This window comes from Rhineura floridana, chromosome 7 (genome assembly GCF_030035675.1).
Source record: "Rhineura floridana isolate rRhiFlo1 chromosome 7, rRhiFlo1.hap2, whole genome shotgun sequence".
Classification (NCBI taxonomy): Eukaryota; Metazoa; Chordata; class Lepidosauria; order Squamata; family Rhineuridae; genus Rhineura; species Rhineura floridana.
This window is the reverse complement of record NC_084486.1, coordinates 85,906,736-86,195,093: the sequence shown is the minus strand read 5'-3', so window position 1 is coordinate 86,195,093 and position 288,358 is coordinate 85,906,736. Positions and strand designations below refer to the sequence as shown.

The window sequence follows — 288,358 nt, the reverse complement described above, 5'->3', positions numbered from 1 at the left end:
CTGTCTGCTCTGTTTATACTGTGATGTCACCAAGTTTGGAGTATTAACCCAATTGTTGCTGAAATAAGAAGTGGTTTTCCTATATTTTTCTTTTAAAATGGCAATTAAGAAAGTGGCTGAGAAGCTGGAAATAACTATGTTTCAGAAAATAATGGATGAGATTGAGATAACGAAACAAAACCTGCGACAGGGTTGTAAGGAGCTGAAAATTGAATTGAGTAAAATGAAGCAGGAGATTAAAGATATAGGGGTCCCTGTGAGAGAGGTGACCCTGGAAGGGGTCCCTGTGAGAGAGGAGACCCCGGAGATTGGAACAAACGTGGAACAGGAAAAAGATTTGGAGTCTATGGACTTTAGAAACAAAATTTATTGTTTGGAGACACAGGAGACTGGAACAGGGGTCCCTGTGAGAGAGGAGACCCTGGAGACTGGAACAGGGGTCCCTGTGAGAGAGGAGATCCCGGAGATTGGAACAAACGTGGAACAGGAACAAGATTTGGAGTCTATGGACTTTAGAAATAAAATCTATTGTTTGGAACTCAATGTTATCTCTGAAGAAATTAATGAAGATTCTAGAGATAAAGTTATCAATGGCATGGATAATCTTCTGGACTGGAATGATGTGATGGAGCCCAATATAGAGAAAATCTATGGAATTAACTGCAGCCATGTGACAATGGAAAAACTTTCAAGAGATGACCCAGTGTATTTTGAAAAAAAGAACAGAGATATGATTTTACAGCAGTATTTCAGCAACCTATTCAGAATGGATGGCAAGAAAATATTTGGGATAGAGGTAATTCCCATCAGACTCTTACTATATGACTATGGCTTTGACAGCAAGATTATTATGGAATACTGATAATGGAAGATTGGATACTGAAATTACTGGACTTAACAAGACTACTGAAGATGGAAGATGGAAAATGGAACTAATAGGGATAATAGAACAATGGCTACTGAAATTACTGAACCTAACAGATTCTGATGTGATGGATTAATTGAAATGTTTATTTTGACTATGGTTATGACAACAAGATTATCATAATTAGTAATGAGATGGATTAATCGATATGCTTATCTGGAAAAAAAAATTGATAGATATATTTCTTAAAGAATTGAAACCTCTCTTTGACTTTTTGTGGAAAGAATAAAGTAATGTTTATGAGATTTGATGATTAAGTAAGATAACTACTGGAGGAAAGTGATTTTATAATATGACTTAAGAGACAGGATTGTTATATATTATAGACTTATAACTGATTTGATCTTTGACAAATGGGAAGTCAATATTTTACTCTTTATTTTTTATTTTTGTTTTTTTTTTCTTTTTTTCTTTTTGTTTAACTATTTTTGATTTTGTTTTTTGTCTTTGAATGTTTTATGGTTTTGTCTTGTATGTTTTATGAAAATCTGAATAAAAATTATTGAAAAAAAAAAAAGAACAAGTTAAACCAGAACGATCACTAGAAACTAAAATGATGAAACTGAGGTTATCATACTTTGGACACATCGGGAGAAGACATGATTCATTAGAAAAGATAATAATGCTGGGAAAAACAAAAGGGAGTAGAAAAAGAGGAAGGCCAAACAAGAGATGGATTGATTCCATAAAGGAAGCCACAAACCTGAACTTACAAGATCTGAACAGGGTGGTTCATGACAGATGCTATTGGAGGTCACTGATTCATAGGGTCGCCATAAGTCGTGATCGACTTGAAGGCACATAACAACAAACAGTAAAACATCTGAGCTTGTTCTGTGCAAGGCCTCACCCAGCACACACAACACTGACTAACTAACTCCAGTAACTAAATCAGTCTTGCTCCCCCTAGGTTGTGTAATACCCTCTAGAGAAAGTTAACTCTTTCTTTGCTGTGCATCTAACTTAAAGACACATTTCACTACAGTAAGTAATAAAGTTAGGGATTGCAACTTCATGCAGCCCAGTTTTACTGCAAGCATCCAGTTAAGATTACTAACCAACAGGGACATCTAGTGGACACTCATTGTAAAATCTTCCAATCAGTGTGTACAAATTATTACATTTGAACAAAAATATAAATGTGTCCATCTTCCAAATAGCACAAAATGCCATGCATGGTCCACCCTATGCTTTCTCATCACAAGCACCCTGTGAAGCAGATTCATATGAGAGGAAGTGACTTTCCCAAGGTCACCCAACAGAGTTGTGTGGATGAGAAATTGTACCCTGCAGAGCTTTGGGATTTGAACCCAGGTCTCTTGGATCCTCTGCCCCCCCCAATCTCTAACTCTGCCTTTCCCAACCAGTGTGCCTCCAGATGTTGTTGGACCACAATTCCCATCTTTCCTGACCATTGGCAATGCTGGCTGAGGCTGATGGGAATTGTGGTCCAACAACATCTGGAGGCACAGTGGTTGGGAAAGGCTGCTCTAACTATTAGAGGCTCTCTCTTTATGTTAACTTTCAGGGTTGGCATAAAACTGTGGAACAAATTTTCTGGTTGAACTAGGCACTACGTGGAAATACATGCAGCAATTGTGGCTCTATATTTTCACACACACACACATATTCTGGCAACAGGTGATGTAAAGCAGAGAACCAACAAGGGGAGGATAGGCTTAACCTTTTCCCCACCCACTGATGCACCATTCTAATCTAATGGTTTGCATTTTAATGAGAAACTACCAAATTTGCATTCTCAACCAGTATGTGAACCAAAACACAAATATCCTCCAGAATTCACACTTCTCCAAATTTTGCAGTGCAGTCTTCCAACCAGTGTGTGTGTATAAATAATATATGCAATAGTGTACATAAAATGCATATATTAGTGAAACTTACAGAAATGCATTAAATTGGGAAAATTGTAAATTGCTGCTGAAATGTGAACTGAATTTAAGATTGGAAAAGGGAGAAACTGGGAGAAACCAAAATTGGAAGAGTTGCCCATCCCTAGCCCAGACCTGTGTAGCTTCCCACTCATCCCACCTCAGAAATCACCACCTCAGAAATCACGGTGTGGTCATCCTGTCATAAGCCTGAGGAGAAGAAAGACAGCAGGAAATAACCTTGAGTTTTGGGGACCCAGAGGTAGAAAAACACATTGGATCCACCCATTTCTCCATCTCTCTGCAGTCAGAGAAAGACAGGAAGAAGGTATTCCTATCCCCTCCCCAACCTCCTTCTCCTCTAGGACAGCATCTGCCCCACAGTAGGAAGTGGTGAAGCACATGGAAGACAGACTTGCATTAAAGCTCAGAGAAGAGGCAGCCAGACAGGACAAAAACTGCAAGGACAAGGGAGTCAACTGAATGCCTTCTCCTTGCACTGCCTCCCTTTACACCTGAAAGGCAACAGCTGGGATCTCACTTCATTCTATTTTTCTTTTAAATGCCAGTGGCAGAACTGTTGTGATCTACCTCTGGCTGGGTCATTTCCTGTAATGAGCAGGAGGTTGGACTCGATGGCCTTATAGGCCCCTTCCTTGATACTATGACCCATTTGCTCAAGACCAGTTTTAGTCCTACTCAGAACAGACCCATTGAAGCTAATGGACATGACCAACTAACTTAGGCCCATTAATTTCAATGCATCTACTCTCAGTAGGACTTGGTTGAATACAGCCCTCTGTCAGTGGCGTCACTAGGGTTGGTGTCATCCGGTGTGGTAACTCCTTGGCGAGCCCCCTGCCCTGCGATGGGGCGGCTCTAGGTGTCACCCCCCTCATGGTGTCACCCGGGTGCGGTCCGCACTCCCCGCACCCCACTAGTGACGCCACTGCCCTCTGTATGGATGCCTATGCTATTGTATGGATAAAACTGGAGTGCATGAATATGGCTGTAATCTATATTCTGCTTCTGTTGTGTTTCCTTGCAATGATCAAATAGATAGTTGAGTAAGATGAGACTTAGTGTTAACGTGCCCCTCGCTAAATTGTAGATTGCTATGTTCCTGAGTCAGGCCAGTAGTATATCTAGTTCACTATATATACTGGCAGTGGTTCTCTAGGTTTTCAAGCAGGATTCTTTTTTTTCCATCTGTACCTGGAGATGTCTCAGAAATTGAATCTGGGACTCTGCAAAACACATGCTCTACCATTGATCTACAGCCCCTCTAATGTATGCAGCCTTTCCAGGGAAAGACCATGTCTCAGTGGTACAGAACATGCTTTACATGTAAATGGTCTCATGTTCAGCTCCTGGCATCTCCAGACTTATGCTTTGAGAGAGACTTATGCTTTAAATTGAGACTTAAGTTGGCTTATGCTTTAAGTTGGATTCCTGAATTGAACAGGGAGTTGGATGTGATGGTCTAGGCCTCTTCCAATGCTACTATTCTATGATTCCATCACCCCCGTCTGAAACTATGGAATGCCCCTGCCAGTCAGGGTATAGGCCAGGAATGGGAAACCTGAAACCCTCCAGGTGTCCTTTGACTCCAGTCCCCATCAGCCCCAGCCAGCATGGTCAATGGTCAGGTATGACAGGAGTTGTAGTCTAGCAACATCTACAGGACCACAGGTTCTTCAGCCCTTGTGTAGGCAATACTGAGCTAGACTAGTAGTTTTCTTCAGTGTAAGGCATCTTCCCAGGTTCCTAACAAAGGCCGCCATCCTATGTTTCTGCTCCATTGTCACTAGGGATGGCGAAGAATATCTGCTAAACTGGATTTAGTACCTGATTCTGACTGAATTTGACAGTCCACTATCTTTTTGGACCAGCACTGATTTTTTGTGGCAGGCAACGGCTGTAATCTGCACGGATATTTTTTTTAAACCCCCCCCCAATTTTATGCTAATCATCTTTGTAATTTCCTCTAAGTTGATCCAATCATAAGTGTGTAGGTGTGATAACTAGGAAAAAATAAACCATGTGGATCACCGTGATCATTTACACAGGCATTTATATTAAAAACTATGCTTTTTTCGCAACCAAAAAACCCCCAGTGGATCGAATTGGCAAGTGCCAAAGCAAGCAGGAACAAAAAAAAGGGCAGATTGGGATCAAACGACGGACTATTGGAATACAAGCGGATCGGTACTAGGTAGCAAACACCATCTCTAATTGTCAACCAACAGTCTGGATATGCAAAGTTCTACTAAATTCTTGCTCTTCAACTGTAGATATTGGGGTAGTTGTATGGGTAGTTAACGCTATGTGTGTTTGTGAGAGATATTTATCTGAGTCTTGCACTCTCCTTCAGGATGGGCACAGATGTGAATGTTTTGTTGCTGTTGTGTGTATGCTCTTTGTGATCTTTGCTTCTGCTGTGTATGGAACTATGTTGCTGCCTATTTAGTGTAGCCCAAGGATAGGGATCCTGTGATCCTCCAGATGTTGTTAGACTAGAACTCTCATTATCCTAGACATTTGGCCATGCTGGCTGGGGCTGATGGGACCTGTACTCCAACTACATCTGGAGGGTTAGGGATCCCCCCATCCTTGGCTTACACACTGATGGGAATTGAAAGGTCAACAATAGCTGGAAGGCGATAGGTTCCCCATCCCCAGAATACAGTTTTGTTATGGATGCGTGATGTAATCCAGTGGAGTGGCCCAGTGGTGTATTGCTCTTACTCTTTTAGGGAATAATTCCATGACTAAGTGGACATTTTATTTCTGTCTTGCCTTTTAGCCCCTAGTTGCATGTGGAATGCTTATGTGTCACTGATGTTGCTGTTTCATTGCAGGACTGCAGGGGAGACTTGTTATCATTGATCTCTGAATGTGATCTCAGATCATATGCTGGCACAGCTGCAGACAAGGAAAATCTGGAAACAGGTTAGTAGATCTCCACAAAACTCTCTAATGTCTTGAAGGAAAGAGGATGATGAGTCCCATCCATGACATCCTTTAAAAAAATGTGTATTAACCAGTTTCCTGAGAATAGCTATCACTCAGTGCTTCTGATTTCGGGCCCTCAGAGGAAGACAGTGAAGGAGGAAGAATGAATTTGGGACAGAAGAGCCCTCCAAGTGTCTGGGGGACAGAGTCAGCCTCTTTAGGTGTGAATCAGAGGCTTTGTCCCAAAATCTTTCCCCAGGTCCCTTTTGTACTGTTGCTCCAGGCCAAATGAAAGGAGAAGAATATCAATACTATTCTTTCCCTTTGCCAGATCACTGAGATGGCTTCCCAAGAGAAGGAGAAAAAAGTTCCCAAAGTTGTGAATGGGAGAGCATCATGGAGGGTTGGATCCTGACCCAGAGAGTTCCAGGGAGCTGTTCTCCAGGGCACTGTAACCATTGAACTTGATCATCTTGACAGAAACTGGCAAGCTAGAGAGGAAGGAGTGGTGAGATGCAAATATGTGACTGATTTCCATTAATGTCTTGTTCTTGGTCTCCAGGATGATGAAATAGGCATACAATGCAACCAAAAGGCAGATGCCACAGAAGACCAGGTAGCAGAAGGCACCAGCTGACATCTGAGAATGGAAACAGAGAAGGGTCTGGGTAACCAGAGAGACACACACACAGCATTTCCCTAGTCCTCATACATTCAGTCGGTCCGATGCACTAAGAAGCAGCCTCTAGCATTTTGAGTGTTTAGGGTACCATCTCTGTGTTGGAATAGGCAAATGTTGCATGGTCACTTTAAGGGATATTTGGGGAATATCCCATGTACCTGTTTTACCATGATATAACTTCCTAATGGGTGGGGTTACTTACCTGACTTCCTCCTCCTTTGTCCTGGGGGATTTTTGAATATTCTCCTTTGCTGATCTTCCTACCGTTGAGAGAGGCCGCATGGCACAGGTGCTCTCTAAGAGCATCAATACAAACACCAAGATGGACTGAGACTTCTATATTTTTCTTTCTTCTAAGCTAGAGCCTATCTTCTTCTGAACATGTGAAGAGGTTGTGAGTAAACATTCTTTTCTTTTACCTAAAGGATTGTGTCTGTTGTTATTTATATAGAGAAAGGTGGGGCTGGTTACATTCTCACTCTGCTGCTTGTGTTTTTCTATCTCTGCTAAGAAATAGGACCAACCAAATTAGTTCCTATTTCTGTGTGTATTTTTATAATACTGAACACTCTGTAGCACATCCCAATATCTGAGGCCCAAGCACCATGGCTCACTATCACAGGCCCTCTGCTTACCTACCAAGGTCTCTTATAAGCATAGGAAGTTGCCTTACACCAGGTCAGACAACTGGTCTGTCTAGCTCAGTATTGTCTACACCAGGCGTGGAAAACCCTTTTCAGCTCAAGGGCCACATTCCCTTCTGGGCAACCCTCTGGGGGCCACATGTTACTGGTGGGCAGAAAGGCAAACATAAATTTTACCTTTGTACTGTAGGCTACTTTCAACACACCCTTCTCTGTCCTCCATCCATGCAAGCAAAAGGCCTTACCAGTGTTCAAGGACATTTTCCAGCCAAGCAATGGCACCCCAGGAGGGTGTGAAGCAGGGCTGGTGTCAGTTGTGGCCTAGGAAGACAGGGTGTGGCTTGGGTGTGTGTATGTGGTACAAGGACAGTTCTGAGGGCCATATAGAGATGCTTGGAGGCCACATTTGGCCCCGGGGCCAGAGATTCCTCACCCTGGGTCTAAAGTGACTGGCTGCGGCTCTCCAGGGTTTCAGACTTGGATCTCTCCCACCCTACCTGGAGACAGAATCGGAGACCCTGGACTTGATTCTAACCAATAGAGATGATTTGGTGGATGAAGTGGCAGTTACAGGAACTCTGGGGGAAAGTAACCACACCAGACTTGAATTCTTGATTTTAACAGAACCAAAAGCTGAGAGTAGCCATATGCGCACCCTGGACTTCAGGAAAGCTGATTTTAATAAACTCAGAATAATTATAAGTATGGTTCCATGGCAAGCCACCCTAATGAGAAAAGGAGTCGAAGATGGGTGGGAGTTTCTAAAAAAAGAAATTCTAAAAGCGCAATGGCAAGCAATTCCAACAAGGAAAAAAGGGGGGAAACAACAGAAGAAGCCAATGTGGCTTCACAAAAAGCTTAGAGAGGACCTGAAAACAAAAAAGGACACATACAGGAAGTGGAAAGAAGGCCAGGCCACAAAGGAATAGTACAAGCAGGTATCACGGAATTGCAGGGATGGTGTCAGGAAGGCTAAAACTGAGAATGAGCTGAGACTAGCGAGGGATGTTAAAAGCAACAAAAAAGCTTTCTTCAGGTATGTCCATAGTAAAAGACGGAGAAAAGAAATGGTGGCACAGCTATTCAGTGAGGATGGCAAAATGATAACAGATGACAAAGAAAAGGCAGAAGTGCTCAATTCCTACTTTGGCTCAGTCTTCTCCCAAAAAAGGGCCTATGACCCTCCCGGGAAACATGAAGTAGAAGGGTCAGGATTGGACCTTGAGATGGATAGACAAATGGTCAAGGAATACCTAATCACTTTGAGTGAGTTCAAATCTCCAGGACCCGATAAACTGCATCCTAGAGTATTGAAGGAACTGGCTGAAAAACTCTCAGAACCGCTCTCTATTAACTTTGCGAAATCATGGAGGACCGGTGAAGTGCGGGATGACTGGAGGAGAGCTAATGTTGTCCCTATCTTCAAAAAGGGCAAGAAGGAGGAACCGGGAAACTACAGACCAGTCAGCCTAACATCAATCCCTGGAAAAATTCTGGAGCAGATTATAAAGCAGTCAGTCTGTAAGCACCTTGAAAGCAATGCAGTGATTACTAGGAGCCAACTAATCTCATCTCATTTTTTGATCGGGTAACCTCCCTTGTAGACTGTGGGAATGCTGTGGACATAATATATCTCGACTTCAGCAAAGCTTTTGACAAAGTGCCCCATGATACTCTGATTAGCAAACTAGCTAAATGTGGGCTGGATGGAACAACTATTAGATGGATCCGCAGCTGGCTCCAGAATCTTACTCAAAGAGTGCTTATCAATGGTTCCTTCTCAAACTGGGTGGAAGTAACGAGTGGGGTACCACAGGTCTCAGTCCTGGGCCCAGTGCTCTTTAACATTTTTATTAATGACTTGGATGAGGAGGTACAAAGCATGCTTATCAAATTTGCAGATGATACAAAATTGGGGGGCATAGCTAATACCGTGGAAGACAGAAACAAAATTCAAAGGGACCTTGACAGGCTGGAGCATTGGGCTGAAAACAACAGAATGAAATGCAACAGGGATAAATGCAAAGTTCTACACTTAGGAAAAAGAAACCAAATGCACAGTTATAAGATGGGGGATACTTGGCTCAGCAACACAACATGTGAGAAGGATCTTGGAACTGTCGTTGATCACAAGCTGAATATGAGCCAACAGTTTGATGTGGCTGCAAAAAAGGCAAATGCTATATTAGGTTACATTAACAAAAGTACAGTTTCCAAATCGCATGAAGTACTAGTTCCCCTCTATTCAGCACTGGTTAGGCCTCATCTTGAGTACTGTGTCCAGTTCTGGTCTCCGCACTTCAAGAAGGATGCAGACAAACTGGAACGGGTTCACAGGAGGGCAACAAAGATGATCAGGGGACTGGAAACAAAGCCCTATGAGGAGAGACTGAAAGAACTGGACATGTTTAGCCTGGTGAAGAGAAGACTGAGGGGAGATATGATAGCACTCTTCAAGTACATGAAAGGTTGTCACATAGAGGAGGGCCGAGATCTCTTCTCGATCGTCCCAGAGTGCAGGACATGGAACAATGGGCTCAAGTTGAAGGAAGCCATATTTCAACTGGACATCAGGAAAAATGTCCTAACTGTTAGAGCCATATGACAATGGAACCAATTACCTAAAGAGGTAGCGGGCTCTCCGACACTGGAGGCCTTCAAGAGGCAGCTGGACAGCCATCGGGTCGGGAATGCTTTGATTTGGATTCCTGCATTGAGCAGGGGGTTGGACTCAATGGCCTTGTATGCCCCTTCCAACTCTACTATTCTATGATTCTATGACCTTCTGTATGCACAGTAGATGCTCTGCCACAGACACAGACACCGCATATATCAGTGCTACCCTGAGGCGTGCCTGCACACTTTTCTTCTGACCCTGCAACTGGAAACCTGCCATTTTTCCTCCCTCAACCATGGCCTTCCAAGGCTGCTTATCTAAGAGAAGGCCCAGGACTTTTAGAATGCAATTATTTCATTTCTTGAAGCACTGCATGGCAGTTACAAAACATGCTGCTCCCTGGAATTGGTTTGCCATTTGGTACATCCTTATGATCTGATTTGGGAATGATCTGTCAAGACCAGCTGGCTTTTTTTGTTTTGCTAAGTTCCCTCTCCCTGTAATTTGAAGATCACAACTGGTCTTGTGTTCCTTTAGAACAGGGAAGGCCTAAATGGTACCCTTCAGCTGTTGTTGGAGTATAACTCCCATCTCCCCTGAGCACTGGCCATGCTGGCTGGGACTGGTGGGAGTTGTAGTCCAACAACATCTGCAGGGCACCACATTGGCTACCACCGCTTTTGAGGCTCAATGCAAGACACAATACAGGTCCAGAAAGACACACTGCCCAATTTATTGTCACACCTCCCTCATTGTTTGTTATGGTACTGAGATGGCTGTTACTGTGTGGGCATCCCCAGCTTTGTCCACTGTAGCCCTCTCCAATCTGTGCCCTCCAGATGTTTTGGTCTACAATTCCCATGGCCAGCATGGGTTATGCTGGCTGGGACTGATGGGAGTTGTAGTCCAAAACATCTGGAGGGCACAAGGTTGGGGAAAGCTGGTTTACTGTAACATGTAGTTTCTTCCACTCAGAAGCCTCCTCCCATGCCCCCAGTGAAAGTATTAAGCTATATAGTACCTATGGAGCTCTTTTCCCACTTCCAATGGTAATTTCTAAGACTAGGTCCTGCAGAAGTACAGCATCTGATTCTCCTCCAGCAACCCTTGCAAGAAAGAACCTAACAGAAGAACCAAGAGGAGGTCAACCCCTGGCCTGGAAATACTCCAGCTGTGCAAGCCAGGCCCTGTTGAGGGATCTTGGACCCTACCATCCACTCCAAGGACCCAAAATTACCTGCAAGAAGGGAAACACAAAGCCAACAGTGAAGTTCAAGAGCCAGTTGAGGGACCCACCCACAATGTAGGCAGACGAGACGGCTGATGTGATTGCTTGAAGAGTTCAGCTGTCATCAAAAATGGGACCCCAGCTGTAGGAGAAAAAAAGGACTCTGAATCACAAAGGCCAGGCTGGGCTTTTAGTTTGAGTCCCTGTTAGAGGGGCCAGACAGTCAGTATACAGACAAAGCTGGATCCTGCAAGTAACTCTTTAGGATTCAACTTCTGTTGGGAGAAGCAATTTCAAAATATCAGGTTCCCAAGAGATTATTCACTAATAGGCAAAAACCCTTGCTGTTTAAGAACATACCTATAGCCCACAGATATTTCTATCAAATTTTAAAAAGCAGGGAAATCGGGCAGCTATAGTGAATGCACTGGGGGAGCAGGAGACCTGATCTCCTCTCTGATATATTGTACTGCCCTACAAATTTGTCAAAATGCAAACACAATTTGTGTTGGTCTTTCACAGTCCAATCCACTTCCTGTGTAGCTTGGAAGAATTTGGTAACATGCCCTTTGCCCTCCCTCCCCTCCCTCCTCCTCCTCCCCTCCCCATCCCCTGTGGTCAGTTTCACCTATCCTAAGCATGATTGCAGGGGAGTAAATTCCAGTGAACTCAATAAGCATGCAAATGATCAATCCATTCTCAGCAAGCTTGCACAGGATTCCATTTCTTACCTTCCCGGATTAAAAAGCAGAGAAATTCACTAATATTCTGTCAGTGGTCTCCTCTCAGCACCCTTCACAAACTACACTTCCCAGGATTCTCTGAGGGAAGCCATGACTGTCTCAAGTGAAATCAAAGTTTGGTGTAGGTGTGGCCCCGATTAGCCAAGCAAGCAGCTGTGAGTCTGGCTTTTAGAACACTGACAGTTGGTTCTTATTGAGCATGCCCGACATTATCATTCAGTTCAATGCAAAATTTCTTAAATTAATTAAAAATTAGTCAGGCACTTTTTAAACTTTTAAACTGCAGAAGATGAAGGTCAGAGTATGGGCAAGGTCAGTAACAGGATTACAGGTACTCTGTGAACATGGCTGAGTTTTAATGAATTTCAACAGATTATGAGAACTCAGAGAAAAAAGTCCAAAAGGGCTCTGGGTTTTTTTTCTCTCTCTTTAGACTTTGAACTTTTGATTTTTCCTGACTGTTTTGTTTATCATCATGAAAATTGAGACAGTTGTGAAGCAAGTGTTTCTGAGTTCAGGACTATAAGTTTTACTATTTATTTATATTTATTTAAATAAAATATCCCGCCTTTCTTTTTCACGATTGAAACCCAAGGCAGCCTACATAAGGTTCCCAGGTGGTCTCCCATCCAGGCACTGACCAGACCTGACCCTGCTTAGCTTCAGCTAGGAGCTGGCCACATGTGCCTTCAGACCATAGCCTGAGACCAAGTTTTGTGAGGTTTTGTTTTGAAATGTTCTTGTGGAAAGCATTGGAATGGCATGGGGGGTATTTTCAATTTAACATTGTGGAATGTGAAAAATCCACGTGGCTGTATAATTAAATAGTGTTGCATAAGGTGGGGCATTTCATTTGTTCACCACTGCCCTCTGCAGGGATATACTGGAATGGCACCTGTGCAGAGAGCCACTTAAATTAGAATTGTGCCAAACGTTTCAGGGTAAACATATACTTTAAAAAGTGTACAAAAACATTCATCAAACATTCTACCTTCTACTCTTTCACAAATCAAACAAAATGGCGAACGAGTAAGACGCCAAGCCAGGAGCTCCGTTAACAAAACATCGGATAAAGGTGTGATGAAGGACCATACCTCAACATTTGCGGTGACTCGTTGATGGGCCGGTTCGGTGTGGTCCCTCCTGGGTCTACTGTGTCGCTTGTTGTGTCGCCTGGGGTTGGCGCGGGACGGAGGGAGTGTGGACTTTGCCGCCTGGCCTATGGTGTGGTTTTCCACTTGGAGGCCCGCTATTCGACGGCCCGTTTGCCTCGTCTCTGTCGCCGGTGGATGACACAGTCCTGGGGGCCCTGGAGGTGGAGGAGGCCCAGGAGGCAGCGGGGAGGCGGTTTCGGACCGTGCGGACGTCGCCTCTCTCCGGGAGCCTCCGGGAGCCGCTGGAAGGTGGGGGGACTCCCTGTTTCTCTCCCTGCTTCCTGTTTTTCTGTTTGCTCTTGGGTGGTCGTTTTTCCGGCACTGGACTTCCTGGCACTGCTTTGCATGGACCTGTGGATCATGGCGCCCAGACGACCGATGGTGCTGACAAACTGCCTTTGCGTTCGTGACCCGCGGGCAGGAGCTGCGGTTGGATTTGAGGTGCCTGCCCTTATCGTTTGTGATTTCTTTCGCCCTGTTTGGTGGGTGAGGACGACGGCTACACTATTCTTAACGGAGCAGGAGGCAGCTGGTGGCGGCGCTGCTTGTCCTGAGGAAGATGGCTTGATATATTTTCCAACGACGAAGCTGCACTAGAGAAGGAGTGACCCTGTAGTAGTTTTTGCCTTGTGTGGGTGTGTGTGGGGGAGTGCATGGTTTGACTGTGTCTGTGTGTGTGGGCTTGCAACATGTGCCTGGGAGAGAGGAGCCAAAGTCGATTGGGGAGATTTCCGGGGGGCCCAATTAATGTAGTGACGGGTAGAGGGAGATATGACGTTGTGCGGAGGACTTGCCAGGTGAGGGGAACGTGGCCCAGACAGTTAACAGCTGTGCCGTGTTCCGGTCCTCCACGCACCCACAGGTTTGTTGGTTGCCCTATCAGCCAGCTCTCAGATCTCTGGATGCTGCTCTTAAATGCCAGATCGGTTCACAATAAGATCTCTCTCATCCACGATTTAATTGTGGATGAGGCGGCCGATCTGGCATGTATAACCGAGACCTGGGTGGGTGAGCAGGGTGGGGTTAGTCTCTCCCAGCTATGCCCACCTGGGTATTTGGTTCAGCATCAGGGTAGATCTGAGGGCTGGGGAGGGGGGGTTGCTGTGGTCTATAGGAGTTCCATCTCTCTCTCCAAGCTCCCTGTCCATTTAGCTACTGGTCTGGAGTGTTTGCACCTTGTGTTGGGTCAGGGGAACAGATTGGGGATTCTGTTGGTGTACCGCCCACCCCGCTGCCCAACAGACTCCCTAACTGAGCTGACGGAGGTGGTCTTGGATGTATTGTTGAGATCCCCTAGACTTTTAGTGCTGGGGGATGTCAACATCCATGCCGAGGCCGCCTTATCTGCGGTGGCTCAGGACTTCATGGTCTCCATGACAACCATGGGGCTGTCCCAATACGCTATTGGCCCAACGCATGTGGCAGGGCATACTCTAGACCTGATTTTTGCAACTGGACAGGGCGAAGGTGATCTGAAGGTAGGGAGTCTTACATCAGCCCCTTTGTCATGGACAGATCACCGCTTGTTGAAGTTTAGACTTACAGCGGCTTCTCCCCTCTGCAGGGGTGGAGGACCTGTTAAGATGGTCCGCCCCCGGAGACTGATGAATCTGGATGGTTTTCAAAAGGCTCTGGGGAGTTTTCCGGCTGATAAGGCTGGAGCTCCTGTCGAAACCCTGGTTGAATTGTGGAATACTGAAATGACCCGGGCAGCTGACATGATCGCTCCTGAGCGCCCTCTCCTGCGTAGAGCTCATACAGCTGCATGGTACACCCCAGAGCTGAGAGCGATGAAACAGTACAGGAGACGGCTTGAGTGCAGATGGAGACGAACTCCTGATGGATGCAATTTCGCACTGGTAAGTGCCTATACCAAGCTGTATTTAGGGGCTGTGTGCGCAGCAAAAAAACAATACTTTGTTGCCACCATACAATCTTCTATCTGCCGGTCGGCGGAGCTTTTTAAAATTGTCCGAGGGCTGTTACATTCTGGCCCTAAGGACATGATTGATTCATCTGAAGCCCATTGTAATGAATTTGCTAGGCACTTCCAGGATAAAATCTCTTGCATCCGTCAGGACTTGGACTCCAAAGTTATAGCAGTGGAATTAAATGAGGTATCTGGAGCACAGTCTGGTCATGATTTGTTGGATGAGTTTCAATTGGTACAGCTTGAGGACGTTGACAAGGTGCTTGGACAGGTGCACGCAACCACTTCTACATTGGACCCTTGCCCCTCTTGGCTGATAAAACTAGCAGGGTTGGAACTGCTGGCTGGGCCAGGGAAGTGATTAATGCCTCACTGCAAGACGGAGTGGTCCCTGGCTGCCTGAAGGCGGCGGTGGTGAGACCACTTTTGAAGAAATCTTCCCTGGACCCAGAAAATCTTAACAATTATAGGCCGGTAGCGAATGTTCCATTCTTGGGCAAGGTCCTAGAAAGAGTGGTTGCCGACCAGCTCCAGATGCTCTTGGATGAGACAGATTATCTAGATCCATTTCAATCGGGTTTCAGGCCCGGTTTTGGCATGGAGACGGCCTTGGTCGCCCTGTATGATGACCTTTGTCGGGAGAAAGACAGGGGAAGTGTAACTCTGTTGATTCTCCTTGATCTCTCAGCGGCTTTTGATACCATCGACCATGGTATCCTTCTGGGGAGACTCGCTGATCTGGGAGTTGGAGGTACTGCTTGGCAGTGGTTCTGCTCCTACTTGGCGGGTCATCTCCAGAAGGTAGTGCTTGGGGAGTTTTGCTCAGCACCCTGGGCCCTCCAATATGGAGTCCCACAGGGGTCAGTACTATCCCCCATGCTTTTTAACATCTACATGAAGCCGCTGGGTGCCGTCATCAGGAGTTTTGGAGTGCGTTGCCACCAGTATGCTGATGACACGCAGCTCTACTTCTCCTGTTCATCTTTTTCAGGTGAGGCTGTCAAGGTGCTGAACCGATGCCTGGCTGCGGTAATGGACTGGATGAGAGCGAATAAATTGAGGCTTAATCCAGACAAGACTGAGATGCTGTTGACCAGATTGTGGATGTTCAACCTGTCCTGGATGGGGTGCACTCCCCCTGAAGGAGCAGGTCCGTAGTTTGGGAGTTCTTTTAGAACCATCCCTGTCACTAGAGGCACAAGTAGCCTCGGTGGCATGGAGTGCTTTTTATCAACTTCGGTTGGTGGCCCAACTACGCCCCTATCTGGACAGGGAAAACCTTGCTTCAGTTGTCCATGCACTGGTAACCTCAAAATTAGACTACTGCAATGCACTCTACGTGGGGCTGCCTTTGAAGACGGTTCGGAAGCTACAGCTCGTGCAAAATGCAGCAGCCAGACTGTTAACAGGGACTCGGAGGTCCGAACATATAACACCGATTCTGGCCCGCTTGCTCTGGATGCCTATATGCTTCCGGGCTCGATTCAAGGTGCTGGTTTTAATTTATAAAGCCTTACATGGCCTGGGACCACAATACCTGATGGAACACCTCTTCCGATATGAACCTACCCGTACGCTGCGATCAACAACAAAGGCCCTCCTACGGGGGCCTACTCAGAGAGAAGCCCGGAAGGCAACAATGAGAAAACGGGCTTTCTCAGTGGTGGCCCTGAATTATGGAATTCTCTCCCTGATGAGGTATGCCTGGCGCCAACATTGTTATATTTTTGGCGCCAGGTAAAAACCTTCCTCTTCTCTCAGGCATTTTAACATTTTAATATTTTAATATTTAATTTTAACATTTTGATATTTGATATCTTAACTTCTTAACATCTTAATATTTCAATCAATTTAATACTTTTTTAACATTTAATATTTAGTATTGAGTTTTGTAGTTGCTTATGTGTTGATTAGGTTTAGTTTTCAATTTGTTTAATATATGTTTTAATTGTATATTGGATGTTTATCTGTTGTGAACCGCCCAGAGAGCTTCGGCTATGGGGCGGGATATAAATTAAATAAATAAATAAATAATACTCTTTCACATCTGTCTGCAGCGAGTTTTCACTCAGTCCGCTGGTGCTTTGCCACCATCTCTCCCCTTCCCCATTTTTTAAACAGGACTTTGACCATATTCACACCATATATTTATTGCACTATTATTCCACTTTAAACACTGATGGCTTCACCCAAAGAATCCTGGGAAGTGTAGTTTGTGGAGGATGCTGAGAGGTGTTAGGAAACTTACAAGGGTGGGGCTACCCTTGAAAACGACCCAGAAACTACAGCTGGTACAAAATGCGGCGGCCCGTTTGCTTACAAATAGCCGCCGCCGTGATCACATTACGCCGGTGTTAGTTCATCTACACTGTCTTCCAGTTGCTTTCCGGGCCCAATTCAAGGTGTTGGTATTAACCTTTAAAGCCCTATACGGTCTCGGCCCAGTTTACCTGAAGGAGCACCTCCAGTACCACCAACTTAGCCGCCTGACTAGATCAGCCACGCAGGGCCTTCTCTCAGTACCACCAACGAAAACAGCTAGGTTGGTGGGAACTAGGGAGAGGGCATTTTCAGTGGCGGCCCCCACTCTCTGGAACTCCCTCCCGTTCGATCTTCGACATGCCCCTTCCCTGGATGCATTTCGCCGAGCATTAAAAACCTGGCTCTTTGGACAGGCCTTCGGGACCTCCGGGGTGGGCTAAGCTTTTATCACTATTACTGAATGCCCGTTGTTTACATACTGTTTTATGCTGTAATTTAATCCTTTATTGTCGACTGTATTGTATTGCTATGTATTTTAAATTGTATTTTAAATTGTATTTTACTGGAATTTAATTGTGTACGTCGCCTAGAGTGGCTTTGGCCAGATAGGCGACACAAAAATTAAATTATTATTTATTATTTATTATTTCTATTCCCCTTACAGAGCTACAATCACCAGCATTCTCTGGGGAAAGGGGCTGACTGTTAAACCACTCTGGCCACTGGAGTTCTGTGAGGAGAATAGGAGTCTTCTCTCTCAGCACCCTTCACAAACTACACTTCCCAAGATTCTTTGGAGGAATCATCACAGTTTAAAGTGGAATAATAGTGGTTTAAGTGTGGCCTTTCTTCTACCTACATAATCTCAGACAGCCACAGATGATGTAATCTGCCTCTAGGTTGCCAGAATGCACATGGGATGTTTATTTGAGCACCCATCTGATTGAGAGCAATTCATTCATGGAGGAACCGTATAATGAAGAACCAGAAATTTTAGAATGTGAGGTGAAAGCTGCTCTTAAAATACTCCCCACATAAAAGATCTGAACAGGGTGGTTTATAACAGATGCTACTGGAGGTCGCTGATTCATAGGGTCGCCATAAATCGTAATTGACTTGAAGGCAGATAACAACAACAAGATAACAGCCACAGCTGAATGTCCACTTGATTGCGCACCAGGATGCACATCTGAGGGCGAATGTGATCTGTCCACACTATATTGCTATTAATAGGATATGGGCTTGAATGCACATTCTGGTGTAACTAGAACTGGAACAAGGCTTCAGACTGAGGGCAATTCAGCTTTACTGCAGCACAGCAAAACAGTTGTTGTCAGCCTAGTTACCAAGTCAACAGAGATGTGCCCCCCCAAAACACTTTCACACTTTGTTGACAATGAGGGGGCGTTGTTCAAGGGGCATGAAATGTTCACAAAATTGCATGAGCATAGCTCTACAAATAAGTATATAATGTGATGCTGGTAACAGAGACTTATTTAACTGAAGGAACTATTCTGCCTAGGAGCCAAGACCTGTGCTGTTAGAATAGGAAGGTTTCAAATCTACCTGCCCTAGACCATCAAGATCTGCCCCTCTTTGTAGGGTGGCAATGTAAGCAGCATCCCTTTCTTTCAGGAGTACATGAAACTGCTTCTTAAAATGATTTTTTAAAAATAATATTAATAAAAAATCCATCCAGGGAGCTTTAAGAAAAACCCCTGATTGAGCATTGCTCACAGATCACCCAGAGTGGGAAGAGAGATATTTTTATTTTAAAAGTCAGATTCATCATTGTTTGTGAATCTAATTAAAGATGTAATTACAGCGAATAAATTCTGGGCCGACAATGAGTTATGGATCTGTTGGCTGCTGCACTAATACATCAACTGGGTAAACCAGCAGCCTCCTCGTCCATCATATTTAGAGTGCTCTGTATTTGCCCCTTCGTTAGCAGCAGCACAGGAACTGCGTCTGCAATCCAAAGCGAGAAGCAGAAGGACTTCAAAACTCTGCTAGGCAATTCATATCTCACCATTTTGAGGGCATGACAGATGGGTAGATTCAGATTCCCATCACTGGTCTGCCTACCGTGATCTTTTGGGTACTCCACATGCCACAGTCAAGTCAGAGAATGCCTACGAACACCAACTGCTGGAGAGTTCTGTTGCTGTCTTCAGGCCCTGCTTGCTGGCTTTCCCTGGACATCTCTTTGGCCATCCTGAGAACAGGATGCTGGACAAGAGGGGCCTTTGGCCCTGATCCAGCAGGGCTTTTCTTATGGTCTTGGGTCTATAATATTCTCATATTACTGATGAAGGGCACAGTATAGAAATGTTTTTAAATAAATACCTTCAATCAACCCAAGTGGGTTTAACAAAACAAAAACACTTAGGGCAAGTCAAAAGAAGAAAAAACCCCACCACTGACTGCATCTCCTCAACAGCCCAGATAAACCTGTATCCCATCAGCTCACTTCTCACACCTAGTCCCTCTCCATCCTGCTCTTGGGGCCCTCGACTCTAGCCCAGATTTCTGCCTCTCACAGCATTGATGGTGCCCAGTGATCTCCAAGGGGAGCTTTGTCATCCTGCTGTTCCTTGGATATCGCTGCGTGGCACCCATTCATTCATTCATTGACGATCACTTGTGGCTGAGTAAGATTGTCTTCCAAGATAAGGTCTTTGCTTGGAAGATGCCTGTGCATGAATTTGTTTTATGTGGGGAGATCGGCGCACGACAATCAACACACAATCTTGACAGAAAAAGGCTTTGATCCAATGGCATGGGATACCACGACGATTGGAAGTCTTTTATCTGCTGCAGCCTTCATCCGGCTTCAAAGCTGTTGTAACTTACACATTGTTATCCTCCGCCTGTTCTGCCATTGAGGACTTTCTTGGATCGTTCTTTGTCTGGTTCCTCTCCCTTGACCTTACCGCCATGGGTGACCCTGCCCAGTAGTGTAGTGACAAATTCAGAAGTGCAGGTCTCTTCATGATTGTCACGGCCACAGACACCCTTTTTTGCTCCTGGGTTAAGAATGAGATGCTTGCTAATGCCTTCTCCCACAACAACAGACATCTCTATGAGCCAATCAGAATGAAAGGGGGGAGTGTTAGCTACTGAAAAGAGTTTTTGTGGCTGACTCACCTCTTTTCATTCTGATTGGTGCCAATCAGCAAGAAAGGACAAGGAAGCACTTTAAAAGACTCTTCTCATTGACCCCTTTTCATGCTGATTGGTTGGTAGGATGCTGGAGACAGAGGGACCCTGCTCCCAAGAAAGTAGGGGACTAAGACCCCTTAAGACCATGGATGACTACACCCCTGATGGCACAGAAACACACCTGGTCCCATGCAGAATCCTGCGATGATCCCAATGACGCATACCACACTGATGTAACGCATCCAGGACACAGTTGCCTACAGAAAAGACAGTAGGTTGTTGAGAGAGTTAACACAATGCAACTGGGTTTTCCTTTTCTCATCCCCCCTCTGAGATTCCACCACTACCTAGCTCTGCATCCTTCAGCCCCAGTGTGCAGACTGCTAGCTATCCTGATCCTGTTGTCCTTGTTTGGGTATATTGGAAGTCAGCAAAGTTACACCACAGTTGCAACAAATCAGTCTGTTAAGACTACTGGTAAAGGTGAGAAAGCAAGTTAAAGGTTTATTTACTTCGAGCATACAAAGCCATCTCTGAGTGGGAGCTCTGGATGGCACATCCTTACATACGATGGATGGTAAACAAAGGAGAGTGCAGTCTGAGGAGGAAGAGGAAGAGGAAGAGAGGCTCAAAAAACCAAACAAATTAACAAAATAGCTTCCTTAGTTACAAAGGAGGCAGTGAGAGGAACACAAGAATAATTTTCCTTTCTATCACCTGCTGGTTCAGGTAACTAACTACAGGTGTTGTGGTCTCTCATTCCAACAGGGTGGACACCTCCTTTCCAAGTAGCTGATGCACAACACCCTGTGGTTGCAGCTCTGATCTTTGCTATTCCCCATTCTTGCTTCCTAACTCAGCTGCTGTCTTTCAGCTTCACATAGCATGGTCAATATTTCAGAGATCGTAGGATTAACTTTCATCTACTGAACTGAGAATAAACCTGACCTCCCACCTTGCCCTCTTGCATCCACTCCTGTTTCTGGGTGGAGGCATTCTTGCACTTCCACCAATTTCATCTGACCAAGCTATGTTCATGTTTATATTTTAGTCTTTAGATGTGAAGACGGAAACAAGTGGAACTGCTGCCAAAACAGTGGTACAGCTATAACAGAAAGAAGTTGCTGTGGACCCACCACCTCCTCTAATCTTACTGCCCAAATTGAAGCACAAAATTAAATATTTTGTGATGGAAGCACTGCAGAGGTGTTGTTAGCAATCCATGGGTGTTGGCATGTCTATGGGAATATGTTCCTACCTGCAGAATCAGGGACAGGGTGATGCCTGCAGAGCAGATGCCCATGAAACAGAACCCAACAATGATGAGAGGGCGACATCCCAGCTTCTCTATGGTGAAGCACTGCCAAAAAGTAAAGGGAGACAATGCGGAGTTACATTAATTTTTCTTGGCTAGTTACATTAGGGTTCTCTGTATGTATGTATCTATATCAGGCATGGGGAACCTGCAACTGTCCAGACATGGTTGGCTTTGCCATTTGGAAGACTGAAATAGTTGCCTCATGTGGTGGATGTGGGAAGGTGCAGGGTGGGGAGGGGAGAGAGTGATAGCCTTGGCCTCTCCCCCCGAGCCCTCTGGCTGTTTCCCTCTGTTGGAAGACAGAGTTGTGTGTGCCACGTAGCCTCCACCTGCCATCCTTGGAGGCAGTGGAGGACACAGGTGTTGAAGTAAGAGTCAACTTCTACCCCCTCAGCTTTTCTAAGTGGAATGGGAGGGGGCACCATCTTGTCCTTTGTCTTGGGCAGCAAAATGTCTTGAGCCAGCACTGCCTCCATATGATGTTGGACTATGACTGCCATTAACCCCAACTACTGGCCATGCTGGCTGGGGCTGATGAGAGCTGGAGTCCAACAACAATGGGAGGGCCACAGGTTCCCCATCATGGTTAAGGATGTAAGAAGGCATCATTTTCCGTTCCACCCTGTATTCGTCACATGTAGCACTGTTTCCGTTTTGCTGCAGTTCATCTTCTTCCAAAACCTGTTATTCATCTTCCTCTCCGCTGTGGCGAAATTATGTAAATTACACAATTTATGTAATTAATTATATAATTACATAAATTATGCTAGTTAGTCACTACATTATTCCACCCTGTTCATTTCAATGCAAAGGAAACACAATGTAAATAGAGGGGAGAAGTAATCAATTCTGCATCAATTGTATTTGTTGGATTGACTTCCATTCTGGACATGGGATGAATAAGATAATGTCAGCAACTTCTGCTCCCATTTCTGTTTTCATTGGAATTTCCCAACATTCCTATCCCTGTTGTTTGTGCTTATAAATGTGCACACACACACACACCCTACACATGCTTATTATGTAGGCACAACAGTACTGCATGGCGAGATATCATCCTCAGTGAAAAAGAGAATGCACTGAAGCAGGACAATTGCATCCCATTGCCCATGCAGCAGGGCTGGAATGCCAGCCACTGGAAATTCTTGGTTTGCTTCCAGAGCTAAGAAGAGAGTGAGGTCCAGTGTGGGAGTAACAGGAACACTAAAACCCTATACAGTGTTACTCATGTGTAGGACATATGTGTGTAGAGAGAGGATTGGGGCTCTGCTTTTAGCCCCACCCCAGTGTAGCATCTTCTCCCCCTAACCACTTGCCTGCAGTTGTGTGAGAAGAAAAGTTCCACGTGATCAGGGCACCTGATTGTGCATGTGTCTCAATCACATTGAGCTCCTACTCACAAGCAGGAATTTGCATGCAGGATTTTCTTCTCACACAATCACACACAATGCACGATGGTGTATTGTGTGTGTGTGGGAAGAGAGATACAACACAGAAGGCAAGAGATATAACATTGGGAGATCATCTGCTCTGCATGCAGGAGGTCCCAAATTCAACCTCCAGCATCCCCAGGTGGGGCTGGGAATGTCACCTGTCTGAAACCCCGGAAAACCGCTGCCAGTAGAGAGTGACTGAGCTAGATGGACCAATAGTCTGATTCAATATAAAGCAACTTCCTATATTCCTTATGCTCTGCATGTGAGCAAAGAATGAATGGGCCTATTGTCTCCTGGATTCTGACTTCCAAGATCAGATGAGTTTGGTTAGAGGCAGCCAACATGGTGCCCTCCAGATGTTGCTGGACTCCAACTCCAGTCAGACCTAGCCAGCATAGCCAAAGGTCAGGGATTATGGGATTTGTAGTCCAACATCTTCTGGAGGGCAGCAGGTTGGCTACTCTACAGTTAGGCCCTGGGACTGGAAGTTCCAGGTTTTATTCCTAGCTTTGGGAAGGGCGTTTAATCTCAGAGGCAGGGGCCATTAAGAAGTACAATAGTTATGTTCAGCTGCTCCGAGAGAAGAGAGAGGTTTGTTTGATTAAAGTCGATGGAAAAGGGGCTCAGGCACACACGTTTGTGGATCTTCCCCTGGAAGTGGACTGAAGTCTAGCAGATTAGATGTGGCCTAAGAGGCAGAACCCTGGCTCTGTTCCAGCTAGGTTTGGGAGCTGGTTGAGGAAGGGAGGGGAGTGTCCTGGGATCCAGGACCCTGTGGTTGCGAGGAGGGGGCTGGGAAGAGAAGCTGCCAGAAGGAAGCCAAAGCAGGAAGGCTGCTGACAGCAGAACAAATGCCTGTAATTTTATAACCAACCTCAGTGCATCCATTGGGGGCCGTTTTTGTCGGCACTCAGGAGCAATCAGGCTGATGGAGCGATGAGCTTGCCAGAGTTAGGCATTGCTGATGGGCAGCAAAGGCGGCTGGTGGGCGGGAGAGCTATGCGCTCATGTAATAGGGGAAGGCACAGGTCCGACATGGTCAGCCCTGGGTGATATCTGGATGGAAAGTTGTCCCAGCTATGCTGAAATGTGGGATCAAAGGGACTGTGACAGCTGGAGTGAATATCCTTACTACAATAAGGTAGCTTCAAGATGTATTAGGTATGGGATTATTCTGCAATGTATATCTCTGGTCTTATAAGTAAGCAGACAAATAAACCAAAACTTCATATTGGATGTGCCCAGCAAATCTATAGTTTATATATTTATTCTTGATAGTTACTCTTGCATTCTTCAGACACCTTTGCTGTACCCGTCTGCTACATGCAAATGTGTGAGCCATTATCTATAATCAGAAGAGTCCTTTTGAATCATTTCTCAAAGCAAATCATCAGTGTTACGAATCCTTGCCTGCTGTGGGAAGCAAGCAATCTGATTCATTATCTGAATCCATTTCAGTCGGGTTTCAGGCCTGGTTTTGGCATGGAAACAGCCTTGGTCGCCCTGTATGATGACCTCTGTCAGGAGAGAGACAGGGAGAGTGTGACTCTGTTGATTCTACTTGATCTCTCAGTGGCTTTCAATACCATCGACCATGGTATCCTTCTGGAAAGACTGGCTGAGTTGGGAGTGAGAGGGACTGCATGGCAGTGGTTCTGCTCCTACTTGGTGGGTCGGCTCCAGAAGGTGGTGCTTGGGGAACATTGCTCAGCACCCTGGACTCTCCAGTATGGGGTTCCGCAGGGGTCAGTTCTGTCCCCCATGCTGTTCAACATCTACATGAAACTGTTGGGTGCGGTCATCCGGAGCTTTGCATTGCCATCAGTATGCTGATGACACGCAGCTCTATTTCTCCTTTTCATCCTCTTCAGGTGAGGCTGTCAATGTGCTGAACTGGTGCCTGGCTGCGACAATGGACTGGATGAGGGCTAATAAACTGAGGCTCAATCCAGACAAGACTGAGATGCTGCTAGTGGGTGGTTTTCTGACTGGATGGTGGATGTCCAGCCTGTTCTGGATGGGGTTGCACTCCCCCTGAAGGAGCAGGTTCGTAGCTTGGGGGTTGTCCTAGAACCATCTCTATCACTTGAGGCTCAGGTAGCCTCGGTGGCACGGAGTGCCTCTATCAACTTTGGTTGGTGGCCCAGCTATGCCCTTATCTGGACAGGGATAACTTGGCTTCAGTGGTCCATGCTCTGGTAATCTCCAAGTTAGATTACTACAATGTGCTCTATGTGGGGCTGCCTTTGAATACAGTTTGGAAGCTGCAGCTTGTGCAAAATGAAGCAACCAGATTGGTAATAGGGACCAGACGGTTCAAACATATAAAACCAATTCTTGCCCACTTGCATTGGCTGCCTGTATGTTTCTGAGCTCGATTCAAGGTGCTGGTTTTAACCTATAAAGCCTTACACAGCTTAGGACCACAATATCTGATGGAACGCCTCTCCTGACATGAACCCACCCGTACATTAAGCTCAACATCCAAGGCCCTCCTCCGGGTGCCTACTCGGACGGAAGCTTTGAGGCTGGCAACAAAGGAGAGGGCCTTCTCAGTGGTGGCCTCCAAATCATGGAATTATCTTCCTGACGAGGTCCGCCTGGCACCAACAATGTTATCTTTTCAGTGCCAGGTCAAGACTTTCTTCTTCTCCCAGGCATTTTAGCATGTGTTTTTAAATTGTTTTTAAATTTTTTAAATTGCGTTTTTAAATTGTTTTTTGTGTTTTAAAATTTGTATATTTGTTTTTAATGTTTTAATTGCTGTAAACCATCCAGAGACCTTCGGCTATGGGGCGGTATATAAATGTAATAAATAAATAGATTAGATAGATAGATAGATAGATAGATAGATAGATAGATAGATAGATAGATAGATAGATAGATTAGATAGATTAGATAGATAGATAAAGGACTTCTGTCCTTTGATATTACTGCTGCATCACTCTCCACAAACAGGAGATGCCACTACTCTCCTTTTTCTCAGTGATAAGACTCTCAGTACACGACTCCCAGGAGGAAGAGAAGTAACTATGACTAAGTCTGCATTATGAGTCATCCCCCCCTCAAAAAAAATATTCAGGGATCATGCTGAGATTGGCTCTATGAGTCCTCTGGCTTCCAATGCTACAATGCAAAACTCCACTCCTCTGTGTGTTGTCCTTTAAACACAGAATCTAACAGTGCAATATCTACTCAGAAGTAAGTTCTACTATGTTCAGTGGGGCTTACACCAAGGTATAGCAGAGGAAGCTGCCCTTCAGATGTTGCTGGACTACAACTCCAGCAGATTTAGGACAGATAAAAGGAAGTACTTCTTCATATAATGTGTAGTTAAACCAGAGCTTGGAAAAGTTACTTTTTTGAACTACAACTCCCATCAGCTCCAGCCAGCATGGCCACTGGATTGGGCTGATGGGAGTTGTAGTTCAAAAAAGTAACTTTTCCAAGCTCTGAAACTATGGAATTTATTCTCACAAGAGACAGTGATAGCCCCCAGTTTGGATGGCTTTAAGAGAAGATTAGGCAAATACATGGAGGATAATGCCATCAACCCTGATAACTATGTTCTACCTCCACTGCTAGAGGCAGTATGCTTCTGAATACTAATTGCTGGAAACTGCAGGAGGGGAGAGTGCTATTGTGCTCCTGTCCTGCTTTCAAGCTTCCCATTAGCCACTGTGAGAACAGGATGCTGCACTAGATGGGCCACTGGCCTAATCCAGCAGGCTCTTCTTATGTTCTTAACTCCCATCATGCTTGACTATTGACCATGCTGGCTGGGGCTGATGAGAGTTGGAGTCCAACAGCATCTGGAGGGCATTACATTGGCTACCCCTGGTCTAAGATTGCCATGTAACCCAGTCTCACTCTGCCTATAATCATGCTTGCTACCTCTTCCTCACTCCCTATCTCCAGTGGAGAATGAGAGACAGCTGGGGAGCTCTTGGTTTCATTCTCCCTTAAGAGCATTGATATAGTGAGCATAACCGAGACCAGGTGGAATGGAGAAAACCAGTGGGATACGGTTATCCCTGGATATAAACTATATCGGAAGGACAGGGAAGGACGTATTGGTGGCGGAGTCGCTCTATACGTGAAAGAAGGCATTGAATCCAGCAAGCTCGAAACCCCAAAAGAGGCAGACTCCTGCACAGAATCGTTGTGGGTGGTGATACCGTGCCCCAGGAGGGACTTAATACTGGGAACGATCTATCGTCCCCCTGATCAAAATGCTCAGAGAGACCTTGAGATGAGATATGAAATTGAGGAAGCATCCAAACTAGGAAATGTGGTAGTAATGGGTGACTTCAACTACCCGGACATAGACTGGCCGCATATGTGTTCCAGTCATGACAAAGAAGCAAAGTTTCTAGATATTCTAAATGACTATTCCCTAGATCAGTTGGTCATGGAACCGACCAGAGGGACGGCAACCCTGGACTTAATCCTCAGTGGGGACCGGGACCTGGTGCGAGATGTAAGTGTTGTTGAACCGATTGGGAGCAGTGACCACAGTGCTATTAAATTAAACATACATGTAACTGGCCAATTGCCAAGAAAATCCAACACGGTCACATTTGACTTCAAAAGAGGAAACTTCACAAAAATGAGGGGATTGGTAAAAAGAAAGCTGAAAAACAAAGTCCAGAGGGTCACATCACTCGAAAATGCTTGGAAGTTGTTTAAAAACACTATATTAGAAGCTCAACTGGAGTGCATACCGCAGATCAGAAAAGGTACCGCCAGGGCCAAGAAGATGCCAGCATGGTTAACGAGCAAAGTCAAGGAAGCTCTTAGAGGCAAAAAGTCTTCCTTCAGAAAATGGAAGTCTTGTCCGAATGAAGAAAATAAAAAAGAACATAAACTCTGGCAAAAGAAATGCAAGAAGACAATAAAGGATGCTAAAAAAGATTTTGAGGAGCACATTGCTAAGAACATAAAAACCAACAACAAAAAATTCTATAAATACATTCAAAGCAGGAGACCATCTAGGGAGGTGATTGGACCCTTGGATGATAAGGGAGTCAACGGTGTACTAAAGAACGATAAGGAGATTGCAGAGAAGCTAAATGAATTCTTTGCATCTGTCTTCACAGTGGAAGATATAGGGCAGATCCCTGAACCTGAACTAACATTTGCAGGAAGGGATTCTGAGGAACTGAGACAAATAGTGGTAACGAAAGAGGAAGTTCTAATCTTAATGGACAATATAAAAACTGACAAATCACCGGGCCCGGATGGCATCCACCCGAGAGTTCTCAAAGAACTCAAATGTGAAATTGCTGATCTGCTAACTAAAATATGTAACTTGTCCCTTGGGTCCTCCTCCGTGCCTGAGGACTGGAAAGTGGCAAATGTAACGCCAATCTTCAAAAAGGGATCCAGAGGGGATCCCAGAAATTACAGGCCAGTTAGCTTAACTTCTGTCCCTGGAAAACTGGTAGAAAGTATAATTAAAGCTAGATTAACTAAGCACATAGAAGAACAAGCCTTGCTGAAGCAGAGCCAGCATGGCTTCTGCAAGGGAAAGTCCTGTCTCAGTAACCTATTAGAATTCTTTGAGAGTGTCAACAAGCATATAGATAGAGGTGATCCAGTGGACATAGTGTACTTAGACTTTCAAAAAGCGTTTGACAAGGTACCTCACCAGACTTCCGGGAAGGGTGACTTCGCTTGTGCCTGCTTTTGGGACGGGCTCCCGCCTCAAAAGAAGCTTATTCAGATATAAATCAGTCAGAACATTTTTTTTTTGACTGATGAAATTTCTCCCGGGCAGGGAGAAACGTAGAGATCAACCTCAAAAGCCTATTTTTGTTGGGAGGACTGGATTTCATTAATTTATGAGATAAGGTCCAGCCAACAATGCCGGACGGACTTCCTAACAAGCTCTATCTGTTTAAGCGATACGTTTATCTTTTCTTGAAAGAGAGAACGGACTAACAGGCAAGCACCCTTCTTTCTATTATTTTTTTTACTTGGTTTAAATTGTTGCAGCAAAAGGAGATTTGTCAGATTGATCGGCTTTGGACAACTTCTGGGTGAGCTATAACTCTTCTCTGTTATTCACAAAATTAACAGCTTATCTCTGTTTCTGTCGCAAAAAGCTGTCCTGGAAGTGCATTCTAAAGATATAAACAGAAGAGGGATTTCTATTCCTGATTTCTATTCTGAGGAATATTATATTGTCTGGGACTATTCTCTTTTTGGTCTATTTTATTTTGACGAATCTGCTTCTTCACGACGCCACTAACTGTTTTGATGCTGGGAACTAAATTTGTTTTGCATTCTTGAACATAGAGAGATAAGGCAGGCTGCTCTGTTTATACTGTGATGTCATTAAGCCTGAATATTAACCCAATTGTTGCTGAAATAAGAAGTGGTTCTTCTTTATTTTTGTTTTGCTTTGTTTTCGTGGTTTTAAAAATGGCAATCAAGAAAGTGGCTGAGAATCTGGAAGTAACTATGTTTCAGAAAATAATGGATGAGATTGAGATAACGAAACAAACCCTGCGACAGGGTAGTAAGGAGCTGAAAATTGAACTGAGCAAAATGACGCAGGAGCTTAAAGAAATAGGGGATCCTGTGAGAGAGGAGAATGAGATCAGAGATGAGAAAAGAAAAAATAAAGGGAAGATACAAGCCCTGGAGATTGGAACAAATGTGGAATTGGAAAAAGATCTGGAGTTTATGGATTTTAGAAATAAAATCTACTGTTTGGAATTTAACGTTATCTCTGAAGAAATTAATGAAGATATTAGAGATAAAGTTATCAATGGCTTGGATAATCTTTTGGACTGGAATGATGTGATGGAGTTTGATATAGAGAAAATCTATGGAATTAACTGCAGCCATGTGACAATGGAAAAACTCTCAAGAGATGAGCCAGTGCATTTTGTAAAAAAGAAGAACAGAGATATGACTTTACAACAGTATTTCAGCAACTTATTCAGAATGGATGGCAAGAAAATATTTGGGATAGAGGAAATTCCCATCAGACTCTTATTATATGACTATGGCTACGACAGCAAGATTATTATGGAATACTGATAATGGAAGATTGGACACTGAAATTACTGGACTTAACAGGACTATTGGAGATGGAAGATGGAACTAATAGGGATAATGGAATAATGGCTATTGAAATTATTGAACCTAACAGATTTTGATGAGATGGATTAATCGAAATGTTTATTTGGACTATGGTTATGACACATCACATTACGTGACGTCATGATGGTTATGACAATAAGATTATTATAATTATTAACGAGATGGATTAATCGACATGTTTATTTGGAGAAAAATTGATAGATACATTTCTTAAAGAATTGAAACCTCTCTTTGACTTTTTGTGGAAAGAATAAAGTAATGTTTATGAGATTTGATGATTAATTAAGATAACTACTGGAGGAAAGTGATTTTATAATATGATTTAAGAGACAGGATTGTTATATATTGTAGACCCATAACTGATTTGATCTGTGACAAATGGGAAGTCAATATTTTATTTTTTTTGTTTAATTATTTTTGTTTTGTTTTGTTTTTTGTCTTTGAATGTTTTATGATCTTGCTTTGTATGTTTTATGAAAATTTGAATAAAAATTATTGTAAAAAAAAAAAAAAAGACAAGGTACCTCACCAAAGGCTTCTGAGGAAGCTTAGCAGTCATGGAATAAGAGGAGAGGTCCTCTTGTGGATAAGGAATTGGTTAAGAAGCAGAAAGCAGAGAGTAGGAATCAACGGACAGTTCTCCCAATGGAGTCCCTCAAGGATCGGTATTGGGACCTGTACTTTTCAACTTGTTCATTAATGACCTAGAATTAGGAGTGAGCAGTGAAGTGGCCAAGTTTGCTGACGACACTAAATTGTTCAGGGTTGTTAAAACAAAAAGGGATTGCGAAGAGCTCCAAAAAGACCTCTCCAAACTGAGTGAATGGGCGGAAAAATGGCAAATGCAATTCAATATAAACAAGTGTAAAATTATGCATATTGGAGCAAAAAATCTTAATTTCATATATACGCTCATGGGGTCTGAACTGGCGGTGACCGACCAGGAGAGAGACCTCAGGGTTGTAGTGGACAGCACGATGAAAATGTCGACCCAGTGTGTGGCAGCTGTGAAAAAGGCAAATTCCATGCTAGCGATAATTAGGAAAGGTATTGAAAATAAAACAGCCGATATCATAATGCCGTTGTATAAATCTATGGTGCGGCCGCATTTGGAATACTGTGTACAGTTCTGGTCGCCTCATCTCAAAAAGGATATTCTAGAGTTGGAAAAGGTTCAGAAGAGGGCAACCAGAATGATCAAGGGGATGGAGCGACTCCCTTACAAGGAAAGGTTGCAGCATTTGGGGCTTTTTAGTTTAGAGAAAAGGCGGGTCAGAGGAGACATGATAGAAGTGTATAAAATTATGCATGGCATTGAGAAAGTGGATAGAGAAAAGTTCTTCTCCCTCTCTCATAATACTAGAACTCGTGGACATTCAAAGAAGCTGAATGTTGGAAGATTCAGGACAGACAAAAGGAAGTACTTCTTTACTCAGCGCATAGTTAAACTATGGAATTTGCTCCCACAAGATGCAGTAATGGCCACCAGCTTGGATGGCTTTAAAAGAAGATTAGACAAATTCATGGAGGACAGGGCTATCAATGGCTACTAGCCATGATGGCTGTGCTCTGCCACCCTAGTCAGAGGCAGCATGCTTCTGAAAACCAGTTGCCGGAAGCCTCAGGAGGGGAGAGTGTTCTTGCACTCGGGTCCTGCTTGCGGGCTTCCCCCAGGCACCTGGTTGGCCACTGTGAGAACAGGATGCTGGACTAGATGGGCCACTGGCCTGATCCAGCAGGCTCTTCTTATGTTCTTATGTTCTTATGCTATTAAGGAGAGTACTGCTGCTAACTCTCACTCACTCACTTTGCTGGAGCAGCCCAGACGAAACACAGCTAGGGTTAATTTCAGCTCATAAAAGAGTAAGTGTTGAGGACAAGTGCCTGCCATGTTTGGCAAAGCTAGGCAGGGGCATACCTTTGTGGTAGAGCATCTGTTTTGCATGCAGAAGGTCCCAGGTTCAATTCCCTAGCATTTGTAGGTAGGGCTGGGAATGTGTCCTGCCTGAAATTCTGGAGAGCCTCTGCCAGTCAGTATAGACATTACTGAATTAGATAGACCAATGGTCTGACTCAGTATAAGGCAACTTCCTATGTTCTCCTATGTTCCTAGATCAGAGAATGCTTGAAAGGGCAAGCAACCTCATAGGGGCTTCATAATGAGAGATCCATGCTGAGCCATCCATGCAGAGTAGACATCTTTATATAAATGCTTGGGGATTGGACTCTTTCCAGTCCTTCTGTGTACCCAGGCTAAGACAATGTACTGCCTTCAAGTTGATCCTGACTTATGGTGACCCTATGAATAGGGTTTTCATGGTAAGTGGTATTCAGAGGGGGTTTACCATTGCCTCCCTCTGAGGCTGAGAGGCAGTGACTGGCCCAAGGTCACCCAGTGAGCTTCATGGCTGTGTGGGGATTCGAACCCTGGTCTCCCAGGTCGTAGTCGAACACCTTAACCACTACACCACACCGGTTCTCCACACTGGCTAAGACAATACCCACAGTTTAAACACAATACCCACAGTTCCTCCTTAGCCACCCTAGCCTCTAGCCATGACACCAACATTCATAATTACCTGGCTCAGTATATGTACATTTGTCTAGCTCACAATGTACCAAATCAAGTGCCATATTGCAGACAACCTCTTTTCTGGCTCAGAGTTCTAAATGAGATTCTGTGCAGGCACGGTGTCCAAATGCAGCTGCTTTACAGCCACATGCACAGATGTTCTTTGATGTTAACCCTATTTTCAGTGAAACTCCCAGTTGCTGTGAGCCGCATGACCCGGATCCATCAGGCCAAGCAACTTTTTGTTTGGGGAGCATCTGCTCTATTTGGGTCAATCCTCTTGGCTGTTTCTTGAAACATTTTATGTTGTCTCTCATTCAAGCAAAATACCAAAGAGCTCTCTTCTCTCCCCCATAACACATAAAACATACAGGCATCCCTCCTCCCACAGACACACATACAGACCAAGTTGTCATTAAAAATATTCGTAGACTTGGGCTCTCCACATATTGGCTCTCAGAGTTAAGAAGACAGATTTTAAAAGCATGGGTTGATCTTATTAAACACTGATACACCACTGACCCAAGCTTCAGTATTCCTCCCAACCTGCAGAGGAAGAGGGTTGTGAGCATAATGTTAGACTGTATAACGTATTTACTGCTTACATGAAGCAGAACTTAAGACAGGAACTTTAACTTCCAATTTCCCTGGTTTTTTGGTGCATGAATCAATTTGTAAATGCCTTAACCCTTCTCTTAAGATGAAGGGTCATTTCTTTGTTTGTTTTTTGATCCTAGAATACTCTCTGGCTTTCACCTATACCAGCTCACACCTTGTAGATCCCCTACCCCAGCACTATTTTTTTCCAGCCAGTGGAGGTCACTCTAGCCTACAAACTCAGGGAGACAGACAGAACATGAAGTGGGATCCTCAGTTCCCTCTTATCTCAACCTGTTCTCCCGGATGGATCAGCATGTCCAGAAATCTCTCCCTTTCCACTTCCCTAACCCCTTCCAGTGGAAAAATGGTAGAGAATAGCCTGAAGGACCCAAGTATGTGCCTGAGGTAGGACATTATTATTTATTAAATTTATATCCTGCCCTTCCTCCCAAAAGGAACCCAGGGTAGCAAACAACAAGAGATAAAACAATAAAAAAAATCTTCCAAACATTTTAAAAACAGTTCCAATAAAGATGTGAACTGGGATAAAGGTATTTCTTAAAAGGCCTGTTGAAGGTCTTCAGTAGATGCCGAAAAGACAACAAATGGCACTGGTCTAAGGGAATTCCAAAGGGTAGGCACCACAGCATTAAAGACCTGATTCCTATGTTGCGTGAGTGGATTTCCTGAAGAGATGGTATCTGCAGGAGGCTCTTGCCTGCAGAGCACAGTGATTGACTGGGAATATAAGGGGTGAGATGATATTTCAGATAACCTTGTCCTAAACTGTATACAGCTTTATACACCAAAACCAGCACCTTGAACTTAGCCCAGTAGCTAATTGGCAGCCAGTGCAATTCTTTTAGCAGTGGGGTAATATGTTGGCGATATCCTGCCCCAGTGAGCAGTGGAGCTGCCAAATCTTAAACCAGCTGCATCCTCCAGACCAACCTCAAGGGCAGCCCCACATAGAGTGCACTGCAGTAATCCAGCCTGGAAGTTACCAGTATATGGATGACAGTGGTCAGGCTATCCCGGTCCACAAATGGCCACAGCTGTCTAACTAGCTGAAGTTGGTAAAAAGCACTCCTAGCCACTGACGTCACCTAGGCCTCTAGTGACAAAGCAATCCAGGAGCATTCCCATACTACAAATCTGCTCTTTCAGAGGAAGTACAACCCCATCAAAAGCAGGAAACTGACCAATTATCCAAACTCAGGAACCACCTACCCACTGCACCTCCATCTTGCTAGGATTCAGAGTCAACTTATTATAAAAGGTACATACAAATGCATTCCCTTAGTCCAAAAGGGAAGCAGTAGAACGATGTCTTCTTAAGGACAAAACACCCCTAATCCAGAACTTTCCACACTTATGCCTATCAATCCAGCAATAACCTCAATTGCACCAGTGCCCACAGTCGTGTAGGGAATCTCTGGGTCAGGGATGCCAGCATGCTCAAAAATGGTATTTGTGTAAAACCAGATCTGTAAATGAAGAGGAGAAATCATGAGCATAGTAGGTAGGCCTGGTTTGTAAGGGTTGTAAGGATAATCTCATACCTTTTGAGGCTGTAAGGAAATGGGAAGCCCATCCAGGGGACAGCTACATTGGGCTTCAGGATGCTGATGGAATGGATGCAGAGCTGATGTAAGCCCCTTCCGAGTGCAAAACAGTGGGATTTAACAAAGACAGTCTGAGGGCCTAAGTTCAAATCAAAATTAGCTGGGGGCCCATCACTGTTTCTTGGTCTTGTACCACACTTGTAAAATAGTAATAACAATTATCTACCATACATGTTTATTGGGGAAATAAATTATAGTACATCATTTTAACACATGATGTAAAGCATGAGAGGGGAGCATTTTTCTCTGTGGAGGGTTGCATTTCCTTGGGGGTAATCTGTCAGGGCTGCATACTAGTGGAGGGTCGTATTGGAGTGAAAAGTAGGTGAGGGACTTCTTTCTTTTTGCCACTGTGTTGGCTAGGGGTGAGCTACCGGGCCCAACTCAGGGTGTATAAAGTACAGTATTAGCATTGGCTTGGGACCCAATTACCCAAGATCACCTCTCCCAATATCAACCCCCTTGAGTCCTGTTGTTGTTGTTGGTGGTGGGTGCTGCCCAGTTAACATATGACGGGGCCTCCTCTGTGGCAGCTCCCTATTTTTGGAATGCCACCCCCCTCCAATGAGGTGCATCTGTCTCCCTCATGATTAACATGAAATTTTAAAACATTCCTGTTCACCCAGGCATTTGATGGCTGACAGAGACTGTTCCTGGGAACCTTGCCATTATGAGCTGTGAGGGTATGGACTTTTTCAAAAGGGTTTTAAATATTCTTAATGTTTTTAGATGTTTTTATTTATTTTATTATTTTAATTGTCTTTGTTTTGCTGGCTTTGTTGTTTGCTGCCAACCTGGGCTCTTTTGGGAGGAAGGGCAGGGCAGACACTTAATAAAATAAACAAATAGTAATTAGTAATTTTGAGATTAGCAATCCTTCCCCAACTATAACTTTTGCCATTTGGTAGCTAGTTCAGGAGTAGCAACATAGGAAGCTGCGTTATACTGAACGAGACCTAGTTGTCCATCTAGCTCAGTATTGTCTACACTGACTGGCAGTGGCTGTCCAGGGTTTCAGACAGCGTGTCTCTCCCAGCCCTACATGGAGATGCCGGGGATTGTACCTGGGACCATCTGCATGCAAGACTGATGTTCTACCACCAAGCTACAGTCCTTCCTCTAAGGAAGGAAGGTACTTGAGAAAGATGGGGTTATACAGCTGCAGGTTTAAACAGGGTTAAACTGAACAGCAATGTAGGAATGCAGCTGAGCTTGAATGTAGGCGCAGGAGGTGAAAGAAGGGAAGCAGCCCAACAGCATGGTGGTTGGGCTGAAGATTCCTGGGGAATGTGATCCCAGCAGCTCTTACCGCACAAATCCCTGAGAGCTGCATGCCCACGTTGATCACCACGACAGAAAGCACTTTCCATCACACAGAGCGACCGAAGAGTAGGTGCCACACAGAGACGGTCTCTACAGAAGCAAGCGAACACTTCTCCTACTGCATCTCTTTGATTACATCCTGCATGTCGTATTTACCAAGGAACCAGAGCAGTGCTGGAGGGGTAAGACGAATGGAAAGAGAACAGCATCTGGGTGGTGGACAAATGACAACCTGCAGGGTAGGCTACGTGTAGTCCCCAAGGCAAACTTTTCTGGCTGCCCCGGTGGCCATTTCAAAAAATATATCCAAGTGATATAAAATGAAGATTCCACACTTTCAAATGTTACTCCTTATGTAAATAAACGTATTTGTAAGAATGCCTAGTGTCAGCACCTGGCAAGATTGGGCAGATGTTGCGGACCATATACCTCGGTAGCGTCACTGGGGCTGATGCCTTGCCTGCAGTGCCCCCACTGCCACTTTTTCTTCTGGCGATGGCACTGCTGCAGCCACCACCAATGCCTCCCCCCTTTGGTCAGCAAACCGCCTCCAGGCTTAGCAATGTCTTACCTGGCAGTAATGGTAGCACTATAATCTACTAGGAGAAAGTCGAACGGCTGCCATTTTATATGCCCCACAATGCAATACCTTCTGGTGGAGACTGCATTGTGAAGTATAAAAAATGGTCGCCTCTTGGCTCCACCCCAGCAAGTTATAGCACTGGTGGTTAAGCCAGCCTACTAGACTGAAAGAGGAGGCAGCAGCCGTTGCACCCCCGAGAGGTAGGGAAAAAGTTATGATGGAGGATGCTATTGGTGCTGGTTTGTGTATGGGGGATCAGTGACACTATGCAGAGGGCCCAACCAATCCAGGCATGTTTGTAAGCAATTCTATGGTTAAGTATGTGTATTCCATATCTATGCCCCCCTTAGTGCTAGATGGTGCAAATTTTAGTATTGAGCCTTCCTGGCCCACTTTGGAATGGATACTGGAACTACAAGTTGCCCATCACTGCTTAAGGGGAGGGTGAGGAGAAGGCACCAGCATCCCTCCATGACACAAGTACAATGACCTCTTAAGTTTTAACATCACGGATTTCACCTACAGAGTACACCTAGAGTCAAAAAATTTAAAGACCTCCCAGCACTGTTCTGTAGAATGACCAAACTTTTAACTAAGCTATAGCCAGACTCCACTTAACTTAGAGGATGCACTTTGATATGCTTCAGTGCTTTAAAATTAACTCTGGTGCACTTTGAACTGCTGGGTGGTGTTTTAAATAGATGCAAAAGGAACCTCAGTGACTTAAAAGGTGCTATTAAGAATGCAGGAGAGAAACAAAGCCAAATTACTGTTTCCTTTAACTGGTGGAAATCATTCATATACTTGGGTACTGCAAGATCATGATACTCCAGATCATGCCTCCAGAATTATTAGCACCCACAATTATTAGTTCTCCACAAGAATTAATACGGCTTCATTTTGTGATATACTTACAAATCTCTGAAATGGGGTGCCCCACGTTCCTGTCAGTTGCTCTCAGCCTATACCACGAGAGCACTAGAACTGCAACTCTTGGAGAAAGCAGGAATCCACCTCCTCACATACATAGCTGTCAGTGGAACAAGAACTAAACTAGTCCATTCACCACAGCATTGCCTAATGAAGAAGAGAAGGTTTGGCTCATGCCGAGATCTGCCTTTTATCCCAGGCTGTGTCTTCTCATCTTTTTATGCCACCTGTAGTACCTATGTCAAATTGGGATGTTTCAATGAAGCAAGCAAAAGCTGCTGCTGTTTATTTTTGTTTTTTACCATCAGCTGAGCATGAGGGTTGACATACAAACCTGGGTCTTTGTCCTTAACTACTAGCCTTAAAAGGAGGAATGTGCAGGAGAACGTGGGGGTGGCTAGTTCACTCCTGAGATCTGAGCATTGCAAGGACAGATGTCTCTCCCTACAAACCCCACCCATCACTGCTGGGGCCAGGTAGCAGGAAGCATTCCACTCACCATCAGTGGCTCCATGGACATTATTCTTCTCAATAAGCAGATAACGGGGGCTTTCTGGAAACCAGTGCAGTAGCAACAGTTGCAGGAAGGCAGGAACAACCACCAGCGAGAGGAAGAGGGGCCAGTAGGCATCCTGGGAAAGACAGCAGCCCCAAAAGGCAGGAAGGATTTTTGCAGCTTGTTTCTGACAAAGGACAGACTAAGCAGGTTGCAAAGCATAAAAGACTTATAACTCTTTTTCTATAGCCCCTGTTCTCCCTCCTTCCTCTTCTCTTGGGAAGCCTACTCCTGAGGGTGAGGCTACAGAAACAGGAAAGAGAAATCAGAAACACTTCTAGACACAGAAGCAGGAATGAAAAGTGGCTCTTAGGGTATGACCTTAGTATCGGTGTGGTGGGTGCAGGGATAGAAATGAGAGTGTCCTGAACAAGATGCTCCCCTCCTACACCATGTCTATGTCCTTACCATGTCATTTCTCCAGTATGATCCATAATGTTGGTTTCTCTTTTCTCTATGACAGAGACTTTTTATCCTATAAAATGGCTAGTGTAGACTAGATTTCTTGTAACATGATGAGTTTGCTATCTGACTGCTGCAGTGGAGATTAGGGTTTGGACAAGAGAAGACTACAAGGGCCAACAAGACTTCTTAAAGTCTTCTTAAAGAGTATTACTCCCTACGACTCAATTGGAATAAGATAGTTCTATCCCATTTCCCATGCTATAATAACAGTGGTCAATATTTAAATTGGAAAATTTATATTTTTGAGGTTTTACGATCCCTGAATGTAGTCCCAATTAAATTTGAAGATATAGTTAAGGTAGTTATTCTTACCAAGAATTCTTTTGATATGGTGGTATTATTAACTTTTAGATCTTATGGAATGGTTAATACTTTTTTAGCAAATAGACCTTTTTTGTTGAGGTTTGGAATCCAAGTGCGAAGACACTTTGTTAATTTAGGAAGACCACACCCTCTTTGTGTAAATTGGCACCGGCCTGACCTAATAGCCCAAACTCAATTATCAGTTATGGGGAAGTATCCTCAGGATAATTATACATCTACAGCATACCCCCATTTTAACCTCACCAGTAGCGACTTTGTTGTGCCGGATAGTTATAACGATTCTACCAGCTCCTTACTTACAAGTAGTCCAGTTCAATCTCAATTACAGTCACCCATTCAGGGAGACCATGAGGATAAACTGACTGCCTCCTTCTGTGACGGATCAGATGAGCTATTATCCAACTTTACTAGTTTCTCTGACAACGCCCAACAGGATATTATTAATAACTTACATAAACTTCTTCAAAACCTACTGAGTAAGAGATTATCCTCTAGATCCCGTAAGGATCTTGATCTGGATTCGCACTATAAAGCTCAGACCTTAAAAATACCGTCAACTCTTGTTCTGCCAGTCTTACCAGAATCGGATGTTATGTGTGACACTTTACAAAGTATAACCTTAGTCCCGCAAGAGAAATTAAAATTCCCTTGATGCTATACGACCCAGCCAACTAATCTATCCTTCTTACCTGCTACGATACCACTTAATGTCGAGGTGGGTACGCAAAAGCCCTTAAAGGACCTTATTTTCGGAGAATCCATAATAACTCTATGTGGGGGTGGGAGATATGATTTGAGAAAACCCTTCTACCACATCAAGAGAAGTCGACCTCACTGTTGGTTATCAACTCCTATACGACGACCCCGGCCAAATAGACAGGTGTACTTGGATGACAATTCTCCCGGATTACTAGTCTTGCTTTTTAACGCCAGGTCGGTAAATCAGAAAACCACGATCATTCAGGATCTTATCCTGGATGAACATGCCGACTTGACCTGTATTACAGAAACCTGGTTGGATGAATTAGGCGGGGTGAACTTCGCTGGTCTTTGTCCTCCAGGTTTCTGTGTACATCAGCAGGCTAGACCGGGGGGTCGGGGTGGGGGAGTCGCAGTAGTCTATCGCGATTCCATCTCTATGACCAGGTGCCCTCTACCGCAAATTGCTGGATTCGAGTGTCTTTATTTAAAGCTCTGCGGGCGGGACAAAATAGCGATTTTGCTGGTGTATCGCCCTCCCCGCTGCCCAGCAGTCCCCTTATCCGGGGTCTCCAAGTTGATCTCCGGGCTGATGTTGGAGTCTCCCAGGCTGTTAGTTTTGGGCGACTTCAATATCCATTCGGAGTCCCCACTTTATGGAGATGCCCGAGACTTTATGGCGGCCATGACAACTATGGGGCTGTCTCAACTAATAACAGGCCCTACTCATGCAGCTGGTCACACCCTTGATCTTGCTTTCTATGCGGGACAGGATGATAACGATCCAGGAGTGGTAGATTTTTCTATAGCTCCATTGTCATGGACGGATCATTACCTGGTCAGCTTTAGACTAACTGCGACTCATACCCACCGCGGGGAGAAGGGACCCATTAGAATGGTCCGCCCCAGGAGACTGATGGATCCAGTTGGTTTCCTGTCAGCTCTTGGGGAATTCCCTGTCTCCCAAGTAAGTGATTCTGTCGACACCCTGGTCAAATTCTGGAACAGTTCAATGACCAAGGCCGTTGACACAATCGCTCCTGAGCGTCCCCTTATGCATTCCAGAGCAAAATTGGCCCTATGGTTTTCCAATGAGCTGATGGCGATGAAACGCACTCGTCAGGGTCTAGAGCGACGGTGGCGGAATACTCGGAACGAATCTGACCGACTTGTCGTTAAAGAATACTTGAAAACCTATTCGACTACAAGACGATCTACGCAAAAGGCCTTTTTTACGGCTTCTATCTCATCAGCCGTTAATCAGCCGGCTGAACTATTCCAAGTGGTTAAAAATTTGCTTAACCCTGTTCATCCTGAGGACAACGCGGATTTGTCTCCAACCCGTTGTCAAGAATTTGCCTTTTATTTTGCGAATAAGGTCGATCAGATCCGCTCCGACTTAGAAGCCAATTTTAATGCAGTCTCTAAGGATGTACCTTCGGCCTCTGTCTGTCCAATTAAGATGGATTCCTTTCAACTTGCTCAACCTGGAGATATAGTCAGCCTCCTTGGAGGAATGAGACCTACCACCTGTCCGCTTGATCCTTGTCCCTCCTGGATCATTAAACAAGCCAGAGGGGGTCTGGCTGAATGGGTCTGTGGAGTAGTCAATGCCTCTCTTCAACAAGGCTCCCTACCAAGATGTCTGAAAGAGGCGTTTGTGAGACCATTACTGAAAAAACTCTCCCTAGACCCATCATGTTTGGGTAATTATCGACCAGTATCCAACTTACCTTTTTTAAGTAAAATAGTGGAGCGGGTGGTGACTAGTCAACTTCAACGGTTCCTAGTGGAAACGGATTATCTTGATCCATTCCAATCTGGTTTCAGACCTGGCCACGGGACCGAAACGGCTTTGGTCGCCTTGGTGGATGACCTTCGAAGGGAATTAGACAGGGGGAGTGTGTCCCTGTTGGTTCTCCTGGATCTCTCGGCGGCCTTTGGTACCATCGACCATGGTATCCTTCTGGATCGCCTATCCAAGATGGGGCTTCAGGGTACTGTTTTATGTTGACTCCGCTCCTTCCTGGAGGGTCGAACACAGAAGGTAATACTTGGAGACTCCTGCTCAGCCCCCTGGCCTTTGACCTGCGGGGTTCCACAGGGCTCTATTTTGTCTCCTTTGTTATTTAACATCTATATGAAGCCACTGGGTGAGGTCATCTGGAGGTTTGGAGTTCGTTACCATCAATATGCAGATGACACCCAGCTTTATTTCTCCTTTCCCCCTGATGCCAAGGAAGCTGTTCGACCCCTGAACCAGTGCCTGTCCTCAGTGATGGATTGGATGAAGGTGAACAAGTTGAAATTAAATCCAGACAAGACAGAAATGCTCTTCATCAGCCATAGGGCTAAACTAGAAACGTGGAATGTACCTGTGTTAGACAGGGTTACACTCCCCCTGAAGACTCAAGTCTGCAGCTTGGGTGTGCTTCTGGACTCGACTTTGAACCTGGAAGCTCAGGTTTCTGCTGTGTCCAGGAGTGCTTTTGCCCAGTTAAGACTGGTTCGCCAGCTGCGCCCGTTTTTAGAGATGTCTGATCTGACAAAGGTAACTCACGCCTTAGTTACATCCCAGCTTGACTACTGCAACGCACTCTACGTGGGGCTGCCTTTGAAGACAGTTCGGAAGCTTAAATTGGTTCAACGTGCAGCAGTAAGAATGCTGACAGGGGCTGACATTCGTGCACATACAACCCCCCTGTTGCAACAGCTTCACTGGTTGCCGATTTGCTTCCGAACTCAATTCAAGGTGCTGGTGTTGGCCTTTAAAGCCCTTCACGGCCTGGGCCCTGTCTATCTGTCCGATCGGTTGTCTTCTTATGAACTCCCCCGTTCTCTCAGGTCCTCCGCTAATTCGTTCCTTAGGATACCTTCAACCACACAAGTTCATCTTTCAGGAACCAGAGACAGGGTGTTTTCTGTTATCGCCCCTAGACTCCGGAATTCCTTGCCAATAGAGGTCCAGTCAACCTCCTCGCTTCCGGCATTCCGTCGCCAGGTCAAGACGTTCCTTTTCCGTCTCGCATTTAACCTGGATTGAGGAATAGGAAATCTCTTGACCATGAGAGATTATGGAGTAATGATGCTGTTTATTGTATTGTATATAGTTTTACTATTTTAACCTTATCTTATAAGTTTGTATTTATGGCTGTATGTCTTGTTTTTATAAGGTATTTTTGTCTATGTTCTTTTATTATAGAGTTGTTCGCCGCTCTGAGCTTTCCAGGAAGATAGAGCGGCATAGAAATGTTTTAAATAAAATAATAAATAAATAAATAATAAAATTTAACGATCAAGAGGCCAAGCTTACCAGCAGGCACATCTTTTGTTAGGGAAATTAGAGATAAATGGGCTCAGAACATCTAGGAAATAGCTGGAGATACCTCTGGGGGGAAGGCCCATTTTGGAGAAGATTACTCACCATCTCTTGACTGAGAGGTTGTGTGTTAAGAGCTGCAATTTTGGGGACAGTGACACAGAATCCAGAGTTTAGATGCAACCTAAAAGCATCTGGAGATGCAGGGTCTCTCTTTCTGGAAATCTGATGTGGGAGCATATTTGCTGTTTGTAGGAGCAATAAACTGTTTACCTCCATCTAAGCTCAACTTGTGTATTTGTAAATAAGCTGTAATACTGCAGAAACATCTTAGGTCCCCAGTCATCTCTTCTTTCCAAAGGGAAGCAAATTTGGGTAAGCCCTTCCCCTAGAACTTCTCACCACTCAGGGAAGTGGGAGGGGCCACATAAAACACACATGGGTTTAAAAAGGCAAAAGCCCATTTGTCTCTTTGAAATTAGCAGGAGAACAGGCAGCGATGGAACAGCAACATGAGGGAGTGCAGCTTTGTTGCTTTTTTGACTGTAGGAGTGATAACATTATCTGCCACAGTGGTATTTGCAGTGTTGTGAACTTGGGGGTTGGAGGACAGGTCTGTTAGGTAGGCTGGACTCAGATAGTGATTGGCCCAAGGATACTCAGAAAACTTCATGCCTGATCAGCGATGTGAACCCAAATCTCCATATCCAAAGTCCAACATGCTAGTCATTACACAGTCTTTTGGCAGCTTACTATTCTATGACTTTCAGCTGCTCCTAGTGATGCCCTTTTATCCTTTCCTCAGTTTACGTTCTGACAGCAACTAAGCTGGCACTCCCTATTGTGCCCTAGTCCTTTCCATGCAGGGGCATTTACCTCCCCCAGCAATTCTGGAAGGCCCAGGACCTGGGCAGAGAAGACCCCTAAACAGATGAAAATGCTCGGTACAAGGCCTAGGAATCCACATAGGTTCTTAGGGGCAATTTCTCCCAGGTACATGGGCACCACGCTGAGACAGATTCCTGGTAGGAAGAAGGAAAGAAAAAGAGGTTAATAACATGGCAATCAGCCAGCAGCCTGAGATATCTAGGGGCAAATCCATGCTAACTTCCCTCCAAGAAGCCATATTTGTTCTGTTGTCACATCATCCCAACCCTTTGTGGCATCTTAATAATTGGTTTATTGCGGCAAGAAATTTAATGGGAAACAGCCTAATTCATTAGGTGCATGGAATCTACATTCCATAATTTATGAACATTTCCCCCCATAGACAGGAACTCAGATCCAGCTTTCTGAATTAAAAAACACTTTGTCTTGTCCAAGTCAAACTCAATGTGGAACTTCAAGAGAAAGACAGCCAGCAATCTAATAATCTGTATATGCAGATAGACTTTTTGAGATGAATAGGTAGCTTTCAATGACTGTGTATTACCTGGGCACTAAAGGAGAATGAAGGACCATACACAAAGTGAGAAAGTCTGGGCTGAGCGGTGTCTTACCAGAGTGAACACCAGTTATGAAGCGTCCAAAGATGACCATTTCAGGTGATTCCAAGTAGCGACTTAATCCCATTAACATGCCAGCCAGAAAGACAAGGATGTTGCTACATACCAGGGTACCATTCCTGTTAGAGATAACATTGATTTTGGATGTTTTTGATCGCAGAAAGCTCCAGATAAAACATGTTGTTTTCTCCTTTCAGCCCCCCTCCTCAAGCACTCCATTTTCCATTGCAACAAAATGCCCAGGTGGCATCTCCATGACCACCCCTTGATATAAGGTATGATACTTCCAACCTGTTCTCACTTCCCAATATAACTGTTTTACCAGATGCTAATACCTGTAGCCAAATAAGGGTTGACTAGCCAAACAGGATGTAGATCAGGGATGGGAAACATGTGACCCTTTGGATGCTGCTGGACTACAACCCCCATCAACCCTGACCACTGGATCTGCTAGCTGGGGGTGATGGGAGTTGGAGCCTAGCAACATCTGAAGGTCCACAAATTCTCCATTCCTGATGTAGATGATCTCTGAGCAACCTCTCCGTTGGATGAAATGTTGTGAAGTCCAGAGCTTAAACTGAGATAAGGTTGTTTACTAGAGCATATGGAAATTGTTCTTATGATAGAGTTGAGATTTGGCCTCAACTCAGATTAAATTCAAAACATTATTTGAGAGGTTGGCAAAAGGAGTGGATCAATCCTAACTTTATCCTAATTGACCCAACTATATTATTTCTATTTATTTCTATTATTTGTTTACCAACTTTTAACAAAATAAGTTCCCAAGGGGGTTTAGGGATAATTAAAGTGTCAGCTTAACACATATTCAGAACAAGCATAGAGATGTGAAGGCCTGGACAATTCAGGAAAAAAACTGTTTTCTCCCAAAACAATTTGAAGGGGGGGAAGGAAAGAAAAAATCAGGAATAAAACTACATACACAAAAATTCCCCCAAAATTTTCTCTAAGCAAGTAACAGAAGAATATTCTTCCAAGTGATTTGGTTCATTCCTGATGGCCTAGCAGAATAAAGACTTTTGAAAACTTATCTCAACAGAGATGCCGTAGAGGGACATAAATCATCTGTTTTTGTACATATTAACTATATTTGCATGCAGAAGTTCCCAGGTTCAAGCCCCAGCATCTCCAGTTGGGCTGGGAGCAGAGCTTGGAAAACTTACTTTTTTTGAACTACAACTCCCATCAGCCCAATCCAATGGCCATGCTGGCTGGGGCTGATGGGAGTTGTAGTTTTAAAAAAGTAACTTTTCCAAGCTCTGGCTGGGAGTATCCCCTACCTGAAGCCCTGGAGAGCTGCTGCTTTCAGTGTAGACAATACTTAGCTAGATGGACAAATTTTATTTATTTATTAAATTTATATCCTGCTCTTCCTCCCAAAAGGAGCCCAGGGCAACAAACAAAACACTAACACTCTAAAACATCTTAGAAACAAAAGACGTTAAAACATATTAAAACAAAAATCTTTAAAACCATCTTCTTTAAAAAAAAAACAGCTTTAAAAAAATCTTAAAAAGCAATTCCAACACAAACACAGACTGGGATAAGGTCTCTACTTAAAAGGCTTGTTGAAAGAAGAAGGTCTTCAGTAAGCACCGAAAAGATAACAGAGATGGTGCTTGTCTAATATTTAAGGGGAGGGAATTCCAAAGGGTAGGTGCCACTACACTGAAGGTCTGCTTCCTATGTTGTGAGGAACGGACCTCCTGATAAGACAGTATCTGCAGGCGGCCCTCACCTGCAGACTGCAATGATCAACTGGGTATATAAGATTATTTTTCAGGTATCCTGGTCCAAAGCTGAATAGGGCTTCGTACACCAAAACCAGAACCTTGAACTTGGTCCTGTAGCTAATGGGCAGCCACTGTAAATCTTTCAGCAGCAGGGCAACAGGTTGGCGATATCCTGCCCTAGTGAGCAGTTATGCCGTCGCATTTTGCACCAGTTGCAGCTCCAGGACCAGCCTCAAGGGCAGCCCCACATAGAGTGCATTACAGTAATCCAGACTGGAGGTTACCAGTACATGGACAATGGTGGTCAGACTATCCCAGTCCAGAAAAGGCTGCAGCTGCCTTACCAGCCAAAGCTGGTAAAAGGACTCCTAGCCACTGAGGTCACCTGGGCCTCTAGCAACAAAGATGGATCCAGAAGCACCTCCAGACTATGAACCTGCCATTTCTGAGGGAGTACGATCCCATCCAAAGCAGGCAATTGACCAATTATCCAAACTTGGGAACCACCAATCCATAGCATCTCTGTCTTGCTAGGACTCACACTTAGTTTATTGGCCTCATCCAGCCCACAACCGAGTCCAGGCACTGGTCCAGGGCTTGCACAGCCTCTCCAGATCCAAATGTTACAGATAAATAGAGCTGGGTTGTTTGGCTTGTTATAAGGCAGCTTCCTATGTTCCACCAGTGTGGGCTGCCACAGAGGTCACCAAAAAGTCAACCTAGCCAATATCTAGCATTGTTTTATCTTTAAACTCTAATAATTCTATAGTCATTCCTGCCTTAATCATAAGACCATAAGAAGAGCCTGCTGGATCAGGCCAGTGGACCATCTAGTCCAGCATCCTGTTCTCACTGTGGCCAACCAGATGCCCATGGGAAGCCCACAAGCAGGGCCTGAGCATGAGCACTCTCCCGTCCTGCAGCTTCCTACAACTAGTATTCTGCCTCTGCCTGTGGAGGCAGAGCATAACCATTGTGGCTAGTAGCCTTTGATAGCATTATCCTCCATGAATTTGTTTAATCCTCCTTTAAAGTCATCCAAGTTGGTCGTCACCATCGCCTCCTCTGGGAGTTCCATACCTTAACTATGCACTGCATGAAGAAGTACTTTCATAGCATGGGACTGGTGACCCTAAATGTCCAACTTCTAGTTGAAGATAGTTGGGATTCTGTGACTCAGAGGACAAGTAATAGCTCTCCTCCGGATGATCTCAGTGATGGAGCTGGGATATAAGGGCTCAGGTGGGCCTTAAGAGATACTCAATACTCAAAAGGGTGGTGAATCTGTTAACCCATCTTGGCTGCTATGCTAAGACTTGGAAAAGCACTACCTTTTTAATAGCGCTCTTACCTTCCGTATTGCATTACCAGGATTCCCACAAGAAAGGATCCCACCAGGCCTCCCAGGGCAAAGACTGAGACAGTCAGTGAGTACATGAGTGTGAGTGGCCCTTGAGCCAGACCCTGTCCATAGCGCCGGAACCATGTTGCGTTATAGAAGGCTTTGATGTGCTGCAATGAAGGAAGATACAGCATGGAGAGAGGGTGAATGCGAGAAAGTTGTGAGAATTCTAGCTTCATGCTCGCTATCATTAGATTTTAACCACAGATTAGTTGGAGTCTTATGATGTCTTGCAGTGAGAGTATCAACCTAAGTGAGGTAGTGGAGAGGAACAGAAGAGGTTCAGTGGAGTATCAGGCCAGGAAGTAGAGAGACTGATGTCCTACCTCAGGAGAGGATGGGAGGCTCTATGGTTAGTGCATGTACTTTGTATCTGAGTCTTACCGCTGCTGGAGAATTCACCACAGCCAAATTGTAGCCACAGAGCATGGACGATCCAAATGATGACAGGAGTGTGACAGCCAGCAGAAGGAAGGTGAGGCGCTAGGAAGGAGAAGAATGCATGTCAGATAAGGAGGAGATAGAAGCACTGTAGATCATGAGACATACCAAGCATGGGACATCATTTTACCCATAACAGTTGCCATAGATTGGTGAACCTACATATATCAGTGGTTCAAAATGGGGCTGAAAAATTACAGAGATGGCAGAAGACCAGCTGCAAGGATGCTCAGGGGACTAACAATGCAGGCTATCCCTCAACATCTTTGGAGAGAACTAAGTTTGCCCAAGTGTTAACAATTGGAGCTTGGTGAGATGTATGGAAGAATTTGTTTGGCTGGTAAGAGAAGCTGATGAGAAAGCATTACACACACTTCTGGTAAGCAAAACTAGTCCTATACTTAACAAATAAGTATAGGAGTAAACTAACCAGCTTTCACCACAGTTGCAAGGCAGCAGACAGGTTACTACCTCAGTATCATGAAGGAAATCAGAATTACAGGGCACTCAGAACATAAAAGGGAAAAGACTATGCTTTGGCCCATCTGGATACAGAAAAAAGCATCACATACTTGAGTAATTAAGGAGATTCTAGGAGTCTTGCCATTCCAGTGAATGCTATTCCTGTGACTGTAGCTTGTTACAACTGTTTTTAATACTGAATTTTAAATGGTTGTAACCAGCCCTGAGACCTGCTGTCAAAGGACAGATAATAATAATAATAATAATAAAATAATAATAAAATAATAATAAAATAATAAAATAATAATAATAATAATAATAATAATAATAATAATAATAATAATAATAATAATAATAATAATAATAAATAATTATTTCCAGGGCTAGCTACGTCTGGTTTTGGGCAGTTCCAGGCACAAACATCCTTTAGTTAGGTATCAGGAAGAGTCAGCAGGAAGAGAAAGGATGCTTGGGTCCTGACCTTTAATAAAAAAAACATTTACAATTGACAGAGAGTGTTTGACCATACCCACTAGAACTGGAACCAGTTAAGTCAACTAGGGATGTTTTTGCTAATATGAGGATCTAGTAAGTCTTGTATGGCATCCAGAGCATGCAAGCTGTTGGGTGTCTAATAAACATAGCAAAATAAGATAAAAAGTCTCATGTAAATTAATATAATTGTTGCAGGAGAGCTCTGCAAGCTAGTCTCTCTGAAAATAGGGTAGGGATTATTTAGAGCAATTGAGGGCAAGAGTGCAACAATTAGCTAGCAGAAATGTGTGCTAGGAGGTGGGAACATCCCATTTTGTGGCAGAAATGAATCCAGAAAGGGAATGTTAAGATAGTTCCAGCCAGTCTGTATGTGTATATTGCTGCTTTGCCAGTCTCGCTAGCTCTTATAATGGAATTTGAGTTGCAGATAAAATGGAAGGTGGCCAAATATTAGATATCACAGTGAATGTTGGCCCAGTTTGTGACATTGTCACCACATGTTTAAGTCCTGATAGGGTAAACGTGTCTTGAGTAGCATAAGCAATTATTTGGGGACTGATGTGAATGCTGTAAGTGTCCCTTTCTTCTTTTGACACAAGGTTCTATCACCCAGCCTCTTAAAGAATTATTAATTTATTAAAGCATTTGTAATCCTGCTTTTCTATCATGAAGGAAAAGTATGACAGATACAAGAGGCACCAAAACAAGACTGAACCACAAAAATATGTTATACATGATAAAACAATCAAACAAAAGAAAAGAAAACAGCCAGCATTATCAAGGAAAAAGCACAGTAACAAAGAACATAACGCTACAAGACTAGTACGTCAGAAGTGTAATCTAGAGCAACCATAGTCGCAATGGAACTTTCACAACTGCCCTAGAAGAAGGTGGACACCCCAGTATTCACACTGGCAGCCTCATACTGGAATCTCCACAGGCTGGTGAAATACATTTTTATGTGTACTGGTGGAATAACCGGATGGGATTCCCTAGCTTAGCTTTTCCCAAACAGACCAGGCAGATGGTAGCAGCAGTGCTCCTTTTTAAGTATCAGGCAGCCCAGAACAATAAGAAAAAGAAATGGCTGTAAACCTGTAGTGGAACATGGGAAGCTGCCTTATTCCAAGTCAGAACATTGGTCCATCCAGCTCGGTGTTATCAACACTGACCGACAGTGGCTTTCCAGGGTTTCAGGCAGGAGTTTTCTCCCAGCCCTTCGTGGAGATGCCAAGGATTGAGCCTGGGACCTTCTGCAAGCAAAGCAGATGCTCTGCTACAGAGCTATGGCCTTGACATGGCTCCTAGACAGACGGCAAAATGTCACTGGTCAGAGAAGCCCATTGGTGACCAACCAGGGCCCTTTCCAGGCCTAAATGGATGCACAGCATTCGACATATATTCAGGCAGGGCTACCTTTCCCCTCCCCCCCCATATTCCCCTCTGTACATATAAGAAAAGAGGGCAGCATGGTATGGATTGAGCCAAGCCATTAAGGAAGGACGTTAGGCTTGCTTGCAGGGATGTATGTGCCTGTGTCTATAGCGCTACACTCCCTCCCCACACACATACACAGTGAATGAGGGAGGAGACAGTGGGTCACTGGTACTGGGGCTAGATGGGAAAGTGATGTTCCACTCTCAACATACCAACTTTTTGCCTATTTTCTGCCTCTCAGTCCAATATGGCACTACACAAGCATGTCAAGCCCCTATTTCACTGTTACATGGGACATAGGAGACTGCCTTGTACTGAGTCAGACTTGGTTCATCTAGCTCAGTAGTGCCTATACTGACTGGCAATGGCTCTCCAGGATTTCAGACGGGCCATTCTCAGACCTACCTGGAGATGCCAGGGATTGAACCTGCCACAGCCTAGCTGTCTTTGCTATGAACATTAGCAATCCTGCTGTCCATTACAAATCCCGCCTTAACTCAGGGGTATTCAGTATTACTCCTTATGTATAACTGTGGGAGACAGACAGTTTAATGATTCTGGGTCCACACAAACAAACTAAAATAATGAGGAATGGTTTGAAACAACTCCATTCTTCAAAGCCTCTAAGACAACACATGTGCAGCAACGTCTAGGCCTTTTGTAAATGTGACCTTAGGGTAAGTCCTCAAATTGCCATATTTTTAATAAGGGGATATCTCTAAATTACAAACTATATCATTACATCTTCCCCTTAATTATTAAACAGTAACAAAAATGAAATAACTATAAAACACAGAGATTGAAATTACTGATTATGTGTGATCCACAAAAATAGAGTATCTTTTCCAGTTAATTACACTGAACTTATTAACATGTCTCGGTGAGTCATTCTGAGGGTTTTATCTTTCTAGTAGAACACCTCAAAGTTTGTTCATCATGGGACTCTAGTAGGCCCTGCTATTGCTGGTCAGATTCCTCTTAATGGCATAGACTATTTGTCAGCTGATTGAAGCTGGAAGCAATACCTTTGGACACATCTGAGGCACATCCTGGAATAGTTCTTATATCATGACGATTATGGCACAATAAGTTTCTATTGGCTATCTGTATTACATAACAACTTGCATATGGATGTTATATAACTGTCCTGGTCTCCTGGTCTAAGTTCTGGAAGATCTGTCTTGTCAAGGCTGTCTTGTCAAGGTAATATTTTTGTTTCAGCTTCTGAATTCTCTTCATCTTCCTTGTTAGACTGTAGTAAATAATCTATTATGGGCAAGTTAGCTCTAATACACCTTCCTATGAACAGCTGAACAGGGGACTAACCATTCTCCAAAGGCGTGCTCCTGTAAATCATCAGTGATTTGTACAAATCACCACCACTATCAAAGGCTTCCTTCATCAGATTCTTGACAGTCTGAGCAGACATTTGACTGAGGAAAATTAGGGCTGGATGCAGTACGTTGAAAATCCCAGTGTTTGGCAAACTGCCTGAATTCTCCACATGAGAACTGTGGCACATTATTACTGAAGACTTCATCAGGAATGCCATTCCTGGCAAAGATTCCTTTCAGACTGGCAATCAGTGATTTACTGCTGGTACTTTGTGGTATACATATTTCTGGATAGAGAGAATAATAGTCCATGACCATTAAGTAATCTTTGGAATGCCACATGAATAAATTAGTCCCTACCTTCAGGTATGCTCTTTAAGGAACAAGGTGTGGATTCAGTGGCTCTGGTTGTTGGAGTGGTTTGTATTTTAAATAGATGAAACAACATTCTACCAGAGCTGCTATATCCTGATTAATCCTAGGCAAATACATCACCTCTCGAGCTCATTTTTTTACATTTTTCAATATCTAGATGACCCTTGTGGATTTTCTATAGCATTCCTTATGAAGGCTACTAGGTATCACCACTTTGCTTCCCTTGAAGATCACATGAACTATCACTTCAAGTTTGTGTCTACAATCCTTGATTCTCAGATCACAACTGTCAGTCTCAAACTATTCAAATCACAACTTGTTTCAGGAGCTGCTATGATGGGTCTTGATCAGGTTCCACTTTGATTTGTTGTAATTTTTTATTTGACACTGGAAGTGAAGCAATAATCATAGCTATATAAGCTTGCATTTCAGTCTGCACAGTCTTTTTTGCCCACCATCAGCACATCTGCTGTAAACAAAAGTTTCCTGGTGTGTAGATCACAGCCAGATCATATTTCTGCAGCTTGTTCATCATTAGTTGGATCTGTAATGTAGTCATTCAATGGTTTGCTGAATAAAGCTATAAGGAGCTTCTGGTCTGTTTCCAGAGCCCCTCTGTCCATAAATGTACTGATTAAATCTTTGACAAGCAAACAAAAGTAGCTCTTTCTCAATCTGGTGAATAACTTAGATGCATATGCTACTGGCTACCAGCAGCTGTCATATTCTTGCAAGAGCACAGCACCCAACCCTGATTACAAGGCATCTGATGAAATTTTGATAGTTCTGTTTGAGGAGTAGAAGTTTAACACAGGCTGGGTGGTTAGGTGCTGCTTCAAGGCTTTCCAGGATTCCTCCTGTTCTACATCCCAGCACTATTCATTTTCCTGTTCAAGAAGCTGCCGAAGAGGCACTGCTACAGTGGACAAATTAGGGATAAATTTCCCAAGATAGTTCACCATCCCTAAAAACTGCTGATCACCCCTCTTTGACTGTGGATATGGTATCATGTCTATAGCCAGCATTTTCTTTTGGTCTGGTTTCACACCTTCAGCAGAAATTGTCTCCTAGAAATATGAGTTCTGTAACACCAAACACACATTTCTCTCTGTTGTTTTAAAGTCAGAGATCATTCCCTTCTTTAATTGAGCCTCAAATAATGATGGCATACATGGTAATGTCCACCTCACTGATATGCTGGTAGAGCATATGTATGGTTTTATGATAGACCTTGGTGCAGAAGCAATACCAAATGGGAGGTGCAAAAGTCTGTAACAGCCAAATAGAGTATTGGATGTACACAGTTTTGACCTCTTTTGTTAATTTCAACTGCCAGAATTCTGAAGAAGTAGCCAGTTTGCTAAAATAATGTGCATTTGCAAATTGGGCTATGATCTCCTCTCTGACAATTTGAAGTGTTCCCTTTTGATTGCCTTGTTGAGGTCCCTTGGATCTAAGCATATGCGCGCTACTGGCCATTATGCTTTTCCACAACTACTAATGAGCTTACCCAATCTGTTGGGTCTTCGGTTTTTTTTAATTACTTGTAAGTCCACCATCCGTTCTAGCTCAGTTTTAAGTTTATCCTGAAGACCAAATGGCACTTTCCTGCATGGGTGAAAAACTGGAGGTACTGCCTTATTGAGCTTGATTGAGTGTTTACCTGGCAAACAGCCCAGCCCTACAAACAAATCCTGATATTCCCCTGCGAGTAACCCTTGGGAAGTATGGTTCTGTATTGTAAATGCATGCTTTACCAGATTCAATCTTACACAGGTTGCAAGGCCCAGGATGGATGTCACATTCTTAGGTACAATAAGGAACAATAGTTTGTACATGTCATTTTTGTACCTGACACTAGCAATATATCTGCTCAATACTGGGATACATGTTCCAGAATAACAAGCAACTTTGATTTTTGTTGGTCCCAGTTTTGGCCTTATTAACAAACTTTTATAGTTTTTTTTTCCAGATAAGATGTTAACTTGAGCACCAGTGTCTAGAGCCAGTCTCTTTTGCTTCTACTGCATCAACATAAAATTATTGATCTACAGTATCTTCCACAGTGTGCACCTGACTTTTTTGTGCTCCAGTTTGACAACATCTTGCAAAATGATTATGGTTGCCACAGTTTAAGCAGAGTTTTCCAAATGCATTACACTGTTTAGGGCCATGCTACAGTCCACAAATTTTGCACTCTTGTCTTTTTTGCGTATTTCCTCTCTCAACTGCATGCAAAGAAGCCAATTCCATTTTTGAATGGAAGTTTCATTCTTTGTAGGCATGCAGTATTATTCAAACTTTTCTTTTAGTTTCATATTCTCACCTTCAACAAACCCAAAGTTATTATAAACATCCAATGCCTCCTCTCCCACAACATGTAGAAAAATGGATTGTTTGATCTTACCAGTTTTCTCTTCTGCACCTATTGCTGCTAGGCAGAGCTCAAATCTTTGTCTAAACCTTTTCCAGTTATCTGAAATATCCCCTGAGAATTACAGTCTTGGTGGTGGCTGTAATGCATGGTATAAACGTAAAGAGTAATATATGTAGAAATAAGATGTTTGGTTGGTAAAAAATCTTTGAATGGGATTCGAAAATGACTGAGAAAATGAAATGAACAAATTGAACCTACAGATTATCCAACTATCAGTCCATATCCCAGAACATAAATAATAATCAACATCTATCTGCAAGACCATTGGGAAAGACTTTCCAGTCGAAACGCGTCTGGCCATCATATGCACTTTGAATTCTCTGGGTATTGAGTTTTGCTAATAGGCCATTGCTTAGTAGTCAGTTTAGTTTGGTACTGTTCTGATTTTCTCATCCTCTATCTTGTATGGACATGGGTCCTACATAGAATTTGTCCTTTGGCTGCTTCTGTTTTATTATGTGCACTATTGTATGTGCACTTCTATGAGTATTTTTATTTGCCAGCATACACATTTGTATTAAAACATCTTATTTCTACATACATTACTCTTTACGTTTATACCTTAACTCTCTGGAGTAACATAGTGTACATGTAACGGTAGATTTTAACTCTAGAGTTCTCGTGGCTGTAATGCATCCATGTTTATAAGATTCCCTCCAATTTAACAGCACTTACAGAGGCCTCATCACTTTCCCTGGGTGTGGCTCCCACAACTTAATAGTTTCTGTAGCTTAATAGCTGCACTTATTTTATTTATTTATTTATTTAATTAAGCTTATATACCGCCCGACTAGCAACAGCTCTCTGGGCGGTGAACATTAAAAATACAATAAAAATAACACAAAACTGTACACAAAACTGTACAGTCTAAAATCAAAATATAATAATTTAGAATTAACAGGAATTAAAATGCCTCAGAGAAGAGAAAGGTTTTAACCTGGCGCCGAAAAGATGATAGTGTCGGCGCCAGGCGCACCTCGTCGGGGAGACCATTCCATAGTTCGGGGGCCACCACTGAGAAGGCCCTAGATCTTGTCACCACTCTCCGGGCTTCCCTATGAGTCGGAACCCGGAGGAGGGCCTTCGTAGTAGACCGTAGTGTACGGGCCGGTTCATATCGGGAGAGGCGTTCCGACAGATATCGTGGTCCCGCGCCGTATAAGGCTTTATAGGTAAGTACCAACACTTTGAATCTGGCCCGGAAGCATATTGGAAGCCAGTGCAAACAGGCTAGCACAGGTGTTATATGCTCAGACCGCTTAGTTCTTGTTAGCAGTCTGGCCGCCGCATTTGCACTAGCTGTAGCTTCCGAATCGTCTTCAAAGGTAGCCCTACGTAAAGCGCATTGCAGTAGTCCAGACGCGAGGTTACCATAGCATGTACCACTGATGAGAGGTCCTCCTTACTCAGATAGGGACGTAGCTGGGCTACCAACCGAAGTTGGTAGAACGCATTCCGGGCCACCGAGGCTACATGAGCCTCAAGTGTGAGGGAAGAGTCTAAGATGACTCCCAGACTACGCACCTGTTCCTTTAGGGGGAGTGTAACCCCATCCAGGACAGGGTATATATCCACCATCCGATCAGAGAAACCATCCACCAACAGCATCTCGGTCTTGTCAGGATTGAGTCTCAGTTTGTTAGTTCTCATCCAGTCCATTGTCGCAGCCAGGCAACGGTTCAGCACGTCGACTGCCTCACCTGAAAAAGATGTAAAGGAGAAGTAGAGCTGCGTGTCATCAGCATACTGATGACAACGCACTCCAAAACTCCTGATGACCGCCCCCAGCGGCTTCATATAAATGTTAAAAAGCATGGGAGACAGAACCGAACCCTGCGGGACCCCACATTGGAGAACCCACGGTGTCGAGCAATGTTCCCCAAGCACTATCTTCTGGAGACGACCCGCTAAGTAGGAGCGGAACCACTGCCAAGCAGTGCCTCCAACTCCCAATTCCGCAAGCCTCTCCAGAAGGATACCATGGTCGATGGTATCAAAAGCCGCTGAGAGGTCAAGGAGAATCAACAGAGTTACACTCCCTCTGTCTCTCTCCCGACATAGGTCATCATACAGGGCGACCAAGGCAGTCTCAGTGCCAAAACCAGGCCTGAACCCCGATTGAAATGGATCTAGATAATCGGTTTCATCCAATAGCGCCTGGAGCTGGTCAGCAACCACACATTCCAGGATCTTGCCCAGGAACGGAACATTGGCTACTGGTCTGTAGCTGCTGACATCCTCTGGGTCCAAGGAAGGTTTTTTCAGGAGTGGTCTCACTGCCGCCTCTTTCAGACAGCCAGGGACCACTCCCTCTCGTAAAGAGGCATTAATCACTTCCTTGGCCCAGCCAACTGTTCCTTCCTTGCTAGTTTTAATTAGCCAAGAGGGGCAAGGATCCAGTACCGAAGTGGTCGCACGCACCTGTCCAAGCACCTTGTCCACGTCCTCGAACTGAACCAACTGAAACTCATCCAACAAAACATGACAAGACTGTGCTCCGGACACCTCAGTAGGATTAACTGCTATTAAATAGGAGTCTAAGTCCCGGCGAATGCATGAGATCTTATGCTGGAAGTGTTTAGCAAATTTATTACATCGAGCTACCGATGTATCTGCCGTATCTTGTAGGCCTGGATGAAGTAGGCCACGAACCACTTTAAAAAGCTCCCGTGGGCGTGAGAGAGATGACTGAATAGCGGCGGCAAAATGTTGTTTTTTTGCCGCCCTCACCGCTCCTACATAGAGCTTAGTAGAAGCATGAACCAGCTCATAATTGCATTCGTCGGGAGTTCGTCTCCATCTCCGCTCAAGCCGCCTCCTGTCTTGTTTCATCGCTCTCAGCTCCGGAGTATACCAAGGAGCTGTATGAGATCTACATAGGAGAGGGTGCGCAGGAGCGATCGTGTCAACAGCCCGGGTCATCTCTGTATTCCACAGATCGACCAGGGCTTTGACAGGAGCGCCAGTCTTATCAGCCAGAAAAAACCCCAGAGCCTTTTGAAAACCTTCAGAATTCATTAGTCTCTGGGGGCGGACCAATTTAATAGGTCCCCCACCCTTGCAGAGGGAAAAGGCTACTGAAAGTCTAAACTTCAGCAAGCAATGATCTGTCCATGACAACGGGAGAGATGTAAAACTCCCCACATCCAGATAACTATCCCCATGTCCAGTAGCAAAGACCAGGTCAAGAGTATGCCCCGATGTATGTGTTGGGCCACTAACATATTGAGACAGCCCCATTGTTGTCATGGCGGCCATGAAGTCCTGAGCTGCCCCAGACAAAGTAGCCTCAGCATGAATGTTGAGATCTCCCAGTACTAATAGTCTGGGGGATCTCAACAGTATCTCCGAGACCACTTCCGTCAGCTCAGTTAGGGAAGCCATTGGGCAGCAAGGTGGGCGGTACACCAAAAGGATTCCCAGTCTGTCCCTCTGGCCCAGCACAAGGTGCACAACACTCCAGACCAGTGATTGCATGGACATGGTGCTTGGTGAGTGAGATGGAACTCTTATAGACCACAGCAACCCCGCCTCCCCGACCCTCAGAGCTACCATGATGCTGAACCAGATACCCCGATGGGCAGAGCTGGGAGAGACTAACTCCTCCCTGTTCGCCCACCCAGGCCTCGGTTATACATGCCAGATCGGCCACCTCATCCACAATCAAATCATGGACGAGGGAGGTTTTATTATGTACCGATCTGGCATTAAAAAGCAGCAACTGGAGATCTGAGAGTTGGCTGATAGGACAACCAACAACCCTGTGGGTATGAGAAGGACCAGAACGCGGCACAGCCACTACATGTCTGGGCCGCGTTCTCCTTACCTGGCACGTCCCTCTCATATCACCATACCTCCCTCCACCCGTCACTACGGCAATTGGGGCCCCCTCAGGTCTCCCCTCTTGATGATAAAATCTCTTCCCGAGGCACATGATAAACTATAAATACAAAAAACTCATATACATAAAAATACACATTCACTCACAACATACACTCATATAACACCCATTCATCCACTTCAAACCCACACAGAAGACACAGTCCCGTATTCTGTGCGCCCAAACGCCAGCTCTAAGACCGTTCTTCTTCCCACGTATAACGCCACCTGGGGCCTGGTCCTGCAAGGTACCCAGGGGCAGAGCAGGAGCCCAAGAAGGAGAGAGCAGAGATGTTGACCAAGCAGCAGCAGCAAAGCAGGCAGATGGCTCTCCCTCCCTGGGCGGTGATGGTCCTCTTCCCTTGCAGGCACTGGATCTCCAAAAAACTGCTTCTAGTTGGTCCAGTGTGTTGGAAGTGGGGCAACAGCAACTCCTGTTTTGTTCTTTTGTTTATGTTCCAGAAGAGAGACAGGGTCCTCCAGTTGGCTAGGCTTGACTATCTTTACCTGTGATGCTCTGACTGACCTCCTTCCCTTGTTAGACTGATATGCTTAGGGAAGCTTATCTGCCCCTCCTCCTTCCGCTCTTCCTCTCTTCTCTTCTTCAACTGTCAGAGAGAAAGGAGTCACCTTTGTCTCTGCCCTCTCTCTCCTGAGCCATGAGGACAACTCCCAAACCTGGGTGTTGCGCCTCCAACTTAGTTAGTTAGTTAGAACTAGGTATGCCTTTCTATCTATTATGTATTTCTATAAATAAAGTAGCTTTTCTTATTTTACTAAGTATTACGTCTCAGTGATCTCAATGCAGGGTAAAATCCTGCTACTTAACGCACACACATGGGCAAACAGCATCTCAGACTATTGACAATCTCTGCTAACATTTATACAAATTTACACAACACAGTGTACTCCTCTTTCTGCACTTCTGACACCATGCAATGATTTTGGGTCCACCAACAAACTAGAGGAATGAGGAATGGTTTGAAACAACTTTATTTTTCAGAGCCTCTAAGACAAAAACTTGTGCAGCAACCTCTAGGCCTTTTGTAACTGCCCAGATCATGTGATCTTACGGCAATTACCAATTTCTTAATACTAAGGGAATATCTCTAAATTATAAACTCTTTCATTACAGACAGTCTATTTTCTTTCTCCTGAACTGAGACAGGCAGGGCATATCAACATTCCAGGCTCAATGGAATGTGATTTTTAAAAGGGAGCTGGCCCTGATCTACTATCAGCCATTGTTTCCTGTTCTGCCTCTCTGTGCTGTCTTAAAAGGCCTTTACAGTCCTGTATGTTTCCCTGGGGACAATATTATACGTTCATCCACTGGAAGGAAGTAACAAGGGTTGGCCTCCCAATTTCTTTTTTTGGGGGGGGGAGCCTAGCCATCAGTCATTAGCATATGGCAATTCCTTGATCGCATATGCAAATTAAAAACAACTCACCATGATGAGCAAACCCAAAGAAAATGAAACAAAAGCTACATGACTAGGTAGAAAACAGGTAATCTGTGTGACAAACTTAGAGCAGGATTGAGTAGCCATCATTAAGTGTTATTCTCATAATCAGAGGACCGTGCAACAGAGTGAAATACAAACTGAAAAGCAATCAGGTTGAAGCATCTAGCCAGCACACTACCAATGCACATTCTTTCCAACCCAGCAGCATCTGCAGCTGGGAAGATCTGAAGCTACTAGACTTTGAAATGTCCCTCTGGACTGACTTCCCCCATCCCAGTTTTGCTCTAAATTCCTTAGGCCAACAACCAAGCCCCATACCCAGAAGAGCAGGAAACTGTTGCCCCACATCCCAGAGCACAGTAGTTAGAAATGTAGCCTTTGCCAGCATTCTCAAGTCGGGTACAATTAAAATCCCAGCTAATCCCTTGAGGAATGCTAGGCACAGCAGCACGCCACGCTCAAGGGTCACACCTCTGCGGTACAGGGAAGGTCTAAAATAATAATAATTAAAAAATCACTTATCCCAGTAATCTTTCTCTGGAAGATAAAAAGGGGGTTGATGTCCATTTTAAGTCCGGACAATATGATGCAGGTTTGGCAGGGAGAAGTGAAGTAGCCTGGCTACAATCCACTGGCTCATTTCAGTGACCCATGATGGGACTGTCTGAGAGAGAGGAAAAACTTGAGGGGAAAAACCACCAAGTAATATTTGATGCTATAAGCCCCTCTAGAGATCCAAGCTAGGGACAGGTGGGAATGTTCCCCCCTGCCAATTTTTTTTTTGCCAAATGACTGACAGGCAGAAAAAGCCGCTAGCATATGGGCCAAGCCAGTAAAGGGAGGATAGGGGGAGAAAGATGCAAGAGGTGGAAGAAAAGTTCTTGTTAGTTAAGCCCTTAGAGGCAGCACGCAATCACATGATGGTTGATGTGATTCGCTTTGCTTATTTGAGAAATAGATGTATAGTTCAGAAACCAGAGCCGCTAGGACCTTCCAGCATTGACAATTGCCCAGGGCACTATTAACTCTCTCCATATCTGGATCATGTTGGAGAAGTGGGGATTAGCACATTAGAAATGGATGGAAATAAAGACCACTGTGGAGATGAAATGTTTATATAGAGCTGGAGTGTCAGACTCACATTCTGACCAGCAGGGCTTAATTAAAAGGCTACAGGAAGCCCCATGTTGATGGTCTTTCCTTTTTGCCAGCATTTGCCTGTTTGTACGTCGCCTAGAGTGGCCATTGGACAGATAGGTGACACAGAAATTAAATTTATTTATTTAATTTATTTATTATTTTCAAAGACATAGATGGAGGCTGCACATGTGCCTCTTGGTGCGACTGCTTTTGTGCTGTGCTGTGCTGTGCTCTGCGTGTGTGTGTACACACAAACCCACACACCCTACCACCACCACTGCCAAATTTTAGAACAGGAATGGGCAACCTGTGACTCTCCAGAAATTGCTGGACTGTAACTCCCATCACCCCAGAACATTTCCCATGCTGGCTGTGGCTCGCGGGAGTAACAACATCTGGAGGGTCATCATTTCCCATCCAGTTAAGAGACATTCAGATTATTTGGTGGATTTGCAGTTCTGTGTATACTGAATCCATCAGAGAATTGGAGGAGGGGGAAGGATAGGGCTCAGCAAAATCCTTGGTTGATCTTTCTAGATTTGGGATGGTTCCCTAGTTGCAGTAGATCTGCCTAGAGGGTTCTGTATCCTAAATAGTGGTTTATGTCAAGAGACTGAGGATTCTAGGCAGGACTAGCACAGCCTGACACAACACGGACCTGATGGGCTCCAGAAAACACAACATTACAAAATCTTCTGCCCCCTCTCAATGCATTTCACGGAATAATCTCCTTCTTTCCAAATCCTATAGGGCAGATTATTCAAGACACTTTTCTTGGAGGAATTTGCTAATCTCTGAAACTTTTAAAATGTCCTTTATAGTTATCTGGCCACCTTAATGAGTAGGGCAAATCCACCACCAGAAAAAAATGTGAAGGGGCCCTGTGAGTGGAGGGGGAGGGACTGAAACTGGCCCCAGGTCAAGCCCAGCAGCCTTGAGAGAAAGGTTTCCCATGCCAAGCCAAACATTCCAAGAAACTGTTGTCTGTCGAACATTTGACAAATCTCAAACTGGTATCAAGTGGGGAATTTATTGAAGTCCATAAAGCAGTTGAGTCAAAATCTCAACAATTAGGAGAACCAGGAGAACAGATTAAAAGCATTGTTTAAACCAGTAGCGGCTGGTGCCCATTGGGGCTGCCAGAGTTGAAGTGAGGGAGATCAACAGTAGGTGGGGCCAGAGCCAACTAATTCTGGTTTTGCCTCCTCACTGCTGAATTTTACAGGGCCAACACTGAGACTAAAGGGGACGAGGAACCTGACTCTCCCTGGACTGGATGCAAGTAAGGCTGGCTGAGGACAGACTGAGGCTGATGGGGCAGTGCCCTGTTCACCCTAATTGACCAGCCTCTACTGGTTTAGACATTACTCAAGTCATGGAAATCCCTATTTGGCACTTGATTGAGGTTTGCATCTCTTTTCTGGCTTTGCCCTTTTTCTTTTTTGTTATTATGACACAAATTTCTTTGGACAAAGGGGGAGAAGGGAGAAACTCCCCACCTCCAACCCTCCTCCATCTTCACCCGTTCCCTTGCCTTAAAGGACTTTTCTTCTTTCCTCTCCATTTGCCCCTTTGTGGTCTTACTTGGCTCTGCCTCAGGTTTTCTTGGCATACCCTCTTTAAAACACTAGAAGCAAACTTTCTACCACTGCACCAGTCTTTTGGGTTTGGTATTCAGAGCAACCAGGCTGACTTTCATAGGTGACCTTGGAGCACTAACAAACAAGGTTAGGAAATCTACCATGTAATTGTGCCCCCTCAGTCACAGGCATTTAAAAATTATACTTTGTGTTACCCCTCTCCCAATTTCTAGTCTCTGAGAGCAGATCATCAAAATAGCTTCCACTTGCAGAGGTTGGGGGAGCAGTAAGTGGATGTCCTAGCACAGCCTTTCCCAACCAGTGTGCCTCCAGATGTTGTTGGACCACAACTCCCATCAGCCTCAGCCAGCATTGTCAATGGCTGAGGCTGATGGGAGTCGTCCAACAACATCTGGAGGCACACCGGTTGGGAAAGGCTGTCCTAGCAGGTAGTGATTTGTCCATTACAAAGGAATTCCAAAACCATTGCACATCCTGGCTGGTAACAGTATCAGTTATCAATTTGAGACAGATCCATAATTATCACGGTGGTCGTGCAGTTGTAAATCTGTTTTGGAATGCTATTAGCTATCTTTAGTATGCTTTGCTTTTTCTGGTTAAATTGTTTTGTTCATGTTTACTGTCCTGGGCTCCTCCTGGAGGAAGGGCGGGATATAAATTCTAATGATAATAATATTTTTTTATCTTCAGTAGTTGGGGGTGGGGGTCTTGGTCAGAGCATTACAGCCACCAAAGCCCAAAGCCTAGGGGCCTCCAGGGCCACTGCTGACACTAAACCATCTGTCAGCTCAACTCTGGAAGTCATTCAAGCAGGATCAAACAATCCAGGGAGAGAGCCCTGTTCACGTCTTCTCCACAAGTATACTGAATATGTGAAGGGGAGAGCAGGAATGTGGTGGTCTTGCTCTCCTGTTCTCCATGCATTCATTATACACGTGGAGAAGATCTGAAGAGGTCTACAAGAGCATGGGGAGCAGAATGTAGATCTGGATCTTCTGGTCGATCTGAGTGATTTGCAGTAGATAGGCATGGATTTCCAACTGCCCGTATAAGTACAAATGTTGTTGTGACAATAGTAACAACAAAATGATTGTGCCCACGTCATAAATTATACTGCTGAAATGAAGGAAGCTTGCGTTTACCAGAAGTGGATGTTTAATGTGACAGGATTGTGAGCTCCATACAGATCTGCTGCTTAAAACAAATTCATGAGTTCAGATTTTTTTAATAGAACTTAGGAAGCTGCCTTATACTGAGTCAGACTCCCAGTTTAGTATTGTGTGCACTAGCTGGCAGCAGCTTTCCAGGGTTACTAACAGGAAACATTCCCAGCCCTCCCTGGAGATGCCAGGGATTGAACATGGGTCCTTCTGCATGAAAAGCAGGTGCTCTACCAATGAGCTACAGCCCTTCCCTTACTAATTTTAAGGTGGCAATCCTATACACATTTATCTGTGAATATGTCCCATTGTTCTCATTAGGACTTACATCTCAATAGGTCGATCTCAGAGTTCTATTAAAATACCAAGTAGATCCTGCTAGCCTAAAATCTGCCCACTCCTGAACTAGAGTAATACAAGTGGCCTTAATTAGCAACAAAAAAAGAATTGTCAGTGGTGAGCTGCGGAGTGGTTTTTTGATATTGAAGGTGTCTATCAGTTCTCAGCATGATGCCTACATCAACTTTTAAGTTCTGAATTATTTCCTTGTAGGAGCAGTAGGAGATGCAGTAGTTATGCAAATTCTTAAATGAAACTATAGTCCTGCCAACTTATAGGCCTTTAAAACCTTATTTCCTGCAGGGCGTGTCACTCCGTGTCCAGGCAGCAGCATTAGCCTCTGATATCAGGAGAAAACCAGTTGCACCACACTTCCCGTGTTACGTGGGATCATTGCACATGGAATAAAATCTGTCATTTTTTAATTGCTTGGTGATGCTCAAGCAATGTTTGCAAACTGAGGAAACTGTGGCAGAGAAAGGTGATTTCTGCTCCTTAGAACTAGTGATGGCTGGATCTGGCACTTTCAGTTCCCTCCGTTCCTCATATTTCCAGTCTTCAATCCAGTTCTCCCCATTTCTGCAGCTATGTGGGGTTTTTTTAAATAAATACTCAGGAAAATATGCCGGCATTTTAGTGCAAATTTCTCCTAACACATTTTTGAATGCAGTTTTGACTAATGTACACATTTCTGCAAGCAGATTGCCCCAATTTAATGCATTTTGTTTGTTATTTTCATCACACATTAATTTTTATGCACACTTTCCCCTAATATATGCAGTTTTGTAAATTTTGGTTGATTGAAGAACTACATTGCAAAATTCAGATAAGCACAGACTTTGAAGGATCATTGTATTTGGAAGGATTGTGTATTGGTTCTGTAAGTGTGAATTAGTTTCTCATTAAAGTGCAAACAAAATCAAATTCCTCCCCCTTCCTTATTCAGAACCAATATGTCTGCTCTGGAAAATGAGGTAGTAATGCAGGTGAAACAGAGATCTGTATAGAGTTTAGAAATGAGTTTGATTGACAAGTGGAGGGAAGAGGGCTGGAAGATGGACAAAAAGTAGAGCACAGACATTCACTTTGTGATTAACGTCAGAAGCTTCCTTTTGTGGCAGGTCTATGGGGCTGGAACAGCTGCTTGAATTCATGAGGCAGCCAATGAGGTACACAACTGAGAACTCGCAGCAACAAAGGAATCCTGTTTTCTTCAGACTGTGTGGCCACCCCTTCCTGGCCCAGAGGTGTTTCACTCCAGCCGTGAAAGAACAGTTTTGTATTCTCACAAGTTGGTAGAGGGAATTTGTGGAAACTGGGCATTCTGCCAAGTTAAGATATTGATTGCTGTCCCAGAAGAAGAACTTACAGTACCTCTAGTTATCCCAGATACCTGGTATACCAACATTTGGGCAAAGATGCACAAAGTATCCTGCTTCTCTTCAGTCCCACACTAGGAACTGACTGCTATAACAAGTCCTGGGATCATTTTGTCAGAATGTCTTTCAACTCCCATATGGCCTGCATTTTGTATCTTTGGCCAATTTCAGAAGAGGTACTTGGTTTTCCAATTTTAATTTTACCAACATGATGACATTACATTTCACTAACCCCGGTTACAGGTGCTCAAGTCAAAGTTTCACATTCCAGTGTCATAGCCACCAGTGTGAATTTGAACTCAGTTCAGTTCCAGTACTGAAAACAAATTCCCCAATGCAGAATGTCCTGAAAGGCTCCCTTTTCTTTAATTCTAACTGTATGCCTGTTGTAGATTGCTCTGGTTGGTACATCTTCGGGTTCTAGCAAAATAAATAAATAAATAATCTGACAAGCCTAGTTTTTACTGCATTTTATTATTTCTGTTGTGATGGGCTGCCCTGTCCCTGAACAGGGTATCGTGCCCTTGAACAACAGTAGATTTAGACACCTTTTGACTGCTCATCAAAACAGCATCCTGGCCTGGGTGGCTGAGTGAAGCAGAGGCGGCCCTCAGCAAGTAACTGCCCATAATATACTACTTGATGTAGTCCAGATTTAGCCAGGTCCCTTTCTTCAAGGCAGGGGGTCAAAACATGAAATGCAGATATAGCCCAGAAAGACAGTCGGGCAAAGTGGTTTTGCCCACACTGAGCTGGAAATCTAGTGGAAAGTTGTCCATCAGTCTATTAGAAGGTGAAAGTAGCAAAAAAGGAAAGCAACAGGCAATGTGCTGTGAGGGGCCCAGTGGCCTGCAACACTAAACAGAGTCAAATAAACCTTCAAAAACTGAAAGGAAAACGTGCTAGTATCAAGAGATACTGTGAAATTTAGAGTAATGGCATCAGCAGGGGAGACACACATGCCTTAGATAAATTGAATGAAAACAAGGATGTTGCAAATGGTGCCCCTCCTTTTTCCTTGTGTGGCCTCAGCTCTGCCTTTCTGATCTGGTTGAGGGAGGAAAGATCACTCTCTACAGAAGCCTTGCATTTAAGCACTTGCCTGGTAGCCATAGGTGACAAGGAACTGCATGCAGGCACGTGAGTGGACTGGTAGAGATGGGACAGAGGACACCATCTCTTTTGTGCCCAGCATAGAAACTAAGTGGTCAGCCAGAGGCAGAAAGCCAGGACAGAAATGCAGCTGGCTGTTGTTGGAGGATTTCTGATGTCTCTGCCCCTCCTTTATCAGCCCTTAGCAGGGCAGTAAAGGATCTTGCAGGCAAGCAACTTTTATGGGCATTTACACAGCTGCTACACTGTTTTGAAGTGTTTCCTCAACTGATGATCTGCCCAGCTAAATTACCAATGTGTACCACTGTAGACCACATGAAAGACCCTCTGAATTCTGGAAAATGTTTCAGTAGCTAGCACTGTTCTCTTATGTTCCCCCCCCAACTGTGCTACAGTTCCAGTTCTCTGGAACACCCTTCCTCTTGAAATACACCAGGCTTCTACAACTGTGGGCTTTCAGTGTATGCTAACACTCTTTTTCTTTATACAGGATTTTCTAGCTTAGTCTTGTGGTTTATTTGTCCACAAGCAGCATTTTGAAAATGTCTGAAATCTGGTTTATTATGCTTTTATTGCTTATATGATACAACACTTGGATATTTTTTGAAGTTTAGCAGTCTAATTTTTTTGTTAAATCAATTACTGGGGTTTTATTTCTAATTGAAATATAACCATTTCCATGCCTCTACCTTTAGCTCATGGTTTTGCTTTGCTACCATATATTGTATTTCATTTCTGTAAAATGTCATAAAGCCCTGTGCAATTAATGGACTTTTTGTAGAGTTGGACATGGATGCTACAAGACACACAACAGATTTTACATACGCCAGGCCCTGCTACTTTTGGGTGTGGGCCTCAAGATACCTAAAGCATTTCCCATCACTGGTTCCCCCCACATTCCTCAAGGAAAATAATGGAATAGAAGGTAGTAGGTAGGCCTATTGAAACATATGGCACAGACACACTAGTCCTATTGAAAATGTAAGACTGAGAAAAACAAGGGCAGCAGAAGCCAAGGGTGGTCTCTGGCTAAGGACAGTGGTGTTCTGTCCTTATTTCTGTTGAAGTGGGGCAAATTCAAGCCACCTTCCATATTTTGTTTTGTTGGATTCACATAATGCATTAGCTGAATTTCCTCTTTAATAACCAAGATCCTCAAATGCCAATCTCAATGGTCTAAATTTGCTGTTAGAAGAGCAAACACTCAAACTGCAAAGAAAACCCAGGATGGGGAACACTGAACTAAGTAAAAGCACAAACAAAAACATACCTTTTGCGAAAAGTTGGACCAGAGCTGAATATAGCAAAACTGATGCAACACAGTGGGTCCAGTAAGAAGGTATAATCTGAATTATTCTGGATGTCATCTTCTTTGAACCAGCAACATTATTTAAGTAGCTGCATTCTGAATATCTTCTAAATAAAGCTATTTTTCACTCGAATATCCTATAGGATCCATTTAGTAAAGAACATTTTCTATTTTTAAATGCACTCCCTCTGCTGTCACACATAATGATAAATTTGCTGTGCTTTAGCTGGAAGCCATCATTAATGAATGGAACTCTTACAAAGTATGCTGAGATTTTATGAATAAGCTGTCCCAGTGTGAATGAATGACAGCCAACACACTTAACGAGATGTTGCAGTTCTGCACTAGTTCATTCATTGCCACAGTGCTTGGGAAACAAGCTTTAAGATTACAGAAATAAAAACGCTTAGCAGGTTCACAGCTTAATCTTATATTTGTATTTAGGTTATCTTCTGAACAGTTAAAATATTTTTTCTTTAAAAACCACACATTACCATGACCCTAGCTCAAGTGAACATTAGTACGTTAGCTACACATCACCAGAACATAATCACAAAAATTCCAAAGTACTCATTACTTTTAGAATCTAGAGAACAAAGAGAGCAGAGTTAGAAATAAAAATAAGAGATCATATGCTTTCTTTCTAACCTTCTGTGCCCACAACGCTCTGAGGTTCCTGCAGTTGCTGTAGGCATGCACTGGTCTACTGGGTGTTTCCTTTCGAAGGAGCAACAAGCTGTCAGAGAAATTGTCTTAAGAGCAAATTCTAGTTTGACAGAATTTAAACTTGCACTCCCCCCGATACCAATGTGCTGTACAAAAAGATAACAGAGCAAACAAGTTTATTTTTTTTAGAATGATGGTGTAGAAAGGTCCTCTATTATATTCTGGGCAGCATTTCCTGTTGAATGGACCAACAGCTACCTTTTGCTTCCCTTCTCAACCTGTAAGTCATAATTTGGAAGGGACCATTTGTGGCTTTATTTAATGCCAGAGACATGAGAAGAAGCTCTTCATTAGCCAGTAGAGGCAGGTAGTAGGACTAAAAAATAACACGTAGAAATTAAAAATGGTGTATTTGGAAAAGGGTCCTCTGTGCCTTTCTACTAAAGCATCTGTCTAGGGTATCCCTGTAGAGCAGCACATTTTCTTAATGTACAATATTGATTTATGTGTATTAGATCCCTGGGAACGTCAGCTTTCCTTTTTAAAAAGTAAGTTTCTAGAGCTAATTATAGCAAAAATATATTTGAAAACATGTAAGAATCATTGTGAAATGCTCTTGTCAAAGTCTTGAACTTTAGTTTCCTGAAGACTACTCTCATGGCCTCCAGTTTTGCTCCCACTCGTACAGCCCTCTAGCCAGTTCAATATTCCTTGCCAAATATTTGGATACTGGGCAAGAAACGAAGTGCTGAGTTCAGAAGACAGCATGCAGGGTACATTTTACTGATTTGCATCATTTCAGTGAGCACTGAATTTGAGTTTTCTATGCACAAGAGTAGACCTGCAGAACAGACCACATACTTTCTCCAGAAAAGCTGTATAGTACTACAGGGAAAATATATCTGCACCTAAAATGATGACTATAGATCACAAAAATTGCATGAGCTCTAGAGACATGAGCCAGGTAATAATGGCTTCTTAATGCGGTTGGCTTCATGGTTATGATCCATTGTGAGGGCTGTTGTGGATTTGTCAAAGGCCTATTTCCTGCACATACTTTGCATCATTGAAAGGTCACCAATTATAAATCCTGGTATGATTGCTGCCACTTTAGAGGACTTAAATTTAACTGAGCTATAGCCCAATTGCATTTTGCAGACCGAAGACATCCCCCCAATGTATAACTATGGTTATGATACATGATGCTGCAGAGCCTTGAAAAGAGCTCCGATTTTAAAAAGATGGAGGATAATTCAATCACAATTTCACTAGAGAGCTTATAAAAGATGGGCTGTACCCATGCTTTATTCCAGTATGTTATTGATCAGAAAGATGCAAAGTGTCTTATAATACAGTGTTGCTTCCAGAACATGCAGTTCTCAGCATGCAGCATTTAAACCCAAGTGGAAGCTGCTTAAGTTGGCCTAAAGTGAGAATTGTGCTTCCACAACCAGTTGGCTCATTCTGAGCTGGGTATGTGGGACTGATTTCATAAAAAATAAGTGCAACTTGATGGGCAATTTGAAAGGTTTCCTGTTTCAGCAAAAGAACTATTTGACCATTAAGGGAAGGAGAATGGATTAGGGCACAGCTCAGCATTTAAAAAGTGCATCACATACGTTGGCCACTTAGGAACCTTATAAATGCTTTGTGCCAGATGGAGTTTCTCTAATTCTTCCTTCCCAAATCCAAGAGACTATAAAGGGGAACATGCAACCTGTATAAATCCTTGCAACTGAAAACTACGGAACATCCTCCCTTCCTGGTGTGATGCAACAGTAGAAAACAGCACACAAGCAGCCATTTCTTTTGACAATACTGTTAACTCCTAAACATGTCTGAGCATAACATGGAAGGGAAGAGATCCACAGGACCAGAAGGCGTCATTTTGAGAGGTACCAGTTACTCATGAGCTCAGACTGGCAGATGCATTTATGAACCCACAGAAGGGAAACACACATACTTGCAACTCTTTTATTTTATGAAGTCAAAACAGTTTTAGAATTTTTCTTCCTTTGCTGCACCAGCAGGGTTTCTCTCCCAACTTCTGATTTCAGAAGCAAGCATAAAGTCTTAAAATAATAATCAAAGTGTTCAATTTGCCCTGACGCTTAATCAGCAACAGTGAAAGTGGCTCAGTATTACTGCAGGGGGATTCCTATGCTACATATTCAGTTGTGTGTCCAGACTCAGCTTACATTGTTTAATGTAGTACTCAATTGTTCTAGTGTTAGAATTAGCAAGACTCTCTCCTATGGCTAGCAGCCAGTTATATGCTGATTTTCCTTCTGTGGACACCTGCCTGTGGAGCTCTCCACAGAGTGAAAGGCAAGGCCGTTTGCAATTAGCAATTCCAAGTTAGCATTTCATTCTGAAGCATTAGGGCTCAGCCCCTTTTCAGAAACATCATAGTTACAATTCCCTTTTCAGTTTTCACTACAAATCCATTTGGAATTACCTATCAGATCAATCCATTAAGTGTCCATATACAGAGATGACAAGTAGTAGATTTAGAGCCTTCCTCTTGTGATGAATACCAAACCCCTCCCCAAATGGTTGGAGATGCAGTAGGCTGAAGGCTGTAAACTTCAACATTTCCTTCAAATTCATGCAACTTGAGTGGGGAGCTCTTCCTTTTTGCAGCAGTCTTTTTCCATGCCAAGGCATGGTGGATCCTCATTCTATTGAAAAAGCACCATTTCAACTTCTTTCTTGAAATGGTTTACAGGAAAAACTTGCTACTTTTCACTTGAGAACGTGTTTTATTCGTTAGGATTAGTTCTCCAGTACCATGTCTGTTTCAAAACCAAAATGTAGTTAGAAACGTTTGGGAACAGCAGCAGGAAAGAGCAAGATCATAACTATCAAGGCAGGGTTGCACCAGCAATGACACTGTCCCTTTTTTGAACTCTAACTCTCATAACTCCGCAAAACAAAAGAACATGTGCTTGACAGAGCTACAGCCAAAGACACCTACACAAACACACCATTCAGGAGAGAAAATACTGATCTCACAGCTCTGCCAGCAAGCAAGAGGACAAGAATAACCTGTTGATGCTCCAGCTGTAGCAGATCTGCAATCCTCTTCCACACCCAGCCAATACTGCAAATTTTGTATGAATGGAATCCAAGTAATAGTGGTGAAACAGGGATGGAGTCAAAGTGAGCTTGTAAACATAACAAAGAATTAGAATGCAGTAAAATCTCTTATGTTCCATCTTGCTATGCAAGCTTGGTGCAAGGCAATTTTTCCATCCTTTGATGGATAGCCACATGGTAAGGTAAACCTTCTAGCTGCAACTCTGATGTCCTTTGCCTTTATTTAAAGATACACTTAAAAAAGTAGACCAAGATCAGCACAATCCTCCCCGACCCCCTCCAAGAAAACTAATACCTCTGATGATGTCTTTGGTGCTAATATGACCCTGGATAATAGGCAAGTTGAGGATCCATGGACAAGGCAGAGCATCCTCATGAAACTATCCCTTTTGATCCAGGGCAGAGAACTACAGGACAGAACCAGCTGCCCAATTATTCTTAGTTCTCACTGACGTCTGACCTGCTGAACCTGCCAAGGCAAATGCCAAAACTTCATCATGGGGAAACTGCTATTCCCGAGTGAATGTAGAGGAGACAGATCAGAGGGAATCTGCCCGCTTGGCAGCATAAAGTGAGGTTCTCTTTTTACCTAACTTCCAAATTTAAAATAAATCTTGGCCAAAAGAGTTAACCTTTCCTTCTTGGAGGCCAGCGTTCAAATATTCCCACTTGGTGATGGAAGATTATATTGTTTGCTAAGGTGGTGTGGGTTATGTTTGCTGTTGGATCTTTTCTGCCCCTAGCTAAGGGCCCTCTACTGTTCTTCTCTACTATTATCACCTCCATTACAAACTGGCCTTACAGCTTACAGGCCGAGATGTGGAGTCATCATAATGTTCCATACCTTCAGTAGTTCCCTTCCAACAAAGTATGACAACAATGCACAAATGTCAGCCAATGAATAATGATACAATCGGGTCAGCAGAAAAAGTCTGAATAAGCCATTCAATTCTAGGCTGATGGAGTCTCAAGAAGGATGGTTGCCAACTTTAATGTCATACTCTTCTTATGGGGGGATAAGGAGTTGAGATGCAATGCTGCACCACAGAGAGGGAAGGAAGCAGAACATGGAAATCTATTCAGTGAGATTTTTTTGTAGAGCAGCCCATATACTTTGATAGTAGAAATATTGCCCACTACAACCAAGAACTTGATGTCATCACCAATAAGCCTCATTTCTTAAGCAATATTAGATTTTGGCAGAAGAAAGTTTCACCATTCATTTACTGTCATCTGCCAGACCAACATTTCAAACAAGTGAACTGCAGAGGGCTTAGCTGAAATTATTTAGACATCATCATGATCTCCCAACTGGTTTCTGGCCACCAGGGCCTTCATTTGGCATTAATCTTGCCCTTCTTTAAAGTCCAAGGCTCTTCTGCAAGAAACTAGAGGTGTCCTTTACACAAATCACAAAAGGCAGAGGCATCAGCCTGCTATTCCCCTCCTACCAACGCATCACAAGGTGATTCTCCCAGGTGAATGAATGGTGGCAATAATTTTTCTGCTTAAGAGCAAAGCAAGAAATTCTGGCAACATGTTAAATATATTTATAGGACATCTGCACTCAGGACAAGAGAGGACATGGGAAGGAAAAGAGTGTGAGGAGGTGAGGTTTAACACACCAGTCATTCAGGAAAGATAAAATAAATTTTCTCATATAGCAGCACTTCAGCAATCAGCTGTGCTAAGAAGTCCTTGTCTGAGATCAACTGCATGCCGCCTTGGTTCCAGAAGTGTGTCTGAGAGCCTCTCTCTTCAGTAATATCTGTTATGTGGTTAATTCTTTTGCCCTGGCATTGGCAGACAATTTAAATATCGCAGGTTAAATGAGTCCTGGGGAAGAAAAGACAAGAATAATTCATCATCCACATCTTTGAAAATGGAATTTTGTAAACTGGGAAAAGATGATTATGGGTGGTCTAGACAATTACACTCTTTTATCTCAATCCTCTATACACCAGCCTATTATCACCCCTCAAAACTCTTCTGGTATCTTAATTTATGTTGGGACATTGGGTACATCCCTCATCCCTGCCAAATATGAATTCTAGTTAACAACTCTTTTTGATAATAAATTAACCAAAGGACTATTATAAAACACACAGATAGTGCTTTAACTAGTTGACCAATAGACAGCTAAAGAATTACGTTTAAGATAAATCCTAAAATGACGTACAGTAGGGCCCCGCTTTTCAGCACCCCACTTTTCGGCATTCCGCTAATATGGCGGTTTTCAATTAGAGTAAGGCCCCACTCACACGGCACTTGTTCCACTTTTACAGTGTTTTTCAGGCGTCAGGTGCCATTTTATTGATGGAGTTCTGCTTTTCGGTGGGTTTCGCTTTTCGGCAGGGGTCTGGAATGTAACCCGCCGTATGAGTGGGGCCCTACTGTAGTCCATTCTAAGTACCAGCCAGGTGCAGACACACCGGGTTAGCTGATCATTCGGAACACAGAACATGGATGTTAAGGGGTGTCCAGGACCAGTCTCTGCATTTTCCTTGTGGCTTGCTTTGCTGAATGTTTCCTCCAAAATGAAAAGAGTCAACAGACCATATGGGTGAAAAAACAGATGACTGGCTGGTAGAACCTTTTGGAAAATGGTCCTGTAGTCTCATCTGGGGCCAGTTGCTAAAGTCTCAGGGTAGTCTCACTTAGGGAACCAACAAGACTTCCAGCTCCCCATGATCCTTTAAATTACATGGCCAATTACAAATCTTGTTTCTCCACCATGCAGCCTACCTGCTGCCTCTAAGGGTTCTTTTATTTTTACCTGTGCAAGTGTAAGATACAGTGCAGTGCTATTTATCTGGAGATGTAAGTGTATGTTCTGGAAGGGGAGCGGTTAGATTCTGCTTCGGTAGCTGGATCATTCAGGAAGTCCCAGATAAGGATTGTGTCATCATGTGAGGTGCTAACGATTTGAAATTCATCAAACTGGAGACGGAAAACCCTGCCAGAGTGTTCCTGGATGGGAGAAGAGAGAGAAGCCAAATTCATATTACTTTTTAAGACTTTCTGGAGGCTTAAGCAGGTAAACTATCTTTTGTATTTTGCTGCTGTTCACAGCTTAGAAAGTTAAATGATTAACACATTTTTGTAAATAGTTATGCAGTTGTTAATAGATGGATCCATCAGTTGGCCCGTGAACAGGTTATTTCTATCTGCAACACTTTTCTTTCAATGGCTCTACTCCAACTCCCTAAAAACCAGTTGCATGGTTGCAATCATCCTTCTGCTTGCTTTGAATTTTGATGTGCTGAGAAGGGTCAGAGTTTTTATTTATTTTTTATAATGCACATTTCCAACCCACACACAGTTATGGAGAAAGCTGAAAAAACATTGGCAATGTCTTTAGAAGCATAAGAAATCTGATGTTGCCATGGGTAGAAATGGTCGGAAGCTTCAGAAATGCAGGATGACCTTGTGAAATGGTCAGAGAGGAGGACTTTACACTATATTTGTATGCTGCATTCTCTTTGTTCCTTGCCATGCTCCCACAGGTCACTTCCACAGTTTCTTAAATATGTAATACCCAAACCACCCCAACTCATTTTCCAATAACTCAAGTCCTGACTCCTCCTGAAACTTCCAAAATCTTCAAAATGTTGTGAATGAAATACATTAGAAAAAAATTAGAACCACTATGAATAACTATGCTGATTCCACATCTGCTGTGATCTTGCTAATTGCACATTTCTGATTATAGAAACAAGGTTTAAGTATAGATTCGCTTATAAATATACAACCTCACAAACAGTCCTTTTTAAACTAACAAACCATTTCTGTGTGAAATCAAGAAAAGGTTTGCATTCATGTTCAAAGGCAGTACCCCTCTAAATACCATATGATGGAGGAACACATTGAAAAAAGTTAGTTGTTGCTTTTGTCTCCTGTTTGTGGGTTTGTTAGAGCCATCTGGCTGGCTATTGTTGAAAACAGAATACTGGACTAAATGGATCCTTAATCTGGTCCATCAGAACATTCCTTATGTTCTTAGCTGAGAGTGGTATTTATTGTGTGTCCTTTCCTCCTATCTGGAAATTGAAAATATAACACCACAATGTATGCTACATTCATTGCACAGCCAGGTTTAAGTTCAGACACTGAGGACATGCAGAAAAACAGCAAGTATTATGCTTGCCCAGTTGCACAAACACCTAACGTGCTTCTGCCCACCCTTTCAAAGGAAAAAGTATCAGACATAACTGTAATGAGGCAGGGCTTCTGTACATTGGTGGTTTAGCCATGAGCAGCAGGATTCCCAAGCCAGTCTCAGCTGAAGTGTGAACATACCCACTCAGGGGTAATGAACACTGACTCCCCTAGCGCCTCATTAAGGTTGAATGAATTCTACACTGCTTCCCGTATTTGGTTCTCTAGGATCATAAAGATAAAACAAGGTGGCTGCTTTTTCACTTGCCCTGTTGAGTCCTATGTTCTCTATAAGAAGCAGAACTGTATTTAGAGATATCAAGCAGAAGCAGTTAAGCTGGCCTACACTATGCGAGTTAGTCTGGAAAAAGCAGGACTGTGCTACCACAACAATGGACACATAAGGGCACTTTGCCATGGAAGAGGTAAGCCCAATGCCACCATCAGAGTCTTTTTATTCTGCATATTCTTTAAAGCATGACAAGTCCAAGACAAATCCAAGCAGTACAATATATGACTTCTCATTTTGCTTATAAGTCACTCAAAGCTGCATTCTTTAATGGATCTAGATTCAGTGGGGTGACTAAGGAGTGGCATATGGTATTCCAAATGTAATTTGCCAACCTAGGCAAAGTTTATTATCCATTAATATTGAGAAAAATTCTTCCTTTCTGTTCCCAGTCAATCAAAAACTCTTACCACAAGAGTGCGCAGACAGAGAGTTCCAGCAGGGGCACGGGGGTCCAGGGCAGCCACCAGATCCCACACTTTAATTTTCCTGATGGCAAGAACGAAAAACAACAACCAGGGTTCCGTTAAAGAGAAATGACAAACACTAGATGAGTTTCAAAGTGTGAATCATTAACACAGCTTAGACGATAAATCTGATTCATGGAGGGAAAAAATAGAAACCTTTCCTTGGAACTTGGCTTTTTCATTGTCTCTTGTGTTGGGTGGGTGATCTTAATGGAGAGGGAAAGTATATGGTTAATATAAAAATAAATCAAAACTTTATTAAAAATAAAGAGGCAATATCAACTAAAACAGAATCAACGATAAAGGTTGCATTGTATTGTCCCGCTGCTTTAGTAGCAACTGAGACAGGTAAGTAAAATCTGTGGAAGGAAACATGGTTGGGGGTGATCAAACATATCAAACTCCTTGATTGACATGAAACTATTAATGTCTAATCTTACATTCAGTGGTGCCAGTCAGTTCCAGACTGTGCACAAGGGCAGGGAGGAAGATGTGGCACTATCTTGCTTCCAAGTGTTGCTTTGGACAGACTGATGAGCTGCTACCAACCCTTCACTGCTCATCTACTATGCTGCAGGCATTTCAGAAAAGCATACCAGCAACTTCATTCCTCTGCACTCCACTACTACTCATGTAATCTGCTACTGAAAAGGTCTGGAGGCATGGATCAAAGCCAGCAACATTAATGCTTGGATGTGGGAAAATCCAGATTCAGATTCCTACTCAGTCATGATGTTCACTGGGTGGCCTTTGGTAAGTGCCCTGGAAAAGGTCACAGCTTAGTGGTAGAGGATACGCTATGCATACAGAATGTTTCAGGTTCAATCCCTGGAGTATCTCCATGTAGGGATGGGAAAGACCCCTCTCCAAACCCCTGGAGTGACAGACAGAGTAGAGTAGAGAATATTGAATCATAGAGTTGGAAGGGGGCTATAAGGCCATCAAGTCCAACCCCCTGCTCAATGCAGGAGCGAGATGACTTAGTGTAAGACAGCTTCCTATGTTCTATTGTCGCTCCATCCACTTGAGTCATAAAGGTAAGTTTCAAAAGACTAAGTCGGGTACTTCCTCAGTAAGGCCCATTCTATGTCCTCCTCCTTGCTTCAAAACAATGAGGGCAGAGAAGGGGGAGGGTAGTGCCCATTAATTCATATAGTGAGGAGGTAAATGATAGCGTGAAGATTGATTTAAGCTAGTCAGCCTACTCCAGAGCTGAAATACTGGGGCATACTGTATATATATAAATATAAAAGAGTGATTATTGTGTATAGAGATGATGACTTCAAAATCAGCACAGACAATGAGCACCTCTGCACAAAAAATAAAGATGAAAATTAAAGCTAGAAACTACAACTCTCTTCTTGAAATTTTGTAACTACAAATCTTTGGCCCTCAAGCTGTTGCTGAACTACAACTCCCATCAGTCCCAGCAAGCATGGCCAATGGCCAGGTATGGTGTGAGTTGTAGTTCAGCAACAGGGCTACAGGTTCCAAGAATAGTTTGTGATGGTATTTTTGATTTTACACTTACATAGTATGTGTGCAACATATCCAAGAGATGGTCTACTCTGCAATATTTTGCATTAATGTTTTGACTTATTGCAGCTCCTCATTACTGGAAAGGAAGATGCAAACTGGTCTCAAATGGGAAATCCAGAGGTGTGGAATAAGGAGCCACATGCCCTGGGAAAGACTGTATGACTGCAAAGCTGGGAGGCTATGCTGGAGAAGAGGTTCTTGAGCTTCCAAATTACTCACAGCATCCAGTATTCTGCCTACTGCTAAGGACTTGGGCCTTGCAGTCTGGACAGATTCTGTTCTAAGAAGCTTACATTTAAGATGATAGTACAGCCCACTAGAAAGGACACCATATTTCTGGGACGGAAAGGTAAGGCAAAGCAGAATATTATGGATAAAGCTTTAAGGAAAGAATTAGCTCCTTGTGGACCTTTAACATGATCCCATTGTAAATACAGTTTATGTTGGTACTAAGGTAAGGTATTTGTACAAAAAAGAGGAACTTTAGATGTAAAGACACAGACAAGACAAACTGTGAGCACTGTAGGAAACACTTATGGAAAAGCACACTTGTTCATGATTGAACTAGATTCCAACAATGACTTTTATAAGCAAATCCTACCTCTCCCTTATCCACTTCCAACAGTGATTTAAAAAAAAACAAAAACGGATCAATGAAACTGGCCTCAGAAAGATGCTGATCATTCTGGTATATAGGAAGAACCTGTTCCTGTAATAAATGAGGTCACGTGGAGAGCAAATTTGATTATTACTACAAGTGGTTGTTTTTGAAAAACCTGCAATATTTTTTAATATTTCCCTATTTAATGACTACTGACATGTGTTCCCTCAAAATTTTACATTTGAAATGCTAAACAGGAAAGATTGGTTCTCTCTCTGGTTTTGTTTTGTTTTGTAGAAATCCAAGTTGCAGACAGGTTACTTGCTCCATGAAGCGTTGGATCTGTCAGAGTAAGATATTTCTAATTTTCTAGTCTTCAGGATAATGGTCACATTGGGGGTGGGGGGTGAGAGAAGAGACAGACTCAGCATCTGTATCTCATCACTAAATTCTTACCCATCATAGGCTCCGCTGACTATCCTCTTGGTATCAAAACGAATGCACCTCACCAGCTCCTCATGGCCTTCCAGGACCCGCAAGCATGCCCCACATTCAATGTCCCATAACCTAGGAGAAGGCAAGACAAACAATCCTTGCGTAATTGTTTTTTTAAGAATCTGTCTTAGAAATACTAATTTGCAAATCAATTTTGCCTATTTACTCAGGACTGGGAGGACTGATGAATCGCTCACTTTCTCCCTAGATTCATATTTTGTATCCAGAAAAATACAATTTTCAATGTGAAACCCCACTATTTTTCATTTCCAGAAAATCTAAGAGTTGCAGTGTTATCTCTGAATTATCACCTGAATACAGGCTAGATGAGGGGTAACAAATTATAGCAGAATCCAGATAAAATGCAGACAATGTCCATGTGAACTTGAGATAAGATTGCCTGTTCCAGAAAAAATTTAATTCTTCTTGTGACCTGGCTTTACTATACAAGGGAGATTCAACTGGTTATTGGAAGGATATTCCCCCTACCCCATAACACCTGACATGTCAGATTCTTAGAGGAAACCTACCATTTCCCTAACATGTCTTGGTAACCTTTGAAACTAATTTCCAAAATGGACCGTACGTAGGGTTTGAGACTGATCAGAAGCTTCAACTAGTGTAGAATGCAGGTTGGAACAGGAAGCAAGAAAACATACCAATTTTTGCCCAGCTGTAATGACTATTAATTTGTTTCCAGGCCCTAATGAAGATTCATATTGCTCAACTATAAAGCCCTAATTAGTCTAGGTGTACCTTCTCCACACAAGATTGTATCATATCTGAATCTCTGTTTAATATCTGCCAGTAATGTTACAATACAAAGTTGACTTTCTTCCAACGTTATCTTAGTCTCTCTCTATAATATTTATAGCTTATCTATCATTATGCTGTAGTTCATGTAGCTCCAACAGATGCTGCTTGCCCTGCAAACTCAGTGTGATGGCAAGTAGGAGGAAGTGATGGTGGCAGTCATGGCATGCTGCTAAAGAAGAGAGGTTGAAGAGTTGCTGCAGTTCGACTGGGAGGGGAAGGTAGAAGAGTCTTCATGAGGCTGCCCCATGGAGGTAGCATTTTGGGGTGGTGGGGCACACCAAAGATTGCTGGTTTATTAGTATGGAGGCAAACAGGGTGTTGGTAGAGAGGCTGACAGGGTAGCACTCGCTGAGGAAGAAGTGGGTGAGGAGAGGTGCTGGCAAGTGCAGCCCTGTTTAAGGAAGTGGCTGGCAGTGGAGAAAGGGGCTTAGTGGATGCAGAGCTTGGAAAAGTTACTTTTTTGAACTACAACTCCCATCACCCCAATCCAGTGGCCATGCTGGCTGGGGCTGATGGGCGTTGTAGTTCAAACAAGTAACTTTTCCAAGCTCTGAGTGGATGTGATTGGCACAAGACAACCTTGCACAGCAATTGAGAGGGATTCAGGTGTGAAGGGGAAGTGTTGGCACAGCTCTTTCTCTGGTCCCCTCCCCACCCAACTTGGTCATGGCCAGGGAGGGAAAGGTTCCCTTGGGTGTTTAGCATAGGCCCTACTCTGGTTGTGGAAGGAGGCAGAAGTGTTAGGTCAGCCTCTTTGAAGGTTGACAGCACACAGGGGAGGGAGGGAGGCACAAGGGTGGCTGGCATAGCCTGTCAGAGCGGCAAGTGCAGCTGGAGAGACTGGTGAAGGGGAAAAGTTAAAAGCAGGTTAAAAACAGAAGCCAAGCAAATCCAGGTTACTATGAGGTTGTCTGGGGGAATTGCAGAATAGGAGGAAATATGAAAAAGGGGGTGAAAAGGAGGGTTTGCAAAAAGGTTGGGAGGTGGCAGTATGGGAATAGAGATGAAGATGACAATGGGGTGCAAAATGGGCTTCAGAAAAGGAGGGGGTGGTTTCAAAATTGGTTGGAAGGTGAAAAGGGGGCTTAGTAGTTGCAATGTGTGGGAGAAGATACCAAAAGTTACGACTGGGGGGGGTCTGTGTAAAGGGGCTGTAGAAAAGGAAGGGGTGAGGAGCCATGGACATAGGGGTAGAGGTGAAAACAGGGGTGCCAGGTGGGGTTGCAGACAAGGAGAGAGAAGTGGCTTCAGAAAGGGTTTTGGAAAGTGAAAAGGGGAAGGTGTTAACATGGGGCGGGGTTGGCTGCAGGTTGGCGAGTGGAGTGAGTGGAGCTCTGCCCCTAGTTGGACAAAAACTATAGCTACCCAGAGTAAATCAGCATTTTGAAAGGAATCCAATTTAAGAAATTGCAACCGGAGTACTGTAAGAATGTAGCCCCAGGGGAACAGGTGTGGTTACATGTTTTATGATCATGAAGCAAACTGATGTGTAACTGAAAAAAATGATTCAGTGATTCTGCAATATTGTAGGATTTCTCTCTCCCTAAGAAATGGACGATCTTTATTTCATTTCTGCCCTCTTGTCTAAAGTCCTCTGAAAGCTCTCAGTCAACATTTATTAAGAATTGTCAGATTCTCTGTTCTCAATTCCTCCTCTGGCTCAGAGGAAGATATTGCTTGGGAAGGCTTCATCCCCCACTCCAGGACCTTCCAGGGCAGAGGTTGTAGCTTTACCCAAGACACGGAGGGCATCCCCTAATGCAATCTTCACTGCCCAAATTCAGTGGGAGCTAGTAACTACAAAATAAGGCAATGGCTTTTAAGAAACAAACGATTCCTCAGAGGGGGTGGGTTTGACAGCAGGTCTAGATCAGCCAACATAAGGCCTCAGAATGCTGCTGTGACACAATCTCTTCCTGGGTAAGTCTGAACCAGTAACAGCCACAGTGATCTGTCCAGGGTCCTGACAAGTGGTTTTCCTTGCCTGTGGTGATCCTGCATAGCCTATCTTGATGCTGCTCTACTGGATTTGAGGGCTCTATTGGATGGGGCTCTGCTGTTCTGGATGCGACCATACCCTTCCAGCAAGTGCCACATCTTCAACCCAGCCAACCCTGTGGGCCTCAAGTCAAGCTAGGGCAGGACAATAACAAGGTCTCTGTACTTATGTCTCTCTGTTCTCTATTGCTCTTTCCTAAAGTGGAAATCTGATGTTTGTCTGACAGTCCCAATCCCTAGAATGTAATCAAATTATCCTTCTTTCAACACCTGTGCTAGGGTAGAAACAAATTCACTGTTCTGCCAGTTCCAGTGTGTCTCCACCTCTCTTTTCTGAAAACAGGACACAAAATGCCTATCAAACCGCACCCCTTTTTACTGTAAAACCTGGTGGGATAGGCTTGAGTGGTTTTTTTTTAAAATTGCTTCAAAGAGATTTCACAACTAATCAGCAGATCAACCCCCCCCCGGTGTGGCCAATGGAAATGCTTTGCTGTAGGCGACTAGTGTGTTCACAGCCCTATTGACAGGGACTGGAATCCCACATTCACAGGAAATCAGTAGAGAGAGCAGGGCCTATTCTGTTGTGGTACTGCACTTTTGGAACTTGCCCCCCAAAGAGGCCCCTCTAAGCTGCTCTACTGTGCAGTTTTCAGCACCTGCCAAAAAAGCATTTTTTCTTCTTTTAGGCCTTTCATTTATATATTTTTGACATTGGCCGGTATCATTTCATATTGTTGCTTTGCTGTCTGGTTGCTCTGGTATTGCTGTCTGGTTCAACTGATATTGCTTCTATTTATTGCACACCACACCTTGAACAGCCTCAGTGTAAATGAAATGAAATAAATAAATAAATAATGTGCTCAAAATAAACACCGCATCATTAGGCTTATTGTCAGCACTTAAAATATCCTGCTATCCTTATTTTTGTCTGGTGTAGTTATGTATTCTTCATCATGGAGCACTACAACTAAGGGACAAAGTAAATGTTAGCACAGGAGTCCCAGCAAGAGAAAAATAGGTGGGACTACACAATGTGATGGAGGGAAGCGCAAGTGGTGGAAAGGCTCAGCTCCCCACTCCCACCCATTCTTACTCCATTTCAAACAGGCCTGCCCCATGTGTATTTCGTGGTAATGTAACTCTTATGCATGTGCCCGTCTGCTGCTGTAACATTTAGTTTGACCCCAGGCAGCAGTTTAAACAGGCAAATCTTCAGTCAATTAAAACACATTTCACATTATACTGACAACGGAGTTGCTAACAGTGATGAACCATGTCCTTGTGTTTCTGTGTAGAAGGCTCATATGATACAGGTAAATTTAAGCAGTGCCACTACCTCCCACCTCCACAAGAAAACAGGCATAATAAATTGTGAAGCCATTCTAAGTCAGTGTACCTACATTATTATTATTATTATTATTATCATTATTATTATCATCATCATCATCATCATTATCATTATCATTATCATCTTTATTTATACCCCGCCCTTTTTCCAAACTGGAACTCAAGGCGGCTTCCAGATAAAAACAAGTACATATCATTAAGAACCTATAAAAATATAAAACATATAAACATATAAAATCAGCATTAAAACAGGACATCCATTTTAGTGGAGTCATGATGGTTTAAAGTAGCTCTTGCTGGGCCCTATGTTTTGTTCATCCTAGTTAGCACTAAACAGGAACTGCAATATCAAGAAGTGAGCTTCCTACCCATTTGCTACAGTTGCAATCTGAGATAATTCTACTTCATTCCACTTTTGATAAGTCAGTGTAAATTCTAAACCTTTGTGATTAACCATTCAAGTTGTGCTGTACAGAACACCAAAGTTAAACAGTTTGTGCTCAGATGGTTTAAAGGACAAGAGAGAAAGATGGGAGAAATGGTCACCCCAAGCCAAGTTCTGAATAATAATTCGAAGAAGCATGCTGGTCAAAGTGCACCCAAACTGGATTCTGCTGAGATACGCTGCCAACTGCTACAAAATTCTAACACAAAGATTTTATTCAGAGTAAGCATAAAAGTAATTGTATTCCTCTTTAAATTTATTACCATATTGACATTTATTTTTGTTGGTTATTACTATGTGTGGTATTTGTGTTTGCTTTTCCAAGCTCTGCAAAGTTTAACTATTTCTTGCTTGGATTACTATTGATGTTTCTGCTTTCCAAATTCTATGTTTGTAGATTTGTCTTTGATGCTGTTATTTTTTAAAAAGTTGAAGTAGCAGACTGGCTCTTTGCTACTATAGAATACTGGACCCAAATTCATGACATATAAACTCAATTTTCTCTCAAAACGTGGTTTGCCTTATCAGCCTTTTGTTCAGTCATACCATGAAACCAACCTCACCCTCCAAAATGTGATATTCTTCAAGCAAAGCTATGGTGTTGTTTACAAACCTTTTGATCTTTACAAGGCATTAAATAGAATGCAGCTGGTGAGTGAAGGTGATGATTGGTTAATGGCTTCAACTGTCCCCTTACAATTCCCCATGTCTCTCATTTAAAATTGTTTGCGGCAGCACCCTGACTTGTTTTCATTACTCATGTTACCGCAATTACCTTCAGTAACTAGCTATCTCTAAAGCTACACTAGTCAATTACCAGCCTCTTAAGACCCTTAAAAAAGGATGTGTTTCTTTGTTTTTGTAACTTTATTTGGGCACTCAGTGGTTTGGTACATTTGACCTTGGGACCCAGAGAATTACACGCAACAGATGAGGAAAGATGATACGATTAATTTGAGTGACCTCTGTTGGTCCAATTAAGAGGGATCCCTTACCTATTTTTTAATCTTTGCAAATTCACTAAACTTTATAGCTTTAGGCTAGTAGTGTCAATTTTGTCTTCTTTTTAAATTGTCCTCAGCAACAATTCAAGCAAGGCTGCGAACACATTTCTCAAGAGCGTCGATGATCAAACCACTATGGAAGACGCTTTCGGGGGGGGGGGGAAGACAGAATTACAAGGATTGTGCTGACACTCTACTCCTTGCAGGAAAGAAGCACACACGAGTGGAATAAACCCTTTAAGCAAGTGCACCAATATTTACATTGATGGAGGACTGGACAGAGAAGCAGCTCGTGGCTAAAGAGGTAACTCCTTGCTGTACTTCACATTAAAAGAATAGAACTTTTTTAAAATGAGTATGGGTGAGTTATAGGAAGACTGTGCTTCTTACTTGCTCAATTCTGACTAATCAATAGCTTCCAGTGATATTTGTCACATTTGCCCTACTATATTGATCACACTTCCCCTATTAAAAACTGTCAAATCTCATCCAACCATCACAGTAAGAGTGGCATTGCAAGAATCCACAGTTCCTTGTACTATGAAATGGATTAATGCTTGGAATATTTCCAACCAAGGAAGAGCAAACAGACTCCATGAGTCCACACCACCTGTTCCAAATGGTGCCTGAAGCCAAGTCCCATGAGAAAAAGATCCCAGCAGGGTTTGGGGATTGGATTAAAAGCCTCTTTTATAGCAAATCCAATGTTTTTAAGCAGGGACACAACCCATTAAGGGGAGCATCCTATATAAATGCCCATGCCAGCTCTTTCACATATTACATTTTGAGAAATTAGATAATCTTTACTGTTTGCTTTTAGCTCTTACAGAATACAAAAATCTAAATAGCAGTTGCACCAGAGAGAAAGAGAGAGAGGCATTTATGTAAAATAAAACTATATAGTCTACTAAAAGTTGATTAACTTTGCTCACTGATGGTTTGGAAGCTTTGAAGTATGAAAAACTGAGGCAACTACACAAGCATTTTAAAATGTACTTGTTACTTTGATGTCAGGACTGTGGTCATTTTAAGAATATATGGAATGTGGTGCAGATTTTGGATTCTTGAAAATCCCATGATGCTAAGAAAGCTTCTGTCCCTGGCAAATGAAAAGTCTGAACACGACAAAAACCAAAAAAGAAAGTCAGGCCTTGGGACTGTTTCAGAGTAGTAAAATTAGATATTTGAGCATCTGAGTGAGCTTTGTGTATTTGAATCTTTGCTAAAGATTAAACCTTCCCTGCAAATTAGACAGAGACTTTAAGCTTTAAAATAAGAAATAACTACTTTATTCTGGAAGTACATACGTGATAGGAAAGAGTTCTACATCTAGCTAACTAGCTAAGTTGGAGATGCAAACACTAAGCCTAGTGTTTGCCCTCATGCTTGGAGAAGAGGGAGAGACAAAGAGAATATGTCTGCTCTCCCTCTCAAGAGAAAGAAGGAAGGAGACTGGAAGATGCGGTCAACATCCTAAGCATATCAGTCTAGCAGGAAGGGAGAGACAGCAGGAGATCAAAGGTTAGGTATTAGCCTAGCAATCTGGAGGTCTCCTCTCTAGCTACCCTTTTTAACCCCATGCAGCCTCAACCCACCAGTTCGTGTTGAACCACATATTCCAACACCCCTTCTCAACGAGAACTTGGTTCACTCTACAAGGTTCATTTTGCCTCGTAGCTTCTGGTGTTGGACTTTGCCCAACTGCTTGGTCAATGCATCAGCTGTCGTCTCTTCTGTTGGATAGTAGGTCATCTCTAGAAGTCCTTTTTCCCTTATGTCCTTTAGGTAGTGGAACTTCACATCGATGTGCTTCATGCAAGAACTTTGTCCTTCTGATTCCGTGAGTCTTATGCAAGCTTGATTGTTCTCAAGTATTCTGATAGGCTCCGGTTCAGATATGCCTAAGTCTCATAGAAGCTTGCATAGCCACCTCATTTCCTTGCATGCTTCATCAGCTGATACATACTCTGCCTCTGTAGATGAGTGTGCTACAGTCTCTTGCTTTCAACTTGCCCAGCACATAAGTGACTGCCCATAGTAGAACAGGTTTCCACTGGTTGACTTGCGATCTTTGGTGTCTTCAGCCCAGTCAGCATCAGCGTATCCCAGAAGCTTGGGATCTAGAGTAGCTGATAGCTTTAGTTTTAGATTTGCAGTGCCTTTCAGATATTTTGCCATTCTCTTGACTGCTTCCCAGTCTTTCTTGGTTGGCAAGCTGGTTTTTCTGCAAAGGTATCCCACTGCTGGTGCCACGTCTGGTCTGGTTATTGTGCTGATGTACAGGAGTTTTCCTATAGCTTGTCTGTACCTTTTGTTGTCTTCTCAGGGTTGATTGTTCTGGTATGGTTTCAAGTATCCTACTTCCATTGGTGTAGGTGCTAGATGTGCATCCTTCAGTCCTAGACTCTCAAGCAGGTCTTGAATCTTTTGATTTTGGTTCAGTAGAAAGGATCCATCTTCCTCTCTTTTAATTTGTATTCCAAGGTAGTATGTGATGTCACCTAGACATTTCACTTCAACTTCCTTGTTTAGATTATTTACTAACTCTTGCTTGTCTTGTGGACTCACTCTCATAAACCTGTAGTAAATCGTCTACATAAATCAAAATATGTCCATTGGTTGTTCTTGAATCTGCTGTACAGGCATTTGTCAGCTTCGCATCTTCTAAAGCCTTCTTTCAAGAGCATTTGGTTCAGTTTGTCATTCCATGCTCTTGCAGCCTTTATTTCTAGATGCTCTACTTGCATCTTCCTGTTGGCAGCAACACTCAGGAGTATCCTGATTGTTGTATGCTTGACTACAGTTTCAATCTCTTTCCAGGTCTCTGGCTCTGGAAGTTCATCAGCTCTTGCAAGGTAGGACAGTCTTAGCGGAGGTACACCTCTGTTGGTGCGGTTAGAGCGTCTTGGCCCAGGATTCTCTGCTGCCCCTTCTGGCTGTGCAGGTTCCCGTTCTTGCTCAGATTCCTCACTGTCCTCCAGTGTTGGCATGTTGCTGTAATCTGTACTACTGTATGGTATTTCTACTTTATCTTCTTCACTGTCCTGGTCTTGGGATGGTGCCCCTTCTGGTTGAAATGCACCTTGACCTTCATCAAAGTAGACAGCTCTTTGGATTTCAATTCTTTCTGTTTTGGGATTTAGGATTCTGTATCCTTTTTGTTTTGTAGAATATCCAACAAAGATTCCTTCTTTTGTACTGTTGTCCAATTTGGTTCTCTTCTGGTGTGGTATGTGACTGTATACTTTTGATCCAAACACCTTTAGATGAGCCAAACTGGGTATGTGTCCATGCCATAATTCGAATGGAGTCTTGTTGCCATTCGCTTTTGTTGGCAAACGATTCTGTAGATAGGTGGCAGTACACACTGCCTCTCCCCAGTGTTTCTGTGGGAGATTGGCATCTTCTAGCATTGATCTCACCATCACAATAAGAGTTCTAAATTTTCTCTCCGAGATGCCATTTTGTTCTGGGTTGCGAGATACAGTGGTCTGATGCTCAATCCCATGTTCACGCAGAAACTCCTGGGTAGCATGAGACATGTATTCTCCCTCATTGTCAGAACGTAGTATTTGTGGCTTTCTCTGGAATTTAGTGGTCACCATTGCAATACACTCTTTGAGTTTCTGAAGCATCTGCCCCTTCTCTTTCAGTATATAGATTACAGTAAATCTTGAATAGTCATCAATAAAACTAACAATATATCAATTTCCACCATTTGAAAGTATTGGCATTTCACAAATGTCGCTGTGAATCAACTCTAGGGGGCGCTTAGTCTTACTTTCACTTCCCTTAGGAAAACTTGGTCTTGTCCGTTTAGCTTTAACACAGCATGTCCATCTTCCCTTTCCTTGGCAGGGTTCAATTTTCATGCCTTTTACTAATTTATTCTTTTGAAGGGTATTAATCTTTGCAATGTCTCTGTGTGCAAGCCTTCTATGCCATAAATGCAAACATGGTTTGTTACAGCAGTCCTCCACAATATTAGCCTCTGGACTTTGCTGATCAATTTCATACATACCTTTTCTCTTCGTAGCTGTGCAAATAATTACACCATCTTGAGAAATTGTGCAGAAATTTTGTTCAAATAGCACTGAACACCCTTTATTGGTTGCCTCACTAACGGAGATCAAATTATTAGAAATCCCTGGAGTCCAGAGCACATTTCTAAGGTAAATCTCTTTGGCACCACTTGGTATCTGGCAAACCAACATTCCAGTCCCTTCCCCTTTTATTTGCACTTCTCATGAGTCAGCAACTTTAACTGAGCCTCCACGTGGGGTTAGACTTTTAAATAGGGTTTTTGAATTTAAAAAATGAGTGGTTGCTCCACTTCCTACATAGACTTTATTATCACATTTTTCAACACGAGTAACTTGTAAACTGTTGAAATCTTTCTTGTCTGTCTTTTTAAATCCTTTATTTTTTCCTTCAGACTAGCCTTTCTTGTTGCACTGATCTTTACGATGATTCAGTGAAGCACATAGAAAACAGCCCTTGGCTTTAACACCTTTTGATTGCCTCTTTTGTTCCCCAAATCTGCATGCGACTGGAAGGCTAGAAGTTTGTTTGCTAAGGAATGAAACAACACTGTCCTTCCCTGCAGCAATTTTCTTGCTTTGCTGAAAGAATTGTTCTCTAACTTCTGATTCAATTTCATTCAGAGTTCTTTGCTTGCTGTTGCAATACGAGGCAGAAAGTACCCATTGATTCTGGGAGGGAATCTAGAAACAGAGCAATTTTGGTCGGATCATCCAGCTCTGTCCTGCATTTAGTTATTCCCTGAGTCAACTCTATAAACTTAGTGAGGTGCTCTTCAAACGAGCCATTCTTCTTCATTTGCAAGTTAATAACACTTTGTAACATCAAAATTAAATGGCCTTGATTTTTGGCTGGTGGTTTGACTCCAGTGCAATCCACATTTCTCTGGCATTTTTTAAGTTAATGATCAAAGGGATTTGAGAGTTACTCACGCATTTGACTATGAGGTCCTGAGCTTTTTCATCTTTCTCCGTCCAAACTCTTCTTGTTTCCTCTGAGGCTTGTGGTCCCACTTCTGGGTTTTTAATCACTTCCATTAGCTTCTGTTGCTTTAAGTGGCATCTCATCAGAAACGACCACAGCTTCCAGTTTCCAGGTGAATGTTGAGGCTTAGCTGTTCTTCCGAGGTAGTCATCCTTGAGAAAAAGGCTTTGCTCTTTACTGACTAAACTCCGAAGGTCTTTTTTTCTAGCTTCCTTGATTCGCAACACAAAAAGCTCTTTTAATTACTCAGATCTCCTTTGTATGACTGGGCCCATGACCTGTTGCAGAGTAGCAAAATTAGATACTTGAGCGTCTGAGTGAGCTTTGTGTATTTGAATCTTTGCTAAAGATTACACCTTCCCTGCAAATTAGTCAGAGACTTTAAGCTTTAAAATAAGAAATAACTACTTTATTCTAGAAGTACAGAATAAAGGAATCAGAACAGGCATCTATCTGGTGTACTAATTTTAAATCTTTTTACAGGTTTTTATGCAGTGGTGAATTCAGAAGTCTGATCCTCCATCTGCAGTCTGAAGCAGTACAATCTCAATTTAGTGAGAAAGAAAGAGGGTGCATATGCCAAAGTACACATTATACACAAATGCATGTAACAACAGTCCAATACTCTCTCTCCCTCTTTTTAAATGCTAAGGTGCTGAAGCAGAGGATTTGGAGTGCAAATAGGGAGCGAAAAGCTTAACCATCACCTCCTGCTCCCCTCCCCATGGCACTTTGTGAAAAAATGGTTATTCAATATGACTGCAAACATTAATGTGTGATGTATAGTTTGGCCCAGAGAGAGGCAGCATACTGTTCAGTTATCTGTTGTACTTCTTACCTGATTGTATTATCTGATGAACCACTCACTACCAGTCTATCTCTGTACTGTAGACAAGCAATGCCTCGCTTGTGGCCATTCAAGGTACGCACAAACTCACATGAACTTGTGTTCCAGACCTGTGAGAGAGAAAAGTATATATAGAAGGAAACAGATTATTCTGGAAGTCACAACATGGACAGATATGTGTATGAGAAAGCCATAGATTGTTAATGGAAGGCAGTGTGGTGTAATGGTTTGAGTGTTCAATTAGGACTGGGGAGACCCTGGATCAAATCCCACTCAGGCCATGAAACGGCAAAGACAACCCTGGGCCAGTCACTCTCTCTCAGCCTAATCTACTTTACAGTGTGATTGTGAGGTGCGGGGGGGGGGGAGAGAATTATGCATGCTACCTTGAAGTTCTTGAAAGAAAGGAAGAATATAAACATATTAAATAAATTAATAAATAATTATATCCAAGACCATAATGACTTCATGGTTTGCACCTTTATAGTTCTATCACCCGATGCTGACACAATGTACTTGTCATCGAAGTCTACCACATTGACAGCTGCCCTGTGTCCAACCAGGACCCTTCGTAGTGTGATGTCTGTTGGGGAGGCCATGTCCCATACGGCAATGGAACGATCTTTGGAACATGTCACCATCATGCCATTATTAAAACGCAGGTGCAGTACCGCTTCACAATGATGGATCAGGGTATTTAGCATCTCACCCGTATTTACATCCCACACTCTGGAATTTGTGATAGAAGAGAAACGTAGGAGAGGAAAAGAGATATATTAGGTGTTTCCCATGGTAAGAAAAAAATACCTTAGTGCATTACAAGAGCATGTGATTTCTCCAGTACAGAAACTGCTAAACATTCCTATAAAAGATGTGCTAAATAAGTTTGTCTGGAGGTAGTTATAATTTAAATAGCCTTTCAATAATAATCTAATTCTTCCTCCCAGCAACGTTGTGTATTGTTAGAACATTCTTATATCCATTTTACAGATAGGAAACTGAAAATAAGATAGAACTTAATTTGTTCAATGCCATATTGTGAATCTATTGGAATCAAACTGTCCTTATCTGGGTTTACTCAGCACAACTACAGAGCCCAACAAATAAAAGCCTGCAATACAGTTAATGTCAAAACACAGCAAGAAAATCCTCCTCATAATTAAGAAATTTAACAGGGTAGAAGATCCAAGGACTGAAATCTTCTGCTACAGGTGCTGAGTTTCTGTGTTTGTGGGTATAAACTCTGCTATATTAGTTTACTGAGAGCTTCCACCCAACTCCTTTCTAAAAATTGAAATTAGCAAGCTGGATTAGTACAATCGTAAACTCTTCTCTTCAACAAGGCCACTTACCGGAATGCCTAAAAGAAGCAATGGTTACACCTTTACTAAAAAAACCCTCTCTCGACCCTAAAATATTAAATAATTATCGACCGGTATCTAATCTACCTTTTCTGAGTAAAATCATTGAGAGAGTGGTAGCCTCACAGCTTCAAAAGTTTATAGACACCTCCGACTATTATGACCTCTTCCAATCTGGTTTCAGACCGAATCATGGGACTGAAACAGCTCTAGTCGCATTAGTCGACGATCTTCGACTAGAACATGACAAAGGCAATCTATCCCTTCTAGTTTTATTGGATTTATCTGCCGCATTCGACACAATTGATCACAGCATTCTGTTAGATCGTCTCTTTAAAATGGGTCTCAGAGGTACAGTACTAAAATGGCTTCGCTCCTTTTTGGAAAAAAGGCTTCAGAGAGTTGCCCTCGGGGACCATTGCTCTAAACCCTGGCCATTAAAATATGGCGTTCCACAGGGCTCTGTTTTATCCCCGATGTTATTTAATATTTATGTAAGCCCTTTAGGAAAAATCATTCGAAAATTTGGGATTCATTATCACCAATATGCCGATGATACACAACTGTATTGTTCCTTTCCACCGAACACTGTAGAGACTGTCAACTGCCTTAATCAATGTCTCCTAGCAATGCAAAGTTGGATGAATAAAAACAAATTGAAACTAAACCCAGAAAAAACAGAGGTCATTCTCATTGGCAAAAATCTCCCCCAAGGAACTGGACATCTGCCTTCACTTGACGGAGTTTTTCTCCCTTTAAAATCTCAAGTCCGTAGTTTAGGTATAATCTTGGACTCAGCCCTAACCTTTGAACCCCAGGTTGCAGCCGTGTCTAGAGCCACATTTGCAAAACTAAAACTGGTCCGTCAACTCCGCCCATTTCTAGGAACATCAGAATTAATGAAAGTAACCCAGGCCTTAGTAACCTCTCGACTGGACTATTGTAATTCTTTATATGTTGGCCTTTCTGCTAGAGCACTTCGACCGCTCAAGCAGGTACAAAGAGCGGCCACGAGGATGATCACTAAAACTGGTCCTCGGGTTCATACCTCACCTCTTCTTTACCATCTTCACTGGCTCCCTATTAGCTCCAGACATCAGTTTAAGATTCTGGTTCTAACGTTTAAGGCTCTTCACGGACTGGCGCCGGTATATTTGACAAACCGTCTCGTTGAATTCAAAACCTATCGCCCTATGAGATCGATTTCTGAAAGCACTCTTATTATTCCCTCAACTTTCATGATCCGCCAAATGAACATCAGGAGGAAGGCCTTCTCAGTCATAGCCCCTACTCTTTGGAATAATTTACCATCTGAGATACGACATTCCTCGTCTCTCATTGAATTCCGTCGGCGGATTAAAACATACCTGTTTCAACTAGCTTTTAATGTTTGAAGTGAGATTGTTGTCGAACTTTTAGTATTAATTTACTTATTTGTTTTTAGGTATTCTATTATGCTGTTTTTGTATTATCTCTGTTTTTTAATGTTCACCGCTCTGAATTCTGAGTTTCGGAACTAGAGCGGTATATAAATTTTTGAAATAAATAAATAAATAAATAAATAAAAATCATGACTGCAGAGAAGAATATGGGCAAAATTTACCAAAAGGAATGGGATTCTGTGCTCCATCCCTATTCCCAAAGTCAGGCACTTCCTTGGCACATTTCATTCCATTTTGCTTTTGAATAATCCATGCTAATGCACTCCAGATGAAGCAAAGTCTCCAGAATGGATAATTTATTCTAACACATAATTTATTTTGTGAGAGACATGGAATACCATTGAGCCAAATATTATGCTTCCTCTCCTTCTAGGCCACAGGGATAGAAAAATAGTTGGTAGCAAGTTGGTAGCAAGTTATATAGTACCTAAGATTTAAAATATTTCTTTAGTTCTGCTAAAGACTAATATAATATATTCATGACTAGCACCTATAAATTTAAAATATTTTTCTAGCCCTGCTAAATTAGACAGTTTAATTGAATTATTTCATGTAAGCAGAATTTGTACACTCAAGAGTCAGCTATCTTTTTCCAAGGACAGTTTATTTATATTTGTGTTTGCTAAGGCTGGAATCAAGGGTTTAAGTTGCTGACTCTGAAGGCTATTTTTTATGAAAGCTTATAAAAAAACAGCTCTCACATCCCTGTGCGTGCCATCTGTCTTCTGTTTTGAGGACAGAGTTTGACTAGGCCTTGAAGAGCAAATCCATCCTCCTTGTTCTCAACTATCTCTTCTTCAACACTGAGAGTAGCATGATAGCCAACACTGTGAGCCATGTAGTCCCCCAATTTAAATCTCAACTCAGCCATGAACTCTCTAAGTAAACATCTCAGATCCAGATGCACAAATCATTTCCATGCCTTGATGATATCCAGGTTAGATTAGTGCAATGTGCTATACAAGAGGACGATATTGACTGGAAATTCCAACTTAGTACAGAATGCAGCTGCCAAGTTATTAAAAGGGATTTGCAGATAAGATTGTATTGTGCCAGTACTTAAAGAGGTGCACTGGTTATCAGTTTGTTTCTGGGTAAACTAGAAGTGCTGTTATTGCTTTTTAAACCCCTAAATGGCTTGGGTATCTTAAGGACTGCTGATTCCCAAATGAGACGGCCCATGTGTTAAGATCTTCTATGACTGATGCCCAGCTTCAAACCCTTCCACCGCTGGAGATGAGATGGGCAGCTATGGGAGGACAGAGCCTTTTCTGTGGTGATACCACTGAAATGTCCTGTTCCCCCACCCCAACCTTTATTCACCATACCCCTATTTTTGGCCTGGTTCAAATGAAACTTTAAATCATAGTTTAAAATAAACTACAATTTATTGCCCATGAGCTTTGCTCCTCTCCCGCTCCCAACTGTGCTGTGTGGTAAATCCTGGCTTCTGTTCGTTTTTTTCTTTTTTGTTTAAGCAGTACCAAATCATGAATCCAGGTCTTCATGCTGCAACAGGTCAGGCTCCGGCTTGTTTACTCCCCCATGCAGCACTGTCAGGAGCAGGAGAGAAGCAAAGTGCTTGCACACATTAAACCATAATTTCTTTTAAAATGTGGTTTAATACTGGATACAAACTGTTAACTTTTAAGCACAACGTCCAAAAGCTTTTAGAGATATCTGGTTGGTTAACTGTGTTTTTTTTTCCTTATTGACTGCTGGTTCTATTCTCTGCTTTTTTATTTTTTCACTGAAATGGATTGTTTTAATTATGGGGTAAGCTGCCTTGGAGGCCTTTATTTGTTACAAAGGCAGGATTCTAAACATTTTCAATAAATAAATAGCTACCTGACAGTGGAATCCGATGATCCGGTGATGATCACCCTCTCATCATACTGGAGGCAAAGAACTGACCCTGTGTGTCCGGTCAGAATCCTCTTGCATTCTAGTGTATTCTTGTCCCAGATCTAGGAAAGCAAAAGGGATTTCATCACAAGGTAAACAAACTGTATTGCTAGACTGGCTCTTTTGTTTTCTATAACACAGCATTTTATTTACTAAGGCGAGCAAAACTTCTTTAAGTGGCACACAATGCACTTTGAATTCCACAGACACTATGGAGCAATATAAACTATCCTTAATATCTCTGTTTTTAATATGAACATAGTCTTTACCCTTCTCATTAGGGAACAGGAAGACTTTAATTACTGAAGGACCAATAACATGGCTAGCAATGAACACAATGCATGAAAATGAAACAGATAATATAGATTTATCCTCCTTGTTTGGAAGACAGGGAGGAAAACCAATGAAATTCAAAATCAAACTTGATGGGGGGGCACTAAGGGGGAAAAGGAAGACAAGGATTAACCTCATCCTTCTCAGTTTCTCTCTTGCATTGCCCCTCCTAAATGAAGTTACACCTGCATTCTTTGGGGAGTGGATTTTGTGTTCAATTATTGCCCACTGGGGAGCTCTCACCTTGATGGTATTGTCTCGGAGGCCACTTACTATCTTCTGATCATCATATTGTAAACAATAAACCCCTTTGCTCGTTTCACTTCGGCAGTGGATTCGCTGTAAGCTGTGCCTTCCACACCGCCAGTTTGATTCAATTGTCTGGGGAAGAGAGAAACAATTATAAAGTGTGGAACAAACATCATGGAAATTTTGCACCAATAAAACCTGCTAGACTCCTGGGACAACAGAAACAGCTCTTATGCTGAATTCATTTATCATCAAGTAGTCCCAGAGCAAGCTAGATGGAAAATGGACAGCCCATTTTCTTCTCCCACCCCCAATCTCTAGCTTCCCTTACATTAAGCCTTTCCAAGAGAATTCTAGTCATTACCAAGAAAGCAAAAGCACTACAGATCTAGAATATGCTTTCTCAATCATGGGAGGCAGGCTTATCTAGAGAACTGTCAGAAGAAGCTTGACATCTTTTCAAGCCCTTCCTCCTCTACCTTGACTGGGTCAAAAAGCAGAATGCTAATTTACCCTCATCCATTTAAAACAATGGATTATATCCAATGTTAATCCTGCTCGCAGTAGATCTACTGGAATTAATGGACATTATTAATTTCAGCCCATTAATTTAAATGGGTCTGCTCTGGGTAGTTTTTGGCTGAAGGATGGTATACAAATGTTCTAAATAAATAAAATATATGTTTTCCCCTTGTGTTGACTGGCAATCCATTAGGTAGTATTTGCCCTTCCTCTACACCTTTTGCTGCACAAATATTTGTCTCTCCAAGAACTTCCAAGCACGCTTTCAGCCCATCTGGCCCTAGTCCTCCTCCTTTCTTTTGAAAAACATCTCCAGAATTAATGTCAACAACGGGCACTGCCAAATAAGCAGGCTGTCTTGATTTGATCTTAATGACACTAGGAGAAGCTCAAACAGTTGTTTGAGTTGGGAAGAGTCACTGTGATGATCTTTGAAAATCCCTGGTCACAAATGAGACATTAGGAGAGGCTATTTCAATGGAAAAGCTGACATATGTAATTTACTGTAACTATGGAAGTTAAAATATGATTTATATGGGATTTTAACTGGGATAAGGCAGTACCAGATCAAATATTTTCAAATTTCTAGTTGGACAGACAGAAGAGTCAAGCTCAGCCCCTATAATGAAAGAGCCTGAACACCCAATCACCTTCAATGAAAGGAAGGCCAACTATAAATGTATCTGCAATATATGACCCCTGTCTTAAAGATAGATTACTAAATGATGATTTGCACCAAGGATAGAACTCAGAAGAAAAATGTGTACAAATGTGTACACACTGTCACATTCAGTCATATATATTTCTCTTTAATTCTTATGTAGATTCAATTGGCTGGGATTTGTGTAGGAAATTTGTGATGTGTGTAACACTTCAAAGATGTTCAGCTGAAGGATCCCATGCTCCCCATTGGCTATCTCCTGCATGACCTTTTTTTCTGGCTCTTACCTCTATATCCTGTATAATTTTGGGATAAAGTGCTCTGTAGAAGGAGTTGGGTGGGGCTATCCCATCAGGTGGCTTGTTCTTAAAAAGATATTGTCCCCTAAAAGGAAGGAAGGAAGAAAGAAAGAAAAGCAGCATTGCTCATTCAGCCCTAGCTAGTTTGTTCAAAGATTTGAGAGAGAGATTTGTCGAGCTCCTATGCTTGGTAGATGGAAAAGGCTGACTGGACAAGATTTAAAAAGGATGCTGTATTCTCCTTCAAAATACTATGGCTTTTACACATGTGGCAGATTCATGCACTAGCAGGTAGCTAAATACATACCCCTTTTGTCTTTGAAAAGGGACATGAAAGTCCTTTGCAGCTGTAAGTGGAGGTGGATAGGTAGGGAGTCCTAAAGGGAGACTGATAATAGGACAGCACCTCAGCATGTTCCCCACATTCTGACTGGTATCAGCAAGAGCATTTTATTGCTGCTTCTAGCTTCTGAATGAACTGCACTGGTTTCTTCCTCAACTTAGCCTGGTCATGGAATGCACATATCCCAAGCTACATGTTTGCCAGAGAAAGGGTGGGGGAACAAGCGAATGGCAATCACTTCCTGCTGTGTAACTTTTAAAAAAAATCCTCTTCCTAAAGTTAAAGACTCACCGAACACTGTGCAGAAGCTAGTAAACCCCACCATGGGGGTACTAACAACTCTTCTGCCTGGCAACATTCCTCGTGAAGCAGAGATGGGCACAAATACCTCAGTGTATAATTCTGGCATCTGAGGCATGGCGTTTAGCCTAGGCCAGCTCTCTGCTCCCCCTTTCACCATTGTACTACATTGATACTTCTTGACAAGTTTTTTTTATCCATTCCTCCCTTGCCATAAACGTTAAAGCTATGCTGAGACATTTCTTTTTGCATGAGGTGCCCTGGCATGTGCAAGGTGAATCCTGGTTCAGAATCACATGAGTGATTTGAATCTTGTATGGCTACTACTTCTTTTCTTTTTGCGATTAAATTTCCTTTTGGACTAGTGGGAGAATCGTAAGCTCTTTATTGCTGTGAAGAATAGAAATTTCTAAAAAAAAAGAATGTTGAGATCTCTTGGAATTCTAAAAAATAAACAACAATACATTGGTAAATAAAACACTCAGCTAGGTTGTTAGGGGATTTGCTTTCACCATGAATACAAAGAATCACATTTAAATAGAATTCCTTGCATTATGGGTTTTTCTACAGCATATTACTAGGAAGAAATAGGAGGAGACCCTTTGTAACTGTAAACTGTGACATTATTCAGTCATTCCTTTGAAACTGTAACAAATTGGTCTTGTTAGATTCACTGCTGCCAAATCAACCAAATTATTAATAAAAACGGTGAATGATGATACAATGAAAAAAACCACATATGACTTCCAAATGTAGGTTTCTGGAAAAAACTAGCTCCCAAGTATTTTCCAGGAAAAAGAACTCTCAGGAAAGAAATTTCTGCAGGCATCCTGAAGGTGTTGGAAGCACCTATTTGCTTACTATTACTGCCAAGATATTTTGCCAATGTGCTGCTTGATGTGTTAACTATGACCCACTAAGATCTCCATAGCTGGAAGTCAGTTGATTTCTGAAACAGTATCATATATTTTGCTTACTCCAGGTTTTGAAGATGCATGTCTGTGCCTTGCTTATTGCTAAAGCTGCAAACGAAAAGTAATCTGGGTATCTCTAGGAATCAATACTAAATACAGAACTGCATTTTAGGTATTTTGGAAGCCCTACAAACATTTCACAAACATTTTATGCCCTCAAAATCTATTAAACTGTAACATATTCCTAGTGTCAAAGCTCTTAATAGAATTTGTGCTTGCAAGTTTGTGGCCTTTTTTTTAAAATAGCAGCTAAAATGCCTTAGCTGTCACTTTTGTCTTGTTTATGAAATATTCATACCCAGCTTCCTCACGGACAACATACTAGGGAGGCTCCTTGGATAGAAAATTATGTATTAAGGGAATTACCCCAGAGAGAGAAGCATCTAATGAAATGTTAACAGAGCAACTCTAGACTTGGGCAAGTCTTGCATAATAGAAAAAATTATTCCATTTGATTAACTAATCTATCTGAATTTCTGCATGCTTACCCTCAGTGGTTTATACTCTTGACTTTATGACTAAAGATAAAGCAGGTCTCTAACTGTGAAAATCTGCTGAGGAAAACAAAGTGACCTAACACATTCATAATACAGAATACTTCTACTTTAGCTGGAGAGAGAATATGTAAACTTCTAGATGCCTAATGAATTTTTACTCTCTGTTAGCCATATCAAAGACTGCTCTAAGTAACGGGAAGGAGGGATACTGCATGCTACACTGACTAATGGTGCTTGTACAAATACCCAGAAATAAGGCAATGACTAGGGGAATGTGGGGGGGGACAACTAGGGGTGACCAGCCCAGGCCCTGCAGTTTTGTGGGGGTTCACACCTAGCACTGGCAGCCAGCTCTGGCAGCCCTGCCACCTCCTATCCAGCAAGGCTTTCCATCTCTTCCCTTCAGAGAGGAAGGCAAGGACAGAGGAGATGGGGTTGGAATTATTATTATTATTATTTTATTCAATTTCTATACCGCCCACAGCCAATGGCTCTCTGGGCGGTGAACAGCATAAACTGGAAAGCCTTGTCCACACTGCTGCTGCTAAACCAGTGGCAAAAGGCAAAAAAAAAGTTGGCTAGGTGGAGAGAGGCCACTACCAGGAAAGTGGCAGAAAAAACACCAGCAACCAAAAGTAAAGCTGGGGGAGGGGGAGCGGAAGGGCTGCCACCACTACTACTGCCACAAAGAGGAGCAGCAGAGGCAGGAGGGAGATACAGGCAAGGGGGTGCCCAAGATCCTGCACACTCTAAGGGACAGCCCTGCTTAGGAAGCATGAGTAGCTGCTGCATCTTACTGGAAGCATTACATCCAACAATACAGTGTGAGAAATGTAATATGAAATAGGCTACAAAAGGACTGAGGTACATTCCTCCAGCACCCTAGCTGCTGAAATCAGTACAACCTGAGCTAGAGACTATTTTTAGGTCAGCTATTAATTTGTCTATCAATCAGACAGAGATGGGACAAAAGGCTATGCTTCAGAATTCTTTCTGAGCATGCACCTTCAACCCTTTCTCCATAAGCTTCATATTGATAACAGGGTTGAGCTTACATACTGGAACAGCTCCTGCAGCAATATTGACATTTCCTGAGATGTGGACTGTGGACTCTGCTGAGGAATAGGATAGAGCTAAATGGAGTACAAGTATGGGAAGTGCTGGTGCTCTCTAGCAGAGCACCTGCTATGCATGTAGAAGGTCCCAGGGTCAATTCTTGGCATCTCTAGGTCGGACAGGGAGAGAACCCCATCTGAAATCCTGAAGAGATGGTGCAGCATAGACAATACTGAGCATCGGGGACCAGTGGTCTTACTCAGTATAAGGCAGCTACTATGTTCCTATGCAAACTGGGTTTATGAAAGCATGAATTTATGTTTTTGGTAGATAAGGGCCAATTTTTGGAAACGAAAAAGCCCTAAATACTGTAACCTTTCCTCATGGGGGAGCTGCTCCAGCCACTCAATCATTTTGGTCAGCATTTTCTGCACATTTTCCAGCTATGCATTATCTTTTTTGAGGTGAGGCATACAGAACTGTACACAGTATTCTAAGTATGGTTGCACCACAGATTTGTATAACAACATTTTGATATTGGCAGTTTTATTTTTAGTTCCTTTCCTAATGATGCCTGCGATGGAATTAACATTTTTCACAGCTACCACACGCTGGGTCAACGTTTTCATTGAGCTATCCACCATGACCCCCAAGGTCTCTTTCCTGATCAGTCATTGTCAGTTTAGACCCAGTTAGGATGTATGTGAAATTAGGATTTTTTGTCCAATGTAGATCACTTAACATGGCCTTCCTCTCTTTCTACTCCCTTCTGTTTTTCCTAGCATTATTGTCTTTTCTTGTGAATCATGTATTTCCATTATGTGTCCAAAGTATGTCAAAGTGTCATCATTTTAGCTTCTAGTGAGAGTTCTGGTTTAATTTGTTCTAACACCCAATTATTTGTCTTTTTCGCAGTCCATGCAAAGCTCTCCTCCAACACCACGTTTCAAATGAGTTGATTTTTCTCTTATCTGCTTTTTTCACTGTCACTTTCACATCCATACAGAGATCGGGAATACCAGGGTCTGAATGATCCTGACTTTAGTGTTCAGTGATACATCTTTGCATTTGAGGACCTTTTCTAGTTCTCTCATAGCTGCCCTACCCAGTCCTAGCCTTCTTGTGATTTCTTGACTATTGTCTCCATTTTGGTTAATGACTGTGCCAAGGTATTGATAATCCTTGACAAGTTCAATGTCCTCATTGTCAACTTTAAAGTTAAATAAATCTTCTGTTGTCATTACTTTAGTCTTCTTGATGTTCAGCTGTAGTCCTGCTTTTGTGGTTTCCGCTTTAACTTTCAACAGTTAACTTTCACTTGACATTTGCTTACATTTAATCACATCTGTCATTTTAATGCCCATTCACCCAGTTTGGAGAGATCGTTTTGGAGCTCCTTACAACCCTTTTTTCTTTTTACCACCCTACACATGTGGTATCATCAGCAAACGTGCAACCTCATTGCTCACCCCAACGATACACAACTTACGAACAAGTTAAAAAGTACCAGTCCCAATACATATCTTTGTTACATCCCTCCATTGTGAAAATGGCCCATTTATTTCTACTCTCTGTTTCCTGTTCTTTAAGCAGTTAATGATCTGAAAGAGGATCCTGTTACTGAAGAGGATCCTGATGTTTTAGAGGATCCTGTTACTGCTAAACTTAAGTCAGTCGTCTTTGATGATGGACTGTATCAAAAGCTTTTTGAAAGTCCAAGTACACAATGTCTTCTGCATCACCTCATCTACAAGCTTATTTACAGTCTCCAAAACACTTGGTTAATTAGATGGTTCCTACTTTGCAGAAGCCATGCTGATTCTCCTTCAGCAAGACTAGTTCTTCTCTGCCACTGAAATAACAAGTGCCCTTTACCCACTGCAGAAAGGGTGGGCTTGCTTCCCACCAAGGTTTGCTGGGGATAGATCTCACACACATTTTACTCCTTTCCTCCTGCTGCAGAAAGGTGCTAAGATACAATGCTGGTGGGGGGCCTATATTGTGAATTCTGGGAGTCATTATCTCACCCAAAATTGCATCCACATTTGCCACCATATGCTTTGATGCCTGAGATGCTGCCCTCCCAGCATGCGGTCTGATACTGGGTCTCCATCCCTGCATGCCCACATGCCTTGTGTGAAGGGAAAGCTCCTGGAGCTCAGATTGTCATGTAGCAGTGTTGGGCAGGTGGAGGAGAAAAAGAAAAAGTGACACATCTAACTGGGTGACTGAAGCTTTCGTGGTGTGCCTCACTTGCAACTGACTGACCCTCAGGAAAACAGGGAGGTGTAGCTGCTGCCCACTCTCTGAGTGTTTTCAGTGATGAAAAGCCACTGTTTAAGGTGTGTTGGATAGGGAGAGAAGTGGTAATTTAAAAAGAAACGCACACTGAGCTTCTAGGAGGTCTGCTAGAACTGGGCCAGTCAAGGAAAACAGCAGGAAGGTTCCTCCTCTGGAGGGAGAACTAAATTATTGGGCTCTGCTTCCTCATCAAAGGGAGCTGCCTACTCCCCCAAGAGTCAGGGAAGAATACATATTTCCAGAAAAAAGGAACAGGGAAGATGAGGAATATATGGCAGAATTTAAAAGATAACCCTTAATTTTCAGGTGAAATGAATGGTCATACTAGTGACCATACCATTGAAAGACGATAGTAAGTCACTGTGAATTACCAGATGCATATAAGATGCATATAAGATGCTCTCACCATCCTCTCCGCTCTGCCAAGCCCCTCCACAATGAGTCTGTTCGGACCATCCTCTCGATCAGCTTCTTCCACAGCATGCCATCAGATGTCACGCGGTACCACTCCTTGCACACCAGCTCAACAGCACACAAAGACTTGGCATCCAGGTACGACAGGATATTCTCAGCAATGTGATCCAGGCCTCGAGCTGGAAGAAAAAAGTAAAGGCAATAAATCAGCACTGGGGAGTTCACGAGGAGCCCATTTCTGTTAAGAAACATTTTCATCCCCGTTGCTCATTCCCTTTCCTGTAATACAGAGCTGGGATGGACGACTGGACAGAAAATAGTGTCTTGTGAAGTTCAGAAGCCAGCAGCTGCTTTTGGATAAGAAACAGCAAAGCATTAAAGATGATCAAGAATCCTGGAAGTCATTTCCAATCTATTTCTATGGGCTTTAGCACTGGGAGATGTTCCATGGACGCTTGATGATGCATCCCCCAAAATCATATTAGGACCATTTCTCATTTTGCTGCTACAGCTGTTCTTCTATTCCAATAGTTCAAAAAGGCACTTTTTGCTGAAACAGGAGCTTTTTGATGCAAAGAAGAATAGAATACATATATATTCCTAATGTGCACCCTGAAGGGTTACCTGTGTTTATATATGTGTGTGTATGTGTGTGCAGACACAGATGCGTAGAGAGACTCTCTGCACACAAAAAGAGGAAGTAAAAACCAGTTTTTCTGATGTCAATAATTTTTCCAGGTAGAAGAAAACAACTGCAAATTGCAAACATTTTCCAGCACACCTATTAGGATAGCCTGTGAATCTCAACATTGCTGGTGTTTAAAAGGAAACAAACAAAAGCAAATATGTGGTTCACATAAATACCACATAAGCAAATATGGGGTTCACCGTTGGTTGCTTAAACTGGATGGGTTTCTCCATTAACCTAACACCCTCCACTCAACCCTAATGAATGTAAAGGCCTCAGAATCATAAGAGGCCTCTAAAATGAGATAATTTTGCTTATAAAGCTTCACTTGGTGGTGGTTGTTGTAAGGCACAAGAGAGGCAGGATGGCATCTCTTTTTTCCAGCTGACTTTGGTCAGTCATGTAAATGGACAAACAATGTGTTAGTGTGGGCAATAAAAAAATCTATCAGAAGATCAGAGACAGTCCTGGAAACATGACTGTAACACATGAATAAATGCAACTACTATGCTAACAATAGTAATCAGGAACGCACCCTACTTCAAACCCAACTGTAGCAGACAGACGTCGTCTGAAGTGCAGGAGATGTAGACCTATGTTTTACCAGGTAGAGGTGGAAAGCAGTTTCCTGGAGATCTTGGAACAAATAACCAGAGGGTGGGGATGACAGAGATAACAACAGAAGGGAGACTGGATGTACCAGTTTCAGGACATCTGAGGTCCAATTCTCACTTATAAAAATGTGAGGAGATTACAGGTCTACAGAGTTTTAAGAACATAGGAAGCTGCCTTTTCAAGAGTAACACCATTGGTCTACCTAGCTCAGTATTATCTACACTGACTCACAGTGGATCTCTAGAGTTTTAGACAGGAATCTTTTCCAACCCTACCTGGGAGATGACAGGAGCTGCACTTGAGACCTTCCACATTCAACACATGCACTCTACCATTGAGCTACGACCCTTTGACATGCGTTGGACTTTTGAGGGTTATATTGTAACTTCTTACATTAAATGAACCAAGCACTTAAAAATACGCTCATATTATAACATAGTTTTCATACATGATAGTCCGTAACACAGAATTGGCACATAGAAAGCCTACATATAAAACGGGTGTAGGAAGCTTGCTATAAGAGGTGCATGAACAGAGACCTATGTACATTTTGTGGAGGGGGAAAAGCTCTCTCAAACTGGAGAGATGCTAATTTATAGAGCGGGGAGGTTAGAATCATCAATGGGAATAACGGACATTCATAGCTTCTTGTGGCATCTAGTAAATATCAGCTATTGGATTTTTGAGTGGGCAGATTAACACCCAATTGGCAAGGCTACTTTAGTTGTTTGATCAAATCCACCCCCACCCCCAGTTTCACTTAGGAAAGTGTCAAGCATGCCAGATTAGCATAGCAGGCAACTTTTATCTCTTCCAAATAAAAACATCCAGAGAGAGATCAAGTGCTTCATTTCCTACTCTTGTTACAGCTGCCCCAAAGACAGAGCCTCATTTGTCAGCAGCAGAGGCTGAGCGTAGGAAGCAGTAGATGCATTTTGGGCTGGTTGAGGTCACATGTCTACATTTAAGCAGACAGATGCAGAATGAGACGCCTATCAGATGATTCTTATCAGGATTTATATAGGACGCTATGTACCAAATCTTTGTTGCCGATGACAAGCAAGCAAAAGACCTCATAATGAGCTTCTCATGAATCAAAATAGCTTTCTTTTCTTCTATGATCTCTGGACAAATTTATTAACAGTAATTTTTCTAATTTTGGTTTGGAAGAGTTATGTCTAGATGCCAAGGAGGTCTTCTGTTTTAGTTTTCAGGAGCTTCTATTAAGATTGAATCTAATACATTGTATAAGAAATGATTTATTGCATTTAAGACATGTAATTGATGATCCCCTCTAAACCCTCCTAAATTCAATGATCCAAAAGCCCAAATTCTGTTAACTGGATTGTGCCCCAATGTTAACTAAAAGGCAACTGACTGAACGTTACCAGCTCACCTAGGAAAAAACTACTGTACAAGTGAGCATAAATTTTATAAGTCAAAATATCCTCAGATGGATATCCCTTTCTGGCACTCCAGCCACAGAACATCCTACCATAGAAGAAGGCTGTTTGAGAGGTAAGAGAAGTTAAAGCAACAACCTGCTGCTCAGAGATGGATTTTTGATGCCTACCAAGACTATGTGTTTGCCAAAAGCTTTTCAGACTGGGGCACCTCTTTCTATTAACCCTAGTATACCTGGCAGTGCCGTGATGAAATCTCTCTGTAACATAGGTTTGAGGTATGAGTTGATATGCCCATGCTGATAGTGACACATCTGGGAGATGAGATGTTCCACAAATTCCACTTGGTCAGACTCTGACCACTGCTCAAAATACTTGATACAGAGCTCCTTCTCCTTTTCATAGCTTGCAGATAGCTTCCTTTGCTTTGGCACAATCATGCTTGAAGTGCCATTGGCAAGTTTTGTCTATGGAAGAAAAAAAAATGTGCAAAACTGAATTTTGCAGGTCAGATAAAATGACATCCTTAGAAGAAATACATTACACATGTACCTACCTGTGTGATGGGAAAAGCACATTCATCCAGCTCTTAATTACATATTACACAGTCTAAACTGCTGCCAGGTTCCAACAACTTGAATGCAAAAATACATGCCTGTCTTTCTGACTCTTTACTTCTAAAATATTTGCTTTAGTGCCACAATGGAGTACTACTAAAACTGAGAGAAAATATGTAAGATATAAAAAGAGGAACTTCCCAATGCTGCTGTTCAGCATCATGCAGAACATGAAACAAATATGTCTAAACACTTTGAATGCACAGTCCATCTATATTCTAAAGATTTAAAACGTCATTTCATAGAACTATGTGTTTTTGACTTTTATAGTGTTACGATACTCACCATGAAGGTGGCTCATCAAAGAGGAATTTCAGGGACTGACAAAAACTATGAACCGCCTCTGCAATACTTTCAAGAAGGAAGACCTATTCAAATGTTTTGTTAACAAATTTAAGTAGATTTAAGTATGTGCATCTTGCTACTATGGAGGACATCCTGTGAATAACCAATGTCGTTCCCATTCTAGCAATTAAAGATCATTTGGCATTTATGGTTTCAGACTTTTCATTCAGGAAAAAAAAAGACCAAAATATATCTAGGGTGGACAAGCATGCATGTCCTAGAGACTTCCAAGACATTAGAGTAACCAGAGGTGCAGATATTGCACATTTATCATTAGATGTAATAGTCCATAAAAGAATAGTCCAGTGACTTGCTAGACTATAATGCATGGTGATAAAAAGAAAGAATCCAGTGGTCTGATCTTGATCCTGTAAAGCCACTGCACTGGGGCAGCAACTCACTGGATCATACAGTCCCCTCTGCAACTGCTCGGATCCAACCCCAATTGCAGTATTTGATCCGACCAACCAAACAATAGGTCTTATATGACTGAGAGTGGAAATAACAGATTGACACAAAGCCCAGTGTCCCTTATGCATAAAGACACGCAGCCTGATAACTAGAAGTCTCATCCTTATGCCCAAGTGTCAGTCTTCTGGAAACACTTTTTGTCAAATATACATAAATGTAAAGAGTAGAAATTATATGGGGTTTTTTTGGGGGGGGAATAGAATTAAAACAGATCTTACATACAAGATCCACATGCTACACAGGTAAACACCATGCAGAACAATCAAACCTATTATTGATTGCTAATGTTGCTTCAGCAATTGACTGAGAAGCAAAATATTTGGTTGGTAAACCCAAGAAACATCATAAACAAAATTGGATTCTTATTCACTATTGAGGCCTTAACAGTCTTTATGGAAATCATAAAAAATAGTTCCTTGGTGCAGAAGTGCTGGGTTTCTCCATGCACGAATGTTGCTGGCGATAGCCTAGCATTAAAGCATGAAGGTTGGACTCTATTGAACACTGGCCTGGAGGGATTCTGTGGTTGTTTTCACAGCAGTTCAGTTGTTTGCAGAACAGAAAAACCAATGAAACGCTGGATTAAGATTTAGATAGTTGATAAATAGTGTATTTTATAAGCCTGACCTCATTTCATTTCCCATTTCATTTGCTGCACAGCCAATCTTACAGCAGGCTGTCTTCATCCAGCATGTTTTAAAACTTATTACCCTCTACCTTTTTATCCACTCCTTTCTCAAAAACATGTATCTTTAAATTGTGGACATAAGTGAGTAAACTCAATAATCTGCATAAGAAGCAGCATTACTATCCAATATGCAAGGATGACCCTCCTCTGAGGACCAGTCTCAGTATAAAAACCTTTGAACCTTGTTAACAAAAACAAAAATCTTGTCCTTCACCCACAGACCCCTTTCTTCTATCCCAGTGATTATGTTGCTCCTCTTCCTTGTCTATGTTCAGTTTCCTTCTATGACCTCAAATCAAACTCAACAATTGAACTGTAGCACACTCTATTGCACAGCACTAAGAAAGAGATGATGGGAGGGAAATAATAATTATATGAAAGAGAGAGACAGACAGTGCACACATATGTGAATGTATGCAGTGGGGGCAGTAGTTCAAAGAGAGATCCAGAACTGGAAATACCCCATTTGGTTACCGGCTGTTCAGTTTGTGGCTTCCAGCAAGTCATTTCAACCCTCTCTGACTTAGTTTATGCAAGGTGCTATGTAATTTCTAAGCAGTATAACTCTTTATGACTACAAAAAAAAAACTAGAAATTTCACTGCAAGTCCTTTAATCTCTACTGAAGCTGTAAAGCACAGCTTTCTCCCCTCTAAAGCATTCAATTAAAATATTTTTAAGCATCTGTTGAAGCCTAGTGAAACAACAAAAGCCTAGAATCTAGTAGTGATTTCTTACTGAAGTGGGGAGGAGGAAACCTAGCAGCAATAGAATTTATTAGATTTCTGAGAAACCCACTGGTCTCAAAATCTTGACAAAACCCTTCTGTATACTGGTAGGAGAAATAACTACTGCAGTACCAGTTGGACTGAATATCCTCATCCTCACCAAAATGGAAAAAAGGAAGCAGGGGAGGCAGGAGGGAGGGAGAGGGATTGCATTAAATGTCAGGCCCAAACTACATGTGATAGAGGTAAACCCATGCTTGTGTAAAAGCAGGCCTGCTCATTGACATGGAAAAGGACAAGGTGGGAAAATTAATCTAGATAGTCAAAGGAGTATAGGGACAGGAATGCTGACCCCTTCTCTCCCCTGCCGCATTTCCTCCCACAGCTTTCTCAAAGCAAAGACAACTGGTGATAGGGTGTAAAGAAGATAGCAGGGACAGTTGCTCCTGAGTTATGAAAGACAGGGAGGAGACCCCATGTCCTTACTAATGGATGTCACATGACAGCCATGGAGGCCTTTTACTACCCTCTGCCTCACACTACTGGCTACCCATGCTTTTCTCCCATCTGGACTCACTCCCAGGATGCAAACACAGCTAGCAGAAAAGTATCTAGAGGAATGATCTACAGGGGTGGGGATGGGAAGGGGTCTTCAGGATCCTCTGTCTGTGCAACCCATATGGAGCTCCCTTCACTTTGCAGTAGACACACATCTCTGGAAGCTCCAAAAATTGGTTTCTCCAAACCTAGTCCAAGTGCTTGTCCCTTTTCAGCTTCAATTTCTGTAACATGAGAAAACTATGACTATGAGCAGTTTCCTGCCATGGTCTTATTCTGCCCTACTTCTTAGAAGCTGACTTCACAAAATGCAGATTTGGGATTTTTTTTAGTCCCTCAATGGTGCCTTCTGAAAATAAATCAAACAGCCCTGAACACAAGGGCATTCTATTGATCTCAAAGAGGACACACACTGTTTCTGCTGAGCTGTTTATTACAAGATCTTTTAGGTACAGCAGTTAATGTGGTTAATTTGATCAGCCAAAGCTTTGTAGAAAGGAATATGTTTTAATATAATAAAAATACCCAATATGTATGACATCACCAAAATATAAGTGATCTTTCTAGTGTGAATTTCCCTATATCTTAAGCTATAATTAAAACAGAATTAAAGGTACAATCATTTGCTTATGGCACATTTGTCAAAGTCCAGAGAAGTTTGCGGCTTTTCCTTCTAACACAATATGTCTTACACTACAAAAACAGTCCCCCACATTATAGGCTGCTTTTTGAACTCAATAAAGTTTCAAACGGCTTGTCAATGCAGCATGGGCATATATTAAAGCTTTGCTGGATGTGTGGCAAACATTTCTATGAGCTTAACAGGATTGCCCAATTGTTGCCAACAGCTGTATCGGCTGCCTATTAGCCAGCACTTGGTGGGAAGGGCTAAGGTCAAATATTTCCCTATTAGGGTTACAGGATGTGTGGTTGGTGTAATGGGAATGGCTGTAATGCAAGTTATCTGTAGGCAGCTTCCTTAAATAAACCCACACTACATGCCAGGATATAAAATTATGCAAGAGATAAACCATCCTCATTGGGTAAGCAAAAAACAAACAGGGAAAAAACTGTGGACAACCACTGTAGGCAGGGTAGCCAAGATGGTGCCCTCTAGACGAGTACAACTCCCATCAGCCCCAGCCAGCATGGCTAATGGTCAGAGATGATGAGAGTTATAGTCCAACATCTTCTGGAAGGGACCACATTGGTGACAACTGCACTATAACAAGGGAACAAGCAAAACATGTTGGGCCATGAATGCTAACCCCTGAGTAAATAGTGCAGTATATAAGAATCCAACATGATAGGCTCACAGTTTCATTATTTAAGGAAATTGGGTAGGGGAGAGAAAGCTTTTTCACAGTAGGGAAATTCTGTGTAACCACTATTCTGCTGGGCTTTCAAGTGGATACCAATAGTAAAAATAAGAAGTGTTTTAACATTTCATAGAAACTTGCATACTCTGTTCAGGGTAAAATGGACTGCCTTCAAGTCGATCCCGACTTATGGCAACCCTATGAATATGGTTTTCATGGTTTTCAGAGGGGGTTTACCATTGCCTTCCTCTGAGGCTGAGAGGCAGTGACTGGCCCAAGGTCACCCAGAGACTTCATGGCTGTGTGGGGATTCAAACCCTGATCTCCCAGGTCGTAGTCCAACACTCTAACCACTACACCACACACAGAAGAACATGCACACATCTGGCAACAGCTCAGAGCTTCAAAGTAGGAATAGAAATAATCTATTCCTGTATTAGACAACTGGCAACTGGCTTCCCCTGTACGTTTTCTTATAACTGAAAAATGATTTACTTCTGGTGAGAGGTAAGATCAATTTACTTTTTAATATATATATACTATGTAGCCTGTTTAACCAGTCACACCTGAATACTCTGAGAGACTCCAGTCTATGCTTCCTTTGTATTTGGTCTGGTCTCATGGAGCACTACAATATGAGATTCAGCAGGGTAAGCAAACACTGCTGTCTAGCTCTAGCACAGCATATATTCTCTCTCCGCAAGAGAACCAAGCAGTAACATGTATCAGCATGTATCCTACAAATACACATTCAGCTTTGCATGCATGAGAGAGTATGGATTTGTTACTGAATATATGATACTGCCTTACAGAAAGTTGGACTATTAATCCAAGTACCTCAGTACTCTACTTTGACTGATAATGGCTCTCCCACATCTCAGGCACAGAAGTCTTTTCCATAATCTTTCTCCTGATCCTTTTCATTGGAGATACCATGAATTGAACTTGGGATCTTCCACGTGCAGAGGATCTGCTGTAGAACTGAACAATGGCCCCATCACCCACCTTCCCATTCCATACTATTTGCTACCATTCATCTTTTGCCTCCCATTTTCTACTTGGCTCTGCAGCCATAGCTGCAGTTAGGCAAGGTCAAGCCTGTATTCGTGGAAGCAGTTCACTTTTGCCTTTTATGCATTGCCAGCACATATGGAAGATTAGAAGGAGGACTGGGACTCAGGTGTTGTAAGGCTCTTGTACAATGCCAGTGCTGGATAGCAATCTATGCAAATGCTAAGCATTATTAGCATCATCATCATCACCACCACAGGGAAGCAGGCAGCACCCAGTGCTAGCTTTGAGACCCAATTAAGATTTGGCAGTCTTCTTCAATGTCAATATCATGGTCGAACAGAATCATCCAACCCTCCCCTGCATTCCTCATCTATAGCTGCCTCTTTTCCTTGCTGGTAAACATGCTGATCTTTACAGAGCTACCTTAACAGAATTTTTGGTTGGGCCCAAGTGAAGAGAATGGGGGTGGAGGGAGAGAGAGGACATAATGTTTAATTATAAGAAATGATTGAAATAGGCACAGACATACCCCGGGTGCCTCTGCACTGCAGCAAGCTCTAAACTTGTTATCGTTAATGGTTTAAATTTCACTGTGCTAATCATTTCAGGACACAAGCCTTTCTTGATAATCTAATGAATTATTCCAACATCCTTCAGCAAAAAAAAAATCCTCCATGACAGCACTAATTACAAGACGTTTTCCCAGAGCTTATGTAAAATATGACAGAGCAGCAGCTTAGGGAATTGCAAAAAAACTGCTTCTAATTTCCACTGAGAAACTGACAAACACCTCTCTTGCATCTCTCCCAGCTCTCAAGTAAGATTTAACTTTCTCATTTAGTTAATTACCGAGTGAGGATCATCATTTTCCCGGATCGGAGCGGCACAGAGGCTTTATCGTGTTAACTTGTGAACTTGATCGATGGCTGCTGCTAAAACTTAATAACTTCACCCCCTGGCAAATTGTAAGATAAATATAATAGGAGAAACTCTGACAGTAAAAACCTGCCAGAAATGAGTGCTGTGTTTATGTTTCTTTGCAGGCAGCAAAAACCCCCAAACAAAACACACCAACAAAACAGAAACAAAACAAAAAAAAACACCCTGACCAACAGCTTATTATTTGGTGTGTGTTACTTATATTTAAAAGACTCAAGGCGGTTAACTTCCTGAGTACTGTCCAAACTTTGCTGGGAAGTGAAGAAGCACTGGGGATGTTACCAAACTGAAGGCAGAAGAAGAAGAAAAGGCAAGGGCAGAAAGACTTGGGAGTGGGGGAAGAGTTAGTACTGAAATGCAGTCAAATCTGCTACCTTAACACAGCTTTGTAGTTTGGTAACCAAATGATCAACAGCACCAAGTAGGAACATACGAATCATTTTAAGGGGGTAACTTCAACATTGCAGGAAGAGAATGGAAAGCATTAGTACAACTGCAGCAACAGGTTTCAGTGCGGGCAATACATGCTAGCTGAAAATACCGGAGGCCAGGGCCTTTCATTTGCAATATGACCAGTATTGTATGGTACTAGCAGACTGAATTGTTCACATTATTTTGGTGGGCAGGGGGAATCATGCATCTCTCTCACTGGAAGACCCTGGAAGCGTATTTCACAGGGTTGTTGAGAGGAACATTAGATAATCTAACAATGGTCACCTGAAAGAGCAGCAGAATTAAATGTCACCGACTCTTAATTAGCAAATTGTGGTTTGTAATGTTCACCAACTATGACTGTTCCTAGACTGGAATACCTTATAACAACTATCCATTCTCTTATAAGTCTCAGTTACACTACTGCAATGCACTCTATGTGGGGCTACCCTTGAAGACAGGTTCAGAAACTGCACCTAGTTCAAAATGCTGCTGATAGACTATTATGGGGGGCAGTGAGAAGGGATCATATAACACTAATCATTAGAACTTTGCACTGGCTGCCTATTAGTTACCAGGCCCAATTCAAGGTAGTGGTACTGATGTACAAGCCCTAGACAACTTGGAACCAAGTATTTAAAGGAATGATTTCCCTAACACCTGCCAGGTGGTGTTTGAAGAAAGAGGGCAGGGCCTTGCTCATGTTACTGTTGATGGGCAGTGACACAGAGCAGGACCTTTTGGCGCTCCAGCTGTGAAACTCCTGAGTGCAATATGATTGTCTCTCATGCTCATAACAGCATACATTTAAAATGTATTTATTTGGAACATAACTGAATTGGATGGAAACTAAAATTTGAAGCTTTATTGCTCACTAGTTAAGATTTGGCTGATATTATAATCATTGTTTTATTATGTTTCACATCTTATTATTGTTAGCTGCCCTGGGCTCCTGTGGGAGTAATAATAATAAATTGGCAGTGGAGAAGGGGCTGGAACAAGGGTTTATAGACAGCAAGGTTTCTAGGAAGGGGTGGAGGGCAACACTGTGTTCCCTGTAGGAACGGATGGCAGCCATTCACTTATAAGGGAGAAAGTAAAGACATTTAAATTAAGAATCACCACTGCAGTAGTAACTAAACCTGCTGTTCCCTGTTTCTGCAGTTGGAAATCAGCCTTTGCCCCTCAGTGGTCTCTCATATTGCTGCCTGTTTCTTTCGCCCCATATAATTCAATGGGGGCGGGTGCTACTGAAAATTGAGCCAATCCCTATCTGTGTAGTCACTACATTTCTAAATCTGTCTTCATCTGCAGAGTGGATTGATTTAAAAATCATCAACAGCAAAAGCACACATTTAAATTAAGTTCCCAGTTTTTAATTCATACATTTCCTGAACAAGGGATGCATACTAATTGGTTGTTACAACAAATAAAAATAAATATGTCTGCAACTAAAGAGAAGCCTTATATTAATGATGTCATGAAGTTTGTACTGATCCAGTCTGGAATATGAATTTGGCATGCTTGTAAAGGACACTAGCATTCCCAACTCCCAATAGTTCCTGCTGGCTTGAACTAATCAGAGCCAGAAAAGAACTCATCCTCCCTTCCCACTATTAAAGAACTACACCTTTCCCCCACTATTTTACTTACCTCATTTCAGGATAGAAGGAAGGAAAGTTTCTCTCACTCCACCCCCTCTCTTCTCCCAGCACTTAAAATGCTTCTATGGCAGCATCATAGGGTTTCAAGTGATAGAGGTGATGAAGAGGGAAACACCTTCCTCCCAAATAGCAGCAGCAGCTTCACTCACATAAAAGGATCTGCTACACTCTTGATGACATCAGGAGTATCATGGGGTGCAGATTTGGTTCGGATTTGGAATCAACCACGCTATTTTCCTTAAATAAACATTTTAAAAGCTTAGTTTTGCAAACTTGGTTGTAAGGGAACTATGAAATGGTGACTCTGCTCATCACTGCTTTAAGCCACCCAGAATCTTAACCCAAAGCCTTTGGTCATGTAGCTCATCTGCTTTTTGCACTACAGAATTTATATTGGCTTAAAGGGACAGCTGTAAAATTCAGGATTTCTATCTGGTTCTCTATATCTGTAAGTGTCCTGCCCAAACAGTCAAAGTCAGATGCGGACATGAAGGTGTGCTTTCCTTTAATAGGTTGAATGGAAAATTTCAGTTCAGAGCAGTGCATGAATCAGCTTACAGGTTGCACAGGATTCTGCATCTTTCCCAGATATAACTAGGCACGACTACACTGCACAAAGACGTTGTTGCACCAATTAGAAATTCCCCCTTACCAGCCTTAAGTAAGGATGGGAGAGCTCTCTACTTGCATGAGAAAAGTGGGGAGCATGCATGTACACGAGTGCTCCTCCTCAGTGGGAACCCTTTGAGCCTGCAGGCGCCACAGCCTATGGGTCCAAGGTGAGGGCAGCTAGACCACTTCAGCAAGGTCCTCCTCCTCAGGAGGAGGGCTGCGCAGCAGTGATGGCGGAATAAGCAAGGAAGGGGGGGTAAAGAGACAACTTCCTTACTGGGCAGCACCTCATCAGTTGTAACTGGATCTACAGAAGCAGAGCTGTCACTGTCAGCAGCACAGGAGCCTTCAAGTTCAACCGCATCTGAATGTACATCACTAGGGTCTTCCTCCAAGTCTGTCTCTTCCTCCTCCTCCTCATTGCTCCAAGACCTTTCCAAGGGGCTCATGACAGTAAGGGGACCCTAAGCAAGATCACTTACTTGAAGACTGTATGCTTCCAGAACTTTCAAAAAGCAAGAGCTGGGTGTTTCTGGGCATAGCAGCATTTTTCTATCATAGGGATAGTGAAGTGTTTAGGCTGCTTGATTTACACAGAGTCTAAATATTTATTATTTTAACAATACTAAAACAGTATGTGTTCTATATAATGCTTTATAAAATGTAACCTCAGAAGGCACATTTTTGGTGCTGCTTCATTTTTTTACGCAGAAAGGAAAACTTTAATGGGTATGATCCAGCCAAAATTAATTCCCTTTGGTTTCAATGGGAGGGAAAAGAATGTGCTTAAAATATTTCTCAGTGACACCAATGGGACTTAGAAGTCCTTAACTTTGCTGTATTTGCCCAATGAGTAAGCCATGGATTTAGTTTTAAGAGATTATGTAAACGTAGACTTTCAGGAACACTTAAGTACTAACTGATTGTTTAACATACATATTTTTGTTTCCCCCTGTCATCATGAGATTTGCAAGTTGTGGTGAAAAATGGAAGTTTTTCTTACCATAAACTTCTGTTTGATGCTGGCAGTGGAGAACATTATCTTGTAGGGATGACACCTCCTACTAGACTGACAGGCAGGGTCCAGAATCTTTTGCCTCCTCTTCTAGGGGGAGGAGTCGTCCCACCCTCCAGTTCAACTGACAGAGCAAGAACTACTCCTCTGCCCATTATCAACAAAGAACTGACTGGCAGGCTCTACAAATCAGCAGAGGATCGGAAAATGTATCGGCAGAGGAAGGCGAGGTGGGGAGAATGTCCTCCACTGCCAACATCAAACAGAAGTTTACGGTAAGAAAAACTTCAATTTTTACCTGTTGGCAGTCGAGGACATTCTCTTGTAAGGATGTATCTTGAAGTTTTAGCAAGTGCCTATGCGCTGCTTAAAATGTTTCAAGGGCTGCATGTACTTGATTGCTGGCTTTACAGGTGCAGGGCAAAACACTTTCTTCAGGGTTTTTGAGTCACTACATTTAGAGACCAACTTTGGTTGCACCTTGCAGTGGGCTACGCATAGTCCAAGGATGATAGAGAGCTTCTCCAGTGACTAAGGTAAATGCACTCCTGAAACAAAAGATCTCTGCCTCTATGTTTCAGACAGACTAATAACGTTTAGTTGACTGGAATCTGGTGACTCTTACTGTATAACTTCCTTTTGATATAGATCTCCCATTTGGATTTTAAATGCTGGTGAAATCACTGAAATAAAATTTCTGTGATCTTGGGAAAGGACAAGAATGGTAGAGATTTTACCAACTTTTAAACTTCATTTACAAAAGTTGATCTGAAATGGGATCATCTTCTAGTGATAAGAACCATGAGAACTAGAGGTGGTGGCATAAGCAGCATAGTTAAATAGCTGGATAAAAATCTGGAGAGTATGATAATGTTCTCAGTGAATGCCTGTTAAAAAGACCCTGGTGATAGGCCATTGAGACAACAAAAAACTGGAGGCTTACAGCTCCAAGTCCAAAGAAGCTTCTAGGTTACAAAGTTGGTTCTTATGGTCAAATTTCTTGCATGCAACCCCTTCCCTCCACCATAGGACTGATTTATGTTAAGAATGCCATATAACCTGGATTCTCCATGGACACAATGTCTGCCTCTCAGAACAATGTTCTGCCTCCCCTTGTTCTGAAAACAGAAACCCATCTCTCTGAGAAGTAGCAGCTATAGGACATCCTTCATATAAATACATCAAGGAGAACTGCAGGGAGACAAAACTGACCATGTGAACCAGACTTCAAACTTTGCACTTCTCTCAGTTGTGAAGCACACATCCTGTTTTTATCAACTGCAAACTAGGAAATCAAGTCCAAACAAAACTAAGACATCCTGGAGCAATGTTGCCTACCCTTGAGGTTGTCAACATAGTTTGTGAGATGGAGAAGGGAACTGGCATTAGAGAAACTGAATCAATCCTCACTCTCACCTCCTCCTAGTTCAAAGATAGTGCTACCTGTCCAACATTCTGGGCCATCTACAGGTACACAAGTCCCCAGATATAGAAGGTGCTCTAAGTTAAAGCCCCAGTCATAACAATGGAATATTCAAAGTTTGCTGTCCATTCTTGATCAAAGACATATGACAACGTTCTATAAGGACACAACCAGCTGGTTGCCCGCTAATATTAACAAGAGGAGACACCAAGCCTTCTAAAAATAAAAATAAAAACTATTATTTTGATACACCATAATTTTTCTCCTTGATCAAACTGCTCTCTAAGCATCCTTCTCAGCTTTACTCTATCAGTTATAGGGGCATTTAGCAGAAGAAATGTTTGCACATTTGATTACAATCAGGGCCAACCTTTTGAAAGTTAAGCAACAGCTACAACTTTAATGTAAACAGAAATTAAATATTAAAAAGGAATACAAGTTCATGGATTAAATTATTTGTTCTGAAAAAAGGTTAGTGTTTCCTCCACTACATACATCAAGAAATGACAATTTACAGCTGCTCATGAAACACTACAATTCTATTTTTATTTTGCTTTTATTTTTGCTGTCACATGAAGAGATTATCCCTCATTAGTTCCTCCAAAGTTCAGGCAAATAAGTCTAGGGGTGATGGCAGTGGGTCAACAAAATCCAGATGCCTAATTAATGATCAAAGTGTCATTTCAGAATCAGGGTATTCCTGCAAGGTCAAGTTTGGAAAAGCCATGAACACCACACAAAGGCAACTAAAACAGACTGCTAATTAACTTAGAATGAAAAGAGCTATTCAAGGACTTCCAGAAAAGTTGCACTTTCATAGAGAAAAAGGTAAAAAAAGAATAGGTGATATCACAAAAGCTATCAATCTCTGCTATATATAAGCTTTTAAACAACATCACTTCCATGTCATGGGGCATTACTAATAAAATGTTTACAACTGAGAATGAGCTATTTTTCCAGTGTAAGACAAGGCAACAAAATACTTTCAGTCATTTAAAAGACACAGCTAATTAGGCAGGTGTCTACCTGAAGTGTCTACATGTATACATGTTTAGAAATAACCTGCTTAGAAATGTATTCTACAGCCACAATGGTTGTATACTATAATCAGCATGGATTTTTCACATTTCACAATGTTAAATTGAAAATACCCCCCATGCCATTCTGAGGCTTCCCATAAGCTCATTTCAAAACAAAACCTTACAAAACCTATAGTCCTGAACTCAGAAAGGCTTGCTTAACAACTCTCTAAATTTTCCTAGCGATACACAAAACAGTCAGAGACTGTTCAAAGTGTAAAAAGAGAGAGAGAAAAACCAAACCACTTTTGGACTTTTTTGTCAGAGTTCTCATAATCTGCTGAAATTCATTAAAAACCAGCCGTGTTTGCAGAGTACTTGTAATCCTACTACTGACCTTGCCCCATACTCTGACCTTCATCTTCTGCAGTTTAAAAGTTAAAAAAAAAAGCCTGGGTCAGTTTTAATTAATTTAAGAATTTTTGGATTGAACTCAATGATTATGTTGGGCATGCTCAGTAAGAACCAACTGTCAGTGTTCTAAAAGCCAGACTCACAGCTTGCCTAATCAGGGGGCCACACCCACACTAGACTTTAATTTCACATGAGACAGTCATGGCTTCCCCCAGAGAATTCTGGGAAGTGTAGCTTGTGAAGGGTGCTGAGAGGAAACTCCTATTCCCCTGACAGAGCTTCAGTGGCCAGAGTGGTTTAACAGCCGCTCTGATTGAAGCTCTGTGAGTGGAACAGGACCTCTCTTAGCAACCCTTCACTAACTACACTTCCCAGGATTCTTTGGGAAAAGCCATGACTGCCTAAAGTGAAATAACAGTCTGGTGTGGATGTGGCCAGGGACAGCTTTGGTTTAAATTTGAGTGGGAGGCTACATGTGCCTGCTGTAGAATAAAAAGGTGGGGGAAATGCTGAAAAGCAATTATACTGTTCACAATGTTTTCCTTTTGAAAAGGAAAGGGGCTTCCCCTCTGCTCAGTGCCCAACCACCCAATCTCCTCTCCTCCCCTCCCCTCCCCTCCCCTCCCTACACTCCTTCTCCTCCCCACTCCTCCCTCAGGTCAGTTTCACCTATCCTAAGCATGATTGTACAGGAGTAAATCCCACTGAACTCAAAAAGCATGCAAATGATCAAACCTGCCCTCCCTCCCTCTTGCCCCTTCCCTCACCCCTCCCTTCCCCTCCCCTTCCAATGACCTCCACCCTCCCCCTCCACCCTGCCCCTCCCCCAGGTCAGTTTCACCTATCCTCAGCATGATTGCATAGGAGTAAATCCCAGTACAATATCTCAGAGAGGAGGTCAGGTCTCCTGCTCCCCTGGTGCATTCACTATAGCTGCCCAATTTCTCTGCTTTTTAAAGTTTGATAGAAATATCTGTTGGCTATAGGTACATTTTAAACCGCAAGGTTTTTTGCCTATTAGTAAATATATGCTTATATGTATATATGTTTCAAAATAATAGTAAAGAATTAGCTATTTTTCTACTTTGCCTGACAAAGATTTTTGCGAAATTTGAATGCTTGCACATTTGTGAAGCTGAAAAAAGTTCGTATCCTAAAAAGATCTATCAACAATATTAACATTCTCATTCTAACATATCCATTCAATGGGGCCTTTTAAACATGTATTGCAAAGCCTTTCTTAAATAGTTCTCTTCCTGTCCCAACTCCTTACTGTTACTGCGTATGTACAACTTTGCTCACAATCTTGATACGTGACCGTCTCTTCTTTCCCTATCCTTGCTTTCCTCACATTTCCCTCATGTGTAATCCTTGATTGTAAAATCATCAGAACAGGGACCTCTCCAGTGTGCTTTAACTCTGTAGTGTTTTATGTTCACTAATGGCATAGTAAAATAAAATATTTCCCCACTTTTTAGTCAGTTGGAGCAATGGCATTTGTCATGTAGAGAACCAATACTAATAGCTCCAAGCTCCTTAACTCAAAATGGCAACCTGTATAAGGATCTACCAAGATGCATTATTTAAACTAAGCCAACCAATCTTCTAGACTGTTGAGCAACTAAAAACTAAACTCTAAAAGCAAATGGAACTGTAGGTTTTTCATTGGTGAAGTTCCATGATTCTTTCTGAAAGACATGCTACATTCTGACAGCTGCCTTAAAATCAATACCAATATGAAACCAGCTAACAAATTCCTGGAGTTCAGAGAAGTGCCCTAGAGAGGCAGCACTTTAGTAAAGTTACCTTACTTATCACAGCAAGTTCGATATTGAACCACCAGGGGATTTCCAAACTTTGCTGAGTTTTTGAAGTTAATGATTAATATTTCTGCCATCTGGAGACAGAGAGAAAGTGATAAGTACAATAGGTTGTGTTAGGATAACCACAATTACATTTTTCTTTTTTTATCCCTCTCAGGACTTGATAGGAGAGAAGACAAGTGACTAAAAACAGCAGCTAAACCAAGCCTTCCAGGAGACAGGCACTACACTGGATGGAGACAATGAAAGCTTCCTTCCACAGTACTAGAAGTACCACCTTATCCCTCCAGATGATTGCACAATATCTTGCCCTGCAGATCTAACCCTCTATTAATTAGTTTGAAAGGAGAGGTTTGGAGGGAAGTACTTGAGGCATAAGCAAGATGAAGCAGAGAGAACTGCAGGATTGTAAACACTTGTCCATACAGCATATAGATGAAGACACTGCAGAAGCCAACAGAAACCACTCTGCTCTTCCCACCCAGGTAATTTCAGTCAATAGACAAACCACTCTCTGCAAGGATAAAATGCATATGTGGAGGCTGGAGCATCCAATGATTTCTTTTTTAACTAACAAGATCTGAAACAGAATTTTTTCATAGACCCACCATGAATGTTTGGCATTTACTGCCAGAGTAGCAACCAACCAACCATATGTTGTTGTTGTTTTAAAATAAAAAGGTCAAGACAAATAAATGTAAGATGCTTTACTGCTCATTCATCTAGAGACAACTCTTACTTACCACAGGCAACCTTATACCTTGCTGAAATGGAAATGGACTGCCTTCAAGTCGATTCGACTTATGGTGTCCCTATGAATGGGGTTTTCACAGTAAGCGGTATTCAGAGGGGGTTTACCATTGCCTTCCTCTGAAGGTGAGAGGCACTGACTGGCCCAAGGTCACCCAGTGAGCTTCATGGCTGTGTGGGGATCCAAACCCTGGTCTCCCAGGTCGTAGCCCAACACCTTAACCACTACCTTACACTGTGGAAGCCCTAAGTGATCAACAGGAACTAGATTACTATATTAGTATACTTTCTTGGTAAAGCATACTGAAGAATACCAGCCCAAATGGGTCAACAGGTTGACCTAATAAGGCATCTCTTCTCCTCCACCTATTTATAAACAGACACATTTTCTTCGATTAATACAACTCATTTGTATTAAACAGATGAGACCATTTTTACATTATGGTTTAATACAAATGTTCCTTGTGAAGTATTCCCTACACTCTGCTTGAGATACAAGACAATTTAGAGAACTAGATCACAGGCTAGGATGCATTAACTTACTGTGAGGTTTAATTGCATTTCTTCTGAACTCGTCATTCAGATGCATCCCAAGTAATCAATATTGAAGAATATAAATCATGACTTCGAATGGAAGTGGCAGTCTTAAATTAACAGCACAGAGAAGCATTCTGGTTCATTTCTTTGATATACTCATTTTACTCAGTTTTGTAAAATCTAAAGCTTCAAAAAGAACTCACACTGGCATTAATTACACAACATTTTTATTACCTACTATCAAAGCATTACAAGGAGAGTTTACCAGTCAGCTCCACAAAGGAATTACAAGCTTCACTCAATTAACAATCTAACTTTTTGTGGTGTCACTGCTAATTGAGATATTTTTCATTTTTATATCTTCTAAATTAATGTTATACAGGAGAGCTCAGTTCAAGCATACAGGCAATCAGAGGAATCAACAGGAATTCTGAGGTCAGGAGAATTAACAGTGAAATATTTTAGTCATTAACTAAGTTTCAGAGCTGCTGGCAATGATAAAAGGGGGCTTTATTTTACCTTGTGATGGGCAGATACCAGGTTAACAAGAAGCATTTATATACAAGAATGTTTAAAATTCCAGATGCAAATTTATTCCTTGTTGAATGAATAAAGGCAGACATGAGAAGCTACTTGGCCTTGGGTAAACATGGAACTGTTGGAGAAATTGGAGATATCTGCACTAGCTGTTTACTTACTAAAGTTAGGCTGTATGTACTATGTGAGAATGAGAAAACAATTAGAAGTTATATAGCAATGACTAAAGTAATGACAACATAAGAGTTATGTAACTTTAAAGTTGACAAAGAGGACATTGAACTTGTCAAGGATTATCAATACCTTGGCACAGGCATTAATCAAAATGGAGACAATAGTCAAGAAATCAGAAGAAGGCTAGGACTGGGTAGGTCAGCTGTGAGAGAACTAGAAAAGGTCCTCAAATGCAATGATGTATCAGTGAACACCAAAGTCAGGATCATTCAGACCATGGTATTCCCGATCTCTATGCATGGATGTGAAAGTTGGACAGTGAAAAAGGCGGATAAGAGAAAAATCAATTCATTTGAAATGAGGTGTTGGAGGAGAGCTTTGTGCACATCATGGATTGTGAAAAAGACAAATAATTGGGTATTAGAACAAATTAAACCAGAACTATCACTAGAAAATGATGAAACTGAGGTTATCACACTTTGGACACATCATGAGAAGACATTTCACTAGAAAAGACAATAATGCTGAGAAAAGCAGAAGGGAGTAGAAAAAGAGGAAGGCCAAACAAGAGATGGATTGATTCCATAAAGGTAGCCACAGACCTGAACTTACAAGACCTGAACAGGGTGGTTCATGACAGATGCAACTGGAGGTCACTGATTCATAGGGTCGCCATAAGTCATAATCAACTTGAAGGCACATAACAACAACAACAACATAGCAATGAATTCTTTCAGTATTCATATTATTGTACACTAAAAGAGTCATATCATTTCTATGTAGTATTGCTCTGGTACAATGGTGGTAACAAAAAAACCAAAACAAACCCAAACCCAAATCTCTACAATGTCTGAAAAAACACATAAATCAGGAACAGGGAATCTGTGGACCTCCAGATGTTCTTGGACTCCAACCCACATCACTGCTAATCATTGGCCATGCTGGGTGGGGGCCACAGCTTTCCCAGCTCTGGCATAAACTCATATAGCTCCTGTTATTTATTTATTTATTTAGAAAGATTTAAAGGCCATTTAATCACAAAAAATTGTATGTCGTATACATAATATAATATTCCTATATTTTAAACTTTCACTGCAATTGTCATGTTATTCCATAAGTAAAGTCAAGGAAAAAAAGAGTCAAGCTTACAGTTCTTTGAGGGGGAAGTATCTCAGATGAAGATTACTCATAGGTTCAAATGGCAGGGTCATGCCTTTTAGGCAAATTAGACAAAACATCATTCATGCAATTAGCAACTGGGAGAGTGGCTTTTTAAAAATAAATAGCTGGCACAGGAACCGCAATCTGGAATGGGACCCTGGCAGGGATAGGTGTGTAAAGGCAGCTTTAATCATTCACCCTCTGCTGTGATCTGGATCTGGAAGAGCAATAGCTCAGTGGTAGAACATCTGCTTTGCATGCAGAAGGGCCCAGGTTAAATCCTCGGCAACTCCAGGTAGGACTGGGAGAGACTTCTTCCTGAAACCCTGGAGAGATGTTGCCAGTCAGTGTAGATGGTACTGAGCTACATGGACCAATGATCTGACTCAGTATAAGGCAGCTTCTGGATTGCCCCTTCCCATCTGCTTTGGGAAGGGGGAAGCTCCCATTCACACCCCTCTCTTGAAATGCAAACAGGTGTAGGGAGGTCTGATCCAGATTCAGACTGCATCAGGGAGCAAACCCTTGCGAGGGTACCAATCTGGATTGCCCTTTCCCTGCACCTGCTATTTACTTTTTAAAAGCCATTCATGTAATTGCTAATGGTCTGAATGGTGTCTAATCTAGTTTGGTCCTTAGAGTTGTGACAGTCACACAAAAATCCATGAGGAGAGGGGTCTGCAACAACTAATGTATTAACTAAAGGCTTTTAATAATAATGGCAGCAATTGCCTAGACGTTATACTGTAATATAATGCAGTCTGCTAGATTGTCTGCTTGAGACAATAGGAAAGCCTAGCACAGATCCTTTTAAGTGCCAATCACAATAATAAAAAGTATTCAAAAAGGTTGTGCTAAAAATGTTACTGTCTATTTAGAAAGAATAATTTGTCCAAGATATCTAAAGGTAGCTATATCCTTCTCCTTGCTCTTGGCCATTTTTGTTCACGGTTCAGCATGGCCAATTTCTTTCATCTTTTGATTGCCATGTTTTTAAAGCAAACATTTTTACTTTTTGATGCTTTCCTTTGCATTATTTATTTATAATATTTCAAATTGTACTGATGAACTCTTTTAGAGAGATTAATAAAATAAGTAGGGTCAAATATTAAATCAGTGACACTTGCTTTCCAATGTTATTTTGATAATAGGAGATAAAAATGAAAATTTTAGATGGCCTCTTCTCCAACAATAAGAACCAATTTTTTTATAAAAATTAAACTGATGTCTCAAAATTCCTTCGCCTTCTTCAAAAAGGCACCTATCCTGAGAAAGTTAGTTGAATAGCCAATAATCAACATACACATTTTTAAAATTAAGTACAAGATTTGTGGTGCAGTAGATACTATGTGGGCACCTGTGACATCTGGGCTCAAGTTCCACTTCAGGATGGGCTCACTGAGTGGCCTTGGTAAGTCGCCCATTTGTAAAAAAAACCTCCTTGTAATTGGAACCCTCTGGGTTGCCATGAAAATAAATGAGATATGAAATGAAAAATACACAGAAAGTACTGTATATACGGTCAAGAACAATGTTTCTTCAACTAAGGAGTAGCCACTTCTGGGGCGAAACACATAATCACTTTGTTAGAAAGGATTTTTAAAAGCAAAAGTCACTCTCTCCAGGAGAAACTACGAAAGTCAATTTCTCTAGTGAAAACTACAAAAGTAATTTAGGTCGCAGAATGTAATCATCAGAGTTGAATTTGGCCAGAAGAACATCAGGGTTAATAACCTCACTCTTGCGATAAGCACCAAGGGATCCTTAATGACCAGTATAAATTGAACTCCTTTCTTCCTCTTTATTAACATACTATGGGGCTGATTCAAACCTACAAAAGCAAGAAATTAAGAAATGAAACTGCTAAACTCACCCTGTTGTGCTTATATGTTGTAGCTATAAAGATTGCCTGTTGTGAAGCAGCCCTGACTCACAGTCTCTACAATACTAGTTCATGATGATGTGGATTGGGAGGAGAAATGAAATGGGAGGGGAAAACAACTTTAGATGATTTTTAAGTTGAACTTTTAAAGAAAGCTACTTTCTCTTATTTTTGCTTTTCTGTTTTATTCATGAACCATGTGTTCTTAAATTTTTAGTATAGACATACATTTATGATTAACTGTCTTGTAGTCCCATATTTGATGGAAAAGCACAACTAGTGGCTGATTCAAAATCATGGCAGCCCCATAAAAAATTCAAAATCCAGGATATACTGGAATTATTATTATTATTATTATCATCATCATCATCATCGTTGCCGCCGCCGCCATCAACAACAACAACAACAACAATAATAATAAAGTAAGCATGTTTCTCAAAGTTGTAAAGCAGCTTCAGAGCAGCTTTCTGAAGGCTGCACCTCTATGTGGTGAGATAGTTGACCTAATGTATGCGAGCACAAATACATCATTTAGGTAATTTTTAGTTGAACAATATGCTAGCGGAGTTACTCCAGATAAATAGCTCATTTCATGGTGGCAGCTACTATGCTACGCAGTTTAAATTACTGGCTGTTATGTGTGCAGCTACTCAAAGGCACAGAAAAGCATTAAGCCAGAGTTTCTGGCTGATTATGGTGTACTGTGAATGAGCAGCAAGCTTCTGCATGTTGCCCAATAGCTCCTGCTTTGGTATTCCCCTGGTGCAAACAGGATAAACAAACCAGGAAGCCTTGGCTTTCCATTATGCTGGAAACAGGAATTGTGGTTTGTTCTTTCCTAACAAGCAATAATTGCTAGCATAGCTTAAGCCCCAGTTTGTTATTGTTGTTAGAGAGCAACAACCTATAATGCCTGGTTTAGACATAATGAAAACACAAGGCTTCCTGTTGGTTTGTCCTCCTTGCACTAGTGCAGTTTTCCAACAGTAGTCACAGAGTAAATAATATTACCCTCCAATCATATTTTATTATGAAATTTCAACATTAACACCAAGATGTCAACAGCCAATGCTTTCCAACACACATTTATTCTTCTTGCCTATAAGTTCTTCAAAATAAAGTTATATGTGAACAAAAACATACTCATTCAGTCACAGCTGACGGGTAAGTCTCTTTGTAAAGAATAATAATGATAAATAGTTTGTTCTTTGGGTTTTAGATTTTTTTACAAAAATGCTATATAAAAAAACTTCCTTTATGGAGACTTTTCATAAAGGAGCAGTTGGAAGACTCTTGTCTTTATTTGACGTAGATCTCTATCAGGCCTAAACTTTATAAAATGCCTTTTGTATTCTTTTACCTTTGATCTTTTGAAGGCAGCCAGTTTCACAAACATATATTTTTGGATCCTCTCTAGTTGTGAATGTAATTGTTATAAACTGCTTTTAATATTGTATTTTATATTGTTGTAATTTTATACTGTTGTGAGTTATTTATACTGCCCTGGAACCTTCTGGTGAAGAGCCAGTAATAAATCTAACAACAACAACAACGTCTCCTGCATTAAGGAGAAATGCTTCAGTTGCACAGTTAAAGATTAGGCCAACTGAAAACACAACTGGCATTTTAAGGACTTTATGAAGGACGGGTCCAATTTAACTTTTATTCCAGTACTTTCAGGTACCTCGCTATGTTCAACAAATCAAATGGGAGTTGTGTGAAACCAGAGGAGACACAAAAGACATTTACAGTGTTGCATAATGTTTCAGGTCATTGTTCACAAATAGCACAGATGCTGAAAGAACCAAGAACTGCTTTTATGCATTTGAAGTCCCAATACAAAAAGAGACTGGGCAAAATTAGCAGATAGAGAAAAGTAAACCTATGTGTGAAAAAATATGCTCTGTGTGCGTGTGTGTGAGAGAGTGCGCATTCCCTTAATGCCTAATGATAGATGTTTATTCTAACACTGCTGATTTGATTTCTTAAAGAGTATCTGTGCTTTTCTCCTCTTCAGCAACCCCATTCTCTCATTAGTGTCCTTCGCACTTTCTACCTCCTTCAAACATCACTCCAAAAGGAGGCCCTGGGACAGGAAGTTATTAACTTCAATCTACAGTGTATTTTCTGCATAGTTCACAAGACTGAACTTTTCACCCAGAGCCTACTTTAACACGGTTGTAGTGAGAAAAGGCACAACTTAGCAGGATAGTGCTACAATTCACCACCATTCCCATTTGACACAAACGGTGTGTCCTCTGCCCTTTGAATGGAAAAGACTTCTTATAAAATAGCCGCTCGAAAGGAAAATGGGTTGCATGGGCCAGACTACTACTGCACAGTGACCCTTTCCAGTTCAGATGTGAAATATACTAAAACCTGTAAAATTAAAGCACACTTTTCCTATGTGGTTGATGACATGAATGCCAGGGAGTTAGTTGTTTGCAGTATTCGAATGCATGTATGCATTTTTTGCAGAGCTTCGAAAAGGGTTCAAACCGAAGCTACACTGCTGGTGGGCAAGCAGTACAGAGCAGGATAATTTAAAATGTATGCTTTTCCCTTCCCTTTTGCAGTAGGCATGCCTGTCACTGCGCAGCTGTGCTGCTGGTGTCATCACTCCCTCTGCCTCCCGTCTTGCTAATTAAAAGGTTGATCACAGAACAATGCTCTTCTCATTAATTTCCGTGTTCTGATTGGGCAGGATCTCCATTTGCTCCGCCTGATCTTTTCCATGTGGTTGAAGTTAATGTGACAGGAGCCCGAAGATGGATTACCTGCTGCCATATTGCCCATCACCTCCAATCAGGAGCTATCTGTGTAAACTGATTGTTCTAATTTGCTCTCATTATTTTTACAATATCAGGAGAAAATAACGCACACAGCTCACTGTCAAAGCCATGAAAATCAGTCATTAGTTAAACCTAGACACTGAGTGGCTTTATTGGGACAATGCAGCTTATTGATGTGCAGCTCCAGCAAAGTAAGATAGCCTTTTCAAGCAGACAGAACAGCTTCAGCGGAAAGGCAATATTTATTAGACTAATTCCAGGAACAGTAGAAAGCTTGCTGTCCTGACACAGCTAATTGGTATCTTGATGTGTATAGCAGATTAGGAACAATGAAAATGTTGCAGTTCAGGCATTAAGAAAGACCATATAGCAAATCTGAATTTGCACAAACCTGAGGGCAAACTACTATGCAACCTTTCATCTAGATTTCAGATGACTACTCTTTAAAACTGAAATATGACAATCAATACACCACCACACGCAAAACCCCTACACTTTTGTAACTCAAAATATTGTATTAAGCAGTGTCCTAGCACAACAAGGGACACAGAAAACATCAATAATGTTCTCTGTTCTCACAAGTTGCTCCCAAGGTCAGACATCTTGTTCTGAGTACCCAGCAGATATTGTGAAGGTCAAAAGACTGTACAGCTTCACTTGATCAATAAGGGAGCAGGTTCAGCCAGGACCTTCTGCAGAGATGACACAGTGTTACCTGATGCATCAACAAGAGAAAAGGGAAACAGACATTCTCAGAGGTTAAAGGAAACAATAGTTTCCCAGTAAAGTACGTTGCTGCTATAAGTGGCAGAAACCAGAATTCTATATCATGATTCAAACTTCTGTGGTCAGACGATTAAGTTAAATATTGGTACAGAAACAAAACAGGAATTCTTATATGCCAGGAACATCAGTTGCAGTAACAGTCTTGCTCTCGCTGTGACAGACAGGGCATGGCAGATGAATTCTGCACAAATATCTAATCAGCTCTTTGCAAAGGCCTGGGCAGAACAGTGGGGATGCACAATATTTAACTAAAAAAGTTAAATCCAACAAGGGAAATTCAAAGTTAATGGTTCTAGATCTATGCACTGCAACAAGCAACGAAGAAACAAACTGATGGATATCATAGAGAAAAATGTTTATTGGTCAGTTTGGACTCGTTCAGGGTGCAGTCTCTGTCATTCTTTTGGTAGAACACAGCACACTGTTGTGACCATCATTCTTTAATTATAAGAAAGAAGAAACAAGAAATTCCCAGGTTTTTCTTTGTTGTCTTTAACTATTTTTTTAAGAAGTCATTTTGAGTACTTTCACCATTCTGGATAAGTCAGAACCGTATGGTTCTCTGTACTGCTTGGCCCCTCCTCTCCTACTAGACTCCTCTTTAGAGAGGCTTTGCCAAGCTTTACTCCACAGAATTCCTGCATGGAAAATGGTGCACCATGCCACAGTCGGAGAAACGTGCTGATGGCACAAATTACAAACCCCCAGCCGAATGCTCCAGCCCCCACCATTCGGGCAGATTTATGTGGGCTCTTGCCGACGTTATTACAAGTCAGAGTTTATTGGGAAATTGTTACATTATGCGGAGTGTCTAACAAATTGCTTATGCTGCTATAATTGGATTACAACAGCCGCTTGCTCCCACCGGTAAGATTAGGCAAGTAGGACTCCTGCCGATCTCTGAGCGTTAGCAGTAATTTTATTTGCCTTGCCTCTCTCTTTCCTAACAACATGCCTCTCTCCCTGCCAGCTGTCTGCTGAAAAGGCACAGGCTTGTTCCTTGGCCCTAACAATGCAATTACAGCCCTGCAGATCGCACTGTTTGTGCATTAACTACAGAGCCAAAACGAGGCGAATTGATCGTTTGACTTTTGGAGTGGTCACGTGATCCCTGTGTTCGGGTGATCCGGCATGCATCAGCGGGCAATGCTGCAGTACATGCCTGATGAGGAACTTGCTTCTCATTATTGCCTCTTCTAAGGACAAAGACACAAGAGCCCTTCTATGCTGACCCCGACCAATGCAAACTCACTCTTAAATTAGCCGTAAGGGCTAATAAGGCTAGAAAGGGTTTCTACTTCCAAAATGCTTCACTCTGCTTTCTAGGTCTGGTGATGTTCCTGCAGTACACTAGGTTGCTATCCAAAAAGGTGACTCCAGTGTTTCAGCTTGCTAGCTTCACATCCAGGAACTGGATTTTTGCCATCATTTTGTGAAATATGTCACTTTTTTCTCCCCACTTTACAAATGGGAAAACAAAGAAAATTATCAACTTGTCAGCTATTCTTCAGTAAATTCTACTGCTGAGCTACGATTTAAATCCACATCTGCAAGGTCAATGGTCAGTGTTCTATTCACAAGACCACAATGGTACATTACCATTGAAACGTGTAAAAATGCACATGATAATGTGTACACTTTGTCCATATTCTCACAGAGGAATTTTTTTGTGTGTTAAGTGACTCACAGATGGAGCACATGTTCCTGAGGGGACAAAAAGGAGGGGTGGGAGAATGGAGACTGAATCCCTACAATATTTTATTTCTATCTCCACTTCTATAACATTTAAAGGTTTAGTGCACCTACTCTTTTGCTTCCCCATTGCTTAATTCAGTAGAAACATTAATGTCAAAAGTGGCTGTGTATTTCTAGCACCCTTGGTTGAAAACTGACTAATGGATGGTACGATGGTTTCTGAAGTTTCCAGAGATTTTTTGCTTGGGTTGATGGGAAATATTTCTATCGTTACTTAATTCCTGATGAATCTAACATGTAAAGTAGATTCCAAGCAGGAGGCAGCTAAAATAATGTTAAATGATATACAACATGTGCATTATCGGAGACGAAAAATGCCTGTTTACGTGTAGTTTAGCACTCAAAAGAAACTCTGAACAGCTGAAATACCTTATAAATAGCTCAGACCCAGAGGAAGTGCAAACGTCTGCATTGTGAATTGTAGATCTTAATTACAGACAATGGCTGGTACAGCAAGTACTACAGGAAAAAAACCCTCAGTGAAACAGTTGCACTGTTCATGGCTGGCAATAACTCTTCAGGAAAATATTTACTATCAATCAGTTATGAGAAAAGGGACTCCGTGCTCATAAAACAGCACGTTGCTTCTCATACCAGCACCATTTTGATTCAGCATAATCTGAATTTAAACGGCTTGTTTCCTGCGGATATAATTTTGGAAATAAATAAAACAAATCTTCTATCAAAATCTGGAGAATGTGGAAAGGGGAAAGGAAAGGGGGAACTTCCACATTCTTGCTTCAATCCCTTTAAAAATAACTCTGACTTGGGGGGGAGGAGAGGAGAGACTGTAAAAGTGTAAAATACTTCAAATTAAGGCAACATAACCTCACACTTAGATTTTGGCCATTGTAAAGAAACTAACAAGCCTAACCCTTCTGAAGGGTTTAATTATGCTTCATGTAGGCAGAATCCTTGGGGTACTAAGTAAACCAAATGCTACGTTTTGGGGGGTTACAACACTTTTTATTTCCATTTAACAAATGTGTAGTCACTCAAAGATACTTTATTTTGTGAGAGAGAAAGAGATAGATTGGATTCTAACTCCACAATGCGAAAACCAATTCTGAGCCAAGTACAGCATCATCATGACAGAAATGCAACAATTCCTGGAAGGTAGTATTAGCAGACTTGTTCAATGATAATTACAAAGGATACATGGACCTGGGCAAAATGTAGACCACAGCAGAGTCCAACAAAAAGAAAAGCCAGAAACAGTACTGAACTTTGAAAGATCACAATAGATAAATGGTGCTTCACTACAGAAAATATTTGGCAGGATGTCTCCAGGAAGATCTCAATAGCAGTGGTCTAGAAGACCTCACGTGCATACCCAAGGGCCTTTATCCCAGGGCCTGAAGATTCTCAGAGTCTGAAGATTCCAGTATCACTAAACACAGTGTTGCTCAAATCAGTGCTTTTGATATTGGGTCCTCCTCCTAATATAGGCTACCTTCTGCTCGGTCCCTAGCCTGCTTAACATCTAGCCAACTATCTGTTGTTTAACATCTATATGAAGTCCTTGGTAGCGGTCCTCAGGAGATTTGGGGCAAAGGTGTCAGCAGTACACTGATGATACCCTCTATTTCTCCATAACATCTGAACTGCAAGTCCTGGAACTGGTGCCTGGACTCTGTAGTGGGCTGGATGAGGGCCAGTAAACTAAGTCTGAATCCTAGCAAGACGGAGATGCTCTGGGTTGGTGGTTCCCGAGTTCAGATAATTGGTCAGTTACCTGCTTCGAATGGGATTGTACTCCCTCTGAAAGAGCAGGTTTGTAGTCTGGGGAGTGTTCCTGGATCCATCTTTGTCACTAGAGACCCAGGTAACCCCAGTGGCTAGGAGTACCTTTTATCAGCTTGGCTGGTAAGACAGCTGTGGCCATTTCTGGACCGGGACAGCCTGACCACTGTTGTCCATGCACTGGTAACTTCCAGGCTGGATTACTTTAATGTGCTCTATGTGGGACTGCCCTTGAGGTTGGTCCAGAAGCTGCAGCTAGTGCAAAATGCGGCAGCATGACTGCTCACTGGGGCAGGGTATCGCCAACATGTCACCCCACTGCTGAAAGAATTGCACTGGCAGCCCATTAGCTACTGGGCCAAGTTCAAGGTTCTGGTTTTGATGTACAAAGCCCTATACAGCTTGGGACCAGTATACCTGAAAGATCGTCTTACCCGTTGTCGATCATTGCGCTCTGCAGACGAGGGCCTCCTGCAGGTACAATTTATCAGGAGGTCCGTTCTGCACAACATAGAAAGCAGACCTTTAGTATAGTGGCACATACCCTTTGGAATTCCTTCCCCTTAAATATTAGGCATCATCTCTGTTATCTTTTTGGCACCTATTGGAGACCTTCCTATTTCAACAAGCCTTTTAAGTAGAGACGTTATCCCAGTCTGCACCTGAGCTGGAATTGGTTTTTAAGATGTTTTTAAAGCTTTTTTTTTAAAAAATATGTTTTTAAAGATGTTTTGTTTTAATATATTTTCAAGTCTGTTTTTAAGATGTTTTAGAGTGTTTTTAGTGGTTTTGTTTGCTGCCTCGAGCTCCTACTGAGAGGAAGGGCCGGATATAAATTTTATTATCATCATCATCATCAACAACAACACCCATCACCCATGGAGAGACCCTTATGTGCAATCATGTACATGAAACCTGCTGCACATGCTCAAAAGATCTGCAAAGTGCAATACAGGCAGTAGAATGAATGACAGAACAAGGTATCTCCAACTCCTCTTAAAAAAAACCCATATAGACAAACACTATTGGCGCAAAGCAACTCTTTCCAGATCACACTGGGATGATGAAGCAAGTGGGAGAGCACTGACCCTCTTACATTCAATGCTAAAGAGCATTCAACCCACCCATGTCTTGACTAATGAGGGGAAGAAAAGGTCTACATGTCTCATAATGTTATCCTTTTCTGGAACTTTTCATCTCCTTCCAGGTGTTCTGGATCTCCACAGGGAGACACTTCACAGGTATTTTTTAGCTATGCACCATTCTACTGGACAGTTAAGTGCTCACAATCAACAATATGTAGCTTGGGAAGCCAAGCTTATAAAATAATAGAACAGCTGCTTGCTTGGCTAGCTTTCAATGGTTCGTTAAAGCAACACTTTGGTTGTGCTTGAGCTCTAGTAAAACTTGGGGGGATGCCTTAAGTAAGAAAGTTTCCTGTCCCTGAAGAACCCACCTGCCCCCAATGGCGGTACTGGAACTAAAAAGAACATATCAACAGCCAGTCCATGCCCCTCTCAAGTGCTGAATTAAGACACTGATGTTAAATGAAAGAGTCCTCTGAAAGAGACAAATGAGTTCACAACTTGATATATCTCCATAGCCCTAGAATACAAGGAAACATCAGACTAACTCAAATGCCTGGTCTATCTTGCGTCCGAAGGTGGCCAAAATGTCAATACTTCCAATATGCTGAAAGGCTTCTCACTTGATAGATGCATGCTGATGGTTAGAGACAAGCCTAAACTCCATCTGAAATTTTATATCCCTTTCAAAAGAAAATACTTGGCAAACTAGGTTTGCAGATTGTTACCAGCCATTTAGCTACTTCATTCTTTTTAAAATCTCCTTAGAATCTCCTTGTGTTAACAAGTGTCACATGTTAACTATACTCTTTATGAAAATGCCTTTCTTTGGATCAGTTTTGAATTTACATTTTGGGGAAAAGTCACAGTGATGTTGAGGGCTATGAAAGAGAACAGGTTTCTCTGTAGAAACGGAGGGCCCTCAAGAACCTCAAGCCTCAATTTACACCCACTAAATTTCATATAGGCAAATGCATTTCACTTATAAAGCAAACTGTAAGATATTCACAGCTGCTACACCACTGGAATCTCTGCAAAATGGTTTCTTTGGTCTTCAATATATTTGGCAGAGCATCTCCCAAGTAAACTCCACTTTCAAAGGTTTTGAACCAGTTATGCCGTTCTGCTCTATACACCATCATGAGAAATATCTACTTCCTACAAAAGCCCAATATTCCCTGCCCACTTTAAAAAGAAAACCATCCAACAACATATAAATATGCAAAATATGTGCCCAAGAATAAATTCTCAGGAGGAGCAGTGCTTGGAAGGCAGGTGTCTTTTATCAGAGACCAGGATTCATTACCTTTTTTTTTTTTTGTCTCTGGCTTTCTTCGTATTGATGTTTGTCAAGTTCCCAAGGGAAATTAACAGAGTTCTAATTTTGTGGGCAACCATTTTGAGGGCACACCTTTAATTAAAGGCGCTACAAACTACTTTTAGTAAGTGCAGCTCCCTCATGCTTTCCTGCCAGTCACATGCAACTTCTGGTCAAATCAATGAGCTCTGAACAGAACAAAAGCTTATTGCTGGAGGAGCTGCATGCTGAGAAAACTCTGCCAAGCTACTTTGTAATCTCATGGTGAGAAATCTGAACCAAGAACTTGAAGGGGGTTTCCAAGAAGGCAGCTATACACTAGTAATTAAAGGTAGGGGGGAATCCCTATTTGTATAAGAATAAGGCAGAAGTAAGTAACAAGGCATCAGTTCTATAATACTCTGACACAATACCACACAATATGCTACTCAAGTAAGAAGTTGCATTTCACATATGACAGCAGATGCCCCCCACATGCCATAAAACATGGACCTATTTTTTCAGAGCATTAGGAAAGGGCCAATCACAGGGCCACCATCCCCTCTAAAGATATGATCCTGAACTCTGACCATGTGTCACCACATCCTAATAGGTCCTACAGGACATGGAACTGGGGCTGTAGAGATATGACCTTAATGGACACTACACTACTGTGGACTTACTGCAGTAGATCCACCATTTCTGCTTTACATGCCACTAAATCACCTGGCTGCACCCTGGGCTGCAACATATCCTCTGCACTCAGTCGCTCCATATGCACATAAACCATGGTTTAGTGTTATATGGACAAGCTGCCACAAGCCTTGGGGCTCGTGCATTCTCCCACACCTCCCTTTATTCTCCTCTGCCATAGACATGAGGAGCAGATTGGAAACTTCTGCTATTGTTTTATATTAACCACAGTTTATGTATCACCTGTGTCCTAAACTGTGGTTATTCTTAAGGTTAGCTGAAACAAACCAACTTCATAAACTATTGGCTGTGCTTTCAGTATTGTGGGTCCAATTCTGTGGAATCCCCTCCTAGCAGAGGTCAGACAGACCCCCTCCCTGCTGAACCTCTGGCAGCTGGTAAAAACTTTATTTTAGCAGGCACTTTAAGTATTTTTTTCTGATTTTAGGGTTAATATTAACTGATTTTATCCCTCCTGGTATCCCTATCGTACACATACAACTGTGGTACTGAACTGTATATAAATGATTAAAATAAAATAAAAATGAATACACCATAGTAAAACCAACCACAGTTTCTCAGCATCCAGATGACACATTTATTTATTTATTTATTAAATTTATTAGTCACCCATCTGGCTGGCTGTCCAGCCACTCCAGGCGACGTACAAAATAAAAACATACAAATACATTAAAACAGTAAAAATCTCAACAATAATAATAAAACCTAACCCACCCCAAAAGCCTGCCTGAAGAGCCAGGTCTTCAAGGCCTGGCGGAAGCTCATCATAGATGAGCTGGATATAAATCCAAAACAGTAGCAAAAGCTTCCAAACTCTTCCTTGCAGTTACACCAGAGGAAGCGAGGGCACATGGAAGCATAAGGACCACTGCGGTTCATTATCATAACGCTAAACTAGTTTAGTGCTTTGTCCAAACCAGCCTACTGAAGCTCCTGTCATACTCAACTGCAAACTACAAAAACATACAGGCATGGACACAGTAGTGTAGAGGGTGTGGCTCCATACAGTTTGGCCCTGTAGCATCACATTACACACACTATTGAATGCCAAAATTCAAACTGAGGTATCTATCCAGCCTTAGGGAAAAAACTATTCTGTATGGGGTTCAGCAGGCTTCCCATAGAGTTTTCCACAATGAGCAGTTGCCCAGACTGGGTACATCTTGGCACTAGAGATAAATGGACATGCGATCCTGTAGAATGGTACGTTTTATGGAGACGTGTTCTACGTAATGGGCAGTTTCACAGAAATAAATTTGCACAGCATTACTGTCTACCAGAAGAATAATTTATTTAATTCAAGTTAAGCCTAAGAAAGATTTCTTGGATATGACATCTATTTGGATTAAGAATACCTATTATAGGGAACAGGAATTGCAGGAAAGAATTCCAAGGAATGAGGAAAGGGTGATCATTTCTCTACTAGCCATTTTGTTGGGGGTGAAAGAGGAGGGGAGAGATGCTGCAAAAGCACCAGCTGGTTTTGCTAACAGATGGCTGCATGCACTGATCAGTCCTGCAAGGCTATCCTGAACTTCCTTCCAATGGAAACATGAAGCTTAAGCAAGGCTAAACATGCCCTTTTTATACACACTGTATCGTAGCTGGAATGTTTTCCAGTCGTTCACAATCCCTCAGACACGGTTCTTATTTTATAGGAGTTATATTTAGTTGCAGGGAAAGCCAAGGACAGGACGCACATTTCCCTGAGAATGTGTCTTTTGATGTGGCAATGTAAAATGGAACATACCCAATCTGCTATTTGCCCAATCTGGCAAACGTTTTATTTTAAAATCAGAGGCTTCTTCAACATTGACGTCTCCATACTGTAATGAGTTTGTGACCTGAATCCTCCACCTGGGCTCCTATTGTGTGTCTCCTGATAGTGGCCAGCAGAGGGGGTATGAGAATATCACATGCTCACTGTTGAGTACACCCTAATGTCTAAAAACCCAAGGGATAAAATTCAAACTTTGCCTTAGGGAAGGAAGCAGTCTAAATGCCCACCCTAATGCCTCTCTGTTGGAAGCAAATGTGCACAACTTGGTTCAGAAGAAGAAAGCATAAAAATAAATAAACCTCCAGTTGGGGGTGCAACAGTTGAGTAACATTTCTCATATTAACATAGCCATTGCTAAACAACCCCTAGTGGATATTTGGCACATATTCTGTTTAAAGGGCCAAGCAAATCATAACATTTAAAAATCAAACACTTGGATTTTTAACTTTCTCATTTCTAAGCTTTTTACCACATTACCACCATAATTTCAAAAATTAATGAGGGAGGGAACTAATGAGGCATGGATTCTTATGATGAAAAAAATGTGCATCATAGATAAAGGACTTTATTAAGTTCCCATAAGACCCTATGGGCTCAGTTAGGTTTACTGTGATATGTTCAGAAAGCACAATATTAAATTTAAGAATGTCTCTCCAACCAAGATAGAACTTGCAGCTTATCAACCTGATGCAAGGATGACAGCTGCAGCTTTACTTACTTTGGCCACACAGTTTTCAGTCTTCATAGCAGTACTCCCTAAGCATACTGCTTCCTGGTTTATACAGAGTCTGGCACAGCTATTATAGGTCTGTGAAGAGGAAGAGAAAATGGTTTGGATAAAGGAACTGAAGATTTGAAACGGTAAGATGCTCCATTGGTTTCGTGCAGCTAACTGCATTCCTGTGCTTCTACTTAAAAAGCAGAAAAAGGCCTGCGTTATAGTCATATAGATATACCATACATGATGGGCATGTCCACCTTAAAGGGATTCATATTGCTTAAATCAAAAGCCCTACATTTCAAGGGCAATGAAAAAAATGCGCTTCTGAGTTCCTTTTTTGTATATATGGGTTTATTTATGTTTTTCCAGAAAAGAGAAAAAAGGCATAGACAACACAAAACAAGGTAAGTCTTCCCTTCTCCCCAACCTGAATTCTTAAATTACAAAATCTAAGGAAAATAATAGAAAAAACCCTACCCCCCTCATGTCATCACTACTGACTTCATTGCTCTCCATGCACTGGGACTCAGTTTCTGCAGCAGGGAGCCTGCTCTACTTATGTAGGCTTCCCCATCGAATTTAGACCCTGGATCCTTCAGGATTTTAAAATGCACAGGGATCCTACAAGAGGAGAAAAGGCACTCTGCTGAAGTTCAGCCCACAATGCATGGAGGGTAACTAAACAGATTCGGCAGCATGACAGGCGGCAGTGCAGTTATCCCCCCCCCCCACATTAGAACAGTATTTAGGGAGATGGCTGAATAAAGGCAATTTGGGCAAGACTTTGTCTCAAAATGTCTGGTTCAAAGACAATCTCCTTCATTTACTAACTCTTCCCAAAGCCTTCATATAACAGTATATACAATGGGGACATGGCATTCCATCTACCAGAGGAATTGTGCTTTGGTGAATGAAGTGCTCTAGGTTAGAGGGATATAAAAATGTGTTTGTATGGCATTTGTGTTCAGGATATCGAATCGTAGAATAGTAGAACTGGAAGGGGCTTATAAGGCAATCGAGTCCAACCTCCTGCTCAATGCAGGAAACCAACTTAAAGCATATCCAACAGGTGGCTGTCCAGCTGCCTCCCAAATGCCTTCAGTGTTGGGAGCGCCCACAGCCTCCCTAGGTAAGCAACTACCTTAGTCGTCCAGTAATGCAGGACAAGGGGTTCAGTGTCGAACACAAGATTTCTTGATAAGCCCCCAAGCTGCTTTCAAATAAAAACTGAGTGTCTATTTTAGGAATTTAAGGAAGTCATGTCATTTAGGAACTATGTTTGTCAGGGTTTTTAGGCAACTGTTTAATCAACAGATGAAAAAAACTAGTTAAAAACAGTGGTTTAAAGCAGAGAGACCCAAAGAGTTTTTTCCTTTCTTTTGCAGAAGCACCTTTAGTTAACCATCCCAATGTGATGGGTAGGTAGCAAAACTCTATTCTCTATAAGGTTTTTATTTCCCAGGGGAATCTAAACTACTATTTAATTAATTTCTATAAAGGTATTCATTCCAAATGTATTTCAAGGTGGTTCACAGAAAACTAAACCAAATATTATTCACTAATAGGCAAAAAATCTTGCGGTTTAAGAACATACCAATAGCCCACAGATATTTCTATCAAACTTTAAAAAGCAGGGAAATTGGGCAGCTACAGTGAATGCACCGGGGAAGCAGGAGACCTGACCTCCTCTCTGAGATATTGTACAGCCCTACACATTTGCCAAAATGCAAACACAATTTGGGTTGGTCTTTCACAGTCCAATCCACTTGCTGTGTAGCTTGAAAGAATTTGGTAACATGTGCCTCTGAGCATATGGTGAGTGGTGGCAACACCTGCCATTTCCAAAGATAGAGAATTACATTTTTGTATGTTTGTTGCTGTTTCTTCTTACAATTTACTCCCATGCAATCATGCTTAGGATAGGTAAACCTGACCGGGGGGGGAGGGAGGGAGGGCTGGAGCAGGCAGGGGAGGGGGAAGGAAGAGGGGAGGGGATGAAGAAGGGAGAGGGGAAGGAGGGAAAAAGCAGGTTTGATCATTTGCATGCTGATTGAGTTCAATAGGATTTACTCCTATGCAATCATGGTTAGGATACGGAAAAACTGACCGGGGGGGGGAGGAGGGGAAGGAGCGTATTGGAGGGAGGCAAAGGAAGGGGGAGGGCAGGTTTGATCATTTGCATGCTTATAGAGTTCAATGGTATTTACTTCCATGCAATCATGCTTAAGATAGGTAAAAGTGACCATGGGGAGAAGGAAGGGGAGGGGGAAGGAGGGGGTTGGAAGGGGATGGGGAGGGAGGGGATAGGAGGGGGGAGAAGGGAGGGGGGTTTGATTGTTTGCTTACTTTTTGAGTTCAGTAGGATTTATTTCTGTGCAATCATGTTTGAAAATGGAAATGGACTGCCTTCAAGTCGATCCCGACTTATGTTGACCCTATGAATAGCGTTTTCATGGTAAACGGTATTCAGAGGTGGTTTTACCATTGCCTTCCTCTGAGGCTGAGAGGCAGTGACCGGCCCAAGGTCACCCAGTCAGCTTCATGGCTGTGTGGGGATTTGAACCCTGGTCTCCCAGGTTGTAGTCCAACACTGACCTGGGGGAGGGGAGGAGATTGGGTGGGTGAGCACTGGGCAGAAGGGAAGCCTCTTTCCTTTCTAAAAGGAAAACATTGTAAGCAGTATCATTGATTTTCAGCGTTTCCCCCACCTTTTTATTCTACAGTAGACACATGTAGCCTCCCACACAAATTTAAACCAAAGCTGTCCCTGGCCACATCCACACCAGGCCTTTATTTCACTTTGGATGGTCATGGCTCTCCCAAAGAATCCTGGTAAGTGTAGTTAGTGAAGGTGCTGAGAGTTGCTAGGAGATGCCCTGTTCCCCTCAGAGACCTTCAATCAGAGTGGCTGACTGTTAAACCACTCTGGCCGCTGGAGCTTTCTCAGTGGAATAGGAGTCTCCTCTCAGCACCCTTCACAAACTACACTTCCCAGGATTCTCTGAGGGAAGCCATGACTGTCTCAAGTGAAACCAAAGTCTGGTGTGGGTGTCACCCTCTGATTAGGCAAGCCAAGCAGCTGTGAGTCTGGCTTTTAGAACTCTGACAGCTGGTTCTTACTGAGCATGCCCCACATCATCATAGGGTGACAGCTAAAATTTCTTAAATTAATTAAAAATCAGCCAGGCATTTTTTTTAACTTTTAAACTGCAGAGCATGGGGCAAGGTCAGTATTAGGATTACAGGTACTCTGTGAACATGGCTGATATTTAATTATTTTCAACAGATTATGAAAACTCAGAGAAAAAAGTCCAAAAGGGCTCTGGGTTTTTTCCCTCTCTTTTTAGACTTTGAACTCTCGATTCTCTCTGACTGTTTTGTGTATCGCCATGAAAATTGAGAGGGTTGTTAAGCAAATGTTTCTGAGTTCAGGACTATAAGTTTTGTAAGGTTTTGTTTTGAAATGAGCTTATAGGAAGCATCAGAATGGCATGGGGGTATTTTCAATTTAACATTGCGGAATGTGAAAAATCTACGCTGGCTATAGTATACAGCCACTCTTGTGGCGTATAATTATTTGCATTATTATTTATTGCATCTGTATCTCATCTTTTCTCCAAGGAGCTCAAGGTATTGTACATGGTTCCTCCCCTCTTAATTTCATCCCCACAACAACCCTGTCAGACAGGTTAGGCAGTGACTAGATCAAGGTCACCCAGTGAGCTTCATGGCTGAAGGAGAATTTGAACCCTTGTCTCCCAGGACATAGTCAAAAACTTTAACCATTACAGCACACTGACTCTCAGTCATTAAAAATGTAAATGTACTGCCTTCAAGTCGATTCCGACTTATGGTGACCCTATGAATAGGGTTTTCATGAGGCTGAGAGGCAAGTGACTGGCCCAAGGTCACCCAGTGAGTTCATGGCTATGTGGGGATTCGAACCCTGGTCTCCCAGGTTGTGGTCCAACACCTTAACCACTACACCACACACTAATCTAAAATACAAAAAAGTACCCCCCACATCCACAAGGAGCAAACAAACAGATGTAAATAAAAAAGCAAAACAACAATAAGCAGTGCCCTCCCCTCAAAATAAAACCCAGCAACAACAGGGAGCAAAAGTGCTTTCAGTCTTCAAAGACCAGGAGGAAAGGAGCAAAAATGCACAACATATGGAAGGACATTCCACAGCAGATCTGTCTTCTTCCTATTTGAATCTGGACAAAACATACCCTTCTGTTGTTGTTGGGCTCAATTATCCTTGAGGAGGCTTAAACAACGGCTTGCTTGCTTATTTATTTGTTGCATTTGTATGACTGCCCCATAACATATGTTTTCTGGGTGGCTCACAAAAATTAAGGATAATAAAATACAATATAAAAAATACAATGCAAAATAATAAAAGTAGCATACAAATTGTTCTTTCTGGCAGATATACAATAAAACATGAATCATAAGCTAGAGAAGCCCAGATGATAAAAATACAGGTTGTTTAAATGACCAGGATGAGTAAGAGGGCCTTCAGCTGGGTCTAAAAAGGCTGTAAGGATGGCACCAAGCAAGTGATTTTAGGGAGGCTGTTAACATAACTTAGGTGTCACTACTGAGAAGGCCCTCTACCTAGTAGCCCTCTCTCTCACTTCATTTGGCAGGGGCACTTGGAGTAGGGCCTCTGGCAAGGATCTCATAGATAAGGTTTATTCATAGGATAAGAATCTTTCAGGTAACCTGACCTCAAGCAGTTAATGGCTTTTTGATATAGGGTGGCACCTCTACGAAGAAGTATGAAAAAGTATGTTCAGTTTTTAGTCATAGTCTAGGATTTGATCATAGTGTAGACACATACTTTGTTCTTAAATTATCCCTACATGTGTCTAAGCAAGCAACATCTAAAAAGAGGCATTCCCATCTGTGAAAAATTAGGAGGAATGCCTCTCCTAAGGTACAAGCCACAGTGCTTAAAAATGAATGAAAATATTTTCATGTTTGGCAAAAGCTGTTCAATTAATCAGGGGCATATTTTAATTGGTTAGAAAGTTTTATTTTTTTATCACCTAAACACTGCAGTCCTTATCATTCCCTCGTTTTGAATTCCTTTGGGAGATTCAGAAAAGGATTGTCACGCTCCTGATCATACTACAGAAGTCCAAACTCCATATTTTGGCTATGAGAGGATTTTTGATTCAATTCTAGCTGAGAAACTTGAACTGTCCAAGCATCTCCCCCCCACCCCACCCCATCACCAAGATAGCCCATTTCTAGGCCACAGGAAGCACTGTTTGAAACAGCAGCCTGATTCTGTGCCAGAGGCTGATAGCTTTGCGTTGAGGTGCTTTAATATGGTTTTATACTGCATATAACGAATGCAAGCATAAACCAGTTTGTTGAAAACTACCTTTTTGGTGAAAGCTGGCTATAATTCTGAACAAGTGTTCAATTTTCACACTGCTGCTAGGGTAAAACATTTTAAAGAGTTTAATTTTTACAGAGGCTTCAATGACACAGGATTATCTAACAAAGTAATGGCTAATCAATAGAGGGTTTAGTTGTCAGGTGAAACATATAACACACTAAAAGGGATTGATTGCTAGGCTCCTCCTTATTTACTGGAAGGTATATATTTAAAATGACACAAACTTGTTACCAAGCCGCATTCCTTTTAACCTTGCAAAAGCTGTTTGAGATAAGTGTTAAGCAGCCTATAGCAAAACACACACTAATGGAAAAAAATATCTACCAGCATACGACTCCTTCAAATCATGTCAGGAGCAGGAATGCAATGAAAGGAACAGGGGCAAGTCTGCATCTACCCCCAGACAAAGGTTAAAACTACCAGCTGCATATACAGTTATGACAAAAATGACAAGGTCTGGACTACCACTTGAAAATTACACAAATTGTAAAAATTTGAATGAATTTTCATAATCTATGATCATGCTATGGGGGTGCAAAAAATCAGAATATTTTGAGATAGACTGAGATGCGAGCAAAAAGAGGGTCTAAAATACAGAAATGCTTGGCCAGCCTTCTCTCTTGCAGCCAGAAAGACTAGAAACTTGTTTTACTTCTTTAAAATTAGCAGAAACTGATCATCCAGGTTGTTGTTGTTACTACAACTAATAATATTTATTGAATTTATATCCCACCCTTCCTCCCAAAGGGAGTAGTTCCACAGCAGTACATGGTATACTAATGACCCTGTTGCTTTTTGACCCACAAGCATTTTGGGCCCTCACACATTACATTTTTAGGTGTATGCCCAAAAATATAAAGCATGAATGTGTCACATACACACATTATACTGGGATACAGAGAGTTTGAGGATTAGCTGCAGCTCTCTGCTCAAAGTATTTGCATTGGCGATTGGGTTGGTTGCTATGTAATGAATAAAACAGAACGATCTAACATCCTAAGGGCTAACACCAGTACAAAATGGGCCTACTCTTAACCCTTCGAATCCCTGAGGGTTTCCAAGTTTTCCATCTATACCAATGGATGCTTTTTGCAATTGTCTGGGCTAAATAAAAAAATATTTCTTTGACAATTCATCCAAAAGATCCCCATCTTTGAGCACAGCAGCACTTTTTTAATAGGTGCATCTCAGTCTTCAAGAAGATTTCTTTCCTACCCCACTAGTCAATAATTACATGATTTATCAGAGAAAGATAATATTGTAATAAAAACACAACAACAAAATGCAAGCGCTCAATTTCCCCCCCAAGTCATTTCCAGAGACAAGATTATTAAACTCTTTTTTTTCACTGTTCAAACAAGGGCTTTTGCAGCAAAGCACCAACAGCCAAATGGTAAGAAAATAGTTATTAGACTCTGAAGAATTCAGTGGAAGTTGGGAAGTTATACAAACAAATCACTCTTGCAGATTCAGAAAGATCGCTTTCATCTCACTTACGGGGCCTTATGAGACCTCCATTAATTACCCTTAAGGTCTTTCACACAGACGATTTTTAAAAAAAGGCAATTTATTTATTTATTTCCAATGAGGTGCTCCTTCCGAAAGTATTAAATAATGCCTGCAAATTTAAAAGCGTTTTTATAAATAGGTAATTAAAAAAGGAAGAGGAGAATTAAGTCAAGCGGCAAAGCATTACCCAGAATCCACTGTGATTATTATTTCAATATTTAAAGCTAAATTTCTAGTCTTCAATGCTCAGAGTGCTTGTGGGAAGGGAAAAGATCTCTGCAGGAAGTCAGTAAGACAAACTATAGACTAGCCAAGCCAAAACCAAGAACATTTACAGAAATGTCCCCAAAGCTCAGTTTGTTATATTGCAATTACACCTTGCCTACTGTGGAGCCAGAGTCCCTAATTTTGCCACTAGAGGGAAGAATTGAACACATGGTGATGGTAGATGGGCAATGGACGTTCCTGAGCAATTTCCCTAACAATGCTCCCTTGACTATGTGTACCTTCTAATTACTCAGTACAATTGAAATGACTAACCAAAAAACAAAAACAAATGGGGGGAATAGCCCATTTCTGATACTTTGGTACCTTAAGATTTTGTTTGTCCTTTACCTATTAAAACAAGAAAAAAGGACAATACCACTTTCTGTCTCATTCTCCACCTCTGCCACTAAAACTTATTCAGTGAAGCAATATTGACGAAAGCAAGGAGAAGTGAATTGCTTGTAAAACAAAAACAGAAACAACAACAGCAAAAAACAAAGAAACAAAAAACAAAAGAGAAATGTCATGGTATTTAGCCATCTGGTAGCAGCTCGAAAACAAATTGTCCTCCAAAGAGCTGAAATACAGTATGTTTTCTCTCAGTTCACTGGCTTATGAATCTGGCTCCCCCTACCCCCCCCTTTCCCCTAAAGTAGTTAAGCTCATATTGTCTGCAAGTGGCTTCAGCAAACTTTTTACACTTATACCTCATTAGTCAAAGGTCATCCAAGCCAACTGGGCTAACTGTATCTTTTCCTCAAAGGGATTTATCTATAACACCTACTTAAAATCCGCTGGATTTTCTTCCTCCCAATGACAGCTTGCCTTGTGCTTGCTGATCTTCAGAGGCTTAAATCCTTCATTTTATAAGTCTAGTCATTAAAAAGGGAAGATGGCAGACAAGTCAGTCATTTTTCTCCCCCAGTGACAATTGGTGACATTTCTCCAGCAGCGCACAAGGTGCTGAAAACCTGGCAGCTGTTACCTCCTGGGATGGAGCTCCTTTTTTATCCTTCTCTTGACAGTTTAACTCAATGGGTCAGCACCTTTCAGGACTGCAAAGTATCACTGAAGTGGATGGTCAGAGTTGAATTACTACACCCTCCCTAATCAATGTAAACCCTCACTGCAGGTGAAACTCTTCATCTATAGAGGTGCATGGGGGAGGAAAATGTAATGCCCTAAGCCAGATGGGTTTCATCTTGTGGGTTTTTTGTAGTTTTTTAAAGAAAGGAACAAGCTAACAAGGGGACAGCTACTTTGTTAGCTTCTTGGCCTCTCTCATGGCTCTGAGGCCCCAGGGTTCCAGCCACACAAGAGAAAAGAATTCAGCATACACGTAAACACTTAAAGAAATATAACTAGGGAGATGGCAACATGCTGTTTTCAAAGAGTTGGAGAGTTCTGTTCAGAGCTTTATTTATCACTGCCCACGTTCATTGGCCTGTAAGTGGACATGGAAACAAAAGGTCAGGAGAATTGACAATGCAAGCAATTTTACAGGAGAATGAAGAAATGCAACACATCTGACAGAGCCGATTAGTACTGAAGCAGGGAGGGGGGAAAACAGCAAGTTTGTATGCTGTTAGACAACAATTCTAGTGAGCAGTCTTGGATTTCTGCACAACTGATATTTAGGATAATAACTAATCAAGTACAAATGAAATAACAATTAAAATTCTCCAGCATTTAATAGGAAAATACACACACAAATTATAAACACATTTGAAATAACTTATTTCCTTTAAACTGGGTCAGTTTTTCCTAACAAGTATTAAATATTGATACAAATTACAGTTAATACGCTCTTTCCCTCACTCAAATATACACCCCCCCCTACAGTAACTATGAGGTGATGTTCCTTTTATTTTGCCTCTCCCTTGCTGTAGTGTGCCCATTCTTTTAAGCATCCTATGGTTGGGACTTGGCAGTTTCTATACAAGTCCTACAAAATGTCAGAAGCCTTCTATGTCCTCCAAAACTTCTAAACACTGAAGCCATAGAACTCTGTGTTACTGCTGAAGGAGGAGTTCATGAAAATGCTTGGAGAGGGTGAGGTTGGGGAGAGCGCAGTCTTGGTAGCAGTGCAGACAGTGATGGCTACCTCACTTTCATTCCATCTGGAAGCTCTTCAAAGAGATTACCAGAATGAAAAGTGTAATGCACATCATCACAATCCCACTATCGTCAGCACCCTACATGGCAACTACACGATTTCCTATCCAAAGAGACTCCCATTCCGGCCCCCACAGAGCAAGTCTTGACAGCAAAAAGGCACTTCATTATTACCCCATTTGAGCACAGGAGAGAGAAGCTTTCTTTAAACAACCTGCATTGTGCCAATATTTTTTAAAAGACAGTAGGGTAATCAAGTTCAGGACAGCCCTGGACAGCTGCCCTGTGACCTATGCCTGCTGACCCTTGCTATTCATCACTTTCCTTTGGAGTATGAGGGCAAGCTCCTGGGGAGCGACCACCACAATAGACAGATACAAGCCAACAATAATATGGTTCCTGCAAAAAGAAGGGGGGAATCCAGATGGCACTGTAATAAATTTACAAATCTTCATTCATGGCTCTGTTTAACACAACTAAAAGCCAAAAGGCTCAAAGGTCCCTGGGGAGCTTCCCCCTCATTGGTTTCTAAAGGCCATCTCTCTCTCTCTCTCTCTCTCTCTCTCTCTCTCTCTCTCTCTCTCTCTCTGTGAAGGCTACTAAGCCCCAATTCTTCAGAAACAGAGAAGCAGCTCTTAAAATAACAAATGCCCAGCCTAATCAATCTACCATTCGGATCCAATACTAAATGATGGGCACTGAAAACTAATTAAAGTTTTTGGCAAGAAATTTGAATTTAAAATGGAAACACACAGGTTAAAAAGGCACTGAAGCATTTGGGGGTCTCTTTTAAAAAGACTGCACACATGCACAAGGACTCAAACCAGAAGACCGACTCAATAATTCACACATTTATTTTTAAAATGAATCCGATTAGTCCCATGTGTGACCTGCCAGTCCATCTGTATTCACTGGACTTAATGGACACTCTTTACACACTAGATTCAGTTTGAAGTATGAGAGTGATAAATTTAGTTTAATTTTCCACAGACCAAGTTATCCATTTTCCAAATGGACCATCTGGATCAGCCTATTAAAATTAATTTATAACTTAACAGTGAGAAAATTTGTTTGCTAGCTTAAACATTGTTGCCAAAAGCTTTCTTCCCTCGTCATGGTTGTCCAAGGTTTCACACAACCTCCCTCCACCCAGCATTCAGTTTTTATCCCAAGTCTTTATCCACAAAATAGATATTAATAAAGCCTACTTATATTTACTACTCTAAACCTCATGTGGCTTTAAACTAGGTTAGGTTTCTCTCTATTGGCTTCTTCCATGCAAAAGTAAAAGAAAGCGGTCAAAATAAAGGCCACCATAGGTTACATCTCCATGTGGGAATGTGAGTTTATTCTGAAATGTGTAATGAGCAATGCTGTAGTGCCATGCGTACACAGATCAGGCAGGTGGAACTTATAACAGTTCCCTGGCCCAAGTAGTTCCAGTAGGGCAAACACTGATGCTGGTCCTTCATAAATGAGAAGGACTGCTGGAAATGTTAAGGTCAGCTTACTAAATAGAAGGACAATGGAAAGAGCTTCAAAAGAAGACTTTTTTTAATGCTAGTTTTAAACTTTTGAAATAAAAAACATGCTCCCTCTTTCTTGATTTTGCCCTCTCCTGAGTAAAGGAGAACACAATATACATAACATTATATACATTAGTCTATGTTCAAAGAAGAAAGTATAATGGTTTTCTTCAAAAAGAGAAACACACTGCTTTCTCTGCATATTCCTCCTACATCACTACAGGGGCATCCAGATGAGGGCTTAATTTGCAAACGGGATACTCAGGTATCACAAATAAGTCAATGGCAACAGGATTGTTGTTACTGGATTTCCCACGGAATGGGTAAATCTGAATTAAATGCGGGTGGGGTAATATGGGCTAAAATGTTGATGCCAACAATGTCATATGGACACTGCAAAAAGGAATACATGAGGAGCCCTGGAAGAAGTTCTGGAAGAACAACTGCTCTCTTGGAGGCCAACCTGGGTCCATCCTTGTCTTTTCAAACTGCTCAGCCAAATCACCCCTCTTCTTTTCTTACTGTTCCAGAAATTCTCAACTGCACCCCACTGGTGTTAGCTACCTGGCTTCTCTAATCAGAATGGTACGTTCACAACTGGTAACAGCAGCTGATATGGCATAAATCATCAATAACCCTAGTATTTAAGGGAGTGTATCCAAATTCCAAGAAACAATACAGAAGCCAGTTCTGTATTAACTGAAAAGCCTATTAGCTCACCTTACATTCCTTTTGTTCTGGTTCAAGCTGAAATCAGGAATATAACTGAATATTTGTTCTGTCTGTCTTAGTTATGGTCATACACTTAAGAATTAAGGCCTAAGTATTGGTTTGAAACCTTGTCTGGTAGCAGTACTTACCAAATCTTACCATTTCCTGACGTGTCGAGGGCTACAGAATACATGGGTGTCTTGTTGAGCATGTAACTGGGAATTCTGTACCCAGATCATACCAGCACAGTAAGAAAAACTTCACCTGTCTGACCCACAAGGTTACTCTGTAAAAGACATGACTGGAGCCATATAGGATCCACAAAAAAGCAGCTTGCATGCTGCTCTCAAAAGATATGAATTAGCTCCAAGATACCTTCCAAAAAGTGCTCTATAATTTGAAAGCTTGTGTGCTCTTGGTAAAACAAGTTGGAATAAGTTGGATAGATGTTTTGTATCTTTCCAAGTTCCAAGGGAAGCCAGAGAACTCTAGCTCTTTCAAGTAAAGGGGCTGTGTGGATTTTACCCACCTGAATCAAATGCATACCTGCCTGAGTGCATTCTTCTCAGGAATGATCTTCCTGGGGGGCTCATCATTGTTACAGTCTTCTCTCTCAGATGAATTCTAAACAGAGGAGAGGGGGAAAGACAGAAATCATTAATTCAGGCATTTTTCTTCCAACACTGACATGAGAAAGCAAAAACTCCCCAAAAACCTGATGTTTCCAGCAATATTACCTAGGAGAAGCATTTCACTCCCTTCTCTTTGTAGACTACTTTTTTTTTTTGTTAAGAGGGGTGAATTATTTTTGTTTTGCTTGACACACGTTTGGGTAGGGAACTTGGAATGAGTGTCTGACATATGTATATCCATATCCAGTACTGTGGAAATCAGCAAGCCACTACAAATAGATCCTAGTGATAATTGTTTATGACAGATACCCATTTAATTAAAGAAGCTTTCAAAATATTGCAAAGTCAGAAATTTTGTATGCACAGAATGTAATCAAGCACTTCCATAATGCTAGACCTCAATTCTTTACATAACTAAGGTGTCATGCCTTGGCTGTCAACAATTCCATGCTTTAATACAATGAAATTACTTTGGTTCTATAATTGGGATAATGTATTTTAGACTGATGTTATAAACAAAGAGGCTATAGTATGCAGGAAGGCCCTATAACCAATCCAAGCATTCAACCTGAAATATTTGAAATAAACTATTCTTGTACTTTAGCAAGGAATACTATAGTAACCCGTTTTGACAGTGGCAATGATTAGGACTGTTTTGGCTATGGGACATGGGTATGTGAACATAAGAAGAGCCTGCTGGATCAGGCCAGTGGCCCATCTAGTCCAGCATCCTGTTCTCACAGTGGCCAACCAGGTGAACAGGGCTGTGGTGTCGGTACGCCAAACCTTCGACTCCGACTCCTCTATTTTTCTACTGTCCGACTCCGACTCTGACTCCACCCAAAATTGCTTCTGACTCCACAGCCCTGGGAAGCGCTGTAAATGTCTTTTTACATTGGAAGCTCTCATAGGAACATTTTTATCGCTGCCTGAATATGCGCTGATCTTGGCATCACAGCATTTGTCTTCATCTGGGTCCTGTGTCATACACTGACACACAAAATGTTTTCCATCTTGAGTTATGGTGAAATGCTCAACTACAGCTGACTTCATGGGAAGCTTCTTTGACATTTTGAATTTATATTTTTAAAAATTTGTCAATCAAAATTTATTTTGAAGCTGGAGAAGGAGTCAGTACATTTCTACTGACTCCAACTCCATCCAAAATTGCTTCCGACTCCGATTCCATGACTCCAACTCCATAGCCCTGTATGTGAAGAACAAGTTTCTCTCAGGATCCAAAAATCCATGATACTAGTTCTTTGGGGGTTTGGACTTGCATTTAATCAAACAGCCTCCCTGGTTCACAATAGCTTCTGAAACATTTCCCTGTGCATCACAGTAGTTGTACTATTGCTAATAATTACTGTAATATCCTGATACTTTTAACAGGACTAGTGGCACACAGTTGATGTTACAATGGTGATATTTCTAAAAAATCAAAACGCAGAAGTTTCCTGTATCTGCTCCTCTGTTGTTGTTATGTGCCTTCAAGTCATTTACGACTTAAGGCGACCCTATGAATCAGTGACCTCCACGAGCATCTGTCATGAACCACCCTGTTCAGATTTTGTAAGTGGCTTCCTTTATGGAATCAATCCATCTCTTGTTTGACCTTCCTCTTTTTCTGCTCCCTTGTTTTTTCTAGCATTATTGTCTTTCTAGTGAATCATGTCTTCTCATGATGTGTCCAAAGTAGGATAACCTCAGTTTCATCATTTTAGCTTCTAGTGATAATTCTGGTTTAATTTCTTCTAACACCCAATTATTTGTCTTTTTCGCAGTCCATGGTATGCGCAAAGCTCTCCTCGAACACCACATTTCAAATGAGTTGATTTTTCTCTTATCCTCTTTTTTCGCTGTCCAACTCTCACATCCACACATAGAGATCGAGAATACCATGGTCTGAATGATCCTGACTTTATTGTTCAGTGATACATCTTTGCATTTGAGGACCTTCTCTAGTTCTCTCATAGCTGCCCTCCCCAGTCCTAGCCTCCTTCTGATTTCTTGACTACCGTCTGCATTTTGGTTAATGACTGTGCCGAGGTATTGATAATTCTTGACAAATTGAATGTCCTCATTGTCAACTTAAAAGTTACATAAATCTGTTGTCATTCTGTTGCTCCTCTAGTCAGCTTTAAATAAATGTGAACTTTCATTTAGGTGACGTCTTCATGTGTTTAATATAACTTCTGAATGTCAGCTACATGCTGTGATGGGTGTGGTAACTTGAATTATACTGGGTCAGACCATGTATACCTAGCCAAGCACTGTCTACTCTGACAATACCAGCTTTGCAAGGTCTTAGGCTGAGGTCCTTTCCCAGGCCTGCTACTCAAGATCCTTTAAGTGGAGACACCAGGGATTGTACCAAGGTAAAGAATTTGCTTTACAGTTTGCTCTGTTACTGCTCGGTTTCGAAGTTATGTACTCCTCTGAACAGGCCACGATGAAGGTGAAGACAGTATAATCATCCCACATCCACTCCTCTCCTCCCAAACCTCTCATTCTAGCAAGTGTATCCAATATACATTTTGGGAGGTAGTACACAATTCATCTGTATTAGTTACTGTACCATCCTGCTTTTCTATGAAACTATCAGCTTAGATGTGCTTCCTGGTATACTCTGACATCAAAGCAGTCCTCAGAGTCAGACTCACTGAGTTTCACCAGTGGGACTGTACCACATGCCTTCAGACTATTCCCTGTGGGCCTCCAGATCTAGCTGGACTACAACTCCCATCATCCCTGACCACTGGCCCTGGTGGCTGGGCTGATGGGAGCTGGAGTTCAAAAGCAGCTGGGCGGCCACAGCCACCCCATCCGTGCTCTATCCTTTGTAGAACGCTATATGTTTTTGGAGATCAGATGCCACAGGAATTATTATACCTACAGAAAGAATCCAGAATCAAAAAGTGGGGTCCTATCACTGACACTAGGAATCTTCCCATTAATAAATTTCTTTTATTCATTCATTTTATATTTTATAAACCTTCCTCCTAATCCAGAACACAGGGCAGCTAACAACATTAGCTGGATAAAACAAAACACTTCCTAATAAAAGTCACAATTAAAACCACAGAATCACAATCAAATCAACAGCAGTATATATAGTGCTATCCGAATAAAAGTCAGTTTCCATTAAGATCCAAAAGCCTGGACAAATAAAAATGTCTTCAGCCTTCAATTAAAAGTATCAACTGTGGGGGTCAACCAGATGTTACTAAGAAGGAACCACTGAGAATGCCATTACGTGTCATTGTCCTACTAACCACTCCCAAAGATGGGACAGCAAGTAGGGCATCCTCTGCTGATCATAATACATGATTTGGATGGTAATGGGGGAGGCACTCCTTTAAACACTTGGGTCCAAAGTCATTTAAGGCCTTATATGCTAAGAGCAAAACACTACATCAGGCCTAACAGCTCACTGGCAGAGGCAGACTATGCATTATAAAACCAAGAAGTATTACAATGTCAAGACATTTTTATAGGATTTAGAAACGTAGCATGGAAACAGCTATTGGAAGTAGTTTGTGGGAAGACACAAATCAGTCCTTTGAATTGCAAACTAAATAACAAGGTTATTTAGGGAACTCCAAAGTACCATGGCATTGTGAAAATATAGTTGAACAAATTGAGAACAGATATTTGTTAAGCACTGATACTCAGGAAGCTCTTTTAGAGATCAGGAGTGGAGTAGAAATGTTTATTTACAAAGCTTTGGAGAGTAAAAAAACAGGCAGGATTTCTACCCAACAGGCTTTTGGACTAATCCAAATGGAAAAGATCCAGTTGCCATAAATGGAGTCTGGACAGGAAGGGGCACATAAAGCACCACCCACTGTTTCGGTTATTCTACTTACAGAGTATGTTATCTGGAACTGGAAATAGAGCGACTGGTGACAAAGGAATATTATTTTATGAAAAACTTAAAATGGAAGGGTATGGAGTTGCTAATGCAAATGGGGCAGAAAAAAATGTCAAAAAAATAGATACATGCAGCAGCACAGAAAAAAATAATTTATATTTGAAGCCCAACCTCTTTTTTTGCTCCTTAGCCTTCCTTCTAGGTTAAACACATTACCAAAAGCCATGGAATTCAACAGCCTTTATGTTGCCTGTCCCAACATGCTTCAAGTTTACCAATTTCTTCCTTGAAACTAAACAGCTAATTTGAAACCTTTCTTTTATTCATTATCTTTATAGGTGGCAAGACTAAGAGGTTGGCTGAACAAAGACCAGACAATGACTGCCAAGTGCATATGGTGGCTCACAGCTTGCCATCACCCCATTCTACTGCACCAACACAGCAGACTATTAAAGAGGAGCGCTGCTCATGCACTTTTGTCAGCAAGTTAAGTTACGCTTGGCAAAGAATGAAAACTGCCAAAGATTATGCTCCTTAAGAAGCAGCAAAGATGGAACCGATTGCTTAGAAACAGAAATCTTGTTTCAAGGTGGACAACAAGCTTCAGAACACAGAAAATTCTTTGCAATCTTTTGCTGTGCATCTTAGAAGTACAATAGATAAGTATATCTCAAAGCATCACTGAACTGCTCATTGAGTTCTCATAGAACTCTTTGAAACCAAGGGGACGTATCTGCTTCAGCAAGAAGATGCGCTTAGGAGCAAAAGTTGGAATTGTTGGTGCCCTCTACTGAATTAATGCAGTATCCAGCAGCATGGTGCACCAAGGAAATTAAGACTGCAGAACAATCATGTGTGAGAGAGAAACCAGTACCCTCCCAGCAAAAAAAATTGTGGATGAAAACCCAACTAGCTCTTTATCGTACTAGACCAAACTTCTTACTTTTATCACTGAATGAGGCTACTCCCCTTTAACAAACATGCTTACAAAAGCAAGTTAAGGCAAGGAGACTCATACTGCGATATGAGAAATCTCTCTTGCAAGCAGGTACACTTTCATTAATGAAGTTCAGGGCACTAGTATGTGCTCCAGTAGTCTTCCCCCACATCGTTTCCAGAATGACAGCAGAAACCCATTGCCTTGTACTCCACCCACACTGTATTGGTGGCAGGCAATGTTTGGAATTATCCCATGATCACCAAAGGCTTGTTAGGAAGACAATGGGATGATGTGGGACAGCACAGTATGGAAGATAATGTTTTAAAAATTCCTGCTATAAGCAAGTATTGCACATACAACATAATCAATAAAGCCTGAGAATAAAACTTTCCCTAGTTTCTCTCACAGCACAAAATTTCCACAGATCTTAATCCTGATTCCAGCACACAGTGTAGGACTAAATACAAGAAACTATAAGGAAGCCACAGACCTGAACTTATAAGATCTGAACAGGGTGGTTCATGACAGATGCTCTTGGGGGTCACTGATTCATAGGGTTGTCATAAGTCGTAATCGACTTGAAGGCACATAACAACCAGAAAATTCTGAGAAAGCTGAGGATGCAAATGGCGTTTGGGATCTTTGTTCTTATCTCAACAGTTAGGCAATACTCTAACTACCAGCAGCGATGCAAGGATCACTTTTGTTTTCTAAAGCTAACAGAGAAACATGTTTTTGAGACAACTCCAGGAAATGGAGTTTTAGACCCTTTGGAGGCCCACTGTGAATTGTTTGCAAGGCACTTTGAGGGTAAAGTTGCTCGCCTCCGTAGCAGTCTTGATGCCTTATCCACATCTACTGTAGTCCCCAATGAGGTGTCCAGTGTATCTGCTGCAACTTCTCGGGAATGGTTTCAGTTGATGCGGCCTGATGACGTACACAAGGTGCTTGCGATGATGTAGCCAGCAACGTGTCCTCTCAATCCTTTCCCTTCTTGACTTATTAAAGCTTGCCAAGGGGGTTTGACCGAGTGGATCCAGAGAGTGTTCAATGCAACATTGCGGGAGGGAGTGGTTCCAGCCACCCTGAAAGAGGCGGTGATCTGACCGCTCCTGAAAAAGCCCACCCTGGACCCACTGGTCTGCGACAATTACCAACCGGTCGCAAATATACACCACTTAGGGAAGGTGATTGAGACAGCTGTGGTGCAGCAATTGCAAGTACTCTTGGATGAAACAGATTATCCTGACCCATTCCAATCTAGATTCAGGCCTGGTTATGGGACTGAATCGGCCTTGGTCGCCTTGATGGATAACCTTTATCAGGAGAAGAATAGGGGAAGGGTGACCCTGTTACTCTTATTTGATCTCTCAGCGGCTTTTAATGCCATTGACCATGGTATCCTTCTGGGCCAACTTGGTGAGATGGGTATCGGAGGCATCGGAGTGGTTCTGATCCTATCTCCAGTATCATTTTTGGAGAATAGCATTGGGTGATTGTCTTTTTGCTCCCTGGCAGTTGTGCTGTGGGGTGCCGCAGGCTACCATCTTGTCCCCCATGCTGTTTAACATGAAGCCCTTGGGAGCAGTCATCAGGAGATTTGGGGTAAGGTGTTGGCAGTAAGCTGATGATACCCAGCTCTATTTCTCTGTAACATCTGAATCGGGAGAGGACGTGCAAACCCTGGACCATTGCCTAGACTCAGTGGTGGGTGGGATGAGGGCCAATAAACTGAGTCTGTATCCTAGAAAGATGGAGGCGCTGTGGGTTGGTGGTTCCCAAGTTCAGATAATTGGTCTGTTGCCTGCTTTAGATGGGATTGTACTCCCTCTGAAAGAGCAGGTCCACAGTCTGGGGGTACTCCTGGAGCCCAGGTGACCTCAGTGGCTAGTAGTGCCTTTTACCACCTTCGGCTGGTAAGACAGCTGAGGCCATTTCTGGACCAGGATAGCCTGACCACTGTTGTCCATGCACTGGTAACCTCCAGGCAGGATTATTGTAATGTGCTCTATGTGGGACTGCCCTTGAGGTTGGTCCAGAAGCTGCAGCTGGTGCAAAATGTGGCAGCGAGATTGCTCACTGGGGCAGGGTATCACCAACATGTCACCCTGCTGAGAAAGAACTGCACTGGCTGCCTGTTTGCTGCCAGGCCAAGTTCAAGGTTCTAGTTTTGGTGTAGAAAGCCCTATACAGTTTGGGACTAGGATACCTGAAAGACTGTCTTATCCCTTATATACCCAGTCGATCACTGTGCTCTGCAGGTGAGGGCCTCCTGCAGATACCATCTTATCAGGAGGTTCATTCTGCACAATATAGGAAACGGACCTTTAATGTGGCAGCACCTACCCTGTGGAATTCCCTACCCTTAAATATTAGACCAGGCAGCATCACTGCTATTTTTTCGGCGCCTACTGAAGACCTTTCTCTTTCAACGAGCCTTTTAAATTGAGACCTTATCCCAGTCTGCATCTGTGTTGGAATTGCTTTTTAATACGTTTTTTAATTTTTTTTAAAATGCTTTTAACCTTTTTTTCTTTTTTAAGATGTCTTCAAAGCTTTTTTTAAAAAGTTTTTAAAGATGTTTTGTTTTAATGTATTTTAAAGTCTGTTTTTATGATATTTTAAAGTGTTTTTAGTGCTTTTGTTTGCCGCCCTGGGCTCCTGCTGGGAGGAAGAGTGGGTTATAAATCAAATAATAAATAAATAAATAAATAAATAAATCTGTATTCTTAGACAGGAACTGTCCATAAGAGAACCTTGACAAATCTCATTTGTGTGAGAAAACTTCACCCTGTAATTAAAAGAATTCACTTGCATGGAACTATAGTTACCCCCACACCACCCCCACTACACAATTTCTTAATATTGATGACATATGAAACTAAACTACCCTACCTATAACATCCATATGGTTATGCTGAAGCATCTAACCTGATTCCGAGACTTTCTTGCAAATAAACCATCCAAACAAATGCTGGAATCAGATGTAATGGATGGATGAAAGCATTCCAAAGGACTATCAACTGTGGAGAGCCACATTTAAGACAGTCCCTCATTTCACAGCAGAAATCACAAAAACCATGCCAACTGAGGTGCTTTTTTCTTCTTCTGAGGGTGGGAGGAAGGAGAGACTCTACTTGCCAACACTAATTATAAAGCCACAGAGATGCACTTTTTCAAATGTCTATCTGTGTGTGAGAGAGGAACCATGTCTATGAAGAGTGCACTTTTTATGCTTTCAAATCCTTAATCCTGTTTGGAGCTGTCAGTGGGGGTTAATGGAAGCTTTGGATAGGAGAATTCCAATCTGGTTGGCAGATGGATAGGTTGGTTATAGCTGCATAACTATGTCTTGCCTGCAGGCACAATTCAGAACACTGTTAAAGCAATATAAAGTCGCTGTCAAGCTGAACCATTTGGATCAGTAGCAAGGAGAAATAATAATAAAAGGAGTTCATTTCTGGGCCCTGTGTGTTCATGCTAGTATGCAGAAACTGATTAATTGTCATCGTGTGCTGGTCGGCTGTACCTCCAGTTCCTAGTTCTGGAGTAGATTTTGCATGCTAATATAATCATTCTCTCTCTTGAGACATTAGCAAATAATCAAATGAAAAACAGGATCATAATTTACTGAGATTCGGGCAATTCACTATGCAAATTTGACTTGTTATTGCTGCTGCCTCGTTAATCTGAATGCCTTTGACAAACTCCTTTGATTTATGAACTCATGACAACTCCAATGTGTATATATTTTGCTAGATTGACATTATCATTAAGAGTGGGTGGACTGAGCTCACATGAATGGCTGATTTTATTCGCTGGTGTCGGCTGCTCAACAGCTGAGCATCTCCTTCGCACAAAGCCCCCAAGCGCAAGGCTCTTCCCATCTACCCATCCATTCATCATCTCGATGTTAATTGGCCCAGGCTTTAAGCAAATTTTCAACACGATTTAAAGGCATGATGACACTGATTACTGACCCTCTGCCATACGGTGCCTATTGATTAACCTGACAGAGATGATGAGCTTGAGGGAAACTAGGTGTGTGGGGACCTCAAAGCAAAAATATATATTGTTTATGCAGGCAAAACACTTGTCATTATCCCAGAGGCCAGAATTGGTCTTTAAAACATGCTATTGCCTTTAAAACCTGCATCCAATAAGGAAAATGCATGCTTGCTTTTGGGGGAGAAAATCAGTTACAAATGACTTGTCATGTGCAGTCCCCATTTTAGCAGAGCTCCTGGTGACAAACAAATCTCTTCTAAACAAGTAGGACTTATGCAAGTCAACATATATGAATACACATTAGTTCAAACACAAGAATATTGTGGGAGGATGAGTGAAGAGAGAAGAGAAATAAAATGCACTGGTAGGGATTAAGCATGTATAGCCTGACATGAGTATTTCTGGTCTATAAACTGAGACACAGCGGCAGCACAGTCAGTTTGCAACTAATTTCATAAGTACCCAAGGACAATTTATAAGTTCAAACACAACATTCCAGGCACTTTGGTAGGCTCATGTTTGGTTGCCAGTATTCCAGGCAAGATTTTTTTGTGCCCAAATTGGATTTCCTCATCTTGTGAGACACAGCAAAGGGTGAGCAAGAGAGGGTTGGAAAAATTCATTTGAATTACTTTGTGACTCTGCCAAAATATGGATTAAAGAGAAGGAGGGAAATAAATGCCAATCTAATAGTTGTAGGGGAGTAAAACTCTTATAGTCCCTTTCCAATAACCTTTGTAAGTGATAGATGAGTCCTAGAGCCTTGCTACTGTAAAGGGACCATCAGCATCCCGATTTCATAAATGCAGTTTGGCAGTTTATAAATCTCAGCTCTTTCAAAACGCACTAGTATGAAAACTGACACAGCTCATGTAAAAGTAAATGTAAAGTTCTTTACAAAAATTATGGGCTCAACACCCAATTAAACCATTTAACAGACTTCATTCTTATCACAAGAGGAAAAGTGTATTTATGACTAAAACACAGCCTTTGCAAAGTTAGGGATTTGAAGAGAAGAATCAGGAAGCAATGTCAAACAGAAACAAACCACAGACAAGTTCACCAAACTATAGAGATTAGCTTGAACCTTAGGGATTATTCTTAACAAGAGGGATGTGGTTCAGCTGTGTCAACAATCTGCTCTCGGAACATTCAACACATTGCAATAAATCAGAAATGCTGGCTACACTTTCTAGCTCTTAGGAGCTTCATTTAAATAGTAAGACACTATACTCATAAGACACTTAATATTTAGGCAAATAAGGCTCCAATTTACATTAAGGGGAAAGTATGTGAATGAAACAAACATTACAGGTAGCCTCCCTAGTAATCTGATCCACTTCTATAAGAAATGGGTTTGTTTCCTATAAATGTAGAATACAGGAGCTCATGAGTAACTCCTGAGCTTTTACAGAAGTTTTAAAGAAACAAATAGGCAATTAGTATTGAGGTGTGTATGGAGGGGGGGGCAGAACAAAATTGTAATCTTCTTACCACATTGAATCATGTTATCTTATGAAGTGAATACTATATTTATATCATTATTAGTCATATCTAATTCACTGCATTCACTGCAACTAGCATTCACTGCAACGGAGCTGGATATAAAAATTTCACCAAATCATAGGGCAAATCAGAGTCACTCTTGTTCATTTCAAATTATTAACATCAAAAAATACAGTTAAAATAGCTGGAATACTTCAGTATAATACACTTGGATGTCTAAAAGGCTCCATGTATGTGAAAATGATAAAATATTCTCACAATGATTTAAGATTAACATAATCAGATTTTTTTTAATAAAAAGAAGCAGCCTAGATTATTTTAACAGTAATAAGTTTCATCTAACAAACATAGTCTCTTTAAAAAGAAAATCCTGCTTCACATTTCTTTTCCAGGAATTTAAAAGGAAACAGAAGCGGTACATTTTAAAATATTCAAGGTTTCAAACCTTGCATGCTAGTTAGCCAGTTCATTTTGGTAGCATCTTAGTTATACAAATATACATCTAGAGAACCTCTGAATATAATTTTCCACATATTGAATGAAGAACATTTGCTTCTGCTAATCAGGACATCTGGTTATTTTTGTAACTCAGACATCTGCATTAAGCAGAGCTGTTTGTTAATTTTCCTAACAAGAGGTTAGATCAGAACTACAGAAACATAAAAGAATCATTTACAGGTTTTCCACATAAACAGTCAATTTTAGAATTCTTTTCAAACATTTATTTTTGTTCATTTTTACATCATACATTTTTATAGCTGAAAGCTGTAGAACCATATTTACCAGTGTGTTTTTAGAATCATATGATAATAGGTAAACTACAATACCAATGGTAAGTTATCTTTAAGCTGTCTATCTAAACCTCTATTTTTATTCCCCGCATCTCTTACATTTTCTCTCCTAGTTTTTTTCCTTAAAATTCCTCCTTAAAATTTTAAGTAAATCCACTTTTGGCTTTCCATAATAGCAAAATGTTGAAAGGTACAATTTGCGGGCTCAGCTTTAACTTCGAACAGAAGTATAGAAAAGTGGGAGGGAAAGGGAAGGCCTAGATCACAAACAATTGGAATTATTCTTTGCTTGTTTGTTCCACTTTGATTCCTTTGTTTGAACACACAATACTTTCAAAAATGCTGGATTCCAGTACACAGAAGACCGCATCTATGAATTGGTCACTTTCATTCTCCTCTCTGCAGGGCAATTCAAAAATTTTATGAGCTCTGGTGAAGACTAAAAAGAGTTGTTTTCCTGAATATTCTGAGCACTTTCTGAGCAGAGAAAGAACAGCACAGAACCAGGCTGTGAACCAATAGTGACAGATCACAGGGGTATCAAAAACATATTTCTATCACCAATAAGAGGCAGAAGGAGCCAATAGGTCCGAGGAGGTTTTTTATATTAAAATGCTCTACATACAGATTCTCCTCTTCTCAGTATAATGGCTTCATCTGCATGGGAACTGCAGGCATTTGAAAAAAATGAGGTAGGCTCTGCACATTCTGTATCAATCTTTCCAAATACAACTTTCTAACTTTTACTCCAATATTTCCAACTGAAACATGAGGCCAGATCTAATGCCCCTTAAATTACCTGGAACCTCATATCTCCCCACACCTCTGCCCCATAAAACCTATCCAGAATTTGTTTTTCTAGTGCTTACATCATATACCATCTTTAGATTCCCATGACCTTGTAACATACTACACATTTGCTGTGCAAACCTGCTTCCCTGCCTGGTGTCCTAATGCCTCTCCCACAAGATCACCTTCAGATCCAAGGCAACCCTTTGATTAAAGCAACCAGGTCATTCTGCTAAGAGAAAACTGCCGTGAGAATGGGGATTCAGACGCAGAACTTGGTAGAACTGAGTGCTGAAAATGCATGAATGTTATGACTCAAGTATATACATGCTCCAGTTGACGCCTGTTTCTAGTTTAATGTCCCTCCTTGCCCAGCTCTTTGTATGTTGTACCTAACTATTTGCAGCATAGCAATCTGAAGAACTGAGCTAGCAAAGAACAGTTATTTCTAGAGAGAAATGCAAGACGGAGCTGATAAGCATTGTCTTGTGGTCCCCTGCTGGAAATAACTGCTCTTGGTTGGCTCAACTCCTCAGATCGCTATGTTGTAAGTTCATCTTGAGGAGTTTCCAGTAAAAATGCTTAAGGAATTCAATTTCTGTAAATTCCAGTGCAACCTGATCCACACATCCTGGACTAATGTGCAGACTGGAACATGATTATGTTTCAGATTTTGAACTTCTGTGAATTTTGCAGTGAAGTTCTAAATTTTAAAAAGTATGCATTAAAGGCATCAAAATGTATTTTAATATAAAATGCATTTAGAAATGTGAATAAGATATTATTTAAATACTTATTTTTGTGATAAATATTTAAATTCAAATTTTGAATCATATTAAAATGTGCATATTAATACAGAAACAGAACAGATTTATGAATGAACATCTGCAAAACTGACACAAACCAGAAATAGACTGATTAATCCTTCTCTACTTTCTGGCTGATCCGCAACCACATTTCCTTACTACCTGCACCGCACCAGAAACTATGTTCTATGCCAAAATATAAAGCATTCGTTCCAAGGCTTAAAGCTGCTGTTCCCATTCCCCCCTTCTCAACTTGTGATGGTCCCTCCCCTCATCCATCTCCCTTTCTGATGTATCTGCTTTCTGGTTACCTGCCTTCATGAAGCAGTGTACAATTATGTACACCCCTTGGAAGCCTACAGTCTAGAAATCAGTTTTGCTGTTTAAAATAAAGGGTAGGACTGTACACTACTGTTTTACTGCAAAATGCATCCCTATCCTGTTCAGAAGATTGTCTACTATGCTACATTTTATGCCCATCCCTTTAGACCCACATACATTTTAGAAGAGTGTGAAAGATTCCACAGTAATTTAAGGTTCACTGGGGGACCTGCTACTAAAGATGAGGGAGCACGGTGGGAAGGGGGAGAAGAACTGTGGAGAAAGCTACTACATATCATTAGAGGATATAACTACTGCTTCACCTTGCTCATTGTGTAGTGATTGAGAGAGGCTGCTTGGCCAGGTTAAAGCAGCAGCTGACCCCCACACCCAGCACAAAGACAGCAGATTACTAATGCATTGTGCTTGAGGGATGTGGCAGATCACCACAGTAAAAGATACAGGGTTTTGCACACATACACACAGACACAGAAGCTTTTCTTCCTGTTCTAACTTACTCTGTTTTCAGGATGCAGCACATGGAGGGCTCCAAGCACGCACACAAAAAGCTATGGAGGAATCCAATATGTTTCACCCAGCATGGAACAAAATTCCATGTGAATCATATAATGGTGCCAACTTATAATGCATCATTCATGTATTGTACTGAAATTTATCCACTGCTCATTTTACCGTACTGTACTGTAAATCCTTATAAACAGGGGTTTCAATTAACAAAATTCTGACTTTGGAAAGAAATCTATCCATCAAGTGTTTCAAAAAGAATAAACATTTCCCCAATGACTGGGACAGGGGATGTTAGTTTCCCTATGGTTCCATCAAACAACTTTAACATGAAAGGCACATATGTGACTGTTATATGTGCACCTAAGAGGTCTTGTTCCTTAAAGCCAGTCAGAATTTTGGTTTTTAAAGAAAATTGTACAGCATTAAGCCAGAGTGTATTAAAAGCCACTATTCACGCTCTCTTGCCTGGACATGAATGGCCTATTAAACCTACAACATATCTGTTTTAGTTAACTTCTGGATGGGGAGGGGACCAGGAAAGAAACAAAATGTACTTAAATGCTGGGCTTCCCTCCCGCCCCACCCCCCCGGGTTGAATGCCTTTCATCCAATAATGCATTCAAAGCAGTGACCCAGCAAATGGAATGAAAAAGCAATCTTCCGTCTGAGTGCCACATTATCCTTCCTATTCAGTATTCTCTGAGAGAAATCTCAATCAGCTGGGTGTGTGTGTGTGTGTGTGTGTGTGTAAGAGACAGAGCAGCCCATTGCTGGGTTAATTAAACATTTGACTTCAACACCCTCCCATCATTAAGCAAATAAAAACAGATAATTCAAACCACACTTCATACACAAGGTACACAACAGACGTCAAAAATTTAGAGAGACCCAGGCCCCTTGGGGAGCTCCACTGGGGAGATAATCAGTTTAAATCTTAGCTGGTTTATCAATTATTCTATTGATTAAAGTGGGGTGATTATGCAAGTCTCTGTGTTGCCACATGGGATAGATGTCAGAGCAAGACAAACTCAGAAGGCTCAAAACACTCTTAGAAGGCCAAGAGACCAATATGAGTTCATTATAACTCACTTGAGGCACACAGATGAGACAATTGATTTAGTTTTGTTTATTTCAGGGTGATAGAAGTGTTTCTGATCAGTATGCAGCAGTATGGTTATCTCAGTTGAATCTTAAAAAAATGCATGCCTTGGAATTTAGGCATATTTTCCTACATATTCAAATAGAAAACTTATCCTTGGAATATGTTTTATAGATGCTAGTTCAACACTGCAACAAGAATGCAGAATTTCTGATGCTTAAACACAATCATTTATGCGTCTTACAGCATTCTGTATGAGCAACTAACTTAACTGAGTGAGGAGGACAGCCATGGCACTAGACTTCTTCATCAGCATTCCAAGTCAAAAGCTCACATACCTAATAATCTGGGGGAGAAACCTCCGCTTTAAAACAGATCGGATTTTAGCAAAAATATACAACTAACATTATAAAATAGTTTGGGCAAGGCCAGGCTAAAAAAGGAGCAGAGCTATATAGTCACTGCAGTGCAATCAAGAAAAGAGCTTCTGTTCATACCACCCAATTTTTCGGAAGTCCAGTAAGAGGGAAAAATAGAGTTTGTAAAATTTGGGGGAAATAACAAAAAATAAACATTCTATGAGTTTATAATCAGAAACAGTGTGTATTACATATGGATTCCTAAGAGGAGAAAACAGTATATTATTTTCTGTTTAAACGACAGTGGTTCAGGGTGGCTAATTTTGTCTGCAATTACTATGACTCTTACTGTGTAATGCTATCTTCCTTTTAAAAACTTGGTGTTACTACTGTTATAACAATATTCATTTTCTGAACTTCTCCATGAACATGAGTTTCTTTCACTTCTGCTAGACCATGACATTTTACACTCTATTTATAAAGATAAACACATATAAATAATGTAGATTTCATTTTCATCTTTCATTTTTTCCTGTTTGCTAAATGCTTAAAAATGCACTTAAGTACCTTAAGTATTCAGGAGCTGACAGCTCTCTCATACACTCTAGGTATATTTGTAATTGTTGTTTCAGTTTCCTTGTAAAAACCCTTAAAATGTATAATTAAAAATGAAATGAAATATATCCTGAACTACCTAAGTTATGCATAACTCGCGTCATGTTCTTATTTGCAACACACTTTATTACTGTGCTAGATATACTTTAATCCCAAATCCATCCCCAAAATGTTAATTGTTTTAACATTCAACAGAAATATTACATCTTGATTTTGAAAGTTTTATTTAAGCTGAAGAATTCCATGATGACTCATACCTCTTGCAAGAGGACATCTACCAGATTCGCCCCCACCCCACTACAATCCAAAACAAAAAAACAACCTCCAAGGCTGCTAAAGATTTCAGGTACCAAACACCTGGGTGAATAAAAATATTTTCAGATTCCATTTAAAAGATGCTACCCCACACAGCCATAAAGCTCACTGGGTGACCTTGGGCCAGTCACTGCCTCTCAGCCTCAGAGAAAGGCAATGGTAAACCCCCTCTGAATACTGCTTATCATGAAAACCCTATTCATAGGGTTGCCATAAGTCGGAATCGACTTGAAGGCATTCCATTTCCATTTTGCTATACAGAAAGCCCTGCTGCAGTTCATCCCCCTCCCCCCAGGACTGGTCATTGGTGGGAGCACCAATAGGTCCTCCCCCACAGATCTTAAAGCCCACATTGGTTGGTATGCATAATAAAATTAGCTTGTACCAGGAGCAGTGGGTGGTTTGTTTTTTCACTCCTAAAGCTAGAAGTCTAAGCTGTTATTCAAGTGGTATTCAGCACCTGCAACTGGAACTCAATCTGTACAGAAATAAGAAATATCATTGGATGCAAATAACCAAAAGACCCTTTAGGCAGCAGCAGATGGCACGGTGGGGCTGTGCTACTCACCTGACCTCCGTCCAGCTGAGTGTTTGCAGCATACTGGGATGGAGAGGAGAGGGGAGGGGCATAGCAGCAGCAAAGTTGGTGCAGTGCAAATAGTTACTGTAAACCGCCCAGAGAGCTTCGGCTATGGGGCGGTATACAAGTATAATAAATAAATAAACAAACAAACAAACAAGCCAGCGGGAGTGTTGGATTGGGCTCCACTAGTACATGTGCACCACTGCGCCATCACCACTGCCCCCCCCCATCCTGATAGGTTGCAGCAACTCAGTTGGACAGAGGTCAGGTGAGAAGCGTAGCCTTATCTCACTGTTTGCTGCTGCCTTTACGTATACAGCTTAGATGTCTTAAAGGAGCTGTACCTCAGGAAGGTCTTGAGATGACAACTTATGTATTAGCAGCAGCCTGGATGAATATATGTCAGCAATGGAAAAAACAGATCCATCTTCAATAAAGGCCTGGATAACAAGAATCTGGGTTATTGCTTATGTGACTAACTAACATAATAAAGATCAGAGAAAGTTAACAGGATAACTTTACTGAGAAATGGAGTTTATTGTTTCAGTTCAAAATAAACTGCAAGGTGCATTTAACCCATATACATTTTTAGGTGAAAGATTGAAAGCATTAATCTAGTAGTTGCACATGACAAAATGTCAAATATATTTATATGCTCATCTCTTTTGGTCTGATACTCTTGATTAGTGTTTTGAATTTTGAGTCACTTGTTTATAAATGCTTAATTATGATAAAATGTAAGAATGAAGTATTTAGAACAATTGTGAATGTGAATCAAAGTAATATATTTAACAAGGAATGAGAGAGATTGGAAATAACCCTGTACAGGGGGAAGTATCAGGTCTACTGAAGTGGATGTAATTTATAATTTATAAAGCCAGGGAGATGCTCCTCGATCCATCATTGTCACCAGAGGCCCAGGTGACCTCAGTGGCTAGGAATGCCTTTTACCAGGTTTGGCCAGTAAGACAGCTGCAGCTGTTTCTGGACCAGGATAGTCTGACCACTGTTGTCGATGCACTGGTAACCTCCAGGATGTATTATTGTAATGCACTCTATGTGGGGCTGCCCTTGAGGTTGGTTTGGAAGCTTCAGCCTGGTGCAAAATGTGGCAGTGCAACTGCTCACTGGGGCAGGGTATCACCAACATGTTACCCCGCTGCTGAAAGAATTGCACTGGCTGCCCATTAGCTACCGGGCCAAGTTCAGGGTTCTAGTTTTGGTTTACAAAGCCCTACACAGTTTGGGACCAGGATAGCTGAAATATCATCTTACCTCTTATATACCCAGTCAATCACTGCACTCTGAATCTTATCAGGAGGTCTGTTCTGCACAACAGAGGAAGCGGCCCTTCATTGTTGTGGCACCAACACTTTGGAATTCCCTCACCTTAAATATTAGACAGGCACCATCTCTGTTATCTTTTCAATGCTTACTGAAGACCTTCTTCTTTCAACAAGCCTTTTAAGTAGAGACTTTATCCCAGTCTACATCTGTGTTGGAATTGCATTTTAAGATGTTTTTAAAGTTGTTTTTTAAAAGATGTTTTTAAGATGCTTTGTTTTAATATGTTTTAAAGTCTTTTCTTTTAAGATGTTTTAAATTGCTTTTAGTGTTTTTGTTTGCCACCCTGGGCTCCTTCTGGGAGGAAGGGCAGGATATAAATTAAATACATTAATAATAGAGTTATGATGTATGGCCTATTTAGAATTATTGTGTCAAGCATTTTTGGAATTTTATTAATCTTTTTGTACATTATTTTATCAGTAAGATAAAGTCACAATGTCTGATGCTAGCAATGGTTTCCATCTTGACTAGCACCTTGCCTTTACAACTGTAACTCCTACTGCTAAGGAACCCCCAGGTAGATTGACTCAGCACTTCACTATGCAACGTGATCTTAACGCAAGGTTAAAAGGCACCCTGATCTTCCATCCCCCAAATGATGCTGGCAACAGCAATGTATACTATACACCACTGTACAAATCAACAACTAGCTTTATTTTTACCATTAGACACTATCTGACACCAAGAGCACATAAATACAGGGATTGAACCAAGATACTGAATCAGTGGCTAAGTTTTATCTTGGAGTTACAGTAGGGCCCCGCTTACCGGCGCTTCGCTTTCTGGCATTCCGCTAATGCGGCGGCTTTCAATTCCCCACTTTAAAGCCAGTTTTGCGCTTTTGCGGCACTTTGCTGCATTTTCACACGACGCGCCCATTATTCTCAATGGGTTCCGCTTTACGGCGATTTCCGCTTTACGGTGGCAGTCCGGAACGGAACCTGCCGTATAAGTGGGGCCTGCCTGTACTGACTAGTTAGAAACCTAGAGGAAAAGGTATGACTCAGGAAACACAAGCTTGCTCTTCCTCACTATTAGGAATAGGTTAAACATGCAAGCAACACTGGAATTACATGCAAATCCAATTATCGATTTAAGGGTTCCCCCCTTTAGTTCTCCCATCTCTTGCAAAGCCAGCTTAAAAAAAACCAACTTACATTATTATGCTGTATTTTACCCTCACCACGAGAAATACTAAGGGTGCTATTTGTAATTGTATTCTTTTAAGAGGTTTGTTCTCTGCAGCTGTTTTCTGCTTGCAGTGTATTTTGTGTAATCAGCACATCATCATAAATACATTGGCTGTTCCCCTGAGGGGAGCTGTCAGTGTTTAATTTACAGAACAACCTGGCCAATGTGAATTCTAACGCTACTGCACTAAGGCAAGGAGTTACCACACTCAGGGAAAAAAAAACAGGTTTCTATGAATTTTTATATCAAGAGCTGGTCCCAGGACAATTTCGCTTCAGAAATAGATTATTTTAAAAAGCTTTTTGCACTGTGTATGGAATAGATTCTTTACCACTTACAACTTAACTCTCCCCTACAGGCATTAAGGAGACTTAGACTTTCTACAGAAAACACTTACTTTGGTAAACTTCAACCAGCAGGAGGCAGTGAGGCTTCCTTAATAAAACCATGTTTTGCTGAAATTAATGAATGATACCCATGCCAAATGCCATTCTGTTCAATGAAGTAATAAGGGCTCCAGTTTTTACAACTCATGTTTACTTGTAACTTCTGCAAAATTAAGATTTCATCCTTGAAGGGAAACACTATAAATATATATCTCCACCCCTTAAGAACTGCTTCATGCTATTATTGGCTTGGTAAATTGACATTTCAGCTGAGTGACACACAGGTGTTTAGGAGAGTTCTCTTTGACAAAGCCCTGTGCACGCAGCAACCTGGAGACTGTGTTTGCTGATGCAATATTTACCGAAAAAGAAAAAGAAGTAGGCATCTAAAGCAACATCTGGATGTTGAAAATTAGGGCAGCAGCAACTTATTTAAGGCAAAATCGGGGAAGAAATTTAAAACTGCTGCTTGTGCCTAAGAACCTTTCATTTTTTTCCAGCCCTAAACATGTGAGATCTTTCATATTCTGATATATTAAAGGCCTGAAAACTCATGGAATACTTGAAAATGGAAGTCTGGCAGCATACTAACAGCACAGTGTTACACAAGTTTATTTGGAATTAAACCATGCTACATTTTAATGATGTTTACACCCAAGTAAGCATGCATAGTTACTCATTGTGTTGATAAATGTGTGACCAGACTGTATGTTAGGCTGCAGGTGTGGGCTCACATAATCTACTAGACTTCCTTACTGAAATTCTCTCCACATAGCCCCTGGGCTCCTACTGGGAGAAAGGGTGGGATATAAATTTAATAAATAAATAAATAAAAACAAACAATTAGATGTGGGGAAGAAGGATTTTATCCTAACCATGTCCCTGACATACTTGTTTCCTATAAGAATAGGGGTGTGTGTGTGGAAGAATATAAAGTAGCATTCACTCATGTGAGGCTCTCACTTGCAGTCTGAAGTGTAAGGCCAAGACAAAGGTTTACCACCCCTCAAAGAACTACACCTAGTAATTACAGCCCTAGGCTTAACTTTTCAGATAGAAAGTGCCACTGAACTCAGTGGAAATTATTTGCAATGTTAGGGTTGGCCTGAAAAGGAAACTATTGAAAGACTGAGATATTTTGATCCTAATCACCCCACAGAATGAATTATCCATTAAACTTCTACCAGTGAAGACAAACTCCATTTCAATCGTCTAAATCACAAAAGTGTGGAAGTGCAATTTCAGATTTTCAGTTACCAACCTAGTGGTAAACACAAAAAGAGATGTAGATTTACGCTGCTATATACTGATGTTATTCAAAGTTATAGGAAATTATACTAACATATTTTGAAATGGAAAACTTACAAAAAGGAAGTTTTACCACTGGAAAGTCTCTATTAGATCCACTGAAATATTATTTTGCAACAACCATTAATCCAAGAAATAGCATTGTGGTAATTTACAGTAGAGTCTCCCATTTTGCACTGCAATCATCTTAAGTAAACCTGTAAATATATTTAGCTATTTTTGCAACAAAACCAACAGCTCTGAAGGCACAATCCATTAATAGGACGTGTGACTATATGAAGGCAGAATGGCTCATGACAGTATACTATGAAGGGGTTCACTGACACCTAATCACTTCTGCAAAAAGAAAGCTATAGTTTTATCCAAATCTTGTCTGCATTGTTTGGAATGAGGCAAGATATCAGTTCTACATGAAACTCTAAAACTGTAATCAACAATGACTTAAAAGGGAAGACACTTAAGCTTTTATCAAAACTTCCCAAGCTTGTGGTACATTGAAATATTTTAATTAGCTGTCATTTCATAAGAGATATGCAGAAGATACTCTGCTAAAGACATTGCTTGTAACGCAAAACATTTAACAGAATGTCCTGACATTGCTTAACTGGCTACAGAGAAGGGCTATTTCTGTGATCAATAGGAGTTTTCCATGCGGTGCATGCCCAATCCATTTTTCTCTATGACACATAAAGAAAGTGGGACCATTTAAGGGGATAAATATTTGCAAGAATAGGATAGTCAATTAGAAAAGGTCCTCAAATGCAAAAATGTATCACTGAACACTAAAGTCAGGATCATTCAGACCATGGTATTCCCAATTTCTATTTGTGGATGTGAAAGTTGGACAGTGAAAAAAGCAGATAAGAGAAAAATCAGCTCATCTGAAATGTTGGAGGAGAGCTTTGTGCATACCTTGGAATGCGAAAAAGACAAATAATTTGGTGTTAGAACAAATTAAACCAGAACTGTCACTAGAAGTTAAAATGATGAAACTGAGGTTATCATACTTTGGACACATCATGAGAAGACAGGATTCACTAGAAAAGACAACAATGCTGAGAAAAACAGAAGGGAGTAGAAAAAGAGGAAGGCCAAACAACAGATGGATTGATTCCATAAAGGAAGCCACAGACCTGAACTTACAAGATCTGAACAGGGTGGTTCATGACATATGCTCTTGGAGGTCACTGATTCATAGGGTCGCCATAAGTCGTAATTGACTTGAAGGCACATAACAACAACAACAAACCATCTCAGAAAGTACATTTTGTGTGGCTACCTTTTAAAGGCAAGGGTTTTGAAAAATAACTGGTGTAATCAGTGAAGCCTGCTCTCATTACTGAAGCCTGTGATTTAAAAAACTTGTGCTAGAATCCTTACAGCCTCAATTCAGCTACTCCTTTCTTATGTTAAAAGGACAAGATGCTTTCTCTTTCTGACAGTCACACAGTACCATAAACAACCATTAGATAGCAGCACAGTACACATGATGTCTCCTCATGCCTCTCCTTCCCCACAAAGCTTTGGTTTTGCTCATTTAAAACACACACACACACAATAGCTGGTTCTAATTCAATTAGCGCAGTTTGCAACTCCAGAAAAAGAGTAATTCAATTAGTGCATTGTGGAGCTCTGCAATACCTCTAAGCAGATGTTCACAATCCTCAGGAACTCGGTGCTAGCTTTAAGAGTACCTATACCCCATCCGGTTGGCACTACATATGCCATTTGTCAGAATAGCTTTCTGACTTCTAACAAGGAAAGAAGGAAAATCCACTCTTGTGTACACAGGAGGCTTCCTTTTAAATATGATTAAAGTCCACTACTAGCAAGACTTTTGAATACAGCTTCTCAGGTAGAACCATGCATATTATATAATGCTGGCATTCATGCAGGGTTGGAGTTGGGATTATTCTATTGAAGAAGCCATTGATTATGACCATTTGTAAGTTAGTGGCTGTTTATAATAATTTGTGCCAATATTTAAGTGATGTGGAGGATTTTACTAAGAGCATGCCCATTTTTGTCAGGAGGATTAATGCCAAGTGTGTAACAGTGTTTAGGTGATGAAATGTCAGATGCAAGATGCTAGATGGAAGGTGGGGTAAAAGTTAAAAACTGTGTGCAAAATCCTATTAAATCGAACTGATTTTATATTTAAAAAGACATATCTTACAACTTTAATAATACAGCACAGGGTAGATAATGTGGTGCCCTCCAGATGTTTAGGACTACATTTCCCATCAGCCCCAGCCAACATAACCAATGGTCTGAGATTGTGCTTTGGAATGTCAGACAAGCCAGAAACAATTACACTTCCCTCCTGTTCCCAAATAGCAGCTTTCTTGGAACACGTTAGCTTGGCAAGAATGAAGTATACAAAAGATTTCTTCACAACGGAATGACAAATAATGTGGTACATTTAGTTGTGAGTCAGTATACAGAAAGTAATCAAGGTCAGGGAAGTAATAAGAAATCAGTAGCTTCTGATTCTTGGCATCTTCAGAGTTCTTGATACAAACATAGATGCTATAGTAGGTGTACATTACTCAGCTTTTCTTGAGACACATCACAAGTTATGGCAACAGATACCACAGGGTTTCCTGCACTTGTTCAATTGCCACATAAAAGGGAGTGAGAACTGAACAGGAAGGCAGGCAGGAGGTAACAGTTCCTTTTTTTTGCCATGGAAGTGCTTGGAACATACCTTTCACATGTGTCATGTCTGCCTGATGCATTTCAGAGAGTAAGAATACAGGTATACCCCCCTTTAACTATACTTTAAATAACACAACACACACATCTCAACTATACATTCCCTCGAGCAATATATTCATTCATTTTGCTCTATAAACTCTTGTACAGCTAATCTTTAGCCACAATGGATGTGTTTAGGTACGAATATCAAACTGCTGATTTCTTTTCATTTCTCTCCTTCACAGTTACTATTTTCAGTTTTGTCAGGGAGGGTGAGGGGTTGGTGGGGGAGGAAGAAAAGAAAGAATCTCACAGTCTGAATAGAGTTCCCTTTCAAATGAGGACCATTGCTTAAAACTGAGTGTCAGAGACTGTGGCAGTTCAATATTTCATAGCCAATACAAGGAATGAACAACATCACTGCAACTTTAAATCTTGGTAAATCCCCTATGTCAGCCTCTCCCTCTCATTGAAATGCCAGAGGGAGCAGCAATCAGAGAGGAGATGTTCAACGTGATAGAGGTCAGGACACCAGTGGATCAACGTACCAGAAACACGACCTTGTTTATTTTTTTCTCCAGTATTATTGTTTACAGGGTGCTTTGTTCATGTACCTTGTGGTTCTTAGCTAAAAGATGAAATTACAGCCCAGGATGGCGCGCTCAGGCACACATCCAATTTGTGTTTCCATCTCAGAAAACAAAAAGCTTTGGAGGCCCTCAGGCTGCCATTCAAACTTGGAGAGGCTGACATTTTTAACAGCATGAACCAGAGACTGGCAGAGGGAATGATCGAATGCATTTCTAACTTGTCAATCAAAGATCTCACCTCTGCTGTCTTGTAAACAGTTGGGAGCCACCTAAGTACATTCATAAATGGGGGACAAGTGAGCGACCAGCTAGGGGGCTGATGCTATGGGCTTTTGCTGTTAACCCCCCACCCCCAAAAAATTAAGATTTGGTTTTATAATCTCACTGTAAATAACCTGAAGGTACTTTACCAGAACCACTGGAGCAGAATCAGAGTGAGCAACACTATATGGATTTCAGTCCCTAGTATTTTTACTGTGCTGATAGATCTTCTGACTATGGAGACGACTTACTTCCAATTATGTCCAGAAAACTGTATTATTAGAACAGCTCTCTCATATATAATTTCTTCAAAAGATGTTTCACCATTATTGGAACCCCGGAAATATACACAGGAGAACATATAATAATAATAATAAAATTATTTGTGAGTCGCCTATCTGGCCGAATTAACGGCCACTCTAGGCAACGTACATGTACATGATAAAATACAATAAAAACCAATGAAAACCACCAACAATAATTAATATACCAATATTAAAAGCAACCCACTCCAGAGATCCCATAGGCCTGCCTGAACAGCCAGGTCTTCAGGGCCCGGCAGAAACCTATCAGGGAAGGGGCATGGTGAAGGTCAAAAGGAAGGGAATTCCAGAGGGTGGGGGCCACAATCGAAAATGTTCGCTCTCTGGTCCTCACCATCCTCGCTATCTTAACTGGTGGGACCGAGAGAAGGTCTTGCGTGGCTGATCTTGTCAGGCGGCATAATTGGTGATGCTGGAGGCGTTCCTTCAGATAAACTGGGCCGAAACCGTATAGGGCTTTGAAGGTCAATACCAACACCTTGAATTGGGCCCGGTAAACAACTGGTAGCCAGTGTAGATCTACTAACACCGGAGTGATATGATCACGGCGACGGCTGTTCTTAATTAAGCGTGCTGCCGCATTCTGTATCAGTTGTAATTTCTGGACCCTTTTCAAGGGTAACCCCACGTAGAGCGCATTATAGTAGTCTAAGCGAGAGGAGACCAGGGCGTGTATCACCCGTGGGAGCAGATGGGCAGGAAGGTAGAGTTGCAGTCTCCTTATCAGATGTAATTGATACCAAGCTGCCCGGCTTACTGCCGAGATCTGAGCCTCCATGGACAGCTGGGAGTCAAGAATGACCCCAAGGCTGTGGACCTGGTCTTTTAGGGGCAATTTTACCCCACTGAACACCAGGTCTATGTCCCCCAGCCTGCCCGTCTCCCACGAGCAACACCTCGGTCTTGTCGCGATTTAGTTTCAGCCTATTCCTTCCCATCCATCCACTTACGGATTCCAGGCACTTGGAAATGGTGTCCACAGCCAACTCTGGTGAGGACTTAAACGAGAGATAGAGCTGAGTGTCATCCGCATATTGGTGACATCGCAGCCCGAATCTCCTGATGATGGCCCCCAGCGGCTTTACATAGATGTTGAATAGCATGGGGGAGAGGATAGAACCCTGTGGCACTCCACAATTGAGAGGCCAAGGGTCTGAAACCTCATCCCCTAATGCCACCCATTGGTGCCTGTCTGAGAGATAGGAACGGAACCACCGTAAAACAGTGCCCCCTATTCCTAATCCCCTCCAGGCGATCTAAAAGGATACCGTGGTCAACGGTATCGAAAACCGCTGAGAGATCCAGGAGGACGAGGAAGGTGGATTCTCCCCTATCCAGCACCCTCCTCATATCATCCACCAGGGCGACCAAGGCTGTTTCAGTTCCATGTCCAGTCCTGAAGCCCGATTGGAATGGATCTAGATAATCTGCTTCATCCATGCCTGATAAGTTTGAGATATACCTTGTCAACAGCTTTTTTAAAATTTTAAATATGCACAAAAGAAAGCACAATAGCCACAGAGAAAGGCATGTTATACACATTTACTAGAAAACAGCTATGTTTGAAATATAACTTACTACTGAACCCTGAAATGTACTTTGACATATTTATATTATTCCCCATCAGCTGGCAGGATGAAGAGAAAAAAAGAAATGTCTCTCAGCTAGATACCTGTTAAGAACATAAGAAGAGGAAAATAAGAAGAGTCCTAGTGGATCAGACCAAAGACCCATCTAGTCTGACACCCAGTTCTTGCAATGGCCAACCAGATGCCTATTGGAAGCCTACAAGCTGGAATTGAGTGCAAGATAACTCTCCTGCTCATGATCCCCAGCAACTGATATACTGAGGCATACTACGGCTGAAAGTGGAAATATAACACAGCCAGCATAGATAGTAGCCAGTGACATCCCTCTCCACCATGAATTTGTTTAATCCTCTTTTAGAGCCATCCATGTTGGTGGCCATCACTACAACTTATGGGAGTTAATTTTATAGGTTAACACTGTGAATAAGGACTTTCTCTTGTCTGTCCTGAATCTTCCGATATTCAGCTTCATTAGATGCCCCCTGGTTCACGTACTATGAGATAGGGATAAAAACTTCTCTTCATTTCTGAAGATACCATTCATAGTCATGCAGTATTTTTATTGGTTTTTAATTGCAACTTCATTAAGATAAAAGGAAAAAGAAAGAAGAAAAAACCCATCAGTTCACATTAACGAAACATTTAAACATCTATACATTAATTTAGTTTACATATATAGATCAATATATGCTATCCAAACATGTATCCAGACAAAGTTGGTGTTTATAGAAGGTACACTCAAATGTAGCAAGGCTATTTAAGTCATCAAACCATTGCATAATAGTTAGTGAGTATCTGCCCTTCCAGGCTTGCAGTATGAGTTTCTTAGCAACAATTAGGGTATATAAAGTCCACTCTTGTTGGCCTGCCCTTAATCCCCATGTAACAAGAATGTAATTTAAAAGTGCATGGATATCTGCAAAATTCAAGGATTTTGCAATGGAAAGATAATACGGACAACAACTTCAGACTAAAAAGAAAGTATCAGTGGACATGCCTACATTAAAAGCCTTAGTGAGGCATTTCCAGCACTGTACCTCCAGCATCTATCTGAATTAGACAATGCAGAATAAATGCAGGTTTACTCAGAAGTCCCACTGACTTAAGTCTGTATGGCTAACAGAACCCATGTCATTTTTGTCTGTCATGAATCTACTGCCCACCAATCTCATTTTGTGATCCCAACTTCTAGTGTTTGAAGGAAAAAAACAATTATTTAAGTAAATAATAAATAAATTACAGTTGTATAAAATTATAAATGGTGTAGAGGAAACAAAAAGAATTTTAGGCCACTTAATATAAAAAAAATCTAAGCAGCTTACAAAAAATCACTCTCCCAGTCACCTCTTTCTCTAAACTAGAAAATCCCAAATCCTTTAGGCCTTTCTCCAACAGGAAGGTGCTCTGATTTCTTAATTAGTTTGGTTGCTTTTGCTTTTTGTTGTTGTTGCTGCACTTTTTATATATTTTGAGTTAGGATATTCAGAACTCTACATGGCATTCTAAATGAACCTTCTCCAAAATTGATATAAGGGCATTACAGTATGTTCATGTTGGTTGGGACTTATGGGAGTTGTAGCCCAAACATCTGGAGGGCATTAGGTTGGTGAGCGCTGGTATGAATACTTACTGGGCAACCGAAAAATTGTATTTTCCAAATTTGCCCAAATTACCAGATTTCTCCAGGTAAGTGAAAATTACTTCTTGAACGCTCAATATTAGAACAAGTTCATTGGGAAGGAAAGGATGTTCCTTTGCTTATCAGGAGAATAAATAGTGAGCACTGTTCTAAAAATAGAACTTTTAATAGTGGGCAACAATATATATAAACTGATATTAAGCAGGGATCAAACAGTCCAGGATTTATTATTTTTTATACTTCTAGTCTGCCCTTCATTGAATAGTCACAAGGCGGGGTTATATAACATTATTTTAATCAATATACCATTCATTAATGGTGATCACCCAATTACATATTCTGGATGGGGTTGTACTCTCTCTGAAAGAGAAGGTGTGCAACTTTGGGTACTTCTGCATCCATCACTGTCATTCGAGGCTCAAGTTGCCTTGCTGTCTAGCAGTGCCTTTTACCAGCTGTGGCTCATACACCAGCCGCAGCAGTTCCTGGATCAAGATGGCTTGGCTCTAGTGGCTTCAGCATTGATAATCTCAAAGCAAGTGGGGCTATCCTTGAGGCTGATTCAGAAGCTGCAGCTGCTGCAGAATGAAGCAGCTTGACTGCTGATGGGCACTGGCCATTATCGGCATAATACATTGTACTGAGGCATCAGCATTGGCTGCCAATCTGCTACTAAGCCACGATCAAGGTTTTACTGTTCGTATACAATCTCTGAACAACCCGGGACCAGTGTACCTAAATGACTACCTTACTCCTTATACCAATGCCCTTATACGGTTGGCTGAAGGTGCTCCTTCAGATATTTGGGTCCAGTCATTTAGGGCTTTGTATATCAATCTCGTCACCTTAAATTTGGTTTAGTTGCAAACTGGGAACCTATGCAGATCCTTCAAGCCTGATGTAATATGAATCTAGCCAGAAACATCTACCAGCAGACTAGCTGCTGTGTTCGCTTCCATTTTACCTTTCAAACTGTCTTCAAGGGAAGTCCCACACAGAACACATTGCAGTAGGCCAATCTGAAGGTTATCAGAGTATGGATCACTGCAGCCAAGTTATCTCTCTTCAGGACGGCTCACAGCTGGCAAATCAGACATAGCTGGAAATAGGCATTCAGCCACTGAGGCTACTTTGGCCTCAAGCAACAGTGATAGATCAAGGAGTACTCCCAAACCATACACCTGCTCAGAAGTAGCTGTCTCCCTACTTCTTAGACTTCAAAGCCTACATCTTCTTCAGTGTCATGAACAAAGCCTATTTATATTCTACTCCATGTATTTCAAACTTCCTGGGCTCCTACTGGGAGGAAGGGTGGGATATAAATTTAATAAATAAAAAAATAATAAAATGCTTGGCCTAATGAGAGCATATATGCTAAGCTATTTAAAACCCATATTATTAAGGGAATATAAACTTGCTTATTATGGAGGAGGGAGGAAATATAGAATAGGGAAGTCTCTTAATCTTCCTCTCAAAGATATTCAAGTCAGAACAAGACAAACAAGACTTCACATCAGGCATTTCTAGCAGATAAAATCCATCCCACTCCCCACCAAGTAAAAGGACACATTTTACTCAAGTATTGATGAAAATAAGTTAGGCTGCCAACTCAAAACTTATAAGCCATACGACAATGGAACCCATTCCCTAGAGGTAGTGAGCTCTTCAACACTGGAGGCATTCAAGATGCAGCTGGACAGCCATCTGTTGGGAATGCTTTGATTTGGATTCCTGCATTGAGCAGGGGGTTGGACTTGATGGCCTTATAGGCCCCTTCCAACTCTACTATTCTATGATTCTATGAAGTTGGCACAACATAAGAGTTCCAATTTGAGGGGCCAGATTATTCCCAGTGCAGCGGTGAGTTTCTATTACTCAGTGCAGACAGTAATTCTGAAAGCATAGACTAGGATCAACCCTTGAGATAAGGAAAGTCTTCAGTCTAGGTTCTCAATAGATTGCTAGAGTGTGTTGGAGACAGCAAAGCAGAAGAAGCTCTCTGGAGCTCACTTTCCCTTCAGGGATCTGAAGCAAGAGGTGGGGCTTGAGGAAAGTCAAAAGACAGCTATGTTGTAAGATTTGTTTCTACTTCTGTTGTTTTCGCTATACCTTAGAACCTCTCTGACATTCCGAAGTGGAGTAGCTTCTTCTTCTGCATAAAAGCAGACTGCCCCTTTAACCAGAATATACTACTATTGTAATGCATATACATCTAGTTTGTCATGGCCATCTTTGGAAATTAAAAACAAACACACACAATTTGTCAGGAAAAACAAGCAATTAAACAGAAATACGTGTTTTTAGTTTTAGTAGACAAGCATTATTCTCATATGCCACCAAATCCCTAACATTTGAATTCTAGTCTGGGGAAAGTATATCTTGAATTCTTTCAAACTGTTCAAATCAAGGCAGAAACATATTGAGGAATTTAAAATTTGCCATGCATTTCTGAATATGAAAAAGGATACATCCTCTTCCTTCTTCTCCCTAAAGCTTTGCCAGATGCCCAGATTACTGCAAGGCCACATCCAGAGTCCATTGGTGCCAACTATTAGCTCAACTAGAAGAGCTGCTGCAGAATTATCTGAGATGCATCAGCACTATTTTCACATCACTCAAGGCAAGAAGCCAGATTTAAAATTAAGTCAAATCACAAGTTATTGGCCACAAACCTATGGGCTCACCCAGCTGCCTGTCACAATGATTCATGAATCTTTAGGAGTATGCTGGAGCAGCTATTGCATGAGGTTTCCCCAGGTGCTGGTACCCTGCATTGCTGTTTCTAGAGAATATTTATTGTTCTGAAGCAACACACCCTACCTATTTTTTTAGTGAGCCTATACATAGTCGTGAAGACCTGGAGGAGTTCAGTTTCTATTACATCCTCCTTATACCTATCCTTAAATAGTCACCATGGTACTACACATCTCTAATTCAGTTGTTTCAAAAGGGTGAACTGGGATGATGAAGTGTAGACTAGGATTAATATCACTGAGGCATATTAATTACATGCCAAGTGTGGTGCAGCTGAAAAGGCTTGAGATAAATGAAAGATATAGGCTTAAACAAAACTGGTCCAATGTTGAGAAAAAATTGTCTGCTTCACAGACTTAATGCTGTGTCATTCAATGAACATGCAAAATGCTTCAGTTACTGGTGAGGTGCAAATACAACTTTATTTAGCATGACCCTCTTGGGTGGACAATTCCCTGTGACAAATGCTGTTCTCCTAGGATGAAGCTTATTTATCAGGTTAAGCAGAAAGAGAGCCCATACCTGCTTCTGATACATGCGGTATAGAGCATTACAGAAATCCTAGGAGCATCAAAGCCCACTAGCAGGACATAAATATGGGCAGTCTAGAAATTCTCCATTCTAGTTTCTCCATGAGAATGTCATTTAATAAACCCTTTTTCTTCTGAGCAACAAGCCTTCTATATTCATGAAGTATAAACCTCCAAAAGACTTGGTTGGGAGTATTTAACCCTAACACAAAGGACAACTGCCTCCATTCCTATAAATTCTAAAAGTGTATCACAAGAGCTTTATACATGGGTACCCAGAAGTCAGAATGAGATAGACAGGAACATTTCAACTGTGGTGCAGAGGATGAAGAAATATCCTCCTGATATTTCTGCTTAACTCCCATCATTGTTCCATTGCCCCTTTGGTACTTGTACCAGCTGATCTGAAATTGTGTTTTAATGTATGCTTCTGAAACCAATGCATGGCATTATCGTGTTGTCATTTGTCTGGCTAATGGTCATCTAAATTTTAGTGTTCATCCTTATGTGTGTGTGTGTTGGGGGTTGATTATTTTATGCTATTGGGTGATTTTTGTAGATGACCACTTTCAGTATATTTAATTGGATTGTATGTTATCCCTGTACATCACTTTGGGACTCCTTTTGTGTGAAGTGATACATGAGTAAATCAAAATATTATACAAATTAGATTAGATTTTAATTATTCTAATGTCAGTAAACCTTAACCTTAGGGGTTAAGTACTGTTTTTGATAAGATGGTGTATTTTACACTATTATCCATTTAAAGTATTGCTAGACAGGAAAGCTGGATATAAATTCAATGAAAATATGAGCCAGCAAGAAACCTGCTAAAAAGGGTTTTATTGACATTAGGGACTGGAATTGATGGATTGGAATAAAAGACAATTCTTTCAAGTGGATTCTTTTTGTTTTAAATGGAATTATTGCTCTCATTCTCCAGTTCATCTGATCATGACCAAAAGAACAAGTCACATACATTTCCTGAACAGCAGGACAAGCTGGCCACCATTTGTAGAACAAATTTATCTAGGCAAATCAAACCCTACATAAAATGCAACATGGTATTATGGACTTGGGAGGGCCCTAGTGAGGAAGCCCTTGAGCCTCTGACCCAAGAAAGAGAAAAACTGGTCCCAGAAGTACTGACCAGGTGGGTGGGAAAAGGAAAAAATTAAAAGACCGGAGTATGCTGCTTCACTTTGTTTTTCCCCCTGGTCTCTACTTTCTTCTATAGCATCACTGCTTTTTCACGCAGCAAGATGGGGGGGAAATACATACATGCAGACGCAGCAGCAACAAGCCAGCTTAAATGCAAGGCACCATCTCTCAGTGTACCACTGTCCTAATGTAATAATCATATACATACCACCACCACCACCACATCTAGAATAGTAAAATAAGAGCAGGTACTATGGTTCACCCAGATCAAAACGGCAATAATAAACAGCCTTGCATTTTCAGTCAAGCATTCTCACTAAGCTTGAGCAAAAAGTGTCCAATTCTACCTGAATCTGTCATTTCTGCATTAGTGGTTGCTTATGCAAGATGAGGATGGTATTAATAGTTTGAATAACATGAAGGAAGCACAACTATGAAGCAAATAATGCTAATATGAATACGAATATTGAAGAATTAATGAAAGCAAGCAAAAGCATAAGCAAGGGACACACCCAGAGAGAGAAAGAGAGAGTGAGAGTAAGAGAGTACCTGGAAAGCTGTGAGTGCGCCAGTCCCTGGGTTATAGAGGCATCGCAGCGAGGGCATGCTGTCCGCCAGGCTGGAGCAACCCAGCCACAGAGACCGGGGCATAGAGCACTGCAGAGAAAGGACAACTATGAGATGGGACTGTATGAAACAAGATGTCACAGATTACAGGAACGTCTGGGGCTGACTTTTTCAGCAAATTTATAGCAGACTGTAAGAGACTGGAGTAGCTTCCACATACCCACACATTACCAACCTGAATATTTCCCTTAGGGAAAAGCAGGAAGGGGACAAGAAAGGATAGGAAACACAACACACACGTCATGTCAATTAAATCATGTAATGTCAAATATCTCAACATGTTATACCACTGATCTCATGAACATTCTCATACAAGGTAGTAACTCAGTGCTTTTAGTGCACTTTTTAAGCAGCTAATAAATTGATTAAAGCAAATATTACATTGGCTAATGTAGGCATTATCATGCCAGCTATGATGTACTCCCTGCTATCAATTGTACAAATTTCCATTTTCTTTCCCCAACAGGCCTTAATCACAGCTAGTCACCATCACATCTACAACTACATTAACCATGGCTAACACTAAGGTTGGCCCCTAGCCAGGATTTGAAACTGACTTCAAACCATGAATAGCAGTAAATGTAGGTAATGTTTGTGCAGACATTACTGGTGACAGTCAGCGAAGGAAGGATGGGATGACTAGCTAGCCTACAAAGACCTCTCCAACTCTATGATTCTGCAAATATAAACAAGTAAGAAATGTAAGCATATATGTTCCATAGCCTGATCCCGATTCTTTAATCACAGCTCAGGGATGGGCAGCATTATATCTACACTAGTCCAGTATCTCAACTGAGTTAATATTTTAAATGGTATTTAATGAAGGTAAATGTTTCGGCTAACTGAACACCACAGATCATTTACTTTTTGGAAAACTGCCTCAAAGACATTGCCTGAATAAAAAGATTCACATAGATGTCAGCTGCACTCAACCCAATGCATCCTTTCCTAACAATTACAGATGCATCCATTCACTGCACCAATTAATCGATTAATATTTTCAGTCCTGCTCTAAGCAAAAGTGCTCCAGTTCACCTGCTGTCTTTTCCCATGCAGAGTCACTATTCAGCATGGGTTGAATAATTCTGCAGTGTAAGCAGAAAGGAGGGTAGAAACGTCACACCGCGTACTATGGGAAAGAAAAAACAGAATGAATTAGTGGAGAAATTGGAAAAAACCTGCAGCAGCCATATGGTTTAGCTAGTTTTGCTTGGGTAATCTTTACAAAGAAGATTTCTACTCTTACTATTCAAACTAAAAGATGTACAGAAGGAAAGGAAAGAATTCTATTTTTAAAGTTACATGTACTTTTTCAATCAATTGCATCGGTTAACTGAAGAGTAAGACTTTGGAAAAGACACACAATTTTATCACATAAGGGATTTTAATACTAGAGTCCTGCAGTATTTATGGGCCGAGCTAGTCAAATGCTGACCCATAGGTGGATAGAGAAAACTGTGAGAGATTAATGACTTGAGATTTTGCTTAATCAATCTCCATCTTGGTGGCATTTTTATCTTTTTTTTTAAGATAGTAAAAGGAGTGGAAAACAAACATGTCAACAACTGGCTTGGGTCCATGCCCAGCTGCAAAGTGCCCTCTGCTCCAGAAGCTAGGATTCAGACCTTCCTTCCACTACACAACCCTTGCCAGCCTGTTTATAGGTACTGTAGTTTAAAAAGTGTCAAATGCTATCTAAATCTAATTTAGATCTAAATATAAAGCAGGACTGGAAAACGCATGGACCTCCAGATAATGTTGGACTTCAACACCCATGAGCCCCAGTCAGCATGTCCATTGGTCACGTGGGATGGCAGTTGGGAGTCCAACAGAATCTGGAGGGCCGCAGGTTCCCCAATCATGTCTTAAAGGAAGCATATCCTAAGTTAACACAGAGTTAAGCCAAGCTTCAAACCAGCAAAGTTATTTAGAAATGGTTGTACCTACATCAGAAATCAACTTTAGAGTTCAAAAAGTAAACAAGTTCAATGCCCATAATCCACAGTTTTGTGAAAAACCCTGAGTTAACAGATTAATCAACATTTTTCAGCCAAGTACTTTCAATTTTAACTGCCTGTGGTTCTTGCTTGGAAAGACAACTAGAGTAGTTTTAACCCTCTAAGCTTTTGAGAAATGAAGGAAGAGCCATCTCTAAGTTTCCTTTTCATCAAATATAGTAAAGGGAGCCTAATCTGTGTGGCCTGAACTATACCAGGCTTTTCAAAAGCCCCAAATGTTTTTTGTCTCAACCAATCAAGTGGGCAAAAATTTTAATTAATTAATCTACTTGGGCTGCAATCCTATGTACACTTACCTGAGAGGAAGCCCTACTGACCACAGTTGGACGTTTCAGAGATACATGCACAGGCTTGTGCTGTAAAGCTGCCAACCTTACTTTGAACTAAAAGTTCAAGATCAAGTCAGCCCAGCCCCTGGATAGGATAGTTTCTAACATGCAGTTATCTCAGGTAAAAGATGAAAGAAGTCTGAATTCCCCATCAGTTATGAATGTCACAATTCATTCCAGGTCACAAGGCTTGTAAGCCAACAATATGTTCATCTTCAATTTGAGGATCAGCATCTATTCAGCAGCAATATCAATCCTGTACAGGCTGCAAGAAATGTAAGCAAAAATACTGGAGAAGCTGACGATCCCTAACAGATTCTGCAATTGCAATACTACCACATAAATCTTTGAGAACCAACCACTGAAGAACATACAACTGCCAGAGGACCCCAAAGACACTGCATTTGTCCAGGTGGCAGAGAATCATCTGGATTGTGACATTTCGGCTCTAAACAGCCCTGCAGCATACATGCACACCCACACACCGGTAAAGCCATAAACTGTTAAGAGGCTCTTGTTTCCAGCACTGACACCCATCCACCTGCTTTCTCTACCCCCCTCTTTGTTGCCCCTCTCCCTTCTTCCTCCTGTGTCTTCTGGAACTGCCACTCCCTCACCCAGAAATCAGTTATGATCTTTTCCTGTCTTGGTCCCTCCATACTTGCCCTAATTGAAACTTGGCTTTCCCCCACTGACACCATGCTGCCCTCTCCTTCAGAGAGGTCTCTCATCCTCTCACACAATTTGCCCTGAAGATTGTGGTGTTGGTCTGTTTCTGTCCAAATTCTGCCAGTATCCCTGCTTCTTCTCTATTACTCTCTTTTGCATTGCCATATTGGTGCTCTACGTCTCTGCCCTGATTTCCTGTCTATCTTTATTCCAGCACCATGATGCCTGGCTTACCTTCTTCCTCTAAAAACACCCCCACTTTACTCTTCGACAATTTCAATATTCATACTGATAATCTTTAACCCAGCAGACTCCTAGCTCCTTTCCCTAACATTCACCTTCTATCTCCAGTTTTGGATAGCTTTGACCAGGGTCAATCAGGTAGCAGATTATGTGAAAAGTCGGTTTGAAATCTTAGACAGCTAAAGCCAATCAGAATAGTCAACACTGGGCTAGATGGGCCAATGACAAGGCAGCTTCTTATGTTCCTATGGACAGACTCCTCCACGCAATATCATCAAACACTTTCTTGTTGTTGCTTTCACCAAACACTGAGCTGTCTCTGACTGCTGTAATATTCCTCCTGTCTTGTCATCATCTTATCTTCTTCAACGCCATTTCCAGTGTATCAACCCAGTGGCTTTCTTCAAAGCACTGTCCCCTCCTTTCTCTTCCATTGTTACTACCTGCTTCTTAGACTGCAGTTTCTGCCTTCCATTCATCCAAACTCTTGACATGTTTGCTTCACTCTCCTGAACTTCACCCTTGTTATCCTTAACCCTGGGTCACTCTTCTTCATTCATATTCTCAAACAACTGAATACATGTAGAGGAGAACAAAAGAGCTGGCTGGTTTCATCCACTACAAATTAATCCTCTCTTCTTGTCTGCTATCTTCCTGGTCAAACAAAACAATTACATCTCTCAAATGCACTCCAACTGAACGAATCCAGAGTCTCGTCTCCATTTTTAATACCATCCTTAGGTATACCTCATCTTTCCTACCTTCTTACTCTCTGCTCAAGACTTTGTGCCCTACTCCTAAAACTGAAATAATCAACTCTTCCTCACTGGCATCTTCCTCTCAAGCCTTTCTGCTCTTCCACCCTATTATCCTCGCCTAAACCCTATGGATGGCCCCTTGATCCTATACCCTATTGGTTGCCATCTTACCTGTCGGTCTTTTTCACTACTCCTCTCCTCACCAGCTCGTTCCCTTCTGCATTTTAACATGCCACTGTTCCCCTATTCTCAAAGACACACCTTGATCCATCCTACCTCTCCAACTACCACTCAATTTCCCTTGCACACTTTTATCTGCAAACAACTGGAGCGTACTGCTTATTCCTCCTGTTGTCTTGACTATCTCTCTTCCAGTGGCCTCTGCCCCGGCACTCCACAAAACTGCCCTAAAAAAAGTTATAAGGATCTAGAAGTGAAGATAATCTCCGCTCACTCATTCTCCTTGACTATTCTGCCATCTTAGATACAGATGATTATGCTCTCCTGCTCAATTCCCTTTATGCTTTTTAACTCACTGCAATTTTGTTTTCATCTGTCTCTTGACCTACAGTATCTGCCTTATTTTTCAGTGTTTCCATAGAATGATCCTCTTCCTCAACTATCCCTAACTCTCTTGGGTCCTTCAGGACTTTGCTCTTGGCCCACTATTATTCTCCCTTTATACGCTGTTCATGGGTAAGCTCATCATATGCATAGTTTTTAGTGCCACCTATATGCTGATGACACCCAGCTCTCTCTGTATCCCCAAACGTCCTCCCTCCCTCCAATCCAGCATTTCCAAGTGCCTCTCTGACATTTCTCTTTGGATGCTTCATTGTCATCAAAAACCCAACCTCTGAACACATATTTCCTACCAAGCTCTTCTCTCATTTATTCTCCTTATCTATAGACTTCTCCATTATCAAACCTACTAAACAGACACAAAGCCTTGGTTTTCATTTGATTCCTCTCTCCCCCCCCCCATTCAGTCAGAATCATGTTTCTCCCTTTACAAAATTACAAAAATATGATCTTTCTTCTCAGTCGGCACAGCAGAAATGCTGGTCCACACACTGATCATTTCTTGCCTTGATTATTGCAATCTTCTTCCTCTCTGATCTTCCATTGGGTCAGCAGATCAAGCATCTACCCAGCATTCTGGTGCCAAATTGTTCTTCTATCTCACCACTCCGGGTTCATGACACCTCTCCTTAAATCCCCCAAAACATCCTGCCTGCTTTTTGTACAAGCTTCTTGCCCTTGACATCAAAACACTCCATGGCCTTGCCCCTCCATATCTCTCTGCTCTTGTTTCCTGCTATATTTATCTAACTCCTTCATTCACTGAGTTAAAACAACCTCAGCCATCTGAAGGTCTCTTGCTTCCTCAAATGACTTTTTTCTCCCTTACTACCCCTAATGCTGGGGACTGCCTCCCAGAGCACTTCTATGTGCCCCCCCTTCCTTCTCTAAACCCATCTCTTCTGTGAAGATTTTGGGACAGCCCCTTAGTCCTAATAGACAAGTAAGTTGTCACAGTGCATTTTTCTGAAATTCATTGCCATTTGACCCCACAGCTTACAATTTTCGTCTGTACACCCACAGGCAAACCAAGGATAATACATTATACATTTGATCAAATCAAGTGGCCTCTGGTCTACGAAAGCTTAAGCCATAATAAATCTGTTAGCCTTTAAGGCACTACAAGACTCTTTGTTGCTCCTGCTGTAACAAATCCAAAGCATATATGTAATAATTGCATGTCTTTACCCTGTTTATTTCTGCCTCCATTTCCCTTCCCTCCGTCTGTTGCTTCTCTTGTGTCATTTTTGAGACTGTAAGCCCCTTGGGGTAGGGACCTGCCCTCTCATTCTCTGTTAATCAAATGCACATAGATGGTGCACAATAATAATATGCCATAGGGAATCCCAATACTATAATCCATATCATCAGCACATTTATTCACCCTCTAATCTTTTTCATTCTACAAACACTTTTTTCAAGAGCAGAGGTAATTTTTTCTCTCTTGCATCTTAAGACTCAACCTAAAGTAATACAGCTTTCTTGAGTCACCTGGAGTTACCTGCTCTGTGGGCATCTCACTTTGGTATACATATTATCTACTTGGGGCACACTGTGGTCTGGAATATGAAAGTAGATCTGTTGATGAGTGGGTGCAGGGCCGGTTCTAAAGGGCGGCCAGGTGGGGCACTGGCCCGAGGGCCCCTGGAGTTACAGGGGCCCCTGAAGAGCCCCTCCACTAACCTTCCATGATCCATGACAGCAGCTGCGGATCGCAGGGCAGGAGCTTCTGCCTGTCCGCCATTCCCTCGTGTCACCTACCTGTCTCCTGCCTTTTAGCATTGCCCTTAATGTAGATGGCAGCCAAGGTTTCCCTGAGGTGCTGAAGCCCCTGCTGCCATCTTGGTTGATGGCAGAGATGCACGTGTGTAGCAATCATGTGTGCCATCACCCGAGATGGCAGCAGAGGCTTCATCCCCTTAGAGAAACCATGGCCGCCATCTTGGTTAATGGCAATGCTAAAAGACAGGCGACAGGTAGGTGGGGGGGCTCACGCGTTTGCACACACACACACCAGGGCCCAGGGAAAGCTGATGCCCAAGTGCCCCGGCATACCTGGGGCCGGCCCTGAATGGGTGGGCTCTGTCTTACGGCTTAAATGGGTTGGGGGTGGGGAGAGAGTGAGAGCGCTGTTGCCCTTCTGGTTCTTTTCCATTCTAAAGTACAATGACCTACCACTGTGCCTAAATACAATTTCAAAATGCATACTTGCTCAAATATTCTTCATGACTCTGTCCTTAGGTTTGTGTCACGTACGACATGTGTTTGCCACTACTTGCACACCTACTTATATAATACATATGCATACATACATTTTCATGTGTACTCATACAAAATTATGTGTGCAGTGCACGACTTAAAGAAAACTGAATCCTGCCCATGCTGTAAGATACTGATCTATATAATACAGACTGAGGGTATATTGGAAATAATTACACAAAAATCCTGGAAGTCAATGGTAAATACATACACAAGTAGAGTAAATTGGGTAACAATGTTCCATCCTTCAACTAATACATACTCAGGTTTGATGCGCTCATTCAGAATTTTTATTTTATATGTAACAAGATTTATATTTTCCTCCAGAGTTGTTGCTTTTTCTTTTCTTTTTTCTAAAGGAAGCAACATTTATTATCTTTCTTAAAAACTAACCTACAGATGGAAAATGTCATTCCTGTTCTTGCTTTCCACCAAAAGAAAGCAGAGGCTTTAAATTGCTACCAGTGTCTGAAAGCAGCTTATTCACAAACTCAAACAAAAGGCCTCAGGTGTTTCAATAGAAACACAATGTGTGTAAATTAGAGGAGTGACCCAACAGGACACCTTCATTTACTGCCTCAATGCAAAGAAAGCTCAATAGGCTCTACTCAAAACTCCTGGTCAAGCTGTGTGCTTCAAATACTACTGCACTGACAGCACCACAAACAAGCAGCACATTGTTTATCACCTAGAAAGTGGCTAACGATATCTCCTGCTTGCACTCAGGTCAGCTAGATATTGTTTTAGAACAAATGAAAAGAAATAATGCAAACCATAGTGACCGTAGAGCTACCTGTCAAGGAAGACAGTTAATGGAACAATGGAGTACCCGCCCCTCCTGTCCCACAACCCTACTCCAAGAGTTCTCTTTTCTTCCCATTTGCTCTCATTGATGTTTGGTTCTTCTTCAGCACCATTTAGACCCAAAGAGGAATCAGCCTCTAGAAATACAGACTGGGGAGGCAGTGGAAAAGATACATACAAATAAAGTTGCAGAGCACATCTCCAACCACGTCTCTTCTCTACTACAAGCAAAAGAGCAAGTACAATCACCAAAGGACATCCTGTTGAATCATAAGACACAAGAAACCCCTATTCAGGTTTTGTTCCTCCATATGATTAACATCATGTGAAGGAGAATGCAGGGACAAACACATTTGTCCTAATCCCTCTGTGTTCCCAGCCATCTTGGACAAATTGAAGAATTACTGCCTGTAGCTGGGAGCTTGCTCTGATACTGTAGATTCCCTGCACATTTTAGAATCCTCTCTGCTACAGAAGATTGCCATCCACTCATGGAGGACAATTAGGAACGCAACTGATGAGATGTAATGGGGCAAACATGCTTGTCCCCACCTCCTCTGCCACATTATTAACATCATGTGGAAGAATGAACACTTGACTAGGCCTCTTGTTATGTTTCAAAATAAGTGAGGGAATGAATACATTACTTTTACAAAGCTACCATTTCTAGATTGAGGGTATGCTGCTTCCACAAAGCAAAAAACTGGCCCGTTTGAAGCAAATTTACTGCTTGGGCAGGGTCTAGCTGTCACAAAATACTCCAGAAATGTCTACTTTCTAAACAGCAGATGAGATGGCAACTCTGTTTCTAGGCTACACCACAACACAGATAGGGAATTCCAAGTTGAACAGCCAAATATAGATATCATTAAATCCTGGCACACAGAAGACTGGAAAAAGGAGACGACTATAGCCTAGAACTCTCTTCCTCCACATCTAGTTTTCAATGTGGAGGACAAAAAGAAAGAAAGAAAAGAAAAAGAGGTTTCAGTCTTATGAATCTGTTACTTACAGTTTGAAATAGAGTCTAGAGCCAGGGTGGCTACTTTGTCTATTTTTTTTTAAAAAAAAAGACTTAGGCCTCACATTGAGCATGTGCAACACTAACCAACTACTCAGCAATACCTCGCTTTTCCTTTCACTCCAAGAGTTCAGTCTTTTGACTGGAGAACACAGTACCGAATGCACCAGCATCAGAATGAAAAAGGGGTTGAGTTTTGATTTAAAACCATTCTAAGTAGCCTGGAAGCTAAATGTTTCAAAGTGGGTGGGTATGAAAAACAAGCAATTCAGAATGCAACAAAACTTTAAAATAACTGCTTTATATTACAGAAAATTCTAAATTAAAAAGGGGCCTCCTTAGTTTATTTGTAAGTATTTGGTCACCCTTCCTTTGTTTGGCAGTTTCGTTTTGTGTAGTATGCTCCATTTTTCTTCAGACTCTCTGCTTTAAGGAACACAATCCAATATTTCCCAGCCTTTCTCATACTGAAGTCTAAATCTTTCATCCATGTGCACTTTCCACTCTGCTTTACTTTCTAAGTAAAGGATCCTGAATGGAACAGGTTCCAATTTCACAATTTTCAGAGGGGGATTCAAGAAAGACTGTTACAGCAAAAAGCAAGAGTCATATGGCACCTTAAATAATAACAACAAAAAATTAATATTATAAGGTGCCACATGACTTTCCCACCCCCAAATGTGCAATGTATTTTAATTATAACACACTAGCACAGGGGTTCTTAACCTTCAATGAGTCCATGAACTGGGTGCAAAAAAAAATACAATAAAATTAATTGTATGCAAAATTTTGTGTGTACATGTTTATGTGCATTTTTCTGGGGAGGGGGTCCACAACTTTCATCAGATTCCCAAAGGGATCCATGACCTCAGAAAGGTTAAGAACCACTGTACTACCATATATATATGGTAGTAGCATTCTCCATTTACACATCATTTCTGTTTCAACCATGACTGAATCCAAAGGAAGATGTCTCTAAGCATCTTAGGCATCTGGTTAGCCACTGCGAGGACAGGAAGGTGGACTAGATGGGCCACTGGCCTGATCCAGCAGACTCTTCTTATGTTCTTAAGTCACCTCAGTGACATGAAAGATATCTCTCCCCCCCCCATCCGCAATTAAATACAATAAACCCAACTATGTGCAAAATGAAGTTAAGAAGTACATTTCTCTCTTTGGCACATACCAGCAAAAAATGTCCCCCAAGTTTTGCAAAGTGCCTGAACTAAACAGCAGCATTATATTACCTGAAATTAATTTGGAGTTCAAGCTATCCACCCAAACTACAATACTGCTATAGCTTGACCTTGTATTCTTTTGTATTCTCTCTGTCAGGGGTAAAGCCATGGTACAGCTTTGTCTGGACAAACAAAATGACCCTGCCAGTCTTTGTTCATCAAATTAGTAATTATTTTGGCTCCTTTCATCATGTCTTTTATGTGTCAAGATGTTTCAGAGTAAACATGCACATACCAGAGCGAAACTTTGAAGTGCTCCTTGTTTTATAACAATGGGCTATAATCTGGGCCTCAGCTGTATAGGGACCACAACTGTACACATTTAAGAATGTGGCTGTATACAGATTTACCTGGAAGTAAAGCTCCAAATATAACCACACTTATTAGGGAGTAAAGTCACAGGAAACTTAGAATCACAGAGTTGGAATAGAACTCAAAAGTCATCTAGGTCAACCACTTGCTGATTTAGGAACTCCATAACTACAGGATCCTAAATAGATGGCAATCCATCTTCCGTTTTAAAGCCTTCAACAAGAGGAGAGACTGCCTCCATCCACTGTTGAACAGCTCATATCATCAGGATGTTTATCCCAATGTCCAGTCAAAATCCCCTTTCTTCTAATGTGAAGCTCTTGGTTTCGACAGCATCCACTGGAGCAACAGAAAAGAACTGTACCGTCATCTATGTAAGACAGCCCTTCAAATATTTGAAGATATTCTCATATCAGCTCTGAATCAACTCTTCTCCAAACAAACCCAGCTCCTTCCATTTCTCCCTCATAGGCCTTGGTCTATAGGTACTTTGTCACATTTTCACCCTCCTCTGGACATGTTCTGGTTTGTCAATATGCTTCATGAACTGCAGCTCTCAGAAATGGATAGGTTACTGCAGGTAAGGTCTGAGTGAAGCAGGATAGAATATTACCATTACTTCTCATGGTCTGGACACTATACTTCTGTTGATGCAGCCTAGAATTGCATTAGCCTTTTCACAGCTGACTCACATTTACCTTATGGTTTCCTAAATCCTTGTACTGCTGTCAAGCCAGATGTCACCCATGCTGTACTTGTGCATTCACTTTTGCCCACCTAAATGCAGAACTTTACATTTCTCTCTGTTGAAATTCATGTTTGTTTTGGCCCAATTCTCCATCCTGTCAAGTCTTGATTTTTGTTTCTGTCTTCTAAGTGAGATACCCTGGCCTTTGACACCTGAGATATGTATTTTAAGGACTCACCCTATTTTGTGATTCTGGTTGTTTTTAATTGTTTTTAGCACTATATTTTAAGGTTGTTGTAACCCATCCTGGGACCTCTGGGTGAAGGGCAGGCAATAGATGATGATGATGATAGACTGGGGAGGGCAGTTGTGAGAGAACTAGAAAAGGTCCTCAAATGCGAAGATGTATCACTGAACACTGAAGTCAGGATCATTCAGACCATGGTATTCCCAATCTCTATTTATGGATGTGAAAGTTGGACAGTGAAAAAAGCGGATAAGAGAAAAATCCACTATTTGAAATGTGGTGTTGGAGAGCTTTGTGCATACCATGGACTGCAAAAAAGACAAATAATTGGGTGTTAAACAAATTAAACCAGAACTATCATTAGAAGTTAAAATGATGAAACTCAGGTTATCATACTTTGGACACATAATGAGAAGACATGATTCACTAGAAAAGACAATAATGCTGGGAAAAACAGAAGGGAGTAGAAAAAGAGGAAGCCAAACAACAGATGGATTGATTCCATAAAGGAAGCCACGGACCTGAACTTACAAGATCTGAACAGGGTGGTTCACGACAGATGCTCTTGGAGGTCGCTGATTCACAGGGTCGCCATAAGTCGTGGTTGATTTGAAGGCACATAACAACAACACCTTTCAACTTTGGTGTCATCTGAAAATCTGATGAGCAACCCCTCTGTATTCCTTCATCCAAGTCATCTATGAAGTTGTTGAACAACACTGGGTCTAGCACAGGGCTGAGCTGCACTCCACATGTTACTTCTCTCCAAGTTGATGAGGAATCATTGATGAGCATTCTTTGAGAATGGTCCATCAGTCAACTACAAATCCATCTAACAGTAGCACTGTTTATCCCACATTTTACTAGCCTGCCAATAAGAATATTGTGGGGGACGTTGTCAAAAGCCTTGCTGTAATCAAGATACAATGTCCACAGCATTCCCCTCATCTACCCAGCTAGTAACTCTATTTTAAAAAAATGAGATAAGGTTAGTCTGGCATGACTTGAGGAACCCATGTGGGCTCTTTGTAATCACCACATTCTTTTCCAAATGCTCACAGACTGACTGCTTAATAATCTGCTCCAGCCTATTCTGAGTAAATGTGTTTAGGACTGTGCTGTTATTGAACTCAGTGGGATTTTATTTTCAGTAAACCTGCATAGGATTAAGTTCATTGACAAATGTGCAAAACCACAGGCTGAATTGCAGGCACAGCCTGAGAGTGTGGAAAAGTACAACTTTTAAATATGTACTACTTGGAACCACTGATGTACTACTTGGAACCATTGTAACAAGGAAAACAAAGCAATAGCTTGATCAAATCAGCTTTACATGAAAAAAATTAAGCAACATGAGGAAGATATATTCCATTTTTTAAAAAAATCATAAACTGTGAATCAATAATGCTAAAGCTCCAGCTCCAGAACAGAAGGCTAAAAGTGCAGTGGCCAGATTTTGGTGAAAGGCAGAGCAAAATGCTAATCTTTAAAAACAAAAAGAAGAATAATTTATTCACTGGTATAAAATATCTGCTAACCTTGAATGCAGAGGTGGAAAAATGCTTCCAATTCTTCAACTTCACCATCAGAGACCTGGGTGACAAGGTACTTCTGATTTTTCTGTTTTAATAGATGTTAATTATTTCTGGAGCAAGCACAAAATGAAACTAAATCATCAGTGTTCAGGAAAGTAATCTTATAAAACATAACTAGGCAGAAAAAACCTCCTGGTCACTGTAGTGCCTAAAAGTTGAAAATAATTCTTCAGTCCTCTAAAATGTTGCATTTAGATAAATAATAAAGAGATTAGGATTTTCAGAAGGAAACATCCAGAATTATATACATTAAAAAAGAGACACTTAAGGACCTTGGGTACAAAGACTGGCAACCAAATGCAATTCAAGCATATGGGGACAGATGGGACAGACAAGGGCAATAGGATCTGGTTCAGAATTTAAAGACAGGGCTTTCTGAATGGAACTAATTGACCAATAGCTACAATAGTGTTCTCAAACTACTTATCAAAGAACCCACCAGAATTGTGGTACTCCACTTTTTCCTTTGTCCTTACAGAGAAATCACATCCTCATTTTGTCCCTTTATGCTATAATCATTGCCCAAACAGGCTGAACATACTCTGCAAGGCTTCTGTGATGCAAGAGGGCTCCTTTTCATCATAATCTTTTAACTCTTTACTGGCTTAAAAATACAGGAAACATTATAGTACAACACAATCCCCAAAATGCAAGTTGCATGTTTAATGGGGATTACAGAAGAAACAAACAATAACAAATTAAAAGGCTCAACCAGATGATGCCAAACAGATAAAAAGTTTAAAAACACACACAAAGAATTCCTTTTTATTCTATACTGGTCTCTGTGGTAACAACAGGGTGCCTATATTATTGTTATAACTGCCTTTTCCTTTACAGAAGGACAAAGGTTAATTGCTTTTCTGGAGGTCACTGGCAAGTCAACATCAGAGTCAAAAACAAGACCCAAACTTCCTTATTCCGACACATTATTTAACAATTTCATTGCCATTCCCTCTTGCTCCAGTGCAGAATGCTATGGGTTCCATTTCGAAACTTGAATCTAGTAAGATTTACTAGGTGATTTCACCCCCATATGGAATAAGAAGCAACTCAAATGTTTAAGGTAGCAGGGTGACTTTCACTCTATCCCTTGGGATTGTTCAGGGTAGCTTACTTAACTAAAGCACAATAAGAACCAACAACAAACTCATCAAGCAATAGCAGCTACAGTTCAGCAACCATTTCATTCCATAAAGACTTCAATGGGTATCTTCAACCTCTGGAAAAAGGTAAGGAATTTCAAAGGGAACACCACTTAGAAAGGATCTGTTTTTTTTAATCACCTGCCTGCCCTCTGCTAAAAGGGTAATTTTGGAGCAGGCCTCCCTTTCCATGAGTTTTGGTACCCTGCATCTAGTCCATTTAGGACTTTAAAACGGTCAACACTAGTTCAGTCCTTTGAGTTCTCATATATCCTGGTCTGTACCAGGTGAAGTTTCTGTACAAGTTTAAAAGATAGCCCCACATGGACTGCATTACACTAGTTCAATCTGGAAATTATTGGCATCCACTGCAGTGGCTAAATCTCTGACCCCCACCCCCCATGAACTGTCAAACCAAGTAGAGCTGACAAAAGACATTCCTGGCAACAGATGCCATAGGAATGCTTTGTCCAGGAGATTCCTGAACTATTGATCCACTTTTCATAGGGATGTTACCCTGTCCACAACAGGACAATCACCTACCCCCGCATCAACAGAATCATCCACCATCAACATCTCCATTGTATCTGCATTGAGCTTCAATTTATTTATCATCATCCAATCCACGGGATTCAAGGAGAAGAAGAAAAATGGACATCAGCATTATAACATTGCAACCAACCTCTCCCAGTGGTTTCACATCAATGTTATACTCTGTATAATATAAAGCATAAGATGGGTATCCCATCTTTTTACCCCACCTTCTGGAACAAGTCAAATCACTGTAATACAGTGCTACTATCCCCCAGTCCTGGCAAGTGTCCAGCAGTATCAAACTTTGCTGTGAGATCCAGAAGAATCAATAGGGTCAAAATCCATTAGCTGGCAAAAGTTGTTAACCAAGGTGACCTTGGCAATCTGAGTCCCTACATTAGTCCAGAATCTATACTGAAATGGGGGCAGACAAATTCCAGCAAGTCTGATGACAGTCTGTGAACATTCTGCTTACCTCTGACAGATTTCAAGCCATCACCCAGGAATAAGTTTGTTAAATATTAATCTGTGGGGAAGAAGTCACCAAACCCAGTACTAAACCATGCAATGAACACATTCTTCCTTGAATTTTAAGCTAGGCCCATCAAATGTATAATTACATCTGTGTGCCAAACAGTAGTGCCACAAGAGGTATTCCAATGAATTGCATAAATAATTTCCCTTTCTAAAAGGCATATGTATTACAGACTTATCAGCTTTAGCACAGTTCTATACCTAAGAGACAAGAATATTTTCTAAAACTTGGGTTTAATGTGGGCAAAGCACTTTGAATGAAATGCACGGCCTATTCCAAATATTTTTTAGCCTCCATTTATTAATGTAGTCACTCAGGAGATAATGCAACATCAAATAATGCACTACTATAAATTCATTTTTGAAGTTGTACATCCCACCTTTTTCTGGGGGGGGGGGAGAGGGTCCCTAGTTTTCAGTAATGCTTCTACAGCTGCAGCTTCTTGACCTTCAGGAGCAGCTTTCCAGGGAGGCACAAAGGATTGCAGCAGGAAAGAGGTGGGAAACCCTCATTGTCCAAGCAAAATGTTTAAGCTTCCAAGGGTACAACAGAAAACTGTGGTGTAAAGCTGCTAGTCTGATTTTATTCACCATCCTCTCAGCATTGTTTGAGCAGTTCACTTCTGTCTCCACTTTGTAGTATCCTCTGGAGAGGAGCTATGGCTGCAACTGGGGCTTGTCAATTCCGATATACTCAATTCTATTTTGCAACCTTCTGCAAACCATCATTTCTAATGCTGTTTTCCTATACTCCAGTTCAGACATCATAGAAAACTACAGTCAAGGTTCCTTATCCACGGTTTGTTCTGATGCCTGAATAAAGCCTGAATATAAGTCAAGAACTCAAGCAAACAGGCATTTTAAATGAGCAGGCAAAAAATAAAGCAAACACCTGTAACATTATCTACTAATATGTATAAGCAATACTTTCCTCTCCGGAAGCCACTTGTAAAGTAAATAAATAAATAAATAAATGACATCAGCATCCTGGGGATGGAATGTTACTGAGTGATGGAAGCAATTCATCTGTTTGAAAGAAGAGGATTAAATCAAGATTAAAACCGTAAAAAGAAGTACAGGTATCTATCTCTCTCCAAAGAATATGCTCATAAGAAATGGAGATAAAATGAAGGTTTAAAAATTACTTTAAAGCTTGGCCTCAAAGCTAACACATCTCTCTAGTCATGAGCAATCTCTTCATTAGCAGAGCAACACTGACTATAAAAGCCTGCTATTAAGGGCAGAGAGTTATAATATTAAATGTAGATAACTCTGTATAGGTTTTGTTTAATCGTTATGCCCAATTTAAGCAGCTAAAATTATGCAAATCTAATCTGCTTGGTTTTTAAATGAAATTGTCAGTTTTTAATTGATATTTATAGCCTGTCTCCAGCCTTGTAGAAATTCATCTTCCTCCATCTCATTTGCTTTAAGATCACATGAATACAATTTTACAAGGACACTTTATACATTCTGTATAAGCCAGACACCAGATCAATAGTGCGCAATACAAAGGGTAAACGCCACTGCCATGAAAAGAGACTGGAGTTTGCACACAAGCTAAGTTTTTCCAACTGCAAAAGAATTAGTCAAGGCTGAGAAAGAAATGCTAACCCACTTCATAATGTAAGGTGAACCAAGATAAACAATCATATGCATCCAGTTCAGATTCCAGAACATAGGTTCCCAAACCTTTTTCCTCACAGACCACTTGAAAACTGCTGTGGGTCTTGGTGGACCACTTCATTATTTTTCTGCCTATATTAGCAATTGTAATGTGCTGTAGTAGATTCTATGATTTTTAATTGTAGTTTTACTGCGGCAACCAGTGGTCCACAGACCACAGTTTGGGAACCCCTGCTCTAGAACTGAAACATCATCCAAGAGACCTAACGTGGGATGATTTATCACTATTTCAAATTAAGGGATTTGTAGGCAGTGAGAGATGTACTGTAATTCAGGTGCATAGTTAAGCAATTCACTTACATGAACGTTTGACATTAGTGCTACAACCATTTAACCTGGCAAATGCTGCCACTGTGTTAGAAAATGAGCCACCACAGTTAATGCTGCAAGCAATGTGATAAATCTTTTCTACCTAGAACTGTGTTGAATATTCCACTCTTTCAATTTTTGAGCTCAAAACAGCAGGGGGAGGAGCCAGGAATTAAAAATTTCCTGACAAACCCTTTAATGTTGTTTTGAATTGTTTTTAATGCTAAATTTTAAAATTGTTGTAACCCGCCAAGGGACATTTGGTTGAAGACCAGGTAATAAACATTAATAATATTTAATAATAATGCTATGTGGCCAACCATATTTGTCTACATGACAAGCAAAGGCAATTGAGAGAAAGTATGCACCCATGTAGAAGAAGGCAACATAAAATGAAGAGATGGACATGTTTCCAAAATACAGTAAGTAGTTTCAGCCCAGTCATATTTATTCCCTTAATTTTGAATCAATATAAAAACTCTGTACAAGTCCTAAAGGTGTAACTATCTCTGTACCTAAAATAATTCCCAGTAGTAATACATATAATACATGGTAAGAGTACCTGGGTAGACTACCTCTGCTGGCTGAATGCCATATCCATTTTAAACCTGGGGAAAGTACATGTTCAGTTCTAAATAGTGCATTAGACACGGAACTAAGCATTTTTAAGGTATTTAACAAACATTTGTTATCACAAATCCACAGTATGCATGTAGTACATTTTGAAGGGGAAATGGCTACATTTAAGTTTTTGACAAGCAACTGGCTCATCCACACTAACAAGCATTAAATGCAGGAAAGACCTGAACAGGTCCTCAACAGACTTCAACAGAGAAGAGAGTCAACATCACCTATTCATATCTATCAATATAATAATGTCTGGGCAAGTACTATAATGAAATAATGAAGTACAAGCGTGCTTTAGTTAACATGAAAATTAATGAGCAGATTGAGGTACAGTCGTACTGATTTAATGTGACAGTAGCAAAAGCAGCCTTAGTGAAAAGGGGAGCGTTGAACCACTCAAGAGTCCTACTAGCCCAGATCCTGCATAGAAAAGAATAACATATTCCATTGATCAATAATTTGCTTTCTATTGCACTAAGAATAGATTCTAGCACTCTCATCTGAGCTCTTGTTGCAAACAGCCTTGTACATTACTAGTACATTATTTATTTATTTAAAATATTTCTATTCCACCATTCTACCCTACAATAGGATACCCAGGGCATTAGAGATGGTATGTAGAAGGAACACAAGTCCTATTGTAATAAGGTTTCCTTGGGTACTTTCTTAGCAGAAGGAACCTCACATTTCTTTGTTGATCTCTCCAGAACACTCCATCACATTTTTGTGCATAAAATAAATCGGTTCTGAGGCTGCTTGCACAGCAGGGCACACACATTACTCAACAAATCAGAAAATGCATGGAACACCCCAAGACTCTACCCTCCCACTTAATACTACAAAGTTTTAAATCTCACCATTTTATTTCCCCCTACTCAGTTGGAGGAGTTCTTTATCCACTTATTTCATTAGGCTCAGAGCACCAAAGAGACTTTCATTCTAACAATCATCTTCAAAACTGCAGTTGCTACAACAGGTTGCAGCTTATCTGCTTGTTTTCATTTTTAGTACCATGACACAATTGTTCCATTTTCCTTCAGTGGAGAAACTTTTCGTCTCTACTTTTCAAGGAAGTTGTATTTTCCCACAAAAACACAGATGTGTTGTGAGCGTGCATGTGTCATACATGCAAAGTTGAAAACAAGATTCTTTTGGGAGAATTGTTATACTAGATTTGTTTTGAGATGCTGACAGCAATTGCTAGACCAGGCTGCCGAAACTTCTAAAGCTTGGCCTTTAATAATCACCAAAGTAATATAGCACCAGACCACATCTGAGCAGGGACTCCCAACAGTGTCAGATTGTGTCAAACTGCAGGATTGTTATGGGATGCGAGCAAATGTCCACACTTGTTTTACCCAATCAAATCTGAATTAGGCTCTAGATGCAAGCCTCCTGTGTATTAACCCACTGGCCTCCCTGTTATTACCACCACCACAGACCTTCACACTTGAAGGCTAATTTCAATTCAGCAATTTGAGTTGTTGCTGGAGATGGTTCTATACATTGCCCCACTTTCCCTTCTGATGATCCTTGTTTGAACTTTTACTCATGAGAAGTGCAAAAGGAAAATGCACACAACATGGAAAAATATAACATACACAAATACAAAGATGTAGTGGATTTCTGATTACACAGCACCATGAGGGTGTTGAACTGTGTGTGTACTTCACTAATGAAACAAACACAAGTTTCTGGTGCAAGCTCTCACAAGAGATGAGAAACAGTAACACAGTCCAACCTGCTTTAGCCATGCTTGGTATCCAGAAGATGTAAGCTGGAATCCATCTTTAGGCATGTGTATTCTGGGCTAGGAGAGAAGAGACATAAGAGACTTCCTTTTACATTGGGACCTGGCTAGCCTAACCTTATTTCCAGGTGAAAGTAAACACCAAACACACTCTCAGCCACACATGTAGATTCATTCTTCAGGGAAACTGCAGGTAGGCTGCTACTGTATGTATCATAAATAACAGAATTTTAGGCAAAGAAAAATGATAAAGAACATCTAGTCCAACTCACACAGACGTAACCATCTCTAGAAGGATTAACCAATATGGCAGAACTATAGTTCTCAAAGCTTTAGAAAGATACAGCTGAATGTTAAGAGAAACATGAGCATATTCGACTGTACTTCTCTTGGCCTTATTTGGGGCTATGAATCCATGCCAACACATTATCATCATCATCATCATCATCATCATCATCATCATCATCATCATCATCATCTTTATTTTTACCCCGCCCTTTTCCCAAAACTGGAACTCAAGGCGGCTTACAGATAAAAGTGGATACATATAATAAAAACATACAAAAATCTGCATTAAGCTAAAATTAAACTATTTGCAACATTAAAACATTAACATACACTCAAAATACTTAAAACAATTTAAAAATAGTGCAGTTAAAACCGTGAGCAATACAGCATACCTCTTCAGGCCCTGTCCTAAGCACCTTCTGTACCAAAAGCCTGTTGGAATAAAAAAGTCTTCACCTGCTGATGAAAAGACAGCAAGGAGGGAGCCATTCTTACCTACCTAGAAAGGGAGTTCCAAAGCCTAGGGGCGGCCACCGAAAAGGCCCTATCTTTTTATCCCCACCCGTTGTGCTTGTGAGGGTGTTGGGACTGTGAGGAGGGCTTCTGCTGAAGATCTCAAGGCCCAGGCTGGTTCATATCGGGAGATACGTTCTGACAGATAGCCTGGACCTAGGCCGTATAGGGCTTTGTAGGTCAAAACCAGCACTTTGAATTGTGCCCGGAAACTAACTGGCAACCAATGGAGCTGTTGTAACAGGGGAGATGTATGATCCCTGTAGCTAGCCCCCGTCAGCACTCTGGCTGCAGCTCGCTGTACGAGTTGAAGTTTCTGCACAGTCTTCAAAGGCAGCCCCACATAGAGCACATTACAGTAATCTAAATAGGATGTAACTAAGGCATGTATCGCCATAGCCAGATCAGGCATCTCAAGGAACGGGCACAGTTGACGCACTAGCCTCAACTGGGCAAAAGCACTCCTTTTGAACAAACTGAGCAGCTGACTGCTTCTCTGTTTATGTTCATAACACAGAGAACACACTAAAGCAGCCTTTTATTTTTCACAGATCTAAGGACCCATTAGGACCATTTGAGATCCCCTTAGCAACTTTTGAAAAATCTTGAAGGTCAGATTGCTCAGGAACCATAAAAATGTGGTATTAGAACCTAGGAATTTGGAACATTGGGCTGCTATAGCATAACACCTGCTATAGGCCTTAGTGAGCCTGAGCAAAGCATTGGGTTCATAAGCTTCTGCTCCACTGGTCCTAAGAGGCCAGGATGAAGATTTCCACTTAGATTACTTTCACTTTCAAAGCGTTTACGAGCAAAACAAATCCTGGCTTAAATTAAATAATGGTTAGTTGCTAAATAAACCAACGACGCACCATAGGTTATGTAGCTGCTTTGTTTGAACTAACCATTGTTTTAGACCAAGATTCCCAATTCACATCTAAGGCTACACTCAGATTCTTTAAAAATAAATTCAGCAGAAATCCTTCTCCCAACTGCATGGGAGGAAGAGGGGGAGCATGCTAATCTGAAGATTTGCTCAGGCTCACTGAAGCTCTACTTAGCACTAAATCATGGCTTAGTGTTATGTGGGAACCAGTCCTCTGTGCCAGGATTGGTGGTACTGCCTAAGTGTCAGACATGTTTTTCAAGTGATAGAAGAACAAATGATCATCCAGCTTTATTATAAAGCTGAGAAAGCAGCTCCAGTATATCAAAAGCACACATGGGGTGAAGGTACACCTTTTGGACAAAAAACACAAATTTGGTGAAGTAAAAGACATATGGCAAACCCAGAAACTTTCCAAAATACTACCAGGAATAGCAAGAGCCAATCGGAAGCATGACCTGGAGAAGCCTCTCTCCTCCTAGTTACATGGCACCATTTTGTCAGATTTACTCTATTTTTTTGTTAAACTTGTATCTCATCCACCAACCTGGACAGCATTAAAAAGAGGATTAGCCAAATCCATGAACTAGTAATAACACCTATGAACTCCCTCTAGTATTACAAGTAGCATGCCTCTGAATACCAGCTACTGGGGAACTCAAGCACTACTGTGCTCATATCGTGCTTCTGGACTTCCCACAGAGGTCTGGATGCTGTGGATGCCGGTCCTTTGGTCTCATCTAGCAAAGGCTCTTAAGAGGTTATGTAGCAGACTCGCCTAGTAAAAGGATTCACTGATGACAGACATCTGAAAACTATTTGTTAAAAGAATGAGCTCTGAGCACCTTTGAAACGCAGCTCAGTTATAAACTCATTTGGATTTAGGTAAATTACTTTTTCAGCTTCAGCCTCATATTTGAAATATGGGGTCACTGCAGTGCCAACTTTACAGGATTGTTGTACAAGTTTTCTGAAAGGACATATGTAAGTGCTTTAACTACTAAGAGAAGTGCACTGTCTCTCAGTAAACGCATATGGGCACACACACACAGAGTATGTTTTATTAACAAAGCAGCAGCTGAGAACTTTTATTTTAAAAGGCTTTGTCCTCCCCATTCCACAGCATCACAGTGTCTCAGAATGTGAGAATCATCAGTTATGGCCAATCCACAACAGATACCACCACTCAGCGGCAATCCTTTTCTTTAAAAAAAAGAATCCATCCGGCTACCTTCCTACACAATGATATAGGAGTCAAGATCCGGTACACTTTCTGATATTAACTTCTGAACTAAACGTTTCTGTCCGTAATTTACCAAACTGAAAATTTTTGGTCCCTAAAAATTTGCAAGCACCAGAAATAATATTAAATAAGAGAGAGTGTAGCATTATTACACTAACAGAAGCAGAAGATAATGAAGTGATAGCATTAATTTCATTTAAAGGAGGAGTGCAAATGAACAGGGTTTTTACTTGCAGAGCTTGCAGAGTTTCTGGCCTATGTTAAAACACAAGTAACCGCTATAAAAGAGATGCTGACTCAAGGCACCTTTTGCTCAGGGAGGGTACATTAAAATCTCAAGACACCCTAACTGTTATCCTAACCAACAATTCCTCTCTAACATATTTAAATAAATACATGCAGCTGTTGCATCAGCTTACAGAGAAATTAGCAGTAGCCAACACAATGCTTTTGTAGTATATAAAAACCTAGATGCAACCATTCCATACAAATTTTACAAGAGTGATCCCATGGGAACTCTCCTGCCCCCATCATTCAGTGTCTTACCCAGCCTAACACCTGCCAAATTTATATTCTGCAATGCACTGCTGGAACCCAAACATTGCATTTAATATGTATCCTACTTCTAGGGCTGCCATCACAACAGTTTCCCTCCCACAATGTACTAAAGCTCTTTCCAATTTCAAACTGACCACTTTTCCCTGCAATCTTTAACTGACTTTTTGTTTTATTATTTTCCTTTACCCCTTCTTCCATTTTTAACTGAATGGCTCTAAAGAATGAGTCAATATTTTAAATTCTACGGAATGCATTTGTTTTCTTCCCTAAAAAAATAAAAATGCAGCCTTTTAAAAACAGACATTAAATTACAGACCTCGGTTCCTAATTTCTAAGCCTCATACAACCCCTGAAGGCTTACAATATTTGAATCACAGCTGGAGCCATGGTTACCATACAGTTTAAATATCAGCTTCTTTACTGTGCAATTTGTTTTAAAAATCAAATCAGAGGCTGTGTCATAAACAAGTGCTAATTAAGTAGCAAGCAAGAAGAGAACTTTCTGTGGAAGAAAGGTTCTTAAATATCTGCCTTTCCAACCTCATAATAAAGGATAAATAAAGCCAGCTGGGAAAATTATGGGCCAAAACTGGCATGAGACATAAAACACATGCACACACAACTGTGGTTGGCATTAACGCTCCAGTGTTAATCCTTTCACATGGGAGTCAGGGGCCTAGAGATTATCAAAGACATCCGGCTTTAGATGAACAATACCAAGTTATCACAGCAATGTGAGCCTGGTCACATAATTCTGCAAGGGTATATAAGTATATATCCAGCCTCTCTGTTTCAAGCTATTCAATTCTGAAACAATAGAAATCAAAACTGCAGCTCCCTTTTGGCACCACAGAACTACTGCTGGGATTGCAGAATATTTATTATTTTTATGTAGTCCTTTGGACAGATGTATTTGTTAACAACAAGAACCCTGTAATTTATTACAATCCCCTATTTGGTAAAATTCATTTATTCTTAGCTAAATGCTTAGCTAAGAATAAATGAATTTTTAATACAGTTTTTAGAAACACTTGTCACTGCTTCAGCATTTCCATTTAGTGAATAGGACTGATGTTTCTCTCAGCAGGGGGTGATATTTTAATGATGCAATGCTGCACTTCCTAGAAGACAGACAAGCCTCATGAGGCAGATTATAGGACTAAAGAAACTCAGATCCCATTAAAAGCAGACAGCTCCAGACCATTTTTAAAATTAATTTTGTTTAATGATAAAATGTGCTATAACAGGTGGGTAGCCAATTGTAAAATTAACCAAAACATAGTTAAAGGAACAGAAGAATGCTAGAAAAGCAAACACAATAATGCTCCCATTACCAATTTACTGGATGAATCTGTGGAAATGTTGGCACCTATCAATTCCTGATTTTCCCTGCCTACAAAGCAGGTGTAGCTCTGCATTCCGTTCAGCTGTCACAGTGGCCACATTGTACTCGATAACACTGCTAGAACTGTACACTACTCACTGTTGTTTGACAATTGTGGATATATTCTGGCAAAATGTCTGAATACACCTAAGGGTAATGATCACCTTGGTCATCTCCCAACTAAGACTACTGCTGCACACTTTAAATGGGACTTGAAGAGCATTCAAAACTGCCGTTGCTTCAAAATGCAGCAGTCTGATTGCTTTACAGTGTACATTTTCCAGACCATATCACACCAAATCTGTCCACAGACTGAGATTCTCACTGCCAAAACTCAGTTGGTGGCAACAAAAGACAAGGCCTTTTCTGTGTGTAGCAGCAACTCAGCTATGGAATTCCCTCCCAGAAAAGTTAGACTGACCTCATTCCTGATAACCTTCAGGCAGGCAGGCAACACTTGGCCTTTAATGGTTTTTAATTTACTCTTCTTAGCCTTTAACGTTTTGTTTCATTTTGTCGGATTTTAATTTTGTGTATGTGTGCATGTATGTGCATATATATCTCCTTCTTGTTAACTGCCTTGGGGAGGGGGGCTTGTAAGGGTCAAAGGACCAAATAAAAATGAGGGGCTGCCATTCAAGCTGCAGGTAGTACAAAATGCTCAAATGCTTACTGGGGCAGAGTATCACCACCATATTACACTGTTGTTGCTGCTGAAAGAATCACACTGGCTGCCGGCTCCAGAGGGCAGCCAGGTGGGGCCCTGGCTGAGGGCACTGGAGCTACAAGGGCCCTTGAGGGGCCCCTCTGCTCCCCTTCCGTGATTTGCGGCAGGATTCCTGCCGCGGATCGCAGGGCGGGAGCTTTGGAGCCCCCGCCATTCCCTCGCTCAACCTACCTTTGTCGGCTGTGTTGTGCAGCTGTGCGCACAATGCACACAGCGCTGCCCTTAACCAAGATGGCAGCCGAGGTTTCCCTAAGGGACTGAAGCCTCTGACGCTATCTTGGCTGATGGCATGCATGCATGCTACACGCGCACACCCTTGCTATCAGCCAAGATGGTGACAGAGGCTTCAGCCCCTTAGGGAAACCTCAGCTGCCATCTTGGTTAAGGGTAGTGCTGCATGCACAGCTGCACAACACAGCCAAGAAAGGTAGGTTGAGTGAGGGAATGGCGGGGGCTCCGAAGCTCCCGCCCTGCGATCCGCTGCAGTGATTCTGCTGCGAATTGTGGGAGTGCCAGGGCCCAGGGCAGGCTTGTGCCCAAGGCCCCTGGCATGTGTGGGGACAGCCCTGCTGCCGATTAACTACCAGTCGAAGTTTAAGGTGCTTTGGTACTGGTGCGCAAAGCCCTATACAGCCAGGATTCCTAAAAGATAATCTCCTCCGTTATATATCCAACAGGTCATTGCATTCTGCAGGAAAGGGGATCCACACCTCACAATGTCTGAATCGGGCCTTTATTATCACCTTCCCTTTGGAACTCCCTCCTGGTATATGTCAGACAAGCACCACTGCACTTATCTTTTAGATGTTTGTTGAATAATTTCCTCTTTCAACAAGCTTTCTAAGTGAAGATTGTTGTCCCAGTTGGCATCTGTATTGGATTTAAAACTGAGTCTATTTGTGTAATTATTGTTTTTAATGGTACTGTATGTAATTGTTTTTGTTTTCAAAACATTTTATGTACAATTGCTTTTATATATGTAATTGTTTTATATATGTTTCATAGTATTATAAATTGCTTCGAGATGCTTCATAGGAAGAGATTCATAAATGAAATTAATTATAATGATAGTAAATGCTTTTTATTAATAAATAATGCAGTGTAACAATAATTATTCTGCTTTTAATATAGCCATTAACTAGTAACATCTATCAACTGATTTGCACAGCTGAAATGAAATATTGCACTGTACCTCTTACCCTCAAAGTGTCTTTGGAGGAAAATCTGTACTGATGTCTTGCATTACATTTGCCTGTATCTTTATTTATAGGAGTATGACTGACAGAATGTTTCCATATCTTTTAAAAGATAAGAACTGACCCACAAGGTAGCTGCCTCAAGTCAACCCTATCTATTGGGTTAGAGGTGTCCCATCCCTTGTTAACTAAAAGGTATCTTCAGTGCACCAAGGGTCAGAAACTGTTTAGGACAGACAGCGTCTCGTACACCCCACAGATCAAAGGGTAGAGCTAGATGAAAAAAGAATCTCTGGTTCTGCAAGTCATGCATGAGCCAGATAACCTCACCTTATCAAAACCTGAAGCGTACAGAAACATCCATAGCAAGAAAAACTTGGAATGGATTGCAACAAATGCTTGAATCAAGAACCACAAAGTAACTTTTGCTTTCAGTTAACCATGGCTTCCCATTTCATCCAAATGGGGAATCATGATTTGATACTATATATGGTTAGCTTCCTAGGAAGTCAACTTCAAACTATGGTTTATTAAAGTTGGCTTGTTTAAACTTACCACAGTTAGTATTGACCACAATTCCCAGTTCAGCCTGAAAAGCAGATTGTGGTTAACTAGAAATGGAAGTATAAGCTTCTGAACACCTCCTCTTGGACATGCATGAAGAAGAGAGAGGAGCTGGTGAATGTGTGAGCTCAGGAAGTAGCTAGGCGTGCTCACTGTAGTCCTAAACCATTGTTTAGCATGACATCTGAATGCAACCACTATGTTCAGTTTTTTCATTCAACATTACTTCATAAATACACAGAACTCTTACATTCCTAGCACCCCAATTCAATCTTGCACTGCGTCTTTCGTACCTGTTTTCCCATTACTCCTACCTAGTCAAAAAGCTTAGCAGATCTAGTATTATTTGATTTACTCCGCTAACAAGAACCATAATTTAGTACTAACTACTCATGAGGAATTATAGTGCTGCTGGCTGGTGAGTAATTTGCCAAGGAAGACCCGTTTAGCCACAGAAATAAATATCCACCTGCATATACTAGCACTAATCAGGGCGTGAAATTAAACTTTTTATTCAGTAGAAAATAACTGCTGCAAGGCGGCGATTTAGTGGAAAGCAAATATTAAAGGTCAACCTATTCTTCCCAATGCCTAGAGTATAACATGCCAAGAGAGAGGGCATGGAGCACCAAATTCCACTTTTCTAAGTCCATGAAGCTAAATACTTCAATGATGCGTTAGCAAATTTACCATTTGCTTTTACTAATTGCATATATTTAATGAAGCAAACAAAACAAAAAGCTAAAACAAAACGCTGTTAAGTTGAACCTGCATTTTCCTTGTATTGCCCCACAGCAACTGAAGAATTGAGTCAGTTAGTAAACCCTAATATAAGGATTCAAATCATTCATTTGTGTATAAGTTCACAACAGATATCTCTCTCTCCTTTTTTTAAAAGGCTAACACACTATGGAATCCATTGGTATAATGTGCATATATCTTTTTATGCTAAGGGCACAGGAACACTGATTTATTATGTGTGAAGCTCTTTTACCCTGGAGAACTTCCCTTCCATTGCAGTGGAGAAGCTAATCCTTGAATACATACTAAACAGTTCCCTCCTTTTAATAAAGAGGACCCCCAACGTGTGCAAGAGATCCGTATATGCAAGAGCACATACAGGGAGATGGATTGGGGTGACAGTTTACACAGACTTTCAAAACAACAAATGTTCCATTAGAGTATAGAGCAACATATGCTCATTAGATATTTACAAAACATGTAGCAATAGCGGAGTGTGATATTTATGCAATTCCCAACTGTTAAAATTTATATTTACAGCCCACTCCTTCTCAAAGGGTTGGGGTGAATAACAAATTTAAAAACAAATCTGGAATTCCCATTAAAGTAAAAAAACACAAGAAAAAAACTTTACTCCAAGATGTAAAATAAAACTCCTCAAAGTACTTTAAAAAAAAAAAAAAGACCAGAGATAAGTCAGATGTCTATGGATAGGTGAATCGACTTGTCTCACTGCAAAGTATTTTGACTGTTAAGGCAGCCCATTTGATCAGCTCCTGAGCTTTTATGTAGTTTAGGCAATCTTGTATTTAACCAATCGCCAGGTCACCGCAGGCAGCAACGAATAACATGCAGCTGAGCAGGTTGCCAGAAGGGCTAGGCAGAACACTCCCTCCCTCCCTCTGACACCCCCTGAATTTCTACAGAGGACATGCAGAAGGGAAAACCTTCTCCTTCATGCCCACCTGAGAAACCAAGCCTGCAACACTTTTTGCTAGCCAGCTTTTTACTTCATAAGAGGCAATGGCAGACGAGAGATTGAAGATTCCATTGTCACCCCTCTCATGAGTAAAAAGCAGGCTATTTTTTTTTCAGACTAGTCATTTTTGTGGTTTTATTTACAAGGCTGCCTCAAGCTCTAAAAGTTATTTATGAGCCAATCTTGTCTGTTGCTGCATTAATAAGTAAGCAGGTGGAATCAGGCTCATCACCTCTTTGTAAACCAGTGCCTACTCTATGAACTGACTCAAGATATCAAGTTAACATTGTGGATCAACCTAATTGTTAGTCAGTGAAGAGTGGAGCATACAGGAACAGAACGGGTTAACTCCTGGAGACATAGTCATCTTATTTTTTTTTAAGGAAAAAAAACCTTTTTTTAAAAAGTAGCCAGCTGGAAGGGGAAGTAACTTACCTCTAACAGTCAGCACATATCAAAGCTAAAGCAAGAAGCAGGAAACTTAAGGAGAACATACGAATGACCCAACAGTGGACAGGAAAAGGAATAAAGAACAATACAGAACAGGCAGGAGGTTGTCATGGGAGCCCTCTCTACTCTGTCCAGGTTACTGTGTGAATGTGAACCACCTAAGGGCCCTGGAGAGGAACACCCTATTCACCACCGGCCTAGGTGTCCCTGCAGGGTGAGGCTGAATGCTCTGCTCTCCACTGACTAGAAGCACATGTCATGGTAAAGCCGACTTTCCACTCTTGGTCAGCGGAGGAGTGGAGCATACAGGAACGGAATGTACCAAAGCAATGATGTATACCATCCCTTGGAAGGACACCAACCTAGGCCACAGCTTTCTGCAGGGCCCTACTGACATTGGAGAAAGTGAATTTATCCACCTCATAGTGCCTGATAAAGGTGGATGGTTGATCCCAGGTGGCGGCCTTGCTTATATCCTCCAAAGGTACATCTTTATGCAGGGCTACCACTTGTTTGACCAAGTGGACAGTGATATCCCTCAGTGGGGTTTTGCCTTTTGCCTGGTAAGCCCTGACCACACACTTCTGGACCCATCTGCTGATGGTAGATCTGGACACTTTCTGTCCCTGGACTCCTGGCTTACATGAGATGAACAAGGATTCAGTTTTACTGAAGGCTTTGGTACAGTCTAGGCAGATCCTCAGTATGCACTTAACATACATTTTGTGCCATTTCTTCTCCCTATGGTGCACTGGGTTTGGGCAGAAGCTGGGGAGACTGATGTCTTGCCCCCTGTGGAACAGAGAATTGACTTTGAGTAGGAAACTGGGGTTGAGGCATAGAACCACCTCGTTGGGGTGAAACAACTGGAGCTATTCCTAATGCAGAATGTCCCCAGCTCTCCCACTTGTCACTGATGTCGCTGATGTCACTGCAGCCAGGAAGGCTATCTTGAAGGTCAGCTCCCTGAGGGGAATGGAGCAGGCCAGTTTGAAGGAGCAGCCAAGAGTGCCCTTAGAATTAGGATGACATCCCAGGAGGGGAATGTGTTGGACCAGAGAAGATAAGAGGCCATCCTGTAGGAAGTCTAGGACAACGGACACATGACACTCCGTCTAGCAGTTGTTTGCCTCTGCCCTACTGGTTGAGGGCCATCCACATGAAATCATAGATCCTCGGGGTGGAGTCCCTGCATGATGCCAGTATGGTGTCAACGTCCTTATCTGAGAGGCCCTCACCCTTCAGCAGCTGCCGCTCAGTCTCTAAGCACTCATTCCCTGCTCCGCCAGTCAGTCTGGATGTTCAAAGTCCCTTTCACATGGTGGGCTGAGATGGATATCAGGTGATGCTCTGCCCACTGGAATAGAATGCTGGTCTCCTCCTGCAGGGGCCTTATATGCCCCCCCCAGGGCAATTGAAATGTCTTGGCTGTGAAGTTGTCAGTCTGAACTATAATGTAGGTTTGAGAGGCAAAAATTACTTTAGTGCAAGTCTGATTGCCCTGAGTTCTAGCACTTAATAGATTGCTTGTGTTCCATGCCACCTCCCTTAGGTAAAGTGAGACTGGCAGTTCACCCCCCAACCTGAGAGGCTGGCATTTGTGGTGGCTGAGGGAGACCTGAGTAGGAGTCCTTTGTCCAGGATGGGTTGTTGGTGCCATCATAACATGGAGTCGCCACCTCCTGGGGTATTGTGATGGTTCAGTTCAACTGCTTGGCTATCTGGTCCAGGTAAGAGAGAAGCCACTGAAAGACCCAGGTACAGAAGGCTCAATGGCTGCAATCATGGAGCCCTGTAATTTGCCCAGGTCCATAAGGGGAGAATGTATGCTGACAGGCAAAGTTATAGTTGAGCTTGCATCTTGGTTATTCGTTCTGTTGAGAGGAATAGTTTGGACTGGGCTGTGTCAATCATCACTCACAGATGCTACAGATACTGAGCTGAAACTACCTGGCTCTTGGCTCCACTGATGATAAAGCCATGGCTCTTCAGGCAGCTGATGGTGGCTTCCACGTCTTGCTGCACCCCCCTTGCAGATGAGGAGCAGACCAGTAGGTCATCCAGATAGGGGTAGATGTGCACTCCGACTTCGCAGATGTCCCACTACTGCCACCATGAGCTTGGTGAACACTTGGGGAGCTGACAATAGGCTAAGGGGCATGCTCTGCATCAGGCCATGGACAATACAGAGGAAGTGGCAGTGTTGCAGCAGAATGGGGATGTGGAGGTACACCTCAGTGAGATCTATGGATGCCAGGAAGTCCCCTGGTTGAATAGTTTCCACAATGAACCTGAGGGTCTCCATTTTGAACTTCTTGGACTTTTTGAACCAGTTCATGAACTTCAGATCCAAGATGGTGTAGAAGTCACCACTGCACTTGGGAACTATAAAGAACCCTGAGAACCCTGAGGACCATTGATATGGTGCCAATCTCAAGTAGATGTTCTATGGCGTCAAATGTTCTCTGCAATTTTGCTGGATTACATGATGGTGCCTACCACTTGTCCCTCAAGATGGTGGTGAATTCAAGGGAGCAGCCATTTGGATGGTGTTCAAAATCCATCTGTCTGAATTGGAGGCTACCCACATGCTGACAAATAGTTGTGGACTGCCCCCCTACCTATGATGTCATGCCTGGTGTTGCTTTGGATTGGACTTAGATTGGCATTGCTTGACAAGGCTGTTGCATGTGGAGGAGGATCAGTTATGCCAGCATGATGAGTTCCAGGAGCTGCAAAACTGGCGAGTTTGTCCATTTGGACAAAAGGACTAAGATTTCTTGCAAGCCTTGTCATCATCTTTCTTGAGAGCAGAGGGCAGAGCCTTCTTTTTGTCTTTGGTCACCACCAGGTTGCAATCTAGAGACTTACCAGAAAGGTAGCCCACCATGTAGGGAAGCCCAAAGAGGCTGGCTTTGGAGAGCTGGTCCACCTCCCATTCCTTTATGCATATGTTGCACCTCACCACTACGGAGTAGCCTAGGATGGTGGCTGAGTATTGAAGGCTGTCCAGTGAGGAACCCGCCATGAACTCTGCCTTTTTGGCCAACTTACTGAGCCTTTCCCTGACATGTCTCGCAGTCGGGGGTGGGGGGAATGACTTCATCAATGAGGACCCTGGCCCATTTGACTGCAACCTGGGATAGGAAGTTTACTGCTGATGCCCTCATGGAAAGGGCTGAAGCCTCATGCAAATACCTGAGGGCTGTGTCACTGCGCCTGTCGGTTTGTCCTTGGGAATTACACTTGTGGCTCCCAGGGCAGAGACTGGTTCAACAATGGACAGGACCTTGAAGCTTTAGTCCATGACTAAAGCTGGTAAACCAAAGAATTTATTGAGAGAGAATGGGGTGGTTTAGATTTGGCTGGTGTTCCCATTTCTCCTTGACAATGTCCTTGAAATTTTTTGGGAATGGGACCATGGCGCATTTCTCCCCCAATCGGGGGAAAGTGTCTAAGGACTCCTGCTCCCCCCCTCCTCCAGCTGAGTGGCTCTAAGTGCATCCAGGCCATGGTTTGGAGATCAGGATGGAGTAGCTGTCTAGTGAATACAGCCTTTTGGAAGTGGGGGCAGAGTTGGGCATCATCCCCCAATAACTCACCATGTTCCCTACCTGAGGCCAAGGAATGCGAGGAGGAAAATGTGCTTGCCCTCACGGAGTCTGGGCTGAGACAGAGACTAAAAGCCTTGGAGCTGGGGGAGTACCTCTTGCCTTTGCTCTGGAGCTTGGACTTAGGCAATACCTTGCATTTACTCTTCCCCCTTCCCCTGGCCAGGCTGGAAGAAAAAATGGAAGAGGAGGCAGAGCAAGGAGACGGCAATGGTGAGTGTGCCCTGCTGTGTTTGAAGTGCTTAATTCTGTGGGCTCAAGCCAATCATTTCACTAGGGAAGCCCCTGCCTCCCTCATCATGGCCTTGTTGAACCATGCCATCATTGTGGGTGAGGAATTCCCAGCTAAGTGCTTATAATTTCTATCCCTGCTGGAAGGAGCCCAGGAGGTATGCTCACACACCCCATCTTAGTATAGGGCACTTGCAAAAACAAAACAACCTCAGCCTGTGAATCAAACATGGCACCCGCTATCGAGGCTAGAGTGGAAAGAACATTGTCCCTTTGGGAGTGGAGTTCCATAGCATGATCTTCCCCACTTAATGAGATGCTGCCCTCCTCATCTGAAAAGCATTGAGAGGATCCACACACACACAGGCCATTAGGAAAGGCAGAAATGACTTGTGTGCCAAGTAGCACCCCACATACTCCAAACGGTACCATGGTAGGAAATGCAGCTTCCACTTTGAGCAGATAGGTCAGGCTGGTCTTCAGTGTGCAAGGGGCTAGATATGGCACTCTGCTAGCCCTGAAGCATTGGTGGCCAGCGAGTAAACTGCAGGAAGCTCACACCATGGCAGAAAGCAGGAGGGACTGGGACTGTTCCTTGCTTCCTCTGAGTGCTTTGGCTGCTGCCTCTATAGACAATGTTAGCCATGGAGAAGCATGGGAAGAGCCTGGTACTGTTTCAGGTTATGTCTGCGGTAAAGTGTCTCCAGGTGCTTAAAAAGAAATCTCCCTTATCCTCGCCCCATCTCATCTAATCACTGACAGGAGGGTGCAGTCAGAGAAAGAACCCCAAAATAAGAAAAATTGTCAGCAAAACTAGAAGAAAAAAATCCCCCCATCCATATCCCTTATGGAGATACAGGAGCATAAAGAGATCTTGCTGGAGACTCTGAGATCTTGCTGGAGGCAGAGTCAAAACTGGCTGTTAGTGGCAGGTAACTTCGCCTTCCGTCTGCCCACTGGTGGTGGTTGTTGTTTTTTAAACCCCAAATGTTGACTTTGCTTTTAGGAGGAATTAACCATTTCCATTCCTGTGTGCTCCACTCCTCAGCTAACTGAGAACAGGCACCACTATCAGATGTGGTTCAGTTGCAAAGCACAGGACCATTTTTAAGAACATAAGAAAAGCCTGGCCCATTTAGTCCAGCATCCTGTTCTCACAGTGGCCAACCGGATGCCCATGGGAAACCTGCAAGCAGTAGCTGAGTACAAGCAGTAGCTGAGTGCAAGAGTACTCTCCCCGCCCTGCGGTTTCCAGCAACTGGCATTCTGAAGCATAATGCTTCTGACTATGGAGGTGGAGGAACCAGCTGAAGAACTCTCGGAACCACTGTTGGAACCACCTTTGCAAAATCATGGAGGATGGGTGAAGTGCTGGATGACTGGAGAAGGGCTAATGTTGTCCCTATCTTCAAAAAGAGCAAGGAGGAGGAGGAACCTGGGAGCTACAGACCAGTCAGCCTGACATCGAACCCTGGGAAAATTCTAGAGCAGATTATAAAGCAGTCAATCTGTAAGCACCTTGAAACCAATGCAGTGATTACTAGAAGCCAACATGGATTTATCAAGAACAAATCCTGCCACACTAATCTTACTACATTTTTGATCAGGAAACCTCCCTGGTAGACTGTGGGAATGCTGTGGACATAATATATCTTGACTTCAACAAAGCTTCTGACAAAGTGCCTCATGATATTCTGATTAGCAAGCTAGCTAAATGTGGACTGGATAGAACAACTATCAGGTGGATCCACAGCTGGCTACAGAATCGTACTCTAGGAGTGCTTATCAATGATTCCTTCTCAAACTGGGGGAGGTAACAAGCGGGGTAACACAGGGCTCAGTCCTGAGCCCAGTGCGCTTCCACATTTTTATTAATAACTTGGATGACTTGAAGCAGGGAATGCTTATCAAATCTGCAGATGATACAAAATTGGGAGGGGTAACTAATATCCAGGAAGACAGAAAGAAAATGCAAAGTGATTTTGATAGGCTGGGGCATTGGGCTGAAAAACAACAGAATGCAATTTAAGAGGATAAGTGCAAAGTTCTACATCTAGGAAAAAGAAACCAAATGGGTTTATAAGTTATAAGATGGGGGATATTTGGCTCAGCAATACTACATGCGAGAAGGATCTTGGAATTGTTGATCACAAGCTGAATATGAGCAAACATTGCAGTGTGGCTGCAAAAAAGTTAAATGCTATTTTAAGCTGCATTAACAGAAGTATTGTTTCCAAATCGTGTGTCCTAGTTCCCCTCTATTTGGCACTGGTTAGGCCTCATCTTGACTACTGCATCCTGTTCTGGACACTGCAGTTTAAAAGGATGCAGACAAACTGGAATGAGTTCAGAGAAGGGCAACAAGGATGATCAGGGACTGGAAACAAAGCCCTAACAGGAGAAAATGAAAGAACATGTTTAGCCTTGAGAAGACTGAAGAGAGATATAATAGCACTCTTCAAGTACTTGAAGGGTTGTCACACGGAGGGCCAGGATCTCTTCTGTCTTCCCACAGCGCAGGACACAGAATAATGGACTCAAGTTATAGGAAGCCAGATTTTGGCTGAACATCAGGAAAAACTTCCTGTTAGAGTGGTATGACAATGCAACCAATTAGCTAGGGAGGTAGTGGGCTCTCCAACACTACAGGTATTCAAGAGGCAGCTGGACAGCTACCTGCTGGGTAGGCTTTAATTTGAATTCCTGAGCAAGGGGTTGGACTTGATGGCCTTATAGGACTCTTCCAACTCTACTATTCTATGATTCTAGAGCATAGCCATCATGGCTAGTAGCCTTTGATACCATTACCCTCCATGAATTTGTCTAATTCTCTTTTAAAGCAGTCCAAATTGGTGGCTATCACTGCTTCCTCTGGAGTAAGTTCCATAGCTTAACTATGTGTTATGTGAAGGAGTTTCTTTTATTTGTCCTGCATCTGCCACAATCAGCTTCACTGGATGTTCATGAGTTCTAGTGCTATGAGAGAGACGAACTTCTCCCTATCCACTCGCTCCATGCCAACATTTTTTTATACACTTCTATTTCTCCTCTTACCTTTTCTCTAAACTAAAAATCCCCAAATGCTGCAACCTTTCCGCATAAAGGAATCGCTCCATCCCCTTGATAATTTTGGTAGCCCATTTTTGAACCTTTTCCAACCCTACAATACCTTTTTTGAGGTGAGGCGACCAGAACTGTTTGTATTGCAAAGCGGTTGCTCCACAGATTTGTACAATAGCATTATGATATTAGCAGTTTTATTTCCAGTACATTTCCTAATGATCACTAGTATGGAATTTGCCTTTTTCACAGCTGCTGCACACTGGGTCAACATCATCATTAAGCTATCCACCACAGTCCCAAGGTCTCATTCCTGATCAGTCACAGTCAGTTCAGTCCCCATGAGCGTATATGTGAAATTAAATTATTGAGTACAGAAAAGTGTTATGATGGGTCAGAATTGGGAAAGAGTGAAGACAGGTTACATGCTATTCTAAAAACTATAACAAAAGCAGCTACACTGGTGTAATCCTACCCATCCAACATGGGTAGTAAACTGACAGGCAGCACAGCAGGATGGCCTTACTTCCATCACTAAGTGCAAGTTACATTTTTAAAAAACCAGGATCATCATATCAGTCTATTGGGCTGACTTACTAAAAATTAGTTCATCAACTCTGATTGTACTGCAAGGTTAACTATGCAGTGACAAATCTTTCCCCATTTTGAAGAAAGTGGGGGCAAGAGAACATGGCACATCTCATGATTTGCACTAACAGAGTCCCCTCTACTGAAACTCCATGGGAGAAAAAAGAAGAAACACTCAGCAACAGAGAATATAAAGATGCAATCCATGAATTTGAAAAGAAAAGAGATCATCTAGCAAACACTGCTTAGACAACCAGGGTTTTCATCTCCTCTGAGATTTGTCCTTGAAGAGGTTTGTTATTTTATTTTATTTAGAATGATACCCTATAAAATTCAACTATTTTGGGTGAGGAAATAAGTGATGGTATGAAGGTAACGTCTTTTCACTCACTACCCAGAGCATAAATCTTCTGCAAAAATGCAGAATATTCAAAAATGCCAAATTAAAAGTACCATAAGGAAAAAAGAGAGCTAGAAATGAGTTGCAAAGGTATTTAATTAGAACTCTGTACTAATAAAGTTTAACTCCATGTACTGGTAATTAGATGAAACTGAAGTGGTTGCTAGTCCATTCATGAAAACAGATGTTGTTTCATACAACCTTGATATCTTTCTTAAATACCTTTAAAAACAAGGATCAGAAAATATGAACTCTTATAAAAGGGGCTTTATTGTATTTTTATAGCATATTACATACCTTGTAAGAATCAGTTTGTTAAGTGTGAATGTCAGCTTTATTCTCTGTCCCCTTTTTTCCTGGCTATTTACAAGCTTTGTAAGAAATTGTTCTTTAATTAAGTCTAAACATAGTTTTATATAAATGGATTCCTGGAATTAAAAACATTCAGACTTAAGAAATGATTGTTACAGAGACTGTAAGAGGCCGTAAAAAAAAGAATGCCACTTTAAACAAAGATTTCTCATTTTAATTAAAAAGATAATCATCAGAACATTCCTACATTTAACAGAATCATTTGAAGCTACTTTGGAAAAAAAACCCTTTTTGATGCAGGCATATGTAGTGTAGTTTATATTTAATCAAAGTCCCAGCCAAGGCTATTCTATTGTGTTTTTAAGGACTGTATCTGCAATTTTAGTAGTTTAGTCAAATACATACATTGCTTATTAAACTCATCCATTGTGTGCTTGCAAATGGTTGCAACATAATCCAAAACTAATTTAAAGAATCATCTTGGGTTTTGGAGATTCCCTAAATTAAAGACTTGAAACAGAACATTTGATTCCTATATATCAGTAGTATATACCATGCAATCCACAGATCAGCTTTACAACCCACACATTGAATGCTACTGTTTTATGCTGATAAGCATCCATCACTTGAAGAAACAAAAAGGAAACATAACTTTAGGGAAGTGATGCACCTAGTTTCCCCTAAATACAATAACACCATGACCTGGTCTGCATGCCATGCTAAGCCAAACCTTGGCATAGTGTGATCGTGTGAGCTCTAACAGAGGAGCTCGCAGCCACTTTGCTTCTTGCCAATCCTTTTTGCTGCTGTACTGAGCTAAATCAAGGTGACTTAGCATGTTGTTCAAACCCAGGCTCATGATTTTGCTCTAACCATGTAAACATTGGTCACAGCTCAGGGTTAGCCTGGAGAGAGCTAAAGAGTTCAGGGGACATCAAGAGACAACTTGCTTGCAGTTGTTCGGGGAGCAGTATGGCTTGTGTGTATGGCCCATCCTGGGGAAGGGAGGTATGGAATGAGGGGAAGGCAATATTATCATAAAAGAGTGGGGAGCAGACATTTAACACCTGTTGCCCAGCCTCCCCTCATCAGAGGCACCTGGTTGGCCACTGTGAGAACAGGATGCTGGACTAGATGGGCCACTGGCCTGATCCAGCAGGCTCTTCTTATGTTCTTATGTTCTTAGAGACTTTGGTTGCTATGTTGACCTGCCCTCCCACCTAGTGGTGCTGTTAATTAATGCTAGATCAGCCCACAATAAAACTCTCATCCATGGTTTGACTGTGGATGAGGTGATTGATCTCGTGTGTATGTATGACAGAGACCTGGGTGGGTGAGCTGCAGGGCCCGGACCTCACCCAGCTTTGCCCACCCAGGTATTCAGTGCAGCATCAGTCAAGGTGAGGGGGACAGGGAGGGGGTATGGCAGTGATCCATTAACATTCCATTATTCTTACCAGGAGGCCAGTCCATCTTGGAGCTAGATGCAAGGGTTTGTACTTGGTGGTGGGAGGCAGAGAAAGAACAGGGATGTTGTTGGTGTACCATCCACCCTGCTGCCCATCAACCTCCTTCTCCACACTGGCAGAAGCAATCTCTGGTGTGGTGTTGGAGAACCCCAGGACTTCAATATCCATGCTGATGCTGCCTTGCCTGGGACGGCTCAGGACTTCATTGCTGCCATGACAATCATGATGTTGCAGTACATCATGCACCCAACACATCCTGCAGTCATAACACTAGATCTGGTTTCTGCTGCAGTGGGCATTGGAAAGGATCCAGCAATCAGGGGAATGATTATTATCCCATTCTCAAACCACACTCTGGTGAGGTTTGGATTGGCTGTGACTGATCCCCCCTCAGGGGTGAGGGACCAGTTAGATTGGTGCATCCCCAGAGACTGACAAAATCTTGAGGGATTTCTGAATGCTTTGGGAGATTTTCTAGGCAGCATGGCTGGTGCTCCTGTCAAGGCCCTATTTTCACTGTGGAATGGTAAGATGGAAAGGACCATCAACACAATCGCTCCTAAGCACCTTCTCCTGTCATAGGGACTTTGAAAGGCTCCTTGTTTTATGAGGAGCTTTATGCAACAAAGCAGGCCAGACGTCAGCAAGTCCCAGCACAAATCTGACCAAAAAAAGGTACGAGCACCTAGCCATTCCTACCACATGGCAGTGGTGGTGGCAAAAACAGCATATCTCTCAGCTTCTATTGCATCCTCAGTTAATCGCCCAGCAGAGCTTTAGAGTGGAAAACTGGCTAGTCCAGGCCAGTGTGATATCATCAGCAACAGATCACTCAATAGCCTGTAGTGAGAGATTTGCAAATCACTTTAAGGGGAACATTACTCGGATTCATGCTGAACTTGATGCCAGAATTGGTTCAGGCTTGTTGGAGGTCTTTAGGGTTTCATACAATAATACAATCTACTGTAAGCCACCTTGAGGATCACTCAATTAAGAGGCAATCTTTTAGAAATCATTTAAATAAAAAATGTGGACTTAGGATGCTGAAGGGCAATGTGATATCAGGATGAACACTATGTTAGGCCAAAAATATTTTTTCCTAACCCAAAATGGTTTAATCTGTGTAATAATGAGTACAAATACTAGACCATCAGCAAATCAAGATGCTCTTTCTCCAACCAGTCTTAGTAATTTTATACTATGGGTTTGCACAATTTGAGACTGATAACAACCTTGGTTATTGCTACTTCCTGTAGTGCGCTGATCTTCAACTAGTGGGATAGGACCCATTACCAGGCTGCAGCCTGGTCCAAGGTGGGTTGCAACAGCAGTACTAACACCATGCAAATATATGGTAACAAATTAAGAAATGGGTCTCCAAATGCATCTTTGGGTGAGAGGTGAGTCTCGGGTCTGAAAAGGTGAAGACTACTACTGTAACGTAACTTCAACTAAGGTGCTTTAAAATCTAAAAGTCTAAGTTCACCCTACTGATTACTAGTTTCATTATTATTACAATAGATTTGTGGCTAGGAGGTTCTGAAGAATAGTGGCAATCTTTTGAAAGGCTGGAATTGAACTGATTCCAAGGGAGTTAGCACTCAGAAGGATCTACACACAGAATGCATAGAAGCATAATTTGTGTATCATCAGAAATCAAGATCATAGCAGCTTCTGTTCTCTATCCTATGGGATAGAGTCTCCAAACTGATAAGGGGAGGGTTTGGGGGCAATGGCCTATGGCATCTGTTCTCCCTTTTCGATCTGAAGCGCAAAATACTCCCAAGCATTTAGAAAAGCCAGTAGTCTGAAGCAAAAGTATAAAACTTATTAATTATACAACCTAAAAATTACACTCAACCCCCCTATTTTGTTCACCCAGCAACAATGGTGGATTCCTTGCACCAATATCTAGACAGTCATGGGCTGGTGGAAGGGCAAATAAACTGGAGATGAAACATCACAAGACAAAGATCTTGATCGTATAGACTAGGAAAGAGAAACCTGTGGCCCTCCAGCTGTTGTTTGTCTATTAATTCCCATCAGCCCCAGCCAGCAAGCTTAAAGGTCAGGGATTATGGGAGTTATAGCCTAGCAACATTGAGAGGGCCAGAGGGTCCCCACACTCGTTACAGACAATTCATAAAGGCTAAAGCTATCAATGACTACTAGTCATGGTTGTTGCACACTACCTCCAAGATCAGAGTTATCATGCCTCCAAATAGCAGTTGCTGGGGGGCAACAGCAAGAAAGAGCTATAGCTCTCATGTCCATGTCCTGCTTGAGAGCTTCCCATAAGCATCTGGTTGGCCACTTTGGGAAACAGCATGCTGGACTAAATAGGCCTTCAGTCTGATCTGCAGAACTCTTCTTACATTATTAATGCTGGCAGACTGGAAAACCTGGGGTGTTCCTGAACCCTTTGTTGTTGCTTCTGGGTGGCAGTAGTGGCTAGGACTGCCTTCGTTCTCTTTGGCTGGTAAGAGACTCTTCCACTCATTCCTGAATCTTGTAGGTATTAATCACACATTGATAATTTCCCAGCTGGATTATGCAAACACATTTTGCTTGGAACTGCCTTTAGAAAATGCCTGGAAATTTCAACTGGCGCAGGATTCTATGGCCTGCCTCTTAATGGAAGAAAAACCAAAGAAAGCATATAACAACAATTTTAGCTCACCTGCATTGGCTCCCAGTGCCGATTAATACTTTTTAAGCTGCAGTCCTACACAGACATACCTGGAAATAAGCCCCACTGATCACAATGAGACTTACTTCTGAGCAAATAACCAAAGGATTGTGCACTGCCTGGCCAATGCATGTCTTCAATTGCCTAACACTCCTAAAAACACCTTCTACCACATACTTTTCCACCCCTTCAAATTAGAGGATAATCATATCAATTTTTACTCTGCCTATAAGTCACTTTATGTGCTCCTTACTGGAGCAGAAACATATCTAATAAATGAATAAATAATGTTTACTATCTTTTGCAATGTAACACATCTTTTTGCCCAGGCTTTCTCTGACCCATAAGATTAGACCCTGTTATTACTGAAATTCTGTTTTATCTATTTTCATAATACTGGTTTTACTGTTATATGTATCTCCATTTTTATGATGTTTTACTGTTTTTATGTTGTATTTTTGCATGCCACTTAAGAGATTTTTAAATATTAAGTTTAGAAATGCTTTTAAATAAATAAAAATAAAGGGTTGTATTCAACTCCTACTCAAAGTAGACCCACTGAAATTAATGAACCTCACTTATATCTATTAAATTCAATGGGTCTACTCTGAGTAGGACTACCACTGAATATCACCCAAGGACTGAACACTTCAGGATTTATCCCTATTGACACAGACGTTTCACTACATTCCAATTTAATGAAATAAATGCTAAATAAACTCACTAATAGGCAAAAAACCTTGCGGTTTAAGAATGTACCTATAACCCACAGATATTTCTATCAAACTTTAAAAAGCAGGGAAATTGGGCACCTATAGTGAATGCACCAGGGGAGCAGGAGACCTGACCTCCTCTCTGAGATATTGTACTTCCCTACCAATTTGTCACAATGCAAACACAATTTGGGCTGGTCTTTCACAGTCCAATCCACTTGCTGTGTAGCTTGGAAGAATTTGGTAACATGTGCCTCTGAGCATATGGTGAGTGGTGGCAACACCTGCAATCAGCCCAAATAATAGAAAGAAGATGTGCTGTGCTGATCTTGTTTTAGCAGACCAAGGGCGGGGGAGGGAATTGGAAGGGGAGGGGGGGAGGGGAAAAGGAAAGGGGAGGGGGGAGGGGAAAAGGAAAGGGGAGGGAATAGAAGGGAGAAGGGAGGGTGGGTTTGATCTAGGGTTGCCAGGCTCAGGGCCTAAGAATGTCTTGAGAATATATTTAAGAGAAGAGAAAATTCAGCCAAGTACAGGTTTTCTTGCAACATTGTAATGGAAAAAACCACAAGGTGAAATTCCCCCTTCCCCCTACACAACTTTTAAAGATACAGAAGACCTCTTGGAGGCTCTGCCTGGCAACCCTAGTTTGATCATTTGCATACTTTTTGAGTTCAATATAGGTCAGAGCGGTCAGTCTACAGCCACGTAATATCCATTGCTTACAAATTATTACTGTTCAACCTCCATGTATACAAGTGTAGTTATGCTGCGTCTACATGAAGGGTTGGCTCCCAAGAGAAAAAGATCTGTATGGTTGGTGGGAAGCACAAGTCAAGGATCTCAGGATCCATCAGGTGCTGGAACTATGTCTCTCGGGTCAGAAAGAAGCCAGTATTATTATTTTTGCCTACAGGGTTCTCACTTTACATAACATTTGCTAGAAGGGAAAAGCATAGAGGAACTCATGTGGCCATTTGACCAATAATGCACCTGTTGCTTTGGTGTCCTGGTCCTGGAATCTGGAGAAAAACTAGTTGTTTTGGCATTGTAAACAAGTCAGCAATCAGCATACTCCACTGGAAGATAACTAACTGGAAAAACTTTAGAATGAGGGGCCCACTTGCCCTGCCAATCCATCAGAGTGGGTTGGTTTTGTTTGTTTTTTGCAAGCTCCGGACAAATTCTACTGCAATGCATAAGAGGTTTTCTTCTGCTCAAGACAGAACATACCATACCTCCACTTGCATGCTGTGGGATTCCTGGATGGCAAGTCTGGCTGCCCTCAGTTAACCACTTCCATAGTGGACCACTGCCTTTGGGCCATAATCTCCAGATCTCTTGCCCTGAGATTTGTAGACTGCTAAGATTTCACAAGTCGACAGAACGCTGCTTTGCTACTCCAAGGGCAGGCATCCTCTTTGGGGCTCTGTCCAAGGTTATTCCCAGGTACTGGAATCAATATGGGAGCAAAATAACTTTGTCTCTTGAAAATGAAATCACTTCATGAGTGTAGTCACCCCATTCCTATGGGGACAAAAGGAATGATATTTCTCTCTCTCTCTTTTTTTTTTTGCTGCTTCCTTTTGGGAAGGGGCAGTAGGGAAGGATCATAGAATCATAGAGTTGGAAAGAGACTATAAGGCCATCAAGCCCCATCACAGAATGTGCCAAGAATCTCTGATCAAAGTCTCAGTGCTTTAACCACAAGTCCCTACAGACTACAAGCACAGAGGCCACAGTCCTTGCAAAAAAAAACCCTTGGAGGTGTCTGCTCATGAATTCTGCCTCCCTGGCCAACCTGTTGAGACCCTACCCAAGATGTTTGACAGATGAAGAAGCTTCAGAGCGTAAACATCCAGCCATAGCACAGAAACTCTTGCCAGGATGGAATTGGTTGTGGTCCCAACAGGAGCATCCCCCATTCCAGCTAGATGCCACCACTTGGAGTTTCAATTGGGAGGTGACAGATGACAATGTTCATGGGTAGGTAGCAACTGCTCTTTCCACTTTCCCTGGATCATGAACTAGAATGTGAGCCCAAAAGCAGAGATCAGCTCCAGCTCCTAACTAGAGGAATCTGCCTTCCTTCTCCACTTGCTTACTCTGAGTGGTTGGCAAAGATAGCGACAGTGATTTGTTGTTTCCACCAAAGGAAAATTGGTTGGCCAGAGGTAGATAGGGGAATAGGAAGAATCAGGGTCCCCACTCACCACCTCTTGTGTTCACAAGCATCCAGTAGGGGGAAGCCTGTACTGTATGATTGGGGGGGCAGTTTCTGCTTAGATAAGAGCATTAGGATGAAGGAGAGAAGAAAAATACTGCTGTTTTAAAGAGGAGGGGTGGACGCATTGGCTGTGCTCCCAACTAGAACTTGGGAATAGCAAAGAGACCCTTCTCTTTTTTTTTCAAAAGCAGAAATGGAGACCTGAAACTGAGAAGGTTCTCTCCTCCAGAGAAGTCAAGTTTTACTACACCTGCTTTCTGTTGGAGGAGTTAACCCTTTGCTACCTGCTCTCCTGTATGCTGAATAAAAAGTACTAAAAAGTATTGACAGCAAATATTAACAGACTGTAGTTGGAGTCAGATGACAAACAGCCACATCACTGCCTCTTTAAATCCAATTACATAAATACTGTTCCAGAGGTAAAGCCAGTAATGTGTGGTAGGTCACAACACAGAACTGCAATGGTAGCAGGTTGTGAATCAGAGATCTTGTACAGTGAGACACCCAATATTTCCATGTCAAGGACCAAATGGTGAAAGAGTATCTGTGGATAATATACTTATAATAAAATAAGTTAATATTAAGTAGGTTAACTATTGGTGATCACTACATCAATAAAATAATAGTCAAGTATTAAAGCCTGAATTTTAAAACAATTATAGAGAATTGTGCTAATTGCAGCAACTATTGACTTCCAAAACACTCTAGTTCCTCCCAGAGATTTTACAGCACACAATGCCAGATCATATGGAGGTTCCTCTTTCCTACAGCAAAAGCAATACTCAGTGTGCACTTGTGAACCATGCCATCTTTTGTATACAGACATTCTTGTCCCTAGGGCTAAGTACCTCTGAGCATGTGTGGACCTCCTTCCCCCTAAGAGGAAAGAAGTAATTTAAAGAAAAATGGATACACATGGAATGTTCTCTAGAAAGGCCTATCTCCCTTAACCTTCCTACCCAAGAGGCTATGAAGAACGATCCTTCAGGTGCTGCCTGCAAGGGCCAAGCGGTCATTCAACTGAGGGGGACAAATTTCTATCATATGGGGTTGCTGGTTTGCACAGATCTGTGAGGTCACTCACAAAGCCTTGCCAAATGCATTATACAAGATGGTGTTAGCAATCTCTATGGTTCTCTCTGAAAGGGCAAAGCTGTTTGAAGCAGCACAATGTGCACGATACATATGCTTACATTCACAGCACAAAGCTTTCACAATATATACATGTGTGCTAGACTACCACCTGCATATGATGCACATTAATAGCAAAAACAGCTCAGTTGGAACTTTTTTAAACTTGGCATTCCCAAATTGTAGTAACTGGGCAAGATCGTAACATAGAACTCTGACTAGCTACCAGCCCTAGACCTGGTTTGATGACTTGGTGCTTCCTTCCTGATCCCGTGTTGCTGTTCCTATTTAGCGATGCCTGAATGGCCAGGAGAAGCTGGGCCATGCAGCTTAATTAGGACTGACGAGGTTAGATGACCCCTGGAAAGGCATCCTGACCCCTGAAGAGCTGGGGAAATTCCTGCCTTTGCTATCAGATACCATCATACAACAAGGAAGGCTATCACTTATACAAGGGACTTTTAATATAGAATATGTGGTGATATTCAGCCACAGTCAAATAATAAACAGTTACCTGAATATAAACATACCAGGCCTAAGATTGTAATGCTTAGTCATGGATGATGCAAATAAAGAATTAGTTTGAAATCCCTCCCACAAACATGTTGGAAGTGGGGCAAGAGCAACTCCTGTTTTGTTCTTTTGTCTATGTTCCAGAAGGTAGATAGAATTAGGGTCCTCCAGATTGATAGGATTGTTTACCTTTACCTGTGATGCTCTGACTGACTTTCTTCCGACCATTAGACTGTTGCGTCTTTAGGGAGGCTTACCTGCCCCTCCTCCTTCTGCCCTTTCTGCTTCCTTTCTTCTCCGACTGTCCAGGAGAGAGGAGACACCTTTTGTCTCTGCTCTCTCTCCTAGCCATGCGGTCAACTCCCACACCTGGGCATTGCACCTCCAACTTAGTTAGATCTAGGTATGCCTTTCTATCTACTATGTATTTCTATAAATAAAGTAGCCTTTCTTATTTCACTAAGTCTCAAGTCTCAGTGATCCTGATGCAGGGTAAAAGCCTGCTTCCTTAGGTAAATGCACACATGCTGGCACACTCGCATGTCAACATCTGCTGTTACTCTGCTACTGTGCTGCTTTAAACTACATTTAGCAACACACACAGCAACAAAACAGACCCCATCTCTAGTGTAATGTAACCTTTCAAACACTCCAGCACTCAATAGGTCTCCCAGCATTTAGTACCAAAAACCTCCACACAATTGTTCACTTCAGAAAGTGGGATCTCTCCATAATCCCTCCCACTATGTCCTAGGTTACTGTATACTTCTGTTAGAAGACCTGCATCCTTCCAGAATGACCCAATACAATTGTTAACCTTGCTAGCAAGCTTCCCCTTTAAAACCAAAAACCTGCTCCAGGCCTCTTTAAAAGCTTCTAGGTGTCCACTTACCACTAGCTCTTTCGAAAATGCCAATCTTGTCCTTTCCTAAATCCCACCTCTTCCATCAGTCTCTCTATTAGGCCTTGCTTGGCCTTCCTTAATGTGTCCCCAAGCATCACAATCTTTTTCCTCCTCAAAAACTCAGGCTTCAGGCCACCACAGTAAATAAGCCCCTTACCTCCGGACCAGTTACCAAATCCCTCGTTTTATCAGAAGCTCACACCTTCGACAATCCTCCCAGTTACCTAAACTCATTCCGCAGATATTCTGGGGTTGCAGCAGGTTATCCCACAGTCTTCGCTCTCCCTTTCGCCATAAAGCTTCCCTCTCTGATTATTCCTCTCCCATCCTCCCCATCCTCTTCCTACCACAGCAACCAGCAACAGTCATCGCCAACTCCCCTCTATCCCTCCCCGTTCCCCTCCTCACCATAAACTTGAGGGCCTTCTCCTGCACCACCGCCTCGGCGGGGTCCATAGCCCCCTGGTCCGCTCTGTTGTGGCTGCCGCTCCCCTGCCAGCTCCGGGCCTCAGCCGGGGCCTGGCAACCCTCCCCACACTTTCTTTTCCCTCCCTCAGTGCAAGGCCAGAGCCAGTGCAGAGTCTGACAGGAAACCTCCGTTTTCCTCCGGCTCAGGTAAATGGGAAATGTAGTCCCCAACTGTTCTCCCGAGACGCGTCCAAGAAGACAAAGCGGACTACAATTCCCAATAAACCCTGCGAACAGGGAGACGCTGTCGCCTCTTGTGAAGCGTTAAGAGTAGGACTGATAGAAGCGGCAGTATCGTCGGAAGCGTTGAATTAGTTAGGGGAAGGCGGGCGGGATTTAACTCCTGCTTTTCCTATCTTGCGAGAGAAGGGGCTGATGGAAGTTGTAGTTTCTAAAGGGGCTGGGCTGGGCGCCTTAGTTTAACTCCGATGGAGGCAAAGCAGGCACTTGCCTCACTGCTGCTTTTCCTCTTGCGCGACACTGTGAGAAACGTAAAGCTTCGTCCTGAAGTCCGATATCCAAAAGAATACTACCGCTCGTTTAGACATTGATATAATTTTAAACGTGGCTGTTTGCAGGTTTCCCGATCGCATGAGCAGTATGCTTGTAACCATCCTGCAGCAAGGTATGCAGCTTATTCAGGAGTGAAAACTTTGACTGAACATAAGAAGAGCCTGCTGGATCAGGCCAGTGGCCCATCTAGTCCAGCATCCTGTTCTCACAGTGGTCAACCAGGTGCCTGGGGGAAGCCCGCAAGCAGGACCCGAGTGCAAGAACACTCTCCCCTCCTGAGGCTTCCGGCAATTGGTTTTCAGAAGCATGCTGCCTCTGACTAGGGTGGCACAGCACAGCCATCACGGCTAGTAGCCATTGATAGCCCTGTCCTCCATGAATTTGTCTAATCTTCTTTTAAAGCCATCCAAGCTGGTGGCCATTACTGCGTCTTGTGGGAGCAAATTCCATAGTTTAACTATGCGCTGAGTAAAGAAGTACTTCCTTTTGTCTGTCCTGAATCTTCCAACATTCAGCTTCGTTGAATGTCCACGAGTTCTAGTATTATGAGAGAGGGAGAAGAACTTTTCTCTATCCACTTTCTCAATGCCATGCATAATTTTATACACTTCTATGATGTCTCCTCTGACCTGCCTTTTCTCTAAACTAAAAAGCCCCAAATGCTGCAACCTTTCCTCGTAAGCGAGTCGCTCCATCCCCTTGATCATTCTGGTTGCCCTCTTCTGAACCTTTTCCAACTCTATAATATCCTTTTTGAGATGAGGCGACCAGAACTGTACACAGTATTCCAAATGTGGCCGCACCAGGAGGATCCCTACGCCTGTGCAGCCTCCGAGACGGGCTCCTGTCTTGGATGAAACTTATTCAGCTTTAAATCTAGTCAGAAGGGTCTTTTTTTTTTTTTTGACTGCAAAGAAACATTACTAAGTACTCTTACCTTTCCAAAGTCGTCTTAAGAATTTTAGGCCCCAGGTAGGAACACCTGCTGCTTCCCCAGAGGAATAGAATATTTGCCATGCTATCTAGAAGCAGCTGTAACTGTCTGGCCAGGATCGATTAAGGTAGTGGTGAAATTATCACATGGGACATCTGTGACAACACAGAGGCATCCTTGGATTAATCTGGGGATATGTCTACAATGACTTGCAAACTGAAAAAGCTGTGTTTTATAAGATATGCAAGTTCTGTTATGAATTTGGGGGAGGGGATAGTTTAATTCAGAAAGCTATCCACACTCTGGGATTTTATAATCATAGAGATCCCCTCTGCTTGTCTTTATCTTTGGGAATCCAAATGCAAGAGCATTTTCTGATATAGGTCTGCATCTTTGGAACTTCATGCTTTCACTGTCAGAACATTCTGAAGGGAAGTTACAAGGTATATTGTTAAATTATCTTACTAGTGCAGATATTTGAAAATATCATCAGAGAATTCTTCCATTCTCATCTGTCAAGAAACCCCTGTGCATTGCAGGATGTTCACGTGGAAAACTGGCTAGGCTTGTTGGGTCTCACTGTCAACCAAGATGAACTATGAGTGTATCATAGAACACACTCAACACTCTCCAGCAGTTGGGCATTGCAGGGGAAAATCCATAGGGATAGATATCTTTCAGGTGAACTTGTTCACTGCTACTGATCTTATAAATGAGGGTCTGCTGACAAGTTTCTAAGGAATCCCAGGGTTCAAGGAATACTGTTTAAAACCACTGGACTAGTTTGTTGGAAGTACATTATTTTTAACTATCTGAGATATACTGTATATGGATTGTATTTTATATGTGAATGCATAGAGGGCTTTGAGCACTAGGAGCCTTTCCAGATGTCTTCCATTTTTCAGTCATCTGCAACTCAAGAGCGCTTTAGTGCTGAAAGAAAAAATGACCCTTGTCCTTCTGCGATTGTTCCAGGAGAAATCAGTGTAATGTCATTGTCTTGACGATTTTTGCAATAGAAGTATCGCTCAGTGCCTCTGAGACTTTGTCAGCCACTGTCATCCCTGGGGTGAATTCAATGTTAATGGGTTGTGGCAATAATTAATTCAGCAAGGAATAGTTGCCACTTTATTTTCAGTGAAGACTCCTGTGTATTTCTTACCTTGTTCCTGCCTTCTGTTTTTACATTGTGACTCTTTTAGGAAGCTATAGGATTAACCCTTAAAACATTGGGGGGGCTTCCATAATTTCAATTCCTTTGGGCATTGTTGCCTGAATTATAACATTTTAAATAACAAGAAGGATGCTTTTAAATTAAATTTGCAGGCCCGCCAGCTGCATGCATTCAAACTTATTACCATCCTTACAGGCAGCTCCTTAGGTTAATTCTTTCCAGACTGAAAGGAGAAATAAAGGGAGTAGTTTGCGTAGGAAGATGAAGTTAATCAGATAATATCTTGAAATGCTTATTGTGAGGGAGGTTGTGTTAATTGTTGTGTATATGCAGTCAGTGCTAAACATAAGATATAGGGCTTACTTGATTATATAGAAGAAAAAATATTTAATACTGATGGTTATTTGAATTGACTAGAGGGGATACATGCCACTTCTACTTTTCAAGACACAGAACAAAGAAAGAAGAAAAATGTTAAGTACAAGCATAAATATAATGGGAGAAAAGAAAATGGAATAGCATCTAATGGGAGGGAGGTTATGAAAATATTGGGGCCTTAAAGGTTAGATATAGATGTCATGAACTGGAGTGAAAGGAGGTGGGTATACACTAACAGACCCAATGTTATCAATCTCATTGTGAACTTTGTTTTTCAGTTATATTGCCAGTATTGTAATGAAGAGGCTAAGAGACTGAGCTGTGAAACCAAGCAAGTCTGCATCTTCCATGAACTTACTTAGGTGGCTTTAAACACACCACTACACTACACCAGAGCTTGGAAATGTTACTTTTTTGAACTACAACTCCCATCAGCCCAATCCAGTGGCCATGCTGCTTGGGGCTGATGGGAGTTGTAGTTCAAAATAGTAACTTTTCCAAGCTCTGCTGACTACACTGGACTGCCTTCAAGTCGATCCCAACTTATGGCGACCCTATGAATAGGGCTTTCATGGTAAGCGGTATTCAGAGGTGGTTTACCATTGCCTCCCTCTGAAGCTGAGAGGCAGTGACTGGCCCAAGGTCACCCAGTGAGCTTCATGGCTGTGCGGGGATTCGAACTGTGGTCTCCCAGGTCGTAGTCTAGCACTCTAGCCACTATGCAACAGTGGCTCTCTTAAACACACCACTCAGTGTCAAACTCACACATACATACAGTAGTAATACTTAAATGACAGCAAAGATTACTGAGATAATGTACGCAAAGCACATTGAACTCTTAGAAATACTATTTCCTATATTCACAGTTCTCCTTTGTAAGGTGTAGGTGTGCATGATATGAAGCCAGAGAGATTATAGCCCCTTACAGTGTGTCCTATCATCTGAGTAATGGCGTTCCTATGTAGTGTTATAAACTGGTGGTAGTATGCTGTGGTTGGCTATACCGTATCTTATGTTCTGTTGTGGCAGTGTGGTTATTGATGTGGGCATGGCTATATTACATTTCTTTTTCTCTCCCGTTAAAGTCAATGGGAGGGAATTTTTTTGCAACAGGTCTGGAGCTGATGTAAAGTGACACCATCACTGGTAGTGTGGTTGTGAATTGAAGGGGTGTAGAATATGGAGTAGGTGTGCTCCTCCACTGTTCCTTTCCCATTGTGCCCACAACCACCTGGTTTCAACTGTTCTTGTGGTATATCTCAATTGTTCCACTAGCATATCTGTCATGGTGGTAAATTCTGCTTGGGATTCTGCCAGCATAGTGGGGTTTCTGCTAAATCCCATAGCCCCTTCTCCAGCGGATCTTCATTACAGGATTGTATCTTTAAGCAGCCTGTGTGCAGAATTGCAGGTCTAATGCTTAACTGTCTCCCATTGAAATAAAGGGGACTTCACCTTAGCATGTAGCCCTCTACAAGATGGGTCTGTGTAAATTGTTTATCCAAATGTATGATTTCCCAAACATATCTTGTGCACACACACATCCAATCACAACTATTTGTATTGCTGAGGTTGTGTTTTCTGGGTGTGTTTATGAATGATGTTTTTTAAATTGAAAGAAGTATTTTTTTTAAAGATGTGTATAGTTTTGGCTTTGGCTGTTTTTAGGGTTGGTACCAAATGCCAACAAAAGCATACATTTATCCCTTCTTACCCCTCATCATAAATATAATTCCAACAAAAAGCATATATAACAAATAAATATTTTGATCCTAATTATAATTGCTCGGAGCAGTGAAGGAACTTTGGCTTTGGCACATGGAAGGCAAAAGTTGTTGGATTAAATGTATATAGAGCATTGCCTGCAAAAGCAGCAGCAACAAACCATTGTTAATTTGCAAGCTGACCCTTGCAGACTAATCCTCTACATGTTTATTTGGAAGTCTTTCTCACTGTGTTCATTTGGGCTTTCTCCCAAATAACTGTGAATGGGATTGCAGCATAGGCTCGAGTGCTGCACCCCACATACACAGAGACAGAGTAGCTTTTCTGGGGTTCTAGTGCAATCTTCCTTTCCTCAACAAACCTTTTCCATTCTTGGCCTGCCACTGCTGTGTTGGACATGATGCACCAAGGCAGCAAGTCACTTGAAACTGTGGCCCTTTCACACTTCTTCACATTTTTTCCTCCTCACATTGTTTTCATAGGTTAGTATACCGTTACCCGTGATATCCATATTGCCTTATGATACATTGAGCCATGTAACTTAACATGCCATTGCTTACATTTTCCCAATTTATATTTATTTGTAAAACTTATTAACTGCTTCCCAGGCAAAATGCCTCTTGCAGTGGTACACAAAAAGATAATGCAATAAAATAATGAACAAAATGTATACATACGTGTTGAAATCCCTGTAACCATTCAATAACCTATATATAAAACCACCTTCAATCAATAGGATAAGAACAAAGTGCAACAGCAAAATATAAAAAGTAGCAGAAACAAGTCAAACAAAACCCTAGGAGGAAAAAAAAAGTTTTAAATTGGCTTCAAAATGACAAAGTGTTGATGTGGATTTATCGGAGGGGGCACGGGGTGCCAGAGTTCGAGGGCCTGTATTGAGAACACCATTTCTCAGGTGACTGCATACCAATTTTCTGGTAATTGTGACACCATCAGAAGGGCATCATCACTTGATCGTAATATCCAGGCAGGTATATATGAGATAAGGTATTCTACTAGATAACTAAGGTAGGAGGTACCAAACCTTTTGAGCCTGTGCATGCATTTGCAAACTGGAGAAACTGTTATGGGCACCACACATGTGTTGCAACCAGGCACACATTGCAATCTTCCTAATGGCTATCATAGAATGTTTAATTCAAGCCTATTTGGGGGGGGTGAGTGAGAAGGAGACTCTGTGGGTGCCAGGAAGGCCTCTATGGGTGCATGTGTATCCACAGGTGCCACTTTGGCAGCCTCTGTCCAAAGTCATATAGGGCTCTGTAAGTCAGAACGAGCATCTTGAACTTAATGTATGAGCATATTTCTCTAGGGATTAGAACATTGGTACCCAGCAGGAACAGCAGGTGTGCAGAGCTGGTTGTGGTCCCAACTGTCAAGCAGTAGGAGAGTCTGGCCCACCCCTCATAGAGCAAAGTTTCAATAGGATGTAAAAAGAGTGCAGTGTATTTAATATTTAGACAAACAGGAACAGATGAAACAACATGGAAATTGCAGGAAAGGGCAAAATATTTTATTTTAAAATGGAGTACAGGAAGGGGGAAAAAGCCAGCTCAGTCCAACAGCTCAAAAACAACCCCAACAAGTCCCTTTGAGTCAGAAGAGGCTTTTTAAAGCCTCATGAATATTTAGCTTGTCCTCATGTAAAATATATGACTTTGTGTAAGGATCAGGCGAAGGAGGTGCATGATTTTTTTCTGATTTATGGGGCCAGTGACGGATTATTCATAGCAGAGCAGCTGTGTGGAAAGATTCATCCACTGCAAAATGTGATTGTACATCAGGCAGTCTGAGGGAATGGAGCTATGACTAATGGCTACTTTACATATAAATGAGAAGGTTTGTGCTAGGAACTGTTAAAAAAATATATAGTCACTCTCACTGACAGGGCCTGGCCTCTCTGATCATAGTTAAGCACGGGCCAGGAGGAAGAAAGGAATCACTTGATGAAGGGCAGTTAAAAAATATATGTTTACTAAATAAATAAATAAAACTTGGCTGGCCTCATCAAAAGCTGGCACATTGTTAACAAATGCTTGAAAACTGGGGATGAAGTCGGTCACTCTGTTCGGATAATGTGCTTCTGAAGATGCTCAGCTGTGGCCTTCCTACACATGCAACCACATCAGCCAAGAGATGATACAGAGATAGCTAGTCCCTTTTCTACCTCTGCATAGCAGCAGCCACTGGTGAGAGAGGGGGAGGAGCCACAACCAGGGGAGGAGCCACAACCAAATGGAGCAATATTTGCACATTTAGTGGTACAGACAGTTCACAGACCACAGGGAACAACTGCCCACAGGTAAGCAGGCCTAATTGTTCAGAAAACAGGTGGCAAAGTAGGGCAGAAGAGATGGCAATAGCAGGGAAGGGTGTTGTGATTCCAGCATTTGACCTTGGCTGAGAAACCCTGGGTTAAAATCCCCAGTCATTTGTGACCTTGGGCCAGTCACTGTCTCATAGCCTGATCTACCTCACAGGATTGTGATGAGGATAAAACAGAGTAACATGCATGCCATCCCTGATGACAACAGTGATTATAATGACGACAATGTGAAGAGACAGAGGCAGCTTGTGTTCAGGAGAATCTTTTAAAACTGGGCCCTCTGGGAGCATTGTACAAACAATATGGCTGTGCTTAAGAATTGAATGATCAATTGCTTTTATAATTTTTCATGCTTTGAAACCCCTCATAAATGGCCTATGGACATGAATTGCATCTCACCAGGCAAGAACAGGGACAGATCTTAATTTCAAAGGGAAAGTGAATATTAAATTCATGTGGTGTCGTGCTGTATTTTTGTGTATGTGGTCCTTCTACCCTTTTAGCCCTTCTCCCCAATCCACTCACAACCACTTCCTTACTCTTGTATTTGATACTAGCTGTCTGTGGGCAGATTTTGGGCCTGTAATTTATAACAATGGCCTCCAGAAGGCAGTTCCAATTTGTTTCACTAATGCTTCAAGTTACAAATGCTGAGATCTCCTGTAAATACTCTTGGCTTGCATATTAATTACCATTCTGGGTTTGCTCAGCAAATACTAGCTAACTACATCTCTCTTTTGGTCTCTGGCAGATGTTGGGATGTCAAAATATAGGGATTGGGAGATGTGGGCTGCAACCCACAGCGCTATGCATGCTAATATTCACAGAGAGGAGACCTACGGACAGAGAGCCCCATGCCTTATGCACAGAGAGTAGTACTGGAGAACCTTTGCTCAGCCGCATGGCATTTGTGCTGTGGGGCTCCACAAGGTTCCATTCTGGCCTGCATACTTTTTAACATCAATATGAAGCTGCTGAGAGTGCTCTTCTGGGGATTTGGGGTAAAGTGTCATCCATATGCCAATGACACCAGCTCTATCTCTCCATTCCTTCTGCATTGAGTGTCACTGCACAGGTGATGGACTAGTGTCTGGAGGTGGTAACGGGCTGGATGAAGGCTAATAAAGTCCCAAGAAGACTGAGGCACTGTTCTGGATGGGGGTTGCACTACCTTTGAAGGAGCAGGTATGTAGCTTGAGGGTACTCCTGCATCCAGCAGTGTATCCAGAGGCCCAAGCGGCCAAATTAGCTAGGAGTACCTATTCCCATCTAAGGGTGTTTTGTCATCTGCTGCCTTTTCTGGACCAGGAGAGCCTTACAGCTGTGATTCACTTGCCACCATGAGCATACCCTAGTAATCTCATATCTAGATTGCTTAATGTGCTCTACATGGGCAACCCTTGAAGATGGTCTGGAAGTTGCAACTGGTACAAAATGCTGCCATTCAGTTATTGAGTGGCACACTAGGTCAAAATCATATTACATCTATACTTTGCTATCTGCACTGGTTGCCTTTTCACTTCTGAGCCTAAGTTAAGGTTCTTGATGCCATCGTATAAGCCCCTAAACAGCTTCAGGCCCAAGTACTTGTAGGAATGCCTCTCCCAATATGTGCCCGCCAGGCTGTTGAGATCTGCACAGGGGACCCTTCTTGTGGTCCTGCTGTTAAGCAATGCCTGATGAACAGTGACCTGGGATAAGGCCTTTTCTGTTGTGGTCCCCTGTTTATGGAGCTCCCTGCCTTTGAAGGTGTGTTAGGTGTCAACAACCGGTCAATTTCCTCACCAACTTCAAATGCACCTGTTTATCCTGGTTAGTGGACTCTATAATACCTCTTTGCTGAGTAGTCTGTATCATACCTGCTGTTCTATGGTGGTTAGGAATTGTTTTATTGTCACTAAAATGAAGAAGGGAATGATACCGTTATTTCAAAGTGCTCTCCTACCTTCACCTGCATCAATGTCTACAATCTGAGAGAGGGCTTTGCAAAAAAAAGCTAATTACGAGTGTGAAACCCCAAAACCATATAGAAAAAATAAAAAATAAAAAGTTTTTAAAAACCACTAAAATTATTGGATGAAAAAGGGCTTTATACTGAAATTCTGTGTAGCTTTTTATAAAACCTTTCTTCACACATGTACCAATATAATACATAAGGTGTTGCATACCTCTGGGATTGTTTGTGCATGTGTTTTTTGCATTGCTTTGCAACAATTAACTGTAAGGGAATGAACATCATCATAATAAAAGGTACATTGGAGCATGTGTGGAGTTCTTCATTCTTTTCATTTGAGTTACACAATGAAGCATTAGGGGTAAGTCCAAGGGACTGTTTCCAAGTAAGCTTGAACATGGTTGTTTTTACAAATAAGCGTACAATAAGCTTGCCAGTAGTGTGCAGCGTGTCGGGGAAAATAACTTGAGAAGTTTTACCACTGCTGCCAGAAATGAATCAGTCTTCTCCCCATTAGAGCCCTGCTAGGAAATAATAATATTAATGCTTAGAAGGGTGCACAAATAGGAGACACAGGCTTTGAAGGAATGAATGCATTAATTATTTGTTTTTGCCGACCCTTCTGCTTCTGAAACTACCATTTTATTTCTTCTTAATGCACCCTTGCTGCTTTATCCAACATGTAAGTCTCTTGGTCTACAAGCTATGCTTTAAGGTTTCTGCTTAGAGTTTATACTTTTTTTCAATAAGGTCTGCTGAGAAGCCATCCTGCAAAATAAAGATACTATTTTCATTGAATACAGAAGCTGGGGAAGGGATGAAATGGGTAGTTCTGTGGGCTGGTGAAAGCACACGGTCCTCCCCTCCTTATTTAGGTCATGTCCCTCCCAGAAGCAGCTCAGAACACAGCCTCAGACTCTTGTTGGACATCAGACATGGGTGCTCCAGAGTGGGGGAAGGGAATCAAAAATAAAAATGATATCAAAAATAAAAATGATATCAAAAGGGTTGGGGCCTATCATCTGATATTAAATTAATATCAAATTGATATCAAAAGGGTAGGACCTATTTTTATATAAAAATGATATTAAAAGGGGCAGGGCTAGGAGGCTGGACATAAGGGCTGTTCTACTTCCTATTGGAAGGTGTGTTCTCACTTCCCATGGGCTGGCTAGATCTGCCAAAGTGAGGTTAATAAAGGCTGTGTGCTATTTCCTCTGAACTCAGTGGAACTTTTGAGTAAAAACAGAATCGGAGTACAAAGCATATTAATGACAGTACAAATAATTCTGATATTTCTTGCATCTGTGTATGTTTAACTACATGCACAAATGAAATGAGAGATTCTATACAGATACAGTATATTGTCAAGAGAAAATCCAGGAGTGTTAAATGGAGTTATCCTTTACCAGAATTAGCAGTATTTTCTCATATCTTCATAGCATGACTCATCTGAAGGTATCCAGGACTTTACAAAGCCACATGGGAAGTGCTACCCACAGCATGATCCTAAAGGCACTTTTTTGAAAATAAGGCTGTGTTCACACTAACCCACTTGTAGCAGATAAGTGTTTTTTTCCCCCCAATCTGGAATTGTTCATTTTGTCCTTAACATGCTGCTTTCAGTTTAGATTGATTCTACATTCTCCTGTCCACAAGAATGGGTGTGGTTACTTAATTTGCAGAGAGCCCTCCCCTTGATTAGGTTGTCTGTGCTTTTTCCTCCCTGCATGTGCCCCAAGTGAATGAAGAAGTGGTGACTGCAGTCTTGGTATACGCCCACTCACAACTTCATTGGGCAGCTGTGGGTACACCCCCCCCATTGCCATGACCATCTGTATCTGTTTTCATATGGACATACTGAAGGGTAATGCAGAATCAATCTAACTGACTTATTTTTAGAATGAAACCAGGCAAAAAATATGCAATATATCAACATTGAGTGTGAACTATGGGGGGGGAAGTAGTCAGTCTCCACTGATTCTAGAGTATGCAGCCTAAGTCCCCATTGATTTTTATGGAAGCCCTTCCAAATAAAGCAATGGTCATAAGCCTCCTTGCTAGAAAGTAAGCCCCATTAAACTCAGTAAGCATTGGGGAAGAGGCTACAAATGTGTTTACGATTACTGCCATGATTAGTATATGGGCCTTTGCAGTTGGCAATTCAGGATAAAGGGATTACATGAAAATGTAATCAAATATATGTCCCTCACACCATAGGATGGTATAGCAGGTTGTTCATCTTACCAGTTTCCACTAGAAATAAATCCCTCCGTGTGCTGAAATAAAAAGTTAACAGATAATTTTGCTTCATACCGGAAATCTTCATAATCTTCGCCGCTCTGAATTCTATGAACTAGGGCGGGGTATAAATTATTAAAATAAATAAAATAAATAATGAATTTGGAACCCAGATTTTGTTACCTGTGTCAGTGGCGTGAAAGGTAAAAAGTGAAGTGTACCAGAAATGCATTTTTAGAACCTGAAATGGCCCATTCTTCTATTAACATGAAAATAAAAGAAAGCTAGGGTTTAAAATGTCGTTCACTGTTAGTGGAAGGCATCATTAGTTAATGTGAAATATTATATCTCAGCTTATAGCATCTCAGTAATTTCTCAGTCGCAAAGCTGCCATTGCGTAGAAATGAAATCAGGGAGAAAAAATGCCTCCTCAATTCATTAGGGGTTGTACAAGATGTGTCATCAAAAAGCAATGAAGAGAAGATGTGCCATACTGAGGAAACAGGAGATAGATGATAATTTACCAGGTCAGAAATGTGCTGTGATGAACAATAGAGGCGGAGAATGAAACCTTAAAATATAAAGGGAATCATGGTGATCCAGTGAAAATAGCTTGCTTTGAGTCTGGGAAGCCTAACTTCAAAGCCTTACTCAGTTTCAGACTCATTGGGAGGTGTGGATTTATTTTTCAAACAAAAATATAAAAAAGGGAGTCTATCCTGTTCCAAGGGCCAAGAGCTGGTAACACAACATTACAGGGAACTGGTAACATGACATTACAGGAAGGATACACTTTCCTGTTGCTAGAGACTTGTAATCCAAGTCAGACGCTGATGAGAGAATAAATAAATGTTGTGGAAAGTTTGGGATATGGTTTTATTTATGTACTTATTCCAGTTGTATAACACCTTTCTTCCAATGCACTCAAGGCAGTTGGCAATGTTTTAAAAAATGGCATATAGCCTAATAGATATGTTTCACAAGGATAAATTGAAAGCAAGGGAAGAGAAAAACAAGCATATTCAGGTACCCACTCTTACATTAATAGCTATAGCAGGTATTGTCCTATACAGCTGAGAGAACGATTGATCTGGGAGCAACTGTTCTATTCTATTTTATTAGAAGATTATATATCCTGCCCTATCCTGAAGGCCTAGGGCAGATTGCATTGTTTATTTAAAAAATGAACAGAAAAGGAGTGCAAACATAAGTGCTGCCCCACATGACTTTTTGCAGTTAGAATGTCTCTTCTGGTTCCAGCCTGCCTCAGTTTCTAATCTGAAAAATGGGGATATTGTTGATTTGAAGACTTTCTGGACAATGTTGTAAACAAAAAATACTCACTTGATTTTCATTTGACATGTGCCATTCAAATACCTTCCCTCATTCTAGGGGTGAGGGATTTCAACACCTAATTCCACATGCCAACTAACATTTTCTGGATTAAAAAACATTTTGTTAGATGGGAGTACACTCCCCCACTGTAAAATTCACATGTAGGAACATTGGCCCCATCTGTACTATACATTAAAAGCAGTATCATACCACTTTAAACAGTCATGGCTCCCCCCTCCCCAAGAATCCTGGGAGTTGTAGTTTGTTAACGGTGCTGAGAGTTGTTAGGAGACTACAGGGTTACAATTCTCAGAGTAGTTTAACAAACAATCCCTCTTCCCGGGGAACTGTAACTTGTGTACACAGAGAAGTGATTGTGAAATCAATGTGACACAACAGACCCCTAAAGACTAGTAAAGCAATTGCCAAGTGCTCATCAAATATAGCAGTGACGTTTTTGTTCACTGGTCAAAAAAACAGAAGCTGGGAGCAAATTTGCTCCTTATTGAGTTGTTGGTTGGAACTGTGTGGCTAGAAACTTACGTTTGTTTATATTTTTTTAAATAAACTTAAAGAAGTAGCATAGAAAAAATGTCCTTGAGGGGCCTGACTCCTTCAGGCTCCCTTTGGCTACAGCATTGCGTTTAGTCAGGTTTTATAACATCTGTTAAAAATAGGAGGAATACTATGCTTTGATCACTGAAAGGACTTTGCGGCATATTTAGATGTGTGAGAGATCTAATATAATAGTTTTTCAGAAGAGGGAATTTTGGCAGCTGCCCCGTGTTGTGCAGAGGCGAGAACAGTAGAACCTGCTATCTCTGCCATGCAAATTTAAATGTATAAGAGTCCTGCCCTCCATTGCATCTAGTATCACCCTACTTGCAGTAGCTAAAATGTGCTTGTAGCATGCTGTCCATGATTTATATGGAAATGCCCTTAGAGCTGACAGTAATGTTCTGAGGATGAATGGAGTAATAATTGTAAAGGACTTTGCACGATTCAACTTATAGAGCCACAGTTGTTGCTCTATGTTAAGGACAAGTTGGCTGAATCACATCCTGCCATTGTAACAAGAATTGGGAGGACAGTAGATTCTAGCGCTGATAAAATGATTTTTATATAAAATGATAAAAACAGATTGATTTGAAACTTGGTAGTGTAAGAGAGGTAAGTTTGAGTTTGGTCCATACCAAATTTGGGGTAGAAAGAATATGAAATGACTTATTTTGAATGTATGATGAATGGCTCCGGAAAAGTTGGCAGATTGTGTGAATTTTTCTTTCATATACCGCATCTTTTTGGAAATTGTTTACGATGTTAGGTCAAGGGGAATGTCTAGTATGTGTCATTACCTATCAGTTGTGCAGTGTGTTTGTAGTTTTATTTTTTAATTGAAAAGCATTTTTGTGGTCAAAGTTATTCAGTGGGAGTTCATAAGGGTGTCCACCATACATGCTCAGTACAAACCAGGACTCTGGTTTTTGCCCAGAGACTCCAGATTTTTGGGGTCCTCTCCAGGTTTCTGGGTGAGTTACCCAATCGCTGGACTTTAAGCTTTCATTTAAAAAGAAAAAATAAGTTCCTAGGTAGTCTGGTTCAAGAGATATATCCCAAAACGTCAGCCCCCTCCCACAATTTCTGTTAAACGAGCTCTTAGCTGGCTGCTCTAATCCCGTCCTTTCAGGTTTGTAGCCAATAAGTGAAGCCAGGGTTGTGATTGACAAGGGATTTGTTGACCGCCAGGCAATAGCTAGAACAAATTGCAAGTTCAGAAAACTGTTGCCTTTTCTTGCTTGTCTGTAAATCTCATAAATTGAGTAAATTTATAGCTTTCAACAGTAGCAGAAGTCCCTTTACTCTCTGTGTACAGGAGATCTACAACAAAAGTTCACAGCAGGATCTTGGCAGGCATGCACAGTAAACAATTTTAATTATGATTATAATAAAAATGTGCACGCAAGATTTCCTTAAATTGCTTGCAAAAATAGCATATTATACATTTTATCTTTCAAATAATTTTTGAACGGAAATTTTCTAAATGTACATGCAGCTTATGATGCCATTACAATGTTATGCTTTTCTAATTATGAGGAGTCAAACAAGTTTAAATTTTCTTCGGCTATTCAAGAGGGCAGTTTATTATTCTAATTCATAGTCTGTTTTGAAAACCTTCCCAATATGAAGCTTTAATCCTATACTCACTTTTCTGGGAGTAAAGCTGCAATGCTAATCTCACATACTGGGAGTAAACCCCACTGAATTCAATAGAATTTACTTTTGAGTAAACATAGTTAGGATTGTGCTGTAAATCACTGGGACTTTTGAGTGAGCATAGCAAAGGATTGTGTTGTAAATCTTTCTCTCCCCTTCCAATCCTTTTTTAAAGCAATTAAGTAGGGCTTACTTAGGTGTTACTGCTTATATTTATAGGAAACGAATACTGATTTTATTTTTTTAAATGTTCTGCAATGACCTACTGGTTTGACAATAAATTATTATATGGGGTGTATGTATTTTTACTTTTCCAGTGTGTGTGTTAGGGTTGCCAGGTTCAGGGCCCGAAACTGATCCTGTATCTTTAGGAGAAGAGAAAGTCAGCCAAGTGCAGATGTTCTTGCAACACTGTAATGGAGAAAACCACAAGGTTGAATTCTCCCTTCCCCCTGCACAACTTTTAAAGATACAGAAGACCTCTTGGAGGCCGGGCCTGGCAACCAAGAGGTCTTCTGTATCTTTCAAAGTTGTGCAGAGGGAAGGGAGAATTCCATCTTGTGGTTTTTCCCATTACAGTGTGGCAAGAACACCTGCACTTGGCCGACTTTCTCTTTTCCTAAAGATACAGGATCGGTCTCAGGGCCTGAGCCTGGCAACCCTATTCCCTACCCAGGCTCCCTAAGCAGATGAGAACGAATGATTCTGTCACTTCAGCTGGACTTGGAAACAACCTCATTTAGCTAAGATTTCTATCTTAATTTCCAATCAGAGAAATGTTTTTGTTTGAATGGTATGCTCCAAGCAACTGTGGTTGATGCTTAATGTATCATACTGAATGACATCACTAGGGCCCACCTCTGAAATCTCAGGGTTTGGGATGCTTCTGACCTGGCAACCTAGTTATGGGAGAAGGGATTGAATGGAATGTGGAATGAAAATGAGTTAAAGACAGAGAGGGTCTGTTGGAATTAGAATATAGACAGAAAAGGATGGCAGAAGGAGATGAATAAGGTATGAAAATACTCACAGACCAGGCTCGGCCTTGAAGTATTTACAGTTCAGGTAGGTATAGAGACTAAGGGTTGGGTGTGAAAGGAGGCAGGGAAAAGAAATCACAGGAGATAAATAAAAATAGTATGAGAGGCACGAGGGGCAAGGGGAAATATATCTGAGTTACAGTGGCTGGATTTCTGGTGTGCAGCTTTTGAAGGTACAGGACAGCCTTCAGAAAAAAAGTGGGGAACAGATTTAGGGGGCTTGTGTGTGCTTTATCATTTCCTCTTTTTCTGTTGCAACCTTTAAGGCTGGGCTTGCCAATTGACCTGAAAAACCCCAGCCTGGCCTGCTGCTGTGCCTTTAACAATCATGCAATGTACAGAAATCAGCTGGAGTGATTGTAGAACACAGGAGCCAACATAATTCTATGCGAATATCACCCATTGAACCAGTAGCAACCTCCTGTAATTGGCATTGCTGCAACTTACTGGAAGGGACAGTGGGAGGGGCAAGGCATTGGTGAGGTCAGCACAGTGTTAATGCACCAGTGGAGCCAACAGGAGGTCAGGTTGCCCTGCTGACTGCTACTGCACTGAACCAGTTGTTACAGGAACAGAAAAAGCAGCTGCCAGTTGGCAATCCCATTAAAGACACAGGAGCCTGGTTAGGGGGAAAAACTGGCAACCCTTATTTCTAAACTTATTTAATGTAATATATTAGCAACTTAGTAAGAGTAAGATAGCTGCATGTGAATTCCTGCCTTTCTAAATAATTTAATTCTAAACTATCCCTGCCTTTCTAAATAGTAAATGTGTAATTTCTTATTAATGAAGATATTTCTTCCTTTTTTATTTATGTAGAGCATTCGTACCCCACTCTTCAACCCAGAGTGGCTTAAATACAACCAAGTAAAACAAGATAATCCCTGCCTGCAGGCTTACAATCTAAAAGGCACAACACACAAGGAAAAAGGGACAGAGAGGAAGAAGGGGAAAAAAAGCAAACTCAGGCACCAATTCTAAAAATTATATAGTAAGTTCTCATAATGACCATCTGGAAAGAGTTCAGGGGCAGGAGATGTCTGATGGTGCTGGTCTTTCAGCAGAACGGATGGAATAAGCCCTGCTTCTCATCCCTCCCACAGAGGCAGCCTGCTAGAATGGCTGCTACTAGGTGACAGTTAAGGGAGAGGAAGACAGATAGATTTGGCCTTTCAACAGAGCTGATGGAATGAGCCCTGCTTGTCATCTCTCCCACTGAGTTTTCCATTGAGATTCTCATTTTCAGTTTCAAGTTTGCCTGATGAAAGAGTTGTCGGCATAGCGGTTTCAAACCATAATCAACAAAAAACTTTTCAGTTGAATATGTTGTGTTAAGGGCTTCCCATGTTCACTCAAGCTCCAAAATGCTGGGAAATTAGAGCTGTTAAGGGCCATGTCATTAACAGATGTGTTATATAGACAATATGGATATGGTATGGTATCCTATCCTCTGGTTAGTTCAAGCATCACCACTACCTTGGAGATGGATAGCTATCTGTGCCAGGAAGTGGACCTAAGCCCCAGATTTGTCTGTTCACTGGAATAGACACACAGCGTGTGAACTGAAACTACCATTCCACATTACGAGTACCCAACTGGCAACCAATACTATCCACACAGAATGATAGAGCTAGAAGGGACTTTGAAGGCAACCTAATCCAACTCCCTGCTTAGTGCAGGATAGCCACAGGTGAAATTCCTCCTTACTTCCGTTATACATATCCTATACATAGTTTTCGTTTGTTTTGTAATCCTGGAACAAATGTCTTGTACAATAGGTTAATATTTGCCCATAGTGCAAAATCAGCAAAAGAGCTGAGAAAGCCTTACTTTTTAGGACATTTTTGAATTTGCAGTCTAAAAGGATTCAAGCTTTGGACTCCATAGGTTAGTGAATTGCATTGTCATTATATTCTCCATAACATTGCAATGTTAGTTCATGTCACTGGTCACTTAGCTGAGCCTTGCCTTTTAAGCTATTAGATAACACAATGTATATAAAAGGCTGAGCAATTGCACTTGTGCAGTAGTGTGCACTCAAGCATAACACTGCAGTGCTTCCATGTGTGGCATCATGCTGGCATTAGAGCAACATTAGCCTCCACCCTCTCTATTCTCTCACTTAACTGACTAAAAGTAAAACATGCTTTACAATGCTTTACTCATGCAGGGGTTGAACTAGATGGCCTTCAAGGTACTTTTCAATTCTATCATTCTGTGTGGATGGTATCTGTTGCCACTTCCGTCCTTGCAATGATAGTTTCAGATGCAAAGACTCTTATGTGTTTATTCCATTGAACAGACAAATCTGGGACTTAGAGCCACCATTCTGCCAGTGACAGCCATCCAGCTCCAAGGTACTGGTGAATCTTGAACGAACCACAGGATAGGATACCATGCCAAATCCATATTGCCAACATAATGCATCTGTTAAGAGTGTGGCACTCAACCGCTGTAATTTTGGAGCTTGTGAAAATGGAAAGCCCTTAACATAACATGTTAAACTGGAAGGTTTTTTTTGTTAATTAAATGTTTACAACACTTTAAATATGCAGCCATAGGTTCTGAAGCCAGTGGGATTGCAGCACAGCTGCCCCTAGGAGACATTTCTTCCTTTCGTGCACATTTTCCTGTCGACAGACTGCATTGGATTTAATAATTCAGGCGATAAGGCCCAAACCTACTCAACATATAGAATGTCTCAATCTCTTCCTTGTGAGCCTGCTCTTTGCAACTTGACCTCCCATGGAGGAGATGGGGAGGTGGGTAAGGGTTTTTAGAGGAACTTAGCAGGACCCTCTTCCACCCCCTCTCAACTCACTCATGCTATTTCAATTAAGCACTGCAGAATTTAATCTCCTGCTCTTAATAAAGTTTATTGTTGTCTTGCCAACTCGCCTCCGGACACCAAAATGCTATTACTCCTAACGCAACGGGAAGGGCTATTTTACTGCTGCAAACTTTCTGACTGAAGAGTCAGGGAAGAGAAGCTCCCATCCCACAGCAGGCTGCAAGCCATTTGGATCCAGGGAAATTAACGGCAAGGAAATGTGCAGAAGGCTGCAGGAGTGAGCCAGAGGGTAGAAGGGTACTGCAAAGGCAGATACATACACATGCCATGATGCAAACATGCAGCTAGAGAAAGAGATATACCACAAAATGCATGCAAATGTTACCTCCTGCAATCACATCATGTCCCAATATGCAGCCATGAAAATGCTACAAGAATATTTCATTGGAATGAGAAATAATTCAAAGGAAGCCCCCTCCACAAATCTTTGTCAATGAAGTGCTAGAGCTTGTTTGAGATTTGATAACTTCCATGCACCACTCCATCAGTGCCTACTTTCTAAATTAGCCCATTCCTATCCTGCTGGAATAGATGCATGCCACGCCATTCAGTTATCCTGTCTCTCATTCTCATTGGGCAGGGCACAGGATCTCCCCACACTGATTTGGATGAGCAATTCATCTCTATTCATTTGAGGAAATTCCTCCCAATGCTTCGTCAGAAGATGAAGGCAGAAAACTACCTTGGGAGGGGGGGCTCCACACAACGGTTTATTGTGGACTCAACATTGCTCATGCATACAAGTTTTCAACAGCATACCACATCATTCTCTTGAAAATGCCGTCCTATATTTCCCTGTTTAATCTGGATTTACCATACCTACGGAAAATCTGGTAAGTTAAAAAAACCATGGAAATGGTAAATCTGGATTAAAGGGGGGGAGATGGGATGGCATTTTCAAGAGGACTAAGCCGTGTGGGCACTGCACAAAACTTGTGCAAAAACTGCACAAAACACTGCACAAAACTTGCCACAATAAAGGGCCACGCGGAAGCATCTTTGGTCACTTTCCACACATGTAGGGTGGTTCTTGTCATTTCATAGGTTATACAGTATATAATGATCAGGGTTTAGCTTTTTTATGGGCAAAAATTTACTGGGTCCCCACAAATGCAGGAAAGCAAGGTGTGGGTAGTAATGCCCGTTTTGTCACATGAACAAAATCTGCAGAGGGCCAGCTTCTTGCTTAGTTTGAGTGGAGCTTTTAAAGTTTTTATCTTTGTTTTTGGGATGTTGGGGAAAGTACATTTCCCTGGCTACCTTTCCCTGGTTCTTTTCTTTGTTTAGAAATGAAAAAGGCCATGGAAATGTACTTTACCCAGCATCCCATATACAAAGATGGAAACAGGTAATTGCTTGTTGCCTTTTAAATTTTATTTGTTTCTCTCTGGGTTTGCTCTAAGGTGTTGCGCACACACACAAAGACCGAGTAAATATTTATACTTTTTCACACACCACATGAGCTTCTGTGACATGTCTCAGTCATGCAAACACACCATCAAATTACCAGACTACTCTATTGAGAGCCAGTATGGTGTAGTGGTTAAGGTGATGGGCTACAACCTGGGAGACCAGGGTTTGAATCCCCACATAGCCATGAAGCTCACTGTGTGACCTTGGGCCAGTCACTGCCTCTCAGCCTCATGAAAACCCTATTCATAGGGTCGCCATAAGTCAGAATTGACTTGAAGGCAGTACATACTACTCTATTCCTGGCTATTGGGTGTTTTGTGTTTCTACTTTTTTTTACCACTCTCATGGCAAAGAGGTTATCTGGATCATTTGACACAAATGCAAAGTACATTTGTTTCGTGCCACCACAACCAGATGCTTGAAAGTTGTCAAATGTCACACAGAGGAATGCAAACTCATGATTCATATGACCAGTGGTTTTTTCCTTGTTTTTACCAACCAGTTTTCATTTATATGTTTCATGATATGTTTTTGCTGTTATTACTGCATTGTGTTTGTACTTCTATACTGCCTTGTAAATACCTAAATAAAACAAATAAATAAAATGTGGTCAGAAAGTGTGTAGTGGTAGAGAAAGGATCTGGTCAGGCTCTTAGTGTTTGTCAAAACTGTCCTGTCCTCATATCATAGGTGTTAGCAAAGCAAAGATACCCAGTTTGCATGCCTCTGCATGTCCATGGACACCTTCCATTTGCCTGCCCATCTGTACACCCCTCTTCATCCCCTGTGATGAACTTTCACATCCACTTACCCCCCTAGTAGTGTCTATAAAATCCAAATATTCCTTCCCATTCCCCTCCCCTCTACAGGCCCCTGCTCAGCAAAGCAGGCCCTGCTTCCACGGCTCTCCTCTGCCTGACAGATGCCTCAGAGCCCGGGGCCGCAGTTAAGGTGACAAGATGCAGCCATTCTTTATGAACATTTCATTCCCGCTCGCTACACGACGTAAATTAGATTGGTGTGTTACATTCGGGTGAGAAGCAAGCGATGTCACTGCCGCGCCGGCCCATTGGATGGAGAGGCTAATCCTGCCGTGAATTTCATTACTGCTTTTATACCCTCGGAATTAGCCGGGCGGCGGTGAGCCTGATTGCCTTTCACTAGGGGTTTGCCAGGGAGCTGAATGGATTCCACTTCTGAAGGGGAGTGCTGCGGAGTGACCCCAACTCCCCAGCCACTCTGATGATTGTGCCTTGTCTTTCTTTTTTTTAAAGAGGGCCTGGTTTTTTTTAATCTACCCCTCCCTGGCTGCACTGTAATGGAAGGGGAAATGGAGCCCCTCCATGAGAAATGGCCGGGGCCTAGACAGCAGTAATTGCTCCCTGTGGGGGTGCAATATGTCAGTGGCTCCTCTACCTTGCACACTTGCGGTCTTTAACTCTGGAAACTCTTTCTGTTCCTTGATTGTTTCTCATTTACACCTTGGGCCCAGCATGGTAATTTTGCTCAAAATGCTATGCTTGAGAGGGGAAGTTTTGTCTCTAGAGGTGTTATCCACACCAAGCATAAAGCTCCTATCGTAGAGGTGGTCACCAAAAGAGGTATCAGCAGACATGGTGGGTGCACAGAGAGGGTAAAGTGAGAAAGTGTGTGTTTGTCGCAAGCACTTTGGTCTCAGGCCAATAAAGGACGTGATTGTCCCTCTCTTCCATCTCCTCTACTTCTGGCTCCCTTTCTGATTTGCTGAGTCTCATGGCTGCATACACACCATACATTTAAAGGACATGGCTTCCCCCAAAGAATCCTAGGAACTGTAGTTTACCCCTCATAGAGCCACAATTCCCAAGCACTGTTAGCAAACTACAGTTCTCAGGATTGGGGACAGCCATGTGCTTTAAATGTGTGATATGTATGCAGCCACATTCTCCTTCCTCCTCAGTCTCTGCCTTTTACACTGTTTTTCCAGCCATGCAACTTTCCAGGCTCCCTTGCCTACTCATGCAGGTAGGCCCTTTCTTGCAAGAAGGTCATAACTAATGAAGAGTCCAAACAAGAGATTCCAGCTGCCACAGTAGGAATGTCTTGCTCCTTCCTTCCTAGGCTAACTAATGGAACAAAGCTGCCCCCTCCAGAGCAGTTGGCTACTTCCCCTGTCAGTTCCTTCTGGAGCGGTCTCAAGACATGTAGGTGCCTGCCTGAAGAGATGGGCAAGCTGGCGCTTTCCCTCCTTCCCCTTTTCATGTACAGGAGCTGATTGGACCTGTGGTTGAATCTTATTTCAACACTGGTGACAGATAGGGATGGGGGAGAAATTTGATTCAGTTCACATTTCAACCTGAATTGTATCAACTTTGCACTTTCTGAAACAATATGAGAACTAAAACACAGCCATCCTTCAAAATTTGCACCTCTCCAAATTTTGCAACGTACAGTACATCTTCAACCAAACAATGTTTACAGAAATGCATAAATTAGGGGAAAGTGCATAAAAATGAATATATTTGTGAAAATAACATACAAAAATGTATTATATTAGGAGAAAATGTTTGCAAAAATGTATACCTTAGTCAAAATTGCCTACAAAAATGTGGGTTTTTAAAAGAGAAATTCACACTAAAATGCTGAAGAATTTTGATGAAGATTTTTTGAAAAAATGCAGACTGCTGCAGAGGTGGAGGACTGAATCTAAGACTGGAGACATTAGAAAGTGAGAGGACCAAAACTGACAGATCTGTTCATTCCTAGTGATGGGACAGTCTCCACCACACTGGAGGGCAGCAAGCTGGCTTAGGGAGTGAAGGGCAGGCCATGAAGCTCACACAGCTCTGTCCTCTAGCACCCCACTGCCACTCCTAAGACCCTGCAGCATCTGCTGCTTGAGGCAGCTTCCTCACTCTATTACTGTTCCCAACCAGCTGCCTCTTCTATCTTATATCATGAAGAATTGATCAGCCACATATTGAAGAGAAAGTGTAGACTGAATGTCTTCTTACACCAGAGATGGGGAACCTGCAACCTCCCAGATGTTGTTGGATCCCCATCAGCCCCAGATATCTTTGACTATGATTGGTGTATTTCCTACTTCTGATCTACTTTGTCAACTTTCCCAAACTGTTACCCATGGAAGCCTTCCTGAGCCTGTCTTCATAATTCAGCCTGACTTACTGCCCCCTCCATTCATCCTGCTTTCTATTTCTGCATTACTCCCTTTTCCTCCAGTATTATAGAACCATTACTGGGTTACTTGCATTTTCAAAGCCCTTCTTTTAAAAGAAAAAGATGTGTTTGCCGTGCCTGTTCATTTTCTCAGGTGTTGTATCAAAAGGAAGGGTATTCGAACCATGATCCAAAAGACTCTTTGTTTGCCATTGCAATACTACCTAGAAGAGTGCCTCTCGTAAACATTGGTTTCCCCACCTGCACTTTGCTTTGTGTATCTTTTGTACACACCAAAACAATGGCACTCAAGTAGTCTATATGCACACTGCATGCGAAAGTGTTCCTGCTCCTAGATGGTCAACTGTCTGCTGCCAAGTCCATCCAGCAATGGTTGGACAAACCCAGGCTGTCCTGGTTCTCATGGTTGTTTCACACATACAGACTGGGTGGATACTCACAATGCATTCAATAACATGTGGAGCAGATACCTGACCTCCCGTGTCCTGGGTCTTCATGTGTCATATCCAATATTCTGTAACAAGTGATGCGGCCCTAACACTGGTTAGAGCTTTTTACAATTAAGTGGTATATAAATTCTATTCAATAAATAAACCAGAGGGGCATTTTTAATATTGGAAACAACATAACAGACAAGAAGTTCCCGGTTGTTCTACTACTTTTGCCTGCCACATAATTGTTTGTTGTCTTTTGGATAACATCTCCATTTTTCCTACTACCATTCTAGAGCTACTGTTGCTCTCATTTTCCTGCAGCAGTCCCTCAAAGAATTCAGAGCCTGGTTTCAACTGCCTTGTCTAGCCTTCTCTTACCTGGTGCCTTCCAGATGTTTTGGACTACACCCTTCTATAATCCTTAACCATTGGCCATGGTAATGGAAGTTGTAGTCCAAAAAGCCTAGAGGGCACCAGATTGGGGAAGGCTGACCCAACCATTTGGTAAGTCATCTTGTCCTTTCCTTATTTCCCTGCTCTTGTCTCTTTCTCAGGAGCGGAACTAATCCGTGCAACCAAATGCTACTCATGGAGTAGCTTACAACAGCTATTCACACTGCTGAAGAACAATTCCAAGAGGTTTGCCTATTATGTGATGCTTGTCCACATCACTCTTCCCCTTGATGTCACTTGGACTGACAACTCCTGCTCCTGCTTTTAGTATATGTTGTGTTTTCCATGCTGCTACAGCACCAGGCCAGAAATGGGCAGTGTAGTGAGGACTCCCCTTGCTGGAGACATTTCTCCTGGTGAGACAGGAGATCCTTCCACTAAACCCCAAAACAAACCAGCAGTTTCATTCTGCAAACATACGCCTCCTTTGCTCTAGCTAGGGCCTAAGAGCCCTGCATGGTGCTTTGAAGTCCTGACGATCAGCTGATCAGTAGCACTTCAGAAGCCCCCTTTGGCCCACCCCAGCTATCTTTTTCAGACTTCACCTTCATGCACATTGCATTCTTTCTTAGAGAGAATAGCTCACATTCCAGTTTTGATTATGCTAGAAAAATGTGCTTGAGTCCCGGGGCCTAACCCAGAGGCGGGGAACATCTGGCCCATGGGCCTAATTGGACCCACCAGCCCTCTGCATTTTGCTTGCCAGGCCATTTTAGCCACATCATGCCCACCTGCCCTACACCTGACATCATATATGATGTCAGGTGTGGGTAGGTAAAAAGATAGCTGGGGTGGGCCAAAGGGGGCTTCTGAAGTGCTACTGATCAGCTGATCGTCAGGACTTCAAAGCACCATGCAGGGCTCTTAGGCCCTAGCCAGAGCAAAGGAGGCCTATGTTTGCAGAATGAAACTGCTGGTTTGTTTTGGGGTTTAGTGGAAGGATCTCTTGTCTCACCAGGAGAAATGTCTCCAGCAAGGGGAGTCCTCACTACACTGCCCATTTCTGGCCTGGTGCTGTAGCAGCATGGAAAACACAACATATACTAAAAGCAGGAGCAGGAGTTGTCAGTCCAAGTGACATCAAGGGGAAGAGTGATGTGGACAAGCACACATGAATGCGTGCACAGATTCTCTCTCACTCACTCACTCTCTCTCTCTCCCTCTCACACACACACACACATTTTTACAATTCAAAATAGCTAGCCTGTCAGAAATAGGACTGATAAACAAGACCCGGTTCAAGGCCTTTTGCTGCCTGAGGCAAAGGAGAAGATGACTTGCCCGAATTCCAAGCGCTAAAGCTAACTGGATTGGTAGCTGAATCTTTCCTTCAGCACTGGTGATTAAATCCTCTACCACTCTTGAGGACAGCAAGAAAGCTTAAGGGGGTACAGGGCAGGCCATGTAACGTACAAAGTCCTGTTCTCCAACCCTTCACCACTGTTGTCTATCCCCAGGATTTGCCGCTAGAGGCAGCTGCCTTGCTCAGCCTGATGAAGCTATCTGTGAAAGCATAATCAGTCATTCAGCATTAGGGCAAGTATGCCCATGGAGGATGCAAAATTGACCTAGCATTTTCAGAAAAAATATGCAGCAGAATGAAAACTTATTTCCCATTCCTGCTCATAGATATTTCTTGCCAAATCCCCATAGATTTTTTTTCATTCTGGCACATTCCTTTTCAAGTGCACAGGTATTCTTCCATGGATGACAAACAAATATGGAATTTCATCCCAGTTCAGGCACTTATTGAGGGTAATAGCTGTCTAGCAGAATCAAGGGCTGCACTTGACTGTTCATTGTGACCCCAGAGAAAACAATTTACCAGTCACAGCAGACCGACCACCAGGAATGAGCTCTGGGTGTAATGCTGTGGCAAATACAGCTAATATGGCACAGTATTAAAAGGAAATTGTGTTCAAGGATGGGAAATGCTTGCACAGATATGCAGAAACCTAACTAAGGAGTTACTAGAGTTGTGTATGTTATGGAAATATGCAGAGTAATTCATTGGTCTGAGCTGTGTGTGTACCAGTGTGTGTATTTACCTTAGAAGCAGGCTTGTACCCTGCATTTACATCACTGAGACTTAAGACAAAGTAAAATAAGAAAAGCTACTTTTTAAATAGAAATACATAGAAAGGCATACCTAGTTCTAATGACTAACTAAGTTGGAAGCGAAATGCCCAGACGTGGGTGTTGCCCTCATGGCTCAGGAGAGAGAGCAAAGACAAAGATGTTTCCTCTCTCCTCGGACAGTTGAAGAAGGAAGGGAGGAAGGAGAAGGGGCAGATAAGCTTCCCTGAGCATATCAGTTTACAACAGAAGGAAGTCAGTCAGAGAACAGCACAGATAAAGGTAGGTAAGGCTAGCCAGCTGGAGGACCCTAACTAAATCTTCCTTCTGGAATACAAACAAAAGAACCCAAGCAGGAGTTGCTCTTGCCCCACTTCTAACACCCCTTCTCAATGAATGCTTGGTTGAACCCAAGAGGTTCATCTTGTATTGCAGCATCTGACTTTGCCCAACGCCTTCGTCAGAGCATCTGCAGTCATGTCTTCTGCTGGACAAAACTCCATCTTGAGTAGTCCTCTGCAGTAGGTATCTCTAATGAAATGGTGCTTTCTGTCTATGTGCTTGGTTTGTGAACTCACCCTTTCTGACTCTATGAGTCTAATGCATCATTGGTTGTCTTCATGCATCATGACAGGCCCAGGAATAGGGATGCCTAAATCTTTGAACAGTTGAAGTAGCCATGTCAACTGTCTGCTAGCTTCAGAAATTGACACATACTCTTGTTTCTTACTTGCCCAGCTGATCACTGAATCTCCATAGTAGAAGATGTTTCCACTGGTGGATTTTTAATCTGTAGTGTCTTCAATCAGCATCAGCATGCCAATCAGCATCTGCATATCCCACTAATTTGGGATCTCAGGTAGCTGCTAACTTCAGTTTCATGGTTGCAGTGCCCTTTAGATATCTCACTACTCTCTTGATTGCTTCCCAGTCCTTCTTGGTTGGCAAGCTGGTTTTTCTGCACAGGTATCCCACTTCTTCTGTCACATCTGGCCTGGTAACAGTGCTGATATGCAGAAGTTTCCCAGTGGCCTGTCTGTAGCTGTCATGGTCTTGCCATAGTTGTTTGTTGTGGTTTGGTTTCAGGTATCGTACTTCCATTGGAGTAGGTGCTGGATATGCATCCTTCAGTCCCAGACTCTCGATAAGGTCTTGGATCTTTTGTCTTTGACTCATCAAGAAGGATCCATCATCTTCTCTTTCAATTTGTATTCCAAGGTAGTGCGTGACATCACGTAGGCACTTCGCTTCAACCTCCTTGTTGAGATGATTCACTAGTTGTTGCTTGTCCAGTGGGTCTTGATAAGCCAACAGCAGATCATCAACATAAATCAGTAAGTCAGTCCATCTGTTGTTCTTGAATCTGCTGTACAGGCATGGCTCAGCTTGGCCTTATACGAAGCCTTATTTCAAGAGCAGTTTCTCATTCCATGTTCTGGCAGCCTGTTTAAGTCCATAGATGGATTTTTGAAGTTTACACACTAGGGTTTTTTTCCCTGGAACTTCAAACCCTGGTGGTTTTTGCATGTAGATTTCCTCTTCTATTTTTCCATGCAAGAATGCTGTTTTTATATCCATGTGCTCCACCTGCATTTTCTTGTTAGCAGCAACACTCAGAAGAGTTCTGATGGTCATGTGTTTGACTACAGGAGCAAATGTTTGATAGTAGTCTTGTCCATACTTTTGAGAGTATCCTTTGGCTATTAGTCTTGCCTTGTATGTCTCAACGTTTCCTTAAGCATCCAGCTCTTCCTTGGCTGCCTGCCTCCACCCCTCAGCTTCAGCTTTGGGTAAGGCTTCAGACTCTTTCCAGGTCTCTGGTTCTGGAAATTCATCTCTCATGAGGTAAGCAAGTCTGTCTGGTGGTACATTCAGAGCGTCTGGGTGCTGGCGCTTTGGCTACCCTTTCTGGGTCTGATGCCTCTTCTGGCTCAGACTCCTCACCTTCCTCTGCTGGTATATTACTGTGAACCCTCCTGTTGTGGAACAATAGCTCAGTTTCTTCTTCCATTTCACTGTCATCTGTTTGGTGTGGTGCCCCTTCTGGTTGGTGTGCACACTTTCCTTCATCAAAGTGGACAACTCTGTATACTCCAACTTCGCCATTTTGGGGATCTATGACTCGGTATCACTTCTGCATTGAAGAATATCCAATGAATATTCCTTTCTTGGCAGTGTTGTCAAATTTTGACTTCTTTTGTTTTGGGATGTGTACAAAGGCCTTACAGCTGAATACATGAATGTGAGACACGCTTGGTGTGTGGTCATGCCACCCTGTGGAACTCCCTCCCAAATGATCTCCGCCATGCCCCTTCCATGATGAGTTTCTGCTGGGCCTTGGAAACCTGGCTCTTCAGGCAGGCTTTTGGGGTGGGCTAGATTTTATCTTCATTGTTTTTAGATTTTTAATGTCTAGGTATTGTATGCCTATTTTGTACATTGCCCAGAGTGGCTGGACAGCCAGCTAGATGGGCGACTAATAAATTCAATAAATTAAAAAAAAATAGCTCAAAAGGTGTCTTGTTGGTTGCAGCTGCTGGAAGTCGGTTCTGCAGATAGGTGGCAATAACTGCTGCTTCCCCCTGTACTTCTGTGGTAACTGTGCATCTTCCAACAAGGAATGAATCATCTGTCCAAGAATCTGGTTTATGCATTCCGCAACTCCATTTTGTTCTGTAGTATAAACAACAGTAATCTGGTGCTCTATGCCTTCCTTGCATACAAAGTCTTGCATAGGCCTGGACACAAATTCTCCTCCATTGTCAGATCTTATAATTTGTGGCTTTCTGACAAACTTGTTGGACACAATTCTGGTATAGTACTTCAATTTTTGAAGTACTTGACTTTTCTCTCTCAGTAGGTAAAATGTAAATGTACTGCCTTCAAGTCGATTCCAACTTGTGGCAACCCTATGAATAGGGTTTTCATGAAGCTGAGAGGCAGTGACTGGCCCAAGGTCACCCAGTGAGCTTCATGGCTGTGTGGGGATTTGAACCTTAGTCTCCCAGGTCGCAGTCCAACACCTTAACCACTACACCACACTGACTCTACCTCTCAGTAGGTACATTGTAGTATACCTTGAGTAATCATCAATGAAAGTAAGCATGTATAAATTTCTGCCCTGTGATGATGTTCTAATGGGTCCACAAAGGTCTGTGTGAATTAATTCTAGAGGTTTTGTAGTTTTCCTTTCCCTTTTATTAGGAAATTTTGGTTTCACACTTTTTGTCTTTATACAACATTCACATTTTTCTGTAGATTTACATTGTTGAATTTTAATGCCTCCAGCCAAATTTTCCTTCTCTAGAGCATTGATTCTGGCTAAGCTGGCATGTCCCATTCTTCAGTGCCAAACATGTAAACATCCAGAATCACAGATTTCTTTGGCTGTATTTGCTTGATAGTTTCAAAATATTCCAAACAGTCCATTTTTCAGTTTTGCAGTACAACATACTTCTTCATCTAAAACTGAATTTTCATATAAATGCAGTTCACCTCCAAGCTCCATTATTTTAATGGCACATTAAATTGTCTTTAAATGCTGGAACAAACGGAGTTTTTCAGTTCAAGCTCTCTGGTGTCCTCTGGCATTTTGCAGAGTAGCTCCACAGTGCCTATTCCTTGAGAACAGAAAACGTCTCCTGATGCTGTAATTACATTCTGTGTATGCGGTCCAAAGTTCTAAAACAATTTTTTATTATTTATCAAATGTGCTGTAGCCCCAGTATTGATTAAAAATCTTTCCATCAGATACATGGTAACTGGAATGCTTCACTTTAGTTTGGCTATTTGTTTTCCTTTCAGCTTGTTTCTGTTTAAAATCAACTCTTTCTCCTCTCTCCCCTCTAGGACAATCTCTTTGAAGGTGATTAGGAGATTTGCATTTGAGGTAATTCTTCCTTTGTTTATCTATGCCCTGCTGTGACTTTGGGGCATGACTCTCTATCCTGCCTTTGGTTTCTGCCCACAGTAAAATTGTTTTTCAGACAGAGCTTGTTCCTGGCTTTCTTTATAGTCCTGATCTTTCAGATATGCCATAATCTGATCCAAGTTCTGATCTGTCTGTTCTAGTATGCAAACCATGATATTGATGTTCATTTAGAGAGGCCAGGAGTATGACTTTCTGCAAATCTTCATCTAAAGATTTCCCACAGCTTTCTAATTCTTGGAGCAGACTTGTAGATCTCTCCAGATGTTGATTCAAATTTTCTCTGTTAGATTGTTTCAGCATGTACAGCGACTTATAGAGAAATATCACATGATTTTTAGATTTTCTTTGATACATTTTTTCAAGATTCAGCCTGCATGGTTGTTGCCAATATGGCAAAGTGGTGAGAGTATTGGTCTAGGACTGGGACACCAGAGTCCAAATCTCCATTCAGCCATGAAGGGTGATCTTGGGTGATCTTGGGCCAGCCACTGCCTCTCGGCCTAACCTACCTCACAGGGTTGTTGTGAGGATAAAATGGAGAGGGGTAGAACTATGTGCATCACTCTGGACTTCTTGGATAAAAGGCAAGATATAAGTAATAAATAATAATGCTTGTTTGTGGTAGATGCTTTCTATATGGCTATTGTAATACATGTAAGGAATTCACCATATGGATCAGTGCTATCTCACCCACATCAGCAGTCCTCAGAAAGCTGGAAGGGTGCTGGCATGGAAACAGACTTTTCTTACAATAGAACTAAATCACACTATGAGGTCTTTCCCCATGTTATGAAAGGCCTTGCTGTATGATGTGATGATGCTAGTTGATGGCAACAATGACACTGTGATAGTGTAAGATTGTAGCCTTAGTACAAATCTTTGTATAGTAAGAGAGAATTTTATTGTACATTGGCCATAGACCTTTACAATATTATTAAACTCATTTAAAATACTAAAAGAAAGAAATATAAGATTTAAAACAGGTCAGGAAATCAGCATTAAATATCCCACTTAATAACATCATTATAACTGTTAAAACAATCATATTAAAAGTTCTAAATTTTCCAAGTAAGGAGAATGCAACCTTTTTGCTGCTAGAGCAAACTGAGCCACTTCATATGTGATATACACATTTTTGTCCTCTAGCATTCTGTGGAGATTGATCTGAAAATAGCTGCATAATGGGAGACAGGAACATCCCTCTGGGATCCTCAAAAAGTAGGCAGAACAACATGTAATGTATGATGTCCTCAATCTGGTGGCATCCGTATACACATCTCTGCTCCTCTTGTGGGATCCCATGATATCTCCCATCAAGATAAGCTGAGGGCATAAACTGAAACCTAAATTCAGTAAAAGGCTTGTAGAGATTAGAGTGCATCAGGATCTCAAGATAGTGTGTCCTTAAATTATTTAACTTAAGCTTAGGAAACCACATGGAAAATTGAGCACCAACAATTTCTGCCCTGTCCTGATTTGCATCATGATCAAAAATCCAATTTTTAAGGTCACATGAGTTGGGATAAAAACCTGTCCATAGTAAGGTTATACTGTTCAAGCTTTGCCTGGCACTGCTGTGCCCAACCTCCAAGTCTCACCTGCTCAAACCAACAAAGCTTAGTCAGAGATTGGTCTTTCATCCCATTTAAACTACACCAATATGTATAGACTCTGTAAAATGGCGGCTGAGACGGACGCTCAGTTGGGAGCTCCGCAATTCTTCTAAGAAAGAAAGCAGAAAAGACCTAAACAACTTTATGCCACCGCCTCTTATTATCATCTAATTGCTGTCGCCCCTGTTATTGCTGTTACCTGGTGCCGTCGCGACCCTGTTGCCGTGTTGCTGCTGGGGGTGTTGTTGCGGCCCTGCATTGCTGGCGCTGCTTCTTGCCGCCTGCCGCCTGCGTGCGGACGCTGCCCGTTGCCGCGGCCGCCGTTGCGGGCTGTGCCGCTGCCCGGAGGACCATCGTCGCTGCGGCCTCGTGCTGCCGCTGCGGCTGCCGCCTGCCGCTTACGTGTGGGTGTTGCCCGTGGGCATCGCTGCTTGCGTGCGGGTGCTGCTCGTTGCCGCGGTCGCCATTGTGGGCTGTGTCGTTGTCGCTGCCGCGGGTGTTGCTTTGCTTGCGGCCGCTTGCGGAGGACTGTTGGGCGGCCTTGGGTTGCCGCTGTTGCCGTCTGCCTGCTGGTGTGCTTCGTCGCTGCCTGGGACTCCACCCCTTCGCCCCTTCGCCGGGTGTGCTGTCGTCGTCACCGCCCACTTGTCTATGTGAGAGCTGCAGATGCTGCAGCTGTTATTACGGACTGTGTCGCTGCTGGGTGCCATCGCTGTGACTTTGTACTATCTATGGGCTGGCTTTGCCGCTGTTCGAGACGTCGGGGCCTTATCGTCATCCCGTCACTGTCGTCGCCACTGCCCCATTTTGTGGGTCATGTCGCCGCCCGGATCATCTTCATCACGACCTTACGTCACCGACACAGCCATTGTTGCTGTTGTTGCCCCCTGCTGGCCGTTGCTGTCTGTTTTGCTGGCTGGCTTTGGATGCATATACCATCTTGCACTGGCATTATTGGGGTTTTATCATCACGACGGCTATCTGCATGGCACTGATACCATCTGTTATTAGTATAGCCATAAAATTAAATAGTGTGCTGGGTGATTGATGTATGATTGTGTAGTAATACATTAGGTTGATTGTATGAGTGTGAATAATTTTGATTCACATTTAAATACTGGAATGTATGGATGTGGAGAATTTTGGGATTTGAATTTTTAGTGTTGCATTCTTAATAGAGCAGCGAGCAGTCTCCGGGGGTTTGGGGTGGGTTTTGTTTTTTGTTTTTGTTATTAGTAGGGTAGGCCTGTCCTCTAGGCAACAGGGATAGGGGCATGTGTAAACCAAGGGGGGACGTGTCAGAGAAGGATGGGGACCAAGTCATACCAAGGTTGGGCGGCAGGCACTGGATTGATGCTAGGGGCAGACCACGTCAGGTTAGAGGAACAAGGGATAGGTGCGTAATATCCATCCCCTGTTCCGGGTCTGCCCAAACCCAGAAGTCAACTGGGGGATGCAGGATTCCTACCGACCTTCGACTGCTGCTGTGTAATGCCAGGTCTGTAACGCAAAAAAATCTATCATCCATGATATGATTCTGGATGAGTGTGCAGACCTGGTGTGTATCACGGAAACCTGGTTGGACGAGGCCTCAGCACCCATTCTTGGGGCCATGTGTCCACCAGGTTTCCATTATGCGCAGCAACCGAGGGTCGGAAGGCGGGGAGGGGGTGTGGCAGTCATCTACCGGGAGTCTCTTGTCTTCACCAGGCCTCCGCTCCCAAGGACCAAGTTTGTTGATTGCATGTACTGGAGGTTGGGCCCGAAGGGCAGTTTAGGGATCCTGCTTGTGTACCGCCCGCCCTGCTGCACGGCAGACTCCCTGACTGAGGTGCTTGAGGTGGTCTCGGATGTATGAACGCTGTCCCCAGAATTGTTAGTATTGGGAGACTTCAACGTGCATGCCGAGACCACTCTCATTGGAGCCCCTCGGGATTTCCTAGAAACCATGGCTTCTTGGGAACTGTGCCTTAGTAATACTGAGCCCACACATGTAGCCGGTCATGCTCTCGACCTTGTATTTGTCCTGGGAGTGGAGGGGAGTGGTCTGAAGTTGGGGGCTATTTCTTCGACCCCCATGTCATGGTCAGACCACTATCTGGTGAACTTTGTTCTCTCAATGCCACACACCCTCCGCAGGGGTAAAGGACCTATTAAAATGGTCCGCCCCAGGCGCCTGATGGATCCTGATGGATTCCTGACTACCCTTGGGGAATTGGAACCTGCTGAAGGTCGCCTGGTCGAAACACTGGTGATGGAATGGAATGAGGGAATCACCAGTGCATTAGACCGGGTGGCTCCGAAACGTCCTCTCCCCCTGAATAGAACTCAGACAGCACCGTGGTACACACCCCGGTTGCGTAGTCTGAGACAGGAGGTCAGACGACTAGAACGCCAGTGGTGGAAATCCCATTCTGAAGATGTCCGAACACAGGTTAGAGCAGCAATAGCTGCCTACCAGGTGGCAATAAAGGCAACAAAGAAAGATTTCTTTGCTGCCTCTATTGCATCCGCAGAGTGCTGTCCCAGGAAGCTGTTCCAGGTGGTCCGAAGCCTGGTCGGTCCAGTTGCTCAGGAACCCCTGGAACATTCTAAGGCTTCCTGTGACAAATTGGCAAAGCACTTTGCAGATAAAGTCGAACATCTAAAGAACTCGATTCCGTACGCCATGGATGCGGTAGATGATCCTGAGTTGGCCAGTTGCAATCCGGTTTCATGGGATCTGTTTCGGCCTCTTCCTTCTGAGGATGTGGACAAGGTACTTTCAACTGTAAAGCCTACCACCTGTCTGATTGATCCTGGCCCATCATGGTTCCTTCAATATAAACAAGTGTAAAATTATGCATATTGGAGCAAAAAATATTAATTTCACATATACGCTCATGGGGTCTGAACTGGCGGTGACCGACCAGGAGAGAGACCTCGGGGTTGTAGTGGACAGCACGATGAAAATGTCGACCCAGTGTGCGGCAGCTGTGAAAAAGGCAAATTCCATGCTAGCAATAATTAGGAAAGGTATTGAAAATAAAACAGCCGATATCATAATGCCGTTGTATAAATCTATGGTGCGGCCGCATTTGGAATACTGTGTACAGTTTTGGTCGCCTCATCTCAAAAAGGATATTCTAGAGTTGGAAAAGGTTCAGAAGAGGGCAACCAGAATGATCAAGGGGATGGAGCGACTCCCTTACGAGGAAAGGTTACAGCATTTGGGGCTTTTTAGTTTAGAGAAAAGGCGGGTCAGAGGAGACATCATAGAAGTGTATAAAATTATGCATGGCATTGAGAAAATGGATAGAGAAAAGTTCTTCTCCCTCTCTCATAATACTAGAACTCGTGGACATTCAAAGAAGCTGAATGTTGGAAGATTCAGGACAGACAAAAGGAAGTACTTCTTTACTCAGCGCATAGTTAAACTATGGAATTTGCTCCCACAAGATGCAGTAATGTCCACCAGCTTGGATGGCTTTAAAAGAAGATTAGACAAATTCATGGAGGACAGGGCTATCAATGGCTACTAGCCATGATGGCTGTGCTGTGCCACCCTAGTCAGAGGCAGCATGCTTCTGAAAACCAGTTGCCGGAAGCCTCAGGAGGGGAGAGTGTTCTTGCACTCGGGTCCTGCTTGCGGGCTTTCCCCAGGCACCTGGTTGGCCACTGTGAGAACAGGATGCTGGACTAGATGGGCCACTGGCCTGATCCAGCAGGCTCTTCTTATGTTCTTATGTTCTTATTGGGCAACGGGATTAGGGCGGTGGTAAATGCATCCTTGAAGGAGGGTGTAATGCCACCGGCCCTCAAGGAGGCAATTGTAAGACCTATCTTGAAAAAGTCCTCCTTGGATCCCCAAGTTTTGAACAACTTTCACCCTATTTTGAATTTACCATTCTTGGGCAAGATCATTGAGTGAGTGGTGGCAAATCAGCTGTCAGCACACTTGGAGGAAATGGATTATTTGGATCCATACCAATCGGGTTTCAGGACTGGACATGGTACTGAAACAGCCTTGGTCGCTTTGGTTGATGATATGAGGAGGGCTATGGATAGGGGAGGATTCACCTTCCTTGTCCTCCTGGATCTCTCAGCGGCTTTTGATACCGTTGACCACGGTATCCTGTTAGATCGCCTGGAAGGGTTGGGAATAGGAGGCACTCTTTTACAGTGGTTCCGTTCCTTTCTCTCTGACAGGCATCAACAGGTAGCATTGGGGGATGAGATTTCAGACCCTTGGCCTCTCACTTGTGGAGTGCCACAGGGTTCTATTCTCTCTCCCATGCTATTTAACATCTATTTAAAACCGCTGGGTGGCATCATCAGGAGATTTGGGCTGCGGTGTCACCAATATGCTGATGACACGCAGCTCTATCTCTCATTTAAATCTTCACCGGAGTTGGCTGTGGAGACCTTGTCCAAGTGCCTGGAATCCGTGAGTGGATGGATGGGAAGAAACAGGCTGAAGCTCAATCCTGATAAAACCGAGGTACTGCTTGTGGGTGACAGGGGAAAGTTGGGTATTGTTGACCTGGAACTCAATGGGGTAAGATTGCCCCTGAAGGATCAGGTCCGCAGCCTCGGGGTTATTCTTGATTCCAAGCTGTCCATGGAGGCTCAGATTTCGGCAGTGAGCCGGGCAGCTTGGTATCAGTTACACCTGATACGGAGGCTGCAACCCTACCTCCCTGCTCATCAGCTCCCACTGGTAGTGCATGCACTGGTCACCTCTCGACTGGACTACTGCAATGCGCTCTACGTGGGGCTACCCTTGAAAACGACCCGGAAACTACAGCTGGTACAAAATGCGGCGGCCCGTTTGCTTACAAATAGCCGCCGCCGTGATCACATTACGCCGGTGTTAGTTCATCTACACTGGCTTCCAGTTGCTTTCCGGGCCCAATTCAAGGTGTTGGTATTAACCTTTAAAGCCCTATACGGTCTCGGCCCAGTTTACCTGAAGGAGCACCTCCAGTACCACCAACTTAGCCACCTGACTAGATCAGCCACGCAGGGCCTTCTCTCAGTACCACCAACGAAAACAGCTAGGTTGGTGGGAACTAGGGAGAGGGCATTTTCAGTGGCGGCCCCCACTCTCTGGAACTCCCTCCCGTTCGATCTTCGACATGCCCCTTCCCTGGATGCATTTCGCCGAGCATTAAAAACCTGGCTCTTTGGACAGGCCTTCGGGAGCTCTGGGGTGGGCTAAGCTTTTATCACTATTACTGAATGCCCGTTGTTTACATACTGTTTTATGCTGTAATTTAATCCTTTATTGTCGACTGTATTGTATTGCTATGTATTTTAAATTGTATTTTAAATTGTATTTTACTGGAATTTAATTGTGTACGTCGCCTAGAGTGGCTTTGGCCAGATAGGCGACACAAAAATTAAATTATTTTATTATTAAAAGGATAGGTCAATTCTGGTTGCAGTCGAAGGAAGGCATAGCTCACCCCTCAGACGGGCTGATGGTGTTCTGGAGGGAGGTCCCAAAATCTGTTTCATAAATTTATTTTGGAGAACCTCCAACATGGATTTGAAGTCTTCCCCCCAGATTTTAGCCCCATATTGAATGTGGCTTGTTCATGTATGACTTTACATAGTTATACATGAACAAGCCACATTCAATTCAGAAGAACTCAGTAGGGTTGCCAAGTCTCCATTTTTCCCCTGGAGACTCCAGACTTTTGGGATGCTCCCCGGGTCTTCAGGTGAGTCACCCCAATCTCCAGACTCTCCGCTTTCATTAAAAAAAGGTTTCTAGGTGGTCTGGTTCAAGAGATATACACCAAAACATCAGCAACCCCCCCCCACAACTTCTGTTAAAAGAGCTCATAGCTGGCTGCTCTAACCCCGTCCTTTCAGGTTTGTAGCCAATAAGTGAAGTCAGGGTTGTGATTGACAAGAGATTTTTTGACCTCCAAGCAATAGCTAGAACCCATTGCAAGTTCAGAAAACTGTTGTCTTTTCCTGCTTGTCTGAAAATCTCATAATTGAGTAAGTTTATAACTTTTAGCAATAACAAAAGTCCCTTTCTCTCTGCGGGCAGGTCAGGAGATGTAGAACAAAAAAATCACAGCAGGATCTTGGTAGGCAATTGTTTACTGTAAACAATTTCAGTCATGATTATAATAAAAGTGTACATGCAGGATTTTTATAATTACTTACAAAAATAGCATATTATACGTTTTATCTTTCAAACAGAAATTTAAACGAAATTTAAATTTTCCTGGGCTATTGAAGAGAGCAGTTTATTTGTCTAATTCATAGCCAGTTTTGAAAACCTTCCCAATATGAAGCTTTAATCCTGTTAAGGTTGCCAGGCTCAGGGCCTGAGACTGATCCTGTATCTTTAGGAGAAGAGAAAGTCAACCAAGTGCAGGTGTTCTTGCCACACTGTAAATCATGTACTCACTTTTCTGGGAGTAAAGCTGCAATGCTTATCCCACATACTGGGAGCAAACCCCATTGAATTCAATAGAATTTACTTTTGAGAAGACATGGTTAGGATTGTGCTGTAAATCAATTGGACATTTGAGTGAGCATAGCAAAGGATTGTGTTTGTGTTGTAAATAGGGTTGCCAGGTTCAGGGCCCGAGACTGATCCTGTATCTTTAGGAGAAGAGAAAGTCAGCCATGTACAGGTGTTCTTGCAACACTGTAATGGAAAAAACCACAAGGTGGAATTCTCCCTTCCCCCTGCATAACTTTTAAAGATACAGAAGACCTCTTGGAGGCCAGGCCTAGCAACCAAGAAGTCTTCTGTATCTTTAAAAGATGTGCAGGGGAAAAGGAGAATTCCACCTTGTGGTTTTTCCCATTACAGTGTTGCAAGAACATCTGCACTTGGCTGATTTTCTCTTCTCCTAAAGATACAGGATTAGTCTCAGGCCCTGAGCCTGGAAACCCTAGTTGTAAATCTTTCTCTCTCTCTCCACTCCTATTTTTAAAGCAATTAGGCAGGGCTTACCTAAGTATTCCTGCTTTTATTTTGTAGGAAACTACAAAATTAAAAATGTTCTGAAATGACCAACTGGTTTTGACAAAAAAGTATTATAAGGGGTGTATTTACGTGTCCAGTGTGTGTATATATGGAGTCTTTCCAACAACCCTGTGAGGCAGGGTTGGAAATCAAAGCAACTCACCACAAGAAATAAATCCATTTAAAATTGAATAACCATAAAACAAGTATAAAACAGTTGCAAAACAGCTTAAAGTGGCATGATTCTGAATTTTGGGTTGTGTGAGTGAAGTTCCTTATCACTTGAGTTTGCAGTCCTATGCACACTTCCCTGTTTGAATAAGCTTCATTGAATACATACTTTCTTTGGAGTAAACATGCATAAGATTGCACTGTAAATACCTTTACAGGTTGTGTAAATATTTGAGTCATGCTTATATAAATATTTCTTCATACTATGTCCCGATAAGTATCTGATTTCACACTATGGTTGTACATTATTATTTCCTCTATGTTTTTAGTGTGCCCTTCTTCCTTGGGGTGGTCATGGTCCCCCTCTGTTGTGCAGATTAGGCTGAGAGATGGTGAGTAGCCCATGGTCAGCCAGTAAACTTTATAGCTGATTTCCATTTTAAAAAATGCAGGCAAAGTTTATTAAGTAGATCCGCACAATATATTTAAAGCAGATCCAATTTGCATGTAAAGCACATGACTCCCCCCAAAGAATCATGGGAAATGTAGTTTCATAATCACAGTTACAGTTCCCACCACCCTTAACAACCTACAGTTCCCATGATTCTGTGGTGGGATTCATGTGCTTCAAAAGTATGTTGAATGTGGAAGAGTTAGAGACAGGGTACCTGACAGGAGATAGATTCCCTGCAGACAGTTGTGACCCTACCTCCCCGTCCCCTGGATCTAGGCTGCTGGAGTGCCACAAAATCTGGTGGGCAGAGCTGGAAGAGACCTACTCTGCTTTGGTCATTTAGCCAGGTTTTGGTAATACAAGCAAGGTCAGCACATTAATCCAGGATTAAATCCTGAATTAAAGTGGTTTTATTAGTCACTGACATTGCATTCATCAGCAGGCCAGTAAGATCCAGGGAGCTCCCAGCATAGCTACCAGTGTCCCAAGGCTTGGAAGGGGGACCAGAAGGGATACGAGCATGATGATGTCTTGTTTCCCTTCCCCTGTAATGCCCAGTCTGCCTCTCACCACTATTACATCCCCTGCCCAATATTACCTCAATGGCAGGCCCCCGACTACTCCTACCCCAACACATGTTAAAAGGAGCCTGATACTGAAAAATTAAAAAAAAGTTAAAACAAATGAATAGAGGTGGCTCTTATGAAGGGGAGCTCTCTTCCCTACCCTCTGGCAGTTGTTCTCTCCCCTTTTAGACCCAACTGGTGTCAGCTGACACCCAAGGCCTTTCAGGGAGTAGCAGTTGACACCTGAGGAAGCCTGCATATAGGGTTTTGCAGGAGGCCACAGCAGCAAGGTATAGGTTCTGCTGGGTTTCTCTCACCTTCCTCCTAATACATTTAAAGCACATCCAACTCGCTTTTAAAGCGCATGACTTCCTCCAAAGAATCCTAGGAAGTGTAGTTTTCCCCTCACAGTTATAGTTCCCACCACCCTTAACAAACTACAGTTCCCATGATTCTATGGTGGGATTCATGTGCTTCAAATGTATGTTGAATGTTCTTTAAATGCATGGTGTAGATCTGCCATAGTATGCTGTGCATTCATTAGTGAATTGAAAAGAACAATTTTAAAAGATAATTTTTTAAATGGGAAGGGCTATAGCTAGTAGGACACATGCTTCGCATGCAAAGGTCCAAAATTCAATCTCTGGAAAAGATTATTGCCTGGAATTCTGGAGAGCCAATGCTAGCTCATGTCATCAGTACTGACTTAAATGGTGCCAAACAACCTGTGTCGCTATAAGGCAGATTCCTTTGTTCCTAAAAGACGAAGGAGACCCAAGTGCCATAGTGACTCTGAAATTTATTTATGTATTTTTTTACTATTGTAAAAAAAGTCAAACCAGTTTACAGAAGGAATTAAAACAATACAATTATTGGCAAAAACAGATAAAGACATGTATTTAAAACAGGTATTTATTATTCAAAATAATAAAACCAACAATGAGTTAAACACAGATAAAAAGCATAATAGCTTCTATGTACCTGGGTAAGCTTGCTTAAACAAAAATGATTTTAGCAGGTCCCCAAAAGAGTACAATAAAAGTTCCTGCCTAATGTCAATAGGCAGGGAGTTCCAAAGCACAAGTGCTGCTACACTAAAGGATCTATTTCTTACAAGAGCAGAAGAAGTACTGTGTGGCGCCTGTAACATGGAAAGCACACCGTGTCCCATCCAGAGTCGGACCCAAGAGGCTGAGATGTTGGTGCAAGTAAATCTTGTTTTATTAGAGTAATGGATACATCAAAAGCAGTGCGCTTCATAGAGTTCCTACAATAACTCACTATAATTCCCTAACAACACTTTAGACATGCTCTGCAATGTAAAAGAGAGTTGACGCAACACCATCCTCCAAACTCAGCAGACTTATATAGGGGAAATTTTGGAGCGCAATCTCTCACTCCTTCGTACCCCCGCCCTCTGACCAGTATGCTTTCCCCGCCGTTGAGAGCGAGGTGAAGGGGGGCGAACTTCCAAGGGCTCATCTGACAAAACAGAGTCCTTATCAACAGACAGGGAAGTAGAAGGCTGGGAAGCATCAGACATCTCTAAGTTACGGGTGGACAAAGGGGGAGTTACTGCTTTCACAGCTTGGCAAGGAGGAGTTACTGCTCTTTCGGAATCCTCCCCTAACGGCTCCGAGAGGGCGTTTGGAGGCTGAGCACTATCCTGAAAGGGGAGGGTTCACCAGTGGGAATTGGCGGAGCATCTAACACACTCCCTTCCTCCAAGGCTGGAAAAGACACAACAACAGCTGGACCTTCTGCGCCTTCTGGCTGTAGAGGCTCCTGCAATTCATGTCTTCTCCCTCCCTGCTCTTCGAGAGAGAGCGGAGGCTCGACATCCCGTGAACTTGGCCCGGTAGCAAATCAGGAACCAGTGCAGATTTCAGAGCAGAGGTATTATGTGCTAATAGGGTCTCACTCATGTCAGCAATTATGCCACAGCATTCTGCACTAACTGCAGCCCCTGGGTCAGGTTGTGCTGCATGGGGATTTCTGTGACCTTGGCTGATTGGCTGCCAGGTTTTTTTGGTTTTTGTTAGGAACCTTAATGGGTTCCACAACCATGGTTGTGGGATGCTGAGTTTTCTGCCTTACTTGTAGGAATCTTGTTGTGGTTGGTATGGTGTTGCATTTAGAAAATCATTACTGTCTTTTGTTTTACTTTTTCTGTTTGCCTTTCATTTACCTCTGATTTCACTCCCTTACATCCATAGAAGCAACAACAATGGTTCCACGCACACAGCTCAACCCCCTTAAACCCACTGATAATGTACCTTTTTGTTTGCATGATGGTTTGTTTCTTGCCCAGTAGTCATTAAGAGAATTCACATACTGGGAAGTGTGGTTTCAATTGGTGTTGTTCCCAAGCTGCTGCCTGTGAAGGTAGACCAAACCATATGTTTTTCTCTCTGTGTCAATTATTACTCACTGGAATTGGGTTGACTGTCACAGTGAGTTTATAGCAGCCCACAGGGTAGGCAGAAAATGATAGAAAATCTTCTTAACTCTTACCCATTTCTCAAACCTCTCTCTGCAGTAGGGGTGCCAGGTTCCTGGCCTGAGACTGATCCTGTATCTTTAGGAGAAGAGAAAGTCAGCCAAATGCAGGTGTTCTTGCAACACTGTAATGGGAAAAACCACAAGGTGGAATTCTGCCTTCCCCATGCAAACTTTTAAAGATACAGAAGACCTCTTGGAGGCCGGGGAAGTATGCATAAATGCAAAGGCTATACTGGACCTTATAGCAAATATTTATCTTTGAACCCACCTCAGTTCTTTGGCTTTGGGATGGGCATATCTTTGGCCTTGGGAAGAAGAGGCAGGTAGCACAGTAATATATGCATTATGTTTGCTCTGTCTACTTATCTGAAATGTTCATTTAAAGTCAAATCTGTGCATGATCAGAGGTAGGGATGGAAGGATCTGTCAATTTTGGTTCTTTCAGTTTCTCATTTTACTCATCTTAAACTCCGTTCTCCCCATTTCCATAGCAATTTGTGATTTTTTAAAAAAATCCCAGCATTTTAATGTGAATTTCTAAAAACACATTTTGTATGCAGTTTTAACTACTGAACACAGTTTTGCAAGCAATTTCTCCTGATATTATGCACTTTTGTATGCTATTTTGATGAATGTATTCACTTTTATTCACACTTTCTCCTAATGTATGCATTTTTGTAAACATTGACTGGAGAAATGCATTGCAAAATTCAGATAAGTGCCAATTTTGAAGGATGACTGTGTTTCGGTTCTCATATTGTTTTGGAAAGTACAGATTGGATAGATTTGCCTTTAAATGCAAACTGAATCAAATGACTCCCCCATCCCTTCTCAGGGGTATTATGCACCTTGACTGGGGTGTGTATGTGGGTTCCATTTGCTGTTCTGCCTCAGGCACCCGTATGTCTTGAGCCAGCCCTGAAACAGGTTAAAACCATCATGTGGTACAGCACAGTAGCACATGGCTTTGACGGATGGTTGACTGAAGAGTATTTCTGCCACTTTCAGACAGAAAGAAAATGGATTATGAACATTCTTTGCTCATTTCGAGTCACAGGGACCAGTATCCAAATGAGAACAGAACAAGTGCAGTCAGCCCTTTCCCAGCTCCCGTTATCCTTATTAAAGCAGGTCATTCTTAACGTTGGTGTTAATTCAACTTTGCTTCACTATAAGGACACGTTTGAGGATTATGGAACAAGATTTCCAAATGGCAGTCATTCAGGCCTACCCTGATACCCAATGTTAGGGAGGGAGCATAGCTCAGTGGTAGAGCACATGCTTTGCATGCAGAAGGTCCCAAGTTTAATTCCTGGAATCTCCTGGTTATTATTATTTTTTAATAATAAAAAGATTAGGTTTGAGGTAATGTGAAAGACCTCTGCTCAGGACCCACGAAAACAGCTACTGGTCTGAGTAGACAGTACTGGTCTAACTGGACAAATGGTCTGAGCTGGTATAAGGCAGCTTCCTTAAAAAATTGTATCTTTGCTTTGCTATGGATAAACTTTCAAGTCCCTGCCTTTGCTTTTAGGTGAAACTGACTAGGTTGTATTTTGGCTTTGCCATGGATGAACTTTTAAAAGTGTGCCTTTGCTTTGCTAGGGTGAAACTGAGAAGCCTGTGTGTTTGCTTTACATTAAAGAGATATTTTACTTTTTCCCAGGGCTGGGAAGGGAAGGATCCAATATGATTCAGAGGAGGAGGAGGGAGGGGGAAGGCAGGCCCTGTTGAAGCTGCCCCCATAATCTATGAGCAGGTGTAAGAATCTATCCCTATTCTCTCCATGTTATTCCTACCTTTGGTATCAAAGTTTCTGCTAAAGAAGTAATGTCCAGGAACGCATCTATTTTATTAATAGGTATTACTGTACCCTGTCCTGAGACTGTTATGATGCAGGGTAGGTTATAAAGCCAGTATTGTATAGTGTTTAGAGTGTTGAACTAAGACCAGGGAGACCAGGTTTTGAATCCCTGCTCAGCTATGAAGCTGACTGGGTGACCTTGGGCCAGTCACTGCCTTTCAGCCTACCCTAACTCACAGTGTTGTTGTAGGGATTAAATGAGGAGAGGGAGAACCTTGAGCTCCTTGGAGAAAAGGTGGGATATAAATGTAATAAAAATAAATGAATATACGGTCTTTATTATTTAATAAATAAATAAAAAAGACCATCTTACCCCTTATATACCCAGTCGACAGTACTAATCATCTTATCAGGAGGTCTGCTCTGCACAACGTAGGAAGTGGACCTTTAGTGTAGTGACACCTGCCCTTTGGAATTTCCTTCTCTTAAATATTAGGCAGGCGCCATCTCTGTTATCTTTTCAGTGCCTACTGAAGACTTTCCTCTTTCAACCAGCCTTCTAAGTAGAGACCTTATCCTAGTCTGTGTCTGTGTTGGAATTGCTTTTTAAGATGTATTTAAAGCTTTTTTTAAAAAAAAGATGTTTTCAAAGATGTTTTGTTAAGGATGTTTTGTTGTAATATATTTAAAAGTCTGTTTTTATAATGTTTTAGTTTTTAGTGCTTTTATTTGCAGCTCTGGCCTCCTACTGGGAAGAAAGGTGGGATATAAATATTACTACTACTACTACCACTACTACTACTACTACTACTACTACTAATAATAATAATAATATACACACATACACACATACAGTAACACGAGGGGAGAGAAGCCAATAAATTATAATGTGTATTTAATCATAATGCAATTCAATAAAAACAAGTGTAAAATTATGCATATTGGAGCAAAAAATCTTAATTTCACATATACGCTCATGGGATCTGAACTGGCAGTGACCCGACCAAGAGAGGGACCTCGGGGTTGTAGTGGACAGCACGATGAAAATGTCGACCCAGTGTGCAGCAGCTGTGAAAAAGGCAAATTCCATGCTAGCAATAATTAGGAAAGGTATTGAAAATAAAACAGCCGATATCATAATGCCGTTGTATAAATCTATGGTGCGGCCACATTTGGAATACTGTGTACAGTTCTGGTCGCCTCATCTCAAAAAGGATATTATAGAGTTGGAAAAGGTTCAGAAGAGGGCAACCAGAATGATCAAGGGGATGGAGCGACTCTCTTATGAGGAAAGGTTGCAGCATTTGGGGCTTTTTAATTTAGAGAAAAGGCAGGTCAGAGGAGACATGATAGAAGTGTATAAAATTATGCATGGCATTGAGAAAGTGGATAGAGAAAAGTTTTTCTCCCTCTCTCATAATCCTAGAACTCGTGGACATTCCAAGAAGCTGAATGTTGGAAGATTCAGGACAGACAAAAGGAAGTACTTCTTTACTCAGCGCATAGTTAAACTGTGGAATAAGCTCCCACAAGACGCAGTAATGGCCACCAGCTTGGATGGCTTTAAAAGAAGATTAGACAAATTCATGGAGGACAGGGCTATCAATGGCTACTAGCCATGATGGCTGTGCTCTGCCACCCTAGTCAGAGGCAGCATGCTTCTGAAAACCAGTTGCCGGAAGCCTCAGGAGGGGAGAGTGTTCTTGCACTCAGGTCCTGCTTGCGGGCTTTCCCCAGGCACCTGGTTGGCCACTGTGAGAACAGGATGCTGGACTAGATGGGCCACTGGCCTGATCCAGCAGGCTCTTCTTATGTTCTTATGTTCTTATGATTTGTGGATATGGGGCTGGCTGAAGCATTTGCTGCCCAAGGAGAAGATCAAGGTGGCATGCCCCTCTGCCACCCCACATTCCACATAGAGAAGCCAACCAGACTGGCAGTTTATGTCAACACTGGGGACAGTGTTGTCCGCCACACCTGAGGGCAATAGGTGAGTTTTGGGGGAGCAGGACAGGCCACATGGCACACACAGATTTGTTATCTAATTCCTCACCGTCACTCCTTGCTGCCGACTCTCTTCCCAACATCTACTGTCTGAGGTGACTGCCTTACTCAGCCTAATGTTAGAAGCCTTGGGTAAATGAATAGTGTCTGGGCAGCCTATCTGGTCCTTTGTGTAAAAAATTTGATAAAGGCAGTGTGCTTGACTTCATGGAATGGGTATTCCTTAGCTTTCTTATCTTCATGTTACTTCTGCTGATACTGCAGGAGTGGAGTTATTGTTGTTTATTGTTTAATTGTGTTTTTCCTATTTAGTGGTTCCCATCCTTTTTAGGATGGTGAACCACAAGTCCAAATTCATGTTGTTTGGTGACCCATCGATTTATTATCACATGCATTTTGGACCTTAGGTCTTCAGCAGCTGTCAGTTCTGTGCATTTTAACCTATTTGCCTATTTTATAACCATTACTTGAGGATTCCAAATAAAAATTATTTTATTGCCCCTGTTAATGTGGAATTTGTTGAAATATTTGTAGTACTTACAAAGTTACTTAGAGGCAAGCTGTAATTGTCACTCAAAACAACTCCCTATATGAGCGACTTGTGGACTCTTGGTTGTTTTTGTGCAAAACTGAGTAACGTGTCGGCTACCCTTCTAGAAGTTGCTATCTGTTAGAGAATGAATTTCTGTTTAGATGAATAGGAAGAGACGAAATTTACTCAACAGGTTGGATACTGAATGAGACTGTATGGGGAATCTCAAAAGGGATGACCCACCAGAAATGTCTTTTACCCAGATTAGTTTCCCTGCCTCCAACATCCAGCTGAAATATGAACCACTGAACTGTATCTGATTAAGGATCTGATGGTTTCATAGTTTTGTGTGGGTGAATGTTGATGTCTGCATATATCACAAAGGCTATTGTTTACCAAGAATGATCTTCAGCCATGCAATATAAGATCTCTCTGATAAATAATAATCAATTAAGGAGTATTCAACTGCAACTGTAAACTGACTATCTGGAGCAAGAAGCTATCGAAGGAAGGAAAGCAGGGCCAGATTAAGGTTTGAGTGGACTAGGCATTATTTTATTTTATTTTATTACATTTATATACCACCCCATAGCCAAAGTTCTCTGGGCGGTTTACAAAAATTAAAAACATTGAACATTAAAAACAAATATACAATTTTAAAAACCATACAAAGTTTAAAAGCATGAAGCCTTCTGCATTGTGCCTTCCAGAGGGCTCCCCTCCTACATCAATGGGCCCCGCTGGTGGCAGCAATACTCTGAATATGCCAGGTGGCTAAGTCCAACTATCACTTAAATTTCCCATGATGCCCCTGATGTGGCATCACTTTGGGGCATTGTGGGAAATTAAAATGGTGGCTTGGGGCCCAGGACTAATGATGTGCAGTTCAACATGTTTGAGAAATTATGTGCAACAAATACTATGTGGAGGTCATTTCAAGCAGAATTGACATTATAAAGGAATCGTTAGACCAGTCTCATATCTATAAAAATGGTGGGTGGGTAGTAACGACTTTCTGCATGTCCCACAATTGGATGAAGAGGATGATGATGATAAGTTTAATTTATTACCCACCCTTCATCCTCAGGTCCTAGGATGTGTTAACAACAATTTAAAACACATCCTTAAGAACAATTTAAAACAACAAAATTCACAAGAATAGTATGGATCCTAAAAATATACATCTCAGCTATCAAAGGCCAAAGTCAAGAGCTGCATCTTCAGCGTTTGTCAAAAACTGTATAACCAAGTTGCCAAACAAATCTCGGTGGGGGAGGAGTTCCACAACTTAGGAGCTGCCACAGAGAATGCCCTCTGGGCCGCCTCCCAAGCTTCTGAGGGTGGTGGAACTGGCAGAAGAGTCCCCTCTGATGATTTTAGTATGTTTGTAAATAGTTATAAAATGTTTTATTAGCTTCCACATAAGGTTGCCAAGTCCAGAATCAAGGTGGATGGGGAACAAACAGGGAAGGGACAGAGAAAAAAAAGAGTTGCACAGAAAGGGAAAGACCACCTGCTGTGGCTTCTCTTGCCACTACAGTGCTCAGTACCTGGTGAAATTTGCCCTCTGTGTACCTCTTAAAAGTCTACAAAAGGCTCTCTCCAGGTTAGATAGATATTTATTTGCATCAGCCACTGTCCTTTGCTATTGCCTTTCAGACCTTGCAACCATCATACTAAAGACAAGTACCTGGAATGAGTTAATTTAGGACAGGCAGAGAGGTGGGCCAGATAGACTGGGAAGCACTCATTCAGCTGAGAAGCACCCTGGGTGACCTTGGGCCAAAGACAGCCTAAGACATCACCTTAGTGCCTACAGATTTTATCCCATGCTGGTGAACATATAATAATCAACTGAGGCTGCAGTCCTAACCCCATGTACCTGGGGGTAAGCTCCATTGAATCCAAAAGGACTTACTCCTGAGTAGGCATGGTTAGAATTGTGCACTGAGTAATCCTTGTTGCTACCCTTGAATAACACTCCCAGACTCAGCTCCTCCTGCCTGATAATAGGGCCAGACCAGCCTTGGGAGAGCAACTGTCACTCTCAGAGAGTGGGAGAGAAGACTACAGAAGCCAGTACTTCTGGGAGGAAAAAAAGAAGTCTAGAAGTCATCATTTAAGGGGCAAAAAAAGCTTCACAGTTAGGCTATTGACTCTGCCCTGCTGCTCTTCTGCCATCTCTAAGCAAGCTCCAGGTGAGATATGCCATGCTGGCAGATGACGCCCCTTTCTCCATCTGTGGCAGGTAAAGGCAAAACAACTCTCCAGCGCTGCTGAGCTGTCATTAGTATGCAAAGAATGTGAGGGAAGTGAAAGACAGAGAAAGTGAGAGAGAGGGAGGGAGGGAGCCAGTTGTTTTATTCATGGCTGGTGATATTACAGACTGAGTGAAAATCACATTATCGTAATGGGAAAGTTAGAGTTGCTGAGACGATGCCCTGAAGCCTGCACGCTGATTGGGGTGTGATTGCTATCTGTATTTATATGTAGAAAGCAAAGTTCACTCTCAGTTCAAGATGGTGGTGTCTGCTTCCCTTCATGCTACATAATTCTTTAGCAGGAAGAAGGTAGGGAAGAGCGAAAGCGCCAGAGAGGAAACATGTGAGTGCCTAACCAGCTGTGTGTGTGAATGTTCCAAAATGCACAACACACTCCTCCTCCCTCCACTATTCTATCCCCATGCCAGTTCAGCTGCAGTTAAGATGGCCACACACACACACACACACACAGAGAGAGAGAGAGAGAGAGAGAGAGAGAGAGAGAGAGAGAGAATGGCAGTACAGATCATCCTTGCCGGCAATGATGGGAGAGAAATGCTGGAGAAGAGAAATACTATAATGCAGAGTCTCCTGGAAAGGTGTAATGCACAGCCAGATGTACCTCTGAGGCATTACACCAGCTGACCATCCCTGATACTCTCTGCCAGTAGGGTCCTGTTCAAATATCCAAGACTGATCTCTCACAAGGGACATTGTCACAAATGAATATACACCAGAGACTTCATAGATTCTTCCCTTCCCTTCCCTAGCGGTCATCAATTGGTCTAAAACTGTATTGGCCTCCTCTGAAATCAAGAGCTGGGACTCAAGCTAGAGCGAACACGAGGAACCAATAGAAGCAGTTCTGTTTTCTGTCCAGAAGAGGGCACTGTGGCACTAGGTAGACAGGGTGTGGCAATATAAGAATAGCCCCTCATGTAGAGGTGACAAAGGACTGACTAGCAGCACAAGATCTGAATGGGACAAATCTGAGAATGTTGTCTCTTGCTTAGGCCATGACCAGCACTAGCAATCTTGGCAATTCCCCACAATATCATTTTTGTTACCTTCAAGTATGCATACCTTCTTCTATGCTACCTTCAAGTCATATATTGCATAGGATTTGTCCCAGGGGAGGCTGGTTCATTAGGGCAAATGGGGCACTCACTGATGCACCACCCTCAGTCTGTCCCCAGTCAGTGCCCACCTGCCTGCCTTCTTACTTTCAGGCAGTCAGGGACGGCTCTGCCTGTGGCAGCTTCCTCCTCCTCCTTCCTCATAGTGTTGCCTAACGTAGAATTCAGCAGGCAAAAAGATGAGGACAAACCTAGAGTCAGTTGGAACTGCCTCTCATTGGCTATGGCTCCACCTGCTGTCTGGGATCCCTGCCTTGTGCCCCACCAGTTCCATTGTGCACCAGCTCCCACTGATTTGTCCACCATCATACATACCAATACCCACCACTGCCTATTCCCACATTTAAACAAAAATGTAGATAGTGGGAACACAATGATGATGTTATTTAACCCAGGTCATGCTGGGTTGCTGGAAAAGATTCCGCAGTGCTTCCTTGCAGTACAGCCAATGCCATAGATTCGTGGTTAGAAAAGCCGCAACTAGTATCTGTAACCACAATGGGCACCAGCTCTTTCTCCAGGCAGGAGTCTCTGGCCCCTTGGTAGTGCAAATGCAGAGAGCCTGCCAACAGCCACCCTCATGTGCTCCTCCAGATGTCCTTTTTATTATGCATCCATGATGATTTGTGTTCAGGATGGTATTGGGAGGGTTATACACGATGCTACTTTCAATACTTTCTGTGCCAGCAAAATTTGGGGGGCAGACATACTGCTTTGTTTCCAGTTGGTACATGTTCCCTAGCTTCTTGTTGAAATCCTGTAACTTTTTTGTAGCACAAAAGTTCTTTCTGTGTGTGTCCCACTTTGTGGTGCTATAGGGCAAGAGTGCCCCTCCAGATAGCAATAATGTGGTTACTACCAATAAAGTAGAATGATATGTGGACAGTCCAGTATAAATCCACCACAAATGGACTATTTTTGCATCAATGACATGTGGAATACACCGACAAAACAACAAAAAACCCACCAGTCTGGAGAGGGCCATGCCAGAATTACACAGAGAAGGAATGTAGCCATAGTTGTTTGAATAGTTTACCCTTCGATAACTATCTTTGGAGTGCCTCATGGGAATCTATGTTGACCCATGGCCCTTCTCTCCCTTGCTTCCTTATGTGGGGTGCTTTGCCCTTATAGCCTATGTTTATTTATTTCTTCCTTGGATGGTTGGTTGGTTGGGGATTCTAGCCTCACTAGTCCATTACACTTAAGGTTCACAATATTTAAAATCATCTGAAAGAGTACCAGAAAAATCATAACAGGAAAATAAGAATAAAACAACAACAGAACCTCATTGCAATACAAGGGAGAGTGATTTTTTTTTTTTACAAAATCAATTAAAAGGCATGTCAAATACTTGCCAAAATAAAAACAGGTCTTTGAAACGGGGTGGACAACCTTTTCCTGCTTAAGGGCTGCATTCCCTCATAGGCAAACTTCTAGAAGCCACATGCCAGTTGTAGGTGAGGCCAGAGGCACAAGTGTGTGGAGCAACAGGTTTGACTTTTACCATTTTACAGTAAAAGTCAGGCTTCTCTACATACTACATACACATACCCAGGGTGTAACCTGGGAAGGGATGAGGCCTGGAAAAAGTCCTGAGGGCCAGAAAGAGAAGCCTGGGGGGCCATATGCAGCCCCCAAACCTGAGATTTCCCACTCCTGCTTTAAAAGGAGATCTAAAACCTCCCAAGACAGGGCAAGACAAATTTCTCATGGGAGAGAGTTCCATGTTCTGGTTGCCGCCATAGAAGAGGCCCTTTCATTCCCACCAGCTGCACCTTTCTTAGTGGTGGGGCATGAAGAAGGGTCTCTTCAGCAGGCTGCAGATAGCAGGCAGGACCACATGGGAGAAGGTGTTCCTGAAGATATCCCAGAGCCTTAAAAGTCTACCACCCCTTTGAATTGTGCCTGGACACTGACTGGTAGCAAATGAAGTAGGTATAAAAGTGGGGCAACGTGCTCCATACATACAGCAGTTGCAATAGGGGAATTGGGATTTCTGGTGAGAGAATGTTTGTGGAATTGTGAGATAGTGTTATCTGTGAGGGTTCTGAGAAGACAAGTGCTAGTGCTGTGCTTTTGTTTGTGCAAAATGCTCCATTTTTGTCTCTAAGTAAGGTCTATAAACTTGAGGACAAGGTAATGTAGCCACATGCTCTGATGTGAGCTTATATACAGTGCCACCACTGTCTGAAGAGTTAGTCAGAATCCTCTGCTGTGGCGATGGAGAGTGGTGGGGCCCAGCCAGTTGTCTGGGGCTCTGGGAATGTTTCATGTTACACCATCTCTTTTGGATGCAACACTTTACATGACTGTCGGGGGAGGGACCAAGCATAGGATTCCAACCAAGTCATAAGAAGAGTCCTGCTTGATCATACCAAAGGACCACCTAGTCCAGCATCCTGTTCTTACAACGGTAACCAGATGCCTTTGGGGAGCCTGCAAGCTGGACCGGAATGCAATAGCACTCTCCCCATGTGTGATACCCTGCAACTGGTATGCAGAGGTATGTTGCCTCCGGCAGTGGAAGTAGAACATAACCATTATGACTAGTAGCCATTGATGGCACTATTCTCCATGAATTTGTCTAATCCTATCTTTTAAAGCCATCCAAGTTGGTGGCCATCATGCCTCTTGTGGCAGCAGATCCCATAGTTTAACTATGTGCACTGCTGGGTGAAGAAGTACTTTCTTTTGTCTGTCATGCATCTTTTACTATTCAGCTTCCTTGGATGGCCCAAAGTTCATGTGTTATGAGCAAGGGAGAAAAACCCTCTCTCTGTCCACTATCTCCACATTTTAAAAATTAAACCTCTTTGGACAATTGCCCTGTTTGCCCAAAGGTACATTTGCCACTGGCTGAATCCAGGTATCAGTTCACTTTTTAGTCAGCCTGTGGTAAACCTGTAACAGAGCAAGCCAGGAAAGCAGTGTGCATTATGCACAGAAAACAATGGGAAATCTGCATGACTGAACACATGGAAATGTATGCAAATTAGACATGGCTAACTACTTCCTCTCATCCCCCCCTCCTTCCCTGCAGGGTGGCAACCCTAGCTGTGTGCAGATGGGGATAAATGAGAATAATGATTAACCCTGTCTGTGCTGGAATTTGTTTACTCCTCTTAGTTTATTGTGGCTTACGTTCTATTATAGCCTTTTATCCCATCTTCCCATTGCTGACTTTTTAAATCACCAATCATAGACCTTTACTAACTTGCTGCTGGGTGTTCCATCCAATGTCTCTTTCATATGGTTTCAGTCTTATGATTAAAGTTCAACCAACCCAGCTTCAAACCTCACTCTGCCCTGCAGTATGGAAGGAAGAAAGCAGGGTGAAGAGAGCTATGGCTGGATAGTTTAGCCACAATGTTGGACAGTGTATTATTATTATTATTATTATTATTATTATTATTATTATTATTATTATTATTATCTTTATTTATACCCCACCATTTTTCCAAAACTGGAACTCATGGCGGCTTCCAGATAAAAAATACAAATAATTAAAAACATACAAAGTCTACATTAAAATAAGATTAAACTATTTCCAATATTAAAACCATACACACATATAGCTAAAAAAGTTCAAACTAGTTTAAAAATGATATAGTAGACATTAGCAATGCAGCACCCTTCACGCCCTATCCTTAGCCTTCAATTCCAAAGGCTTGTTGGAATAGGAAGGTCTTTGCTTGTCGGCGGAAGGACTGCAAGGAGGGGGTCATTCTTACCTCCCTAGGAAGGGAATTCCAAAGCCTAGGGGCAGCCACCAAGAAGTCCCTCTCACGCGTCCCCACTAGTCGTACTTGAGAAGATGTGGGTATTGAGAGAAGGGCCTCTCCTGAGGATCTCAGGGCCTGGGCAGGCTCATACAGGGAGATACGGTCTGATAAATAGCCTGGACCTAAGCTGTATAGGGCTTTATAGGTCAACACCAGCACTTTGAATTGTGTCTGGAAACAGACTGGCAACCAGTGGAGCTTTTTTCACAGGGGCGTAGTACTGTCCCTGTAGATGTTGCTGCGTGCATAAAATGCAGAGTCTTCTTGGGTCAGTCCCTGCATAGAGAGGAGTCACTCATTACAGAGTAGCCAAACATTAGAGGGACCACGTACAAGAAAAATAAGACAGGTGACAGAGATATGAGACTGTAAGAAGCATAAAGCTGCCAGAGGGAGACTGGTAGACAGAGGAGACCATGATGGAACTATGCTGGATTGTGTCACCTGAAAAATGAAGGTGCCCAATGAATGACACCAGCTTCCGCCTGCCAAGTGAGAAACGGCATTGCTGCTCTGGAACAACACACTCTGGGTGGAAGTAGGAAAGGGGCTGAAATGATGGACGAAGTGAATGTGGAACAAATATTTCTCTAGAGGATTCTCAAGTCATGATTAGTTCTAGGCTTTTGAGTCCAGTAGGTGCTGTACCAAAAGATGGGGAAAGCATTCTTCACATATCAGATATTTGAAGGAATCCCCATCTAACTTGTTTTTCATCTCTCCTCATTGTTGGATTCTATCATTTGTATGTTCTTCAACATGACAACACTGTGGAGAAGAACCCTACAATTAAACTGTTCATTACACAAAGCACTATTATGGACACAGCTTGTCCAGAGCTGGCCTGGCAATCTTCATGCTTGCCTTTCACTGCAAAACCACTCAAGCTATGTTCCACCTAAGGATATTGGGAGGAGTCTTGATACCACATATAGAAACAGGATTTTCCAAGAACTAGATCTTGTGGTCTCTTTTTGTGGGGCATTTTAGCTTTACAGAGGTATCCAAGTGCCAGGATGCTGGTGGAGTGGGGGGGGAGCGAAGGAGGAGCTGGCGGAAAGCTCTGCGGGATCCTGCTCTTGCTTTGGAGCCGCCGACCCTGCTGAACACCGGCTCGGTTGGGAACCACATGCATGAGCTGGCCAGGATGTGCCAGCTCTGACAAACAGGCTTCTGGGGAGTAAGTGCTCCCCATAGGCCCCAATGGGATTTTTGTTTTTTTTTACTGCGCCAGCCTTTCCACCTAACTTCCATTTGAATTGTAATGGGTGTAACTTGGAAATACCACTATTTCTTTAAAGAGGGAAACCTAAAATATGACTCAAAGACACATAAACACTGTTCCTTTCAAGGGGAGGGGAAGGGTAATGTCATGTCTGAATGAACTTGCAACAGTCAGATGGGACCTGGAGAGCCATTATCATGCAGCTGTATCATTGCCATATTGGCTGAACTTCTTGGAGTAAAATAAGGCCTGTCACAGGGCTCAGACAGGACTCTCTTTCCATCCCCTAAAACAAATGTGTTAAGCTCTCCAGTCAGAGCTGTAACAAGCATTCACTGGAGATCAGCATAGAATAAGGAATAATAACAACACAACAACAATAGCAACAACAATAAGTAGCACTTTCCATACACAATTTACTTTTGTTGTTGTTATGTGCCTTCAAGTCGTTTACGACTTATGGCGACCCTATGAATCAGCGACCTCTAATAGCATCTGTCATGAACCACCCTGTTCAGATCTTGTAAGTTCAGGTCTTTCTTACTTGTATCTTATTTATTTTTATTTAGCAAGATTTAAATACTGCTTAATTTTTTTAAAAACCCTCTAAACTATTATATTATATAAAATAATATAAAATATCCATAGGAAGATACAGATGAAGTGAACAAATGTCAAAAACATGTAGACATAACATTATAAAATATAGATAAAACAGTTTAAAAAACAAATATGCATAAAAAATAACATGTCTGGGTAGGCTTGTGTAAGTATTTTTTTTTAATTAATTGAATGTATATATCCATCCCATAACACAAGTTCTCTCGATGGATCACAAAGCAAATACAACAATTAAAACATTTATGTTTAAACATGTCTATCCAGACACATAAATGTTGATGCGTTTTAGGGCACAATCCAACTCATATTTCTGCCGGGCTAGGGGAGTTGGATGAAGCGGCTTCCTGGTTGAGCTGGCAGGCTCCTGGCATTGCCAGACTTCACTAGGCTCTGCCCTGCACTGCCAACAGAAACTTCCTGCTGCAGCTGAGCTGTGGCACTGTCGGGACCCTCCTGACACTGCTAGGGGTCCACCAGGGATGGCCAGCCTGGTGGACAGAGAGTTGGTGGAAGCCCAAAAAATGGGGTGTTCCAGGGCGTGGTGGGGAGGAGCAATGGGGGAGGGGACTTATGTGACTTCCAAGTCCCCCTCAGAGTGCTCCCCCAGGTCCTGCCCCATGATAATTCTGCCAGCTAATAGGCTGGCACAGTAAAAAAATTACAGTGGTGGCCTATGGGGACTGCTTACTCCCTGGTAGGCCTGTTCATGGGAGCCGGCTCTTCCCATCCAGCTCCCATGCACAGCTCCTGAGGAGCTGGTGCTCAGCTGGGCCGGCAGTTCCCAAGTGGCAAGTGGATGCCGCAGAGCTTTCTGCCAGCTTCTCCTCTGCCCCCCCCCCCAGCTTTCCATCATTTGGATTGTTCTGTTAATCTCTTTTTAGTTTACTGCTGTTTGAATTTTTTTAAAAGTTTTAAATTACTTTTAAAAATGTTTTTATGGATAATTTTAATGTTTCTTGTAAACCATGTAGTATTTTTTGTAATCAAGCAGCATATAAAGACTGTTAAATAAATATAATTATAATACAATAAAAAGTAAAAACACAAGTAAAACACAGATTTAAAAACCATAAAATATAAATTGTTTAAAAGGCCTGAGTGAACAAAAAAGCCTTTGCCTGGCTCTAAAAAGACCACAAAGATGGTGCCAGTCAAACCTCTCTGGAAAGACTATTCCATA

The 288,358-nt window shown here is 42.1% G+C and overlaps 1 protein-coding gene and 1 pseudogene across 11 annotated transcripts; both read right to left on the bottom strand.

Annotated features, from left to right (window-relative positions):
* Positions 1–6,078: 6,078 nt before the first annotated feature.
* Positions 6,079–49,966, bottom strand: LOC133389677 (solute carrier family 2, facilitated glucose transporter member 9-like; annotated as a pseudogene).
* Positions 49,967–70,708: 20,742 nt separating this feature from the next.
* Positions 70,709–231,630, bottom strand: BTRC (beta-transducin repeat containing E3 ubiquitin protein ligase). 11 transcript variants are annotated; one of them, XM_061636213.1, is made up of 18 exons: positions 231,279–231,301; positions 203,488–203,556; positions 185,187–185,280; positions 184,074–184,181; positions 168,093–168,188; positions 151,129–151,206; positions 139,036–139,125; positions 106,480–106,711; positions 103,531–103,717; positions 97,642–97,738; positions 96,166–96,303; positions 95,533–95,651; positions 91,361–91,610; positions 90,873–90,991; positions 79,358–79,468; positions 76,705–76,783; positions 74,624–74,817; positions 70,709–73,683 (listed from the first exon to the last, which is right to left on the bottom strand). In XM_061636213.1, exons 4-17 carry the CDS (start codon positions 184,173–184,175, stop codon positions 74,656–74,658), a joined length of 1,860 nt encoding a protein of 619 aa, XP_061492197.1. In that variant the 5' UTR covers positions 184,176–184,181; positions 185,187–185,280; positions 203,488–203,556; positions 231,279–231,301; the 3' UTR covers positions 70,709–73,683; positions 74,624–74,655. The 11 variants fall into 11 exon arrangements, with proteins under 11 accessions (XP_061492197.1, XP_061492192.1, XP_061492196.1 ...); XM_061636208.1 differs by lacking the exon at positions 185,187–185,280 and having other exon boundaries at positions 231,279–231,628; XM_061636212.1 differs by lacking the exon at positions 203,488–203,556 and having other exon boundaries at positions 231,279–231,627.
* Between the last annotated feature and the right edge of the window lie 56,728 nt (positions 231,631–288,358).

Coding starts and splice junctions, on each gene's coding strand:
- BTRC (XM_061636208.1), bottom strand. CDS start 231,326: ATGGACCCCGCCGAGGCGGTGGTGCAGGAGAAGGCCCTCAAGTTTATG. Junction 106,712..139,035: donor CTGAAAACTGTGTGGCCAAA/GTAAGTAAAGCT, acceptor TTTCTTCCATAG/ACAAAACTTGCCAATGGCAC. Junction 91,611..95,532: donor TCATCGGATTCCACTGTCAG/GTAGCTATTTAT, acceptor CACAAATTCCAG/AGTGTGGGATGTAAATACGG.